The sequence below is a fragment of the Amia ocellicauda genome, chromosome 15, assembly GCF_036373705.1.
Source record: "Amia ocellicauda isolate fAmiCal2 chromosome 15, fAmiCal2.hap1, whole genome shotgun sequence".
In the NCBI taxonomy this organism is placed as follows: Eukaryota; Metazoa; Chordata; class Actinopteri; order Amiiformes; family Amiidae; genus Amia; species Amia ocellicauda.
The window spans coordinates 21,399,921-21,649,547 of NC_089864.1; the positions used below are offsets into that span (position 1 = coordinate 21,399,921).

Consider the following 249,627-nt stretch of genomic DNA (forward strand, 5'->3'; position numbering starts at 1 on the left):
CCAGTCGTCTAGCCATCACAATTTGGCCCTTGTCAAAGTCGCTCAGATCCTTATGCTTGGCCATTTTTCCTGCTTCTAACACATCAACTTTGAGGACAAAATGTTCAGTTGCTGCCTAATATATCCCACCCACTGACAGGTGCCATGATAATGAGATTATCAGTGTTATTCACTTCACCTGTCAGTGGTCATAATGTTATGGCTGATTGGTGTATATAACTGATCACAGTCATCTTGAAATGGCCAAGTCAGACAGACTTCTTCATCATTTATAGGCTGCATTAACAGGTTAAGCAGACTTATTTTACTACAATCAAAACTTTTTACTAACACGGTGCTTTCACCTATAGCTGCACAGCTTATAAACAACACTTGATCTTAAAAACATCAAGGTCCTCCAGGTAAGCAGGGTTGATAATGTACCTCCTAAGCCTGAAGCAGCAGTGAAGGTCTTTCTATGGCTTGTGTTCTACTGGTCAGTGCAGTAACACAACATGTGGTCAACCCACACTTAACTGGTAAGGCAACAGTGAAGACACCGTAATATTTACAGCACAAAATCCAACGGCACAAGTAATCTAGTGGCTTTTAATTTGACCAGATCGACTGAGCTCTGCAGTGATAAGTTATTACTACATTTAACAGCAGTTTTGCAATACTCAGCACCGATGTTTGTGAAATTTAAAATCTTTCTTGATCTAAAATCAAAACAGAACAGAATCCTAACGGTCTAAGACAAATCCATCGTACTTGCTCTGCATTTCACAGACACATCTTCTGATCTGAAGATATAAATATTGAATGGTGTTCCTGCTTATTTCCTCATAGGAGCCACAATTGCATCACACATTGAACTGAGTACTGCATATATGCATGTTTTGTAATAGTTGACACTAGTGTAGAAATTCACCTTTTCAAATTAAAAGAAACTTCAAAGAATAGAAAAGAAAAATGATGAAAGCAAATCTCACCTATTGCATATTATATCCAATACCAAAAAACCTTGCCTATTGTATCTTTATCATATCAATTGAATCTATGCGTCTGACATTTATATTACTAGAATCCTTGGTTTGCAATAAATTATGTGCAAATCTAAAATTAGAGTAACATACTAGCCAGCTCAGAAACAAAAAAAAAAAAATAGCAAAAACCAAGAGCAAGTGTATTGTTAGCATCTCCCTAAATGCACCTCAAACCCAAGGCATTGGCCTATACATATAAAAAGTCCATTTGACATATTGGTTTAATGTGACACACACTTGGAAACAGCATAGGGCCGTTTTATGAAAGCAGCACATTTACAAAACAGATACAGGAAGGACTCTGCTGCAAGAGCGAAATATGCAAAACAAAGTCCCTGCATAGACTGAGGCACCACAGGAAATGAGATTGAGAAATGTGGTGAACTGAAGCCTGTTTACACAATGTAGAAATAGGTGACATTTTTCTTCAGTTGGCAGATCTCAGTCAGCCAGCGTTCTCGTTCCATTTTGATCATTTAAGACAAGATGACATTAGCAGTCGTTTGCTGTGGTTACACCCACCCACAGAGATGTTTGAAAATAAAGGAGAAAACCTAATTGTGACAAATGACTTTACTTAAAAGCAAAACAGAAAAGACCCGTAGAATACAAAAAGACAAAAAAAACAACAGTAAACGGATGCCATCACATATACCGTTAACAGAATAATTATACATCATCTTGTCAAGCATACGTTCACCAGTGCATACTGCAGGGTTAGCTGAATTAATAAATAATTAAAAAGACCTATGCGAGCTGAAGTCTTAACATCTGTGGCAATGATCTGAAAAACATATGAAACTGGCATCACAGTGACCTGATTTGGTTTTATTAGCAGTCTTTTGGATTTTAGAAAACATTTTCCATAACATATTTTTCAGGAGGGCTCATCATATAAAGTGTTCACAGAGCTGATACAACACACAGAATAGGACAGGGGGTCCAAAGGCTCAGAAACATCACTGTGAGAACAGGACAATACAAAAGGATTTGGAAATGCAGGATAATTAACAGTATTGAAAGTACCATAACTGATAACACAGCAAACACACCTAATAGGAAATTATATACAATTAATTTTTGTTGTCGCTTTGTACCTCGGGTGAATTCCCCTCAGACTATTCCTGATATTTACCCCAAAGCAGCAATTAAAACCAAGCAGGACAGAAGACAAACATTCACAATCCATTTTCCCTCTTTTTAATAACTTCAAATACTTTATAAAATATTAAAATAAAATACTTAAAAAAACAAAACACAAGGTAAAGTGAAATTAAACAAAAAAATCCATCTCCAATTCGTCTTTTTTTTTTTTAAACACACAAAGTCAGTAACCGAGTTTGTTTTATTTTTTGTACAACAGATCGAGTCAATGTAACGCACTCTGGTTGATCCGTGCACGATGTGGATCGGGCTACCTTGGGAAGGTACAGTTTCGGAAATGAACAGCAGGGAAATGACAATAGGATCCATAGCACTGCCCTGCAAGCTCTGTATTGGATTCCTTCTTGCACCACAAAAGCTGCAATATCAAAGCACTGTACAAAACGCAATAATGCAATATCCTGTTCTGTCATTGACGGATATTTTTTTTTTATGTATACGAGAAAGGGGTACGTTTAAAAAAACAAAAACAAAAAAAAACTGTGTTAAGTGTAAGATTTATCGTGTTTTCATAGACCATATCAAGAAAGATGTCAACAGGGAAATACATCTATTATTGCAAATAAATGGCCCATGAAATTCCTTCAGAATGGTGGTCATCTTTCTATCTGGCTTCCTACAAAGCACTTTTCTGTAAAAAAACAGCTTTCTGGATAGTTCTGCAACCCACTGATATTCAGAAGAGTTGTCAGTTTGGCTATCCCAGGAGGCAATCGAGTCGAAAAGGTCAAATTTGACTTCTGATTAGTGACAAATGCGTCTCAGTCTCTAGAGTACAAGACAGGGCTTTAGTGCTGAATGTCATCCAGTGCCATCCATTATGCACTCCTCCAGACCACTGTTAATTTATTTTCTCTTTCTTTAAAAAAACAAACATGCAACTTTAAGAGTTTTCAGTTGACAGGTTGGGTAAAATAAAACCAGGACTAAGCAACACGTGGGAGTAACAAGGTCTAACAGGAAGGGGAAAAAAGATTTTACAACAGGAACTGATTGCAAAGTCCATAACTTCAAGTTCTACCAGACAGACACACTGATAATTTAGACACGTTTCTCTATAAAATTCTCATCTCTCGTTCTTGCACACACTTGCTCTCTTGTTCGCCTCAGTTCTTGCTCCTTTTGCTCCTTTAGCGCTTAGACAATTCGTTGGATAACCAGTCAAGTCCGTCGTATAAACCGGTGCCTTGTGTGGCACAGGTGGCCTGGACGTACCACTGCAGGACACAACAGAAAGACAAAAGTTACAAAAATGACTTCAGCTCATTCATAGCTTGGATTTGTAGAATTACATGTCTTTTGGTTCAATTAGTCCAGCAATTCAACAGTTCTGAACAAACATAGTACTAACACCAACCTAAACTATAATGGTAAAACTACAAAAAAACACAGATTGTGTTATTAAATACACACATACATCTTCTAATTATACCAATGCATAATATCATAATCTTCACTAACTGTAGAAAACTTAAAATCTATGTTCAATTCTCATTTTCAAAACATTCACTACAACGTTTAGTATAGTATCAATTTTTACTTTCTAAAAACATTTATTTTAGATTACATTTGCCGCTGTAGTATTAAAACTGTATGTCTTTCTTTCATTATACTCTGGAGAAGATGGTTTGGGGGTAATGTTTAAGATTGAGGCGACAAGTATTACAAAAACGACTACACCACTCAAGTCAAACCGATGTTGTTGCAATCGAATGGCAGTGTAAACGAAAGGGGTTTGAATTCCTTCGAGCTTCTACTTACGGTTCTGTTGCGGAGGTTCTGTAAGCCGAGCTTCTCTGTCAGGTCCCCTACACTCATGGCATTGGGCAAGTCTTGTTTGTTGGCGAACACCAGTAAAACAGCATCCCGAAGTTCATCCTCTTGCAACTTGAAAGACAGAAATGTCACATTTGGTGAACATGGGGGTTAATAAAGGGGATACAGACTATTTTAGATCTACAGACTGTCACATATACTCCCACAGCAAGCTTTCAGAGGGAACAGAAATTGAAAAAGGTGTCCCTTAGGTTTCATATTCAATTTGAAACTGAATACCACTGGGTTTATAAACATATAGTTATAAGTAAACATACTGCAATGTTACAAATTCAATCATAGCAGCATATGACGTGAAATAAAAAAGACATTGATGTAACACAAAATATTAGGCCCCCTTGTATGCTTTTCTTTCTTCTACACACACACACACACACACACAATCAAAGTCCCAGCTCAGGAGGACAAACACGTTAGACGCTGCCTGCAGTCATGACACCGAAGACACTCACCATCTTCTGCAGCTCCTCTGTAGACTCTGCCACTCTCTCTCTGTCGTTGCTGTCAACTACGAAGATGAGGCCCTGCAAGAGCAGAGATGGAAATCAGCAGAGAAAATCAACTAACACTTTGTGAGGTGTAAGCAAGACCATTTCTGAATTAATCATTTGGATATTATATTCACGTCTCATGACATTTCTCAATTTGGAGGATCTACACAGTAAATGATTAAAAACCTAAGTTCTCAGGTGCTGGGGGTTGCATCACACAGTCAAATTAGATGTTACAGTTTTGGCAAAATAATCATTTCAAGACACTTCTATTAGTGCTGAGATGGCTGAAGTGGTGGTAACACATTAAATTACTTCTGCCCCCTAAAATAAGAAAATAAATCTAGACTGCAGATGATGGCAAGAGATCATGAGTGTATCAAAGGGTTTTTAGTGGCATAGATTATTGGCAAACATATTTTCAATAATTTATTCTAAATTAATATATAATCTCTGTTGACTCTGTTGATTTGGTTTGATTATACAGAGCATTTTACACCTGTGTGAAACAATACAGTACGACTGAAAACAGACATTACAGGTGGGTTTCAAGAAAGCTTTTAAAGATTTTAAAAGTGGGTCATGGGTGGATGGAGACCAATACGTTTCATTCTAGCGAACAAGTAACCCATCACGGACGCCTCGCCTAAACCGCGTTGCATAAATTGGCACTTTCTCACATGGCTACCAAAGCTGTATATGTCTTAATATGAACCATTAGGATTACGATGTTAATCAGAATGGTATCAGGTGTTTAAGGTTTGAAACGGCACAAAAACAGCATTATCTTTGCTTGCTGGTCAAAATGGTTTGTGGCCCATTGCATTAAAGCAAACAAACATACTTTTTACCTTTGTCAATTAGGATAAAGGATTACTGTTATTATGCTACAGCGATCAACATAAAATACAATATTAACAAATGGGTAGTTCTCCAATATAAATAGACTTCTGAGTTGAGTTGTGTCTGGGCCCTGATGCATTCTATACATTTTACTCAGCTTGTTCTATGTGGGAGGTTTTCAAGGTAATACTTTCAAATGACAATAATATGGTTTTGCTGGGCAACCACACAATACTTGCTTTCACTTCACCTACCTCCCTCATCAGTTTTCTTTTCTGTACAATGACTTTGCCATCATTACAGTATGTATCGTTTTGGAAATGTTAAGTGGGCAATTCATTTTGTATTTTTAGATTGTAAAACATGTTGCCTTCCATGCATTTTAGTGTCCTTACTGCTATTATTGAAGTGATAAAAAGGCTGGTCTTTGACAGCTGGCATTTTGGTTCTAGATGTGCGAGAAATGTGGAATGTAATTTTTAATTCCTGATAAAGTATGAAGATGCCTTCATTAACTTTGAGCTAAAAACAACATTTCAGATAAGGCAATGCCAGTCTGTTGTTTATCGCACCTGCCTCATACATCTTGTGAACAATCTTTGATGTATATGTAATAATCCTGTGTTATTTTTTATTTATTTTTCTTTGATTCTATACAATACCCTCATGTTGACAATAATGGCGATCTCTATAAGGTGCTTTCAAGTTTTGTGCCACATTTTACCATGATAGCCCCATAAAGATTACTTTTAGATTCCTGTGTTTTAGTCTTTTCTGTATACATCAACCAATTCTCTCTGAACAAATGATGCTGACAGATCTGTTAACAAGGTGAGACTGACACAGCTATTACAGAGACCAGAGCCAGCTCCATCTCCACAGTAACCCGCCGTCTACTGCGTCACTGCTGTACCTGTGTGTTCTGGAAGTAATGTCTCCACAAGGGACGAATTTTGTCTTGACCACCTACATCCCATACTGTGAAACAGATGTTCCTGTACTCCACAGTCTCAACATTAAAACCTACAAAGAAGAAAACATAAAAAAAAAATTATGAAGCAATGATGAAAGCAAAAATTGATAAAATACATATTTTTCTCCAAGAGAACTGAAGGAATAAATCCATGCAGGCCTGAATAATGAAGTGCATATATACATCCCACACAATAGATTTCTAAAACATTATTGTATATATAAATCTTATGGACTAAATAAAATACAGAATGGATCCAAAGAGATGACCAAGAAAATAACACAGAAGATGGGAAAACGAGACCAGAAGCTTTCCTGGTATAACCTGAAAAAGAAATGTAGGTCAGGCCTTCACGCAGTTATGGATTGAAATGACTGATGACAATAATGAGGAAGATCAAGGATGATATGATTAAAGTCACAGCCAATGTTTTCATTGAAACATGAACAGAACAGAAGATTATATTGTGCAACATGTTTATTAATAAAGCAATGATATAAGTGAGAGGAAATGCATTGCAGTTTATCTTTAGTGAAAACAAACCAAAACCACCACTGACCACCGCATAGACTTGGTTTTTACTATGCACTGTGAGTAAAATGCAGAGTGTGCAAATAAGGTGAACCATTTATTAGAATGAGGCATTAGCATTAGTTAAGAACTGAGCAATTCTTTAAAAAGCTTGTGGGGAAAACACTAAGAAAAATGAAAAGAAAAAATCAGGAGCAGGTACAGACTCACCAGTCATAAAACGATTGAGATACTAGATGGTCTAAAAGATGACCTGGAGTCTGCCACCCAGAGAAGCAATGCTAGGCCTGCGTTGTAAATTATTAACCACCCTACATTTTCTTGCCTCTGGGTCTTTTCAGGGGGCTGTGGCAGCAGTTGCTGGCATCTCTCAGTTTTAATCCCCCTGTGCATTAGCAGTCATGCTTAATGCCTTTTGGAGATGAATGCATTCAAAAATAAAAATCCCAAAAGCAAGTTTGAAGCCTTAGATATATTTTTATTTTTCTAGTTTCAGGTTTCCTCAGCATATTGGGAGCAATAGACTGTAAATTCTGAGCACATTTAAAGAAATAGAAAACACCCATTCTATTAGTGTCCGGGCGATCTGTGATTCAAATGTAATAATCACTAATGGTGTAGCAAAGGAGCATGGGTCAGTCCACAACTCCTTTATGTTTAAGAACAGTCAAATATGAAATCAGCAGAAAGAAAATAAATATGGAAATGGCTGGCTGTTAGGTACGTATGCCTGCTTTAAATAGTTACAAATGTGTAAGTGATAGGACATTCGAAACCACTATATTGAAAACCACTCAAAATTTACATTTTACACTGACATTCCAGCCTTTGTACTGTACTATGCATTTTTTTAAATGTTGTAAAGCTCAAAGTAATGTTTCTCATGCAAATATGTCCTTAAATATATTTAAAATTGGTATTTTGCAGTTGTCTTCATTGATATATTTTCTCTTAGTACATAGGAAATATACTAAAATGCCTAATTTTGCAACAAAGATGTTTCTTTCAAAGAGTCTACACTGCAAATGGCTCTTAGTACATCTAGCCCTTAGTGTTTGTGTACAACCATATGTGAAGAAATGGTGGGAGAAACAAAATGAAAACACTTTTTCAAGTAGTTATTTGTACATTTATCACACGTACATCTAGCTATGATAATGGTGTTTCAAATCAAAGAAAGTGGTTTGCACAGAAACGGTTCAACTGAAAGAAAAATGTTTTTAATGAAAAGGTTCTGTTACCAGTTTTCCCCACAGATCCTGCTGTCACACTAAAGGACTGTAAAACACATTTAACAGTAAATATTTATGTTATTGAAAGGTTTCCACATAAATCTTACCAATTGTTGGAATGGTAGTAACGATTTCTCCCAGCTTCAGTTTGTATAAAATAGTGGTTTTCCCTGCAGCATCCAAACCAACTGCAAGAAAAAGGGGGGGGAACAATGTCAACTGCAAGTACATTTGTTATAGGCACATAATCTAAGGGGATCAAAGTAAATCATATTTTAAGACTGTCTAAATAAACAATACGGAAACTAGGGGATACAATAAATAAACAAACCATGCTCCTAGGTGGTACTAAAGACAAAAGATCGATTTGGCTTAGAAATCCACCTTCCAAAGATTTTGCACAATCTTAACAATGGAAAGTCTTTGCACACACATATTTACTGCTGGAAGACTTCCAACAAAAACAATTGCACCCACTCCATTGTATCATTCAGATGCTGATTTTCAGAATTTAAACAATGAATCAATCTAAAGCAGTATCTATAGTTTTCCTTTGAAAATGAATGACAATTACAGCAGCTGCTGCTGCTTCCCCAATTGAAATTCTCCAATTCACAGCACCATTGCAAAAAACACAAAAACAATTACACAACAAAAAACAAGAACTTTGACTGGAGAGACAGAGGGATGTTGCATAGCAGTGTGACAAAAATAAGTGATTCTGATGTATTTCTTCAAGTAATACAAGAATGCATTCGCTCACTGGTAAGCTTTTACTGCACCAACAGAGAGATTAAATACAACAGAGAAAGTAAAGTCTTGATATAGATTTTCTACTTCGCAGCTTCGCCTTTCCTCACAAGTAGCCAACATTGGACCTGTACATTTTGGTTTCACAGGTTAAATATTAGTTCAGATTCAGTGTCTGTAATATCTTCCACACTTCCAGGAAGTGCAACATCAATAGCTTCCTCTCACAGCATACTTCTGAAATAACATGAAACTTCTGAACACAATCATGGGATTTTGCCTAGACAGACAGATGTATTCTGGGCTACATTTACTAAACTGTCTAGTGGTTTTTATTAGATCTCAGATCTGCAGTACAAAAAAAAGGGGCGAGGGGGTGGGACTACAGGACCAAACAAATAGTATAGCTTCTACAAACAGATCATAGTGAAGTTTCAGTGTTAACACAGGGCAAAGAGACACATCATGTACCCCTCTCCACATGCGGTCAGAACCATACACAACCCTCACCAGTTTCATAATCAGCACTGATTGTTATAATCCTCAATCTGTCTAAAAAACGTATGCTATTGAGTAAAGTATTGGGTCACTTTTGGCTTTAAATCTAAAAGAAGATCCCTGGCATAACACTATTAGTGGAAAACTTTCCTCTTCAGGATGCTAAGAAATACTTAAATAAAAATAAACCATACAATACTTTCCATAAAATACTGTCCCAAGTATCACAAATTTAGGCTGGGATTAAATAAAAACTTAGAAAAAATAGAAAACTATTAGTGTCAGTGGCTTCATCATCATTTGAATGATAGCTACTTGCTTCTACTCACCAATGTAACTGCTATGATTTACAGGCTTGTAGTTTAATTTGCTATTGGGTCAAAATTATTATTTTATCCAGCCCTCAGTTCTGTATCACACACATCAGCCACTTATAGGTGGAGGGGTTTTTATAGGTATTTTATTGAAACTTCATCTATGCGAACATATGCCATGATATCATCTTACTAACCTTTACTAGATGTATAAAACAAAGTGCGCTTGTTTTCTGCGGTGTATGTGGTGTGTTTTGGCCTGCCCTTCTCCAGATCAGGTTCTAATCTAGCCTATGCTATTCCTAACACAGTGCTGTTTTGAGACAAGCCTGTGTTGTTCTGATAATGATCTGCAAGAATTGTACTTTTACGTTTTAAAACCAAAACATTTATACTATTTATGTCCTCCTGCGTATACAGTCCTAGACTCTTACAGATTAAATCAACAGAGTAGAAGACGGTGTATTTGAAGTGAAGATACCAGTGTGTGTGCAATATCTTGTGATCAATTGCCACGTTTGTGTATTAAGTATTTGAACAAATCTCTTTCTTCCATTTTAAATGTTGAAGATCTTTATGAATCATTCAGTAACTACATTTTGTACAGACAAGAGCTTACATTGGTAAATTACCTTTAATTTCAAAAACTGCTTCTGGCACAATTATGTCAATAAATTGTTCAAAATATGACGGCAATATTTTTGAACCAATTGAGAGTAACACAAATCTATGTATAGTTTTTAAAGGAAGGTTATACAATATTGCATTGTGAGTGAATTTTAACAAATGCCATCTACAAATAAACCTGTTAAAGGGTTGCTCAACCGGTCTAGCCACAAAAACTGGTTTGTGACAAGCATGATTTTTATGTAAAGACGGGGGTGGGGCACAATACAATTCCATAAGGTTAGAGAGGATGTCAAGCCCCCAGCAGTTTTTCACTCTCTTCCTTACATTTATTGACTTTCAAATGCATTTAGATAGAAACATTATGAGATGTAATTATTTTGTGTTAATAGAAATCGCAGATTCCTTAAGGTATAGCACAGTGCAACAATATTGTTACACAATAAAGACCATTTTCACTCCTTGAATAGACCAGTTAGCCTCGACTTCAGAGAAACACAAAAGCCGCAAATTATTTTTTCCATCCACGCTAGAGAAAGAAACAATTCTCATCTGAAAAACTTGAAGCTCCTTGATCACATACATAGCAAATATAATACAGTATGCATTATGCCTGAATTATGAAATACCAAGGGGTAGCTAATCCTGACATCATTTCTAACTTTCATCGTATAAACACACCTCATCCTTGATCATCATTATAACAAAACGCAGGCTGGAATAAATGAAAAGCCTCGTCTTTGCGGTGTGACATTGCTCTCAATTGTAAATAAAGTGACAGCACACTTCAATTGAAATTGTCCTCATACGGAATTGACATTATTTCCATTTAAAAAATACATGGGACTACATAATACATACATTGCATATGTCAATAGACATACTGTGTTGACTTTCACTACTAAAACCACTGTATCTTACACAGAGAAAGGAGAGGAGCAAAATAGATTATTTCAATTTCTGTGCACCGTGTCCCTATTATTCCTTGTTCAAAAGATCTATATTGCAATAATCTGTCATATAATGTGACATCCCCCAGCTTATACCAGTAATATACAGAGGCCCCATCTTCCTACCCATCTCCGGGGCATCTTTTTAACAATACCCTCCCTCCCTTCCTTCCTTCCTTCCTTCCTGCCCTCTGACTGTATGTATGTATGTATGTATATATATATATATATATATATATATATATATATATATATATATATATATATGCTCACCCATAAGTATGCGCATCTGCTTCTTGCCAAAAAGCTTGGAGAAAAGCGACGAGATCGTAAGACCCATATTCTCGGCGAGTCCCCCTTGACGAGTCAGATACCGATCTAATCTTTAAACCAGAAATGTGTTTGAAAGCAGCAGCTCAGGATGGGAGTGTCTGTGTGTCTGCGTCTCGCCGCCTCTGCTCCTCTGATGCAGCTGCCACGTACAGGCCAACGCGGAAGAAATGACGTCATCGCCTTCACGCAACTTTATTGACAAGCGGCGCTCTGGTGGGGAGACGTCATGGGCGCTGAGCTGTTTGTTTTGCACCTGTCCGTTGATTTTAGGTTTGTTTTCTTTCTGGTAAAAGTAGATGTAGAGTGAAAAAACAAAAAACAAATCATTAAACAATTCAGGGTTGTCTTTGACAAAGCTTGGATTCCATGGCATTCGTTTCTTTAAATCGTTTTGAAAATGTTACATTTCCCATTGATATAATCGTTTAACTATCTAAACGTGACATACACAAACATACATAATCTAAAAATAACATTGACTGAAACAGCAAATATAATGATCTTAGTTCAAAACTATATTTCTGTACGTTTTGTAGGGGTTCCGACCTTCCCAAGATGGCTCCCGTTATGGCCTCGAATAACATTTGTAAAAACTTTATTGATCCAAGCTGAAATGACAACAAATACGACTGGACCAGTGTGTTTAAAGTCCTCTTTCCAGGAAGTGCATTTTTCACGGACACGTAAGCTGCGCCTCCAGTGCAGGTACAACGATTTCTGGTACTTAACTGTCAAGACAAATACAAAAAAGTATGTTTGTTGTATTTCCTTTGTAAATGAACAATATAAATCGTACATAGAGGCTGTATGTGCGGATAAACAAGCATCAGTAACTCCGCTTTGCCAGGCCTCCACGAAAATGCCAGATGTTTTGTGATATTTTGCGTTTGAAGTGTCTCGGTTTTCGGTTTGTTTTGTTTCACATATGACAGGACCCTGAATTTATTAAACTATATACGTGGAACTCAAACTAAAAGGCTTCTGTACTTTTTAACTATCGATAATTTTCATTTTTAAAATATGTTCCTTTAACTTTCTCTAACAGTAATAAACAAAACACTCTTGTTATCGTTTTTTAACCATCTTGTTTGATATATTATAGACACGTTTTTATTAGGACACGAATATGGACACTGAACTTGAAGTCCTTACTTCCATGTCTGTGGTTCTTCTAATCGTTCAACTTCTGCATAATAATGTGAAACATTTTCATTTTCTCAATTTCTTACCACTGATTATGTCAAATGATCGTCCTTTATTTGCTTTTGCTGGGAACATTGAATTGATATGCAATTAACAGCATGCTTTTTTATTTTGTTATATAGATCTTGTATACTTCAGGGTGCATTTATACATGCACAGTTATGACTCTTAGCTAAATCCAACCACAATGGATAAGTTTGGCATGAGCTTTGGGGGTGGCCCCAGCAAGAAGGAGCTTCTGGACACTATAGATGGTCAAAAGAAACAACTGACCCAGTACCAGACCCGTTTCAAAGATGTTGTCAGAGCTTATAAAAGCCTTTTGAAGGAGAAAGAAGCCTTGGAGGCCAGCTTAAAAGTTCTAACAGTGTCCCAGGTGGCTGACCTGAACTTGCGCAGTGAAGTGACTTCAGGCGCCTGCGGTCTGGAGCGACGCTCTTCGGACCTGGGACTGGGAGAGGACAAGTGCTCCCTACACAGTGAAGACAGCATCGACACGGCGGCCAGCGCGGAGACCGCGACTAGTGTGACAAGCAACAGCACCAAAGAGGAATTGAATGAGGAGGACAGGAATGCAGGGGAACAAGGGGCCGGCGTCTCCTCCTCCCAGAGGTCTGAGGAGGCCAATGGCTCTGAGAGTGGCATCAGCTCCAGCAGCAGTGGTGAGCAGCAGGCGGCGGGAGAGGCCGACAGGAGGGTCCTGCAGCTGAAGACGCAGCTGTCCACCCTGACCAGCTCCTTGGCCACCGTGACGCAGGAGAAGTCGAGGATGGAGGCCTCCTTCCAGGCAGACAAGAAGAAGATGAAGCAAGACTGGGATGACCTGTGCCAGCAACTGGAGGAGGAGAGGAGTCGGCACGAAGCGGAGATCAAATGCCTGCAGCAGCAGCTGGCGGAGAGCAAGGCCCGGGTCATCACCCAGCAGCACGAGCGGGCCCAGGAGCAGGGGGACCACGCGCTTATGCTACGGGAGCTGCAGAAGCTGCTGCAGGAGGAGAGGGCCGCGCGGCAGGACGTGGAGCTCAAGCTGGAGGAGACCAAGGAATCGCTGGTGGAGAAAATGACGGCGGCCGAGCGGGGGGCCGACTCAGAAGCCCAGCTTAAGCTGCTCTCGAGAGAGATGGAGGAGATGAGGAGGAATCTCCAGGCGGCGGAAGTGGAAAAATGCAAGCCTGACCCCCGGGTGGAGGCCTTACAGCAGGAAATGGCAGAACTCAAGGCCCATTTTCAGCTACAGATCCAACAGGAGGTGAAAAAGGTATTTTGTTTTGCTCTCTGTAACGTGCTATTTCATTTACAGTTCAATGTTGATTTTTCTAATATAATTGTTTGTGGATTAAATGGACCCTAAAACAAATCCACAGGGAAAAAAAAAGAAAAAAACATCTTGGAGAAGCAATTTAGTGTGACATGAAACTGAAAGAAAAGTCATTCCATCAAAACATTTTCCAGAAAGTTAAGTGTAACGCTTTTACAGGTAGGCATTTACACCTTGAGTCTACATTTACACCCTGAATTCTAACAAACAACTCTTCTTGTGGGTAGAAGCAATAGAAAGTATAAAGCCACATACTTGCTGTAGGATAATGAAAGCTGGTGTCAACACAAAGTGGTATTGTGGCTTTTAATCCTAGGGTTATTACAAAGGTCTCATGTTCATTTGCCATCACTCTCATAATGTATGAAGCAATATCAAAGTAACAGTTTATCATTTCCATAGTCATTCATATTGTGTATTAACTTAAAGACTGGAGACTCTCTGATAATGATAATTATAAATAAATTTGCTCTACCATTACATTACATTTTTTTTAATCCCAAGTATTTCCCTGCGACCCTCACCAGGATAAGTGGTTTTGAAAATGCATGGATAAAGGTGTAGCTCTATGATCATAATCGGATATTCCAGTTGTGTGTGTCTTCTATTTTGACAGGATCCCTTTAAAAAGTTCCATAGTATATCTGGTGATCTCCAGTTGTTCCATATTTTTTAGTTATTTATTTTTAAACCATACCCACAAGACTGAAGATAATGGTTTCCCCTGTTGTTATGTTAGTGAAAAGAAGCCGGCCTGGATGAAATCTGAAGAAGTTAAAATATGTTTCAATATAGCTGCACCTGAATTTTATTTCAGAAACATTCTTGGAAATGTTTAAATGCCTATTTAATGTTCTCCCCATAATACATGTTTCAATATGTATTCTTGTGCAGGCTGCACAGGCAGAGGAGCAGCTTCGAGAGCAGTCCAAGTTGGAAGAAGGTCGTGTGGCCAGCCTTGAAGAAAAAGTCTCGGAGTTGTCGGAGCTGCTGGGAACCTATGAAAAAGCCAAACAGAAGGACCAGCAGATGGTTCAGAAACTCAGAGAACGCATAATGCAGCTAGACATGGAAAACAAAACTTTGGCTATGGCTACGTCAACTAGGACGTCTGTAGACCTCACTATTGATGAGACCAATTTAGACGTGAACATGCTAAAAGACAAAATGGACAAGCTGAAAAAGCTGCTTCTGGTGGCAGCCCCCAATTCCCAGCAGCCCCTTGAAATCGAGAAACTGTGTGAGGTGGAGACTGGTGGGAACAATGAGCCTTCAGATGGAGAGAAGGCCACTGTCCTTTATTACCAGCAGGAACTGAGGCAGCTGAAGGATGAGTTTGAGCGGTACAAGATGAGAGCGCAGGTAGTCCTCAAAAACAAAAACACCAAGGACTGCAACATGGCCAAAGAGCTGGAGGAAGTGCGAGACCAGCTGTCCGAACTCAAGGAAAAGTACATTTCTCTCCGTCTCTCTTCTGACGAAATGGAGAGCAAGCACAAGCGAGAGCTGGACGCCCAGCAGCAGTACGTTTCCAGCCTCCATCAAGGCCACAAGCAGGCGCTGGACAAGCTGGAGTCGGAGTACCACGAGAGATTCCTCAAGCTGGAGGAGGAGCTGCACAAGCAGAGAGACCGGACCCTCGCTCTCTTGACCGAAAAAGATCAAGAGCTGGAGAGGTTACGTTCGGTTTCTTTTGGCTACAGCTTGGGGGGGCACAAAAGCCATGGCGATCACGGTGTGGCAACAGAGACTGACAGCAGGGGGTCTAGCGACACTCTGGATGATTCCACTCAAGACATCATTGCTCAGGCTATTAAACTGGCAGGACCCAACGAGCCCACTCTCCTTCATTACGCTGAGCAGCTGGCCCGAAAGGAAGTGGAGATCAGTGTGTTGAGGAAGCAGAAGCACCGCCTCGAGGCAGACTTCCATCACCTGCAGGACAAGCTTGTGACCAACGAGGAGCGACACAGTGAGGAGGTGGCTCTGCTGCGGGACCAGATCGAGAAGCACGCCAGGGACCAGAGCCGGGAAGGGGCCAACCTGGAGTACCTGAAGAACATAATCTACAGGTTCCTGACCCTGCAGGACTCCCGCGGACGACAGCAAACCCTGACTGCCATTCTTACCATCTTGCACTTCAGCCCCCAAGAGAAACAAGCGGTGGTGAAACTTCAGGCGCACAGCTGGTGGAACACTGGCAAGCGGTAAATGGAACAAAATGGAACAAAATGGAAAACAATGGGATGATGGTTGTAAAGAAAACTAATTACAGATTAATGAGATTTATTTATATCATAAAATTGGTGTGCATCAAAGTTTTTTTTAATTTTATGTTTGGTTACACAGTGAGGGTTTTTATTGCGCCCTGGATTATATAATATTCAGCTCAAATTGACTAATATTTATTGTTTCGCTGACAGTTTAACTTGTGAATTAAGGAACATTACTGAGAAAAAAGTGACAAGTTTAGTCATTACACAGAGGTGGCGATGGTATGCAAGTTGGTGTTACATTTTACAATTTGTAATATCATTTAGTGCCTCTAGAGGTCAACAAAACACAGTCACGTAAGATGCATTCCTGGGTATTTTCAAAAAAGTAAAGTCTGGAATTCATCCAAGAACTTGTATCTATCACGAAGACAAAGTATTGTGTGGAGGGTCGTTAAGCTGACTAATTAGAGAATGTCCTATTTATAGCCATTTTAAAATGACTTTGTTCAAAAAGATTAGTCTAAATTCTGTAGGCTGCAATAAAGGACAATAATGACAAAAAGAAAAAACGGGAACAAATAATAAGCACTAAAGTATTTTATGAGAGATGTGCATCTGCCAGTTATAATCTCTTTGGGGAACAAACTCAAAACAGAAGTCAGAAATAAAAATCAAAAATTAAATGAGCCAAGGGACAAGTACCTTGAAGATTTCTTCAAAGGCGCATATCTGACAGTTTTGAGATTATCACTGGCACTTGCAGTTGGTTGCATTGTGCTTGGCTAGTCTGGTACAGCTGTAATGCTGAGATTTAAAAAGCTAAAGTTTACAGCAGAGATGTTCTGTGGTGTTCCATTTTCAGCTTAAATACTATGATTTTCTAATTCCTATGGAAACAGCTCCCTGTTCTTTCATTTGTGGGTTAAGGAACTCTTGTCTTAGCAGCTGCAGTATAGAATTCAGCCAAAGCACTAAGACTGAAGACTCTGAAAGTCAATCTGCATAGATTGTGATCCTGACATTTACTGCCTTTGTCCTGTTTCCTGTTGATGTTCCTTTGGGACCTGTGATTCCCTTGTGATCGCCACTGATAAGATAACATCATGATTTAGCTTTCTGATATGTAAGGCTGGCCATGTACTTTGTATCACTTAAGCTACATTAAACACACACCATGACCACATACTTCAGAGCAACAGAAAAGCTCCCACTGCATTTCAATTTTTATGATGCCTTTTATAAAACTGCAAGCCTTTGTCTGCAGTCTTTGTGAAGCAGATGAGCAATATATTTAACAGTATTGCATCTGTCTCAAGCTGTGAATATCCAGCACTTGTTGTTGGCTCATGTAAAAGCCCAGAGCTTGAAAAATCTGAAATGGATCAAATTGCTCTGGAACAGGAGTCATCTTAGCCTCACTGCCATACATAAATGAATAGCAGCAGCCTCAGAAGAGAATTAGCACTTTCTTTTTGATGTAAACTTGGCGAGATGCCTTTATGATTAATTATATGTTGGGTGAAAGCAAAAAAGCTGTGTTTCCTGAGTTACGAAACTCTTCTAATTCTACAGTAACATGACTGATTCCTCTTAATAGTATATTGAATAATCAATTAAAATGGTAAAACAGCTAGGGGCTAGAGTGTTGTTACAGATGGTGGAAAGGGGATTTACATGTAATTGGTACTTAAATGTACAGGTGCAATTTAAACTGTAACCCTTGCTCTGCCATAAAAAAAAACGACTTTACTCGTTATTTAGAAAACCTCCATCCACAACAATTAATTAAATTCCCATTCCATGGTATATCTTGCAAAATTGTATTTCTTCACCTTGGTGTATGATGTGCCACTTTTATGTGATGTTTTTCAAGTTCGCTGCCCAACCGAGGAGACATGTACTTGTCATCTGGCAACAGGATCACTTTTAACTGTTTTATCCAATGGGGAGAGTTGAGAGGTAGCATCAGGCTTTCATGCTCTTCACAATTAGTTTAGAGATTACTTGTGGGAAAAGGGCAAAATACTATGATAGAAACGAGTAGCAGAAAAGTAAAGGCTCAAACTTGGGCGCTGTGTTATAGCAGCAAGCCAAGGAACGTGAACTGAGTTAATACATTACAGAGCAAATACAATATAGACAAGGCGTGATCTCTGTAACATAAAATAGAAAACCTGTTCGAAAACTGATAGGCTTACTTCTCAAAACACCACTTAATGTGCTATACAGTGCGTGCACCAGGTGTGTTTGGATCTTTTGTAAAAGCATATTTACTGTTTCGTTAAACCAACACCAAAAAAGGTTCTAATGACTGCAAGACAGGAGTTGAGTGCTGCTATTAGGATAGAAATGGTTTATGGCTGATTGTCACCCCATTTACTGTCTCAACCAGTTAAATGGTTTGCCATAGAATATTATACATTTGTGCAGGGATATTTTGTCAACTCATGGTATATCTAGTGCAAGCGATTGGAACCTGTGGCCTTTTCTTGTTTAATCCAAACCACTTCTTTGGGCAGCATTTAAAGGGGTACAGCAATGAGACTGCTGGATCGAAGAAGTACACAAATATTGTTTTCCTGAAGTCATAAAGTGTTTTAATAATATAGGCAGCTTGGAATTGTTTTTGTTACTTTGTAAAAGCTCCAACAATAAAAGATCAGTCATTTTATAAGGGGGTGTCATTCCCTTTTGTAAACAAACTAAATATTGTCCTTGTATTTATCTTGTATATAATTGTATAATACTATGTTTTTCTCTCTGGAGATAGGTCTGTTTTCCTTTTAATTGGTTTGCCAAAATGAACCGGAACTTTCTAATAAATGCTATTGTTCTAATAATAGTTACTGTTAGTAGATGATGGTACCAGTACTGCACTTACCAATTTAGAAATTGTATATATTACCTAAAACAATAAAATATTTTCCTTGATGACCCTGTATAAATGTTTTTCATTGCTTTTGATGTGAGAAGTATTTTTTTTTCATATAACTGAATAAAAGAAGTGAGAATATTGGTAAGTAATCTCAGGGAATTTGTTTTTCATGAATTCAGTGTCACACTTGGGTGTCTTTCACTGCTACCGATATCAAATGTCGAGCTATGTGTAGAATACCAATATCATACTAGATGTAGATATTGCATATTTTATGTGTTCCATTCTAATGATTTTGTGGAGTGTAACTGTAACTCTATAACACCGGTATTTAGCTGAATTCATAACGGCTTGTTAGGACCTAACCTGTAAAGATACACAACTAACTTATTTGTAGTGATGTGAAAGAGTTACATCAAACAATGCCCTGTTTGTTCAAGGGGTGCATATCCATGGATTGCTTCCAGGCAATGTCAGTACAGTAGTTTTCCTTCCACATTAAGTGAAACAAAAACATTCATATTCATGTTTTTAATACTTTTTCTGAAGCATAATGTCTATAGTATGTTTTGTTAAAGGTTAAATGTGTATACATAACTTTTTAAAATGGCTCACTATTAAATTACCTTCAAAATAAATAGGTATGTAGAACCAAAAATAAGTTAAGTATTAATTACTAATCTTGCATTTAAAAAAAAGCCAGGCTGTATCTTGCAAAACCACATGCATTTTATTAGTTGTTGATAAAACCTTATCAAACAGTCAATGTCTTATGACTCTAAAGTGAGTCCAAAATATCCCTTGAGGATTGAAAGTGAGCAATTGATAAAAAAAATAAAAAATAAAATAATAATCTGCCTATTTGGAATTGGAAGGAACCACAGTCAAAAGGCAAGGCTGCCCAAGACCAATCAAACGGCAGCGAGTAGAGGGACTTTACTGACAGGTGTAATATTAACTACACTTTTCAACATTTAGTTTCAAAGTACTAAATGCAAACTGTCAGGTAAGATGTTGCTAGAAAACAGGTCGCAATGACTGACAGCTGAGACACGTGTAAATACAATAGATGCGTAACACGTTAATACTCCAATACGAATTTCAGAATATTCGTTTCCGATTTGAAGATTGATAATGTATTGACCTAATAAGCCACATGCATTTCGTGGTGTCCCTACATTTCTGTTCATACCAATATCCCATCGGCGTGTCCTGAAATTGGGCATGCTTAGGATTACATGGGCAGAAACGCACGCAAGAAAACAGATCACTGCATTGCTAAAAAAACAAACGACAACTCCGACAGGGCACGACACACGCAGAGAGAATGTCGATGGGGAGCATTGTGACGATACCGACCTGAAGCAAGAGCAAAGCAGCGCTGACACACGTCCTCTCCTCCCTCCTTCTCTCTCCCTCTCTCTCTCGCAGGTGAGCGGGCGGGTGATGCGCATGCGCGTCCCGAGGCGGGGGACTCGCTCATAAAACGGATTGGAGACAAATAAACACCGACTCTGTGCCACCGGCGGCCGTGCCTGCGAGAGAAGAGCCGAGGAGCCACTCAGTCCTGAGTTCAAGATGACGGCGCAAGAGCCTGCGCCCCTGAGTAACAGCACGCTATCCTACACACAGGTAGAGGAAGTTCAAGAACTGTACTTCTTATGTGATATAAATCATCTCTCTCTATCTATCTGTAGCTGTCTGTCTTCTGTAAATACATCTATCTATAACTGCAGAAATGCGACTTGAACAGTACGAATTCAATAGAAGAAATGCACAGTTTGCTTGGGGAAACAATGGCAGTAAGAATGAGATGCATTAAGGCGGACTAAAAGCAACTGCATTTTAAGCAGGGCTTGGTAGTTACCTGACCATTGATGGGTGACCTGATGTGGTTCATCTAAGGGTGTTTAAACCTGGAGTTATACAATAAACTGAAAGAACAGAAGCTTTATAATATATAATTAAAGAACACACGGCTATGTTACATAAAATACCAACATCTAATGCGTGTGCGCATTTATTGCAGAACAATATACTCTATTGCGACTGTAACATGCAATTTCAAGTAATGAAAACTGCTGCAGTGCGACTGTGCAATCTGGTGCCAAAACGAAATGCTTTCTCGTGTGTTGTGAAATAAAGTAAAAAAAAATGATAAAGTGGGGCAGAACCTATATGGTATAAACTTCAAATCAGAAGTAATGCATATTCAAGACATATTCTTCCACTATATTCTTTGTAGTATAATTTAAATTAATTCTCAAACTCAAATACTTGAATTGAATCTTACTTTCAGATCCAAGTGTTGGCTGAAGTGTATATATCATCATTATCATTAAGGTAAGATATTCCTCTGCACCCCCTTACCCTATGTTGCAGCTGCATTCAAGCACATTACCTAACATCTTGGACTCTGTAATGAAGGATAAAGTGACTTTTTTTAATGTATGGTCTTTAAAAAATATATTTTGAAATAATCATAAGCCTGCACTTGAATTAAAACTATGTAAATGACCTACTTATGCTATATCTTACTCTGATATTATCTTAGGGCCCCAACACATGCAACACAATTACTGCTAAAAAAGCCTTGATACGTGGTTCAAACTTTACTTTCTGTTTGGTTGCTGATATATTCTTTGTAGTTTCATCTGTCAGTTACATAACAGTTAAAATGTTAACCTAAATAGAAGCAGTGGTTTGTGCCAAGTTACAGAGTCTATGGGGACGGAACCAAACTCGGATAATCTCCGTCTGCTCCCACCGGGTGCCAGCTCCTTGGGGTGCAGTAGTACGGTTAAGTTTATTAACCTGAGATGATAATGGTTTGGTAGAGAGCACACCTCCATAGCACTTCCTTTAGGACTGCAGCCAAGTCTGCCCGTCTGTGACTGTCTGAGGATCACAGCAGTAACTGTCTGATCACAGGGCTGTTACACTGTTTTCATTCCAAGTTTCTTTTTAATGCTCCTTTATAGCTTTTTTGAGAAACAAACAAAAACCTTATTTTAAATCACTGCCCCAAACAGCGCTATCATATTGGTAATCTATGATAAATCAAATAATAATCCTTTGGGGGGTGTCTCTTTGGCTTTTAGCATTTAGCCTATCAGTAAAGGGCATGCAGTTATATGACTAAATAATAAAACCAACAAGAACAGCTGGCAGTAGGTGTTACTTAATATTAGAAGACACCAGAAATATTATGTTGCCTCAGATGCTGATAAAATTTATTTAATGTATGTATTTTCTTTCTTTTTTATACAGTTTGATCGGAAGTGGTTCTGTGATAGTTGTTTCACTGATAAAGAAGAGATGTGTTGATGATCAAGTAGGTTAATAAATATATAAATATTAAACCCTTTACTATTATACTATTAGTGGGACTCAAGAACATGTAATGTCAGTTTACCTCCTTGATTAATCTAATGCCACTGACATTTTACATGTGCAAAACCTCTACTACTGACAACGGGAATTGACTTGCGGTCAAAATAATCTACTTGACTCTTTGTCCCAGTACACAATCCTGGCAACTACAATTAGACTGGAAAAATGCTAATTTATTTCTGAAATGGTTTGATTATTTTTGGTTCCTTTTTCTCATGCAACACAAGATCTTTGAGCAGTAAAACACAATGCCTCTCTTGCTGTCAAAAGAAGAAGTTTTAGGCATGGTGGTTTGTTTCGCCTCAAGCATTCTGAGGTGAAACGGGAACAGTGAGTGCCAGTGTTATTGTTTGGTTAGGTTTACCGGTTGTCTTAATGCATTAAAGCAAACCTTTCACTTTACAAAGTACTGTCTCCATCTATACAATTTATTAGTTGATCTAAGGCCATTTGAGAGGGTATTATTTGTACCTAAAGTCAGTCAATCCACTCCACCATTGATTTACTGCAGACATAAATGATACCTCTTCAGTTGACCACCTCAGTGCTATGAAACTCAATTCACCCTGTCTAGACTGACTGACTCTCCTGACCTGGGTGCTAACCATGGTTTTCAATAAACCGTTAATTAAACTGTTGTGTCCAAATGCACAATCTTCAAGTGCTCCCCTGGCCAAAGGTGGACCATAGCGCCTTCTGATCTAGTCCAAGTAATGCAGATGTTGAAGTAGATTGATTAGTCATGCTACTGTGAGCAACTGATTCCACCACTTCTCCTTTCCCGAAAAAAAAAAAAAAAATGCCCGTTCCCCTTTTGCACTTGCTGGTTTTACTTTGTATTGATTTAACGAGGTGTGTGCACACTCTGGTCTAGGACTGATTCTGCTTTAGAATGGTGGTGCCCTACTAAGGCTGGATCTGCAAATAATATTGCCCAGGAAAGTTACTGTTGGCTCAGGCAGATAAAGTTGGCCTGATATCTGCATCGGTCTCTTATGTAATTCTGATTTAATTGTTCATGTGGCTCAATAAAATATACCTTTTTATTGTACCTCCGTGGTTAATCTATGGCACTAACATTTTGCCATATGTTTGTTTCTCTTGGTACCTGAGTTTCAAACACTCACAGAACTATATATATTTGCTGTTGCTGTGGATCACCACACATTTTGCTTATCTGATTGACACATCTGAATTTAAATTAGAGAAGATTCACAGATCTTGGGAATAGACAGGGGTAGAACTAAAAAAACAAACTGCTACTGGAATGGGTACAACACTGTGCTGTACTAATCATTGCTTGTACGTGTGTCCGCAGGTCCGTCCGCTGTTCCAGCTCGCTTTGGCCGATTTCCTGGCAGCTGCAGTGCTCCTCTCTACTAGTGTAATCAATATTCTCCCAGGGGAGACCCTGTTTTTATCTTACAAGTTTTGTGAATACAGCATACCTCTGGCATATGTGAGTACCTGGCTGTTATGCAGTCCAAATTACTTTTATAACTGTTATAAAAGATACAGGAAATATGAGAACTAGAACGTGTTTTATGAAAAATTTACAAAAGCTAATATGGCTGAATTCCCTCAGAGTTTCAGACGATAGACATGGAAATATATAAATCAACCAAAAATGTGGTAACTGGTGCAAAGTCCTTCTTTCCATTCAGACTGCCGAGTCACCGGTGAATATATAATACAGATTATAAAAGTCACTTTTTTAACGTGGCTGCTCAAAGCACCATAGGAAAATAATAAAAACAAGGCTGTGAAAGGTGCAGGATAATGACACATCTGCCTTTCCATTGACAGTGTTTTTACAGTATATCATTCCTGCTGGTTATGGTGTATTCTTATGAAGCTAAGGAAGCAGTGAGCGGCTGGAGGGAATCTTCAGAACCTGACGAACAGGTAACGCATCATGCTTTCAAAACAGCTGATACGAGATGCTAGCTCCTTACTTTATTTCAAAACTGAAAACTCTCTTTCTCCATCCTCTAGTCACACTCAAACCTCAGGTCAAGGAAAGAGACGCTCTACTTGTTGTACTTTCTTGCCTGGTAAGGACCCATTTTCGTAAGCCATACAAGGAATAAAGTGACATTTTCCTCCCATTTCAATGATCAGAATGGTTTTGTCACTGAGATTCACACACTGGAGTAGAGACCCAAAGCAGATACTTGATCAATAGATTGACCCTTTTGCACTATCAATACCCTCAATACCGTCACTGCCTCTGAAGAACTGAGCTTATCCCAAGACTGTTATTCATTAACTACAAAGCATGTGATTTTGTCTCCTTAACTCCTGTGACAAAAGATAACACTTTTTTTGTTCTCCCAGTGGGTACCGATACTTGTTACTGGAATCTGAATACACCTAAACTTAACCCTAACTGGGTGAAATTTCCCATATCCTCTTGTTGGAGACTAACAGCTTGAAGTGAAAGCAGATATGGTTGCAAGTGCAGTTCATCTTGAAACTTTAAAGAACTCTTATGCATATTTATGCTTTACATTTCATTTATATTTGTCATGGTATGTCATGATATTCCCATGGTCCAGTGTAGTAAAGCACAGGCATTCAGTCAAATACATATGTTAAGTGTTTATTTAAATATTCTAAATAAATGTAACCGTAACGCTGTAATTATGGTGATTTTAAGACTTATTCAGATAAAAAAATATATCTTGTATAGACATTGAATTAATAATTGAGCTAATTAACATAGAATAATTATATGTAAACCCACATATGTGTATGAAATTGTATACACTGTGGCTATAAATATATACAATTATGATTGCATTGTGTTTGAGTCCTAAATTATCTAAGTGACGTGTTACTCTTTCCCCAGGGCTATCCCAGGGCTGTTCATGGTTACCGTAGTGATTCCCTTGAGGAATTCACCTGCAGCAATAATCCCAGTTCAGGGATGGACAGACCTTAAACGTGAAAGTGTAGCCAGTGACAATGCGTTTTACTGCACCAGGTAAATCTAATCATGTCATCTGGATAATCATACTACAGTTGGAACAAGAAGAAGGAGGTTATAATTAGGTTTGAAGTTGGGTTACAGTTGTGGTTTAGATAAAGCTGGATGAAATGTCAGATTTAGGTTTCATTTTCTACTCAAATAAAGTCAGGGTTGGAGTTAGATTTAGGGATTTACAAGGGTTACATTTAGGATTATATGTTGAGTTAGGGCTTTACTAAAGGCTGGGGGCTGGGGTTAGGTTTTGTGGGATTAGTGGTAGGTTTAGGTTTCTAGTTGGGATTAGACATTACATTACATTATTACATTATTTGTCATTTAGCTGACACTCTTATCCAGGGTGACTTACATTTGTACCCATTTATAAAGCTGGGCATTTTACTGGAGCAATCTAAGTGAAGTACCTTGCTCAAGGGTACAACAGCACTGGCCCACCCAAGTCTATAGCCCTAACCAATACTCCACAGTGCTGCCTAGACATAAATGTAGGATTCAGTTTCATTTTCTGGTCAAATTTTAAACACAAGATGTAAAGTCAGCTGTGTCTTGGTTCAGGGTGAAGGTTCAGGTTATTTTGTGTCAGGGTATGAGTTTGGTGTATGAGTCTAGAGGTAGGGTTAAATTTAATTTATATTATTAGGAATTCTTTGTTTAGATGTATGATAAGGTAAGGGTTAGGTCTTCCTGTGGGTTAAGGTGAAGGTTTTATTAAATGTTATACTAGTTTAGAGTTAATGCTATTCTCTGTTTTGAACTGGTATTAGGGGCATGTTTTAAATTAGTGTTGGGAGTTCACTAGGCTTTCCTTTACGCTACTGGAATTAGTTAACTGATCTTTTTCTTTATTTTGGTGCAGCTGCATTTTACTAATGCAGAAGAGTGATATCTGTCACAGTGTAAGTATGTTTTGTTTTTTTAACAAGAACAGGGACAAAACATAAATGTCTTACAATTAATTTATAGATACTTGATGCATTTGTAGGAAAGCTGATTTGGTACTGATTTGTATTCCTATTTTACAGCCTGTATGGTATGAAGACCTGGAGAACGCACTCTTCTTTCTATACGTACTGGGGGTGTTAACCTGCTGCACCGTGAGTTTGTAATAAATTGTATTGGGATGAAATTAATGGCACCTTATACACCAATCAGCCATCACATTATGACCACCTGCCTAATATTGTGTAGGTCCCCCTTTTGCCACCAAAACAGCCCTGACCCGTCGAGGCATGGACTCCACTAGACCTCTGAAGGTGTGCTGTGGTATCTGGCACCAAGATGTTAGCAGCAGATCCTTTAAGTCCTGTAAGTTGCAAGGTGGGGCCTCCATGGATCGGACTTGTTTGTCCAGCACATCCCACAGATGCTCAATTGGATTGAGATCCGTGGTCCAGTTCTGATGCTCATGTGCCCATTGTAGGCACTTTCGGCAGTGGACAGGGGTCAGCATGGGCACCCTGACTGGTCTGCGGCTACGCAACCCCATACGCAACAAACTGCGATGCACTGTGTGTTCTGACACCTTTCTATCAGAACCAGCATTCACTTTTTCAGCAATTTGAGTTACAGTAGCTCGTCTGTTGGATCGGACCACACGGGCCAGCCTTCGCTCCCCACGTGTATCGATGAGCATTGGCCGCCCATGACCCTGTCGCCGGTTCACTGCTTTTCCTTCCTTGGACCACTTTTGATAGGATCCTTACGCTTGCCCATTTTTCTTGCTTCTAACACATCAACTTTGAAGACAAAATGTTCACTTGCTGCCTAATATATCCCACCCACTGACAGGTGCCATGATAACGAGATTATCAGAGTTATTCACTTCACCTGTCAGTGGTCATAATGTTATGGCTGATCGGTGTATACTTTTTAATAGGATAGATTTCACTCCATAATGACCAGGAGACTTTGAGAAAAAACAGGGTTTTACGTTTTCCCTTAAACTGAGAGAAATTAACGTAAATTAGCACACGCTTGCCAAGAGTAATTCTGAAGTGCATGACACACAAGACACCCACATCAGCTGCTTTACAAATGAACAGTTGATCAGAGTTTCTCATGTAAGCAGAAGATGCAATGAAACATCTTTTGTCTTTATAATTTGTTGAAGAAGATCTGTGCATTTTGCATAGTCATGACTGCAGGTGAAGCATTCCATTTACTTTGATTATGGTTATTAACCATTTATTTCATTTTTATTTTTTTGCATTGGAAAATATGTTAAGGTTGCAATTTATCTTCTGGTAGTCAATCAAAACTTGCTAACATGCTGTTTTTCCTTTTGATCACATCAGAAGCAATGATCATCTGATTTGTCTTGGTGATTGTGAAATGATTGACTTGTTAATGTCATTAAATGTATAGGCAAACTGAAAACCCTCAAGGTATGCTGCATAGTGGGGAGATAGGGTCACCCTAACTTTGAATTAATACATTCTTCCAACAAAATTAAACTGTCCATAAACTGTTTACTTTCTCTTTTGATATGATACAGAGTAGCTTCAGAGCTTGTCTCCGTTGCTTTAGTCATAAATGTCAGCTGCAATCAATGCATTTCTCAAGGTTGCTTTATGAAAATTATTGTAGCACTAAGTCACCAGTGGTAAAAAAAGGGTTAATTAGAAATAATTTGACCCTCTTTCTAAATGGCTTATTGTTACAGCCTTGTGAACCAGCACCTTACTTTTTTCAGGTGGAGTAGACTTTTTTTTTTTTTAAACTTCCTTCAATCCTGTCACTCCTCAGGTTGTATATTGCAAAGTGAAAAAGTGGTACCACAGACAACAAGAGGAGTGTTTATTCCTTGTGGAAGGAGACGGATTCAGCCGGAGACACCTCAGAGGGATGTATTGTACAGCGCGCTCCATTGTGCTCGTCGTATTTATCTGCTGGACACCAGGTTTCCACTCTATTATTATTATTATTATTATTATTATTATTATTATTATTATTGTTTGACCCTCACATTCAAAAACATTTCATGAAGTTACTTTGGCTGCTGAATTCTTCACATTCAGATGTTTATTCCTTATGTGTTAATGTTTGTTTTTTCTCTTCCACAGCTTTTGTTCTTGTCATACTTTCATTTAATATGAGCCAGAAGAGGCTTTTTGCTCTTTATGTTATACAGGTAAGAATGTTTGATATATATATACACAGTATATTTATAAATGTATATACAGCTCTGGAAAAAAGAGACCACTGCAAAATTATCACTTTCTCTGGTTTTACTATTTATAGGTATGTGTTTGGGTAAAATGAACATTTTTGTTTCATTCTATAAACTACTGACAACATTTCTCCCAAATTCCAAATAAAAATATGAATGGAATGGAATGGCTGCCATACATGTAGAGATGCTAATTTAAGAAAAATTTGCACTGGTCTCTTCATTTTTTCCAGAGCTGTATATTTATTACTCATGCATTCTTTCCATATGCAACAGTATGCATATTTACCTTAAGAATGGATATATCAATTCTGTACTCTTGGAAATTGTACAATATGAAAATGTCTGTGATGTCACCACTAATACAAAGTGCAAAACTATTAGTGTAAATTCACTTTTTTTTTTTTTTTTACTTCATGAAGTGTTACATTTTAAGTGCTATATTTTTCTTTTCAGGCTCTGACCATGTCTCTTCAGGGTTTCTTCAACAGTATAGTTTACGGATGGTTACGCCGTAATTTCCGTGACGTTGCTCTTGGAGAGAGTGTTGGATTACTGACACAAAACCGAAGAGCTTTCTACGATGAGTCCCTGACAATAACATAAGCATACCTAGTCAAGGAATAATGAGCAGAAAATTAAGCATTTTTGGGGGGGGATCCTCTTGATAGGAAGTGTAACAGACTCAACTAACAGTTATGAACCCTAAGAAACCAGACGTACTTGGCAAAATGCTTTCTGGGAAAAGACTGAAAACCCTTACTTGAAGATCAAAACATTGTGAAATCATTTGAATTTCTATTTAATATCTAATGAGGGCGATTTTCTAAAAGCTATTTATAAACTATTTATTTTTGCTTCCAATCTGTATTTTTCATATATGAAAGAAATTCTCTGTTTCCAAGGCGATTAAGGTTTATGAACTTCAGCAAATAAATGTTTATTGTCTTCTTCAGAGCCAAGTGTCAGATCTTGGCTTGGCTCATAGCAGGGTTTATGGGGCATTCTTGATCTTAAGTCAGTCAAGTTATAAACCGATAAAAACTGGGCAAGTGAAAGGAAAATTAACCAAAAGAAAAAAATGCATTCACTCATTTTCTTTTAAAATATCTTCCAGTCTAACCAAGATGAAAAACGTCTGTAAAGTAAGTTCTTTAAGCGTGAATGTGAATTCCTGGGTTCACAGATGGATATATTGCATATTTATCACAAATCCAAATAATGCAAAGCACTATCCCACTCTGAAGTGACTTCCTGTATTAGTCTGTGGAGGGAGAGCAGTGGGGTAGTAATTGTGGCATCTCTGGGACAGGTGTTGTAGGTGAAGGCACTTACCAGCTATGAACTAAAACAAACACAGGGCGGGACCTACAAAGAGGCAATAACCTTTATGAGCAGCATGTGAAATGAGGTGAGGTAGGTTGTATTTACAGTTTACAAGGACCATCTACACATACAGCTCGAGGTGGCTGTATTGCATCAATTGTGAACCAATTCGAGACTGCAGACAATGGTAATAAAGACCATAAGACTATTGGTGCTCATGTCATAATTGTGACCTACTTAAGATATCAGCTGAGCAGAGCCGTGACAAGGCACAAATTTGTTTTGAATGTAATGTTCATCTGCTAATTTCTGTATTTTGCATGCATCTTACCTCTTTGGGTCAAATTAATCTCAAGATAGTAAGAAAGAAATTCAGCTCAGACTGCTGAAATAGAAAACAAGACTGATATCTTCTTAAGGCTCTCCAGCACTTTTGATACTAGTTTTGGGGGTTGGTGAAAGTTGGCCCTTTGTTATTCATTCATTATGGCATGTGGGGATGACCATGACAAAAGTATGGTTTAATGTGTTCTTTCTTGTGAAGTAAAATGTCTGTAAGGAAGGACATTAGGGAGAGGACGGTGTCCAATCTATAATGCCTTCCTGCAGTTACAACAGCTGTTCCAGTTGCAAAAGTCTGCAGCTGGAATGGGTTTCAAGTTTACCAACTGTGATTTGCATTGTCTTGTAAAATTCAGCTGGGCCAAAGGATGTGCTTTAAGTGATACAAGTGCTTTACTGAAACTCCCATGAAAACTCAGCCATGACTTAATCTATAATGCATCTTTAGAATCTCTTCTCACTCTTCTTAAAGACTCATTCATTTTATTCTGAAATGACTGGATTTTAGAATATAGGTCTAAATTTGTGCATGTCTGTATGTATGCATTATATACATACATACACTGATCAGCCATAACATTATGACCACCTGCCTAATATTGTGTAGGTCCCCCTTTTGCCGCCAAAACAGCCCTGACCCGTCGAGGCATGGACTCCACTAGACCTCTGAAGGCGTGCTGTGGTATCTGGCACCAAGACGTTAGCAGCAGATCCTTTAAGTCCTGTAAGTTGCTAGGTGGGGCCTCCATGGATCGAACTTGTTAGTCCAGCACATTCCACAGATGCTCGATTGGATTGAACACCTTGAAGTCGTGATTCATCAGACCAGGCCACCTTCTTCCATTGCTCCGTGGTCCAGTTCTGATGCTCACGTGCCCATTGTAGGCACTTTCGGCAGTGGACAGGTCAGCATGGGCAGCCTGACTGGTCTGCGGCTACGCAGCCCCATACCCAACAAACTGTGATGCACTGTGTGTTCTGACACCTTTCTATCAGAACCAGCATGAACTTTTTCAGCAATTTGAGCTACAGTAGCTCGTCTGTTGGATCGGACCACACGGGCCAGCCTTCGCTCCCCATGTGCATCACTGAGCCTTGGCCACCCATGACCCTGTCGCCGGCTCACCGCTTTTCCTTCCTTGGACCACTTTTGATAGGTACTGACCACTGCAGACCGGGAACACCCCACAAGAGCTCCAGTTTTGGAGATGCTCTGACCCAGTTGTCTAGTCATCACAATTTGGCCCTTGTCAAAGTTGCTCAGATCCTTACACTTGCCCATTTTTCCTGCTTCTAACACATCACTTCAAGGACAAAATGTTCACTTGCTGCCTAATATATCCCACCCACTGACAGGTGCCATGATAACGAGATTATCAGTGTTATTCACTTCACCTGTCAGTGGTCATAATGTTATGGCTGATAGGTGTATAACCTTTGTCTGATAATTATGTGTGTTATGTGTGTTGTCAATATTATTCAATATTCCAGATATTTCCTTTGAGCAAAAATCATTGTGTTGCTGTTTATAATGCAAATGATTTATACATTAAATTATATAATATCATTTGGGAACATTCAAAAATAGACTGGATGTGATCCTTGGATCATTAACAGACACCAAACCAGTGTGCTGGGTTAAATGGCCTCCTCTCATTTGTAAACTTTATGTTCTTATAAATTTTGTTATGCTGAGAAAGCAGACTTCAGGAGATTGAAAATATCAAAAGAACTACGTCTGATCTGTAACAACCCCACAGACAGCATGCCCAGGCTGTCTTTCAGTTGCTGTCATATGCAACTATTTTCTGGTTCTTGGATTGTGATGTAAGAATAAGTGATCACAATATTAGTTTTCAGTTTTTATTAGTAAGTTTGTTTCACATTCTTTTGTACCAAGTGTCAGACTAGTTCAAACGTAACATCCATAAAAGTAACCATTTCACAGAAATTTACCAAGGGGGAAAAACACCACAAGCTATTTTACACTACCATACATTTTAAACCGATTCATAATACAGTCGAGCTCTAGAAGGAAACAACACCATATCTGCGTTACCTGTTGCTTCAAACACTCCAGTGTTGCTTCACCATGTGTGTCTTTCACAAATAAAGCAGAACGCAGCTGCAAACACACCCATTTAAAATCACGAGCAGCCTGCTCTCTTACATTCGACAGGATGAATAAAAATAAACCAGCATAGAAATAAGAAATAAAACCAGATCCCCTCACATTGATAGAGACCAAATATATACAGGAAGAGGGGTGCGCCCTGTGTAGGAAGTTTTCAGCCTCTCTTTCCAGGCCTACAGTGTCCAATATAAATAAGGTTTACAAATCACAAAAACGACTGCTATTGGAGACGGGTTGAGTTTCCCCTGCAGTAGCAGCTTCACTGCAGCCTGACTTTGGTTCAACTGTACACTGACCACTATTGCACACCCCTCCAGAAGAGAACATTGCATTGCAAATGCTAATGAAACAATCATACGTAACAATATATATTTTTTAAAAAAATAAAGAAAATGGTCTACAATGCTATTACATCAAAGTATGTTTTTCTTAGAATTTATTCCCAGTATTTTAATTAAGAAATGCATCACTGAATTGAAAAAATAGGTAATGCAATAGATGTTTGTGCTTGTTAAATAGCAATATTTTGTACTTTTTTCCATCTACTAACGCATTGGAACACGGGGGGCCACACCACATGTTAAAATGCTTGGCTCTAGAAACGTCTGTTTTCTTGTTATAACATTGTAATAAAGAACAATCAAACCACAATGGGTGCTGCTGTCACCCATGTCTGTAGTTGCTCATCCCAACTACGTACATAATATAACAGCTCACGATGTTCAAACAGATGGATTGATTTCAATACAAAATCTTTAAATCAACAGTTGAATTACATTCTTAACGTACTGGGTATAAATTCTTTGGCAGCTTTGATAAGACAAATGGCTGGTTGATGTAATTATACTGCACAAGAAAAAGCAGCGGTCTCCCCTTAAGATTGACATACAATCTTATTTATACCAGTAGGGTGGTGGTGTTTTTTCATTTCAAGTATTGTGAAATACTGTGCGAAGGGTACACAACTATTTGAGATGGAGTAATGCTCTCTTGTGGACACTGTGTAAAAAAGTTGCTGGTGTGTGGAGTGGTTCTTCTATATAGGAAATCATGAACAGATGGAAATGGCGATTGACTGTACCTCCCTGGGGTCTGTGAGAGTGGAATTCAATGCCATCTTGCTTGATTATGACAGTGAGAAAACCATTTCTGAACAGACATGCATCTGGCTGTATGCGGTGAGATGAAGCATCCTACCAAAACATACAAAACAAAAAATGCATGACTTACATGGTGTAGGACTGTATAACAATGTAGGTGTGCATGCATTAATAAATTGGATAAGCATTCAAATAATGCCACAATGCAAAATCATAAAGCAAAGACCATTTCTGTCGCAGCCCACACAGTCATGCTGTTGTAGCGGCAGCAATACATATATTGCAGCTAAATTCTCTGTGCTGCCCTCATTTCATTGAATCTGGAATTGCAGTACTTTGTACACGTTTTGACAAATTAATTTAGTTAGATCAGAGCAGAGGTATCCAACCCTGGTCCTACAGAACCGCAATCCAACAGGTTTTATGTCACCCTTAAATCAAACATTTACAAAGACTTGGAAACATTTCATTCTAATCAATTAAACAGAATTGCTTTGGACATTTCAGCAATTTAGAGACTATCAAAAAATAATAGTCTTTAGCCTTAATTAAGGAATAAAGCTCCCTTATAGAAGAAGTGACTAGCCTAATATATCAATAATGAACATTTTACCAGTCTTTAGAGATTAGTGATTTCAGGGAGACCTATGAACTGGACTGGGGCTCTCCAGGATAAGGGTTTGAGAGCACTGGATCACACCACATTAATTTAACAATCAGTCAAAAAGACAAAAAAACAAAAGAGATTGATAAACCCTGCAATGTTTTTAGGTGAGAAAGTTTTGTTAGGTAATAGGCTAAAATGAGAAGCGATCCCTTTAAAACAAGTGGCATTTTGTGTTTTTTTGAAGCCAAAAGTAAAGCAGAGATATATATAGATATATTTTCTAAGAAAAGGTAATCATGGAATCACTCTCCCTGATAAATACAGTACCTTGCAATGGTAACATACCACATAACATGAATAGACTACTAGTAGTAGGCTTTATGTGCAGAATGTCATTAAAAAGCCAAGAAGACAACCTAGATTAGTTTATCTACTTAAGCAACACACCATCTGGTGCATTCATGTATGTGAATTTTGTTTCAGACTATGCACTGAAGAGAAAATACAAAATACAACCGTTTTTTACACTGTATTAAACTAAATAAAGCTATCTTTACTGTTAATTTTATTAAAAATGATTAATAAAACCTAGGTATACTTCACTCAGGAATGCCATTGTACACAACACATTCATAAAATTAGTTTAATGAGGTATATAATTTCTCTTGGCTGTCAGTAAAAGAGTGTAGCAATTGAACTCACGTAGTAATGCGACTTAATACAAAATCTTGAATATCCTAATATCTGTGACTATGTCTGCTATCTGGCTTTAAGCATTTTGTAAAATGAAACGTACAATCTGAAATCTGGTATTTTTGTTCTGAAGGACATTGATTCTAAACCCTATATTTGATAGTACACACACGCACACAATGTATTTATATGTTGTTGGTTTTTCTTTGGGAGAGGGTGTGTTCTAACCTAATAAATAAATACATACATACATACATTTATAGATACATTATAATACATACATCTCTGTAGGAGTGGTTTTTGTGTTTAAGACATTAGGCTCATACTGCATTGAGAAGAGGGAACAGCACTCTGTCTCGTGACAGTCCGGGCTGGCTGGTCAGTGGCGATGGAGGACAGCCTGCAGGTCCTTGGGCAGGGAGCCGATGATGGTCTGTATGTAGAGCTCCAGCTGCTGAAGGACCTCGTCTTTGACCGGCAGCTGCTGCAGACGTGCTCGCACCTGACAACACAAACACAGCAAGGGCCGGCCGGGCGTCTGAGCAAAACATGTTGTCTATTTAAATTGCTTCCTTCACACATCACAGTTTGATGCCAGCATCTCTCTACATCAAATTTCAATACTTGTCTGGAACTTGCTGGAATAATGCAGGATAACTGTATATTTATTCATTTTCTGATCTCACTCACAGGGACTATGTACAGGGCACACAGCAGGGACCAATTCAATATTTATAACACTGCAAAACAGAAGAATGAGTGACTATCCCCCAAACTATCTGTTCTGAACAGTGTTATTATATGGGAGTAAAGTGTTGCCATGTCAAATTATGGATGTAAAACAGAAAAGGGATATAGAGAGATGAGCAGACGCAGAGAGTGGTGGGTACGGACAAGTGTCTTGAATTGAAGACGGGCAATAACAGGGAGTCTCTGCACAGTAAGAGACGGGGGCGAAGCTTGGGAGGAGCAAGGCAGAGAGAATAAAAGGCAAGCGGCAGAATTGTGAATTGATAAAAATGATTATAAAGACATTCATATATAATTTGGCCATTGGTAGCTTTAAATTATTATACTTTTTATTATTATTATTAATTGGACAGCAAAAGAGGTTCTAATTACCAGCTTCTCTCGTAGTTTCAGGACCAAATCCACAATTTCCACTTCCGATTTATCTTTAATCCACGCCAGCAAGTCCTGGAGACAAAAAAGGTCCCTTTAGAAAAAAGCGAATGGATTTCATACGAACTGTGAGGAAATAGAAGGTTTTCTAATATTTTTGGAGGGAAAAAACATTTTGCAATTTGATCAATTTTCATAATTTTCCAAGCCAGTGGATGGTTAAGTGGAAATAATAGAAAAGGACATTTGAGTTGGTTTGCTGAAGGAGAACGCCTTGACTTCTTGCGGTGTTTGTGGGTGACTTACAGCCTCGCAGATCACATCCAAATGAAGACACTCCAGCTTCTGGGTCATCTCTTTGTGCCGTAGGCGATACCAGCCGTCAAAGTTAGGGGATCGGAAAAATCGTCTAAGGAGAGAAAATAAACCAATAATAAACAGCCAGAAGACACAGCTTATTTATTGCCTCTTGCATATAGATAGCAAAAAGACACATTTACCCAAAAATAAATTAATGGAAATGGAAAATTCTCTAAAAATATGTGGGAACAAACGTGCAAGACTTCTCCATCATCAAGTTTAAGTTGACCTGAGTGAGGCTTTGGCTGTGCTAGGAAGGATGAGCTGATGTTTACTATAGATAAACAATCACATTAAGTGCGACTGCACCTTTTCCATGTTTTGGTCCCTGTGACCGCAAGTGTTCTGACTGGATTACAAAAAGCATTTAATCATTTATTTTCCTTTTTCTATCGATTCTAAATATGCACTGCTGGCACGCACTCAAAAAAAGTATCAGATGCATCCAAATATCACATATAAGTAATTAGACTACACAATGACATATCCAATATTTCACTTTCAACGCTGACATTTTGTGAATCAATAGGTTAAGAATCAATAGGTCTGCTGGGCTTTTTTTTTAGGGAAGCAGAGAGGTGTGCTACCTGTAAAGACCCATCCAGTCCCCTTTCAGCACAGAGGTGAGCTGAGGCCCAGCGTGCTCCAGGGTGGCCATGAACTCTTCCTGGCTGAACGGGCGAATTTGAGGAGGGTTCTATAAAAAACAAACAACAGCTCCTCACATTAGAAACCCAGGGCCACCCAACACCCACACAGTAAAACATTGGAGAAACATTAATCAAATACATTCAGAACTCATTTAGAACAGGATACATCTCAAAAGTCGAATGTGAAGAGTGAAATCAGTTGAGTTAAATGTCATTTCTATTCTGTAAGGAAACAACACTTTTCAAACCTACCTTCCAAGGCGTCACAGCTCTCTGGAGTGGCATGAGGCTCGCCACGTACCGCTCCTGTGAAAATACCAAGGGGAAAAAGTGTGAGAGATGCAGCTGGCCATGGAAAGACATGATACAGAAATAAGGCTGAGGGACATATTCTTACTTCAGTCATTCTGCATGGCTGTACAGTTTGTTGTGATTTTAAGTAGTAGCTTGAATGTGACCATTGCCAAGCTTAATTTCCTCAGGCAGCCACAAGAAAGAACATAAGCTTGCCTGGCTTTTTATGACCTACTGCAATCCTGAAAAATTACATCACTTTTCCTCCAGTTTATAATTAGGGAAATCAATGTTACTATGTTACGAACGTTACTAATGACAAAACACTAGGGATGTGTGCAGCTATGTAGATGTACCATAGATTCACAGTATAGGTAACTATGGGTCAGTCTCCAAGCATTCAATTACTTTTTTCAGTACATTTCGCTTGATACCAATTCAGAGTCACATTGAAAACAGGAGACACTTCTTCACACAGAGAGTTGTTACAATCTGGAACAAACTCCCCAGTGATGTGGTAGAAGCTGAAAAATAGACTGGATAGGATCCTTGGATCACTTAGTTATTAATGGACACCAAACGAGCACGATGGGTCGAATGGCCTCCTCTCGTTTGTAAACTTTCTTGTGTTCTTATGTTCTTAATGACTCGTTGAAACTGGTTCTATTATGTTCTGAATTCAAATACTACTGACCAAAAAGATTGGTCTGATATTAAGAACAAAACCAAGTATCTGGAGTGCACAGGCTTACAACAAGGAACTGAAAAAATATTAACAATAACAACATATTCAGCAGCATTGTATTCTATTGTAATAACAGATACAGGCAACCAGGCTGTAAAGGTACTTTCGGTTTAAAACGTTAATCTGGAATGTACGTTTCCCTCACCAGTGGTATGATGAAGCTCTGTGACAGCTCTAGCAAGTGTCTTCTCAGGATTGCACTCTGCACTTCTGATGGCCTCTTCCTCTGAATTCCCTAAAAGAGAAAACAACACAACCTCTTGTGATAAAATTAAATCCACTACCTTTTTAGATACTAATGACAGCTGTCTGTAAAGTGTTTTTATAGATGTTGTTCTGTGTGATAAAATGTGAGTGAACAAAACCTTCCGTAGCCTCATGTGAAAAACGCAGTCTTTGTTGAAGACGGTAATAAGGCTCGGACTCTTTAATCCATAAATCAAAGTCTGGGCCTTTTTTATGTTGTTGTTGCTCTTAGGTCAAATTTCATGACCCGGTGCAAGCCAGAAACCTTTACAGTGTGAAAACTGATGCGCCAGCGTGCGCTCGCTACGGTTTCAGTTTCACCAGGACCCGCAAGCCAGCAGAGAGGCAGGCCTGGGCTTCTGCAAATCTCCTCTTCATTTGACATTGCAGTCAGATGATTTCAGACTCCAGCAGTGCCAAAGTCAGACGTGCACCTCAGCTCCAAGCCTCCAGGCACCACAATTTGAAAATGCACAGTTTAAAGTAATCCAGGCAGAGGAAACTAGGAGCAGGAAATCAACATTGTGGGTAGCCAGCAATGTTCAGCTTTCATCTCTGTAGATATGAGGTTGACGTTTCTCCTTCAGGTCTTATTAAAATGTGCTCAGAAGACCAAGCCAAGCCCCGAGAAGAGATCAGTCAAAACTCCCACAATCTGGAAATAAACGGCAGGGTTTCCTGGCACAGAACCAGCTTGTATGCACGTCAAGATTGATCTCCATTATATATCAGTGTCAAATTTTATATTATAATAAAATCCAAATCACCACATCCGTTAAAATGCACTATGTACACACGCTGGGTCCAGGTGGATAGCTTTGCATGACGCTAAATAAGATTAATATAATTACAGACGATAATGGTTAAAGAATGGAAAATAAATCATTAAAACAAACCATAAAACGCACTGTATTCATTTGATCTTAAAAACGAATTAACTCAGGAGGTGCTTTGGAAATAGGAAACAATTTACATTCTGCTTTTCCTGGTCTTTACATTCCTTCAATAGAGTACATAGGTCTGATCACCCCCTGCTATAGTGGCATTCCTGGTGCATTGTATTGTACAAGTAATTCCTATGAAGCAAAGTGATAATTTGCCAAATTTCATGTCACCCCGTTTTTGCCGGCAGTACTACAAACACTGCACTTTGTGAGAACGCAAACTTGAGGACTACAGAAAGACAGTTGTGTTCCTTTAACAAAATTATGGTCTACAGACTTTACTTGCTACTTACTTTTAAGAGCCGTTTGATAAGCGCCTTGTCTTTGTGAAGAAACGTTTTATAAGCTGTATATACACCTGAGGAGAAAAATAAAAGCTATTCATAAAAATGTCCTTACAATACGGAAAGCATATGTTCAGCCTCTGAGGAACAGTCAAGACAAGTGCATGACATTACAGCTGTTACACAATCTGAAGCACTGGGTGACCATAGTTTGGTGGTGCCACAACTCCTTCCAAAGTGTAAACTGCATTAATCAACATATTAACTTAGCTGGCAATACAAGTAATCATGGGAACGGTGGGAACAAATATGGGAGGCAGACTGAAAGGTAACTTTGGGTTGTGTGCACCTCAACTGTTGCGAGATGTTTACAGACGGATGTATTGAACAAAGTATTAAAGGTACAAAAAGTTATCAGGATCCTCCACTAGAGGTCCCCGTGGAGAAAAACATGTCGACTGAGCACATCTCACCATTAACAACAAGAACAATATTTGTCTGTGTAGTACAGAGCTGGCCAGCCCTGGTCGTAGAGAGTCACAGTGCCTTCCGTTTTTCCTTGACATCAAACGGTTACCCAATTAACGGACTCAATTAGTGGGCTAATCCATCAATATTACACTGTGTTCAGGGTATTGGGTGATTTGGGGATACTTATAAATTGGATTGTTGCTCCCCAGGAACATGGTTGGCCACTCTTAAGCAGGGTAATTCCAGGAGGGCTGGGCTCCTGCAAGTTTTATAGTCACCTTTTTGTGACCTCAGTTTAGTCATAAGGCCCCTGAGAACTGGAATTGTCCACCACTGTTCTAAAACATGCTTCTAACAATCTAAAATGTTGCTCTAACAACCTGTGCCATTCACACCTTTTCTGTCCTCAAATCCTAGGTGATTGCGGTTAGAAATCAGTGGTAAAGATGTCTAGCAGCCCCAGTTCCCTCTTAAGGTTTTACAATTAGCTCACAGTACATTATCCAAGTACTATATTTACCTGGTTTCGTATCTAGGGTCTTCAATTTTGTCAGTTTCTTCACTTTCACTTGCTTTGGCAAATCACCTGTGAAATAGGAAGAGACAGCTCTAAAACAAAAACAAAAAAAAACTACAATCTGAAAATAAAAATCTTTGTGACAGTATCCAGCGAATGGTAGAACAATGGAGTTTTCCATTCCTCATGGGATTAAACAAAACCAAAAAAGACATTATCTTATGATGAATTGCACACTGTCTGCTGAATAACTGGGGGGGTTGACACTTTACATTGTAACGTTATATCAAAGACCGTGTCAAGAAGTCTAGCGCAGCACAGTGATTTGCATGCACTGATCTGTTTTCAGTGCCAATTTCTCTTGGTTCTACAGAGCCGCAGGGTCTTCATGTTTGCACTCCCTCTGAGCTCTTAATGACTTAACAGGAAACATCATTGAAATAATTGATCTAAATTACTAGTTGATTCCAGGCCTCTAGCTCATTCAGGTTTGCCTACACAGTGACTAGGAGCCCTTCATAAAACTACACACTTGGAGCTGAGAGAAGAACGGGATCTATCCTGAGGAGAACTCGGTTCTAAAAATACTAATAATTGACTCTGCACTCTTTTCTGCTTAACCACACATTTCTCCACCTTTGCTATCATTAGGGGTAACTTCAGAGATCACTGGATGTTAAAGATGTGCTGAAGAAATGCGTGCGCTCTTGTTCTCCTACCGGACATCTTGAGATCTCCCAAACGGATGATATGAGGCCAGTACTGGAAGGTCTTGATGAAGAAGGGATTTGTAACCCCCAAGATCACATTTGGCCTGCAAAATAACATGACAACAAGTATAGTATTGCACACAGCACAAAATGGGCATCTTCACCACATAGTAGCTGACTTGAGGAACACTGGAGCCAACAGTCAGAAATTGTTGGTAAGAGTTACTAGGTTACGCAAACCCAGAAATGTGAAAAATAAATGTTATTGTATTCTAGTTTTGTTTTCCCTTTAGTCAACCCCTTTGCTTTTTGGCTTAATATAAACAAACATAGCCTCTGAAATGAACATGTACTGAAGCCCGTATAATAGAATTGAAGACTGAAAAGCATAATGCCGACTTACGGGGCCTGAGTCCTGGTTGTGTATTCTTTAAACTCACTGTCGTGGATTGTAAAGTAGGGGCGGAAATCACAGCAGTATCGCAGTGGAGAAATGGAGCTGGAAAAGGGATCGAGAAAGTGCATCAAGCAGTGACAGCACACAATATTTTCCTTATTAGATATGAAGACAGAGAGACAGAGAGAGAGGGTGCACACAGTGCGTTGAGGACGCTCATACCTGATCAGTGCCAGTACAGTTTCTGAGGAAACGGTGGGAGAGGGTGCCATGACAACAACAGGCTCTCCTAGTAAAATCAGTTCCCAGAGCATCTGAATGTGAATCAGGATGGACTGGAAACACCTTTAAGAGATTGGGTCACTTAGACAAATTTGTTTCCAGGGAAACAGTTTCAAGTAAATAGACACAGAAGAACAGATCATTAAAGGTAAGGGATCTCCACACCTTGAGGGCCATGGGGTGTCATTGCTATCACTGCCTTAGTAGAAATGACAAGCTAAATGACAATTTAATTAGAATATAAATTAATTTAATAAGACAAAGAAAAAAAAAGGGCTGTGCTTTTTCCAGCGCAGTCATTTTCCTGACATTATCTCTGCGGATTATTTATTAACCTTTTCCGTAAGTTTGTTTGCAGGGTAGTGATAGAATTAAAATACTGCACCCATTGCAACATCACTTGCTGCTCAATAAATGCAGCATAGACATATCCCATGCTGCAACAGTTATGATTGGGTCATTGATAAAATGATTCTAGATGTTGTTTTGTATGTATAATTTACATTAATATATCATTAAGATTTCTCAGAAAGACTAAATGTAATTCAATGTAGATTAAAATCACAAATTGAATCCCCTCACAAAGAGCAAATGTAAAAAAAACACTGCTGATGGCATCCTTCTGTTTCTAATGGAATAGTGCCACGGAGTAATAATGGGCATGGAATTTGCTACTGGCGGGTGGAAAAAAAGTTTTGATTCAATCCAGATAGATCACACTCAGGTTTCAGGTGGGTGTACAAGTACAACAAAACAAAACATTGTTGATTCTTCTCCAAGACTGATAGTCTTCCATATTTCATGCCTGAAGGCCACAGATCAGCAGTGTGTATCAGGTTCTTTATACATCTCAGGTTTGCAGTTTTAATCAAGCCTTGTTTGACTGACTTGCATGATTATTAGGCACTTGCCTGGATATGGAAAAACAACTGAACAAGTGATGTAAACAGGGCCTGCGGGGACGAGACCCCTAAGGGAGAGCTCAGCTGCTGTGACTCATGAAACAGAGGCAAGCGAATTATATTGTATCTAGTATTTACAATCTGAAAACACTTAAATAACTTTTATATATCAGTTTCTATAAAAAAAACTGATCACTGCAACAGCACAAACTTACCGGAATAAGTCCAGTTCATGGACCGTAGGTAGAACCATGGGAGCTGGAAGAAGATTCTGAGTAAAAGTAAATATTGGTCAAGTCATTAATTTTGTTTAATCTGATTTTAGAGTTTATAAATATACACACACATCTTTTTTCATTAATCAAATCAAAACATGTTTGAAATAGGCAACCCTATTAAGTTTGTGGTTATCTTAAACTGGTTGTTCAATGTTTGGCCAGGTCACATACCTCCTTGTAGGCCTGCTTCAGAGGACTGGCCCCAGGCTTGTCATTCTTGGAAGGGATTCTGATCTGCAAAAAGGATTGCGGGTGCCTTATTTCACTGTCACTTTTAAGAACATAGCTCATTGCTCTTACTGGAAAAGTATTGACAATATTCTCCCTCGTTTTCTATGATTAATGTGTTATTTTAGCAGTTAAGCTAATTTCGTTATTCTTTTTATTTTGGTCCTTGCCTATGAAACCAGGCAGCAAAGCAGTGCTGGGGATTTCTATGCTTTTGCTGTTAAGGTAGTAACTCACATTATGCAGGGATCCAACTACACTGACTTACACATTTCCTGTTTCATGTAAAATTGATAAGATCTATGTAATTACAGTTTTAAATATTTAAATATTCTGAGAGTTGTATCTGTGATAAATTACATAAAATTAATCATTGTATTAAAATTGGTAACTGCTAATTATAACATTACTACATGTATTATTTAGTGTTCTCTGTCCTTGATCTTCATACAGTAAAAATAAATATATATATATATTGGATTTTGGGATAGACTTTGCACTCCTAGCCAGCCCCAAGTATTGTATGGTGTGCTGTCCTTACCTGCATCACCACCCCCATCACCGGTAAGTTGAGGGTCTGTCCTGGTATCGGAGCCGGCCACTGATCAATCTCATTACACACTACAGAGGGACAAACAGCACAGAATTCAGTATTAAAATAATCCAGGACCTTAGAAATGCATCAGTTGAAAATATGTGGCTCAGTAATGAGATTTGGAGAGGTTGGTGTAATCTTGAGATCAGTTAATATGGTTTGGCGAGACCCAGAGCAAGCCATTCATCCTCAATGAGCATCTAAAACAAAATCTGCTACAAGACTAAGAGCAGGAACAAATCAAAACTGTGTTCCACCCAGCAAAAACACGGCACTTGCATTAGGCACACACAAACACAAATATTTATAATAACAGTATATACAAGATGTTAACAGATAGTGCATGCTTCTGAAAAATACGCTGTGACAAAGGGAAGTTTTTTTTTTAGTTTTTTTTTAGTTGCTCTACTTCCTCTTGTGAGTTTAAAAAACAATCCCTGAGATCAACACCCTTCTATGCATTTGTTTCTATTTGTTTTTATGTTCTCGAAAACTGCAGTTGTTTACAAACTTGAATATACACCTTTGCAAAGAACTGATATGTTGTACCAGCTGGTGAAGTTAAGTGAAAGGTGCACTGGCCAGTCATTGCTGCATGATAAAGGAACCAAAGTGAAATGACAAACCACTTCCTTCCTGCCTGCCTGCTGCATCCAGATACAGCTTCACAATGCTGATCTGAGTTCTACTGACAATACAGTTGAACAAACGTGACTTTCAAGATGACAAAATGAAAATCACGCCAGATTTTTCTAGTGATCGACGATCTGTTTCATGTCTTTTTCATGTCGAAAAAACAGCATCACAGTCTTTTAAAAGTGAAACTACAAAATAAATCTGCTAACTACAGACAGGCGGCGGTACAGATATCAGCACATTTCAAACCCTAAACACCCAATGCAGTATTCAAACAGCGGGAAAGTAAAGGTTTGAATGGAAACGTGAATGAAGAGCATTTCTTACCGGCCTCCAGGCAGGGCTCTAGCTTCTCAAAGTATTCGGGTGCGATGAGTTGTAGCAGTGATTGGAAAAGGTTGACATAGGGCAGTCTGGAGACCAGGACCAGAGACTGGAAAGAAACCACAAACAAATTTCGGTTATAGGTTTACACACATAGAGGAACTTTATTTCATTATTTTTAAAAGTGCAAATAGTCTTTACACGATTTGTCATGAATGTCCTCTATTTTGTAGTTTCCGACTTCAGTATGCTCCTCAAAAGACTAATTCAGACCCTTCTTCCAGCAGCAGGCCGGTGACCAACCCCTTTCATACAGTTGCTGTGTAGAAAGCTGGAGTGTGTTTATATTAAATCTCTGGTGTCCCCTCTTCGTATTTTAGCTGACCTCAGTTTCTTGTGTGTGGTAACCATGGCAGCGACCATATAAACATACCCTTAAACTGTGTATTAGGAGCCGAGTGCTATATTAAGGGATGACATATTTAGAACAATATTTCCACTTCGCAGGAATCTGGAAGAGCCCCACAAAGGGTCTTTTGGAAAAACATGGACAGTATCCACCAGGCAGACATGTACAACAAAGTGAAATAGCCAATACAAACAACAAGTGCTGATCTGTTGTCTTAACCAGTTTCTAGAACACCAGTACTAAAAACAAATCCTTTAAGTGCAATAAAAAAGTGAAACCTTTACCACTACAGTTCCTTGGCCTGGTTGTATCAAAATAATGTGTAAAACTATTATACTATATAATTGCTGTTATTATATCTTAAGCAAACAACCATTTGAAAAAATAAATAGGCAAGACATACAGCTGATGTATAACTCTAAAATACAGCTCTTGAAAATACATATTAATAGATCGCAAATGTCAGAATTGGGTTTGCTACACTTTCTTTTTTTTGCCACAAACAAATCTGCAAAGAGGATTAATCTACTGGAAATAAACTTCACTCTGAGAATGAGCGCAGTCATTTGTATTTGTCAAGAAAAAGGATTTGAGATGGTTGAAGTTGACATGGTGAGAACCTCTGAAAAAACATGTTTGATGGGCCTAACATAGCTTATGGTTCACTTTCTCTGAACTACGTAATTTCATCTTTATAAACAAAACTAAAAGGGACATTATATGATCATATAAATATCTGTACTGGTCTCAAGGTTTTCTTACATTGTGAAAACAGCAAAACATGGTGCTCACATCACTTTACACTAACCCTACATTAAAGGAAGGATGAAACTTGTTAAATGACAGCCTTTGCGCGGTTCTGCAGGGAGGAGAGGGGCAGACAGGTAGGGACAGGCAGAATATAGGTGAGACATGGCCGCTGAACACACTGTGAAAAACTGAAAACTGTTCATAGCATGTATATGTATGACTGCACCTACCTTTTGAAAATACCCCCTTTTAACAGAAACATCCTTAACTTGTCTGAAATACACATAGCCGTAATAATGTGCCAGTTCTCTCTGCAAAAGAAATATGGAAAAGAAAGAAAGATTTGTAGAGGTTCTCTGTAACACACACACACACACACACAAAAATTATATATATATATATATATATATATATATATATATATGTTCCCTGAAACTTGTCAGCCTTAAGCACACATTTTTGAAGTACAGGGATCAAATGAAGCACATCGACTCCTAGTTTAAAAAAAAGGCAAGACCACATTTGAGCTCTGTGGTTAAAATCACAATGGAACAAAAATGCAGTCAATGTATGATAATTATACATACGCCTTCTTATTTGATCAGGGTTATTATGCATGACTACTTGGGGAAAAAAATAAGCTATTTATAAACTTTTAAAACAATGTGGAATTATACAGCAAATAAGAGAGAGTTACCTCGTTATCGGTTAACAAAAGCTCAGAAAGCTGATTGCGTGTCAGCATCTCCTTTATTTAATCTGTAAGCTCTACCTGTATTGTCACTGGTGCATCCCTGTTGTAAGCATCTTCATCGCGAAACCACGAATTCTTCTGTCCAACAGACTGACGTACTCTGAAGCTGAACTGTGTGTCTCCGAGACAACCTGGCAAGGATGAAATACACCTGAACAACTTATTCAAATGATTACCCTATATTGCTTTTATAAAGGTACATTTCCAGGCTTCTCATTGGTATTTTAATCAGATACTTTCATTTTTTTGTAATGTTGTGTAATGTTTGCCACATGCCATAGACATCTGTCCCCTTTCATCAGTAGCCTAATCAGCTCTGCAATCGTGACACTTAATTAAAATTATGTTTAGCACATCCCCATTCCCATAAAGGGAATGGGAATGAATTGCAACAAAGTAGGATCTGTGTCAAGTGATATTATTCATTCTGAGGCAAAGAAGGAGCACTTTTTAATAGGATCAAAAGTATAATCACCTCACATGAAAATGAAGGGGAGAGTGGAAAGCTAGGAAGAATACTGAGAACACAGGAGACTAAAAAAGCTCAGCCCAAACACCTAGCAGATTGTCATGTTATCTTTTGTCCTTACTGTCTAAATCTCTGTAGTCACCATTTCTGATTTGAATTGTTCTTCAAATTACATTGTATTGGATAAGATTCAAAGCTATCAAAAATGTTCTTCATTATAAAAAAATTTAAAGGAAAGAGGTAGTTACGTACAGGAAAAAAATAATATTTTAACTCATTAAAATGCTGATTTTGTAACACGTTTACTTACATTTGCTGCTTCCTTCCTGTAAAACATTCCTTAATTATTTATTACCTAGAGCCTTAAACCATATTGCGTCTATTAATCGAGTAAAACACATCAATTATAATTATATAATTCCTTTTTCGCTCTCTGGCAGTCCAAGTTCTTTGTGTATTCAAATCAGGGCAAAGAACACACATATTACAAGCGGTCTGACTTGAACTGACTTAAAATAAACTTGAAATAATTGATTCTTGCTTACCTGAGTAGGAATCTGGAAAGGACAAGTAGCATATGCTTGTTTTCTAATAATTAAAAAGGGAAAATACTGTTATCATTGATAGGAACATCATTATTCAGTCAAATACCATAGAACACTGACATTGCATAATTATAAACAGGTGTACATCATTCCATCTCTCCTTACTTTTGCAATACTGTTAAGGCGAATATTGGTTTATAGTAAGAATTCCATGATCCCACAGTATATATACTGATTTTGAAAGATGGCTTAACTCTTTGTTAAAAATAAAACCGCCACAGAGGGATTGTAATCACAAACATTTTAAGATTATGTTTACTTTTCTAAAACACCCCGAAAGCATTTTTGCACATGCTGTAGGATTTATCAAGCACATTCTTAATTAATCTTTTAAGGTGCTGAAAGTCTGCTGTATGATATAATCATAGCATTCATTCTACATTTTAGTGACAATCTATAAAACATAATTACCTCTTTCTCTGTTAGTTTAACATCATGAGGATACACAAGCTGAAAAGGAATAAAACAAATCAAATGCCCAGAAAGTAGTAATGCATCAGAACGTAAAGATTTCAAACTTAATGTTGTGGATGTTTTCTAATTTAAAATAAAGTGCTTTAGCAACAGGTGTTAATAAATATAGAATTGTATGCATATTTCTTTACATGAAAAAACTACAATAAAAGTTTAAAGCTAAGAAGTTATTACATAAAACTGAAAGGAAGATATATATATATATATATAATTATTTTTTTACTGAAAATAAACCTCTTCAATCACATTCCAGATTAGTGTCTCAAACTATGTATCATCATCAATCTATGTCCAAGTACTTCCTATTGTTATTTTTATGTTATTTAGTTTTTAACTGATATAGGGGGAGGGATTATGTTAAATAAATATAACTGATTTATCTGAGAATTATAATACACAAACTAAACTTAAATCAAACAAACAGTGGGCCTACATCACAGCAGAAAAGAGAAGAGGTAAACCTTCTGGGAGTCCTGTGACAAGCAAATATAATGAGATTAAACTCCCACCACATAACTTATATTCACGTGTGACAAACTGAATTTCCTTGAGAATATGATACAGTTAATTGATTTAGGAATATAGGTAATTTTCCACCACTTTCCGATAAGAATGTTATGTACTATAGTATTCCATGGAATACTGTGGTATATTAGGGGATGTACTATGGTACATAATTTGGTACCATGTTTTACCATGGTACAATCTAAAAAGGTTTCACAGTATATCATAGTATACGACAGTATATATAATGTGTACCATGCTACAAAAGGTACAGTTCAAAAAGTTGCCATGGTATAAGTTGACTCACAGAGTAAATGGTACATACAATTAATTAACTCATACTATTAATCCATGGTGGATAAAATACCAAATTAAGATTATATATTTATACATGATAAATGTACATAGTACATATAATGAATGTATGTTTATACAACACACCCTTGACCTTTGCATTTAGTTTAGTAATACTTTAATAGTTATTACATCAAATAATGAAACGTCACTTTATAAATACAGACGCTTTTTAGTTTCCAGGTGTGGGAATAGAGGCAGACCTTTGAATAATGACACCTGATTCTAGAGTCTAAAACACGTATCATATCATGTGTTAGAACCATATATTTAATAATGCATCTTAAATTGTTACAATCATAACCTGTTAATTAAACAGCATTTGAATTATGTATAAAATAACTTGAGTACCACAATATCAGAGTAAATTACTACATTTCTTAGCACACCTTTATGCAGGTTGCCTTACAACTGTTACACTGTATCATCTTTATATTTACATTATTAAAGGTCAGTTTGCTACAATATAAAGTTAAAAATTACAAAATATCATTACCACCAATTACTATGGTACACCATGTACCATGCTGTCAGAAATACCATATAATAGCACATGTACAATTTAATTTTTTCTTATGGATGTGTGTGAAAAGGGGATTATCTTGCACTGTGAAAGAAAATGTGACTTACTGCAAAGTATGTTTAATTGTATTAGGGAAACAAAATATAGTGTTAAATACTTTTTGATTTTGAATTTGATCCCAGAATTGATTGTGTTCACAGACATTAAATATATAAAATGTACGTTTATCGACAATATTGTTTGTAACCTGATGAAGAATTAAATATGTTCCTCGCACATAAATCACGACCGAGACCTTTTCTACGCAAATGTTGTTAATATAGCAATTGTCATAATATTAAGCTATTATTATTATTAAAGCACCCTAGTAACACAACACTGCTGCACGTTAATTGTCACCTGGGTAAATGCTTCCTACACATTACATTTCAATAAGCGCCGACCCTGTGCAGTTTCTCAATGTACTTCTTAATTCATCATCTCTGCCAGCTAGGAAGTGACATTTGATGCAGCCCCTCATCCGCTGCCCGGCCCCCGCTGTGCGCTACTCTAGCCCGAGGATGCGGCGGTACCTCGATGGCCTGCCCGAGCTCCAGGTCGAAGGCCACCACGCACACACACTCCAGCCAGGACGAGAAGCGGGCCCACGGCAGGCGACCGGCCGGAGCCTCGGCACCTCTCTCCGGGTTACTGCAGCTGCGGGGCTCGTTGTTTTCAAAGGGGTCCATCACGGCTCAACAAGCCGTCTCCTCATCGTCCTGGACGTCTCGCACGGCGGATGCTGCTCCGGGGGACAGGATCACAGCGCCCTCCATCGAGGAGGACTTCCCTCCACCGCAGCATCGCCTTTGTTGTCAATGTTGTTGTTTTTTCTCGCAAATCCTGTTGCACAGCATCAGCACGTTGCCAGATGATGGTTTTATACGGTGTATGTGTTTCTTGTGTATTTCTGATGTTCACTGGCAGTGTTCTTATTATTTATTTAATTGGATTTCTTTTAATTGGCATTTTAACATTTGATAAAGTCAGTGCCATTGCATGTCCCCAATGATTTAGTATATCTCTACAAAAATAACATATTACTACTACTATTTTTCTGCAGCGGATACTGAAAGAGTAGAAACAGATGCTGTCAAAAATCACCTAAAGCATCTGGACCTCTTCCAAAAACAAGCATGGTACCCTTTGGATCAAGCATTAAGGTGCCAATTATGTGTTTTATAAATAACCTAGAAGTGTGGCAGCTGTAGCAACTCAACTATAAAGGCTTGATTTTTAAAAACCTTTATATTGTGAGGTTTCTGGTCATACATTAATGTACCATCAACTGAGAAGTGTTTTATTAATACTTAATAAAACACAATATGAGGCCTAGACCCGACAATACAATCTTTCTTCTGCATCTCAAAACAGATTCCATGTGCTATTCTGAACTGCTGTTGTTGTTAATAATAATAAGGACAACAACACATTTTTGGCATATTTGTCCAGTGCAATGCAGATTTAATCTTAGGCTCGTTTCCTTGGGGAATCGGGAATCATTCTCTGCCACTTCTGTGTCTCATAAGCATCTAAACTTATCTCAGTTTTTGGGGGGTTTGTTTTGATTGCACACCAGGCATTTGGATTTGTAGTAGATTAGTCAACCCCTCTCTTGCACATGGTTAGATCATCCTGTTTATGGCTGGCATCATCTCCCCTGAGGATACATCTGGAACCTCGTCCTGTTACCATGTGTCATTGTATTTCTTCGATCAGTAATACACGGGTTTGTGTTGTGAAAACAAATAATAATCCAAAATCAGTCACAAGATGTTGGCTCATAAAACACTACGGTATAGTTTTAGGCTACCAATTCAGGATGTATTGTATTAGTCCAGTTCAATTTTTGCAATGGCATAACTATCTATATGTTTTTTTTTTTTTTTTTTAACCAACACAAGATGCAATACAGATAAACAATTGATTACAGTTAGTTAGCTGACCAACTTACAATACAGCTGAGAGACAGCTGTCTGGAAGACTAATAAAGTGAAAACATGTCTTAGATTGAAGCCCACCGTCTCTGTTTTGAGGTGGCACACATTTCAGCAGGGAGGCAGGACGGACGGACGGACAGACAGACAGACAGAGGACAGGACCAAAGCCCAGGCGAGCGCTCCCGCTACGTGTGCGCGCTCTCGCCGCCATGTCCGCCATTTTGAGCGGAGATGACAGACTGCGTGCGGCTGCGCTGGCTGTGAGGCGCCGTCGCTGCTCACACGGACCCAAACAGCAGGACACACAGCCCCGGCAGCACTGTACCGTCTTTTTAGAGTTCAAATACGTCGGTGAAGAAACAAAACAAAAAAATAAATAAAAAAATATCGGTTCCTGGATATTTACATGGTAAACAAATCACGTTACATAGATAGACCCTCGCGCAAGGTAAGTTCCTTTATGATTTGTAACATATAGATTGAGAGAGAGAGATGTAATGCTATCTTGAATCTACGCATTTGGTGCTTCCTAGTTGAATGCATGTTACTTGATGTACTGCGTGCCGGCCATTGCATCTGTTTTTAAAAAACACTGGCTGTACAAAATGACACAGACGTGCACCATGTTAACCAAGTGCTAGGAAGTGATCCTCCGCGGTAGCCGTGCGTTTTCACTGCCCTAATGCTGGGCAATGGGGTTTGTTTGGTGGAGGCCCTCGCCGAGTCCTGGCTGGAGGTTGATTGGGTTTCAGGGGGTGGGAGGAGGGGTAGGATCTGCTCATAAACAAACCAGCACCCCTCCGTACTGTGGGGGTGTTGTGGCCGTCCCGGGGCAGCCCTTGCGCTGATCATACCTGTCCCACACGTGTCCCGTGTGTCTCGTCCCCCCTGCCTCTGTGTCGATTCACATCAGTCCCCATACTGAGTGAGACGGGTGGCTGTTTCCCCAGATGGTAGTTCATTTTTATTTCATGACAACGATCAGCTATACTGTTAGTTGTACGTGTTTTCTGAGGGCCCACGATCGTGCTGTTTTGCGGATCGGTGTCGGTCATTAAAAGGTGCACGACTCGGGCAGGTACACAACTTCATGAACTTGACGTGACTTGTGAAGGTTGTGAGTGCTGTGTCGTTACGGTGGCCTACTTACTCGAAAGCAACACCTAGTAATAGCATTAGTACTGCTGCTGATCGTTTGTTTGAAGTGTGGCTCGGTCATATAGTCGTATTGTAACCAGATTTAACCCGTGTAGTTTGGGCTGATTGATCCAGTTTAGTCAGGGCTGTAGCCCCTCTTTGATGTCTACAATCAGATGTCAATCGATTGAAGTATGGCGATAGAAAGCATCCAGTCCAAAGCAAGGAGGATTAAGCTGGGGCCCTGCTGTCACTGGATCGTGGATGTGGGTGGTGTTGAATGCCAGGTTGATCGGTAATATTCTAGCGCAAATCGCGACATTTGCACTTCTGGAAACGTGCAGACTTGTCCAATATCACGACATGAAATTGAGACAGCTTGAAACTACCGGATATGCACGCTAATGCATGACTCGTGTAGGTTTCCTTTTGATGTGCAGGGGAACCTCCTTAGCAGTGCAGCGCTTCATTAACTTTATGAATCGCCATTGTCAAAGGGTCTTGTATAAATAAAGAAATCAACAAACTCTGCGAGCAGATTGATTGCCCCCCTTAAATACCTCCTGGGGTTTTGGCAGCGCCACAGCCCGTAAGCACATAATCTCAGTGCTCCCCTCCTCCCCTGCCTTAGTTGGTGTTTATCAGGGCTGATGTAACTTGCACTGTTGCAGACCTGTATTGTCAGTCTACCAAAATGTTGGGGCAAAACCTGCAGGCATTTCTTTTAGTCTGCTAAACATGAATTATACTGGAGAGCTGTAGTTAGATTGCTCAGCATAAGCAGTATTTGAATACTTTCTCTTTATATTAAAGTTTACATAAAACATAATGTCCTTCAAAATTTTTCTTTAAATGCAAATAAATGAATGGCACATATCTCAGGAGAGTAATCTACATAGTTTAAATCTGTGCCACATGGTTTGTTTTCTAGGAACAAAGAAGGTTATAGTTATTAAGATTGTTTTAATTTCAGAGCTGTCACTCATGCACAAGGTGAACACATAACATTAACTGTAACTGATGTACTGAAGTGGCCATTGGGGACACCTCATTATTATTATTATTATTATTATTATTATTAATATTATTATTATTATTATTATTTATGAATGAAAAGCTTGCCTTTTAGTCACAGATGTTAAAATTCTAACATATTGACATGAGCAGTCCAGCTCTTACAAAGTTATGCACTATAGAATATCATAGTGATTTGATATATGTGTACATGAAAAATGCATTATTATCCCTGAAATGAATGATTCTAAATACATCAGTCTGAGATTCTATAAATAGTTATTTGGTATAGATGACACAGACATTATGTTATTGTATTACACTAGGTGGATTCAACTATGCCTACATTTCGATTGTAAGCAGTGTTTACTACATTACAGAGCTCTGAGTATTTGACGTGGTTTATCTTCCTCTTATTCAAGAATCTTGCTGCTAAAAGTTTTATGAATTATACTTGACATTTGCAATTTACTGTTTGTAGCAGTGGGCACATTTTCCTCCTTACCCAGAAGGAAACAATATAATCTCCACACTCTTTTCTTTATTTTTTATTTTTTAAAGGGGGTTGTCTCTTCTCTGATTGTCAAAAGAAAGCAGAACTTGGGTATGGAATCATTTTGTTTCCCTTGCTTGCATTGGTTGCCAGGGAGTTTCTTTTTTTTATATATACAAGTGAAGTTGAACATCAGCCTAATCTGAACAAGGCTGTAGCAGAATGAAATCTACAAGATGAAGAGTCTAAAAATACCCAGCTAGCAGCGCCTGTGTTGTGACAATTATCTTTATGGTTAAAGAATATATTGCTTTAATCTTGAGATTAAAAAGAAAAGAAAAAGAAAAATCTGCATTTCCATGTTTAATATTTTTGTTTCTAATTGAAGTATAACATTGATTAAATATGTCAAAGCTGCTTTTTTTAAGCCTTTACATACAATTAAATGATACCTAAAATTCACCAGTTGATTAAGTAGGCCTATACCTTTTTCATCATAAACACAGTAAGAACTAAATTGGCATGTTCAAAGAAACTTGCTTTATTGTATGAGTATTGTGCACTGGGAGCACATAATTCAAGAAATCCTCTTGGAAGTGCATCATGGAGCAGACCCATTGTAAGCATGACATATCCTTGTCTCAAAGTGCTACATACAGCCAATTCCATTTGAAAACATGCAACTACAGGATGCAGGGATAATTTACATACCTCGTCTTGAATTCAAATCAATCTCAGTTATATAATGATGTGCAAACAAACAGTAGTGCAAAACCTTTCTAAAGTAAGTGTTGAAATAATTTTTTATTTACCATTCTGAATGTTGCTTGCAATTTAAATAAACAGACACTAACTATCCCTTTTATGGTTTTAGTTCATACTCATAGTAGTATAGTTAATTTAACCTTGAAACAAAGACAGCCAGAGGAAGATTCTGGCTCTTATAAACATGGCGTTGGTTTGTCTGCTGTGCATATTGTAAGATGTACTCTCGTGTTATACATAAGAATCGAGTGTAACAATTATTTTTAATATCTGTATTGATTATGCTTTGCTCAATGAAAAAAATAAATGAAAATAAAGCCTCATAGCTACAATTTCAAGATTTTACTTTAATCTTGTATTGTTGTATACTGATACCAGCAGTAGCTGAACATAGACTTAATTACACTTAAATAGTCATAACAGGAAGTGCGATTAATTCGCAACAAAAATGACAGCTTTAATTACAGATTCCAGTGGCATTTAATGGACAGTCAGACCAATCAGACTAGGTATCTTTGATGTCTGAATAACATCCCATGTGACATTTTTCACCTAGTTGCAGATGAATGGAAGGTCTAGTTTACTATAAAAGAAATGTGTTAAATGCATGGGGTGAGATTTGTGATTTAAGCATACACTTGTAAGTAACAGACAATTAGAAAAAAAACAGTAAAGACTTTTCATTCATTGTACTTTTTCACTTTGGTATTGATTTGATTTTTCCTCTTGAATGCTTTTGTGTCAACATACATATTTTTAAATAGGCACTTAAAGAGAAAGTTATTGAGGTCCTCAAGTAATGTTTTATTTCTCAATTTATTACAGCAGGTTTTTGTAAAAGCTATATATTATTTTTTTACTAAAAAGCAGATCTTGGTCCATTTGAAGATGTTTTATTTTATGCCCACAAGATACTCATACCTTTATACCTCCTATAGTGAGAACTGTTCAAGTTGATTGAAAAAACTTAAATATTGTGCTGTAATGTCAAGATTACATCAAGACTGATTTATAGATTGCTACTATTTATGCAGAACGGTGCAGTTTTCAGTATCCTGAGATTTTTTTTTTCCATATTTCTCCACTATGTTTATTTTTGTGTGTTTACTTTTTATTTTATTTTTAATGTTGAAATCCCTAACTGCAATCAACTGTTTAATGAGGAGAAAACGCAAATTTGCACAAATGCACAGCACATACTGTTTAAATAGTCTCTGGTCATTATGGTGCCAGTTTGGATGCTAGGTCTGCATATTTGAATACATTTTTCATTCTGATATTGCATCATTTATCAATGTATCTGCCTGCCTGTAGGGCTGCATTGATCATTCCCTCAAGCAACTCTGGTGTGTCAGGAATAATTATATTGTAGCTTGGGGGGGTACACCTCTCATCTAGTGCTATGTATGTTGTTTTTGGGTGAACCGTACATGATTAGTCTGGTTGGGGACTTCCCCTTGCATATTGGTGTAGTTATACCCTGCCAGGACACATTACGTTATGATTTTGCAAGGGTGCTTGCTATAATAAGTATTTTGTTAATATTTGATTGGGTTATATTCTATATCATCTAGGGTAAGCATGTAGGGATCACTGGTGCTGCTCTCCCCCTCAGACCACGATTTCTAGAAACGTGTATCGAGGCACATGCAGTTTGTGTGTTATTATAATAAAGATATCCGGTGGCTAGACAGCTGAATTTGCAACATGCTTTACTGCCTGATTATTACAGTATGAAACAATCAAAGGTAAAAAAGTGACTAAATCCCTGCTTATCTGCTGACCCAACATGAAGGCTAGAACTTTAAAAAAAAAAAAAAAAAAAAAATCCCTTTTGTCTGTTAGTTGATGGATAATTCACTTCTGTTCTACTTTGATTGATGGGTGTTCTGTTTTCTGAAAAACAATTTCTTTTCTTTTGTGATTTTTGAATTAGACGAGTGACTGTACTCAATTACATAATATTATTTTTTTAGTTTTTGTATTCTTCTGAAGGTACTTCAGAAGGGAAGGCCAGTTTTGGCTTGAGGGACTGAGATTATGGGCAAGACATCTGGAACTTCTGCATTCAGCATAGGCCAATGTATAGCAGCCTGTATAATTAGTCTATAACTTCCTTATTTTGCTGCTTGACAATGCAGTTGGAGATTATTGAAGAGTCTGTATTTAGGCATGCAGGAATTCACCACGTCTACAACAGCATCATTTTGTTATTCAATCAGTCATGGTGTGTGATTATAAAAAATGTAGTTCAGTATTACTAATGGAATACAAGTCAATCAAGACCCTTAAAACATTGGAAGAATCCAGTCCATTTATAAACAAACTGATGACTTGACTAATATAGCCATGAGTGAACTCTCTCTACTCAGCATTTGTAATGGTATTTTGTTTCTTGGTTACTATAATTGCTAGGAGATGATCTTCCTGCTTCTTGCAAAAGACAGAAATAGCCCCAATGACTGCATAAGGTGAAAACAATGTGGTTTCAGTATCTGTCATTGTAGGCTAGTTGTGGGCCTGTGGGTCAGAACTATCTTAATCCACGTGTTAAAGATTAAGTCTGTATTAGGAGATTCCCAGTTCAAGCCCTGACTTTACCACTAAAATATACTTAACTTACTTTACTTAGCCTCTTATTGTCTTGTCCTTGGGATTAGATTCAAAACAATGGGAACTTTTAAATTAATCGTCAACATCGGATGTTAATCCACAATTTCACACCTTTGTCAAAGTTGCTTTGGATAAATCAAAGTGCTTATTATAATTAATTTAATGTGATCATTGTGTTATTTATAGGGTGGGAGCTTTCTAAATTATTGTAATTTTGGTAGCACCAGACACCTAGAATATAGGAAGTGAAGTACAATGAAGGATAGAGAAGTAAATACTATTATTTGCGGTTGAACAAACGGATGTAATGTTTCATCTACCAAATTTTATTTTAGTTATTCAAGCTGAGGTTTTTCAGTTTTATTATCTCTTATAACAATATCATTATTAAACTGGTGTACCATTTTATAATCACCTATATGTCTATTTGGTAGTCAAGGTATCACAATGCAGTTTTAAAAGATGGCTTTAGCTTTTCACAGAGAGAAGAAGATATGACAGTTAAATGCAGGCCATAATGCCTTATCTTTTCCCACAGTGGGAATTGTGCTGTACTGCACAATCATATACACTCACCTAAAGGATTATTAGGAACACCATACTAATACTGTGTTTGACCCCCTTTCGCCTTAATTCTACGTGGCATTGATTCAACAAGGTGCTGAAAGCATTCTTTAGAAATGTTGGCCCAAATTGATAGGATAGCATCTTGCAGTTGATGGAGATTTGTGGGATGCACATCCAGGGCACGAAGCTCCCGTTCCACCACATCCCAAAGATGCTCTATTGGGTTGAGATCTGGTGACTGTGGGGGCCAGTTTAGTACAGTGAACTCATTGTCATGTTCAAGAAACCAATTTGAAATGATTCGACCTTTGTGACATGGTGCATCATCCTGCTGGAAGTAGCCATCAGAGGATGGGTACATGGTGGTCATAAAGGGATGGACATGGTCAGAAACAATGCTCAGGTAGGCCGTGGCATTTAAACAATGCCCAATTGGCACTAAGGGGCCTAAAGTGTGCCAAGAAAACATCCCCCACACCATTACACCACCACCACCAGCCTGCACAGTGGTAACAAGGCATGATGGATCCATGTTCTCATTCTGTTTACGCCAAATTCTGACTCTACCATCTGAATGTCTCAACAGAAATCGAGACTCATCAGACCAGGCAACATTTTTCCAGTCTTCAACTGTCCAATTTTGGTGAGCTTGTGCAAATTGTAGCCTCTTTTTCCTATTTGTAGTGGAGATGAGTGGTACCCGGTGGGGTCTTCTGCTGTTGTAGCCCATCCGCCTCAAGGTTGTACGTGTTGTGGCTTCACAAATGCTTTGCTGCATACCTCGGTTGTAACGAGTGGTTATTTCAGTCAAAGTTGCTCTTCTATCAGCTTGAATCAGTCGGCCCATTCTCCTCTGACCTCAAGCATCAACAAGGCATTTTCGCCCACAGGACTGCCGCATACTGGATGTTTTTCCCTTTTCACACCATTCTTTGTAAACCCTAGAAATGGTTGTGCGTGAAAATCCCAGTAACTGAGCAGATTGTGAAATACTCAGACCGGCCCGTCTGGCTCCAACAACCATGCCACGCTCAAAATTGCTTAAATCACCTTTCTTTCCCATTCAGACATTCAGTTTGGAGTTCAGGAGATTGTCTTGACCAGGACCACACCCCTAAATGCATTGAAGCAACTGCCATGTGATTGGTTGGTTAGATAATTGCATTAATGAGAAATTGAACAGGTGTTCCTAATAATCCTTTAGGTGAGTGTATAATACTACACTAAATGATCTCTGTAGGTTCAAGCATTTCATCATATTTATGAATCTAACTTTAAATGTAGTCAGTGCTGTAATACAGTGAGGGGAAAAAAGTATTTGATCCCCTGCTGATTTTGTACGTTTAACCACTGACAAAGAAATGATCAGTCTATAATTTTAATGGTAGGTGTATTTTAACAGTGAGAGACAGAATAACAACAAAAAAATCCAGAAAAACGCATTTCAAAAAAGTTATAAATTGATTTGCATGTTAATGAGGGAAATAAGTATTTGACCCCTTCAACTTAGTACTTGGTGGCAAAACCCTTGTTGGCAATCACAGAGGTCAGACGTTTCTTGTAGTTGGCCACCAGGTTTGCACACATCTCAGGAGGGATTTTGGCCCACTCCTCTTTGCAGATCCTCTCCAAGTCATTAAGGTTTCGAGGCTGATGTTTGGCAACTCGAACCTTCAGCTCCCTCCACAGATTTTCTATGGGATTAAGGTCTGGAGACTGGCTAGGCCACAATAAGTATTTGATCCCCTATCAATCAGCAAGATTTCTGGCTCCCAGGTGTCTTTTATACAGATAACGAGCTGAGATTAGGAGCACTCTCTTAAAGGGAGAGCTCCTAATCTCAGCTCGTTACCTGTATAAAAGACACCTGTCCACAGAAGCAATCAATCAGATTCCAAACTCTCCACCATGGCCAAGACCAAAGAGCTGTCCAAGGATGTCAGGGACAAGATTGTAGACCTACACAAGGCTGGAATGGGCTACAAGACCATCGCCAAGCAGCTTGGTGAGAAGGTGACAACAGTTGGTGCGATTATTCGCAAATGGAAGAAACGCAAAATAACTGTCAGTCTCCCTCGGTCTGGGGCTCCATGCAAGATCTCACCCCGTGGAGTTTCAATGATCATGAGAACGGTGAGGAATCAGACCAGAACTACACGGGAGGATCTTGTTAATGATCTCAAGGCAGCTGGGACCATAGTCACCAAGAAAACAATTGGTAACACACTATGCCGTGAAGGACTGAAATCCTGCAGCGCCCGCAAGGTCCCCCTGCTCAAGAAAGCACATGTACAGGCCCGTCTGAAGTTTGCCAGTGAACATCAGTGAACAACAGCTTTGGGGGTGTTTTTCTGCTAAGGGAACAGGACAACTGCACCGCATCAAAGGGACGATGGACGGGGCCATGTACCGTTAAATCTTGGGTGAGAACCTCCTTCCCTCAGCCAGGGCATTGAAAATGGGTCGTGGATGGTATTCCAGCATGACAATGACCCAAAACACACCGCCAAGGCAACAAAGGAGTGGCACAAGAAGAAGCACATTAAGGTCCTGGAGTGGCCTAGCCAGTCTCCAGACCTTAATCCCATAGAAAATCTGTGGGGGGAGCTGAAGGTTCGAGTTGCCAAACATCAGCCTCGAAACCTTAATGACTTGGAGAGGATCTGCAAAGAGGAGTGGGCCAAAATCCCTCCTGAGATGTGTGCAAACCTGGTGGCCAACTACAAGAAACGTCTGACCTCTGTGATTGCCAACAAGGGTTTTGCCACCAAGTACTAAGTTGAAGGGGTCAAATACTTATTTCCCTCATTAACATGCAAATCAATTTATAACTTTTTTGAAATGCGTTTTTCTGGATTTTTTTGTTGTTATTCTGTCTCTCAATGTTAAAATACACCTACCATTAAAATTATAGACTGATCATGTCTTTGTCAGTGGTGAAACGTACAAAATCAGCAGGGGATCAAATACTTTTTTCCCTCACTGTACCTCTTGCTTCTTTTGTTCTGCATTCAGTTGAAGTTCAGTTATACATCTTATAATATTTATCAGTTGTGTATTCCCACAAATATTGTAAACCTGTTTTGTTAGTCAAAATGTTATCTCTGCTATGAATAATCCCAGTCTTGTATTGTGGATTTGGGTAGTTATTTATAACTCCTCCATCATAGTTTACGTAGTTCAGATAAATACAGGTATTGCTTTTGTTTTTGTATTTCAGGTATTTTTAGACTCCATTTTAAAGACAAAAATAAATATGCATTTGTTCATTATTTCTACTTAGGATAGTTTGCGAGGGACAGGTGAATGAAAAGTATAATTCCAGTTTTTCAGATGTTTTTGACTAATTCATTGTAAAGGAAAGTTATTAAATTAGGATCAGTTCCCATCAGAGAGGGTCAAGCTTATGAAGGCACGTCTTACTTGCATAATATCAGTTGTTTGAAATGTGGTAGGTGCACTTTACTGTTCAGCACAATGATGTACCTTGAAACTGTTATCAATACAAGACCTTTCTGAAAGATGCTGCCACCTGCTTCATATTTGCAGAAGGCCAGAGACATCAGTTGGTAGTGTGCTGAGTTCTCCCTTCAGGGCAAGACACCTTTCTATTGGCCAACGGAGTTCCTCATTCTCTGGTGAGATTCTGTATGAACATAACCCTGTAAAACTCAATTGTGCAACGGCCTACTGTTCCCCAGTTGATAGTAAAAGGAAACATTTAATGAACTTCACTTAAAAAGCACTATTTTGCATCTTAATGTCTTCAAGACAGATCGGAATTGTCATTGTTTTATATTTAATCTCCCTGTTTACTGTGCCGTATGATTGGCAGCATCAGCTTTTCCACTTTCTTCTCTGCAACCCGATGGAGGACAATAAACCGAATAAAAGGCTCATAAGGACGCTGAGGGAGGGTAAATGTATTTGGGACGTTGGGGGAAAAGCACAGCTGCACTGTATGAGACAAATTGCAAATGGCCTTTTAAGAAGTGGTTGATTAATCATGTATATATATTTGTTCTGTATATTAATGGGCAGATGTTTTCCCATTGGAATGGACAGACAAAATGTATTTCTGTTCACTCTTAATATATTTTAATGTTTAGTGAGTCTCCAAGGGAGCTGCTTTAACTGCCGCATTCAGATACTGTGCTCTCGTCAAAGGATTTGAGGAACTGCTATATATTAGCAACAACGCTCAAGGGTTTTGCACAAAACAGCAAGGTCAAGCTGGGAACAAGGCTGCTCTTAGGGATGTTTTTTTCCTGTATGAAGAGGGAGCATTTTTAAACAGCTTAGCGAAGTTCTGTATGTAAAAGTTGTAAGTACAGAAAAGTCTTGTTTATTACTGTGATATAGCTTTCTGTGTGCTTTTATCCATCATTATTCACCAAACGTTTTTGGAGACTAATCAAAATCCCAAATCCTTGCTTGTGCTTGGCATGGGTTGCCATTGAACTTAAACCAAGGAATAATTTGCAAAAACACAAGTCAAATGGATGTTACGTCTACAGTACATTAAAATCACAGAGCAGTATGCTTAACTGTTTTTGTATGTGCAACAGCATCCAGATATAGGCTAATTAATAAGTACAGTAGGTCATGTAAGATATAATGACTCACGTTAGATTTATAGGGTGACGCACAAAGGTCTGTGTAAAAAAAAAAAACAACCTCTAATATCAGGAAACGATTGTGTATGCTTCATTTTTTCACCTCGTAATGGAAGTTGAACTGTGTACTTAAGACATACTAATATCTGAAAAATATACTAAAATATTGAACACCATATTTGGTAAAATCATCAAAGTGTAGCCTATGGTCCTCATCTGTATTGCTCCACGTGCCCGAGGAAAAAAATAATGACATTTGTTTTTTAGTTTTTCATTGGTATTGATTTTGGCAGACATTTATCAGAAGACTTGAGTCTTTTGCATGAAGTGTTTTATTGTTCTGTAACCACAACATGGTGACTACAACACTGTAGTGATTTTAGACGTAAATGCATAAAATTGGTAATCTTGGAATGTCTTCAGAATTCACTGTGAGGTGCCGATTCAATATGTCCTGAAAGCTAGCTCCACAGTATGTCCCCTTTTCTAAGGTATTTTAAATATCAAGCACCATGCTGCTTCCCTCTCTCCTAAGCTTATTCTTTCTGACCTTTCAGTTCTCCTGTTGAGACAGTTGCACTTTTATGTAAGCTAGTGTTCTCTTGACACTCTTTGGGTCTAAAACTAATATGCACTTAAAACAAATGACCAAAGTGTGATGAGCAATGTAGAACACTTTGGATGTATTCACCCTCATTGTGCATCTTTCAGATGTGATACAATGGTTTCCTTCATTTCCCTGGTAAGACCATGATCTGTGTGAGCAATAGAGAGTTCAGAGTTGGTACTCAATACAAGTGGAAGTACTACTTTTCTCCACAAAGAGGATTCATTAAGTCCAAAAAAGGAGTCATTTGATGGAGTGTCAGAATTGCTAGGCCAGAATTCCTGGGCATCAACTCCCATCAGTTAAAGCAAGCACAAGATAAAAACTTATGCTTGCTGTTTCAAGAAGCTTCACAGCCATGTTGGATTCTTTGTGGCTTAAGTAAACCTATAGCTATTTGTTTCTTATGAAGACCAGTTCAAGCCAACAGTTTCAATAACTGTGGTTCCATCTTCTAAGTTCCATTCTGAGACAACATCAGTGAAAGCTTTGTTCAGCCCTTCAGACGTGTGCTTTCCTAAACACCTCAATCAGCAATGGCAGCAACTGTCTATTTTCTAGTCATGTGAAACTGATTGCTGCTTGCATCCATATTGGGCCTAGTCCACAGATCAGTAGTACATGAGTGATTAGCAGCAATGTCTCTACTTGGCATGTGAAGTATAATTTATTTTGGTTTGGAGCACAGCTTTGGAAATAGTTTTGCATTTTACAGTTCTACTTCTCACTCATACTTGGAGTCATGTTTTGCTCCCAGATAATCTAAAGTGTAAAGCCTGTGTAGATAAGAAACTGATCAATGCCTTTGCCATTAATGCTACAGTAATAATTCGACTTTCACAAATGTTCAGCCGTTATTGCAGTGCAGAAAAGATCAATGTGAACTTAGTTCATATTATTTTTAATGATGCATCATGGTTTAAAAAAAGAAAAAGGAAAAAGCTGTAGAGCAGACCAGGATTTATAATTGAATTGGCAATTACTAGATGTGTTATTATAATTGTACCTTGATAAACCTCTATTAATGTAATTATAATGACACCATGTAATTAATATTATAATTATAATTAACTTTATTTATTTTGTGCATGTTTTATTTATTTCAGTATTAAGATGAGCATTTCATCTGAAATAATGTAAACAACAAAGGAATAACCCTACCTTGATAAAAGACTGAGTTTTTACTCTGGATATTAGCTACCATAGTCTCAGTCCACAGAAGCTTCAATGAGGTCTGTACCCAATGCACAGTTTCCAGGATGGGTATGTTACTGTCTTGTGTGAGTTAATAACTTTGGATTTGCTGTTTACAGTACATGCCTGCAGCATTTTAAATACTAGTGAAAAAGGCTCTTTTATTTGGTCTACTCAGAGCATCACTATTCCTCTTCCTATTTATTTAAACCCCTCCTTCCTTCACACTAGGTAGTAATGGACACATTTTCATTCATGTAAAATCTTTTTTGGATTGGACCAGGTCTAATATCCTGCTGTGAAGTGTGCTCTGTGCTTGCCAACACTGAAAGATCATTAAAAAAAATTAAAAGGGGGAAAAAAAATCCCAATTTAGAGGCAGAGTTTAGCACAAATGATTTTAAGGTGGTTTAATGCCAATTACTCAAACTGCCTGCTCTATGAAAAACACTTCACAGTTCAAAGGTACAATCTGAATTGATAGTAAGAAGGTAGATTGTTCTTATTTATTTTTTGTATTTAAAAATACCATAAAAGGTTTTCGTATTTGAGAGAATGCCAGTTATTATCTATAAGTGATTGAGCAACATTTGGGCTCAGCTAACAAACTGAGATTAATTAGTTTGAGATTAATTGAGTTTAGATATTTTTAAAATAATCACAAATATGGGGTGTCTGCACTTTCAGCCACCCACTGTGGTATAGCACGGTTCAGAGCAAGTTTATGTCTAGCTTTGATGAATTCCCTTTCTCGGTTGACTGCAGTCTGAACTAGTGTGCAGCCTGAAATCCTATTCCACAACTTTGAATTTTTAGCTGTAATGATCTGTGTTTGTTTTGTTGTGAAGTATATTTGTTACAATACATTGAATCTTGCTACAGACTATAGTTAGTATAGTATATTTAGTTATAGTAAGTATAGTATATTTAATAGTGTATTGTTTTGAGCTTTTGATCATCCAGGAACATTATCAGTTATATCAATTTATTTACAACAGATGTGCATAATTCAGATAAGTGACATTTCATAAAACATCTCCCGCAAGGTGGTAATGTAGTCAAAGCAATTTGATCATAAATAATTACATTGTAGTCAGTCAATTTCACCATATGACTTAATGTGGAAGGTTCAGGTTTTGTGCATCTGTAGAGGTAGCACCTGGTGCTGGGTTCAGGTACCAGTGCTGAATAACATTTCCTTCAAACATGACTGCTTTTTTACCATCATTTGCTTCGTAACCACTGTGGCTAGGGATTTTTACACTTCAGTTGTTTTTTTTCTGTAGTTTGCTTCAGCGCTAAGTCATAATATGTGTTAAAGTGCTAGATTAACAATACATTGATCATTATGTGCAACAGTTTTCTGTACTAAATAATGGGCCATTGGAAATGAAGGAGGCTCTTAAAAAACATAAACCATATTGATTTCATTTTAGGGTTTGCATCAATGATTTAACACAGTGGCACATTGGTGTCAGGCCTGCAGTCACACAGGTAGATTATTTCATTATAATATATGATGAGGATGATGATAAAATGAAAATTAATTTAGCAATATTTATATGTAGGGCCCTGTTTTTGCATGATTTGCCATATAAATTATATGGACAGGTTGCACAAAATACAGGGTCCTATTAATATGCTGTCCATATGCGATAAAGCAACAGCAGATTGATATTGCTCTGTGTTACTAACTGTTATGAAAGACTGATGTAAGACTGTCTGTAGCACTAACTGTATGAACTAATTTCTTATACAGGTTGAGGACAATATCTCAGTTGAAGTGGATCGAAGGAGAAGTTCCATGCTGGTTAATGAAAGGATTTGTAACATTCTGTGCACTCTGCAATCTACAAGACAAATGTTTGTCTGCCTGTGGAAGAGGTTTAATTAAGGATACACACATTTTATCAACAGGTATTTAATTTTTATCGCTACATTTTTATGCTGATACTGATTTAAATCAGAGTTTTTGATTTTAGTGCAACCAAATGGATTTAAACACTGTCACATGTATACAGTCAATCTGACACTGTTTGTAGTTATCATCTTGTGTGAGACTCTTACACAGTAGTGTATACATTTATTAGAGCATGTTATTAGCTTATTAGCTGCGTTTTTTGCATAGTACAATGTGTTCATTAACATTTAAGAATGTAATTATTTTCTGCAGACTCATTTTACAGTAAACCAATTTAAAACAGTTTGACATTTCTTGGATGTGTGTGGGGTAATTTGTCTTTTTGTTTTTCATAACTTACCCACAGCAGAAACTGTGCCAATAATCTATCATGCAAAGTTCTATCAAAAGTACTCTAACATTTTCCCATTGAATGTTATTGATACATCCAAAAGTTTATAAACATAATTGTTCAACATGCTATTGCTCTTCTTGAATCTTTGGTGTTTTAATGTGTGCTCTGTTATGCATGATTTGCACATGTAATCCAACTGCCTGCTGTTAATGATAATACAGTGTGTTTATAATACTGCCGCAATCTGAGTCAACGCCTCTACTCTACTGTTGGCTTAATGCCAGCTCGGTGCCCTTGGGGTGTAAACTGGCTAAACTGGCTGGAATCCAGAATTCATTTTCTTCATTTTGTTGATGCTACAACACTGGCAACTGGAGATATAGGATGGCAAATGGGAATCAGTGGCCAGTTGCATAAAACTTGTTAAATTATGTTTTCCCTTGAAGGGTTCCTTGGGATTAGAGGTGTACCTAAACACTTTTAAGTCAATATGCTAGTTAAGATAAAAGCCACTGTATTGAAAACTTTTTCACATGCTGTCCAAAGTACATTTTCAGTGAGCTGATCACATGTTTGGCAAATTTGGATGACTTTTTTCCAATTGTATATTCCACTGTTATACAAAAAACATTTTCAGGAGAATCTTACTTCCTTATGTGTTATTATTTCTAGGAACCCTTTGATACATGTCTGCAATATTTATACTGTAAACTGTACTGTTTTGATTCAGCAATTTTACTATCAAAAGATACAGTCCCTTTAAAGTAACATTATATATACGACTAGAGCACGGATAAGGTAATGTTGTTACATCTCAGTGTTGTAACATGCGTTTTGTAGTCAGCAGTCTGCTGACTAAATCATGATCAGTTTCACAGAAGTGGTTTAATCTTTGAACTGTTGTTCTATACTATAAAACATCTTTACAGAGGCAGATTACTGCAATGTTAGTTTGTCAAATTTTCTGTAGTTACAGTAATTTTAGGAGGAATCCTCTTGTTTGCTTTCCATTTTGTAAGACAAAATGCAAATTTCACTGTAACTTTGTACTTTTGTAAACTACTTCCAAAATGTATGTTATCTGACAGTATTTTTAAATCATCATGGTATATTTGTTATACACTCTGTGTAGATTAGTTATCTCACCATCACCTTCAACCCATATTGATCCAATGCTGGATGAAGCTTCCTCTTGTACGACTTACAGCTTATTTTTTCCATGACACGCCTGCAATTGCCATTTGAACATTTTCACTCTTTCAGTGATATCATATATTCTGGTTTTCTATCTCTTCTTGTTATTTCAAGCATATATATTTTCATGCTCCTTTGTGTCATCTGCAGTTTGTATGTATGTATGTATATGTGTGTGTGTGTGTGTATGTGTGTGTATATATATATATATATATATATATATATATATATATATACACACTCACCTAAAGGATTATTAGGAACACCATACTAATACTGTGTTTGACCCCCTTTCGCCTTCAGAACTGCCTTAATTCTACGTGGCATTGATTCAACAAGGTGCTGAAAGCATTCTTTAGAAATGTTGGCCCATATTGATAGGATAGCATCTTGCAGTTGATGGAGATTTGTGGGATGCACATCCAGGGCACGAAGCTCCCGTTCCACCACATCCCAAAGATGCTCTATTGGGTTGAGATCTGATGACTGTGGGGGCCAGTATAGTACAGTGAACTCATTGTCATGTTCAAGAAACCAATTTGAAATGATTCGACCTTTGTGACATGGTGCATTATCCTGCTGGAAGTAGCCATCAGAGGATGGGTACATGGTGGTCATAAAGGGATGGACATGGTCAGAAACAATGCTCAGGTAGGCCGTGGCATTTAAACGATGCCCAATTGGCACTAAGGGGCCTAAAGTGTGCCAAGAAAACATCCCCCACACCATTACACCACCACCACCAGCCTGCACAGTGGTAACAAGGCATGATGGATCCATGTTCTCATTCTGTTTACGCCAAATTCTGACTCTACCATCTGAATGTCTCAACAGAAATCGAGACTCATCAGACCAGGCAACATTTTTCCAGTCTTCAACTGTCCAATTTTGGAGATTGTCTTGACCAGGACCACACCCCTAAATGCATTGAAGCAACTGCCATGTGATTGGTTGGTTAGATAATTGCATTAATGAGAAATTGAACAGGTGTTCCTAATAATCCTTTAGGTGAGTGTGTGTGTATATGTCTGAGTATTTCACAATCTGCTCAGTTACTGGGATTTTCACGCACAACCATTTCTAGGGTTTACAAAGAATGGTGTGAAAAGGGAAAAACATCCAGTATGCGGCAGTCCTGTGGGCGAAAATGCCTTGTTGATGCTTGAGGTCAGAGGAGAATGGGCCGACTGATTCAAGCTGATAGAAGAGCAACTTTGACTGAAATAACCACTCGTTACAACCGAGGTATGCAGCAAAGCATTTGTGAAGCCACAACACGTACAACCTTGAGGCGGATGGGCTACAACAGCAGAAGACCCCACCGGGTACCACTCATCTCCACTACAAATAGGAAAAAGAGGCTACAATTTGCACAAGCTCACCAAAATTGGACAGTTGAAGACTGGAAAAATGTTGCCTGGTCTGATGAGTCTCGATTTCTGTTGAGACATTCAGATGGTAGAGTCAGAATTTGGCGTAAACAGAATGAGAACATGGATCCATCATGCCTTGTTACCACTGTGCAGGCTGGTGGTGGTGGTGTAATGGTGTGGGGGATGTTTTCTTGGCACACTTTAGGCCCCTTAGTGCCAATTGGGCATCGTTTAAATGCCACGGCCTACCTGAGCATTGTTTCTGACCATGTCCATCCCTTTATGACCACCATGTACCCATCCTCTGATGGCTACTTCCAGCAGGATAATGCACCATGTCACAAAGGTCGAATCATTTCAAATTGGTTTCTTGAACATGACAATGAGTTCACTGTACTAAACTGGCCCCCACAGTCACCAGATCTCAACCCAATAGAGCATCTTTGGGATGTGGTGGAACGGGAGCTTTGTTCCCTGGATGTGCATCCCACAAATCTCCATCAACTGCAAGATGCTATCCTATCAATATGGGCCAACATTTCTAAAGAATGCTTTCAGCACCTTGTTGAATCAATGCCACGTAGAATTAAGGCAGTTCTGAAGGCGAAAGGGGGTCAAACACAGTATTAGTATGGTGTTCCTAATAATCCTTTAGGTGAGTGTGTATATATATATATATATATATATATATATATATATATATATATATATATATATATGTGTGTGTGTGTGTGTGTGTGTGTGTGTATATATATATATATATATATATATAATATAATTATTATTGTGTGTTGATGTGGTAAGCTCATATTAATTGATATCAGGTTGATATATGGCTATGGGAGATGAGGCCTATTGATATATGTATATGTAGGTATTTATGTATATGTGTGTGTGTGTGTGTGTGTGTATATATATATGTATGTATATATATATATATATATATATATATCACAGCTCTGGAAAAAAAAAAAAGAGACCACTGCAAATTTTTCTTAAATCAGCATCTCTACATGTATGGCAGCCATTACATTCCATTCATATTTTTATTTGGAATTTGAGAGAAATGTTGTCAGTAGTTTATAGAATAAAACAAAAATCTTTGTCTGCAGTGGTCTTTTTTTTTTTTTTTTCCCAGAGCTGTATATATGACACCAACTGCTTAAGTTATCACTGTTGAGGAAATGCTCAAACAGCTGCAAAGTATGTAGATCTGCATATCTTTGTTTTGTAAAATGCTGCTAAAAAGGAGATTACCAGATGCTAGACTGTCATTATCACAGTGTGCCAATTTGTCACTGATGTTCATAGATTAATACCTTGAAAAACCGTAAATGTTTCTGATGATAGAAAAATATTTCCTCACATGTTCTGGGAATATTTTCTTTCCATCCTGAAAACCTTATAAAAAAAAGATTGAAGCCCATTTCCCTGTTTTCAAGATGTCTTCTCTCATACCCTGTGTTTTTGGGAAGGGGGAGGTGTTGTGCCCCTCTAGAGTTCCCTTTCATTCATGATGGTGAAAACAGAAAATACTGCTGGTGCTTTCACTTTTCTGCTTTCCTCTGACATCAAAGGTCTTCAGTGGTGTGCTACCAGTTCAGATGTATTCAATAATAATAAAGCAATATAGCTCACAGTTTTATATTTTTTATAGCAACACACAGCCAGGCGTCACATTATAATTTTGGACAACCACAAGTTGTGTCTTTGGGTACATGCGTTCATATTTGTGTTTGCTGTCAGTGACTGTGGTCTCTCCTGTCCTGCTCCCCGCAGATCTGTGTGCCCGGTCACCATGTTCTGGAAGTTCGACCTGCACACCACCTCCCACATCGACAAGCTGCTCGACAAGGAGGATGTGACCCTGCGCGAGCTGATGGACGAGGATGACATCCTGCAGGAGTGTAAAGCCCAGAACCGCCGGCTGCTGCTCTTCCTCAGCCAGGACCACTGCATGGAGGAGCTGGTCTCGCTGATCACCCAGGAGCCGCCACAGGACATGGACGAGAAGATCCGCTTCAAGTGAGACTGCTCGCCGGGTCGGCCTGGGCAGGGGTCAGAGGTCAGGGGGAGGGAGCTTCGGTGGAGTTCCGTAGCAAGTGTTTGTCATCATGAGGCGCTTTGAGGAGATGGTGTGAAATACAAATCTGCATAAAAGTAGGCAGTAGCCTCTTCTGTCTTTGCAAAACCAACCCCCGTCACACAGCGACTTTCCCTCTCTTTGCCATTTTATTTTGTAACACTGCATGCAACAAGCGCTCTCTCTCTCTCACTCTCTCGACTCCATTGCGTAATTTCCTATGTAGCGTCTCAGGATACTGGGCAGTATGACATATGACATAGTGCAGGATGACTCCAGTGTGTTCTTTATACTCCGATTAAACCCTCTTTTCTGTGCAATGAAGAGATAGCGGTATTATACAGCAGCAGTAGATGCCAGCATCATGCATCCAGCTTTGTGTTTGTTGGCCGTGGTCCAGCTAGTGATATGTCTTCACTCTGGAACTGGGAGAAGAGCCAGTGTCTGAATTTCACATTGGATTTTAATTAAAAAATATATATATATTTTATGGTTACAAATGACTGTGTTAATGATACAATTTTGAGTCTGTGCACCAGAAAAGGTATAATAGCAAGTATTATAAACCAATAAGTCAATTTAAAGGCTGTCTTAAAATTATAAACAGATTAAATAGACTGTAGTAGCTGGACAACCCAAGGTAAAGTTTGAAACGTGTCACTGGTTTGTGTTATTCTGTCCTTTTTGTTTGGAAAGTGTTTAAGTTTATTATGGGGTTTCATCGCGTTCAGTCTTCAGAACTATACAAAGCTCAGAATAAAAAAAAAAAACACGAGTATTACATTCTGTTGTATGAAATGGATATCATTTAAACTTGTACATAATCATGATTCCTATTAGTGCAGGAAATGAGTTGGTTTCCCCGAAATAAATCCCTTTACTAATATTTATTTTGCTTCAGTTTGCTTTATGGTCTAATTAGTGACTGTAATAAAGTATATCTCATGCACGTTAATCAGCTGACCAAGGGTGGAGACAACCAGAGATCTCTGCCATCAGTAAACGAGAGTACATAGTTTTTCTTTGTTTCCCATAAACACAGAGATTGGATGTAGTGTTTTAGATGAGTGAGTGCTCGTGCTCCTTTTTTAACAGTGCTCTGTCATACAAGTTGATGTGCATGTTTTGATAGCTTGGTTGTGCTCCTATGGCAACAGCTTATGACTGTGGTGCCTAAAAATAAAGCCACAACTGCTGTTACTCAAACCATGCTCAGAGGGAAGCGCCTTCTGTCTATATATCCTCTTAGTTCAAAGGAAGACATTGTTGTATTATTCGTAATCTCTTCTTTTAAGGAAAAATAAAACCTCAACACGGGCAGTGTTATACACATACTGAAGCCCAGTACTGAGACTGTGAAAAGCGTTTATTTTGTTGTTTTGTTTTAGTTGTAGGAAGTCTAAGATACTTGTGCCAGGTGACTGCCATACTAATCACACAGTCGGAGCTTCATCTGTTAAAATGTCTGCACTTGAGAGCTGCTAATGTTTCTTCTTGCACTTGTGAGACCACAGACATTAAATATAATTCTGCCTGCTATTTGGATCTCTGACTCATTTGGACAGACTGTCCAGGAGCTGTACTGCAGGAAATTGAGCTGATATTCTGGCCAACTGTCATGTCATTAAGTAGTTGACATGTAGTTAATTTTAAGTTGATTCAGATAAAGTAGGATGGAGGCCTGTAACTAAATGTGAAGCACTGGAACCTATGTGTTTGTGTTTGGAAAAAGTTTTCATGTTTTCCTGTAAAACGGTCAGATCTTTTACACTGAATTTAATAGTGAATCCAAGGCATTAGGAAGAATAGAATTAGTTGTGGTTGTTTGCAGATTATTTTATTCAGGACACACAGTTCAGTTAATTATGGACAGATGCCACATTAAGACTGAAAACTATTAAAAAACAACAACAACAAAAAAAACATGTTGAAGCTATTGTAATACAGAATCTCTTGACATTCACATTTAGTATTTTCCCCTCACCATCTCACCTGCCATTTTAGTTAACTTTAGTTTTAGTTGCTTCCTCAGTGTTTTCTTAAGATATTACTCAGTACTTGATTTTTTGGAATTATCAAAACTTTGGGCAACTCAGTTTTTTAAAGCATTTAGAAAAACATAGTGACTGTGATTTGTTACAGTTCTGCCATGCATGTATCTTTATCTGTTACATTAATGATTTAGGCTACAGAAAGCAACAGAAGCCTGTATATTCGATAATAATAAGGACACACCATATAATGTTTTATGTAGCGAAATGATTCACATCTTCTGCTTGCTATGGTGCAGCAAATCAATAACACATGGCTTGGTTTTGTCTGTTAAACATTAATAAAAAAAATCTAAAATGTTAAATGTGTTTAATACTTGCTGTTCTGACAGGTGTGTTGTAGAATAACAGGTTCATTGTTTTCCTTTAGGGGCGAAACTCAAAATCAAAGAGCCAGATGAAGTGTGCCTTATATACATCAACACACTCCTCCATGTTTTTCATTCACTTCGTTGTCTCTGCCTTGTTTTCCCACCTTGGCTGTGGGTCTGCCTCTGTAGTATGAGATCAAAATGTTGGCCCAGGCTTGTGAAGCTGGAAGGCTTGCTGAGACTCAGTTGTACAGAGTGGTTGATGGATCTGTGGGTTGACAGCAGCACCTGCCTGCACCTGTGTTTCAGAGATGGTGTGCCGTGTCCTCAGATGTTATTGGTGTTTGAATTTTCAATGTAAAATGACAATAGGATGCTGTAGAGGCAGTTTGATTAAATGTATAATATAATAATAGTAGAAAACAAGATTAAATGCACAATTTTACCACAGCGTTTTATGTGCAATCAGCTGTTCCACTTTTGCAGATCCGGCCTTCTTTTCTTGTTCTGATTCCCATATTACGGGTCAGGCATTGTGCCTCCTGTAGGGTGTTCATTCAGCTGGCATCTGACAGGGTGTCTGCCTTTTATGCACGCTGATTACCAGCTGCACAACTGGCACGTTGTAGGGCACTTCATCCTATGGTACCAAATAGGCACATTTTTGGAGAGCGTGTCCTTTCAAAACTATTAGTAGTGTATTCCAAAGAAACGCGTATCCCTGATATTAAAATAATAATACATCAAATGCTGTTCGAAAGGTTTAAAGTGGGCAGATTGCAGTGGTGAAAGTGTTTTGTTCTAATACTTTTAATTTAATTTAATTTAATTTAATTTAATTTCAAAAACTGGCAACTCTCTGACAAGGAGCTGAACTTGTGCTGCAAGTAGACATTGCAGCACAATGACAGTCCATCCAGTCATTGACCAAATGGTGAAGCAGTGCTTGACGGGCAATCTTAAATCTTGCATGACGGAGTGGTTGAATATGCTTCGTGAGTAGTTAAGTTTAATAACTTATTAAAATAAATACATATTTTTAACAGATATGCTCCTGATAAATAGAATATTGATAGTTGCACAGTTACTTACTTTTTGATTTATTTGTATGCACAAATACTGTGTACACACACATTGTTTTCCTAAATCAACTTTAATTACACTTCAACAGGTACAAATACACCTGTGTATTGCAAACATCAGTAGTTCTCCTTTATCTTTACTGCTCACAGACATTTAAAAAAAAATGCACTTCAGAACGCATAATATTAGAATTTGGATACTCTTTTGAACAAACAGTAATTGCAAACCCAAACACACTTTTAAAAATACCTCAAAGTCCCTTGATCCACTCCTGTCTTTTCCACACATGGTCTTCATACTGAATAGCCAAACATACCAGTTACAAACATTTGGTTATCAGATATAACTACAACACACTTTTTCTATGGCCAAAATGGATATGTTAGTCATCACAAAATACAATCAGAAGTGCAACAGCCAGCATGTCCCGAGGAACAAAGATAAAAAAAAACAGCCCTTGTCAGCATTTTAACCTCAGCGTTCACTGGGTATAGAGAGGGTCACCCTATCTTCAGCAGTGTTGTTAAACAGTGAGCATACAGACATTTTGACAAGTGTGTGTTTCATATTGTCTGAGCATAGTAATATTATAGATGTAAATTGCTGACTTGCTGCTCTGGGGTCCAAAAACAGCACAGTGATAATTATCTTCTTGAAGTTCATAACTGGTTTGATCTGGATTCTTAGTAGTCGAATGCATGCCACTAGCAGGACCCTTTGTTAGGCTGTTTCAATTCAGTGAGGAAGGGGGGGAAACGACTCCATAGAAGGAAATAAGGTTAAATGAAACCCCAAATCTGACAGGCAGTATTAAAATGAGTGCATCCCTGCTGAGATTAGAGACTGTGTCTGACGAAGTGTTATTCTTGTGCACCACAGCGGTTCTGTGCCAGCCACCTAACTGCTGGCTTTTTAATATGTGGTTGTCCATAGCACCACCTAGCCTACAGTTTTCAACTATGCCATATTTAATGACAAGTTCAGTATTTGGTACATATTCCTCTTGGCTTTGATCAAGAGGTCAGTGTGCAGAATTTAAGCATATACACTCACCTAAAGGATTATTAGGAACACCTGTTCAATTTCTCATTAATGCAATTATCTAACCAACCAATCACATGGCAGTTGCTTCAATGCATTTAGGGGTGTGGTCCTGGTCAAGACAATCTCCTGAACTCCAAACTGAATGTCTGAATGGGAAAGAAAGGTGATTTAAGCAATTTTGAGCTTGGCATGGTTGTTGGTGCCAGACGGGCCGGTCTGAGTATTTCACAATCTCCTCAGTTACTGGGATTTTCACGCACAACCATTTCTAGGGTTTACAAAGAATGGTGTGAAAAGGGAAAAACATCCAGTATGCGGCAGTCCTGTGGGCGAAAATGCCTTGTTGATGCTTGAGGTCAGAGGAGAATGGGCCGACTGATTCAAGCTGATAGAAGAGCAACTTTGACTGAAATAACCACTCATTACAACCGAGGTATGCAGCAAAGCATTTGTGAAGCCACAACACGTACAACCTTGAGGCGGATGGGCTACAACAGCAGAAGACCCCACCGGGTACCACTCATCTCCACTACAAATAGGAAAAAGAGGCTTCAATTTGCACAAGCTCACCAAAATTGGACAGTTGAAGACTGGAAAAATGTTGCCTGGTCTGATGAGTCTCGATTTCTGTTGAGACATTCAGATGGTAGAGTCAGAATTTGGCGTAAACAGAATGAGAACATGGATCCATCATGCCTTGTTACCACTGTGCAGGCTGGTGGTGGTGGTGTAATGGTGTGGGGGATGTTTTCTTGGCACACTTTAGGCCCCTTAGTGCCAATTGGGCATCGTTTAAATGCCACGGCCTACCTGAGCATTGTTTCTGACCATGTCCATCCCTTTATGACCACCATGTACCCATCCTCTGATGGCTACTTCCAGCAGGATGATGCACCATGTCACAAAGGTCGAATCATTTCAAATTGGTTTCTTGAACATGACAATGAGTTCACTGTACTAAACTGGCCCCCACAGTCACCAGATCTCAACCCAATAGAGCATCTTTGGGATGTGGTGGAACGGGAGCTTCGTGCCCTGGATGTGCATCCCACAAATCTCCATCAACTGCAAGATGCTATCCTATCAATATGGGCCAACATTTCTAAAGAATGCTTTCAGCACCTTGTTGAATCAATGCCACGTAGAATTAAGGCAGTTCTGAAGGCGAAAGGGGGTCAAACACAGTATTAGTATGGTGTTCCTAATAATCCTTTAGGTGAGTGTATGTTTCATTTAGGGGACAAGATCATGATCCTTGGAATTAAGAGCGGTACAGATGTTGGTCAAAACCAGAGAACATCATGTGAATCTCAACTAATCAAAGGAAAACTTGAGGAGATTGCAAATATATGTCCATATATTTGTGTATGGATGTATATATGTGGTTCTGTCCTTCAATTTAACAGCAGTCTGTAATAATATAAGAGGTAAATTGGGTCATCAACACTGTTAATCTCCATTGCCAGGCTGTAGCATCTGTTGGATTTCCTTTTTACTTTCTTTTTCCTCTGTAAGGTAGCAAACCTCTCTGTGTGCATTGCTAATTGCATTACATTTTCCCCTATTGATCCAACCCTCTTATTTTTTTCATATCCTCAGGTATCCGAACATTGCCTGTGAGCTGCTGACATCAGATGTGAACCATATCAATGATAAGCTTGGAGGCGACGAGTCTTTGCTTGAAATACTGTATGGCTTTCTGGAACAGGATCCCCCCCTCAATCCTCTCCTGGCCAGCTTCTTCAGTAAAACTATTGGCAACCTCATTGCTAGAAAAACAGAGCAGGTATGATTTATTAAAGGAAAAGACAGATTTTGCGCCCTTTGTATTTACTGGTCCTAAAACTATAGAGATTGGCAGAGCAGCTAGAAAAGCGTGAAGCCCGCTTCTTGAATACCCTGACAAATCTGTTCTCATGCTCTACTTCACAATATTCAAAAACATTTGTATTTTAGGAACAGACAAGGGTAGTTGGAAAATGCTGAGTCTAATATAAGAGGAACAAAAACATACCACAGGTGTTGTAACTGCTTATATTCTGTACTCAAAACAGCCAAGATGCAACATTTTAGACTGCATTGTTCCTTATTTACTTCAAATTTTGCTGGTCACCCATATTGACCACTCATTAAACCCAACCATCACTGAACAGAATGTATAATATTGTGATTTGGCTGGTTCACTCAGAATGGACTATTAATCACAGATTTTCAATTTCTAACAGCGTTTTTCATCATGAACTGTCATGTATTCAGATATTTTGTTAAGCAGAGGAACAGAATCTTTGAAGAAAGTTAACCCCTGGTCATAATTCCTTCATTTCTTCCTTCAGGTTATCTCTTTCTTAAGGCAGAAAGATGGGTTCATCAGCTTAGTCCTGAAACACATAGATACTTCAGCCATGATGGACCTCCTGCTGCGACTCATCAGCTGTGTGGAGCCCGCGCCTCTGAGGCAGGAGGTCTTGAATGTAAGACACTGGTTTTCCCTTTACTCATTTAACCTCATTTCATGCCTGTCAGGTCCCTTTTCTTTGTAAACTACTGTAATTCTGATGAATTTAGATGTTTGTATAAATTGTTTTTATATACTTATTTTCTGATTTTAACAGTTACAATGTATAGAATGAATCCAACCTTATGTTCATATATGAAGCCCTGTGTTTTCTTGATGTAGCTGTGTTGGATTTGAAGTAAAGTAGACTTGTCAAATCAAATATATAAAGGCCTCATGTAATTTCAGACAGTTGCACTATTAGCTTCTCTTTTTCAGAGGTATCAGTAGGAATAAAATAGCAAACAGGTTTCTCCAGTTCCTTATTCCTGCAAAGTGACAGTAGTGACAGAGGTGTTAATTAACTGCAGACGCATATTAAAGCCATAAAGTCTGTTCCACCTAAACGCAGAACCATTAGGTAGAGAATCATACTTCTAAGTGGCCATTGTATAAAGCAATGAACCTATTATATGTGAAGCTTCTGGTAACATTTTGGTACCCCTAAAATGTTTTTTTTTTATGTTTTTTGTTTCTAAATATATAAAAATAGGTATCTGGGAATTGTGTTCAAAACGTAATGATGTGTGAAAATATTTTGTGAAAATGCAGAAAAATCTGCTATGTAGAAGGAAATGTGTAACGGTTCCTAGTTAATCATAAATATGTGTGTTTACCCTATTTTGGCAGACCTGTTATTTTTAAATCCATGTCAGCATTTTTCATTTAATCATGAAACTTACAATAAAGCATTTATCTTGCCCGTGAAAACGTATTTATATTACCGTGTGAAGAGAAATCTGCTCAGATTTGTATTTAGCCTTGAACTGAAAGATATTAAAATATCATGTGTTTTGTGGTTATACAGAATGAATCACTTGCTTTTGGTGATACTGTCCTAAATTGACTCTAAAATGAGTATTGTTGTATGCCACCCCTGGAGGAGTAAAACTTATGTAGTAATATGACACAACATCCACTATAGAATGCAGCAGGATTTGTACTTTACACTGTTTTTTCTTCTTTCTTTTCAGTGGCTTAATAAGGAGAGACTGATTCAGAGACTCATAGAGCTTATTCAAATAGGAAAAGACGAAGAGGTAGGCTAAGTCTGTATCACAAAGCTTATAGTTTGGCTACAGATTAGTGAAACAAAGTGTAAACGCATGAATCTGAATGGGGGTGCTTTGTCTTTGTTTTGAATATGGTACAGATTTTGTCACATGTGACTCCTACAGGCAAGTGCCATCTTGAAACCCAGTTTAAATTGATATAGTAATAATTAAATGTGACATCTATTGATAAAATATACAAATACCACACATCCAGGCAAATAGGTATTTTCGATTAGAAGATGCACGGTGATAAAGATTTGTTTCTCTTATTTGTTTTCTCGGTTCCTGAACTGAACCATGCAATGCACTGTGTGAGTCAGAACACTGCAGATCTGGCGTGTAGACTAAGCAAGGCGGAAGTGCCCCAATTCAGGCATTTGCAGCTGTATCAGCCATCTGAAGCTGAGCTTTGGATGGGGCAGCAGCTCCCACAAACAAAATATGCAAACAGTCTCAGTTAGCTGCCTCAGATGGCTGTACACTTCTTAGGCAAAGCATAGGCAACAGTCACTGGCTTTAGTGTGAGTCTTCAACTGTTCACATATGAAATAGTGATGAAAATCGCCTCTCTCTTTTTTTTCTATTTCCCCCATTTTTAGAAACAATCGAATTCTTCTCAAACACTCTGTGATATAATTAGACTGAGCAGGGACCAGGCAACTCAGCTGCAGGACACCACAGAGCCTGACCCCCTACTCACTGTGCTCGAGTCGTAAGTGTCTCCTCCTTCCACATGCAGTTTAGAAAGCTTTGTCTCTTTGTTTACCCTCAAAAATCACAATTTAGCATCTATTTCATGATCTCGAAAACCTCTCTCTGCTGACAGCTCAGTCAGCTGTGAAATGTAGAACACATGAAAAGGAAGTCGTTTTGCTAATATGAAAATGTCTATCAAAAAAGACAAAAAAATGTGTGAACACTTAACTTGTTTTTCCTTTTTTTTCCCCTTAACTTAACATAAACCGCCTGCAGGAGAGCCATGCTGGATTTCACTCAAACAAAACCATGCTTTGTTCTGCTGCTGCCTTTGGCAATCGCACTGATTTCACACAGGAATGCCTGAAAACTCGATAGTAGAGAGTGTCAGTTTGGCGATGGCAAGGTTGTTTACGTGCCCTTTTTTGCATTGATTTTTTTGGTCAACAAAGTTAAGTGTTAAGGTCACTGTTCCTCTTGATTTAAGGTCCCGATATATGCCTCGCTCATGTGCACTGTTCACATACTACCGTCTTCTGTTGAGCAAATGCTAAAATGACATGTTCGCAGGCAGAAGAAACTCATTTACTCTCCTTGTGTCTCTGGCAGGCAGGAAAGTGTTGAAGAGCTGTTGAAGAATATGTTTGAAGGAGATAAGAGTGAAAGCTGCATAGTCAATGGAACTCAAGTGCTACTTACATTATTAGAAACCAGGAGGCCTGGGTAAGCTGGGCCACAGTGCCATTCGTCTCAATGTCTTTAAATTGCTCCTATCCATTTTAAGAGCTGGAGGAGATGGGGGACGTTACACTGTAAGTCACCACGGGCTTTTTGCTTTTCTCCTCAGGGTTGAAGGGCTGATGGATTTGTGTACTCAGGGATATGAAAGGTCTTACACTGTCAATAGCAGCATATTACATGGTATTGAGCCTCATCTAAAGGATTTTCAGCAGCTTCTTCTTGAACCTCCTAAGGTAACCCTTGCACTTTATTTTCTCATGAACAAATATAATGCTTTGGCCTGGTTTCTTCAGAAATCAAGCAAAACTGGGCATTGGATAAACTGCTCACATACCAGAGACATTAAGTAAGAGAGACTGAAATGTACCGCTCAAGTCCCATGATGCTTTGGAGATTCCTGTTTAAACTTGTAGGCTGTTATTGCATGCATTTCTTCTGCAGAGTTTAAGAAGTATGTTCCCACTCATTACGGAAATTGTAATGCATAGTAATTGCAAAATAAACCCCCTTCGTTTTAGATTTATACTGTAAATGTATATAACTATATATGTGTTTGTTTTGAACAGAAATGTGCAATATTGACCACAATCGGAGTGCTTGAAGAGCCACTGGGCAATTCCCGCCTTCACGTAGCCAGACTGATCGCCTCCTTGCTGCAAACAAGCATGCCCAGCATAAACCAGGAGCTTTGTAGGCTAAATACCATGGACCTTCTACTTGTAAGTGGAAGTATTGTTTATTCCTGAATAAATGTTCAATATACTCTTTCATGTTTTTAAAAAGGGAAAAAGCTAAAATTAGTCTTAGGGGAATAACTGTTTTCTGTTGTTTGTATTTATAATTCATAATCTTCCCCATGATAAGTGCTAGGCTTTTCAGGAATGATCCGCTGAATGTCATAGTGTAGCTAAATAAGTTTAAGACCGATTTCCCTGCATTGCACTAACGGTTCTCTTTGTGTGCCTAGGATTTATTTTTTAAATACACCTGGAATAACTTTTTGCACTTCCAAGTGGAGCTGTGTGTAGCAGCGATTCTGAACCACTCGGCCCAGGAAGAGAAAGTTGCAGTGACTCCCGGGAATAAAGAGGAGCCCAGCGTCAGTGCCAGCGCAGACAACCCCGACAGCTCCTCTCACAACATCCTGGTGGCTCATGTAGGCTTCACCGCCCTTTCTTTTTCCCTTTCTCTCCTTTGTTTTTCTTTTCTGATTGCTAGAATTCTATCGGTGCCACAAATCTGTTAAAAAAGAATAAAATGATACAATGAAAAATACGAAAATTTGTATAAGTTGTATATGAGCCATATGTAATTGTGGCTTTGAAATGCACACAACATAGATGACATTCAACAGATAGGTGCTGTTTATTATTGTTAAAAATATCACAACAAAAAAAAAACAATTTCTGCTGCATTTATTATAAATTAAGCCATTTTTCTTAATATATATTTGCAAGTGCTAACTGTGATGTTTCATGAGGGAATATTCTATATTACTGAATAGATCAATTTGTAAAAAGCAGAAGATAGTTTATGAGAAGACACATAAGCGACATAAAAGCTGCAGTGTTGGTGAAGTCCAAATTCATAGTGGTAATACCATTGAAATCTTATGTGACACCAGACCAATGCTCACTGCCGTTTAGCACAACGACAGACGGAGTATATTTATAACAGACTTGCAGCCTCGATAATGAAAATTCAGAAATAAAATTCAAAAGAAAACGCATAATAAATTATGTCAACAATCTCATTCCATTCCTACCACAGCATTGCATTGCATATGTGATTCGTGACAAGTTTTGAGTTTGAGATTCTAGACCACTTTAGGCCGACCATTCTCAGATGTTACTTAACTGTTCTTTTTTTAACCGGATAGGCGAGGGTATTCCATTCAATTTATAGCAGGCTAGGGATAACGACTGTTTATTAACAATGTTTTGTTATTAATGTTTACGTTTCTTGAAAAGGAAAACACCTGTCAGACTTTTCTCTTCGCCTATGTGTTCTGGTAATATGTTCTTTGTCTCTCTAAAGCTTTTCCAGAAGTGCTGTTTGGTGCAGAGGATACTGGATGCCTGGGAAGATAATGACAAAATACAGTAAGAGACTTCTATGGAACGTGCCGTGTCGGTGTCAGAATTAAGGGACTATTAGAATAAACCGTGGAATCGGCAGATGATCGATATTGAGCATCTGGTCAAATTTCTTTGTTTCTGTAGGCCAGGATTTACATATTATGGCTAATGCTACGAGTGAAATATGGGAGGCAGCTTCAGTAATCTAGAATTACACCATCCTCTGGCACAATTAGGCTACACTGTGGGCCAGAACAGAAGCTGTCTGCTTCTAAATATAGACCAAAAGGTCAACCGACTGCCTGCTGAATCACCTACAGCTCCACATCAGTCTCTAGTAATCGCCTTTCTACTGGTGCACATGGAGGAACAATTTGATATTTGCAGGTATTAATAGTATTTGATATATAATTCTAAGTTCTTCTGACATTACAGTAGGAATCACTTAGAAATATAATGTTTTTCCTTGTCATAATTAATTACCTTAATTTATGGAATGTTTAGGTTTTAATTTTAAACATGTATTTTGATTCTTGGCAGATACAAAATATACTTAAACTTCTTCTGTTGTAGGGCAGAAGGTGGGATGAGAAGAGGCAATATGGGGCACCTTACTAGAATAGCCAATACTGTGGTACAGAACATGGAGAAAGGGCCGGTCCAGGCACAGATTAGTGACCTCATCAAAGGTATTAATATAGTGACTATTTACACTGGACTTTGCTTTGTGAATCTTTTATGACTTGACCATATTTCTCTGTCTGTGAATATATCAGAATACACATGACGATGATGATTATCTATATATTGTTTGTAACAGAATTATACTTATTTCACAATTCTGATGAATACAGAATTCCTCATTAAATGTGTTTATTTGAACAGCTTTTGTGCCTTCTACACTTGCGTTAACACTTTCTCTACTGTGGTATTGCAGAGCTGCCCGAGGATTGCCGAGGTCGGTGGGAGAGTTTTGTGGAGGAGACCCTGACGGAGACTAACAGGAGAAACACTGTAGATCTGGTGAGGCCCTGCTCCGATCTTGGTCTGTTCTTGTGTTGTTAAACCTAAGGTGAACCTTTGTTAAAAGCCTGCCTCTGTTTTCCCAGGTGAGCACGCACAACCTGCACTCTTCCAGTGAGGACGACGACATCGAGAGCCCCTTCCCCAATGAGCTGTCGCTTCAGCAGGTAGCAGCCTTCTCCCTCGATCTGCTCTTTATGCTGGTGCAGGATATACAGGATGCCATTAGTACTGCAGTCATTCTGAACGGTGGTCTTTTTCAAGGCTAAATTAGAAGACCATTAAGTAAAGTTGCCCCTTTAAAGCACAATAAGGTTTTGAAAATATATATTCTGGTTTTGGAGATTTGTGAAAGATTTTGTTTATAGTAAATTTTTCACAGTGGGTCAAAAAATTTACAGTGCAGATTACAGTTAATGATCATATATTTATCACTCTTTTAAAATCTCTCGGCAGCTATTTCAATACACCAACAAAACCACTGGCATTTAGGCCTGAATCCACCAAAAACAAATGAAGCATAGACTGAGTCTCTACAATATTATGGAAAATGTGGAATATTAAAAAGAAAAACAATCTTGATGGTGCATTTGAAGCCACTTCTCTCAATAATATCTATGTGTTAAACATCACATTGCATAAGTTAGTCCCATAAAATGTCTTTAAAAATATTTTGTAGTGTCAGATTTTCATTTAAATGTTACCTGAATAATGTTGATTCATTTCACAAATGGTATGATTTTTGAGAGCTTATTTTGACCAGTTGTTCCTTTGGCCCATGTCTAGGCATTCTCAGACTATCAGATTCAGCAGATGACGGCCAACTTCGTTGACCAGTTTGGATTTAATGATGAGGAATTTGCTGAACATGATGATAATATTAAGTAAGGTTTATTCTAATATGTTTTATTGAAAAAAAAAAAAAAATCTATACCCACATTTTCTTTCAGTGTAAGGCACTGCTATATAGTTAACAGTCACTGCTAACGTTGATCCTTCAGATTATTATTGTTCAATTGCTTATCAGATTAAATTGTTACTTCTCTTAAAACATTTATTAGTCCTTAGTCTTGTACCATTATTAATGATTTCATAATGTAAAACCACTTCAAATTATTATTTCGTTAAAACATCAAATACACAAGACATAAAGGCAATAGCAATAAAAACAATAAAAAAGCTACTAATGCATTTTTCTTTTCTTTATAGTGCCACCTTTGATAGGATTGCAGAAATAAACTTCAATTTAGATGCTGATGATGAAAGCGTAAGTTGTCTTATTTCAATGTCAGAGATAATGATGTTTCTTACATAATGCTAATCAGTGTTGTTTTGTTTGCAGTGTTTTTGAGTGCATACTCTGAATGAGAGGAGGTGGCGTTTTGACTCTGCACTTCAGAACGACAAATGCTTTCACTCTGTACAGCTTTCTGCATATGTTGAGTAATGCGGCCCAATGCAGGATTTTGCATTGGTGCCTCCGCTTCAAAACTGCTGCTTATCGGGGAAACACTGCAGTCTGTTTGGGTCTGTGCTGGATTCCCTGCACTGCCCCTGATAATGTGGCAGAGAGATGGCACACTTTGCCCTGACTGCTTCTGTAGTCGAACACCTGATATTATAAGTTAATATGTCATGTAAAAGGTGTCTCTTACTGTATATGAGATGTCATCTTGTGTAGTCTGGGCAAGAGGGTCACGAAGTGAAGCTCGGCACAAACTGCGCCGAACAGCATCTTATACAATAAGAGACACCCCCTCAATGTATTATAAACTTATTATAAATCACACAAGATTAGACACTCATCTTTACAGTGGAAAAAGTTTATTTTCATTATATATAAAAATCACTCCCTCTTCTCCCCATAAGAAAATGGTTTGGTCCAGGTTCCACTGTAACCTTCAGCAGCCAATCTGTGTTGTGTTTTCAATAGTTTAGTTAAATGTAACAAAACTATTTATTAAAAACAAATGCAAATTCTTTGAAACCTTCACCACTAGTATTGAAGTGTCCTGAAACGTCATTGGAATGTAGGTGTAGGAATGGTATTCCTCTAGTTTATTATGTATATCCCGATAAAAACATAGAAATCAGGCAATCGCAGTACAAATTAAACCACCAAACCTACAGAAGTCAATTAAATCAACATGATGAAATATATACATCCATTTGAATAAACATTCACAACATTCCCCAAACCTATTTCTGTAGTAAAGTACTTGTAGTTTTCAGCATTTGTTTTTGTTTGACCTTCTAGAGCAACGCAGCTGTGTTTGAGGCATGCTGTAAAGAGAGAATACAGCAGTTTGATGACAATGAAGATGAAGAGGATATCTGGGAAGAGAAAGAAATAAACTATGCAACGCAAGTCAAATCAAGAACAAGGTACATGAGTCTATAGGTGGCACTCTGTTAGAAGACTCCTAGTGTACTGAATACAGTTTTGTATTTAGTTGCTTTGTACTGCGGTTTCCTCTTAGTTGACAGTCATGCTCTGTTAGCTTTCTTTTTGTTCTTGGAATTTGCCATCATTATTGTGCTGCTAATAAATGCAGTACCATGTTTAGGTACTGATGTAATGCTACATTTGTTGGATATATAACTGTAAGGCTCCATAGAAAAAAAAAAAAAAAAAAATCACGGCATGCTTGAGGTAAAACAAAAGTTTGTTTCCTAGACAGGGTGCTACATTTCAATGTACCTGGAATGTTTTGATATGTTCAATAAAGAAATATGTGCTATACAGCTGTACTCTTCCTTGTCCATATTTACAGCCTAAATGCACTGTGGTATAAACAGGTGTGGTGTGTGTTATAATTACCATTGTCAAATAATAACTTAGATAAAAAAATATAATCAAACAAACTGTTGCTGCATGGATAACCCTTTGAATATAATTTCAGGCAGAGATGTACTCAGTGCCCGAGGGTAATTAATTATGCCAGCTTGGGTCTCCGTTCTGTCCTCTTAAAAAAATAATTTCACATTTTTAAATGTCATTTGAAGCTTTTTGTCGACTGTGGAATCACATTAAACATTTTTACCCTCAATTTGGGCTTATAATATACTTTGAGTTCGTATGGTCAAAAGTTTGGATCAAAATGCATTTGACATGAGATGTAAATCATCTGTTTTGCTTTTTGGTTCCATCCTAGGAATCTCAGCTTCAAAGTTCAGCCATTTTTGATCCATAAAACTCTTTCCTAACGGGTCTCTCAAGTGTTGTCTCCATCCTGAAACCCCAGCTCTGTTTTGATAAAACATTCTTCACATTATTTAAACCAACATAGTATTCAAACTGAGTGACTTTCTACACAGTCATGAATAAATCAGGGCTTCATTTCACGTACACAAAACATAAGTCTTCTCACGCCTTTTAGCATCCAAATCATCAGCTTCATCCATCAATTGCTTCTGCTGTATAGATGTAAAAGCCACACAGGAGCACGTTGTATTGCTAACGTCTCTCTGAGCGTTGACACTGTACGATCATGACTAGCATATCTTACTGTGGCAAATCTCTACCCACTTGTAGGTTTGGAGTGTCCCGCACGTCGGATAGCTCCTCAAAGAGCGATGTGGAGAACGGAGAGCAGGACAGAAGCATCGAGTCGGACGAGGAAGAGGAGGAGGTGGAGCCAAAGGAGGCCACCATCACTGACACGGAAAACAACAAAAACAAAAAACAGTCTGAAGGCAAAGAGAACGAATCAGCAGAAAGTAAGGAATTTTTCTTGGGCCTACTGGGATAGAGAAGGGTGTGACATCACACAGTTTATGGGAAAAGGGAGATCAAGTATCGAAGTTATATTGTACTGATGCTTTTTTCTTCTGCCTTTCTGTGTGTGTGTGTGTATTTTATTAGTCACGATGAATGTGGCCTGTAGTTTATCCCGTCAATGGTTGTGGTTTCCAACATGAAAAAGCTTTACAGCGATTAACAATTATGTCTTAACCACTTTAGAAATTCCCTTTGTTCCCTCCGATGATCATTCCCCTCCTGTCTTAGGTTTATTGTCCGGCAGACCGATTAGTCATAAGGTTTGTTCTTCCATGTATGAAAACCACTTAGCAGCTGGCTTCAGCATTTAATCTGCGTTACTGTTCCTGTATCATGTGGTGTGTTTTGGAAATGGCTGAATATTGAAACAGCCTGTGAGGATTTTTGTAGTTTTTAAGTGTTTGACAATAGTGGTGAGTTGCTGTAACGGCAGCTCCATCATCCGTCATTCTCCGTTTAATGAAAACCATACGGACTCCTCTCACTTTTCACGTACAGTTGGAAATCTTTCTATGGACTTAAAACACATTTAAAACAGTGTTTATCAGTCTCACTGCACTAGAAATAAGTTAACAAAACAAATGTTAGTCTCATTATTATAATTTATTTTTGAATGTACTATGTGCAGGTTTTGTAGGTTTTTAGATATTTTAAGTTTATTAGCAAATGCATTTGGACAACAGTTGCAATCCTTTGGCCAGGGGACTACTTAGCAAATACTCCTGACCTATGATATATAGTTTAGCATGAGAAGCTGGTCTCCTACAGTCTGTTCTTGATTCCCAGTTCCAATTATTTTATGGGATTGAGGTCAGGACTCTGAGCACAGGGCCTGAAACCTTATCTACTGTGCTTTTCACCTTGAGCCACGATGTTACCCCCCCAGCTTTGGGACTTGCTGTTATAGTGATCGTAGATGCCATATGATTCATGCATGCTGTCCAGAATACTGTGTACTGGCGCACCATGGCAAAAAACCAACCTGTGGTTAAAAAAAGGTCTGATTCCTTTGCAGGTTGCTACTGTAACTTCCTAATAAGCACATGCAATTTGTAATGATAACCTTAATTCCTTTTTCGTTTTTTTGACTGCTCTTTCATAAGAAAGCCCAGTGATTTATATTCTCGCAGTACCAGTATTAGTAGAGCTTGCGTTCCTTATTTTACAGGCCCTGGCTGGACAGCTAATTTTGAAGACATCAACTCAAAGTCCCCTGTCCCCTGCGTGGCTGTGGACGTGGGCTCCAGCGTGTGGGACTCTGCTGTCACCCCACATACCACCGCCACCACCGAGACTGAGGAGAAAGGATGGGCAAAATTCACCGATTTCCAGCCTTTCTGTTGGTGAGTGTCAGTCCTCGATGCCAACTCTTTTATAGTAGAGCCCCGTTTGAAAATTAACAGCACTGCAGTCGTCTTTTAAAAAATGATGATGCTATGAGTATGTGTGGGATGAACTGTATAACTAGCAGATGTTTCATTTGTGAGCTTTGCGATGTATATGAGAGTAATTTTTCATAATTGTAATTCTATTTTTAGATTTGTTAAATTTAAGCAATTATTCTACTGTCGTTCGGGTTTCATTTAATCCGGTAATGGCTGATACATAGATGTTGTGTAATATTTGTTGTAATTAATATTTATTAAGTAATTAATAAGTATTTCAATACAGCACTCGCCACTAATTGAACTTAAATTGTGAGTGGAGAAAAAAATCCAAGGAAGTAAGTAGAAGTAGAAAATATTGAAACTGTAGCTTCTCAGTTATTATTCTCTAGTTTAATGAGTGGCAAAATAGTACAATGTAGTTAAAGGCTTTTCCTGACTCAACTCTTCATTCAGGAGACGGATGAAGCTCCTTTATTGTAGGTTTTCATGTGTAAATGCTGTTTTTTCAGCTCAGAGTCAGGCCCCAGATGTAGTTCTCCTGTCGACTCGGAGAGTAACGACTCTGAAGGACATCCCAAACAAAACCAGGATAAGAACTGTAAGTGGACGATCAGCACTGCTTTGCACAGGTGTTCAGTGAAGAGCATTTGTTGCTTTTGCTTTTAATGCACTCTCCAAAAACCTTGAGTTTGACAGTTGGCATTACTCTTCTGATACTTTCACTTACCCTTTTTCTGTGTTATTGGCTTTGCATACAAATATGAATATTCTTTGTTATGTGACCATTTTTGTTTTTGATTTGCATTTTATCTTTATTTTGATTGAATGTTTTTATGCACCACAGCACCACCTTGTGGCTTGTAGAAGCACTCTCAAAAACACCTCCGAGACAAATCTGGAAATTCACACCTTACACTTGTGGCTCTAAGGTCTAAGTTACTTAAGATATCAATGCGTCTAGGCGCAGGAACAATTATGTGTTGTGTTGTTGTTGATCGCAGTCATGGGCTCCTCCCCCTGCGTGTGGAACGTGTGCGTGACCCGCAAGGCCCCTCTGGTGGCGTCCGACAGCAGCTCCTCGGGCGGCTCCGACAGCGAGGAGGACGAGGACAAGACGGACATAGTCACCGAGACCATCACCACGGGCGCCGGCCACGAAACCATCAAACTCACCATGGATGCCAAAAACGAGAAAGCCGTCTTCACAAGGTGCGTTAAGACCCGAGGGGAAGGTCCGTTCGATCCCCGCTGCGCAGTTTGCAGACCACAGGCAACACCACCTGCAGAGCCACAGAGAAATATGTCCCTGAACACAGGGGGTCACGGCTGTAAACTCTTGTTGAATGTCTAGGCCCCTTTTGTGCAATATCACAGTTATATTTGGCAGCTCTGCATTCTCTGGCAGAGACATAGGTGGTGATGTTTACTCCTCCTGTGGAACGCCAAGTGACCGCTTTCCTGGAATGGAAGTGAAAGGTCCTGAATCATATCTTTCAATCTTTAAAATGTCCTTTAAAGACAAGTGACGATCAGATGTAATCTCTTTCGGTACCCTGTGACACTTTATCTTTACATGCTGAGAGTTTCCAAAACAGGGAAAAGCCTTCTGAGAAATAAATCTGACTTGGCACTTTGTGTAGTCAGTTAGATTTGTGTTACAATGCACATGATGATGCTCATTATATTATGGCATATACAGCTCTACTCAGAGATCACTCCAAGTTCAGAAAGCAATGTTAAGGGGTCTCTTAATTTTTTCCAGAGCTGTATTTTTCTCTCTGAGTATATATTCTTGATAGCAATAGTTGTCCACTAAATATAACCTCCTTCATGCTTTGTATACGTGTTTTAAAAATATAATTTTCCCTTTCTCTTCCACAGGATAATTATGATAAACTATATTTTATAATGAGATACATTTTCATACCATTAATTTGAAATCTATCATTTTCAATTACTAAGACTTTTTCAATTACCATTTTTGTTTACTGAAGGTGTGATTTTACACTGCAGATCCTCAAAATTTGAGTGCAGCATTTTCTCTTTTATATCATCTTAGCTTTGGGTTTAACACTTTCCACACACAGAAACCCTGCCTTTCTCTTTATTGTGTTGAATGATAGATGCTCCCCTAGTCTCCCTACCTGGGATTTAGTTTCCCAATGGGACAGCCTAGCCATTCCTGCAGTTTTCAAGCAATGCTGATCATGTTTTATGACTGTTTATCATTCACTGTGTTCATTAATTTCTGGCAACATCCTTGGGCTTGGCAACTAGAGCGAAGGACTCATCCAGGTACAAAAACAGTGGATCTTTTCCATGGCAGTTTTTTCTTTCTTTCTCTCTTTGTGACCTGTGATGTATATTTGACCCAATCCCTACATCAGTACGTGTTGTTGGAGCACACAGAAGCTTAAGAGTACTTCTGGAGTAGTGGCTATCCCTTTGTCTTGAAAGTTTTGTGTGTTTTTGTCAGATGGGAACAGTTAGACCAAAGGAAAGAAACTGAACTCCGTTGCAGTCATTGAACACTTTGAAAATGCAAACCCAATTAAGTTTTTTTTTTTTTTTTTATATATTTACAAAATTACATTTTTGTGCTCAGTAATGTTGTATTTCTTGCACTTCAAAGACAAAGGGATACTGTATTGGTCTTTTAAGTTATTTAATTTTCTTTCTTGTTCAGAACCTGAAAGTAAAGGGGGATTGCTCTTTTTCAATCATTTCATAGCCAGCAACGATACCCTTTACTTTACAGCAAAGCACCATTTATTTATCCACGTTGTTTTATAGTGTAGGAAATGGCATCCTTGCGGTATCGATTAATTGGTAGTGGATGCTATAACTCACAATGTATACAGAGGAGTTTACTGGCTGTGTAAAGCTATTTCACAGGTGGACTTATATATTCAAATATGTGTGGTTTTACTTTCAAATAAATATGTTAACAAGAATTAAGTTTACCCATATTTTTAAAATATGTAACTTTAAATACTGTACAATACCCTATTTAAAAATGCTTTAAAGTACTTCCATAGTATTTTTAAGACCCTTTTCCTATCAGTATACGTGTGCATTAGTTTCAATAATATAAATGTACAGTTTAGGAAAACTGTTCTAGAAACCTGGTTAAAATATCAACAATAATTCAAAACCCTTCACTCCTCACATTAGTTAATCCATTCTAAAAATAATTTCTAATTAGGGTCTGCCAATTAAAACAAGATCTAAGAGGTCTTATGCCCACTTATCTGAAATGATCTGAAAATATTTAAGATTCTAATTCCTTGTTTCCTTTTCTCATTCAGAAACATTTCATTTTGGATGCTCTATGAATATGAGTTAAGTTCAATATTTTGTTAGTCTAACATTTCAAATAAAGACCAGAATAGTAAGTCCCCTGCTGAAAAAGCTGTGCAAAGGCTATCTAGCCAGCAAACTCTTGAGCACTCCTTGATTTCGTTCTCCCGTCTTCTCTCACCCTGTTCCTCGCAGCAGCAGGGCTGGCAAGATGTCGCACAAGTATAATGACGCGTTTAGAGCACTGTGTACAGACCCATGTCTCCTTGCTGAATTCTTTCAACACTGCTTTGCATGCACATCACATGGGGTAACATCTCGGCCATCCCAGATGTTTCTTTCTGCAGTGCAATAAATGGTGCTTTACTGTGACATGCTGAGCGTTTGATGTCTGCTGTTCTTATAGTGGTCTCTCTCTCTCCCTCTCTTTTCTCTCCCCTCGTTCCTTGCTGCTGTGGCTCAGAATATTTAGGCCTGCAGTTAGAGGGTATGTAGCAAATGATGTACAGTGAGTTTGAAATATCCACATAGTAGGTGACCCTTTTTCTAGCGGTCCAATAAAAATTAAAATAAAAAAATGCAAAATATTAGAGTTTAAATGGAAATTATACATGTGAGGTACTTTGTAAAAGCCTTTCAAACACAAAATGAAAGATGGAAGAAGAACAGCTTCAATGTCCTGAACTTTTAATGTATTTTTAATCAGGATCCTTTTTGGCCTTCCTCTTCGTTTTGTGGTCTGCAGGGTACATATAAACACCTGACACCTGCAAACAGAAAGCCAGACTAAACTCCTCAGGGTCATTGCATATAGTCTTAAAGGGATTCATATCTGGATGTCAGGACTGATTACATTTGTTTAGGTGGCAGCTTTACAATATGCTGTCACTTAAGGTTTTAAATGTCTTTTGAGATACATTAAACCAAAAAGAGAAGAAATTAGTCCAGGAGTCACAACATATATTAGGATTCCCTGACAAAATGACTTGGCACCCTAAGCAGGATATAGAGTGAAATAAATATTTTTAAATATTTCAAAGATATTTATGTTATAGTACTGAAAGGTAATAAGCTGTGCATCTCTGCTCAATTCATAGAAACGTTGTAGACATAACAGTTTTACTATTTGTCCTCAGAGCTTCGGTACATCACTCTTAGGTTTTCACAGTATCCATGGTTTTAGGCAAGCATGAACTAATTAGTTTGACTGGAGAACTCAGTGGAAGTCCTGTGGTATGGCAAAGGGTTTCATTCTCAAAACTGAGCTCTTCTTTATGACAAGAGTTTCTTTCCCTTCAAAGGGTCATGCTTTCCATGTGGATATGTCTAAACGGCACACTTCTGGAGTCTTGACTGTCCCCGTCCTCCATTCCCCTTTGAAAGCTGTGCACCATTGTCACAGGAGATAGAGAATTCATGTCCTAGCGCCATTCTGTCATTGTAGTAGTTCATAGCTGTTCAAATCTGATGCAGGGATGGGTGTAACCATACGCGACATTTAGGCGTTAAATCTGTGTGCTGCATGTGACTAGTGCATCGTCTGTTCCAACATGTCCCCATGTGCTAGTGAAGAACAGTCGAGCCCTTTGTTTTTGTGTTGTGTTGCACCCCAGTGTTTGTGATCGCTTTGTTGCCTTGATGAGTTTGTTTTATTTCCTTTAAACCTTTGGGGTACCATGGTCAAAGTTCTCCGTTCTTGGCACACCCAATAGTTACCATAGAATCGATAACATGTCCTTCATATAACCAGAGCAGAATCAATTGATGTTGAAGTGTGACACTTGATGCACTCAGTGTAATCACACCATACTTTTAGAAAATCAATATTGTACTGGAAAAGCTGTTCAGCTTCCATTATGGCCAGACTTTCTCGAATATCTCGAGTCTACACAGTCCTACTGAATGTAAGATGTTATAGCTAAAATTAGTTTATTACTCTGTATAGCTTCATTGCACATAAAGAAAAGTGTATTTGATGTATTTTAAAACATTGCAAGTGCCTAGCTATGCCTTTTGCTTGAGCACACAACCTAGATTCGAGAAGAAACTCCCTGGCTTTTGACCACCGAATGCCTTTGGGTTTTCTGCCTCCCCCAGGTGTGCCCCAGATGTGTTCTGGAAGTCAAATACTGAATTCTAATAAGACAAGACTTTGCTGCCCAGTGCTGAATCTCTGATGAGACTGTGTGTGTGTGTGTGTGTGTGTGTGTGTGTGTGTGTGTGTTTCTTGATCCTGCAGTGAAGCTGAACCCGTGCTAATAGACAAGCTCAGCATCACAGACGGGCCACAGAGGGGCTCCGAGACCCCCAACAGAACAGAGGCCCCCACAGATCCCCTCAGCTCAGCTAGCACAGAGACCACTGCAACAGACCTCACTGTGAAAGACAGGAAGTAAGTTTGCCAGGGACATTCGATTGTTTGGAGTCTAACATTAAAAAAATAAGAGCACTTAGCCTATCACTTTCAGTGTGGTTAAGACCCAGAGTTAATGTGGAGCTATTACAAACTTATGAATTGTTTTAAATTGACTGAAGTTTAACTAGTACTTGTTGAGCAATATCTTAGTTTTCCTTACTTGAGAAGCAAACACATGAGGTTTTTACACTCGTGTGGGTTCAAGCATTTCCTTTTTGTGCTTAGTGTTATTCCTTTAACATGCGTCTGTGGTCTGTCCCTGGCTGCAGAGACGAGACAGTCCCACCGTCAGAGACGACGCTGAACGGGCCCGCTTGACGACATCAGAGCGAGGGCAGGTTGGAGAGCCACTCTGGGCCGCTTCCATTTTACTCCAAAAACCTCTTGATGCAACCTTTGTGTTTAAATGAATAATGCTGCGATGTTATTGGACCCTACCAATCAGGACCAGAAAATGGGGGGCTAAAAAAAATACACCATAAATAAAAAAACAAACAAACAAACAAAAAAAAAAAACATTCTTACAGAAACTTATTTTTAGCTGATGTTGAAATTGTACTGTTTAAATGTAGCAGTGAACATATGATTACTGTTTCAAAGGATTCAACGTTTTCTTCATTTCCTGGAAGATTTACTCTGGCTGTTTCCGTCCATTTCTCTCTCTGTCTCTCCTTTAAACAGTATTGGTTGTGTGTAACAGGGACACGGAACAGCTACGCGCCCCAACGAAGCGGCCCCGCAAATCTCATTCCTAACGAATCTGTCTGACTGCACTTGAACCACTTTTTAGAATAGCCAATCATTTTTCAGGGATGCCACATCTTAACGATCTTGCTTGATAGTCAGAAATCTCTTCCCGCACAGCGCATGTCTGTGATGTCTCCCTGTGTTGAGCTGCTGTTTGTGCAGATTCACTATTTGTTTTAAACTGATAAAAAAAAAATATATGTATTTTTGTATCAGACCTATCTCGAATCCAAAGTCCACTCTTTTTGAAATTGAACATGTTTCTGTTGAGCATGAATATGACAAGAACGTTTTGAGCAGACGGTAATGTTTGTATGCTCTCAACAATGAGTAGGGCGACTCTTGCCTTGAAACTGGGACTCGGTCACTGTACAGTTGAACAGGGATAAGTGTTGTTTTCAGGTGGAGGTGTTAATCCTTCTCTTCGCAGAGTTTGCTTTTATATATTCAGGTAAAGCTATGTTTAATGAGGTAGTACACATAAATCACTAATCTTACAATTAGGGATGTCACAGCACCCAGATGGTGCTTGAAGAATTTGCAGCTTCTTTTTCCCTTTTAATGTCACAAATCAAAGGTTCTTAATAGGTGGATGAGATCACAAAAAGCTCACTACATTTTAAGATGGTCTAATAAAGCCAGTAGGGAAATGAATGTGTAAAAATAGCTTGGCCCTTTCACATTGGTGGTATAGTTATCCAGTTTGTAATGTTCCCCTTGCAGTGAAGCAATTCCTTATTATCTAGATTTCAAAGTATTTACACTTATTTATAGTTTTTTGGGATATGCTATCATATTAGTTATTTTTTAACTTATACATATATGTCATTAATTTGTAATTACCTTATTCATTTGTGGGAAATGTTTTTTTTTCTTAATCAAAATCCAAAAAAGAGACATTAAATGATACTCAAACAGAGAAGAAAAATAGAAAATAAATGATGGTCTGGTGTGCCTGAAAATATACAGGCTGTTAAGAGTTTGAAAATTTAAATAAAGACCCGCACATATTTCTACACTTGTTGACTGAACCTTAAGTACCTTAACATACCATTATTTATTTTATTCTCTTAAATCTGTGACATCCCTTCTAGAAGATTTTTGTTTAGTCTTCTAACTTCTAGCAAGTCAGAATAAGGAAACAACAACAACAACTTGATATTTTCTAAACTAATCTTACAGGAAAGAGGCAGAAAAAAGACTAACAAGATAAATGTTTCTTCACAAAACTGGGAAAGAAGAGAAGGCTTCTGTAGTTTAACACTCAAAATGTTTTTTTTTTTTTTTTATTATACACATGGCAAAGTATTTATAAAACAGTGTTGAGTTGCTATTGTGCAATGCCACTAATTCTGATATGCTATTACAGATACTCTTGTCTTTATGAGACATCGAGGCACTGCAATGTATGTGGGTTCCTTTTCAGTCTGTTTAATTTTAATATATTTATTGGTTGCATTGTAACAGCCTCAGGTTGTACCAAATTTAGTTTAGTAATGCTTATGATGTTTGCACTTGAAAATCTGGGTGTTGAAACTGTCCACACTATTCTGTCCACAGTATTTTATTTAGTCCTACCTATTGCTCAAAACCTTCCTCAGTAGGTTGTTGTTTTCAGAATTAGCACCTCCGCATCATTGGATGAGTAGCACACGTTGGACAGGGTGATCATTTTAGAGTGCTTTTAAGAAATACGAAAGAATATAGAAAAAGACGTTAGCCTTTAATCTTCCGTAAACCCTTGGCAAGAATTGATCTGTTCACTGCACTGTATGAGTGATTTTCCACATTTATTTTTTGAATCTATAATGGAAAGAGAGTCGCAGGGGAAATGTTCTCACTGAATATTTTCTCTGCCTTTTTTTAAAGCCAAAATGTATTGCCTATTTTTTTAATGTTGTAAAATCCTAGTTGCTTTTTGTTTTAACCAAATGATTTTGTGTATCATAGAAACTGTCTAACTTCAGTAATTCTAACCAACCAAATCTCGCTTTTCCTCAACAAGTTCCAGACAACCTAGATGAGAAAGGTTCAGTGTAAAAGATGTGCTGCACCAGAAACGGGTTGTTTCTTTAGGAAGCAGACTCCTCTCCTCCTTTATGACTCACATGTTTTTTTTTTACTTGGATTAACAGATATGTCCTGCTTTTTGAAATGCTTAGTTCATTAAAGAATAATGCTTTGCAGTATTATAGAGGTGAATGAACAGGTTTTTTTAAAGAGTCAGTAAGAAACTGGGATGTCAAAAAGAAGGGGGAAATCTGGGAAATCAGTAACAACAAAAGCCCATTGTCATTTTTTTCTATCCACAAGTATGTTGTTGTTAGATTGAATACCTTTATGTATTGTTAAAACATTCTGAAATGTTTTTTCCTCACTGTGTATGTTTGCCGATTCCCTCAGATTTGTAAAAGACAACTTGTTTCTTTCCTCATTGCCTCTCCCTTTATCTGCTTCAAACTAAAAGGAGTGTTCAGTTCCGAAGATGTCAGAACTGATAAATAAGTGCTAAAAGAGCAGTGTATATGGATTTGTTATGTATTGATTAGAAATGGAAGTTTTCTTTTAAACTGGACCTTTACGAGTGAGAAATCCATAGAAATTGGCATAATGGTAGACTGGTCATTGTACCACACATCACCGCAAAGTTTGCTGTAACTGGACATTTTCAGACTCTTTGAGATGATTTACGTGTACATATTGTTTGACCATAAATCCGTAAATCATTCAATTATTTCACCCTCAGAAAGACTGAGCATATTAGGTCAGTTCTGATAGTTGTATGTGAATTTAACTCCCCATGGCGTCAGTTGTGATGCAGAGAGTACAAGAAAATGACTTGGTTACAGCAAAAGCCTTGCCAAGTGACGAGAAGAAAGTGTTGAGAACATGGATTCGAGAGACACGTTCATGTCTGGGTTTTGTCTCAAACTGATACACGGCATGATTTGTCAGGGAAGAAAAGTGAGCAACTTGCCTCACTTTCCCCACGAGCTGATGTCACACCACTGCGCACATGCCGTGAATGTCGATATGTACTTTATGCTGTATATATTATAAAATTTGAACATATATTTGGCTGTGGCTTTGCTCCTTGGTAAAATGTAAACGTAATATATATTTTTGATGAAAGCCTAGTTTATCAGCACCTCAGAAAAAAAAAAAAAAAAAAGAAAAAAAGTTCCTTCGCAGGTTTCACTGTAACAAATGAAAACAAAGGCAATAATATTTTATTTTTGTTCACCCCAGCATCAGTTACTTGTGAAAACATGCTTCCTTTCAATAACGTTTGCCTTTTTCTCCAAAAATGCTTAAGTGCATTAATTCAGCATTAACATGTCTTCTGTCATTGCTCCTGAACACTTTCAGTCTTTAAACGGGATGTTTAAATACCAAAAAGGTCTATGATTGACTTGTTGGGTTACATATGCACGTGTTTGTAGTAGCTGCACTTTTGAAATTAAATTGGATTTGTATTAGAAAATCGCCCATTTGGGATGTTGATTCTAGTTTGATACAGTATGTCAGCGTACGAGAGGATTGCAGGAGCTTTTCAGTGTGTGTTTGTTTTAACACCGAAGAGGACTTCTAAGAGTTCTGAATAATGTATTTTGTGGCATAAGTGGCCAATGTTTTAATATAAATACTGTTGTTTTTTTCTTTTGTTTTTTTCTTTTGCCACTGCTCAGTCCATTTGAACTGGTTTTCTTTTCTCTCTTCTGCTTCGAGAAGCCAGATAGTGTTCTAGATCCACTGAAATGAATCCGTTTAGACCGGTGCAGTCACAGGCCGTGTTACTGAGGTAGTACATTGAAAGCATGGTTTATTTTGTATTTAGGAGCTTTTCATTTTAATATATTGAAATATCAACAACACAACCCTCATTCTCTATCATTGAATTATTTTATCCTTCCACTTGGTCTTTGTTCTTCCATTCTTAAAGCATTTTACTCCACTGCCTTATTGAGGCTGGTCTGGAGATGAACACAAGGCCAAAGCAATTGCTCAATTCTAAAACTTTCTGCTGGGAAAACGGTTAGATGGGTCTGTAAAAATACATATATTTCAATCTAATTAACAGTCACCCATTTCTAAATATCAATGGGATTCAGAAAGTAGCGGATTAGTGTTCATTCTGACGGGAGCAGATCGCAGGAAGTTTTACTGTAGTATTTTTAGCCGTAGGTGGTTGGTTTGTGTTTATAATTTATATGATTTAAAACCAAGGGTACAGTGGCACATCAGTCATCAAAAGCAGTTTGCAATTTATCAAACCACAACATACAACTTTTTCAAAAAGGAACTTTCAACTTTAAAACTGTAGTTGACACAATACAGGCTCACATACATGAAACGATCAACACGCAACTGTAGTGTTTTGTTCTCTTATTACAAAATAAGAGAGGAAATTCAAGTTTGATATTGAGAGGAAAAGCAGGGTGGGATTATTGAAACACATTGACGCAGCAGAAGCCAGTATATTTGGGAAAGCTTTACACTTTGACTGAATGCGTTTACAGTATGTTCTATTTTGCTTTTTATGACTCCCAAAATTTGGACTTTGAAAAACAGTCAAAGGATTTCTTAACTCAAACGAAACCCCCTCTGTGGAGCTCAAACTGAATCTTAAAGCTGGGGAGTCTCTACTATATTACCGACAGCATTTCATTAGTTGATCAGTATGAAACGACCACTAAAGACAAAGTAACGCACATGTAGAAGGCAGGGATGGGGACTGTGGGACAGGAACAGAGACTGCTTCTCGCCAGCCAGTTATAAACACTGCCGTTAATAATGTCTGTGAAGCCTCATCTGTAGTTTTATGTCAACTCTTCCTATATTTGCAGTCCTATAATAAGTGATTCCCGATTTATTTTGCCATGGCAGACCGTGGCAAATTTCACTTCCAGACTGAGTTTATGTACAAAAGCAGTCATTCAAGACTTTCACCCTAAACCGTAAATAGTGTAAGGAATTAAATCACTTGGATGGAAATTGATAAACTGTACCTATTCATCTAGAAACCATCTTTGTAAGGGGATAGTAATTGAATTGTATTGGAGGGGAAGAAGGCAGGGCATTTGCTAACCAATAGGACTCCTGTTTTCAAATCTGAGTTGGTTATTCAATACTTGGAATTCCAGCTTGTGTGTAATAGTGTCAAATATTTGTTGAAGTACTACAAGAATAAGAAGAATGTGTATGCATTCGATTCTGAGCGGACATGCCTTCCAGCACCAAATTTGTCACCTGAACATTCTCGTGATTAGTCTTGCCCCAGCATGCGATTTGTAAAGCATTTGTAACTGCTTCCAGGATCAGGATACAGGAAAAGTAAAAACTCTACTGTCCTCTCTTTCTTTTTTCCACTGCAACATAAACTGCTCTATCCCATCTCATAGAGTCCATGTACATATAAGACTTTCTAGAAGCCATTCTCTGTAGAAATTAAATTCCCAGAGTATAGCTTTCCTAAAAGAACTAGGTGTTGATTATTGATTATTTTTGTTAGGGAGAGAAAGTGTACAAACTGATGCAAAATTTAAGAAAGTTACACGTAAAAAAAAAGTAAAGTAAAGTAAAAGAACTTCCATGTACTACAAATGTACTACATTTATTGAATAAATCTATCTCTGGGACGAGATCCTAAATTCCTTGTTTCTGTATTTGCTCTGTCAGCACAAGTGTACTTAGAGAGGCATTCATGTTTCACCAGAGGAGCCTGATTAATTCAATCCGGATGTTTTGAATGAAGTCAGGGGAAAAACTACTCAATTACGAATGCAAATGTATCAACCATTGCCTTCTGTATTACCTCATTAACAATAGGCCTTGAGGACGGTCTTACCGGAAGAAAATAGTGTTTGGTTCGATCACTGCTGGCTGCTGATGGAAATCATATTAATGTCTAAAGCCCCCCAACGTTCACTGCATTTTAAACTTGTGCAGAAGTAATCAGTCCTAATTGTCAAGCCCTGCACCCGTTTGTGATGTCTACAATTGTCACTAACTTGCAAAGACTTCTTTCCGCATATTTCATAAAGCCCTGTGTTTTGACAAATACTGTAAAGACTAGGCTCCTATCCCTGTAACTTAAGTGTTAAATACTATTCTACAAGTTGTGCTAGCAAACCGAGGGTTCGTTACAAAGTCCCGTGCGACTCTCCATGGTGTCCCCGTTCCTGAGTTGACCCGCTCCGACCCGACACAACTGCTCCGTATCGCTTTAGCACTTTGTGGCCTTGACGTTACATTGTATTGAATCTGGGTTACAGAGAAAAACAAAGCAAGCCCTTCTCTCAAAGATGCTTCAATTGCATAGTACCTTTAGAGTGTGTCATATTTTATCTTTGTAAGTATTGTATGTATGTATTTATGTATATGAGGTACAAAAAAAAAAAAAACTCCCTTCCCCCCCAAAAAAAAAACATCTGTACTGCCTTCAAAGTCTGTGCATTTTATTATTTCAGAATTAACAGTCTCTGTTACTGAGTCAAAAGCCTTTTGTATTGTAAAACTGATGCTGGTGGTTTATTTTTCTTTTCTTTTTTTGTATGAATACAAGACTGTATCTCTTTTCTGTTGTCAAATTTAGGCTGTAAATTCAAAATATTAAATAAATATTTCATCAGTTACAGCTGTGCGTCGGGCTTTCCTTGCCTTAGTCTGAGCTCTGGAGCATTTTTGTCATCTTTTCGTGCCTTTGTGGTTTCCTTATTTGGGCTTCATTGCTCTCGCATCAAGGAGAGGTCAATTGCCTGGCACACTATCTTAAGAATTTAATCATTTGAAGGAAAACTAATATAAATAGCGGATATAAAAGTGCTTTACATTTCCATGATCTTTAAACAAGTGCAAATCATGCATTGAGTTATAAAATAGTGCTTTGAACTGCCTCATGTCAAATGTCTTGGTGAAAGCATAATTCAAAACTGTTCCTCAAGCTATGATGTCCCTACACGTGATTGGTGACATTGCAAACCAGGTGCGAAAATGCTTCACCAGTGCCATCATTTAGGAAAAAAGGAATATGTAGAACATTCATGCATGATTCTTTTTTAAGGTATACCAGGTGTTTATATATCATGGCTGTATGGGGATATGTGTACATACATTTACCCATTTATACAGCTGTGGATTTTAAGTTTATTATTTTATATCCTATTGTTTTTAAATGAATGTGTACATTTTTTATTCATGCACACACACACCCCGGCATCTATTTAAGAACATGAGAACATAAGAAAGTTTACAAAGGAGAGGAGGCCATTTTGACCTATCGTGCTCGTTTGATGTTCATTAATAACTAAGTGATCAAGGATCCTATCCTGTCTGTTTTTGAATGTTCCCAAATTGTCTCTTCAGCCACATTGCTGGGGAGTTTGTTCAGATTGTGACGCCTCTCTGTGTGAAGAAGTGTCTCCTGTTTTCTGATTCGAATGCTTTGAAGCCCAATTTCCATTTGTGTCCCTGGGTCCGTGTGTCCCTGCTGATCTGGAAAAGCTCCTCTGGTTTGATGTGGTCGATGCCCTTCATGATTTTGAAGACTTGGATCAAGTCCCCACGTAGTCTCCTCTGTTCCAGGGTGAAAAGGTTCAGTTCCTCAGTCTCTCAGTAGGACATTCCCTTCAGACCTGGAATAAGTCTGGTTGCTCTCCTCTGAACTGCCTCTAGAGCAGCGATATCTTTCTTGAAGTGTGGAGCCCAGAACTGTCCACAGTATCCAGATGAGCTCTAACTAGTGCAACTAGTGCAGTCTGAACATCACTGCCCTTGTTCTCAATTCTACACTTGACAATATACCCTAGCATTTGGTGGTTACAAGGAAGTGTATAAACTATATTTTGGTACGTTTGTGATACGCATTTGGATGTCACAGTTCAATATGAACAAAAAACACATTATTCCTGACACAGTGCCTTAGCGGGGCTTTAGAAAATAAAATAAAAACTGCTTTAACTGCAATTGCGTCTGAATCGTATAAACACAAAAACACAAAGAAATATTCATTATAATTGATATTTGTTCTCTGGATAAATAGAAACGTTTTTGGGTGGGAGGATTTCTATCCATATGTGTGAACGTTTATATTTTTTCTCTACTGAAATAGTTGCCAAAGGTCTGTTTGACTGATGTGTTGAAGGTCATGGATCACTTGCAGAAACGGATCTCACAAACACAAAACACCCTTTATCCAAAGAGTTCCTCTGGTTCCAGGATATGGGAACAGGTTTGTTTTATTGACTGGCTGAGCGGCAAGGCCGTGGCCCCTCACAACATTTTTGAAATCGTCACACACGACAATGAATCGCCTATATTTTTCAGTCTCTTTTCCCCATTTCTTATTTGTTCATACAAGAGATTGCAACATGTAAACATTCCTTTTGTGCATATGCATCGTTTCATGCTCCGCTTCAGAGAGCACAATAAGGTATTATTTCATTAATCAGTCATGACCCTGCACTGTCATCATGTGTTTTAGGTTCGCTGACTTAGAGGAAATATGAAAAGTGTTTGAGGGCAACACACTAGTTAAAGGAATAGTGGTCATATTTCATATTTACATTTTCCAATACTTCCAAGTTATTTTGTGCAACTATCCTTGTAGGGGTTTATCACCTGAATGGAGCAATAAATCCTGACTAACCGCTTTTGTGGGGGGTCAGTTTGTTATAGTGCCTTAAGACCCCTCCATTACGCGCGTTTACACCACCATTTCTGATCCGGATCAATTGCATCGGAACATTTGGGTCGTGTCTACACTTCTATTTGATTAGGATCAAATGTCTTCGCATGTGCACTAGCACTAGTCCGAACTAATTATGCATATATATTAAATGAGTCATTTAGAACACCGAGCTATATCAAAAACTCCTTTTCTCATTACAAATCATTCTCGCAAACAAAACCAAGGCACTAGCATATTTTTCACAACTGAAGCATTTAAAATACAAATACAATTACATATTTCTTGCTAACATAAAATAACAAGCCATTTAGTGTTCATTTTTATCTATTTATTTATAATCCGGGACGTAGGGAAGCGTGCTCGTATCAGCTCCACTGATGCGAAGCGTGTTTGTCTGCCACCTGTCTTTAAAACACACGCCACCGCAGTGCCTGCCGGGACTGGAGCCGGTTGAGCGTTTACACTGCCTGGAACAAACGCTAACGACGCACTTGATCCGGATCCGGATCAGAAATGGCAGAGTAAATGCACCTATTGAAAGACTCTTGGGGTGGGGGAGGTCTCTCTATTAGCTATGAACGATTCGCTCATAATTGAATAATTGTACACGTCTACATTTATAATGATCTATAGAAGTAAATAAACACTACAATCAATTGGACATTTTCAAGTTCACAGAGTCCTGCTTCACTCTGGTGAGGATTCCAGGTGTTTGAATGACGTTTGATGGGGGGCACCAGTAGACAGCCTAGCTAGCTTTGTGGTTGCATATACAGCTATGAATGCAGTGGGTTTCCTTGCAGCCAAACCCCTGGTCTGTACATGTACCTGTAAACGTGACTACTTGTTCCAGAATCCTGACACTCGACCATTGATCAATACGTTTAGTTTAAGGAACAAACATTGTTCAGAGCACTTGCAAATGAAGGCTGCTCATAATTATATGTGTGACTGTATTCACACACACAGACACAGTGACCTGCTTACGACAAACAAGCCCACACCTAGTGGAAATACTAGTTTCTTTCACAGCACCTCCATACACCTGGTATTCATTTCACTTCTCTGCATGAGTGGCTGACACTATAGAGTTAAATCACCTCTACAGCTGGGTTTGTCTGCCCAGGTTTGAGCACAATCTCTGTTCAAGCTACTCGTTTTACTACAACACAACCCTGTACATATTTGCATCCTGTGCATAGGTACGTTTCCATTTAAATATTCTTTTATGCTCTATTATTATTTCAAAATCAGCTCTAACAATTTCCACAGAGGCTGCTGAAACCCGTGACCCAAAAACTGAGGACAGGTGCCTTCCTACATGTCTTCAAACAATAGAAAACAATTAGCTTGTCTTGACAGTCCCTACACCTGAAACCTTGACCGATCCTCCCTCTATGCACAGACGAGACATTCGCAGTTTCACTCAACCACCCGCACTGCTCTGGAAGCACAACAATGTGTGAGGGTGAGAGGTGGCCGGGAAGGGGGCGGGAGGCATTTGAATAAGCAAGCATCATCTGAAAGGCAAATATTTTGAGCCAACCTACTGGTTGAACCTGCCTTTCTGCTTTTTGTGAGCAGTCAAAGAGTAACAGGGCTGATGCTCCTCGTGTTGCAGAGGCAGAGGACTATTCCTGTCGCTTCCCCAAAGAGACAAAAACCAGAAGCCGCAGTGGGAAGGGAAACAATAATAACAGGCAGAGAACTCGCGGCGGTGGCTGCTGCTGAGGACTCTCAGGCGGGACGGGCTCTGGGCATCTTCGGCGGGGTTTCAGCAAGCTCCCACCAGGGACTGATTAACTCCAGAGCCGAGCTGCTGCACTTCCAGCCAAACAAAGCTTCCAGACGGAGCAAGGGTGGTCACAGCAGCGCTCAGCTCTCAGCCTGCGCTCCTGGCTGGCTGTTCAGAGCCACCCCACCCCACATGGGGAGAGAAGACGCTGTGCGCCCAGCTCCCTGTATACTCCGGTCATGGGTGGCTGTCAGAGCTACAGCAGCACAGAGGATGTAGACACACCAGAGCGAAACCAGGACAGCATCTCTGCCCAGAAACCGTGAGTACATTCTCTTGTGTAGCGTGTAGTTCGAGCATGTTTGGTTTCTGTTTTTCCACTGGTTATAGAAATCCTTCCCAGCACCAGCATCGACGACGTTCACAATTGTATGTCACAGTTCAAAGCTGCTTTTTGTATACAGAGGAGACAGAATATTGTTTATGTCTGGAGCTGAACAGGCAGAGGTCGAAGCTCATAAGCAACATGCTGAAAAAGGTAATGTAACTCTGAACTAAACCATCGTTAAAAGATATTTTATGAAGGCATTTTTTATGCGTCTTTGCTACTTTGTTTCCATACTCAGTTTTGCCTGCCAGCTTCTTTAAACATTGCATGTTGCACAACATGGGAGAGAGTCTGTTGCAACAAGGCCTGCTGCCAAGACACGCACACACACACACACACACACACACACACACTGTCCCTGCCCTGAACAATCTTGTCTGGTGAGAACATGCAAAGGGAAGAGATCTGGCAGTGCTGCTGACGCTGTAGAAAACATTATTTTATGGCCCTGATTTGGAACTCCCCACTTTGGGTTTTCACTCCAAACAGAGAGAGAGAGAGACAGAGAGAGAGGAGGAAAAAAAGTTTAATGTTGATGTGCTGGGGTGAAGGGCACATATTTTTCTGATAATATCAATTGTGTCAAATTCCTTTGCTTCTGCCTTGAAATCAATTACGGATTGGTGTGGATTTTCAGGAGGTATTTGTCCTTCGTTTTTTGAAGCCTCATTGCGTTCAGATGTTTTTTGTTTTTGTTGTTGTTGCTGCCGTTCCTGAACGCAACAAGGCTGAGAGGGGACTCAATCCCCACTCGTTGAACAGTTATGAGCAGCTGGCCCACAGACTGCATGCGTGTGCGTGTGCGTGTGTGTGGGTGGGGCAGACCGCAAGCAGGCAGCCCAGGACAAAAGCCCAGCCATGTGCCAGAGACACTGCCTCTAGGCAACCTGGAGCTCCCTGCTCTCCCAGTGGAAATGACTTCAGAAAAGAGTAGTGACTTTAATTGGAGAAACAGAGACGCCACATGAAAAGCCAGCAGTGTTTTGTTATCAGTAGCAACAAGGTCGTTCGCTATAAAGTTCATACTGTCTCAGACTGGAACCTTCCGAAGCGGCTTAATCATTTATTATTCATTCAAAGCGGCTGAAAAACTGATTTTTATTCTTCTTTTGACATCTACATTTATTTAAATCACTTTTTTCTTTCCATGACAAATGGAAAACTTAATCATCCCCACATGTACTGTTTCAACTGGCTTGGCTTAATGTGATATATACTTTGTGTTAGCGGTCTGAAAAGCTTGCGAGGCTGTGTGTACACGCTCCTGGTGTTTTTGTTTGCTGCTGTGTAGATGTGTACACACACCAAGCAGTGGGATTGACCTGGCCAGTGGGTACAACAAGTCAGGTGGGAGAGAGTCAGGTTGATTTTAATGGACCTCATACTGTAGCTCCTGCATGTGATCACAAGGTCACACACAAAAACACAAAACAAGCGCTGTTGTCATTTACAATTCCAGTCAAGTCTAATGGAGGTCGAATTACCTTATAGAACAAAAGTTGCAGCACGAACCTACCATTTGGCAGCTTGGAAAGCCAAGTAAACCTTTTGTAGACAAGAGCAAATACAACCATCTTTTAGTTTTGACTCACTGACCCATTAACTTTGGGCTATATGATTAAACCTGCAAATTGCTTTTAATACCTTTACAATACTCCCACTCAGACCCCATTTACAGACACGCAGCACAGACCTATCACACAGGCAAATCTCTACCTCTGTACCGCTTTCACAGCCATACAATCACAAGATGCTACCAACACACTAAGAGGGCTACAGTGTAGCCATTTCTGACAGCCGACAAAAAGAACCTGTAGAATGTACAGCCTGAAAGTCTAGATACGATACAATCTTTAAACAAACGTCATAGAAAAGAAAAATGAATGCTGGTATCCATAGTGCACCATCTTATCTTCATTCCAGTTGGTCCTCAGGGTAGGTCAATCTGAGAACCCCATTTGAAAAACCTGTAGAAAGTGTCTTTCAGCTGGCCTAAACAAAGAAGAAATGCATCTTTCCTTCCCATCCTGTTTGATTTCATAGTGTCTGTGATTCAGTTGTCTTCAGTTGAGGTCAATGAAACAACATCTTAAAAGAGTACATCCAGATAACTGAAGAAACAATTCAACAACAAGCAACAACAACCCAAAACCCAAGTAACTCCAAGATGTGGAATAAACTCAAATTTCAGTTAGTGGCAGAAATGACTGAGCTGTGGTTTGGAGATACTGTATTTTAAATGTTTTTGTGATGCATCAATTATATATTTAGTTTGTTTTCCAGGAAGAACAACAATAGGAAATCGACCCCTTCACTAGAAGACAAACCCTACCTGCTGTCTGCCTATGTAAGGGAGCGCATCACTGAGATGGATATGAAGACCCTGTCCTCACTGCCCGATGGCTTTGACCAAGCAGAGTGGATGGCGACTCACAGTACGTACCTGTGTGTTTATCTTACTGTCCAACTGAGCCACCATAACAGTATCTCGGGGAGTGGGTCCCTTCGGCTGAGTGGCCTAATTTTGGGAAGCATATGTTTAAAATGAAGACTATGTTTTATAGAGGCAGTGGCACTTCCTGCTTATTTGCAGCAGACGATATGGACAATATAAACCCAGTCTCCGAGTCTCTGTTGACTCTGATGTTACTAAAGGAATTTAATCCCCTTTAGGGATCTGGAAAATATTATATATTACTGTCTCTTTCTCCAATATTTAGCCTTGACTTTCACTGAGAAACTGACTTGTATCTATTGCAGTAGAAGGACACTAGGTCCAAATTTTAAGATGTCTAAGCACTCAGGATAGAAAAACAACAAAACATTTATTTCTGGTTTGTATATGGAGTCAAAAATGAAATCAGGTACAGGCTCTGGGGCTGGAAATGCTTCAGATCTGATAGGGAGTGGCATCTCTCAGTGACAATGCAGGGTGTGGACGTGGTTTGGGGGGTTTTCAAATTACCCACTTGCTTATTTTCTTTGTCTTTGTAAATGGGACCAATGGAAACCTTCTCTTGTCTTTCCATTCATCCAGCGATCGCCTTCTTCAAGCACATTAACCTGTTCTCCAGCGCCGTGTCTGAATTCTGCACCACCAAGACTTGTCCGACCACTACTGCCCCCGGCAACACGTGAGTAATCCCGGCACACCTTTGTTTTCAGACGCAGACCTCCCACGCCCTGTATTCGACAGTGGGCTTTACTTTAGTTTCTCCAAAAAGCATTCATTGAGTTAAAAGTTATTGCACAGAGCACCTTATCAAATTGAAATCAATATGCTCGTTATGGGAGAAAGTGCTACATTTAATATGTTATTCAATACCTTAAGGGTTTCATGCCACCAGCCCCTTGGAATCAGATCATGTTGGATTTATAGGCTTTCAAAATGAAAGGCAAAGCTGCACAAATGTTGCCCTTCCAGTAGGACTGAGAAAGCTCTACCGAAACAAAGGTAAAACAATCTCCATCTAATATCGGCTCTGGTTTTGTGCCCAAAGATGGAGCTGATTATGTTTTTGCTTTCATACCTTTATTATCTACTTCTCATCTGCGGATGTCACAGGTGTTTGCTGTGCTCGTTAGAACCTTGCAGAAAAAGGAAATTCAATTTAAAGTATGAAAACCATACCTGGGAGCAAGAGTCAAAAGCTTTTAAAGAGTGAGATTCCTTTCCGGCAGCCTTCCCACTTAATTTCCATTTAATGTCATAAAAGCTTTTAGATGCAGACAGACAGCATTTCCTGCAGATCAGTCAATGGGACTAGGGACTATTGGACTAGTGGAGGAGGTGGTGTTCTAAGGATTGTCTTTTATGGAATCTCTGCAGACGTTTTGAGATATGATTTCATTTCATTTTCCCACAGAACCTTCTTTTGGCACGACGAACACGGCAAGAAGGTGAAATGCTCGGCCCCGCTGTACACCGACTACACGATGTCCTACATTCAAGAGCTCCTGACGGACGAAGATGTCTTTCCCACGAGGACCGGTGAGTGAAGACTCTCCTCATGGGCTGGTTTTGTCTATCATATGTCAGCTCCTCTTCCTGCCGCAGCATTCTCAGAAACCGCGATCCTCCATGCAAATGTGGCTGACGAAACAAACAAACAAAACAAAGCCAAAGTCTCTCTCTCCCTCCCCCGCAGGTAGCAGCTTCCCCAGTGGATACATCTACATGGTGCAGAAGATCTTCCTCTACCTGTTCCACACGCTGGCCCACCTCTACTGGGCTCACTTCCGTGACGTGGTGAAGCTGGAGATGCACCCCCACCTCAACACGCTCTTCTTGCACTTCATAACCTTCAGCCGGGAGTTCGGCCTGCTGGAGCCGTCCGAGGCCGCCATCATGGAAGACCTCACGCAAGCCCTGTGTCGCTACAACGCCGTCTGACCAGCCCACGAGCCGAGCCCAGGACACAGAGGGGCTGCGGGCCCGACGCGCTGGACCGCAAGAGTCTGGTGCCCATGTGGCAGCCACCTATGGTTTACAAACATTCACAGATTCTCTTCTCAGGAGAACAAAGGCATGATGGTCTTGAGGGAAAAATGAACAGATCTGATCCAAGGCCAGCAGACTCATCATCACGGCCACTGTGTTCATTTCATTCCTGGGGAGGTGACGAGAAGGCATTTCCAGGAGGTTCAGGGTTGACATTAGCAGCTGAATTTGCACTCAAGACTCTCAAGCCATAAAAGAAAGTGAGGCGCGTTTCAAGAGCCTCCTGACAGATTTCCCCATTTCAATGTTAAGGACTTTCCGCTGTGAGGAAACCACCATCCATTCACCCATGCATCTCTTCCCAGGTCTGTTTACGTCCATCACACTGAAATGCGGAGAAACTGAACCCAGACCCATTGTACAGCATTTCTAAGTGAATCCTCAGCTAAAAAAAAGTGTCCCGTTTTACAAGAGAAATCAAGTGCTGGGATATAACAGAAGTGCACAACTCACACTGTTGAGACTTGCCGACACCTGCACTGTGATTGCTTGTGAAATTGACAATGTTTGAAGTCTGTAATCCTAACATGTTAGTGGAAGGCACTCATCAGTATGTGAATATCGATTACACCCATTTGTGTTTAAATCGCTCCTGAACTTTGTTTCAGAAGCTTATATTCGACTCGTTTTTTTCCACATTACATGACACTCTTGGTTGCTGCTATTCAGAGCTGTGGATGCGAAACAATTTCAGTTACTGTTACAGAAGCACACACATTTCCTTAAGAGATCATGGGAGGAGATTAAATGTACATACCTTTGGCGTGCACTACGACAATTAAGTGGATGTTTTTTGGTTAGCCTTAAAAATTGGAATTTCGATTGAAAAATAATAAGTTTTAAGCAGATAAGACATTCTCGGCACTTCTCACATATATGCATTGCATGTTCTTTATCTCATGTGGCTTTGGCTCATTTTGCTCAATCTAAAAATGCTTCTTAAAGAGGAGTGCCAGGTATCATGACAAGGAGATGAAGCGTGGCACTGTCCTGGAGCAGATCGGTGAATGCTGTGCTAAGCCTCGCTCTCCAGAGAAAATGGGCCCACTAGGGATGGGACGGTTCGAAAGGAAAATAATATTAGCAGAACATGAGAGAGAATGCCTCGGAGCACAAACTGTGTGTAAGGGGTCACACAACATAATAAAAGGTGATATTACTGCCACATTGAGATGGGGATCAAATATTTCATCCTGACGCATTGTATACTATGTGGTCTCTAAGAAAGGAGTTTTTACATTGGAGACATTTTACTATTAAAATGAAACTAAATGAAATTTATGTTAAATGTACCCTGACTGATCTACCATTTATAGAATAAAATGCAAATCAAATTTTTTTTTTTTTTTTGCTAGAAGCCTAACAACTAATGAATTCCCTTCTTCCTTTGTTGTGAAGGTTTTTAATGGCCCGTGACCATTATTTATACGGTCTCTCAAGCTCAGATATTCTTTTATTTAACTGAATTTTTGATAATCATCTCAATAAAAATATGTATATATTGAGATTTTTATAACACCGTTCAACTTCTCTGTGGTTTCACTGTCAGCCTAATCCAAGAAACTAATTTGTTAAAAAGTAAATACAGCAGTTTTGGAATCTATATATACTACATTTTTACAAGATTTCAAGACTCATTTGCAGTTGTGCGTTTCCCTCTTATACTAGCAGGGCTGTTAGACGCATGGATACCGTCACCAAATGAATCCGATTTCTAATCCGTTACCAGCTCTCTCTCCCATGTTGTGTCTACAGTCGGTCTGGCTCTCCCAGCAGGGTCAGGACCAGGAGGGACCCACATTCCCACCAGAGTCACCATCTCCGCACTTCTCTTCCTGGTCCAGCTGCTTCCTGCTGCGGACTGAAGCCGTAGTGGAGGGGACTCCATTTTGAAGATCATAAAGATAGAAGAGCATAACACACTGAAGTTAACTGGCTCCCCAATGAGCACAAAGCACAATACTTGTGTCTCTAAAGCTTTTCAAAGAATGATTCCTACCTGTCACACGTGGCATGTTACTCAGCTGCCCTTAGAACTGTCATAGAAAAGCAAACAATAATGACATTCAGTTCTCTTGATACAGTTTATTCAAATCAGGTTAGGTTTTTTTTTTTCTTCCCCCCACTTCCTCTAGGCACAATACAAGGAGTCTGTATGTGTAACACAAGACACAGAACTAAAATCCATATCCATATTCTAGATTTTGTTCATGTATTTTAAGGTGTGAAACGCTACTGGCTACAAAAAAAATTATATATATGTATATATATATGTATATATATATATACACACACACACACACCCAATGGGAAAACAAATAACTTAAAACTATACAAAACTGTTTATAACAAGAACATTCAGTTCCTCTATAAAAGGAAAAGTGTATTTCTGAGATGTTTTCATAAAGGGAAAATTATAAAAATGTTGCTAAAAGATGCAGAACATGTAAATTGCATAAAACGAAGCCCTGTTCCACCTGACATTGCAAATTGAGCACAGAAGACCTAAAACTGATATTACCACCACATGGGGTAAAGAAACAGCCACTGAAGAACTGGATACATATGGAAGTGTATCCCCGGATATGAATCTCCTTCCGTCACTGTGTGTACAGTTGTGTACATCACACTTCAGGCATAAATTCGAACAATACATCTGACAGGGATATTGGTAGTCTAGGGCACCACCCCTGAATTCAGTAAAAAAGAAAAAGCTGAACATCTTATTGTCAGTCAAGTGGCTTTTTAGCAGGAGTCTAGAGCACACTAAGAGTTTAAATAAGGTCACAATAACCATCCATCTTCAGTAAATCACATGCAAATGTAATCTACCGTGGAATCTAAGCAAATTACACCTCCCCTCCCAAAAAAAAAAATATTTTGAATGGACAAAATCTACAACTTAGAGGTCTTAGCTAGACTGTATAATCTGTGCTTTTGAAACTTGCAGTCCCAAGACCCCCAATGTTAAACAAAAACTAAATGGTGAACACCCAATGAGATATGTACATTTATTTGACTGGGTTGCCTGAACATCCTTCTGAAAGTTTAGAAGAAATGAAATGACAGATTAAAAACAAAGATGAAAACAGACAATACCACCAAATATTAAACCCAGAATGTTTGTTGTTTAATCCTAAAAAAAGAAAAAAGAAAATATGGACATGATTGACAACATAACCTGGCTCAGAATATTTATGGAAAAAGAAAAAAAAAAAAGCAGCTGATGTTCTACACACCCCTCCAGACTAGGGAATAATTTACTCGCTGATGTTTGCATAGGAGAGTGGAAAACTACGCAGCCAGTGACAGTCGGTGTCAAATTGTCGATGGTGCGACACACAAGGTGAAGAGAGGGGCCGTTTTCCTGAAATGAAAACTAAATTAAACTGAAGGTAAATTATTCCCTGAAAAATTAAAGGTTTGTTTCTTGGCCTGAAGACGACATAGTTCTTCTATGTCAGAAGCAGATTATATACTAAAAAAAATATATATGCAGGTTTCACTTTTGTGTAAGAACAGAACAGAAAGAAAGAGTAGCAGTGTTAATACAGACATAAACAATGGCACATATTGGGAAGCTACTAAAAATAAAAAAGTGATGTTTAAAGGGCAAACTTTCACCTTTCTTACACATGACAAAGTTAAATAAATTACTACCATACGTTACATAAAATTTAATAGTATATACAGTGATAGTTATTAGATAAACATCTATAATGAAACTGAAGTTTGACAAGACATGAGGAATACCATGTTTTTACACAGCATGGTGTGTGTGTGTGTGTGCATGTGCATGTGCATGTGTGTGCGTGTGTGTGTAGGAGTGTTTGTGTTCAAATGCATCGTTTGCCACATTTTCCAGTCCACCTTTTATAGAGCTCCAAAACAAAGCCTGGTCTCGCTGCAAGGTCGGCTCTAAGATTTAGTATCTGCTACAGCTTCTGTTAAAAAACAACAAAAACTCTGTTACTTTCTTTAGCCTCCTTGGACAACAAGAGAGAATAATTACCAGTTTACTTTCCAGAGTAACACATTCTCTCGTTTATTGCCAGCCTCAGTTGACACAATTCCAAAGTTTTCCTTTTCAAAGCAATGGGATCAACCACAGGACCTCTTTAAAAAAAAAAACAGGGACTCCTGTGAAAAAACTTAAATATAAACACTGTCGCATTTGTACTATCATACCGTCAAGAAAAGCCCTTCTAAGGCTGCCCATGAACCTCTCTAGTGAACGTCTGAATCTTATTAATAATTTAGCTCATGACATGGAGACAGGATGTTAATAACCCACTTGTACAATTACACAAAGCAGCAGCTGAGGACAAGGTGGTGAAATGAACTATAATAGCATTAAATATTAGAAAACCCAATCATTTTTGTCTGTATTCATATTCACAGGAGCATTAGCCCTGTAGCTGATGAGGGATGAAGTTGCGGGTTTTTGATTGATTTACTAATTATTTTATTTTTTTAACCAGAAGGCCTGTTTGATTGAAATTGTCAAGTGAATGAAAGCAACACCTCCACTGGCAGAACGCATGTGATTTCTTGACCTCATTAACATGAAGAAATCTCCACTGCTGGACTACAAATACTTCTAGAAGTTCTCTTACATACATCTACACACAGAGCTAATTTAGTAGTTTCAGAAAGGTTTGTTCAAAATCAAAGGGTGTCATCAAGTGCCCATGTACTAAAGAGTGAATGAGATTCTACTTAAGATAGCAATCTTGAATCTACCCATTTGCTGGGTGAAAGACTACAAACAGTACTGCAAAAGCACTGGTGTATTAGTGACTCGTCAACCTGTGGGTAAAATGGGATTACAGCTTGCTAGGCCTTGTGGTGATGATGTGTCGAGCTGAGGATTCATTTTAAAGAAAGATGGCAGATTTGTGTCACTTTTAATTAAAAAAACAAAAAACAACAACAACAAAAACTCAGTGTGAATGATATTTCCGCTCTGCAGGAGTGTTCCCTCTGAAGAAGAGGAATGGACATCTTGCACAGTGGGAATATGAATGGTGCAACAGTGGTGCAAAAACTCCACCAGTTTGGAGGTTTTACATACTGTGTTGTTAATGGCTGTGGGGTCTTTTACATAAATTGAAATGAATTTGTCTAGTAAAACATCTCACATCTTGACAAAACAGGCTGCATATCGCTTTGTTAAGAAGCACCTGGGGGAGAAAACTGGAAACTGTGGCAAAACATCTTTACTCTGCCAATTGCCAAGTAACAATGAGTGCCTGTTCTGTATCATTACACTGTACAGATATATAATCTCTCTAAAAAGCTCTGCATGACAACATAGATTAAACTATATACAAGCTTTACAAGAATGTAACAGCCTCTAGCTAAAACACTGGTCATTAATAAAAAACACAGCTGTGAGAGAGCTGAAACTGGCTGAGACGACCCAAAACTTAAACGGGAGCGCCGGCTTTCCCCCGTCATGTCTGTGTGACAGGTGTGCTGCACAGAAAGGGCTGCGACTGCATCTTACAGAGAACTGCAGTACAGGGAAGTAAACGGCAAAGGGCAAACTAACAGACTGTCTATTTAGTAACTACAGTCCCATGTAGATAAGAAGACCCAATTGTTTTTTCATTCAAAATAACTTGCTGAACATCAGGACTGCCTGAGTTTTTACTCAATACCTAACACGGGATCCTGTGTGTTTTTACATGTGTTAACAGTAGCTAACACGGGATCCTGTGAAACTACACTTTACATGACTGACTGGCAATGGTTTTTGACTGATGTCCAGATGGACTTGTTCATTTGGAAATTAACTGAAGCATTTGGAATGTCCAATTTGTTTTACAAATCTGATTAAATCCCCCCCCCTTTTGAAATCACACAAATCATAAAAACAGTCCCTAAAAAAACCTCTTACAATAGATATTTCAAATTCATGCAGAGATACATATTTTGTATAGTTTTGTTTTTGTATTACTAATTATGACAAAGGTACATGTTAGCTTCCAGGAGAAGTTTTTATTTCTATATATTTTGTTCTATATTTGTGTGAAGTGATCTGTGGCCCAGCGAGTTCAAGCCTCTCACAGCGGTGTGGTGTAAACAACTCTAGCATCCTCTAGTCATTATGGAATTCCCCTTTCCCATTTTCTTTGCATCTTCAATTCGTTTTCTTTTGCATAAGTAAAATAGCAAAAAAATATATATCCCTCGTTCTCCTTATGCATCCCTTAAAATTGGAGCATTAATAGTGGTTTCTTACAAAAACAAAATCAAATAAAAAAAGGAAGTGATCTCATATATTGTTGGTAGCTGCTTTGTAAACAATCAAATGAATTGGAAAGCTCTCTTTGCCAGGATTAATTTGAATATATTCTCTAACTGGCATTTGTTTGACAGACACCAAGGGCAAATGCTTGTCACAAAACGCTTATGCTTTACGATTGGGTTGGTATTCAATTAACCGACATGAAAAAGTAGAACACAATGGTTCACTTTTCTCCCTGTTTGTCCAGTTAGAGGACTTCCTGTATTTCTGTCCATTCAAGCAAGGCTCTGGGAAGCAGAAGTGCCCCCACCTGCTCACGGTCCTCTGAAATAACGGCCGCAGACACACTTTAATCTTAGTTGGACTGGAACGCAACTCTGTGGGCCAAAGGAGCTCCAATTACCCCCGAATTAGAAAAATATAATACGCATAATGGGCAGAACCATATATTCCCCCAGATTAAAGTGCAGTGGACAACATACAGTAGATGAGACCGGTTCACTTGACATATCTTTTGATAGATTAAAAAGAAAAAAATCCACCCAGTATAGTGCTGACAATTAAGAGCCAAGGGAAAGATTGTGGCTAAGGAAAACACTGTCCTTATTCCTGGGAAACAAATGACAATCTCCTCAGTCTTTCCATATCATTTAGCACAGGCTCTATAGAAGAGTCTAGACAACACAAACATGGCTACATTAACAGGCCTCCTTCTTGGTCGGTCAGATGTACAGTCCTTCACTCAAGATTGGGAGTGTTGGGTTCGGTGGAGTGGCAGCAGTGGGGTGCCAGTTAGTGGTTGTGTACGTGTGGTCTGGAGAGAGCAGGATCTTGTCCAAAATGATGCAAACACCTTCTCATTATGCATTCACGAGTAAACAGTGGTCAACTAAGGTGGCTGATGGTAGCAGGATCTTACCAGGGCTGTTGTAAACAGTGACACAACAGCACAATAGCCTTGGAAGAATTACAAAAAGGAAAACAAAAAAGATAAAACACTGAATTTCGGTGACGTGATATCAGCAGTTCAATGTCACCAATACTGAACAAGGTCACCCAATGACACTTCCACTCATGCTTTCGCGGGGCCTGCGACTGACCACTGGAGGTGTTCATTGTTCGTTCTGCACAGTTTCCTCTCCAGGGCTCAGTCGCATCACATTCCCCTTTTCCTGGTGAAAATGCTTTGCTTCAGCCTCCCGCACTGACGTCTTCTTCAGTTAAAGTTATTATGCATCAGACAAGCAACTCTGTATACTGTCGATCCACAACTGCGCATTATGGCTGTCTTGTGCACAGAAGTTATAGAACCTTTTTGTCGTCTTGAGCTGCAGAAACAAAACACAGTGTCAAACCAGGACAACTTACAGTTAGGACCACACGACATCAGAGGAGAATTTCTTTAAAAACATTGAAGTATGAATTAGTCTTGCAAAGTGTGTATTCAACCATTCTAGAAAGAAAAAGACTCAAAAGTACATGGTCTTATTTGAAGTGTTTGCCTTTCTCAAGTGCTAATAGGGATTACAAATGATATCACCCGATGTGTATGAATAATTGATACATGTCAAAGGCCTGTGGATGGCAGCAGTAAACAGCGATTATTAACCATTTGAAACACTATTCCACATTTGAATGAACATGAGGCAACGCGAGGAATTAAATCTATTCTAGAAATCGGGCTACTCACATCAAAGAAGGCTTTCTCATCGATGGCTTTGGGGGCTCCCATGGTGGGGGTCCCAGGGGTGACCGACTCCACTTCGGCCAGATCAATCACGCCTTTACAGTCTTTATCTTGCCGGTTCTCATAGTACCTTAGCTGGAAAATATGAGAAAGAGATTCGTTTTAAGCTCTGGACGTACAGCAAACTGGACAGACAGGAACCGGAGCTGGAACAGATGTTCCAGCTCCAGATGTCTGCGATGTGGGAGTGACGAGGGCTGTCAGACCCTGAAAGGAAAATAATGCAATGCAAGCTGTACCTGGTGCTTCGTTTTGTCCAACACGAACCAGCGAGGTTTCCACGGCTTCAGCAAAGCACCTTTCTTGTAAAGAATTCCCTCAAAGGACCTGGAATGACAAGGAGGTCTCGTTTGGTCAGCCTGGATTGTCTCACTGGTGAAGTATACAAAAAACAAATCTCCGTGGTCAAACTGCAGACTAACAATGAGGCGTTTCCGGGCCCCTGTGGCGGGGCTCTGACCTGTGTTCGCTCTCGGTGGTCTGGAACTGGCTGTAGAGTGTGCTGGTGCTGGGCCGCCCCCCCACCATGCTCCCGGAGGGGGTGGAGGTGGAGCTGCTCTCGGTGTCCAGCGTCAGGTTGAGGGAGGAGCCCACCCCGCTCTCCTGCAGGTTGACGCGCCGGTGGTGGCTCAAGTTGGAGGACATCAGAAGGGAGGTGGAGAGGGTGTGCTGCACACACAGGGACAAACACACACAAAATCACACAGATATACACACACACACATATATATATATATATATATATATACACACACATATATACACACAGATATGTATTCGGTCACTCTTGAGTTTAAGGGGTGTGTATTAACTGCTGATAATCAGGTTATAGTTATACTAATGCACACATTTAGTTTGTGATGAACTGATAGTCAGTAACGTTTCGATTCCAGCTGAGTTGCTGATGGTTACAATACGGTCATGAATGCAAGTCGTTAATGTTGGTCAATACTAGTTGACTGTTCATAGATACCATGCATGTTACATAATAAACAGTGTAATATGTTAATGTAACTGTACAGGATACTATTAATAATAATACATGATTAACTATATCCTAACTAATAATAATAAAGTTGGTATTGATGTATTTATAGACAAGGATAAATGCATATATATCTTTTAAAAGGGTCTACGTTCATTTTGAAGGAAACTGGACTAAGATACTCTCATGATGTTATAGTGAATTAAATCCTTTGTACGTCTGGGAGAAGGATGCAGTAAAACAGTGCACAACATTAACATTTCCCATTGTTTTTGTTTTTTAACTGAGCAAACGTTGCTGTTTGGATTTCTACCACAAGATGGTAGAAAAAGTCTGAAATTATTATAAAATGATAAAACACAACTATAAAACACATCCACCACCTGTGGCTGAATAGGACAGTCATATGGTATGTGAAATCTGAAATATGCAGTTTATAGGACCAAAACAAACAGCTAGGGTGCACTAAGCAGATTTTATAAGCATTTAATCCCCTTAAATAGAATGAAATGTTAACAGGGATAGATAAACAGTCTGAGGTCCTCAGATGCCTGTGGGGGACTCACCCTGTGCTCCAGTTTGGTCTCTGTGCGTTGTGTGGCTTTGATTTTATCCCAAGTATCCTTCCACTTCTCTGACACTTGTCCCAGTTCCACCTCTAGAGACTGCAGCTCCTACGCAAGACAAACCGCAGATTTCAAACAAAACATAACCAGTGAACTTTACAGGTTTTATACACTTGCAGCACTGGACTCATTTCATACACTTGCCATTAATGCACAACATGGCAGATAAAATGGAAATGACAGGAATTATTTAGCTTATTAAACTAAATGGAAATGTAGGCAAGCAAGATAGAGAAAGCCCAAATTGGAATTGAGCCAGATTTAAAATGGGATGACTGCAATTATCTTCAGGCATTAAGGTAAAGAGTAGGGATATTACAATGCCTACCTATGCTATGAAGTCTGAATATTTTAAACTTTGATGTTGGTTAAGCTTGCTAAAAAAATATAGCTATCAAATAGTTTAGTGGTTTGAGATCTTTTCCCCATTGTGGGCCCGTCCCATAGCAAATTAATGAACAGTTTAGCTATGTTTAAATGCTACGGAACATAAATATTAACTTCTTATATAAACATCTGTTTTGCAATGACCGTAGCAGTGCACACAATCCACCTGTTTATCTCTCTGTAAACTGGGACTAATTTTAACATTTTAACTCAAAATTTATAACTGTGAACATGTGGTACATAAGTTTGTGACATCTTTGATACAATGATTATCACAGGCAGAGAACATGTTCTAATTAGTGTTGAATCCTTAAGCGAGTGCTTTGTTACCAGCCGACTCCAACGTGCTCTGGTTTCTTTTGCTTGGCAGGTGCTGTATTGTCTTACAGCAAGGTTGCCAAAAGAACTGTCATGTTTAGCACTGTAAAAACTTTGGAATGCTGACATGCAAATAATGCACAAAAAAGGGCAACCTAAATAAAGCACACAAGACTGTAAACAGTGTTACCGTGGACCAGTAACAGCCACGCAAAACTGCTTAAGGCCAACCTCAAATACCCTGTATTTGACAGGATTATTTACTGTACAATACAGACAGAAATGTACCCTCACTTGCACAATAATTTAATCCCACTGGGAGATATTGCAAAGTTTTGGAGTGTGTACGTGTGTGGGGGGATACCTACCATTTGTGCAACCAAGGAAATTAGACTACAATACTGTTACACTTATTGTTTTTAATTATGTTTTATGCAGCTATTACAAATAAGCTTATTAAAGTATTGCTGCATCAATCATACTAATGCAGCGTACAATCAGACACAAAGTCTACAGTATATCGAGGGAAAACATGGTTTGTTTTTCTGAGCGCTGCACTATCCCTTCAGTCAGCTAAAATTCAGCCTTACAGATTAAGTTGTTTTTATGCGTCACCTTGGCACGTATTCTGTAAGTTAAGTTCTGTAAGTTCTGTGAGCACAACTGTTTTTGTTTTAGCAATTCACTCAAGCTTTGCACTGATCTGTGACTTCCATGCTTCAGTCGCACAGACAGGGTGCGAGTTGCAGAGAAGTGAGCGCCGCACTGACCTGGAAGAGTTTAGTGATGGCGTCAGGCTCCACTTTGCTCTTGTTGTCGTAGCAGGGCCAGATGATCTTGCGCTGAGACTTGGGGGCCGAGGTGTCCTGGCGCTCTGCCTCCTCGGTCGTCTCTGGTCGCCCGTGGATCAGCTCCCAGTCGTACGAGGGGCCCTCTGACAGAGTCTCTTCGGTGTAGAACTCCCACACCTTCAGGTTTGAAATGCAACTGTATGGCTTCAACACCTGCCGCCCCCCCCAACACAAAAAAAAGAAAGGAAAAAAAAAGGAGAAGCAAAAACATCAGTGGACTCTTCTGCAGTACACTGTTACACCGCCAGATGGCAGCTCAAGCACAAAAGAGGGAGTGACTCAGTAAACTCAGTTACAATATCCCTCACCTCTCCGTCCTCGGGAGAAAACATGTAGTTAAAGAAGATGGGTGTTTTCTTGTTCAGGCGGTCGATGTTATCCCAGACTGACTTGTAAACTTGTGGGTTTTTCCGTTCACCTTTCTCCTCGTACATCACACCTGTGGAGGAGGGGGGGAATGGTTATGCGATATGGTGGCTGCCTCAGACTCTTATCATCACCTCAAGTCTAAGGGCAGGAGGAAGTCCTCTTCAAAGGCCAATGCCGTCCACCTAGACAGAGAGTTAAGTACTAATACACAATTAAAATCTCTGAAATGGCAGCCAGAAGGTCAGCAATGCACGACTCGTTCTGTGTTTGACTCCATCGAGCATGAAACACGTTCGGTCACGGTCCGGTGAGATTAATGTCTTCAAAGCTGTGCGGTTAAACACACACTGCAGTACTGGATTGTGCCGGCGCTCTCCTCACTGAGCGAGACTCACCGAGCTCGATCCTCTCATAATCGGAGTCCAGCAAGAAGGTCCTGAACCGGTTGGAGACATAGTGGTAGGCCAGGAACTTCAAGTAGTATTGACTGAACTCAAACTCCATTGGAAACTGCAGGTGAATCTGAAAAGAAGGGGGGGCAGAGTTACACACAGACCAGTGCGTTGAAATGCCATTATTGATCCCATTCACGTACACAAGGACAGACACACACATCAGATGTTGATGTTCTTACCTGATGGACACAATCCAGGAACTGCAGGAAGACGGGCGTGAAGCCGCTGCTCTGACTGGTCATGGTCTGGGCGCCGCGATGGCTGAAGCGATGGCCGAACGACAGCCACTCCTTTTCCACCAGCAGGCGGAAGCCGTCAAAGGTGCGGTAGTACGGGTCTGACAGCAGCTGCACCAGAGACACCACCTGCAGGGACAAATGAGGACAGGGGACGCTGAGTGGGGGGGGGACACAGGTCCGCACTGTTCAGACAGCTGCTGCCTCTGTGTCCCTAATCTCTCCTCAGGGACAGTGTCCAGGTACCTGTGTGGTGATGTCCCAGCCGTCCTCCAAGCTGACCATCACTGAGGAGCCGGTGTCCAGTAACTCCACCACCAACACAGAGACCTGGAGGACCTTGTGAAGCTGCAGAGAGGGAACGACAAACCCAGGCGCATGAGCTGTCGGCCAGCTGGAATCAAGGGTATTTTTAGGTTTTCTCATCGCTAAATAACGGGGTCTGTCCCAGTGGATTGTCAGTCATATAGGTTTGCTACACAAGGAGGCTGCTGCACCTCCGGCACGCTACTGAACGAGAGGAAACATTACCAGGCACATCCACTCGGACTCTTCAAGGCACCGGTAGAAAGTCATATTGGAGTCTAGAGATGAGGAGCTGGGAACACAGGCCTTCATGAGCTTCTTGAAGCTGGTTTTCACCTGCCTCACATCGAACACCTCGATGGGCACAACCTCCCACTGCTGGAAGGAATCCTGCTTGGCACCCTTCAGAGAAATTAAGACAATGAGCCATGGGGGGGAAAGACTCACGAAGCAGGGAAATGACAACATCTGTTTGAGGGAATTCCAAAGTTACACCAGATGGACACAAAGCCTTCAGAGACTGAGCCAGCACAGCCCATTACCTTTAGCTGAGATTTGTCTCCGATGATGTAAAGGTGTGCCCTCTGCTGTCGGAGGAAGTGCGTCTCCGAAGGCCCTCCGTTGGCCTGCGGAGAGTCCTTGCCTGCCAGCCGGGTGCCGATATCTGGGTTGTAACTGCTTATCCGCCCACTGACACGGATACTACCCCACTTGCCTGTAATACACGTAGAAATAAGGCGGGTAAGACGAGACTTCCATGGTGAATCATGCTTGGGTGACAGCAGTGCCAAGAACACTATGCTAAAGAGAAAACTGATTTCCGATTTATTTTCTTGCACAGGTATTAACATTGTGAAGCATGTGACCTAGGGGAATCCGCTGGTCAATCAATTTGCAGCAATCAAATCTAAATATTAATATTGATTTGGATCATTGTTCTGGATTGGGGTCATTTTGAGAAATACATTAGATTTCAGATAGAAATTGCGAAGAAGGTAAATGGCATTATCTGAATCTCCCTTGTCAGTGTTATTACACTTGCTCTGTTGTAAAACTGATGAAACAGATTAAATCAAGGACGTTTTTTTTTTTTTTTTTTTTAATTTTGGCCATCTTATAAACGACAAAGCATTTTTTCATAGAAACATTCAGATTGCACCAGACTCCTGAAGGTTTCTGCACAAAGGCCACATTGCTTATCTCAAGTTGTCCTGGAAGCAAAAACAAACATGCATTATTTACCATACTGTCACCAACACATTGTACAGGTACACTTTTGACAGGCACAAGAATTGCCTACAAAGCATAGCAATGTACTTCTATAAAAAAAATCTGAAAAAGTTTCCTTTCACTGATTTGTGATTTTTTTTTTTTTTTTTTTTTTTTGCTTTCTATGATCATATTTATGCAGCAGCAGAAGCCTATTTAAGGTCAATTTTGCTACAGGACACATCATTTTGAATTTGGGAAGCTTACCAAGGTTTAGCAAAGCCTGTAAACAAATCTTAACATAGACCTTATAAAATAAGTCAGGTTAACTATATATGATGTGCACACTTTAGGTATACTACAGTATGGTGTACTTAACTGTACATTTTTCATAAGGGTTGGCCAGTACAATCGGTGATGTGTTCTGCTCAAGTTAGACCAAAAGGAATCACTTGTAATGTAATTTACTGATTTTTAGAAACTGGAGAAGGCAAAACATAAAAACACAAATAGCTAGGCACGGACATATTTAATTTCACAATATACGAAGAAGGTACGCAAGTACAACAGTTCTTAAGCAAAATCACCACACAACTTGTTAAACTATTATACTTAGAGCAGAATAAAAAAATTAAGTTAGTTTTGTAAGTCATAGACAATGATTTACATAACACATAGCACTGGTTAAGACAGGCTGACACCATGGTTAGCGTACCGACAGGTTACGTTTAAGTTGAAGCCATTTGTTTGATCTACTATACCTCTTCGCGTGTTTCTTGCCTTCACCGAAGCTCTAGGCTCAGACAGAGAGATGACCCTAGCTCTTTGACCTGGCACTGAGGTCAAATAGGACAGAAATGCCTATTACCGAAGGCTTAGACAACAACACGTAAGTGCTTGAAAAAAACACTTTAATCACTCAATCTGAGCCACTTATGTAACGGCTTCATAACAAATCCGTCTGTCTTCTCTCATGTACGTGCTGTAGGTACACAGTAAGCCGAGGGATACGATATTTCCAGGTGGATATTATTATATTCCCCCCCCATCTGACTCGGAACAATGAGATTGAGTTTGTGATAAACGCTAGTTCTCTTCAGATAGGAATTAGTCTTTTAGTTTTTTCCCAGCCTTAGAAATCCACCTGCCAAGGATGGGAAAGTAATTCCCAGGGTGGATTAGAAGGCACGGCCAATTCAAGTAAAGGAAAACATTTGATAGAAACACTAGTTTGCTACCATAAACAAAAACACTTGACGTGTGGTATAATAACAAAATAACCGGGTCTAAAGTCAACGGGTCATTAGAAACCTCAAGAGATTTAAGAGAATTTCGACACCATCGGAAACCCGTGTGCACTCAAGACAAAACAAGACCAGCAGCCAGGGGTCACATCTATCTACAGTACCTATCTCTCCCTTGAGAGAAAACGAGAGCAGGAAGGTAAGGTAGACTGTGGCAGAGGGGAGGTCGAAACAGGCCTACACAGAAGCAGATGGTAGGAGACCGATGGTCCTGCATTTCAGATAATCCTTTAAAGTAGTACTATCCTTCCTTCAAGGGAGAGGTAGTGTCTACAGAGGTGCATTTTCACAGAGGCTGATTAGATCTGGGGTTCCTCTCACCTCCCCTGCTAAAGGTACCTGGTAGCTCCTCTTTGCTGCCCATAACTTGCTTCATCAGAGCCCCGATCTTCGGCTGCCTCTGCTTATCCGAAGAGTCTGAAATACGAAACGCACGCCTTTAGAATCTCTCAGACCTTCCCCAATATTTCACATTCCATTGGAATTTTTTCATTAGCTCCACAAAATTCCATGACGGCAATTGGAGAATGCCTGAGTATTAAATTCACACTCCACGCTCATTTTGAATTTGGTCATATAAGGATCTTTCAAATGACTACCCTACTTTACAATGGGAATGGAATAAACCACACAAAAGGGAATTATCTTCATGGAATTTAAAGTCAATTATAGCATGCAGGTGGCCAATTTATCATCAGCATCATGATAGTCATTTATTTATTTGTATTAATTTTGAATCTAATTAATTTCCCTCCTTTTGTATCCTAGTTTGGAATTTGGCTTACCACTGTGCCTCCAATGCTGCACGCATCCTCCGATACACAAAGTGACTATCTATCCCACCTGCTAATGTGTTGCACTGCAAGCCCAGGATGCCTCACTCCACATAACCCACCAATCAGAGGATCTAATACAGATGGCGCAGCCGACACTCTGAACCTACAGGGCCCCGAGATGCAATAAAAGTAACACGTGTGCTGAGAAACACGTTTTCCGGCTGCCTCCCCTCCCTCAGCAGTCAATTGTGCTCTACCCCCAAAGGAACTACCAGCCAAAGCCAGAGAGCAGCTCATATTCAGCCTACAGCCTGGCAACGTGCTTTACCGCACTGCTTGGGAACCGCTGGTGGTCATAAATCTGAAGGACGTGAAAGGGAAAAAATCTGGTATTTCATTGGATCAGATATGAAACAATTGAATCCAGGTATTTTCTTTTCTCCTCTGTGGGTTCCAGCTACTTACAAGATGATGACATGTGCTGCTGATTATCCTGCCGAGATGTCCCCAGGCCCTATCATGGTTTTTGTCATGTTAATTTATAGAGCAAACAGAATACACCTTCCAACACAAACTGTCTCAAACATTTTCAACTAACATGCATGTGAAGTTATTTGAGAACTTGGAACAGGTCAGAGAGTGGAGGTTCAAAGTAACTCTGTTTGTCCTAAACAAACAGCTGTGGGTAACACACAACTACGGATGCATTCTTCAGGTGAGTCAGTCTCGTTCCTGCAGTGAGAAGTCAGCGGGTGTCAGGGGTGGAGCGGCTGTGTGAGAGGCTCACTGTACACTCATCTACAAGTGTGTGCTGACCTGAGCTGCTCATGTGTGCAGAGGTGAAGCCACTTAGTGTGTTTCTCCCACTGGTGTCGGAGTAGGAAGGCATGGAGCTGATGATGGCGTGGAGGTACTTCTCTTGTTCCAGACTGATGGAGTCTGCCTGGGAAGGCCCTGGAGAGCAATACAAACCAACAGAGCGATGTCACACAGTCTTGACAGATGAGCTGTAGCCTTACAACAAAATATCTTTTAGTTATGGGAGAGGCACACAGCATTACTGGAACACAGTAACACTAAAACGAAAAAAAAAAAATCTCTGCTCTCCCAGGTGGCTTGAGTGGCTTTAGTTCTACACACGTGCCCCGTACTGAGTTCAGTCAGGGTAGAAAGCTTGATTGGATCTCGGGAGATGTCACTGTCCTTCTGTCCTGTTTTTAACGGTGTCAGAAGAAACGTAATATCTTACCTGCGCTCGGGGCATTAGGGGACTTGAAGAAGCCAGCCACTCCTTTGCCATGAAGCCCGGCTGACCGGAGCAGCACAGCCTTGGTCCGGGAGTTCCTCCAGCACACCACGGGGAAGCGGTTCTGTCTGTAGCAGCGGGAAATGCGTTGGATGGTGGAGTCTGGGATGCTTTGGGGCACAATCAACAGGCCCGGGTAACTGCAGATGAATGAGAAATGGAAGAAAACCAACAGGAATTTAAGAGAGGTGATATGAAATTGGGGGGGACCGATGCTGCAAACTCTATTGGGAAATAACCAGGAAGGTTTGTTTTTTCTTAACAGCTGACCTTCGACACACGGTGTACATGCGGTTGACAGTAGAGATCCTGAAGGGCTCGTTCTTGGATCGAGTTAGGCTGTTGCTCAGCGTGCCCAGGCCCAGCCGCTGGTAGTCTCGGCAGCACGCGCGCTCCACCACATTGCTCATAGTCTGCCTGTCAGAGGACTTGATCGTGGAAGACATGGTCAAAGAGCTCTGGTCCACCTCTTCTGAAACTGAAAACCAACATCCACTGGCGTGAATTGCAGGACACTAACAGCCCGTAGACACAATGTTGAATCATATTTAATAACATTTCAGTCTCTCAAATAGAGCACTCAAACAGTTCCTGTACATTTATTTAAAATGTGTTACTGGGTAAATCCAATCTGAGATGCTAACAGCTCAGTAAGAAGAGGTTTATTGATAAACGCAATTAGTATGTTTTGGATTTCCCCCTCAGTCACATAGGTCAAAGTAAGTGATATTTTGTAAACCTGAGATTTCGTCTTCATCCACTTGAGACTGAATGCTGCCCCTGTTCTCCCAGGTGGGGGGAGTGTACTTCTTGCGGGTCACATACTGACGCCCAATAGTCTTCTTTGCATTCTTCATCAGATTCTTGGATAGAGTTCTGGGCAAAAAAATAACAAATATAATTGTATTCAAGTCAATGGTCCTAAAAAAACGAACAAATATATAAAAAAAGGAACTACCTAAATTATCTCATGCAGCAAAGGAAAAAGCAACCTCGACCATAGCCACCGTGTTAGAAACCGAGAGCATAATCAAATGCCTTTCCGATCAGGATTCATCAGGATTTGATCAATATCTAAATTAGTGCAATGGTGAATTTCCATTTTTGTATTATTAAATATCCCAGTGTGGTGCATAACTCATTCTATGTGAGGATACCTTTCATGGCCTGACTCATGGAGCATGAATTGCCCATTGTCTTATGAAGCACAACCACTCAGTGAGAGAATTCCACCGCTACTTTCTCACACCCTTGCGTTTCCATTATGAAGTGTTAAGAGTACTTTATTCTTCCCAGAATCATCAGGTCACACACCACTCATAAATTCAGAGAGGTATGTGTGCACCCTTCATATTAGTTGTGAGGTTCTGCAATAAATTAACACACACATGACAAAGGCGCACAAAGGCCCAACAGCAGTTTTCCATTTGTCTTCAATCCCATCCGGAATGCAGCTTATTTGTGGGCAGGACTAATTTTAACCCTAACAATCAAATTTGCCGGAAAAGGTTAAAATTATGTGGCATAGAGAAGTGCCAAGATCAAAGGTGTACCAAAGGCATGCACAGAGGAAGCAAAATGTTGAAGATATTCCGAGTCTGAAACAACCATCAGCACTGGCAGACAACAGATCAAGTCAGTTTTTAAATAAATAACAAAAGACGACAATCTAGTCAACACCTTATGCACAGGTTCACAAAATGTAAGACTTAATTTGGTGCCATTACACCGACACAGGTTTGAAAATATATAATCTAAGCCAGTCAAAGTAAATGAGCATGTGAAGGTAAGCTTAGCTTAATGTTAGAACTTCATTATAACTAGCATCTCACAAAAATGTTCATTAAGGAATGTATGGAATTTATAATAAATTGCTATTTTATTAATATTTTTTTAAAGGTTATGTTCTCTTTCTAACTATAACAACCATTAATTAGCCAGTGCTAATGTTCTTTTCACACCCTGAAAACAGAAGACATGAGGGGAGTCTCTTAAGCCTTACGTAGTAGAGTGGTTCATACGACCCATGGTCAAAACACCAGACTTGAGACCGTGGAACAACTCGTTCGTCTGCCAAGAACTGAGGCAGAAATACACACAGATTCTTAAAAGTAGAACTACCACCAGAAATAAGAAAAAATACAGACTGGAATATAAGGTGGGGAAAAAAGTGTAGTTGATTGATCCTAAAAAAAACCCCTGACCATTTGAAGGTGTGAATTTTAGCACTCTTGTCCAGGATTTTAATACATCTCCTTGGTCAGGAAATTCTTTAGAATCACACAAGACACCTTGTGCACATGACACGGCTCATTTATCCTAAAGAGTCGTGCATTTAGGGATCTGGGACCGGTTGCATAAAACTATATTAGACAAGTCTTTATTTGACAGTTAGACCAGTTAAATTAAAGACTGACTAAGACTTGGCATTTAAGTCTATTTTTCTAAGGCAATGCTTGCCTGAGACTACATTGACATTTTTCTCTAATGCTGACTCCTCCCACTGGCTCACACACACTCCCCCGCCCAACGGCAAACCCCACAAAATCAAGATTTCAACTAACCAATCCTGTGGTCCATTTACATTTTGAGGGAGGTCCTCCTCCAGTATGCGAACGTTACCTTTAAGATTTGTTATAGCAAATTCTTCCATTCTTTATGCACATCTTTTACAGACTGCATTTACCCACAAAGCAGGCTGACACGGTTAACTTTTACATTTTATCCCATGTAAAACACACTGTGTTTTAGTGTGTTAGTGCAAGTTTCAGAAACATTTCCTACAAAGCATATCTATTTCTGCATTATATTACAATAACAAGCACAAACTTTCACTTACTGTGAACTGGGATCATAACTATTTTAGAGAAGCATCCACAATGTTTTTTCTTCAAGTGTCTAACAATTCCCAGAATGCATTTGCGTGATGAACTAAGTAAGACCAGTTTAAGGAAAGACCGTTGTTTTATGCAACGGTTTTAATTGAATGTCTATCGTTAGTATGACTTATAATTATACTAAGACAAAGTCTATGTTTATGCAACCGGCCCCTGGAAAATGTTATTCAATAAGACCATATCAATGTAATATTTCAATTGGACACGGGGGTCAAATGCAATTAAAATGGCAGCATTGTTCATCAAACTTACAATTATAATATAAGCTGCGATTATGCTTCTGAAATAAAATTATAATTGTAATCATACATGAAATTTAAAAAAATATAGAGACAAATTATATACATTGAAGATCATCAATAATCACAACTGTACATTGACATTTATTTGAGAGGAATGTGTGTGGACTGTTGGTCTTTTATCAAGTTATAATGCAGTCCAAACTTGGCATCTCCATAACTGTAAGTTGAATTACTAAATTACTCAATTCATATTGTAATTGAACCCCAATATGATTTTTAGTTTAAATCTGTAAACAATTACATTTTAATTCAATGCAACTTTCAACAAAATAAAAAGATTGGTATGTTTAGTGGATAATTGGATTTAAAAAACTATCCCTGATGTGAATGTAAAGATCCCTACAGCAGTGTTGTGATTCCACAGAGCTGCCATCCATTTTAGGCCTCAAGGCAGGCCTGCTTTTTCTTCACCTACATCATTAATGCACAGTATATATATATAGCTCAGTCCTTCCTCTAGCAAGCTCCTGGCAATTCTGTTTCCATGTGTGGGCTAACAGGAGAGTTTCTCTGTACTTTGTAGCATATAAGACCGGCTTTAAAATCCATTCTTCATTTTAGCACTGCTTGTTCTATGCAACTTCCATGGCCCTGCTAGTAATTTATTAACTGAAACGTATATGTAGCCTGACACAGATTCATCTGAAGGGCAAGTTCTCGTGACATTTTCCTAAGGATGACGCAATCTCCTACTGGGAAGTAGAACAAAAGCTGATCTCATGAAAACGAAACAATTGCAGCGTCGCAAAACGATCATCATATATAAAGCTGTTGGAATTCCATTACTGACAAACGAGACATACAGACATCGCTTGATGCTGAAAATTAGAAATGTGAAATGTGAAAAGGGAGAGAGAGAACCATTGTCCAATGATGAATATATCCCTGTCAAAAAAAAGTAAACACACCCCTTAAAAAGAGAAACTAACTGGACTGCGAACTTAAAAGCTTGTTCTAGTTTTCTATTCAGTCAGAATCATGACAAACCGTGATAAACAGATTTAAAATAGCTGCAGACACAATACAAATTTATAAGCACAGTTACAGCATTATAAATGTTGAATCTATTCTTAGACATAAAATGAATTGGTATCCGTCTCCTATTAATGTGAAACCTGAAAATATGACCAGTCATTCCTTACAAATGGAGAAAGTAATGCTTGGCAAACAGTTATCTCCTGTTGTTTCAGATTGATTTCTGGCTCCTGGTGGGAGCACCTCATTGATAGAAGCTACATACAGTAACTCTCAGACACAAGGAGAGCAAAAATATCCTGTGAGCCTCCTTCGTATCGCATAACCCCCATATTAGAATGCAACCTTTCCGAAACGGGAAACGTAATCTTACTTTAAAGACTGATTCTTCTCCTTATGCTTGTGTTCAACCACCAGCTTGGACGACTGCCCCACAGTGAAAGCAAATGTCCCTCGCACATGCTGGGGGTAGCGCAGTTTGTGGATGTGCTTCCTGAAAACCTCGGCCAAGTCGGAGGCCACCTCCTCATCAAAAGCGATCTTCATCAGCTGTCATACAGAGAGGAAACAAAGAAAAACAGCTTTTACTTTCACTGTGCAAGTGCTCTGTAAGCAGACACACAACTTTGCTCAGAAGAGGTGCCAAATATTCATAAAGCGTAGAATGCTTAATGGTCTTGCATTACGGTCTCAGATGTCAGATCCTGTGGGGCCACCATTGTGCTCAGCAACATATGCCGTTACTCTTGTGTTCACAGCTTGACTGCTCAGGGGTTGGTATCTGGACCACAGCCGAGCAGATCAGTTACTCAGGCAGGTATGGAGAAAAAGAGCAAAACAAAAAAGTACCCATCTTGGGAAAAGAGTCAAATGTTCTTATTGTTACCTGGAATGTGCAGGATCGCAACTGTAGCCCTTCTTGGATGAACTGGTCCATCTGCAAACTTATTGAAATCTTCTTCTCCTTTGTTAGGGATGCCACAGGGAACGAGCGAGTTACCACCTGCTCTGCAACTGCAGATACGGGAGAGGTCATGAGGTCAGAGGTCAAGGTGAAGGTTTGCCAAACAGGTTATGTTCTCTCGGTCTAAGGAGGATTCATTCCTTCACAACCTAGGCCTTCCCTAGATATCCAATGGCCTGTATGACATTACTTCTCCTCCTTACAGCTGCTTCTTTATCTTACCTAAAGGGTCACTGGGAGTCCCTTTAAAGATCAGTCTGTAGGTAGTAAGGAAGATGGCTCCCTCTGCTGGGAGTAAAGGTGGCCCCCCCAAGACCCCAGTGGCCTCCTCTCTGCCATCAGCAATCAGATACACCCTCAGCCCATCCATCATCAGCTCTTCTCCTGCCAGCAGTGCAGGCCTAAGCAGCTTCGGCTAGAAAACAAATCGCAATCTTTAATGCGTGATCCATCTCCTTTCCCAACTGTATGCTTTTCTTGGAAAACACATCAAAATGTCTTGCAGCAGCATGTCAATATAAGATAAGGAAAAACAAACAAAATAATCATGCAAAGCTTATTAATTAGAGAAAGCAAACAAATCACACTTGCAGTGCAGCTCAACTACACAACAATAACCAACTGAAGCAATTCCAAAAAAGTATTTTTTTGGATTGAAAGGCCCACTGCTGTAAGGTCAATTCAGCATTAATATTTGATTGATTCTCAGTTGTGAGTGAATAAGGATGCAATATGAATACAGGAACAGCTATCACTTCACTTCCTCAAAAACAACACTAAAACATGTTAATTTAAAGAAACTGAAGGCAACAAATTATCAAAATATTTCAAAAATTCAAGTCTGTCACAATTTGAATCTTGCTTTCAACTGAACGAATCACTCAAAAGGGATTGGCATTCTTTCCTTGTAGGAAGTTCAACAAAAGCCCCAAGGAAAACAGTTAATTCTATACTTAACGCGATGACATGCGCTCATTTATTGTTAGTGTATCTGTTGACTAGTGCTGAAGTCATGTAGCTCCTAAACTGGCACACTCAGTCTCATGTTGCTTTTTTATATACAAAACTAATACTTTTAAATAGGTTACAAATCTCTGGATTAGCAACTGTGCCTTTTTGTACCTTCCAGTTTGGGCTTTGAGTTGCTATAGAAATGCTGCATGTACCCTATCATATGATTCTCAGCCAGATTAAAATGAGTGCCTCCAATCAGACATACAAGAAACCATTATATAATTAACTAAACTAGAATTAAACAGTAAAGTTGGACTAGGAAACATATACACACACATATCCATATATAAATCTATATAGTGCAACTTTATGATTCTTCCATGGGCAGTCAGTCATGATTGAAATGAAAAAGATGTTGCCTGCAGCCTTGTACAGATTTGACCATAGTTTCTCCTATACTGTGATTGCTGAGCAAAGTGTCTTCTGCGAGGTTTGCGTTGGAGCTCCGATGCACCCGTGGAAGAAAACCTTTCCATCACTTCTGATAGCGCTTTTCCACCGACATGGTGCCGGTGCTGGTGCTGGAGCTGGTGCTCGGCCTGGGAACCAGCTAAACTTTTTGCGAACCGGCCTGCTTTTCAACCGGTATGGGAACCGAACACTTACGTCACTGGTTGTGGGTGTTCTCAAGCGCGGAGTAGAAGTCGAGAAACACACGGCAATAATAATCAACACCATGGCGGACTACGTCCTTAATTTGCAAGCTTTACTACTGTCATTGAAACCCTATTTAACCATCAAAATTAAACTAATTCAGCATCTACTCACAGCACAAATACATTGAAAAAACAAAACAAAACAAAAAAGACAAGCAGAAACGAAAATACAGCTATACGAATATGCAAAGATAACTCTTAGCCTTTTATCTGTTTATAATCTGACAAAATAATACGTGTTTTCCCCCTCATTCCTTCATTACGAGGATGTTAAGATGCTACATGGAATTAAAATGCTAGAATAATTTAACATTCATAATCACAATAATAAAATACAGCCTATATAAAACATATTCAATTGAACACTATTTGTCCTTCCCTTGTTCATAGGAAATTGTCCACAGGTGGATACACTGGGGTTTATGCATTATGGGATTTACACCGATTCGCTATTTCAGACACTTTTACTGTATCGAATAAAATACAAGACAGAGTTAACATGCATTCGTCACCGCGCACACAGTTCATTATGAATATACTTTGTATGAGTGGATACATTTTCATTCATTTTATGGCATATTTTTACTTTTATTCTTGTTTAAAAAACAATGACTATAGGCTAGCCTATTAATTATGAATGTGGCTTGTTTTGGGGGTATTTGCGGTGCAGTCGTGGGCAAATCAATAAACTGTTGGACGATCTCAGGTGATGTTAATGCCATCATGGTTTGATGGGAAATTATGCTTATTGATGAAGTCTGGGATGATGGTCCCAAATCATTGTTGCATTGTCTCTGTTGCCAGACACCGCAGCAATGCCCTTATGTTTTGAAAGTCGCCCTGGATAAGTTAGTCTGCTAAGAAATACATAAATAATAATAATAATAATAATAATAATAATAATAATAATAATAATAAATTGTCAGCACTCTGCTGGCGTGTGATCGCTCGCTTGCTGTGCAAAGTGCATTCCTGTCAACAGCACTCAAGACAAATTTCTGCCAGGGGTGGAAGGAACTGCCCAGTTAAGGACCAGTTAATGACCAGTTAATTAACACAAAATATTAAATTGCTGTCCAATCTATATCGTCGCATTAACTCTCCATCATCATAATATTGCTGTAACACGTCTTTCCTTTCACGGAAGGTGCGCTAAGTCATGTCTCATTGCTGCCATTTGCCAACTCCTAACTAGTTAGTTGACCTTGTGAGCCCATATTGTTACTAAAGTGTCTCTCTCTGACAGACCGCTGTTTGCTGCTGATTTCAATTTTTTTTTAATCAAAACTCTCCTCACTGCACGCATCTCTGCTGGCATTTTAAAAATGGCAGCTGAACTCCAGGAAAAAAAATTTTGTGGAGATGACTTTACCCCACCCCCTAGCCCGTGACGTCACGGGTTCCTTGGTTCCAGACCAGCAGGTTTTTGGTGCCCACAAAAGCGGCAACGTGTCGGCCGGGAACCAGTTTTTTTGGGTGGAAAAGTGCGGAACGGTTCCAGATTAGGCACCAGCTCCGAACCGGCACGGGCACCATGTCGGTGGAAAAGCGCTATGTGAGGTCGTGACATACCTTTGACCTGCACACGAATCACAAATTACAAACTCCGACCCAAACATGGTTGATTTTAAATGTCTGAGGCAACTTCCTACTACTTCTAAATAAAAACCTGATTAAGTACAAGTTTGTAATTTGCGATTCCTGGGTAGATCAAAGGTGTAATTCATTTGGTCTAGGCCACAGCCTGAACCAGGCTGTAATTAAGCATATTTTCAATAGTCTAAAGATAGAGGTTTGGTTAAAAGGTAAAAAAAAATCCCTAGGCTGCTCCTACAGAAATTTAAATATCTCTATTAAGAACTAACATTCCTTTACAAAGACAATGTAAAATGTTCAGTTTAGAACTGAAATATGGCCATCATTTGACATGTATTCATCTAACCACCAGCACTCTCCAACAGTAAGTACAAACTCTTCCAAACATCCAAAAGATTCACTTTACTGTTGTTGTGCAAGCATTTAATTACAAATAGTTTTTAAGTTTAGTGTGCTAGGCTAGTGGGATAACTCTGTGAGCATGCACAACTCAAAGTCTCACATGATGCTATCTGTGGGACGTACCTGAGATGGTACTTGTCTTTGAGGTGTTGGGGACCTTGCTTGTATTCTACATGTCTTTGTCCAGCACTATGTAAAAATACGAATTGGTTACCTTTTGAATGGGTGGAAGTCTCTTACTTTCCCTATGAACCGCGTCCAGCGTCTCAATATGCATCTGAACGATATCTGAAAGAGAGAGACACCCCAGGAATGAAAGACTGGACCTACACCGCACCAGAACACAAATCCCAAGAGAGGAGTGTTCCTCCAGCAGAGGGCGTACCTGGTATCATGGTGTGAAGTGCTTTCAAGTGTTCATTGGTCACACCGCTCTCATTACAAACTTTATCCACGAATCTGTTGATAAAGCGAACCACTGAGTTTGCCACGTCGGAGGTCTCTGCATCCTCAAAACCACTTTCGGTGTCATAGCTCTCTGCCATGCTTCCCGCAATGCTGCAGAGGAGAGAGAGAAGGTTACAGACTGGGCTTTTTACAAAAACAAAAACAAACCCATTTCATTTTGTGATGAGCAACCTGACTCATTGAGCACATTAAAATAAATTAAAAATTCAAAGTTAAAATTCCTGTCTTTCTAGATTTGATTATATAGGTTTGGTTATATATAAGTAACACCTTTTTCATGATCTTACATTAACACACAACTCTATTAAAGGCAAAAGTAAACAGGGTCAATGTTATTTTATTGTTAAATCCTAATGATGCCTTTCCCTTTAGAAGCAGGGACAACTCGGCTTCTCACCAATGTATTACTTCAAATATTAAAGGCAGTGCTTATCTAACTAAAATCTATTATTTTGTGGGTGGCAGGGGGCCCACCATGCAGGTACCCACGCTATCCCCCCGACTGACCTGTTGGTGACATAGCTGTTGCTGACGCTCTCCACGTCCCCCAGGCCGGAGCTGCGCAGGAGGCGGTTCTTGCTGGTGTCCAGGGGCAACAGCAGGTAGCTCATGCGGTTGGCATAGTGAATGGCCTGGCTGAACACAGTGCTCTCCTCTTTCTGAATGAGCTCCTGCTGCTTCTCTTTGCTCAGCGTTGGCCACAGCCGCCGCTGCTCCGAGGCGATCTCCAGGGCACACTTGTCTTCCTCCACAAGCTCCCCTTGATCCTGGTTTGATCAGAGAGGAAATTGGGCGAGCAGAGGAGAAGGGAAGAGAGTTATTTCACCAGTGGCTTGATTCCCAACTTTTGAACTATACTGAGCAGAGGTATGTAGCTTAGCCAAGAAAAAAGTCAAAAAAAAAAAATTTGCAGCACTTTCAAATGTCTGTTTACATCTCGATATTTAGTTTTTCCATTTCATCAAAAGGATATTTCATGAACTTTTATCAAAAAGCCTTTCTTGAAGAAAACAGCAGACGCTTCGTTATTGAAGGCAATACAAAAATATGTAAAATGATCCATTCAAATATTGTTATTTCCCCAAGCAATGGCAGGACTTCATGCAGTGATTTACTAAAATATCCAGCAACATTATGTAACTGATGGTGATGAAACCGCAAGACAGCTTAGGGGCTGCAAGTCCTAACCCATAGTTTTAAACCCCTAAAACAGACTTTTTCGGATCTGGATTTGGTTTTAGGTTATCTTACCGGACTGGGCAATTCATGCTCACTGACTTCAATGTAAAGTGCTCGGATGTGGTTCTGGACATCGCTGTAAAACATGGCCTCCCAGAACTGCATATTTGTCCAGACAGTGTGCTCCTGAACACAACTATAGGCAAACTGAGTGATCCCAGCTCCAAGTTTCTAGGAAAAAGGACAGATAAAGTCATATCACTTCACCACACAAAAATGAGAAGGCAGTCTCCTATAAATCTGTAAGTTGTCCTTCTTATCTATAACAAAGTAGCTTCACACCTCGAGACCCACCCTTTAAGATTTTGCAGATGTGAGTTAAATGTAGAAAACGTGTGGATGAGGAAAATTAAGTTTGGGCTATACCCCACTGACAGGAAGATTGTTTGCCTCCTAATCCATTTTATCAGAAACCCTTATATTTTTTACTTACTCTGCAGAAGGCTGTTACAAGGGGCAAAAGTGCCGCTGCGATTCCATATTCGTCCATGTGAGAGCAATCCTAGACAGAGAAGAGTTTAATTACTTTCAAGAGCATTTTCCTCGGGATAAAGTTACATCTGACAACCAGAAACCGAAACAGATTACAGTCCGTTTTGTCTGTCCTACACAGACAGATCAATGGAAATCTCTGATGAATGTTCCTAATAATTAGTGACACTTCTAAGAAAACAGGCTAAGACTTGAGAGAGAAATTAGATGCTTAGAAATTAGATTAGAAGTGGACTATTCAACAGGTCTCAAGTTTCTGAAGTGATCATTAGTCTGGATTAGACTTTATACAAGTAATGGGAGAATGCAGTGCTATCACGGTCATGCTTATCCCAATTTAGTTAAGGCTTTCTGAACATCTTAAATGTATTTTGTTCATTCGTAACATTGTTTGCCAGCATCACGAGGGATGGGTCACTGTTAAAGAACATATTCTGAAAAACAAAACACGAAACATTCACAGGTGTTACTAAAGCAGTTTAAACACTGCGCCTGTTTTTATTGCTCACGCCCTGAAACGTTTCCGTTATAAAATACGAGTTCTCTCTGTGCCAAGGATTCGTGCAATGGTGTGCCACATACGGCTGCTAAAGGATTGCCTTTATCCAAACCTGTGATGCAATGGAAAAGTATAGACAGATCGTGCACGGCGGGCAGGATTTCAGGTGGCAGTGAACATATCTAGGTATTTTTGCACTTTTTATTGCTGTTATGTTTTGTAAGATGCCCTGGATAAGGGCATCTGCCAAGAAATAAACAATAATAATAATAATAATAATAATAGGTGCAAATTAAGTCAAGCACAGCAGATTTGAGTGTATACCTCTACTGCAATGGAACTCATACACTGATACGTTTAAAATCTTGAATTACTTTTTTATTTTTAAAAGGAGAATGTCTTAACCACCTCTAGAAAGATGGTGATGTAAAATGCTAAATTAGTTTCAGAGCTGCCTAGAAAATGGTCCCCCTGCACTGTTTCAAATGCCACAAACCCTGCTGTGATACATTTTCTACAAGAGGGTAGTACAAGAAAAAACAACAACTTTATTGCTTTTTTTAAATAAATTTGGAATAAATCCTGCCACGTAACTTTAGAATTAAACACCCATCGCAAGCCTAAGTAGGGGAAATGTTCTGGGGAATTATAACAATTTAAATTCCAACCAACTTAGCTTTGTTTCTAATGCTTTTTTTGGCAGGATTATTGCCAAGGTTAGTTTCATCCATGTTTAAAGCTCCTCTTGTATACTTATGAGGTGTTGCATAAGTAGTGCACTCTACTTAAGAACGAAGAGAGAAAAACTAAGATGAAAAGTGTTATGGTCCGAAGATGGCAGTAGTTGTACATTAAGAAGGTGCACAAGGGTACACAGACATTGTGGTGTAATGGTCACTGTGTCACAGTGTTAGCATTTCATGCTAGAATGTGTATTGTCCCATCCCCAGCTACCTGGAGAGTGCAGTTCATCATGCGGACCACATAGTCAAACTGCTGGTCGTCCAGCACGGCCCGGTTTTGTTGGACATGCAGGTTGAGCTCCTGGGTCAGACACTGCCGGGCTGCTCGGCCCTTCAGTGCTCTCAAAACTGCAGGTAACAACTGGGGGGTGGGGGGGACAATTTAAGAAATTAAAACCAGAATATGAAACAATACAATCAGAAAGGTCATCACTGCTTTAGGTGTTTTTTCAATATTTTTTCCTTTATCATTTAGATTTAATAATTTTCTAATTTTATTTTCAATTTTCAGTGGCTTCCAGATCAAAAATAGTGCTTTATAGTTACAGGAACTGTACAGTATATGGGTAAGAATACAATGAGTCAAGTCACGACCTTTGCAACTAACCAGATCCACCCTCATAGTTGTTTTTCTTTTGTAGAGCTCTTTAAAAACGATTGCGAGTCAATGACACCAGCTGCTTAGTTTGGCAGAAATGCTCGATAATAAAAACATTTCCACAAATCCTGGTCATGATTAGACTTTGTTCTCCAGAGCTTAGAATGACTTACATAAATGACTTATTGGCTTAAAAACAGTTACAATAGTGGTATCTGCACCCACCTTCTTAGCTTCTAACATCTTGTTTTCGAAGATGTAGGTGATGCAGTTCCTGACCACTTCCAATCTCCGGGCGCTGTTCGCGAGGACATTTCCGTTCCTGTCCACAATGGCGCCTGGGTGAGCAATTGAACAGTGTTTTACTTCAGCAACCACAATGACAATAACCAACCACATCCAGTGAACACACTGTGGGTCCTGACCTAGCATGATGAAGGGATAAACTAGAACAGAATGGAGCTGGCACTAAATGCATTAATAAATGTGACCCAACTGAAGAAAGAGATATCATGCAACCACTTGGACAATTCCTGCACAGATGTACCTACCAAGGGGAGGCCCTGATGGCACCATGCAATTCTTTTCCACCTTGACTGCAGGGGGTGCGCTTCTCAGTTTGGCAGCAGCATGGTCAATGAAGAGCTGCACGGTGACTTCATCCAGGTGAGGGAATATCATCTGATGGAGCTGCAGGTGGGAGCCCTCTGATGGCCTCTGAACCTTGTGCATGGCTACAGCTGGATATGGGTTCTCCTGACATCGCGAAGGAACCAAAAAATAAAGGATTTCAGAAAATCACCCCTATGTATTGATTTTTTTCCACTGGTCAAAGCCACCATCTGAAAGTTTCCAGTAAAGCACAGAATAATCAAAGACAAAATACTGCAAGCAACAATTAAAATGTATCAGAAAATAAATAATGAAATAGGCAAGGCTGTTTCTTTAGGAGTTTTTGCTTTCAATGGGTGAGACCATGAGTTAGTGCAGCTCCTCTGAACCCTTCGCAGTCAACTTATCAGGTGTCAGCTGGCTTTAGCCTAATCAGTTTAGCTTCTTGAAACTAGAATATCTCCAACCTTCAAATTAACTAAATTAGTCATATATGGAATGAACTAATCTAATCAGCTGCAAGATCTTCAAAAGATGAATGCTGGATGTGGAAGCTAAATGTCAACAAATACTTATGCATACATCCTGAGCCTGTACATATAGTCAGAACCTACACAGGATGTATGAATAATGTCAATAGTGATATTTGACCAAGTTCTTCACGGGGCTGTAAAGGGTTAAAATGATTTACATGTCATGGATGTGCTTGATCTCCTATTGAGTGTGAATCAGTCTGGAAGACCAGCAGCGAGGATGGGAACATGTTAACAATGTAAAATGACAATCTAATCCGGTCTAATCCACATTATCACCTATAATCGCATCACATTATCAGCACTGAGAGATGTTTAGATTAAATCATATTTTTTACAAACAAAGAGGATCACCACATGCATCAACATGGAGCTGACATATGAAAATAAGCCAGGACCTGATGCTGGAGAAACCAAATAATTGATCTCTGAACATACAAGAATGTTTTTTTAGATACTGCACAGTGAGATTTTAATACTGAATATATAGGCGTCTATAATAAATAAGATCAATACTGTGAATCCTGCTGACACCAAAGACTTGAACTGGAGTGTTGTCTGTCAGAGATCCTTATCCTGAATCAATACAAAACGCTGTCTCCAGGCCCAATTCTGGGGACCATTTTATTGACTACAATATCAACATGTGACTACACTTGCTTGTGATTTGGCATGAGCTGGTGGAAATCAGCTTTTATTGGAGAACACAAATCAATAAAAAGAAAAGCAAACAAATAAATGAAGTGAGAGAACACGCATATCCATCTCGGTCCAAAGTTTTTGCTCTCATACTTGGAGGTTAAGACTAATCTGCATACTATCAGATAGACTCTAATTTCATATAAACATCTGTCACGTTTACAGAGAAGAGGCCTTGCTCTTAACTTATTTCTGCATTAAGACTAACCGTCTGATCACAGCTTCTTTTGCTCTATTTGGATATTTCGGGATGTCGGAGCAGTTCTATGCCCCGTTCGCCAATTAAGTTCCAGTACAATGCAACGTGACAGGCAGAAAAACAGGTTTGCTGGTAAGCCTGGGAAAGTAGGGCAGGCAGTGAGAAGTACATACATTTTTGAAGAGATGCTCTGCCAACTCTTTGACGTGATTCATCATTTTGTGTGGGTTTCCCTCTTCCAGTCGGATTCGCTCCACTTCATTAGCTATCAGCTGAGGGGGAAAGCAAACGGCAGTCGGTACATGTGAGAGCATACATGGAGAGTGGCAACTGTTACATCGCTTTTCTTTCAACAATAATGCTCTGAATACAACCAACACATAAACCAGAATATCTATTCTCACCTACTTTTATTTATTTGTATCAATATCTCACACAGGAAATAGCAAATACTAATACAAAGTAACCAGTTACCTTACAATTAAGGGCATTAAAGGTTAAAACCATTGCAGATGCTAATTTTACACTGTTCCCAATAGACTCATGGCTTGGTAAAAAGAGTGAATATTTTATATGTGGTTACATGTTCAGTTTAGCAGTGGAAGCAATTCATTCATTTTCTCCCACTCTGTTTAGAACTAACATTCAGATATGAAAGCAATTAAAAGAAATGTTTATTACATCATCAAAGAGATCAATGGCTCTGTAAGGAGGTCCTCTTTCCGATACGAATCCTGCAAATGCCATCCCATCCAGGACCTTCATGAGAAAGTCGTCCTCCGTCAATGACCTCTGACCCAGGAATGCAGCCTGCAGAACAAGATGCTTCAGATATTGGTGGCAAAAACAAACGGACCCTAGAACAATACAGTACCCCTTTGGCCCCCACAATACAAACGAAACACACCTGTGTGAGCCTCACAAGGTCAGCACCCATGTGTTTTATTACAGGCAGACTGGAAGATGGGATTGTCCCAATTATAGCTTTCCTCAGAGTAACTAAGGTGCAGAAACTATTCATGAATGCACACATTATCCATGAGACTGCAAAGTACTCACATGTTTTCTAGCTCCACATGCAAGAACACACTGTTTGATCTTGAACGTCACACAGGTACTATAAGGCTGCCAGCAGCTTATCTCAGAACGCTAGTACATGCTGAGGTTTAGTCATTTAGTCACCAGTTAATCAAAATTTGTATTAATTAACACTCCGTAGCTTTGCTTTAAAACACACATTGCATAGAAGCACTTTTTTTTTTTTTTTTTTTTTAATTGATTGGCTGCTCTCTCAAATGGCTCAAGTACTGCCGCTAATTGCAGGCCGCTCCTCCTACCTTGTGAAATCGGATGACAGGTTCAGGGTGGATACGAATAATATGCAGACACCAGCGATAACCCTGAAACAGCTGAGCAAACAACCACAAGAATACAGCGCGGATTTCCTTGTCCTGTGTGAGAGAGCAAAAAAGGAAGAGTTGAATACAAACCAATACAAGCCACTTCATCTTTAATACTAGTCAAAAAAAAATTTAAGAACATACATACATGTTAAACCAGATGTTCTGAATCTTTAGAGACTGGTATTTTTTTATAATATGACTCAGGTGATCAATAAAGCCTGTAAATGCTGGAACCATAATGAGATACCTGGATTTTAGGCGAGGAGGGTTGTGTTGATCCTTGTGGGAATGCATGGTCTGCAATCTCTAATTCTGGATCCAGAACCTGCAATTAAAAGTAACTTTCTTAAACATTTCATAAAGGCAGGAAGGAGGGGAAAAATGTATGTATTGTTAATGAATGTAACATGATGGATGAAGTACAAAAACTCTCAATAACAAATCAGTAGGATTCTAATAGTTCTTCATGACACTTTGGTTAATTTGGTTTGGTTAGTTCCTTTTTACGTTCCAAAAGGATTTTTTTTCTTGCACCCCATGAAAGTGATACAGCAAAATAAACAAATGATTTTAAAACCAAACTGTATTTTTTCCTTAAGAGGTTGTTGGGAGGGGAAAAACACAATGACAACTCACAAAGACAAGGATGTAACGCATATTTTCCTTTTTGTTTTTATTGTGAATATTTATTTTCTGTCCAAATGAGGTTGTGTCAGACTCTTCTCTTGAGATCCACTCAAATTGCAGTACGCCTACTCAACATCAATTATATAGTCTGTTATAAAGTACTTAAAAGTAACAGTATCCAATATAAAATGATCTAGTACTTCCCATTGCAAGGATGTGGAAAAGTACTGTGGTTTAAAGTGTATGGGAAAGGTTAATTGTTTTTTGCTTTCACTAACAGTTTCAAATACATTAAATAAACATGGAGTCTTGACACTATGTAACTATCATAAAGACTTATTACATTCTTTTCTAATGATCTGTTTTTTAAAGATCAAAGATAAACCTTGAGCAAGCTACAGACACTCCAAAACAACAACACCACTCTCCTCACAGAGTCAACAGTACTGTGCTCTTAGAAACCAGCATGTGAGTAATACAATATTGATGACTTCTTAAACTTTCCCAGGAATGATCTCGACATAGTATATTGGCAAATTGAGGTCATCTTTATTGATTGACTATGGTCTGCCCAGGAAATGGTCCAGAGAAACTGAGGCAGTATTACTTGGGCTGCCCTGGTTCACAACCCTCAGTAATTGGGGCATCACAATGTACAGAAAGACAGAGCACTGACAGCCATCTATAACACCTCCTTCAATGGCCAAAATAAGTTTTCTGCAAGACAATTAGCTGATTGGACAGAGTTGCAGGATGTGTGTAAAATATGGACTACCACTAAGAAGTGAACACAGTGGCTGTCCAAAGTTCACACATCCTTCACTCAGTTCAGTCAACCCTTTATAAACGTTAACCATAACCTCTCAATCCTCCACAGTGTACTTGCACAATTGTGAAAATAACTGCCAAGCTGTGTAAGATATAAACTTGAGAGAGGAGACTCATTCTGATGTTTTACATTCCCTTGTGTGCATATTATAAACATGCAAAAATTAAACAATCCTGACAGATGTCAACTTTCTAATACCCACATTTCCCCTTCTGATGAAGATTAAACTATTATTTATACAAAGAATGGGAAAATTTGTCATTTAGAAATAACACTGACCAGACAGACTTATAGGAATAAATCATTACTATCATGTTTTTATTACACAAACACAAATCAATCAAAGAAATGTTCTTGCGCAATCCATTTGACGACATTGCTGAGGAATGATTAGAGAGCTGGTAAAATTCCAACAGAAGCAGTAAAAATGCAATACCGGTCATTTACCCGCAGTCTTTATGCAAGAGAGCAATGGGTAAACTATGCATCAACAATCATTGCAATACAGATTGGACCTTGATTTTAAATCTCATCTGTGTGAAGAGGCACATAAACTGAGAACCTCCTGGTAACATGCTTGTGTTGTAACGTTTACTAACTGACTAATTATGCCTTATCTTCAAAATGAAAATGTCTACTAATAGGTCTAACTGTGCTGTATAGAGATAAAGAACAGTGGGCCTAGAACTGATCCCTGCAGACATGTACTAATAATGTCTCCCTCCGTTTATTCTTCTCAACTTATAGTACCTTCTGCTTTCTCTTCACTTGTCCTATCCTACATGAATAGGAATCTTTAATCCCCTCAGGTTTCAGTCTGAGACTTTCACAAGGAGTGCCACCTTGAATGGTTGACTGTTACACTGCGTCAATCAAGTCTACTTTAGTTACAAGAAAACCAGAGAGAACTGGCCCTGTTACGAATAATACAGCAAATACGGAGGACTGACAAAGCCTTTGTCACTTAATACTAAAAAACAATATTTGTTCAATCTACAACTGAAACTGAACTTTTGTATAAAAGAAGAATGTGTCTGAAGCTGAAGCCTCTTACCATGGATAGCGCAGTCTGTGTCTGATGCAGGAGAGGGTCGGGCAGCAGCGAGATGTGGACACACTCTGGGATTGTCACGGTCCCTCCGTCCAGGTCTGCGATTATGACATCCAGCTTTGGGGGAGACAAATCGGAGAGATCAAGGAAAAGAACAGGGTTCCAGGTGTAGATCACATGTGCAAAAGGCTGCCAAGTCTTCCTGGTTTCATCCTATCACAAATAACAGTCTCTTAAAAAGAAAAATGGATAGTGCTGACAAAATTAATTCTCAACAGCATGGGTCTAGATCACCTTATGTAGAAGCTTGCCACTTTAAGTACATAACACAGTGTTTGTTGTACTGGACAATGAAAGAACATTGTGTAACTGCATGCTATATCAGAGGAATTTAAAAGCGATGTTAGCCCAGATAAGACCAATTGACTATAAGAATATTTAAACGAATAAGTAATCAAGAATATATCCTTCATTTTTTGTACAGGGTCACATGACACAATATATGTTTAATCTATAAAATCAAATTAAACAAAAAAAGTACTATCATCCTTACTTATAAAGTACTTTATCCTACAACAATAATCAAGACTATTTATTTATTGCCACTGAGAGAGAAACATTCTAAAAATTCATACACAGATTTTAAATTTCCGGTTGCCGGTATTTCACAACAGCAGTTATGTAACAAATGGGACAGGACCCTTTAGACCATCTTGTTCCATAGGGTTTTAATAGCTCGCTCTGTTAAATTAACCATCAAGGAAATTTCTTTACAGATCCTGGAGGATTAACATCACGTTAATCTTGGGAGTTTAAGCCATACAATAACAACAGGAGCGGCCTGGATAATGGTATTTGGCTTTGGTCACCACATTGGAAGAAAAGCACTGCAGCACTGGTAGTGGTCCAGAGAAGGGCAATCGCAATGATCCCGGGATTGAAAGCTATGTCTTGTCTACAGAAACTAAAATAACTGTATAATTTTAGGCTGGTACTAAGAAAGTTTTAATTAAGTAGGGGTGGGTGAAGTGGCCCAAAAAACGAATTCTAGATTCGGAAAAGGATGCAACACATTTGAATGCATCTTGATATATGCTGCATTGCTGCTTACAGTACATCCGGAAAGTATTCACAGCTCTTCACTTTTTCCACATTTTGTGATGTTACAGCCTTATTCCAAAATGGATTAAATTCATTATTTTCCTCAAAATTCTACAAACAATACCCCATAATGACAACATGAAAGAAGTTTGTTGGAAATCTTTGCAAATGTATTAAAAATAAAATGGTATGGGGATGGTAGTTTGCTCTATATCTGTTGCTCTGAATAATAAAAAAACAAAAAGATAAAGATGCTCCTTACTTAGTGACCAGCTCACATCTATAAGAATAAGATGCCTTCTTTAAAGAGTCATTGCATTTTGGCACTGAAACATGTGGAAACATCTTGGGGAGGCCTTCGTCCAGCAGTGGATCGATAAAGGCAGATGATAAAGATACAGACGTGCTCAAATTTGTTGGTACCCCTCCACAAAAAACGAAGAATGCACAATTTCCTCTTAAATAACTTGAAACTGACAAAAGTAATTGGCTTCCATCATTGTTTATTCCATATTTAATACAAATCAGACTTTGCTTTTGTTTCAACATAATATTGTAAATTATAAAACAAATGAAAATGGCATGGACAAAAATGATGGGACCCTCAACCTAATATTTTGTTGCACAAACTTTAGAGGCAATCACTGGCCCACTCTTCCTGAGCAAAGAGCTCCAGCTGTCTCAGGTTTGATGGGTGTCTTCTCCAGACTGCAAGTTTCAGCTCTTCCCATAGATGTTCGATAGGATTCAGATCAGGACTCATAGAAGGCCACTTCAGAACAGCCCAATGTTTTGTTCTTATCCATTCTTGGGTGCTTTTAGCTGTGTGTTTTGGGTCATTATCCTGTTGGAGGGCCCATAACCTGCGACTGAGACAGAGCTTTCTGACACTGGGCAGTACATTTCGCTCCAGAATGCCTTGATACTTTTGAGATGTCATTGTGCCCTGCACAGATTCAAGGCACCCTGTGCCAGGCACAGCAAAGCAGCCCCAAAACATAACCGAGCCTCTTCCATGTTTCACTGTAGGTATGGTGTTCTTTTCTTTGAAAGCTTCATTTTTTCTTCTGCGAACATAGAGCTGATGTGACTTCAGTTTTGACTAATCTGTCCAAAGGACATTCTCCCAGAAGGATTGTGTTTGTCAATATGCATTTTAGCAAATTCCAGTCTGGCTTTTTTATGTTTTTCTTTCAAAAGTGGAGTCCTCCTGGGTCTTCTTCCATGGAGGTCACTTTTGCTCAAAAAGCGACGGATGGTGTGATCAAAAACTGACGTACCTTCACCTTGGAGTTCAGCTTGCATCTCTTTGGCAGTTATCCTTGGTTCTTTCTCTGCCATTCGCACTATCCTTCTGTTCAATCTGGGGTCGATTCTCCTCTTGCGGCCACGCACAGGAACTTGGAACTTCTTAATAATATTTGCAGCTGTTGTCACAGGAACATCAAGCTGCTTGGAGATGGTCTTATAGCCTTTGCCTTTACCATGCTTGTCTATTATTTTCTTTCTGATCTCCTCAGACAACTCTCTCCTTTGCTTTCTCTGGTCCATGTTCAGGGAGGTGCACACAATGATACCAAATGGCACAGTGACAATTTTCTCCATTTAAATAGGCTGAATGACTGGTTACAAGATTGGAGACATGTGTGATACTAATTAAAGAAACTAATTAGTTTGGAATATCACTATAATCCAATTAATATTTTCTAAGGGGTACCAACAAATGTGTCCAGGCCATTTTAGAATATATTTGTAGAATGAGCAATAATTCACAGCTTCTTTGCTTTATTCTATGACATACCAAAGGCATGCAAGTATACATGATGCAATAGCTTTTAATTTCATCTCTTTTCAGGAGAATGAAGCATTATTTCAATGAACTGTAAGGGTACCAACAAATTTGAGCACGTCTGTATATATAGAGAGTAACTGTTAAAATTGAAAAAGATAAAATAAGTGAATACTGACCAGTTCCTGTGTTTCTGAACGGAAGAAGGAATTGACTCCAATGATGAATGGTGTAGGTGTGCTGAGGACCTCTAACAGTTTACCTGGCAGGATTGGAACATATGTGAAACTGCAAAAAAAAAAAAAAAAGTAAATCTGAGTTCTCAGTGATTGTACAGCAAACAACAATGGCATTCAAACATAAACGTATATTAGATCCATCCATCTATCTACAGTGAGGGAAAAAAGTATTTGATCCCCTGCTGATTTTGTATGTTTGCCCACTGACAAAGAAATGATCAGTCTATAATTTTAATGGTAGGTGTATTTTAACAGTGAGAGACAGAATAACAACAAACAAAATCCAGACAAACGCATTTCAAAAAAGTTATAAATTGATTTTCAAAAATGTTAATAGATTATATTTATCAATTAACAAAATGCAAAGTGTGACCACCCTTTGCCTTCAAAACAGCATCAATTGTTCTAGGTACACTTGCACACAGTTTTTGAAGGAACTCAGCAGGTAGGTTGGCCCAAACATCTTGGAGAACTAACCACAGTTCTTCTGTGGATTTAGGCAGCCTCAGTTGCTTCTCTCCATGTAATCCCAGACAGACTTGATGATTTTGAGATCAGGGCTCTGTGGAGGTCATACCATCACTTCCAGGACTCCTTGTTCCTTTTTACGCTGAAGATAGGTCTTAATGACTGTCGCTGTATGTTTGGGGTTGTTGTCATGTTGCAGAATAAATCTGGGGCCAATCAGATGCCTCCCTGATGGTATTGCATGATGGAAAAGTATCTGCCTGTACTTCTCAGCATTGAGGAGACCATTAATTCTGACCAAATCCCCAACTCCATTTGTAGAAATGCAGCCACAAACTTGCAAAGAACCTCCTCCATGCTTCACTATTGCCTGCAGACACTCATTCGTGTACCGCTCTCCAGCCCTTCGGCAAACAAACTGCCTTCTGCTACAGCCAAATATTTCACATTTTGACTCATCAGTCCAGAGCACCTGCTGCCATTTCCACCCCAGTTCCTGTGTTTTCATGCATAGTTGAGTCGCTTGGCCTTGTTGCCATGTCGGAGGTATGGCTTTTTGGCTGCAAGTCTTCCATGAAGGCCACTTCTGACCAGACTTCTCCGGACAGTAGATGGGTGTACCAGGGTCCCACTGTTTTCTGCCAATTCTGAGTTGATGGCACTGCTGGACATCTTCCGATTGCAAAGGGAAGTAAGCATGATGTGTTTAATCTGCTGCAGTAAGTTTCCTTGGCTGACCACTGCGCCTACAGTCTTCAACGTTGCCCGTTTCTTTGTGCTTCTTCAAAAGAGCTTGGACAGCACATCTGGAAACCCCTTTCTGCCTTGAAATTACTGCCTGGGAGAGACCTTGCTGATGCAGTATAACTACCCTGTGTCTTGTTGCTGTGCTCAGTCTTGCCATGGTGTATGACTTTTGATAGTAAACGGTCTTCAGCAACCTCACCTTGTTAGCTGTTCCTCACCCAGTTTTATTCCTACTACACAGCTGTTTCTGTTTCAGTTAATGATTGTGTTTCAACCTACATATTGAATTGATGATCATTAGCACCCGTTTGGTATAATTGTTTAATCATACATCTGACTATATGCCTACAAAGTGTACCTAGAAGAATTGATGATGTTTTGAACGCAAAGGCTGGTCACACCAAATATGGATTTGATTTAGATTGTTCTTCTGTTCACTCACTTTGCATTTCGTTAATTGAAAAATATAATCTATTAACGTGTCTATTTTTGAAAGCATTCTTACTTTACAGCAGTAAGCATTCTTACTTTTTTCACACTTGTCTAAAACGTTTGCACAGTACTGTATATACTTATATATCAACTCTGCTTACTTCAGTTTGATGAGTAATACTTAATTCCATAGTTACCAAGGTTATTTAAGTTTTAAAGTTTACCTCAGTGTGAGGTGTTACTGTGGATGTTAACTCTGTACTGCATATTTCTTTGTCAGTGTTGGTGGTTCTACATTGAGGTTATGCACATTTATTAACTTCCATGCTATCTGCATAGGATGACTACCTTGTTTATAATGTTTAGAGATCACACTTTAAAAGTGAGTACATGTTTGTTTGGTCGAAACCCATTTCAATACAAAAAAAAAAATGAAAAAAAAGATAAATCAAATTCACTATGAATTTGTATTACATGAAAAAGTTGCCTTCATCAGGATATTATGTATCACAGGCATAATATGTTAAAACAACTTATCTCATTAGCTGACATGAAAACATTATTACATTATACTAAATCAATTACCAGTCATATACTCCTGTTCATAAACACAATTTCATAATACTCCTAAATGTGCTCCTATAATGAGAATCTTTTGGGAATAAGTAATCTGAACTTGTTTTGTTTAAATGATTAATTAGATTGTACTCTAAGTGATCCCCTCTTCACTTCACATACTTTTTGTAAGAAGTTGATTGTACTTGCTCATTCACACTGCAATTATGAAATTGATAATTTCTTTTTTTACCAGGAATGCATAATTGGTAATTGCCACAATACTGACCATTTCATAATACGGGGTAACTTAATACAATATTTTTAGCCTTTTATTTTTAGTTTAGCTGGGAATGTAAATATATCTTGTGTCCTTCCTGTATCAGAATTATGAAATTGCTTTGTAACTCAGTTGGATCCGGTTATTTGTTCATTTTGAGAAACAAACAATAATATTTATGATAGCTGAACAAATGACTGTGGCTCCCGACTGGACAATGCTGTCAGTAGGGCTCCGCAGTGGTGGATACATGTGCAACTGAAGAGCATGCCAGCTTACCTGTATTTGAGGGGAAACATGATTGCCAGAAGTGCTCGACAGGCATCAGTGAGTCTGTGGTAACTACTGGATAGGAAGAGGATCTTGTGTTCAGTTAGAGCAGCACAGAACAGGTACAGGACATTGATGATGCCTGAAAGAGGGAAAAAACACTTAAAAGTCTTCTGAAGGGTTGTATCCAAAGGCCTGCAGCATTTTTTAACAGACAATAATAATTCCCAGTTAAGGTTGTTTCAATGAAAGCATTGTGGGTAATTTTGTAATCGAAAAATAACAGTTTGTTATTTAGCGGTTTGTTTATTTGATAAATAATGTTCATGATTGCCCAAGGTGGTTCATGGATGCACGCTTCTACTGTGAAAATTGATACTTTTCACCTTGTGCTCTGGAAAGTCAATGAACAGTGAGACATGAGCTGAAGACAAATTAGAGAGGCTTGTGAAGTATTTTTGTATTTGTTGAAAGAAAAGATTAGACAATGGTTATGCTGCAAGACATGTGATGTGAATGGAAAACAACCTGAATTCAAATAATAGATTTAAGGAACCACTCTTCCATGGTGGATAAAAAACCCATGTAAAACACACTATTGACACTTGAGAACCTACAGTAATTGAACATAAAGAAACTACTGCTTGAATGCAATATTAACAGAACAAAAAAAAAGGTGGAAAAATTGAACACTTACCTAACTGTCGAAAGAGTTGTGCAACACTACAGCCACTCACTGGCAAGGAATCAGTGATGGGAGTCTGGATCACCTGTCGGTCTCCGGCCCCTAATGTTATTGTTCGCTAAAAAAAAATATACATGGTTTTAAATCAAATACAAAGAGTTATCATCACAGCTTTATAAGATTCAGTGAGCTGCTGCATGACTTAACGAAACTAAGAAAGAATAACACCCTTTCAACACAATATTCCTATGCCGTCCCACATTATCTTCTTTTAGTTATAAAAGAGAGGAGAACAAGTTTCAATTCAACTAATCGTCCATTAAAATCTTGTGTTACCTTAGTATTTAAATCTGTTGCCTATTACTAAAGCCGCCCACATTTCTCATTAATGGCACTGGATGAACTCTGTTCCAACTGTAGTTTGCACTTGGAGGAGGGAACAGTGCTTTGATGCACCTTCACGCTATTACACCAAAAATGAAGGTATTCAACCCCAATGTTCCTTTTTAATAGGAAAAAAATTGAAAGCATTTCAGGTTAAAGGCCTTTGCACACTGGGTCCGATGATGCATCCGATTTTTACTTGCGTGTAAAGAGAAAAAAAAAAAAAAAAATGAGTGTGTGCATCCTTATTTCACCTTTGTCATACGATGGTGATGCGTCGATTTTGGAATCGAAAGGAGTTCAATTTAATCTTACGTGCATTACAAATGACATTGACCAATGAAAAATGATGGGAAGACACATGGATTGATGTACTTCATTTATGTCCTCTGGAAAAGCTTATAATCTACGTGTCTAACCACAAAAGAGTATACAACAAAGCAAATATAGACAAACACGATATATGACAAGATATCACAGAGGAGCTGAGCATGAATGGTACCTATTGTAGCTAGAATTCTCCTAGAAAGTTGTTAAGCACAGATAAACAACACAAAAGTGACCTACATTATTTACAAAGATGTTGAACAATGCATTCTGCTTTCATGTCTGAGGTGTAGTGGGCGCGATAAGTTTTTTTTAAAGAAACAGTGGCGTAGCTTGCGAGACACACACCGGCGCAGGAAGGGGAAAGGTTGTGTACCGGGAGCAGTTTTAATGGATACAATGGTCACTGTCCTTGACGTAATGGATCCAGTGTGCAACGGCCTTAAGTTACAGAACACATGTTTTATTTATTGGATTTATTTTTTTAAAGAAGCACTTTATTATGCCACCAAAACATTGAGTGTATGAAATTGAATTTGACAAAGTAGCATCAGATACAATCATTTCCTAACAAATTACAGAAACTCATTTAAAGACACACAAAGACCTAAAAGCTCAAGAATGTATTTTAAGCAGTTTTGATCAGGTACGTTAAAAAAGCACACATGAAACTAGTTTCATTATGATGCATCTAGATGAATGTTCACAAGCAGCAAAGCATGCAATAGCATCATCAACAACAACAGCCAATATATCTGCTCTAATCTACACAAGCAGAACAGACGGATTTCAGGCCATTTTTAAAAGCAGTCTGCTGGGAAACAGAAAGATCCTTGAGCAAATGCTAATACAGAAAGTGAATTAAACATTAACCTGGGGTAAGGGAAATAAAAAGGTGCAGTTTGAGACACAGAGAGAACAGAAACTTATTTTAGCCTGCTTGAAACGAAGCAGGAACAATTGTCAACTTGATATACTTGGCATTTGTCAGCTTTGAAGGTTATGTTTTGAGTAACAGATGGGGTTAGTCATCTACTCGAGTGAGAAGGAGAGAGCAGATAATTTAACTGACGTCATCCATGACATTTAAGTTAAGAACTCATAAGGTAGATAAAAGGTAGGCATACCAAACTTTCCTCCTTCTCATCCTGGTCAGGCTAGGTTAGCAACAGACAGAGACACCACAGGAAATTAGACAGGTTAGAGACAGACAACGTGACTGATGGAAAACAAAAACAAAACAGCAACAACAACAAAGAAATTGAACAAAATCAGGTTTACACTTATACAAAGGGAGAGGACAGACTGTAGTTTTAGCTTCCAGGATTCAACACTGTACATGTATCATGAGACCGTTTTGAAATGACAGACTGAGCGGAGAATAGAAATAGTGTTCTTTCCCTGCCCTCCCTACATTTCTGAAATCTTGGAATTGTGTTGGCTGAAATATCAAAAGCTTTCAAGCATACCAGAAAATACCACCAAGTCCCGTGTCTTAACTATGGTTGTGTAATGCTGGATGGGTAAAACGAAGCTTGCTTCAATATAAATGATCACATCTTGTCTTTTTCATTGCTCGAACAAATAAGAAACATCTGACAAAGCTAATCTTGCTACTTCATTTCGAGTCTCTGTGTACAGTATCTGATGGTCGCATCTATATTTAACCTTGCTCTAGTGTCTACCAGCACCTTTTATATATTGTTCAAACGAACATGATGTACATCAAATCAGTAACCCACTATCGCCAAATCCTGTGCTTATTTGTGTTTGAGATTAGCCTATGGCACAATCATGTTTTAAAGGGACATTCTGTATAAGTCTCTCTCTCCAAGAAGGTATGGCACTCATTCATTAACTCATTCACGTTATAAGAGTCCTATGTATTGTGTTTTAATTTTTTTATAGAGAATACAATTAAAATGTTGCAGCTGTGCCATGGATAGAAAAATACAAACAAAATCTAGTTATTGTTCTAACCTGTTCTTAGGGGAAGATTCATGAGAAACCATTTGTGAGAATGTGCTATGACGTTCCTTGGTAAAATGTAGGGACAGATCTGTGAACAGCTGCTTCATAAGGAATGGGGTAAATGGAAATGTACCAGGATTTAAAGTGTAAGTGTACCAGCAGGCTAATGACATCAGTAGTACCCAACCTTAGAGAGCTCTGTATTCTGAAATGATTGCGAGTTTCTGGTATAAATCTTTTAAATGTTTAGAGAAAGGACATATATAATCACTGATGACCTCCTAGATGTTTAAATATACATTGATGCATGCTGGATTCAATATATAGGTTTTTAAATTTGAAATAATTTGCTCGGTTTCATTTTTCTTTGTATTACCAAGAGTAGTGTAATTCAGGTCAAAGTTGAAAATAAATATACAACATCCTTGTTTTATATCAGATTCACAGCAGGGTGTCTTGATTTAAAAGAGATTATGTAGTGCTGAATCTCTCTGTCTGGGGCGGAGATTGTATAAAGGCAGAAACAGATTTTAGGGAGGTGTTTCAAGCAGGCGTGACCAATCTTAATCTGGACGAAAAACTCGCAAAAATCCTTGCCAAGAGTTTGACACTCAGTGATTATTAATGACACGTGGAGTCAAAATACTGGCAAGGCATTTTTCACTACGTAATCAATTAACTTGTAACCACAAATAAAATTAAAATCACCTGTTTTTAATAATCTAACAAATGTACCACAGTTTTGTGCAATACATAGAAAAAAATAGGATTCAAGCAGCTTGGAAATCTGCTTGCTAGGGTTGGGATCAGTTTAAAAGATTACAGGACACAAGCTTTTACAACCTCCAATTAATTATGACTATAAATAGAATCTGAAAGTTTATCTTTGCAGTTTTTACAGTGCAATAGCTTTATCTTTTCTGCCGGGTGCAGACACACGTATTTTTACTGTATCTTAGACAGTAACATTTCCTATGACAGGAGACAGATGATATACTAAATACTGATGTAATCAAACTGGAGTCAATTTTCTATAAGGATATTGTGAAGACTTGCAAATTATTTTAAGGATGTCAATGATAAAACAAGGCAATTTTGGATCTACAATGCTTTATGACTAGCTTGCCATCTGTTTGAATATGCATCGCACACCCTGCTTCCCTTTGCACTAGAACCATATGTTCAATCCTCAGTATCCACGAGAGCTCAAACTCCAGCTGTGAGTTATTTTCAGGCTTTTATTAGCAACTGTGTGTGAATACCAAACAGGCCAGACTGTTATCCATTTATGGAGCGGCATATAGTCGATTTTATGGCGAATACCAAAATAGATCAAGATTCATTAACCAGGTAAAAAGGTAAGAAACTGCATTGTCATGTTTATATACATTCCTTGTCTATTTAGATGTTTTTTAAAACATGATTGGCTACCATTTCCTTAATCGAAAATGAGTGTACAGTGTACAGATATCACTATTTTGAATATGACATGCCTCTCTTTGTATATAAATCCCCCCACTTTAGTGCAAACGTGATATCTGTGCACTGCCATTAATTATACAGACTCCAAACTGGTATCAAGCATACGGACATTTGCTGATCAGAGTTTGTTTCTAGGTAAATGAAAAACAAATCACATTGTTTGAGTGGGAGTAGCTGCTAAAAGATAGTTACCTGAAAGCAGCCCAGAAGCCAGTCACAGGCAAGATTCTGAGGAACCAAGTTAAAACTACATACAGGGGAGTCACATATCTGAAACACACGATCAGATATGCATATACAAATAAACTGAAAGCTCGTCATCGCCATTATGTTAGAACAAACAGTTCTGCCTCAAGCTAAAACACTGACTGAAAGCCACTGCCAAGAGGTGCAACACAGCATAGCTATAAGAATCTTCGAGCTGCAGAGAAACAGAGCGGGCATTATAAAGGACGTGGGCCAAGACCTTATGACTTTTAAGGTCATAAGAACTGAATTATAACATTATCAATCATATGCTTTTTATAAAGGATCATTTGTTTTCTCTATGCAAACCTTATGAAAAGGTAAATAAAAAAATATTGACTCACGATTCCTTCAGTTAAAAAACAAAACAACAGAAAAATGTGTGCATAAAGCCTGTGCATAAATAAATTACTGCTGGGTAGTTTTTCAACCAATATTTTTAAATAGTAACATAGTACTATCAAGCACTACTACATTGAATCTTATTTCCCAAAATACTGTGAACTCCAGAATCACTGCAAAATAATACTATCGTTGTATATGAAAATTCAACTAACAATGCTGCTGTAATTGTAATGTTAACTGCAAATATACAGCAGGTTGGTTTCTAAAAGCAATTAATTAATTGCTAGTTGTAATTGGCAGAAAGTTTTTGCAAAACCTTCGTAAAACATTAAAACTTTAGCGGCCAGAAAATAGCATACATGCTTAAAACTTCATATTGGAAAAATATCTATAGATATTAGATATATAGATAACAGTTATAGACCTAGAAATAGATATATGCATCTATCCATCTCATCCCTGCACTGGCTAAGGTCCCATAATAAACACTGTACATTTGTAGTCAGCCAAACCACTGGACACTGATGGAAGACAGAAAAACAGAAGGAAAGGGAAGGGTGTGAAGGAGTAGAAAATTAAAAATATATTCCTAGTCTTTTCAACTAAGAGGTTTTTCAAATAATACATTCACTTAAAAATAGGGAACGTTTTAATTTTCTACAGCTAACAAAGCTGCCGTCCTAACCTGGGATCCTCCTGCGATGGGAATGACGCATGTCAATAGATTCCCAATCAGGTTCTCCAGCTGAACATTCAGACCATCAATATGCACTGTGTAGATCAGACCCAGGCAGTTCTGCAAAGACACAAGGACACGAGTCAAATCAGTCCCTGTTCTACCAGCTCGGCAGCCCCCTAAATACACTGCAAATTTTGAAGCTAGACAATTCACTTACTCTGAAAACATCTGTATGGTCTAGCCGCGATACCAACACCAAGCTCTTTGGGGCAAACAGCTGGGCAGGCTGCAGGATCCCAGAGTCGTCATCTTCGTCGGCTTCACTTGAGAGACTCTTCTGGGGCTACAGAAACAGGAGAGGGGAAAATCAATAAGCCAGATGAAATCAGTGTTTCACATAACAGCGTGTAGTGCATAATCAATACGAATTAAAAATGGTAACTATGCAACAGTAAAACATGAAAAATCTAATCTAGTACGTCATTTCAATGTTAACCTATTCTCTTCATATGTTTCGTGCCAATGGGGTGAGAATAAACCACATATTAATAATACATGTGGCCATTATTGACCAACAGCTCATTTGCAAAATGTTCATGTTTCAAACCTACCTGTGAATTATCAACTTCTTCCCAGAAAGTGAAACAGGCACAGTAATGGCGTTCAGAGTTAATATCTGTCAGAACCGCTACAAAAAACGCTGGTGGTTGCCTCTCGGTGTACAGCTGCCACCCGTTTGGCTGACAAAACTGTTTAAAAAAAAAAAAAAAAACACAAACAGAAAAAGCAGTTAATTTCATATTTGCAATAACAAATCATTTCCCTTGGGTTACCAAATTGGACTGGTGCACTTAAAGATAAACAGAATGAAAAATGTTTGTTACATTCCAGATTTTAAAACAGGAAACGAATAATAAATCATTCAATTTCTTATGTAATAATGTCAATGGAGCATTTAAGCAACATTTTTGAAAGAGTATGAAAAATTAAGTGCTTCACCTCTAATGCCATGCTTGCTTAAAGCCTCTAAGAGATAACGGTAAAACAAATATTTGTGAGAGTACATGTGATAAATTCCATCGCCGCAAATGTAAACTTGGAAGAAAACCTGAGGATAGGCTGCCTTTACTATAAGAGAATTAAAACATTCCTTAATCTGCTTTCTTCTGTCACAGATTTTTATTACAGCTCTGTTTGCACAGCTAAGGAACAATGCCACAGAAGACTTCAAGCTTAACGATGAGATTTCTAAAATCACTGTAAACCAAGACATGTTTAATGTAAGAGAATGGACTCTTGATGCTATGCATGAGGAGATCTGAGCACCGTGGACACTGGGGTTTGCAATCCTTATTTACAAAAGGAAAGGAGCTAAATGTCAGTATATAAAACCACATATACCCTTGTCACAAAAGGATCATATCAAGCAATCTAAGCCTTAACGCATGATCCAGTAAGTTAGGCACAACAACATAGAACCTTACTTCAGTGAAAAATGTATTATATAATTTATTAAGTTTGATTAAAGATTGTTAGATGATTACAATGAGAACAGAGCCTTGAAAACTCCTACAGCTTGTCCACATTGTGGCAAGTTCCCTGCTCAGTGATATTTCCATATTCAGTCTTGGCTTTGCTCATTCATTTATCCTCTTTTCCTAGACACCATTAAAAGCCATAAACAATAAAAGGAAGAGGGCCCTGCAACTATTTATTTAAAATGCATAACAGAGAAATAAATAGTAATCAGTTCCAGGTATCAGCATCACTGCGGTTAGACACTGTAATTAAGGAGGAGAGGCTAAAGGCAGGCTGCTCTTCAGACATTATTTACCTGCTAACTATGTTAAACAAATGTTGCTGTAGGAATAGTTGTGTCAGTATATTTAATCAGCAATGGCACAACATGGACTGAATCATTCAACAGGATTGATATTTATGAGTTTCTGGACATGCTATGCAGACCAAACATACATCATTTTATTCTTATTGGGCCTTTACCAGAAGAAAAGAGGATGGAAACTTGATCGATTGTAGTCGCACAGTCAGTGTTTAGGGACATTACAGCAGGAGTGGGAGACTGAAAGCAGGTGCTGAATAGATTTACTGTCCGTTCCTATTTATTAGAAAAACACTGAACTGTGAACTACATCAAAGAACCTGGTTCTCCACCGCTCTTATCAAAGACTCTTTCTAATCCAGTATTTACTGTTTTGCCACATTCCTGTGGTTTCCTAAAAATCAAACATGACCTATTATTATTTACATGTATTTGTGATCACACAATTATTCAAAATAAATGAACAACATTGAGACATTTGTTTGGATCACACCCATAGACTATTCTGATCTCCTCCATCTTTATTTTACTCACTGTAGATGATGTTTTATAGTGATGTGGATGCGCTTGTAATGTTGAAAATTAGATGTTAGCTATTGCTTAACTATGCAATTTCCTTGGATAAAGGAGTCTGCTAAATAACTTTCTTTCGCTTCCTTAATAACAATATCATATCAGGTCTCGTTCAATTTTATTTTTTTCTTATCCAATTCACATTTGAATTATTTTAACCAACAGAGAAGCCCCCAAACTGTACAAATCCTTCGGGGAGGAAGTAGCACACTCACCAGTTCGATTCCCTGAGGAAAGGGGTTGTCCTCCCAGTCCTTCTCAGGAAAGCGCTGGAGAATCCGACCCTGACCATCACTGCTACCTAGAGGGGGAGAAAAGGGAACGATCACCATCAGTAAGGAAACAAACGACATCCTGCCCTCCCGAATCAGTGCTTCAAATTCATCATGCATTGGAGCTGGCACAGATTTCATGTTTGGATTGAAAAAGATGCACCAAGGAAAACAGGAATCATGACCTTTTGAGAATAGTGTAGTGAATGAGTGTATACACATAGTGTATCCATGTACGTGTCAAATGTATCAGTTTCTACCCACTGGATTTCGATTACGTTTTACTGTTTCAGAAAAACTTGGAGGCTGACGCATGTACCTATTCAATTACATCATGTGCCACTCACTTCAAACAAAACTCCCCAGATTTGATAGAGTTGTAAATCAAATGTGAAAAGTGCTTGGTTAATAGGTTTAGGAAGCCCTCAATAACCTATGAGTTCTTGTAAGAGTTTTGTTCAAGTTGGTCACGGTTGGCCCAGCAGGGCGGTGATGTGGTGCTGGCAATTAGGTTCACAAATCTTAGTGGGGATTACTAAAACAAAATAATACTATCAATGGCTACGTAGTGAATACATTCCTTTACACGTGGAACACTCTTAAGAGGACAGAATACTCATATTCATTTTTAATAAGGAGTGAACACTGTCAAAACCTGCAGTAAGCTACAATTAAATGAAACCAGATGCTCAAATGGCTACAATGCCCAAGCCTCTGTAAATGTTCTAAGAGTGCTGTGCGCTCGTTTATGCTTCAAGGGGCACTATTGGTATCTCTCTCATCTCCCACTCGTGTTTGCCTTGATATGCAGGTTCAAACTCATTTGATTGCAGTTTACTTCATGTCTGAATGCAGTGGCTATTCACAATCCCATGAAGAGCAGTATTCTTTCCACAGATTAGACAGCATTACATTTTCAACAATCAAGAACGTCTAATAGGAGTCATGGTTTTATGAGAAAATGAGAGTCATGGGACTTGTTTAGTCTACACTTTTATGGATTTCCTTATTAAACGTAAGCTAGCAAAAAAACAAGGCACAACATTTCTAGGCAGAGTCTCTATTTTCACATTGAATAAAATATTGACAAGGAATGTCTCTGTTTTAGGCAAAAGTTGGAGTTTACATCATCCCTATGGAGAATTTATAACTAAGCGATGGTCTCCCCGGCATTTTTCCGGCCAGCCCAGCTGAGGAAACTATGGCCAACTCACCAGAGTTACTCACACCATGAGCACATTATTTAATTGCTTGCATACTTTAAATCACATGATCTTCAGCTTCGCAATGTATTGGTTGGCGAGCTGTATTCAGTCAGTTACATTTAAATCCGCTTAAATTTGGAAAACATTCAGTTTTTGGAGCAAGCATCTGTTCTGAGCAATGCTAAAACAACTGCTTAAAAGGTAATGATTAGCATATATATTTAAATTGTATTAAAATGTAATGTGAAAATAACTAAGCTAGAAATTATGAACCAACTGAAATGCATGTAGTGGGGAAAAAAATAGATTAGTTAATGGACAACAAGATGAACAATAAAAGAAAAGATGTGATTCAAATACAAATTCACCCAGCTACCATAAATTCCCTGGGATAACCCAGCATACAGTGTAATGCAGGGGCTTACATCTTGGTCCAGTAGAGCTAACATTATTCATTCTGGCTGAGCTCTCAATTACTTAATTGAACTAATTATTGGCTTAAATACTCAAGATCAATGCGATCTTAAGCCACAGACTAAAAACACCTATCGAATGTGAATGACTGGCTGTGCAGGACGAGCCTGACAGTGCAAAGGATATCTCAAGACCCCAATGGATGGCCGTACAACGCAGGAAACAGCTTTGTGGGCAAGTGCCCGCTAATACTGTACTTGGCCAAAGAACAAACAGTCTTAAATCTTCATAGAAAGTCTCATGTACAACTGGAAGATCCACAAAGCAACAGAAATTGTAGTAAACTGCTTCCATAAACACTAGGGCCAAATAAGGAAACAAAGCCAAAGACAGGAAAAGGCAAGGCTACTGAATCACTCGATTATCAAATGAGTGCAATTTGAGAAAGCAACATTTACATAACCTGTCTAAACCCAAGACAGTGATGTGTTCCCATTGACTAATTCAAAACTCAAAGAACAAAATACTGATAACAGTAATGGACACTAAGCTGAGACAGTTTAAATGTAATTTCCATTGTTGAAGTCACAGTGGAATCACTCACCAATTCAAATACCTGCTGACAAGAAATAATTACTCATAATTACCTCTATTATACCAGCAATGATTCAGCTGAATGTCTTCTGTATACTAAGACAAATACAAATGTTAAGTTACCAGAAAAACAGCATTTGATTTCTAACTCAAATGTTTTGCACTTTCATTAGGCCAATACATTCCTCCTGTCAGAAAAAGGGTGGGGCTCTAGTATTTTGATTTTCAAAGCCCTTCCAACTATAACACAAAGTAAACAACAATCTGTCTCTTTCACATTGCCTACTGCCATGCAGATTTGTCCTTCTGTGTTTGTAAATATCAAAGAAAGACCACGTTTTTATTGTATAAGCACAATTAGACAACACAAAAAAGACTGGGATGTGGTGTGAACTCAAGGTGGGGCTGAGTTCAGTGCAGGAAAGGCCAAGTGCATTTAATGGGTGGAGAACACATAAGCAAAATGTCAACCTCATGGGAACACAAGAGACTGAACTGCAAATATCAGTGTTTAAAATCCAACTACATCTGATGTAGGCTATGCTTTCATATTACGTATGCTTTTTCATTCTAGACTTAGAAACTGTGTAATACAAAACCTTTATTCAACTATAATAAGTACAGGCAATGGAGATTATTTGAAATTATAAAAGTAAAGTTTCCCTCCTGAACAGTTTTGTCATAAAGGCTGACTGCATTAAAAGTGAGCTGAAAGATGATAATTTGGGCTTTAACTAATTGCAGCTTGCACTTGAAAAGTAACAGTGTCTTAAGACATTCACAGTGCTTTTAATTAAGATTATATCTGGCTGTCATCGGCTAGCATTATCTGTTGATCACCCTTATGCGAATGTTCTGTGTGAGTATCTCAAAATCAACGATACCTTTTCTCTGATACTGTATTCTTCTTTAACCATCATAAACCCAAGAGAAAACATCTCTTCAGGCAGATTAGAACCTTTAAAACAAATTATATCTGTTATTAAAACTAAAATCAGTAGTAGAATGTGCTATATTGCTGCCTATTAAGCCCCACAAAAGGAAAGACCCTACACTGTTGCATTACCGATGCAACCCAATAGTTTGCAGAGCAGGGATGTGGGTCATGGCACGTACTACACAGCTATCCAGGTGGAGAATATGCTTACCAACTATGTGTCACTATTTGCAAAACAATCACACCTAGTACTCATCAATACTACGCTAAACATTACAAATTTAGCAAGCACTCAGTGCGAAGTTTACTTAACACATACCACACTGTTAAAATTATGCAACTGGGTGTCTTTCATATAAAAAAAAACAAGCAAAACAGTTGTCATCCTAATTCAGGTTCACAACTACATTGTATGTGTACAGGAGTCGGTAAAAGTAGTGAGGCGACTCATCATTCCTTCGTAAGTAGGGAGTGAAGCCTTTCATTTTAACAGCTGTTATGGTCTATGCCAAAGAACACTCACAGCATGGTTTCATGTGACTACTACAGACTGCAGACCTGCAATACAGGAACGATGAACAACACAGTGATGCCTAACTTGTATTTCATTTGCATTAAAATAAAACACCTTGAAAATGTGTAATCACTCAAAAAAACAACAACCAAAAAGCACCTTCTGACTCTGCAGACTTCAGCAGCTGTTGCTCAGTTTTAATTAATGTACTAACACATGTTTAATATCTTTAATAATCTATGTGACAACGCACAGCACTCAATGAATAAGTCATGGGCCTGATCACCTGATGGAAATCTCTGCCGTTTCTCATCCCTGTCTAGTCTTCAGTGTTCATGTTGGAAGAGGAACACGTGGCCTCTCCCTCTGACTCAATACAACGTGAGGTGATAATGATCCATGTCTTTATGTGCATCCGTGCATTCCTGCCCACTACAACATGCAGGATCCCGTTGATTAAAACAAAAAAAAGCATTCCTGACAATGTGTAGGGGCGTCACTTTCTTTTACTTTCTTTTCTTTTTAACTGAACACCCCAAACAGGGTTTTTTCCCCCAATGAAACTATTTAAGCAGGAGAACTATACTAAGACTGATATATATGAAGCAATAATATACACAATGCAGTACACTTCCTAACCTTGTTCCAGCTTAACTAATTGTAGAGCTAATATCCATGATGCTGATGTAGTGCATGATATTATGAGATATGTAATATAGATTGGCAGGAAGATGAAGTATACATTTTCATACATATATTACACACACACACATACAGATATTACACAGTCTTGGACGTAAGATATCTTATCAAAAATGTTACTAAGATAAATTAAATCCATGTGTAAGTAAGGAAAGATTAAAAATAAAAAAAACTCCAGATATTTAAAATATATTCTCCTTTGGGTCTTACTTCAGCCCTTGAAATATTTTTAGATGTAGTACTATTTGCCATTCAAGTTTCCAAACTATCAGCACTCAATTGGGATGCAGGGACAAGGAACTCAGGTATTCTGTTTTTTCCTAAATTCTATAACATCTTTTTAGACCGGATAAATGAGGAGATCTTCCCAGGTCATGGATCGCCGCCTTAGTCTGCACTGAAAACAAGACTAATTTCCAGGGTGAGATGATAAATTTTTCTTGCATAATTATCAGCAGGAGTTAGTTTTCTTAAACAATTAAACAAAAAGAGTATACAAATAGTCAAATGTGCACTGCTTCATGATGAACCTTTGCCACCAGAGAGTGCCCATTACATTCATCTGCATATTCAATATGATTTACTGGAAAATACTACATTTTATGCAGCTGTGTCTAGCTTACCCAGTTGAAAACAACAATGTGGTCAGGGGAAATACATACAAATAAATAAGTGTGATAAATATTTAAGAATGTAGGTATTATTTCATCACACAATGTCCTCAGTATACCTGTACCTAAGTAAACAAAGGAATCCACAGTAAATAACCTTAGTGCCTCGGATTCATTAAGCCATCTGCTGAGTTAATTATCTTCCATTTTAAAATAACAAGACAATAATAGGTTTAAAGAAAGAAAAGAAAATCGCATGAGTCAATTCACAATTCCAATTGTTTAAATGTGGGATCAAATTGTGCACACACTGCTTTTCCACCTAAAACAGAAGCATTCTATTAAAAAACGTCTGCATTTGGGGGAATTTTCCATTTCCATTAGACAGGATGATCCAATTCTTGCATTGCTGACTCCGTTTCAATCCATAGCCTGAAGAGAGAGATTTTATCATAAAAGCCCAAGCCCCACTGACGGCTCTGTGCCACTGACAGAGCACAGAGTACAACAGAGCACAAAACTTCTCTCACAAACCACTGACCAGAATCTTTGACAAAACCTATTCCAGGCCACTTCTTATCAATGTCACAACAAAAAGCCCTGTGTGTGCAAAGAGCTTTTACTTCACTCTCATAATTTCCCATTCTTTATTAAAAAGAATGAGCTTGAAGAATTTCCATGAAATCACATGCTTTATGCAAATTGAGAATGGAATGGACAAAGGAGGGCTGTGCATATAGCACATTCTCCCCTTCCTATCAAGAAATGTGGGGGTCTCTTGTGAAAAGCATGAATTGGATTATGTTTTAGTAAGAGCTCTCTGATAATTTTAGACACGAATTCATGCAGAGTCAGACTTCAACAATAATGTGTCTGTGAAATACAAAACCATAAACAGGAACTGATCATCATATTTCTCTGATGTATAAATCTGCCATTTATACTAAAGCAAAGAGATGTTTTAAAATGTAATGAACATTATATAAATTAAATACATATACCTATACACACACAAAACAGAGTAACCATCTTAACATAATTTAAATGCTGAAAATATTAATACACTATGCTTAAAAGAATACATGTATTTCCTGTTCTTATCCATGCTGTCTGCTAGATTATTTACAAGTAATTTATAGCAAACTTAAATGCAACTGAGGAAACGATGGCTAAAAAAATATAAACTGGTGAACAAGATTGGTTCCCAACTCAGAATGTGGAGCCAGGAGATGTCAGACAGACATCTTAAGATGCCTTAGCTGGCCTCACTTCCTTTAATAGACCACATCCTTATAATGGATGGTCACCTAACTACTACTTAACTTGGTCTTTAATATCTATAATTTGCTGTTTCTTTAAACTTTAAAAAGCTAGACATCTTCATTCCAAGATCATTTTTGTTTAGCCCTTTTAGATAATTGTTTTTATTGATTTAGTAGGGACACTGGTGTTTGAGCAAGTTCAGACCATTTCAGCACACCAATTGTGAAAGGAGATATGGTGAAGTCCTGAGAAGTGATTTACAGTGACCTTGAAGAAACGGTACATTTAAAGAGATGCAGTGCATGTTTGAACTTTTCCACTGTCTGCTAAACACATCATACTATACAAATTAAGAAGATTTTATTGAAGACATAGTACCTGAAATAAATGTTTGAGTTCAGAAATGTTTATGTGAAATGCTGACAGAAAAAACAATTCAGTGACCTAAATGACAGGAAAAATATATATAAAGAAATACAGACTATGATACCATTTAACTGAAGACTGATGTTTGGTTAAAATGCATATCTACGTCTACTTACTATTGGTTGTATTCTATTGCATTGTTGAATGAAGGTTTCCTAAAAATAGACACCTTTTCTAGACTGATGACTACTGCTTAAGACAAGCAGAAAATCCCAGTGGGAGAATCTTGATGCATCAGGCTGAAGTGACAGTTCCCTCATAGGCCGAAAACCACAATCATGATGCATAATCTCACCCCAAACCAAAGACAGTGAGGTCACCATAGCCAAGGCCTGGCCAAGCACTGGTTAAGAACCACACTGAACAGTTGTAGGTTATCCTTGATTGATCCCTGCAGAGTATCCCAGTAAGCCTGCTTCCCAGTCCTCCCTCACACACATTCTGTGCCAGGAATGCGCTGCATATGCACAGATCGAAACTGCTAATTTCATCCACAAAATGCTTAAGAGCATATGCCTTCATTCAAAGACAGGACCACAAAGTATTAAATAGAAAGAAGCAACATTGCGTTATACTACACAACATGTTAGTGCAGCTGTTTAAGAAAAATCCCTACTGTATAAGAATATTTAACATCTTTACAGCCTTTTTTTTACAGTTCAACGATCAGTTTCAATGTGTCTTCTGGCATGCACTGTGTTTGTGGTGAGGGGAGGAGGGTAGTAGTGTACCCTGTGATTTGCCCTTTGACCGCTTTGAGAAGGATGATTAAAGAAATTCCTTAGTTGATTATGATTGCCTGCATCCCCATACTCGAAACGTAGCAACAACCTCACCCGATTGCCACAGGGAACAGAAAAGCCAAAGCGCACACTGTATTTTTGTTTCCAACTTTCATCTGTTAGAGGTCAAAGGGCTCCTCGGAGGAAGACATCACTGCATTATGCTGAAACCTCTGCAAATGGGAGATGATTCCTTAAAAAAAAGCCATAATGGGAAGTACACCAAATCATACTTTCAAAATCCGCTACTTGCCCTTTAAGACCCCTTGTAATCTTGTGAGGTTCCAGAATAAGTAGAATGAGAATAAGTCTGTTCTTTTCAGACTTCAGAATCTTAACTTCTATTAGGTCATTTTAAGTTGTTCAAATGATAAGATTGATATCAAACAAGGCAGACCGTAATCTTCCCTAAGCCCTGATATGATGTACAAGGGCAAAGGAGACATAAATATCCATGCACGACTGCAAATCATATCAACTACCCTCTCACTCTCCCCACTCTAATAAAGTGGCCATACAAAAGCAAATCTGCTGATAAGATAAGTACATCTGGCCATTAAACAGCAAGGATTAAAACTCACAGCATTTTACCATGTTGAAAACACAAGAAAATTGGAACCACAAAGTAACAAACGTCTGAACCATCATCATAGCAGAAGTTCAACATTAATGATGGGTTGAGTTATGTTCACAAAACTGCTTATGATTACCACTGAATAATAAAGAAAGAACAAAACGAAAACCCCAGGGACTCATAGCAGTTGTCCTCCAGAATGCTAGTGTGTCTAAACCTCAATTTCCCGGCAAGGGTCCTAGTCTAATTGCTGGCAATTTGCTGGCAACGGGTCTGTGTGAATGTAGCAGGAAAATGATTGCCGGCAAATTCAGCATCAAGTCCTTGTAACTCGGGGTCGTTTTCTCGATTCACTTCCGTGTTTTCTCAGGACTCTGATCATATTGCAATAATCAAGTGAGCTCGGTTCCGTTTGTATTAATAAAACACCGGATATTTACATTTTAAACGATTAGTTCATATAAGAAATGGCTGCATAACATGTACAATAACAAATACATATGACAGCAACAAAGTAACTACACACAGTAGTCTAACACATGTGACAGTTTACTTCTGATACAACTGAATAATACATGGGCATGTTCACGTTGTGCAGGATGTGCGCAGATCTGACCAGCAAAGCAATTCATTTTCAGAATCTATGACGATTGTCTGTATCATGAACACATCCAATATTTAAACATACTGTATGCAGTTATTGAACACAACAATATGTTGTTATACTTGTTAATATTACAATCAGTGCATGTTGCGCTGCTGAATGGTGATTGTTTTGCCTATATAAAAATATACAATAACACCTAAATATCCATGATATCCAAAATGATTGAAAAATGACTCGCTCTCATGCAGCATCTTTAGATAAAATTGTACCCTCTGACGTATTAACTTTAATTAGCATTATATTCCATTTAGAAAAAAATGGGAGAAATGCCTTTGTAACACCCTTAATGAATATACCCCAATATCGAATTGTTGTCAGATTACTGACATTACCGTTAACAATAAGTAATGCATGTTGTAACGCAACAAATGCGCATGTTATCTTAACTCGTACTGTACACGTTTTTGGATGAAATGTGGAGTTCGTTTTCTTTCTGAAAAAGAACTGAGACCCTCCAGTGTCACATTCAAGATTTCCAATCGAACCGAACTCAGTTATTTTGCCAAACGGACCAAGACCAACTCTTTCATTGTCTCAGTTCGTTTAATCTTTTGTTTCGGTTCGGTTTGTTTGCCAATTGAAATCTATTGCTTAAATGCTCTGTGATCACTGGGTCCAGGGACCACACTGAAAAAACACACAACCATACAGCCCGATGACCTGCTCATAGCGTGAATACACACCTAGATTGACTTTTTCATTTGCCTTTCCCTCCTGACTAGTTCTTGGTATTGAGTCCGAACCAAACTAGCGCCCTGGGTAGAACAAATAGTCCAGTAAACACACTGGAAGGAAACTGGCAAAGCAGGGAAATGATCGCACTAGAATATGGGTCCGTGTCTCCTCTTCCAAATCCACACACTTCTGTAGCGTCTCGTCCCCAGGGCCACAGCACTTAATATAATACTGTAGGAGACCCACAGCTTTTCAGTTTTAAGCAGTTTACACCATTTGAAAACTATATACAAAGCCAAATATTTCATAAGGAACTGCCTTTTATATTTCAGAGCGAGACAACAGTTCAGAATGGTGCACTTGGATTATGATTTGGATATTGTTTTTTTGGATAAGTGTTTCCATACGTAGTACAGTAGCAGTGGCCCTTATGGAGGCCAAACCACAGTTCTGTAATTACTCATCACTACAAAAAACAACTGATCACTAAATCAAAGACATGTCAAACAAGAGACAACAGTAACTTATATCTTGACAGAGTTGATTTCCGTGTTCAAGACAAATAAATAAATAGATGCATTGTAATGTCCTACTAGAAGGAACAATTCAGTGCATTTCATCAGTAACTTTGAATTCATCCTAAGAGGAGAAATGCTTGAAGATTTGAATCACCCTAACTGATCAGACATGATCAGTGTACACCTAATACAAATTTAATTTGTTTAAACACACATTATGGCTGAAGTCAGACTATACATATATTTTATGCTGCATTAGTTTGTAGACTTGGCATGGTGATATAAAAAAGAAGAAAGATTAGAGTTATGAATTAACTAATTTGAGTTTTGAGTTAGTTTTGGAATGTAGTTTATTAATTAAATATTGTACCTGCTGGAGCATGGTCAATTGTTTCATCCAGCGAGGGCCTTTGAAAAGCTAGTCGCGTAAAAGTCAGCACAACACGAACTCCTGTTGGTGGTCAGGTGCCTGATGGGCTGAATGGTACCAGCAGGGCCTGTGTCTGACTTCCACTATGTACTTGTGCTCCATTGTTTCTGTAACAATTGTGTGCCACAAAGATGCTGGAAGTGTTTCTTCAGTTCAAGATCAATGCGGAAGTGCAATAGCGCAAACAGAAGTCTACAAATGATGGATTTCAAACTCTTTAAAGTGCTACCGAACATCCTGCAGGTTGAGAACAAACACAATAATTATTTGGCTGACCAGTAGACTGTCAGGACTGTGACGTATTTCTAGAAGGCTCGTACTATGGACTAAGATGCAGTTGCACATCTCCACTAGTTTCCTTTCTCATAGAAAGTCACTGTACATGACAATGTTGTCCACTGTAATGTATATATTTTCTGAAGTGATGTTGTCCACCTTGTCATATGTAAAGCACATTGTACGTTAGTGTTTGCACTTTTATATCTTGCTGACAGACAAGGTCGAATACAAAAAATAGGCCTATTTCAATTATCCTGTAATTCAACCATTGCCCTCTTTATTATAGTTCTTGCCCTCTAGTGGCAGCTATAAAAAATATGCTTCAAAAACTACATGCACTTCCATGGCTAAAGCGTTATGAAATGACAAAAAAAATGTTTACCGAGAGATCATTTGAGTGAATTTTCTCCTGTAAGGACTATTTTTGTATTTTACACTTTAGTCCAATTTTCATAAAAAACAAAAACAGTGGTGCGTGTTTAGTATTAATTTGTTTTTTCCAATTTATGTTTCCCAAATCACATGAGAATAAGTTACTGTAAAACATTGAGTTTGAAAAAAATAATAATCAGAAATTACAGTAATTATTGTTCTTTATTAGTTCTGTGAAATGGCAAGTGGTAAATTTTGAATGGAAAATCCCTGGCTCTAAAATGGGTAATAACAATAAATAGCCCATGTGGTTTTCTTGTAAATAATCAGGTTTAAACATGCAGTATATCATCCTGTCAAAAAGATGTATTTTTTGGAACAGTATATGGTTTAAATTAACAAAACAGTTCAGACAATAAGTTTCGCTTTTATGTTTTAAGGGAATGTCAAGATCAAAAGGAAATGGATTGCGTAATATCTATTTATTTATTTATTTATTTATCCCTCAACTCCTGACAATATAACAGCTAAAGCAAATTGTGTGGATCGACAGGCCCTGCTGGCTAAGATCCATTCCTGTATTAACTCTCTGCAGAATTATTTCAAACATTTCCAACTACTAACTCTCTCAATTATGAAATTATACCCTTCCCAGCAAGCTGCACAACACCCTGGGAAAATAGTTCGGAGACAGAGGCCTGGAACGCGTCTCACATGGCCAACAGCTCCACTATGTTGTAATACACATCACTGTATTTACAGTGGATTCCTGTTTTGGTAAGAGCTTTCCAATTATACACATGTTCAGCTAATCCAGCTCCTGCTCGCTTACAGGTGTTGAGACTTGCAAGTCACATGGCAAGTGGACTACACCTCTGGAACCATTAGCATACATTTTCTTACAGTTTTCCTCCCCTTGCCACCTGAATTTGTATCAGAGTATTGCAAGCCTTGAGCAGCAGAATACTTTGGGGATTATGAGCAAAAGACAAGCATTATGTGGATGACTTAAATTATTAAATTGAAAACTGAAAGGGCAAGTAACAATCTCATCGACCCCTTCCAGACCACTTGACAGTTGCTGAGACATGTGGCTGGTGGCAGAATCCACAATGATTTCCTGTGGTAACCGCCAGCTCTATCAACACACCCAGACTCCTTATTCTGCTTGGATTTGTCATTTTTTCAAACACATGGTTTAATAATGACCACCTGAAAATTCAGAAGTGAAACAAAATATGTGGTTTGCACAGGTGCATTTAGTTCATTATAAAGAAAGCATGTAATTTATAAATAATAATAATAATAATAATAATAAACCTGTTTTTAATTATTAGAAAAAAAAAAACTATTGAACATATAATTTAACAAAATGTCTACGTGTAATCTTCTTTAACCAAACATCTGTGAATATTATTAAAACTGCAGACCAAAACCACACCAAACAGGGACCCCACAACAATCATTTGAAAGGGAATCAGCCTTTTTGAATGACGTCAGCTTTGGAGAATTGAAACCTATTACAATCTATCACTAACCTTTGTGTACAAACCTCACGGAGACTTCCTATAACCCTGAAACATATCTGTAGGTAAATGTTATATAATTGTTCATCTTAACTAAGAACTAGTACATGGGTAAAATATATTGCCATTAGCCTATGCTAAAAACAAGTGAACAAAGCTATTTCTAAATTAGATTAATTACAAGCATCTGAGTCAGGGATAATGTGAAAAACTGAAGCTGTGAATAAAGGTTGAAATAAAACAAATGCAATTGCATGTGTATACAGTGAGGCAAAAAAGTATTTGATCCCCTGCTGATTTTGTACGTTTGCCCACTGACAAAGAAATGATCAGTCTATAATTTTAATGGTAGGTGTATTTTAACAGTGATAGACAGAATAACAACAAAAAAATCCAGAAAAAACACATTTCAAAAAAGTTATAAACTGATTTGCATGTTAATGAGGGAAATAAGTATTTGATCCCCTATCAATCAGCAAGATTTCTGGCTCCCAGGTGTCTTTCTCTCTTAAAGGGAGTGCTCCTAATCTCAGCTCGTTACCTGTATAAAAGACACCTGTCCACAGAAGCAATCAATCAATCAGATTCCAAACTCTCCACCATGGCCAAGACCAAAGAGCTGTCCAAGGATGTCAGGGACAAGATTGTAGACCTACACAAGGCTGGAATGGGCTTCAAGACCATCGCCAAGCAGCTTGGTGAGAAGGTGACAACAGTTGGTACGATTATTCGCAAATGAAAGAAACACAAAATAACTGTCAGTCTCCCTCGGTCAGGGGCTCCATGCAAGATCTCACCTCGTGTAGTTTCAATGATCATGAGAACGGTGAGGAATCAGCCCAGAACTACACGGGAGGATCTTGTTAATGATCTCAAGGCAGCTGGGACCATAGTCACCAAGAAAACAATTGGTAACACACTACGCCATGAAGGACTGAAATCCTGCAGCGCCCGCAATGTCCCCCTGCTCAAGAAAGCACATGTACAGGCCCGTCTGAAGTTTGCCAATGAACATCTGAATGATTCAGAGGAGAACTGGGTGAAAGTGTTGTGGTCAGATGAGACCAAACTCGAGCTCTTTGGCATCAACTCAACTCGCCGTGTTTGGAGGAGGAGTAATGACCCCAAGAACACCATCCCCACCGTCAAACATGGAGGTGGAAACATTATGCTTCGGGGGTGTTTTTCTGCTAAGGGGACAGGACAACTGCACCGCATCAAAAGGGACGATGGACGGGGCCATGTACCGTCAAATCTTGGGTGAGAACCTCCTTCCCTCAGCCAGGGCATTGAAAATGGGTCGTGGATGGGTATTCCAGCATGACAATGACCCAAAACACACAGCCAAGGCAACAAAGGAGTGGCTCAAGAAGAAGTACATTAAGGTCCTGGAGTGGCCTAGCCAGTCTCCAGACCTTAATCCCATAGAAAATCTGTGGAGGGAGCTGAAGGTTCGAGTTGCCAAACGTCAGCCTCGAAACCTTAATGACTTGGAGAGGATCTGCAAAGAGGAGTGGGCCAAAATCCCTCCTGAGATGTGTGCAAACCTGGTGGCCAACTACAAGAAACGTCTGACCTCTGTGATTGCCAACAAGGGTTTTGCCACCAAGTACTAAGTCGAAGGGGTCAAATACTTATTTCCCTCATTAACATGCAAATCAAATCAACTTTTTTTAAATGCGTTTTTCTGGATTTTTTTGTTGTTATTCTGTCTCTCACTGTTAAAATACACCTACCATTAAAATTATAGACTGATCATTTCTTTGTCAGTGGGCAAACGTACAAAATCAGCAGGGGATCAAATACTTTTTTCCCCCACTGTATTTAATAGCCAAGGTTAAAATCTCCCACCATCAGCCACTGGCATCAACACAAAACCAGCCTAACTAAAGCAATCCATATGTCAGCCAGCTGCTGCATCACTGTTGTGTCCACATCTGCACATGCACTGAGAGAGGACTCACTGTTGTGTTGTGAAAGTTAAGAACAGCATCCTGCATGCCAATCAGCAAGCTACCCATGCAGTCAGAGAGAAGCATCAGGTTTTATTTTTAATGCATTGCAAGGAAAGTAAGCAGAAGACTGATCACTTGGAATACAGATTGCAAGGTCATTCATCCTGTAAAGTCAAGATTCAAATACAACTGCTCTGTATAATCAATTTAGGCATTTTCATGAACTGCCACTTCAAGCAACTTGAAACCATTACTACAGATAGTATAAAATCGAAAGTAACTAAAATGAATTCACCTTGAGACTTTTCAAAACTTTTCCCAGACGAGGGGGTTTCTCAAAATAAATAATTAGCATAAAACAAAAACACAATCAAGTGCAGATGTCAAAGCTACTATTAAGCAAGAACCATCATCATGGGTAAATGTAACACCTAAGAACAGGGAAAGATGTCCAAAGACCTTATATTAATACACAATTATTCACATTGTCTCATTCATTAAAAAAAATATAATAATATTGGTGGTTAATTTCTGGATTATAAACTGTCAGTCGTTATAGATAAGTTCTATTTACAATAAAAACCATGAAAGTGTCAATTATATTGTTTCAAATAAACCTAAAATACTTTACAAAATGTGGCAGTGATATGATGTGACTATTGAAATGTCATCATAAAGTAATTGCTTACTTTTGTTTCCAAGCAACGAAAAAAATACCATAGCCAAGCCAGAGAGGTAAGCCAGATCTGTGTTGTAGACATTTTGACGGGATCCTGTAAGATCTCCTTAACAGAGGACAATGAACTGAACAGGATTGATCAAAAGCCTATAAGAACAACAGGATCATAGCTATAATCATGAATATGATCCTACTAAGGATCCTATGAAAACCATACCATAAAGAACTCATAAACACTTAGGATCTTGATCAGAAATTTATAATTAGGAAATTGCTGAACTGTTTTCCTTGATAGCATTATAGTACAAGGTCCTGTGTAATATCCTGAAGGATGTGTGTGTGCAAGACCTTGTCAGATCCTATAGAATATTGCGCAAGATTTCTAAAGTTCTTCCACAAATAATATTAAACACACACAAATGGGTGCATTTACTGCAGGTGCTAATGTACTGATAGGATTATTTAGCAGCACAACAGTTAAGCAATCACTTAATTGTAAAAATGTAGTTTTTGGTGTTAAGCCACTGCAGAAACCACAGTGCTTCACCCTGCCTTTAAACCACTATGACAGTACTGCCTATCACCATGGTTTCAACAGCACAGTTTAAATTGAAAACCTCATCCTCGCTACCTAATAACACCTTTTTGTTGTTTGTGTTGCTCTAACTATGATCTCCACATTACACTAAGTCAACTTCCAAAAATTCCCTCAAACTGAGATTAATACAAAATAATACACCAGTCTATCAATCATGTATTCAAACACTGTATAATTTAAGAGTGAAATTAACTGTAAGAGACTAATATTATGGTTTGATTAAAAAATTGTCAGGTACTCTATCAAGAGTGAAGGGTTCAGATATTGGGAGATATATGCATGTCGATGCAGAGAAAAACTACTTCCTTACTTACTTTATTACATTGGGTAGTCTGTGACTAGTGCAAATTTGGGTTGTGAAACCAGAGCTTTATGTTTCACATGATCCGCTCTCAAATTCAGGTTACAGTATAAAACTAATCTGAATCACATAATTAAGGGAACAGCCAAATAATTTAGAAGGATAATATAGCGTGTTCATGACTGTCCATAAAAAATATATTTTTTTATAATTGAAAGTCAGTTGTGAGCTTTACCATTAAAACAAAGAGAGAGATTAGGTACAAACTATTTTAAGGCAAGAGGCATCCACTCTGGAAGTTCACAGTGTTCAAGTTCAGGTGCAAAATTCAAACCACAATATACATCCTAAAAAATAAGCCTATGCTTTCTATTAGGAGCTATGTATAAATGAAAACAATGAGTGAACACAGATCACAGTTTAAAGTGGTTAGAATAAGCCCTAAATTATGATAAGGATGGAACCATATTATTCCAATAAGGTTTTAGTTTTTATATTAAATTGCACAGGTGACTAAACTAACACCCATATGTGTTAAAATGTAAGTTAGTGGTTGGTTTAAAATGCATAATTACAGCACAATGTGGTGTAATAATTTAACTGAATAGTGACCTAAACTAAAACTAAACTAAAAGTCAGGACAGCATAGCTAACAAAAGGAGATATTTTATTTATAACAATTCAGTTACCTTAAAACCAACAAAAAAATAAACCGCAAATAGCCTTACTGACAAAAGAAATCTCACACAGGTTCAGTTTCAAAGAGCACAGGTGTGCTTAAAAGTAGCCTTAGGGAACAAGTAGTATCAAGAAGGCACTTCAAAGCCAAGAGGCACCAACATGTAGCATGATCTTCTGGAACACAAGTGAGACAGTATTTAAGACCGTCAAATTACTCCATCTGGGAAGAAGCCAACCAAGCAGGATTTCACAACTCAAGAAGATACCGACCCTAAAATCCACGAAGACCTTAAATCAAACAAGCAAAACCAGGATTCACCGATTACATGATACTAATTGTACAAGAGAAAGTCAGTGGAGACAACAGCAAGAAAAACTGAATAAACAACATTGGTAATACAGCCAAATACATCTCTTTCTGATGCCAAAAGTACCCATACAAAATTAGTTTTTAGACTGAATGTTCAATGAATTAACAATAATTTAAATGTCATTATTTTTGGAAAATAATCTTGGTGATCAAATACTGGTGGTCATTATTATATGTTTAAGAAGAAGGAGGCTGTATTGTCATGGTCACTGGATATTTTAGATTACTTCAATGTTAGGCATATATTTCTCTCCTCCTATCTATCCAAACAAACAGGAAATGAGCTTTATGACAAAACGTAGATGTCTGCTGCACTTATTATTAGACTTCTGTCTGACTGACACATCTGTAGAGCAAAATCTATGTCACCGGTTCAGCAGAAGTGGTTTACTGGGCAGGGACACTGCAGAAGTATGAAATGCAAACCTAAATATGAAGATAATTATGAACCCTTCTTATTTTGACATTGCTTTCAATCTTTGGTCAGTAAGTGAGATGGGCCTTTGGAAAGATATAATATGTCACCTGTCAGCAACAACCAAAAGAGGCCAACAACAACAAAAAGCTTAAAAGATACAGGCTACAGAACAGAATAAAAACTGGCCTTGTAAATTTAAGACGTTAAGACTCTACATTAACTAGACTACCCTTAATGATCATGATTTCTGAGTCTTCAAAAACAAAACTACAAAAGAGCCAATGATGTACTGTAACAGGCCAGTCTCTATTAAATTATAACATCAATTAAGGAAACTACCCAATCCCCTAACCAATCCTGCAATTAAACACACTTAAATACACATAAGTAAGGTTCTTTTACATGTACATAAACACTCACATACACTATGCTGCACAGACACAGTACCAGGCATAGCAGACTCTTTGGAACAGAATCAAAAAATGATAGGTGCAGTTTTCTGAAAACTGATATTCAGTATATTCTGACATTTCCTGTAAATTACAAATTATTTTTATGCATTCAAAGAGCATGTTTTATACAAGGTGAGAGGAAGAAACAGAAGCTGAAACTATGACCAAGAAATAAGAATAATAATGGTGATGTTTGGAAGAATTAAGGTCCCATTTGGAAGGCTATCAAACAGTAAAGATTCTACTGCTGATTGATTCCCGGACTCTGAAGTGTCCATCATACAGACACTGTAATCCTGATAATCCCCCCCCCCCCCCCTCCAGGGCTTAGAGCTGACCACGGGCTCTAATACCTTTTTATCAATAACATGGTGAAGAGATTCCACTAATTAGAAATGGATTAGTTGTCTGCAACAGTTTACCTTGTGACCCAGAAACTGGGCAGCTCAGAGTGCAGGCTAGCACTTTCAGCTCTGCCCTAGCCAGGCAGTGGTCTCAGCAGGGCCATGGTGGGTTTCCACAAGTCTGCTGCAAGCGAGAGGCCTGTCCTTTCACACACAGGGAGCCCAGGCCAAAACAGACATATCACCAGACCAGCATCTCTCATTTCAGTCAAGCCTGAAGTATAAGGTATAGGTCCTCCATTTTGCCAAAAGTAAATACAGTATTAAAACAAGATTAGGAGTGAAGACAATTCTCACACATGCATCTTGAATCTTCTTGCTGTGTACATAGAGCAGCAAGTAAATTAAGCCAGTACTTCTCCTTTTTGTAGTCTTCCAGTGGACATCTGATAGTCACAAAATTAATAAAACTTAAAAACAGACCACCACCAGAATTATTATGTTTTTTAAGCCACTGGTATTGTTGTGATAAGGCCAACACATGCATTTCACATAGATTTTTATCTTGTGCGTGGTAGTGGAACAGAGAAGCCTAACATTTTGCACCTAGAAGTTCACAGCATTAACCACACCCTCATTAGATACAAATTAATATATTAAAAAATAGTGTACACAACATGGTTCCTCTGCTTTACTTCTCTTTAGTTCAGGTCATCTACTGAACAGTGTAGATTTAAAGTATTGTGACTTGGCTTTTACAATAAATTCAATGTACTCTTGCAGCAGTAATGGTGTGTAGCATCCTTCTATATTAAGCTACTGCTTTTTATGTTTTAAGTGTTGAATCATTTCCTTCTGAAGTTATCAAACAGAAATATCAAATTAACCCATCAGCCACAAAACAGATAGGCCTACTAATGCAGACTAAAACACTGATCGCTAATATCAAGGATATACTTTGGGGACTGTGGTGCTCAGTCTGTTAAGAATTACTTTTATATTATTTTTAATCTTAGAGGGGTAGCTTATGTGGGTCTTTTGAAGACACGATAAAAAGAAGTGCAGTATATTAGATATCTTTTAGTATTTATTTGTGTATTAAAAGGTTTTAAACTTATGGTTTTATCACTTGCATGCTTATTTGATTACTTCTATTTTATAAACTTGATCATTCATTATTATTATTATTGATTGAAAAATCTTACTGCCTTGGCTAAACTGATCTCTGTGTGCCTATAAAGTTTATTAGTCACAATAGTCACTTCGGAGTAATTGGTATCCTTTCTCCATCCATTGACCTCTTGTTGTATACAGTATAAGTTATTTTGAACACTTTAAAAATCACACAGCATAGGAAGAGCTGCATCAGGCTACTCCTCAGATCGCATGAAGCAGACTGCGTGCTCGGTGTCCTTTTTGCAAACTGCTTCTCTCACATCCTGTGTCGTGTTACAGCAACCTCTCAGGATTCCATCGTTTTGTCATAGTAGAAACACACACACACAGACAGACACATACACTTCACTTGCATTCACTCAGACATCCACTTCCTCCTTCTCTGCCCTAATCAAGACAAATATTGGCATCCCCAATCTAATATTTCCAATTCCACAGTGCACATAGCTCACAACAACTTCAATTGTTTTGTGCCTGTAGGAATCTAACCCGCCCAAACTATTCATCGATCTATAACCCCCAAATCCAGACATACTTGATCAGCTCAGTGGCAGAATAGCCTCTGCTTGGGTATCTGAACTGGTATAAAGGGAGATGTGAAAAAGGAATTAAAAACATTTAAGAATAAATACAACCTGCAGAAAGCTGATAACAGTAACACAAACAATGACTACACTATATTAGAAATCCACCTTCTCCAACATTAATTTCTTTGTTTTTTTAAATGTGTTTTCATCTCACTCACCATGACAGGCCTGTTTGACTATATAAGGGAAATTCACAACAGTACGTGTACTAAGAGAAAACCTCAGTTTCCTGCTGTCTCTTTTCTCTTCCTCCACTGCAACTCCGAGCTCTGCGCAAGGTGTATTACTCTTCATATGCACAGACACAAGCACCCACGAGGAAACGCGTGGCGTCTGCGTCTTGTTACGGCTGAACCTGGATTCCCAAAACGCCCCGTTTTCCGCGTGTCACCAGCCACGAGGCATCAAAGTCTTCTAGTGAATGAGGTCAAACCTGCTCACGCTTCACCTCGTTAACAACAATAGATTTGGACACCTAGAAACGAGGCCTCTCATGTTAGCTATAAAAGTAGTGTAAGGGGGTGGGGATAAAAATACAGCTCTAATCATCATCCCTCTCTTTAGAATAACAGACGGGCAAGTCACATATGTCATAAACAGGTTTCTCAAAACGATTATCAGATTCTGTTGGGTCAACACACAGGGGGTGAAAGTGCTGCCATTCAGCCAAAAGTGATGGTGGACAAAAGGGTGAAATTCAGTTCAAAGCATCTGAAAATTGTCTGCTGTACTGGCATTTCAATACAATGCTGGGGAAACTGGTGTCCTGCCAGAATACACACAAACAAACACCACAAAGTAGGCTGATTTACATAAAAACAAATCAACTTTGATTTAATCTGTGCAGACAACTGATCAATAATAAGAATGATGATATATTATTGTATTTCATAATCTGAGGTTTCTTCCATGGATACTGTAGATTTTTTTTTAGGCTGGTAATAAAATAGTTTTTATGTAGTGGCATTACCTTGATCAACAAAGGTACAGTGGATAAAGTCAGCACTGTCTGGTAATTAAGTAATGGATGAACTCTTAAAAATCAATAGTGCTTAACAGGTTTCCATATAGCATGCAGCCTGCTCTGGAGTATTGCTATACTACAATTCAACAGGATTAGGTGAAACAAAACACGCACTTCCAGAACATACGGATTTTGGCAAACATCCTTCGCAACGGCCAGCAGGAAACGCAGCAAGTCTGACAGCTCAGAGTGACTGATGAACTTTGAAATGGATAGCATATACTTTGGTTAGGATTCGATGTACTAGGGCAGGCTAAGGACTGGAGAGTCGCTTAGTTAATTAATTCCTATGCGTGAATAAACGTCAACAAGAGTGTGAAGATTTGAGCCCACCATGACCAAATGTTATTGCCATGTCACACAAACATTTCTGATCAATCATGAACAACGCCACCGCCTTTCCGATTCCTCATGAATAAAGTCACTGCCATTCTGATTCCTTATTAATAAGTACCATTAATACAATTTTTGAGATTGAGCGAAAGAGTGATCAAGATACATATACAAAAGTATGCGGTTACTTTGAAAAATTGGGTGAAATGCAAGTATGCAAAGCAGGAAATTGTTTTGTGCAATGAAAAAATAATAATAATCCCAGTTGTTTGTTATCATCCATGTACATACTCTGGGTATTCAGTCACACAAACTAAGTGGTGTCCCTCGCCAGTTATCTCACACTACCTTTCCTGAAATGTTCTAGGATGAGCTTGGAGAGTAAAAAGATATAATGCCAGCAGCATTTGTATACTGCAGGTGGTGATTAAATAGACTTCCCGATATGGAGAAACACTTAGGAAATCAATTTAAGAATATATAATAAGAAAAAGCTAATTTATTTTTGTTTCACAATTGAAAGGTTCCATTGGAAGACTTAAAAGAATCTTGGACAAAATCTGAATGTCACACATGGAAGTACCGTGTTGAGTACTTTGTTTCAGGTTTTATAGCTTCAAATCTGTACATTTAAATCTGCAATAAAATTAAAGGTCCCTGTCACAGACCCTCAGTCAAGTCATTACATTTCAAGCTGTGTACATTCAATGGCCTTCAAATGGCCTCCCAAGCCAAGAGGGACTGCAATGCTCTCTGCAGGTCACCGAATGAACCAGATCAAAGTTCAGCTGACTGGAATCTATTTATCCCAGCACTGTAAATAAACCCCAGTTTGTATGGCAGCCGCCGCCCCAGCTCCTAGGGAGGTTGTCACTGTGTGTCACTACGCCAGCCTGCTCCCTGGAGCCACTCGGTTCTTTCACCAGCACTGTGCTCTCTGTTCTTGTCCAGCCACAATCATGAGCGCTGCATTGCTAACTGACTTTGGATTAAATCATTCACAGCAGTAGGTCACAAGATTATAATTAATTTAAGGAAAATGCTTCTCTTCCAAGATAATGTCCAAAGGGATCTTTGAAGAGGAAAAGGGCTGTTTTGATGCAAATGTGGAAACTACAGGATTGATACTGAGGCAGATACTCATTATTCTTATATTGTTATTTAGATAATACATGGCTCTATGGTGTAGGTATCATTACAACCAAAATTATATCCGTAAAAGACAGGCCACCTGGCTTGCTGACCAGGACAATGGAATAAAAGAAACAAAGGATTTGGTTATGAATGTGAACAGCTTTCAATCTTACCTCTTCCCTTTTCAAATCAGACAATGCAACTTATCTTTTTGATTTCAAGTACATATTGATAGCAAAAATATGAATAGCATGATTCAGTTAAGATTATAAGGGTACAAAATTCAGAAAAAACTTAATTCGGAAATGTACTACAAGTATTGTGGTCTACTGCAATATCAGTAAAACACACCTGGTCAGACGAACAATTCCAGTCAACACAGACTCAACATCTACCCTGCTTTATACAGTGAGGGGAAAAAAGTATTTGATCCCCTAATGATTTTGTACGTTTGCCCACTGACAAAGAAATGATCAGTCTATAATTTTAATGGTAGGTGTATTTTAACAGTGAGAGACAGAATAACAAAAAAAAAATCCAGAAAAACGCATTTCAAAAAATTAATAAATTGATTTGCATGTTAATGAGGGAAATGCACCGCATCAAAGGGACAAAATCCCTCCTGAGATGTGTGCAAACCTGGTGGCCAACTACAAGAAACGTCTGACCTCTGTGATTGCCAACAAGGGTTTTACCACCAAGTACTAAGTCGAAGGGGTCAAATACTTATTTCCCTCATTAACATGCAAATAAATTTATAACTTTTTTGAAATGCGTTTTTCTGGATTTTTTTGTTGTTATTCTGTCTCTCACTGTTAAAATACACCTACCATTAAAATTATACACTGATCATTTATTTGTCAGTGGGCAAACGTACAAAATCAGCAGGGGATCAAATACTTTTTTCCTTCACTGTGGAGGACAACAAAAACTATTTTGAAAAGAGTACAGTTCAATAAGTAAATCTCAGAGGGGTTGAGAGACCAGACTTAGTTATATTTGACACAACAGAATGGCAAAATACAAAGTGAACAAATATACAACTCCTGCATTTTGCACCTACTGGATTTTGGTTTGATATTGGTTGAGAGAGAAACTTGCATTATGTCATATTGTGACAGAACACCAAAACAATATTGAATTATTAAAGAAGCTGATGAAGATCAACATTCCAGGAAACATCAGAATACTGGATAAAATGCAGCATCACAATATAGCACCTGTCTACCTGAAGCTGTCTTCTGCAGAGCAAATATACTACATTACATGGCAGCAGTGTGGAGTAGCAGTTAGGGCTCTGGACTCAATCCCAGATGGAGGACTCTGCTGTTGTACCCTAGAGTAAGGTACTTTACCTAGATTGCTCCAGTAAAAACCCAGCTGCATAAATGGATAATTTAATTAAAAAACAAAGTTCTATTGTAAATCGTCCTGGATATGGGCATCTGCTGAGAAATATAAAAATACATGGAGTGAATATAGTGATTCAATAAAAATACATTACATGGTGTATCTGAGCTTCAGAGAAGTTATAGGCATAAATAGAAACTATAATGGACGTTGGAAGGTTGACTGACTTAATGTGTTTTATTAATAACTTTGAGAACAAACTACTGACTTCCGTCCAATGATCAAAAACTCAAATGGAAGAAGCATGATATGATTTATTCCATTATTGTTGCAGGCTGTAAAAGACATCCAAAATGTGCCTAGAGAGGCGAGTAATATATTAGTTGGCTTGATTATTTGTGTGTTTTGTTTGTTTGTTTTTTTTGTTTTTTTGGGGGCGGGTTGTACGATATTTAAGCACTTCAACTCTGCTCCCATTAACAGCTTCCTTCAGCTGACATTACTCGGCATAAGATAAACAAAAAAATACCAACTCATGTAAAAGAAAAACACGTCTCCTTTCACTGCTAAATACTGTTCTCCCCTGACAGTTGAACATTTTGACATCTTGGGCCATATTCTCTGTACAAGAGCACGGGAAACTTCTCAGGACCAGCAGTGCATTTATGAGAACTGTGTATTTGTAATTAATAATAAATACAGTATGCTTTCTGCAGCTTTTAACCACAGTGCACTCAGGGTTTGGCTGATCTGAAATAAGTGGGGAAATTACTACTCCATGACTGCGACTGATCAGACTTCAGTGTGTTCAATCCAGAATAGTGTTGTTATTCCAGCAGCTTCTAAAAATCCCAATTCTCAGAGCATGTGCTTTTCCCATGGGTGACATTGTACAGTTTCTATTTCCTGTTGAAATCAAGGCACACATGGAACTCGAAATGTAGCTTTTGGTTTCTGTTGATTTGTTTGTGGGGAATGCAACTTGGATACACCACACCCAATGCTTAAATCAGCATTGCCAATGTCATGGTGAGCTTATCTAGTATTCATGCTCATTCATTGTCTGATAGCTTCAAAGCTACTGGAAGTGCAAATATCCCCACCTTTGAACTCTGGAGAAGTAGAATTGCAGAATCAATATAATAAGTTAGAAGGCTGGTTTACAAACTTTGCAATGAAGCTTTACTGTAGATTTTCCATTGACAAGATACACAAAAGTGTTAAATGACACATAGCGAAAGAGAACCACAAAGCCAGTGTTGCTAGTTCCTATTCATTAGTGGTCAGACAATACACCAAAATCATGATACAATATACATCCCGAAACACCAAACACGATACTAATGGAAAAATAACTCTCTATGGACTTAAAAATGTATTTAAAAAAATGTATAGCCAGAATTAATTAAAAATAAATCATACTGATCATAAGTGTAACACCACTTCCATGATTTTAAAGTAAAAGAAGCATGTAAACTAGAGTTGTTTGGATATCTACCTTGATAACAAAATTATGCTGAACATGTTTTAAGAAAAAAATATCTGTTTTGATAAGCACATAATATATTTCAACATTCAATTGCAATATTGAGTCTATAACCATTTCAATAGTCACAAAAAAGAAACCTTCATCAAAAGTGAGTTGAGTCATGTTTCCAATTTGATCTTTATCAGTTACGTCTAATATATAAAATCAATATTAAACTTTTCATGATGCACAATACAGGAATGATGTATTGTATCCGAGAAGTATCATGATTCATTAATACACGATGAATCGTCTCACTCCTACTATTTACACAGGCAATGTTAATTATAAAAAAATATCAATAATGATAATACATAACTAAACAATTAACTAAATTATGTTAAAGAAAATATAATGTTTGGGTTTAATTACGCTGTGAAGAATTCAGTCTGAAAATGAAAAACACAAAATAGGCTGCAGCCTTTAAATGTTAGAATTTGAAAGACAACTTATTTTGTGTTATTTAGGCAAAAAACATTTTTTCCCACACTCATGACATGATGCACAAAGTGTGACAAGATACCTCATGCTATTCATCAGAAAGGAAGAGATGTAGTGATTCATTGGCTTCTGTAGAAAAAGCAGACTGAAAATCTGCACACAAACAGAGAAATCTGCACAAGCAATATTCAAGAACCCGAATCCCAGGGCCAGTTTTGATTAAGTTTTATTTAATTTCGATCTCAAAGTTTTGGCCAATAATATTTTCAACAATTAAATAACATCGGATTAAGTTTCAAATAGTTCTATCCAATCATTGCATTTTCATTGTAAAAGCACAATTTCCCTTACAGGACAAATTAGGTAAATGTTCCTTCCATAACTTTGTCAAAGCGAGAAAGCGTTGACTTAAAAATAGCAACCTCTTCTCAACACACCTTACACAGACTATGATCACAGTAAGATCACAGGCTAGTGTTGACAATATCACTTCTCCAATTGCAAGTGGTTAAGCTTTAGTTAGGGACAGATTTGAACAAATACATGAACTGAGTGACAGGTTTTCACAAGTGCATGTATGATGTCCCACTGACGGTCTTTTAAATAGACAGAAAATATCTTGTAATTTTCTCTGTAACTTCCCTTTCTCAGTGAATGAGAAGCAGAAACCTCTTCTTTATATTTCCCCTACTTTCACTTGACACACATGCATGTGGGATGCTCTTTATGACACCACGAATCAGTAGGATGAACTAGGTAACTGACAGAAACGACATTTTGATTAAAATAAAGATCTGTAGGCTACAGGCAGGAAATAAAACAACTGATCTTAAGCATTTTCTATTTGCTTGGTATCAGACGTTCTGTCATTCATTCTTTTACAGAAAAAAGCAATTAGCTACTACATTGGGGATTCACTGAACAGATGCATTTCTCTTCTGTAAAACTCCATCAGCAAATCTTTCCCAATGTCTGTTTAACTCCAGTATATGAGTGCATTCTGCAGACCTGCATGCATTGACTTGCTGGAGACAAGACATCCAGAGAGCTATTTCTTTATTTTATGAATTAAATATGTCGTGTATCCATAAATAAAGCAGCGGGCCTAACGTTTCTCGTCTGTGACGCTATAATTTAACCCAATGAAACACGCTGTGAAGACATTATTTTTTTTATATCGGCAAGGCACACTATGGTATGAATCTAGGCCACAAATGATGGTAGCCACAGAAAAAAAAAAAAAGTCACACACAAGACGGCAGGCCCTCAACATCTACGCACAATAGAGTCCAGATGCACATTTAACTTTTTTATATTGATTGTTATTTTTCTCTTGAGGGAAATAAACAGATTCCAGTATCTTACAACTTCACATCCATATGAGTCTAATACCAGGACTGCTAAAAATACTTTCAGATTATGGTGGCAATATTAATATCATATTCAGTTTCACATGCAGTTATATATGCATGCACTTCTTTATTTTACACTAAAAGCTTCGCAATCGTCACGCAACTCTGCAAAATAGGCAACAGTTTTGCACCTCGATATTGTGTTATTTGGTTAAACGTGTCGTGCAAGCACATCCAAACTCAGATTTAGCTCCAGCTATATTAACGAATTAAGCAATGTGGCTCAGTGCATCCCAGACATGAACTAACAGCATCAAACTCTCAATTGGTTTCTTCTTTTTTTAAATAGTCCTCTTTCACCAAATAGTTCAGGCTGAAACTAGTGAGCAACCGAGCCGCCCCAAATGCACTTCTACTAAATCATCTATCCGAGCAATCTGCCACAGCACCGAAAATTACATACTCCCAGACATGACAACCCGAGCAGCATGAGCACGGTAACCCCAGTACAATATTACAGGCTCTTCAGTCCGGTCTTTTAGTCCCTAGATTCCCACAAAGAGCCGTGATTTGCCAGCCTCCGCTCAGGCCCTTGACAGCCGCGGGTGCGAGTGGCGGCGCTGGCCCGGGCTGGGATCATTGAGGTAGGGCAGCCAGCGCTGTGTCCCGTCCCGGCCCGGCCGGGTCCCCGCCTCCCTGCCTCCGCTCTCCGCCTCCTGTTTACTCTATAGGCTTTAGCCCAGTTACAAAAACAGCCCTCAACACTCACCCCTCTTATCGAGGTCGTACCCGACCACCACGAAGTAGTCGGCCAGCCTGGCCATGCCGGTACTCTAGGAGATCACGACTTCAGGCCCTGTTTGCTCTCGTCTCCTTTTCCGCGGATATCGTGCTCATAGTCTGATGGCGAGAGAGACATCATCAGCAACAGCAGCATCCTTCCAGCAGCGCCCCGCCGCCATACTGACAGTGTTCTCACCCTGACAGGGAGAGCGCAGTGCGCCTGCGCGGCGAGCAGCAGGGAGGGGCGCCTGTGCAGAATGACAGATAAACAGCATTAAAAGTCCCGATTGTACATTACTTTACCTACATAATCGATAATGATAAGTAATAATAATACAAAACTCCATATCACCCTCACGACGAGCATAGACTCCATGTGTATTACAGTAAGATCTAGGGAGCATGCCTACAAATGTGCTGTACTTAAGTAGGTTCCCGGTTGCTATTGAATAATAAGAACATTTCTTTGTATTAAAGGGATGCATAACTAAACGTTTTATTCATCATGCCATTGTTTTTATATATGACACAAGCGCATGGCTGGAAGGGAAATAAGGCGTTGTTTGTTTTTGTTTACAATGCCACTTGATGCATGATTGCAATGACCAGGTTTTTTACATCAAGGCCTAGAAAGCATGCTAATAATGATGTTAACATACAGGATAAAATGTTTGCATTTCACAGCGTGTAGCATATATGTCTTCAGGGTAGGAGCGGCCTCTGACTGATGAGTGTGTGTCTCCTGGCATACTTGTCATTCCTTCAGCACGCAGCAGCGCAGGCAGGATTTCCTAGCCCTGAGAGGACACGCAGTCCAAACGCAGAAAATACTTTTCCCTCAAATACATGGAATAGTTTGTTTCTTTTGTTCATGCATTTTGCACATCTTTCCCTCTGTAGTGTAGCATAATGCAAACAGTTCATTTTGTGAAGTGATTCATAAATTCATACTTTCCACCTAAATCTTATCAATCTGTAAAACACATGCCTTAAATAAAGCATGATATGCATGTATATACACGTTTTTTCTAACTTTCTACCAACATATATTCCATCCAGATTTATTGTACAGACTGGCCTGTTTATTCTCTTATTTGTGCACCAACTCGATTTCTATGACTATTCTGTTACATTCTTTGTAATGTGTTCATGTGTTTTGTGTAGTGAGGTTTCCTCTTGTATGTGTATGATGATGAGGAGGAGGATGATAATAGTAATAATAAGAACAATATTTTTTATAGTATAAAGTATATTAAAGTATAAAGCATAAAGTATAAAATAAGTATAACATCTTATAAAAGTAGCTGAGGGCAAGTACATAATACAGTGTATGATTCTAATTAGGGTCAGTTTGAGTAGGAGCAGGACAAATAGTACAGATATAGTAGGAATAAATGCAAGAGTGAATACAGATATAATGAAGACAAATGGTAGGGAGCATCAAGGTGTGGAGCAGGTATTTAAAAAAAGCAGGAAGCAGGGAGGGCAGCTACAGGAGGTTGCAGTAGTGTAGGCAGGAGAGTAGCAGGGCGTGGACGAGGAGCTCTGTGGAGCAATCGATGAGAAAGAGTCAGATTAGTCGTATGTTGCACAAGTGCGTTCATGGTGGGGGATGAAATCAGATTTTCAGAGGCTGAGTTGGAGATGGTGCTAAAACATTGAGGAAGAGATGACAGATAGTACAGATATGGGAATGGATGAGAGGTTCAGAGGATGGGAAGGAATGGAATTGTGAAGGTCTGAATAAATGTTTTATCTGTATAAAAAGGATATGAGAAACCAGAGAAACCATAGGATTTGATGAGGTGGTCCAGGGAGGTGGTATAGAAAGAGGACAGGAGGGAACCCAGAACTGATCCTTGTGGTAGATCTGATGAGAGAGAGTGAAAGGTAGAGCATGATTTATTTGTGCTACAGTGGGAAAATATTAATCATTCACAATATTATTATTATTATTTCTAGATGCTAATGACAATGATGATTATGATGATGATTATTATTAATAATAAAATAATATCTACATTGATATTTAATACAAGTAACCAGACAGAATGAAAACATTTTTGGAATGGCCTGTTCAGGCTTCATGTATCAGTTTTATTGTGTATTTGGGATAATCCTGGTGGGAAAAAAATATAAACACTACAGACTCACAGATCTGAAATATCTTCCTGGAGGAATACTACTAAACTATAAATATATTATTTTGTCTGATTGCCAAGACACTAAACTAACTGTGGGCTGGATGTATAGCAAGACAGATGAATCATCATTGGACTAAATTAACACTATACTGGATCCCAAGAAAAAAAAAGATCCAACATGCCTCAGAGCATGGCGATAACAAATCAAGAAGTTTGCAGTAGTTAGATGAGGATAGTAGAAAGCAGAGGAATGTGGATGAATACTGAAAAGGCCTAATTCAGCAATGAACTGCTGAAGAGGGTGATGTTATAAACACACAAACACACACACACACAATAACTAAAAAAAATATTTTTAATCTGATTAATTATTTAAAATCATATATTCGTTCTAGGCTTTTATGCCTTTTATAGACATAAATACATTTTAAATAGACAACAGCAATCATTTTTTTCTTTTATTAATATAATTAATATTCAGTCTGAATCAACAGGAAAAAGTAAACAACACAATCCCAGGTGGTACTATGGCTGCCATTGTTACATTGTTGTCTGCTTTTCCAATTTGCCATTGTTATACATTGTTATCTGCTTTTAATTTTTTTTGCAGAACTGATACCATCGGCTAATTGAACAGTTTGACTTTTTCCCTTGAAGTGTTCCAAGTATGTAACAGGTTCAAAACTAACAGAGCCCGCTTCACTTCAATGTGAAGTGCAGTACACAGGGTATATGTGCATCATAAAGCATATGGCAAAGCCTGTTGCTTACACTAAACAAACAGAAGGTACACATTAACCTTTATGTCGTTGTGATGAAATGTAAAGTACAAACGTTGCTAATCCCCACATAGTGCACAGAAGATGTCTCCAGGCTGCAAGCCAATCAAAGATAACAACCAGGAACAACCAAGAGGCCTGTTTTCTGTTCCCTGTGGCTGATGGATGCACAATATGGCCTTTCATTTTAAGGCTGCCAAAAGAAAATCAAATGCACTTTATGTATTACTGTGGGCTGCAGAAACACGTGGCTACTTCCTAACTACTGGTATTTATGTTGTTTATATATTTCACAGCCAGTGAAATAACAACAAAAAGAGAAAGCAGTAGTTACAGTAAAAGTCGTGTCTTTGTGTAAATATTTATGACAAAATTTGTGGATGCCAAGCACTCAGCATCTGACGCCCCATTCACTTGCAGCACACTATCTAACCACCCCCTCACTAGTCAGCCACTTCTGTAGGGTGCAATGACCACTCTGTCCTTCATAACGATTCATCAAGGAAAGATGGCAAGTTTATTTCCATCTCTACTCTTGATTGCCCGATGAATATTAGATAGGTTTGCACCTGTTGATTTGCTTCCATGTCATCAATTTATTACCAAAGAAGATACACAGGATTTGTGCCAAGTAGATTAGTAGAAACTAAAGGAATGGTTTGAAGTAAGACTATGGTTACCTAAAATAGCCTAAGATAATTTAGCTTTCTGAAGTAGTTGGGTAATGATTAATGCAGACTAAGACTACAGCTGAGGTCCAAGGGCTACTTGTGATCTTAGGTAGCAACAGAGGTCTTTGACATTGGTGGTGGGCCTCATACATTCCATAACTTCATCAGAAGATTTGAATTTTGGATCAATGCATATCTAAAAAAAAAAAAGGGTGGATATTTAAAGGCCAAACAATTGGGTTCTGAAACAGCTGTATACATCACTTTGTGTTGTTTAAATTGAAGGCATCTCTTTCAAGGTGACAGGAGTGTGTCTACAAGGCTGCCACCTGCCTGCATCTCTTTCAGCTGCAGAGGAAACACTGACTAAAGGCACTTCCCTTCCATCACTGTTTGGAGAGAAAACTGTCGGCAGCAGCTGTGAAAGACTGATCTGAGAGACAGCAACCCAGGAAGCACATCCCCTCCATGTAAGCTGACATCATGACTGGGAGACCTACAACTTTTAAGTTCACAAATTGAGTTCAGAATGTAAACATTGAAAAGGTAAATAAAAAGACTGTAACAGAAATACTACAGATATTATTATTATTATGACTATCATTATTACTAGTAGTTGTGGTATGATCTTACCACTTGTAGCATATTTAGATAATTAGGCAGTTAACGCTACATATCAGTTACCTTGAGAACCCAAAAAGCGTAAAATTGGATACAATTGCGTAAAATTGTAAAAATGTATTTCCTATCTACACTACATTACCACTCACTTGGAGGATATCCAAATACACTACTAGGCATATTTATTAAGGCATATTTTGAAGCTAATTTATTTTTAAATATTTGTAGGTTTACATTTTTACTCACAATGGCATTTTTAATGAGAAAAATGCTCTTTGGGTCATAGAAAGATTTAGAGAGGTGGGTAGGAAGAGGAACAGTAGGCGTAATATATAACAACACTAGGCCACTGGGGATGATGTCAGAGAGTATGTCTGCTTCCTGCCACTGCACCCATTTCACAGCAGATCATGAGCTGGGCTCTGAAGGACCCTGACTTTTATTACTAATTTGCTGCTTTTTCCCACACCACCTGTTATTCTGTTGGAAAGGTCTCATGGAAATTCTGAGGGCCAAATGATTACTGGTAGCATGATATATTTGCTATATTGGTTGTATTAAAATGTATAATACTAAGCTGAGATAACCACACATGAATACGAGCCATTGCCAATCTAAACAAAATCATTATATTATTTCCAACTGTCTAATCTCTAGTGTTTGAAATCCTCCTCTGTGCGACTCTGCCAGCAGCCTGGCCTTTGCAATAGATTCAACATTCAACAGTTTCTTCCTAATTAAGATGATCTCAGTGCACACAGAAAGCACAATGTAGAAAACTGCACACAAGACAGCATGACTCACAATTAGAAATACATTTTTGTTGCCAGTTTTGTGTAGTTTGTGTAAAAAACTGGCATACAAATGTGAACATTGCTTCCTCTGTTGCTGACTCTTTCACTATTAACATGGGAATGCTTAGGAAACATGTTGCAAGCAACTGGAAAAAACATTATTGATATTTGAGTACAGCTTGTAATCGGCAGGTGCAGCAAATGTCTTTATCTGAAGGTTTTAAACAGAGAGCATTTTTTGGGCTCTGTTTGGAAAGACTTTTTTCAAACCACATGGCAGTAATTTCTGTTTTTTCACTTCTTCAAATTCTTCCTCAAATAAGTGTTTGGTTTTGTTTTAAACATTAGCAACATGTATGACTTGGTTCCCTGTCAGTGTGCATCACTAGCAGGGCAAAGACGGCACATGGTGACACACTACAGAAAGACACACTGTGAAGAGATAGGTGGTGAGGAAAGACATAACAGTTATTGTCAAGAGTAAATAATAATCTATCATTTCCTGGGAGGGATAGACTGTCAATATGGAACAGTATGAATCGTAGATCAACACAAGCCCGGATACAATTAAGAGCATGGATGCAGATAATATAACAATCTGTCATATAATATCTATTTGTTTGAGACTAAAATTAGCATCATATCTTAAATGTTATCACAATGTAAATATTTCCATTTTAGACCACTTGTCTACACAGAGGATTTGTGGTTTTGTGTGTGTGTGTGTGTGTTTTTTTTTTTAGATACTTACTGTAGGTCTACAGAAGGAAAATTACTTTTGCATAAATTCATTTGACAACAAAGTTCTCCCGTGCTTGCGAGGTATTAATAAACAGTCTGTTAATGGGCAAACAAACACTGTAACTTGAAGAATGAAATATAAAATACTGTAGATTCTTCCAAACTATACAATTATCATCGGAAGTGGTTGACATACAGCATGGAAAACCTTTCTACTGTAGAACAACGTCGGAATGTAAAGCTTTTCCTGTTTAGAAATAAAAAAAATCTCAATCTGGATCAGCAGGGAGTGTTCTTAGGTCTGAAGGGTTTACAGATGAACAACTGGGATAGTGGAGCTGACCCTGCCTTGTTGTGTTAAAACTAAGACACAGTACAGCCTCATTATTTGGTAGTGCATGGCATAGACCACAGGCCAGTTGACAAGTTCAGTAATTCCCAGAGGCAGCAGCTCCCAGCAGCAGTTACAGCACAGGCTCGCTACTGTGAAATATCAATTATATGGTTTTCGAAGGACCTACATGGCAACATGTTTAAAAATTCCCTGAGAAACCCCCTAGAAAGCGTCTTCTCAGGACCAATGTTTGAAATGCTTGTCTCAAATTTAAGTCTGGTGTCTTTGGATGTCAAGATTGAAGCGTCATTGAAGGAATTCCAATACTTCCTCCGCTGTGCCCTTTGACCCAAAGTACTTATCATCTTGGGAGAAGAAGATTCCCAGGCAAGCTATTTTCTGATTTGGTATGTTTTGAGGCATTGACCTCTTATATGTGTTTGCAAGGTTATCACTTTTTTCATTAGTATGTGCTAGTGTGGCAAATGCACGGATGATATTGTTGAACCCATTTCTTAATATGTTAGTTTAATGGTCGTTTCACACATTCCAAAGCAACTCATTGTTTACAGTGTGTTGAAAAACATTTTTAAGAAGTAATGGAGGAAGATAGGATTCTTTTTTTAATAATATCAAGTGATTTTCTTCACTTATAGTGACACTGGACACACACACAACATGTTATTTGAGAACATATTTGGCAGATACCTTCAAGCAATTGACAAAACAAAAATAAAGCTTTCCTAATTATTCTAAGAATGTAATGAAGGTTGTTTTCGTTTTAACTTATTTATTTATTTATTTCCCCCATACGATTAAGGATCAGTTATGCCCTTGGATGCCAGACTCTTTCTCTATTGGCAGGAAAAGGGGTTTATTCCTTTGTCTGCAGTTCAGGCTTAAAATGTTGTCCATTTCCAAACCCTGTAACAAAAGATGCGCGGTGCAAATTGATCTGGTTAATCTAACGCACGCAATCAGCATCATATGAAGGCCTGTTGCCTAATCCTTTAATACAGTACGTGCCATGGAAACTTGGTTGATTGCCCCGACAAGGAACATGGATGGCTGTGGTACTGTTGTGTGATTGTGTCCTTTTGTTATATGTAAAAGGATTAGTACTTGGTGACTTCACTTAGTTAAAGAACAACCTTTCAAATAAACATGTAGAAATGCAGTGTTAGGATACCTGGTGGCCACTGCAAAACAAGGTGTATCAAATTACTCTTTTTATTTTGACTGTCAGCACAGAGTAGCAGATTATTTTCTTGCCCTGGGCTGCGACTTTTGTCACCAAATCTACTCTGTGAGGAAGATGTTCTTTTTGAAGGAAAGTTCATACAAATCACTGTTTCTGATTTGAATAGCCGTCTATCTATGTTAGGCTTCTGATGGAGACTGCCGTGTTAATCTTATTTGTATATCTGATTGTGAAGAAGACCTGATTTCTTTGTTTACACACATACAGTCACGTACAATGAAAAATGTATTGATTGGTCAATGCCTACATGATAACCGCCATCATCTGTCCTTCATTTTAAATACAAGGAATACTCTCAGGTTCACATGAACATCAAAAAGGCTCCACCTAAGTTAAATATCTATTAATATCTCCAGTAGTAACCTGAGGTGGCCCAGGTGGGGTCACACAATTCGTTTCCCACACAAAAACAGGAGAACCTTGAACATTTAATCAAAGATGTGAAAGACGGGATAAATGCAGGCCTTCATCCTTTTATCCTATCTCGCAGTCTGTGTATATCAGGTTTCCTAAATGTATTAGGAAACATCATTAGCACTGATTAAGTTCTGCCTGCAGCTGTGCTAGCTGTATATTGAGTCTCTTACAAAAAAGATCTGCCAGTGAAGTCCAGGTGCATCAGACTGTGATAGTACAACATGCTCTTAAAATAATGGATTGCCGTTCTTGGAGAGTCAAAAGCATAACAATAACTTCATATTGGTTTTAAGTCAAATGGTACTTTTGAATGGGAGTCTGTTGCTCAAGCTGGAGTCGTTTAGGAAGAACTCTCAGAAGACTGTGTTCTCCTAAACCAAACCTCGGTCAGAAAGGATACAAACAAGAAGAAGGCATGATTTCTGAATGGATCTCAATAATGCAACTTCAACAACTTGGGTATTTTGTTCTGACTCCCGCTACTCTTGGTGTAAAGAAGTGCCATCTATTTGCAGTGCTAAATGCATCTACACTTAATTCCCATTTGAAACTTGGGTTTGGGATGACTTGGTCAGCACTTTCAGTCAATTACCTGCCCATCTCCTCTGCTGAAGAGATTCATTTCTTCGAGATTATAGATGATTTTCAATGCTCTTCTTTGATTTCTATAAAATATATTCATAATGCCAACAAGTGTGTATTGAAAGATTGTATTTAATGGACTACGTCAATAACTACCCTAATTTTTATCACAAGTCAACGTAAAACCAAACACAGAGCACGTGCCAGTGTCTTACAAAATAATTAAGTTAATTTGAAAACGAAACATAAGTTCTTACCCCAAGAAGCCAACATCAGCATCCTTATAGGTATAGAAATATTCAGAACATCACATTTTCTTTGTTAACTATGACCTTTCAGAGTGAATGCCAGAGTACAGTCTCTATAAAAATGCTTTCCAGGAACCCTTATCTGAGCTGATTAACACTGTTTCTACTGATTAACAAAAGGAAACAATGATTTTGTGCCAGCTGCAAATAGTTGGGGAGATCTGCATGAATGGCATTCTTGAGACATACATGTATGTTTATAGGAAATGTTTTTTGCTTACCTTTTTGCTTCATATTTAAACCAATTTTATTAAAATATTCAGTGATAAATCAATGCTAGAACAAATAGAGCAATGTCAGGTTTGAGGACTGTAATTGTCTTACAAAATAAACTGAAACATAAGGATTTTTACAGCAGTTTTAAACATATCTGTACACTATACACAGGTGTGTCCTTGTCAATGTCCTGTCACTGATTCAAATATACAATTTCTGTTTATAATCTAGCAGGGTGTACACATACTGTTGTGGTTTGCTTGGACTTAGATGTGGTCATATTCAAAATGATGTTTTGTCCCTTTTTGATTTGTCAAATACATATCACCTGTATGCCAGAGCTTATTGTTTATATATGGCTTTGGAATCATTTATTTGAGTACATAATTGAAACGAAACTTTAGTGTAAATCCTTTTGTCAATCTGCAAAGGTGTATTTTTCTAAAGACAAAGCACTATGCGATGGCTGAATAACATTGCTGTCCGCATGTGTCCATGGAAAATCTCTGCATGTGGTTAATGACCTACAGTATTAGGAAAATATAGGCCTATTGTGGTTCAGCCATGAGAGAAAATTGCTACAACGATGGAAGTTCAAACTCCGAAATCCCTCTTTTATGTCACGATGCAGTGGATAAAAGTCTCTTAGATATGTCCTTTGTAATGAACTAAATTGTCTGCAGGACCTGTCCTCGTTGCTTTTCATTCTACGTGGTACTTCAAATACAGATGCAGGCTTCGCTTACCTCAGCTTATTCAATGTACTTCTGTGAGAGTTCCCTGTTGGTTCTATTGATCTATTTAACTCTGGGATAAATAACAGGAGTAAAAATGAACATGTAAATACTGACCCCAAACACAGCTTTATCTATGATGTGTTAATTATCCTCAAGTGTACTTTTTCCCAAAACATGTATTCCCCTCCCTGCTGAACACAGACGTTAATTGTTAATTTTGTAAGGTTTGATTTGGAACAGAACACATAAACAGTTATGATTCATAATGGAATCATTACATTAATAATGGGATCCACATGGGGCTGGCGAGGATTGAGAGTGTATATTAAACTTGAGGCAAAAACAGGGTGTAAAATCTCTTGAAAAGGAAGAATTCAAATGTTACAGCACATGGATCAATGCAGATCAAAACAAAATGTAAAATGTGATATAGAAATGGCAGTCAGCTCCTACAATTATGTAATAATCTTCCTAAAGGGCGTCTGCCAATAAATAAATAAATAAATAAATAAATAAATAATAATAATAATAATAATAATAATAATAATAATAATAATAATTGAACAGAGTGTTATGAAAATCCGAAGTGTGCAAAGAACTATAGACATTTTTTTTCCTCTGTGAAATACATTTCTGCCTCTCATATAGGTAACGAAAACCCTTCCCATATTTCTTGCTTGTGCAGATAAACATTTCAATAGATCAACATATTTGACCCTACAAGTATGTTCCCCTCAATTACATATAGTTCTTCCTTCAGTGAATACATACATTTCCAGGTATTTTTGTGAAATCTCACCTTTTGTTGAACTTCTGCACACAAACATACTTCTTCATGTGAATTAAACTGGCTAGAGCTCAACTAATTATGTGGTTTTGTGTTGAACAGCTTCAATATTTTGATTCTCTCCCTCAAGACAGTTTGATGTGCTTACTCAGTAGTTCCTACTCCAACTGCATCATCCATCTCCACTCCTTTTCATACGATCTTCATGATTTAAAAGCTTTCACCATGTTAAAGTGCTGCAAACAACCACCCACATTTATCATAATCATAATGATCTAGAAAACTAGAGCCAATTTACCAAGCAGTTCTCCAAGCAGCTGTGGAAAATAATCAGCTAGGCAACAGGCGCATTTACACTACCACTTCTGATCTGGATCAAATGCATCGGAACATTTGATCAGGTTCAGCGGTGTTGCGTTTACACTGCCATTTGATCAGGATCAACTTTCAGCCTCACATGCGCACTAACACGCAAATCCAAACTTCATTATATGCATTTATTAAACTAGTCCTTTAATACACGGCTATATAAAAAAAATGTTGTTTCATCTCGTTGCGAAATATTCTAACAAGTAAAACCAATGCACTTGCATATGTTATTCAACCGAAGCATTTTAAATCCATACACAAACTACCGATGCATTTGATCCGGATCAGAAATGGGAGTGTAAATGCGCCTAACGTCTGGGCAGTTAATCTGAAATTAGAAAACATTTAAAGAAATCTTGGAATGGATCTACAGAATTGCGCTGTTACATTGCACGAACAAACCCAAACATGTCTAAATAATTTTATTTATGGGGGATTCTGAGGGTTTGGATCACTGTGATATTTTAGCATATTTTAAGCAGAAAGATTCAGAGGAGATCATGTAATAAGATCTGTAAAGAGTAAACAAGGAGTCCAAGATTTTCATCCAATAGAAACTGCTTTACAGTTCTTTTCTATACTTTTTTTCTTTCAGCATATAGACAATTCTGATAGAAGAAGAGTTTAATGAAGGAGTTTCACATGCAATTAATATTTATTTTGAGAAAAAGCATTTGTTTGAGAGTATACTTTTCTGTTTACTTTCAGTTTTGGCCATTTTCTCTGTATTTCACTGAGATTTTTGTTATTATTGTTTTAACTAAGAAAAGAGTGTTGTATAACCAACACAAAGGATCGACTCTGCGAAATGCTGCCTGGTTGGTGCCTCAGACAGAATATTTCCATAGGATTTGTTTTCAGAACATTCCTTCCCGGCACTGTGACTTCATTGTCCCCGCACAGATTGTTGAAAGCTCTGTCTCAGAATAAAAACATAAATAGAAAACAAAGCCCGATACAACGGATGGATCTCAAAATACTAAAATACCTAAAACAGCTCTTAAGAAGCATACTGTAATAAATCAAATGGTTCGAGAACAGTTGTATCGCACAAAATCACGTAGTTATAAACTCTTGGCCTTATCTAAGATAAACCCACTTAAGAATGACCTAAATTGAAAAGTTTACCATGTCAGAGAATTCAAGTATATTGCATGTGAAATAGTATTCTTGATGATTAATAAAATTCTTTCTTAGGGAAAGTTACATAAAAATGTCTCTGATATGGAACGAATGAATGGCTGTAGTTGCTTAGGTACAATGCTACTGGATTACTCAATTTTCATATGCAGTGACAGACATAATTGACTACCAATCTATTTGTCTTGCTCACCAAGGTCTTTGGAATAGGTAATCATATTCTTTCAAGAGGAACTAGATTAAATAAATAAACAAATTAACAAACAATAAAACATCTTCTATGTTCATCTTTCTAGTTTCTTTCCGGATGGTATGGAGCTGGTCTCCACACAACAACAAGTACAGTTATGGATAGCTGTATTATTTGTGTGCGAAATAGCTCACAGTAGGAGAACACCAAGGCTTACATTGGCCAATGGTACTGCCTGATATTTTCCATAAATGTACAATTTTTTATTATACATCAGCACATTCTTGTATACTTCAGCTTTCACAATCCTCATTAAATACTCTGTGGTTTCTGAATCAATCCGTATAGAAATACAAGATTTAGCTGAATTGATGTCACATACATAGACATAACAGGAAAAAGATAGTACAAATAAAGTAATACAAAATGGACAGATAGACAAACAGACACAGAAAGATAAATAGATAGATACATGGATGGATAGACAGATATATACAGTTAGGTCCATAAATATTTGGACGGTGACACAATTGTCTTCATTTTGGCTCTATACGCCACCACAATGGATTTGAAAGGAAAAAAATCAAGTGCTTTAAGTGTAGACTTTCATCTTTAATTTGAGGGTAGTTACATCTAAATTGGGTGAACGGTGTAGGAATTACACCCATTTTTATTTGTGGCCCGCCCCATTTTAGGGGCTCAAAAGTATTTGGACAAACTAACATAATCATTAATTAAATTATGAGTTTCAATACTTGGTTGCAAATCCTTTGCAGTCAACAACTGACTGAAGTCTGGAACCCATAGACATCACCAGATGCTGGGTTTCTTCCCTGGTGATGCTCTGCCAGGCCTGCACTGCAGCTGTCTTTAGTTCCTGCTTGTTCTTGGGCCGTTTTGCCTTCAATTTTGCCTTAGAAATCAAAACAAACCAATCAGAGAGATAGCAAAAACATAAGGTGTGGCCAAGTAAACTTTTTGGGACATTCTTAAAAAGAAAGAACGCACTGGTGAGCTCAGGAACACCAAAAGGCCTGGAAGACCATGGAAAACAACTGTGGTGGATGACAAGAATTATTTCCCTGGTGAAGAAAAACACCTTCACATCAGTTGGCCAGATCAAGCACACCCTCCAGGAGGTAGGCGTATCAGTGTCAAAGTCAACAATCAAGAGAAGACTTCACCAGAGTAAATACAGAGGGTTTACCACAAGATGGAAACAGGAAACGGGAAGACCAGATTAGAGTTTGCCAAAAAACATCTAAAGAACCCTGTACAGTTCTGGAACAACATCCTATGGACAGATGAGACAAAGATCAACTTGTACCAGAATTATGGGAAGAGAAGAGTATGGAGAAGGGAAGGAACTGCTCATGATCCAAAGCATACCACCTCATCTGTGAAGCGTGTTATGACATGAGCATGTATGGCTGCAATGGGAACTGGTATTTATTGATGGTGTGACTGCTGACAAAAGCAGCAGGATGAATTCTGAAGTGTTTAGGGCTATATTATCTGCTCAGATTCGGCCAAATGCTTCAAAACTCATTGGACGGCACTTCACAGTGCAGATGGACAATGACCCGAAGCATACTGCGAAAGCAACCCAAGACTTTTTTAAGGTGAAGAAGTGTAATGTTCTGCAATGGCCAAGTCAATCACCTGCCCTGAATCCAATTGAGCAGCATTTCACTTGTTGAAACGGCAAAACGGCCCAAGAACAAGCAGGAACTAAAGACAGCTGCAGTGCAGGCCTGGCAGAGCATCACCAGGGAAGAAACCCAGCATCTGCTGATGTCTATGGGTTCAGACTTCAGGCAGTCATTGACTGCAAAGGATTTGCAACCAAGTATTGAAACTCACAATTTAATTCATGATTATGTTAGTTTGTCCAAATACTTTTAAGCCCCTAAAATTGGGGGGAACACATATAAAAATGGGTTTAATTCCTACACTGTTCACCCAATTTGGATGTAACTACCCTCAAATGAAAAGTCTACACTTAAAGCACATATTGGTTTCCTTTCAAATCCATTAAATATTTATGGACCTAACTGTAGATAGATTGAATGTCATTTACCAAACACTGATAACAGATCATTTTATAAAAATTTGAGAAATATGTTTTAATTTAAATAGTTGCCTTTGTATAAAATAATACAAATATATATTTGTTTTTGTGAGCAGAAAATATTTTAAATGTGATTTATTTTGCCTATTTTCCCATAACCATGAACAAATATAAAGGGAGTGTTTTTAATTCAATATACAGTTTGGGATTATCATGATGTATTTATTTACATAACTGTGGCATTTAGTGTTCTAGAATCCTATGGTAAAAGTTTTCATGTCTGCTAGATGAATACTGCAGAATGAAAGTAATTCCTGAATAACAATACTATATTATTAGCCAAGAGATTAAATTCAGATATAAATAATCATGTATGCTGTTGAGTCAGAAGATCTGAGCTGGTATCTGGAGCACATTTTCACATGTTTAGTCCATGCACAAGGAAAACCACTTTCATACTGCATATGTGCACTCAACACAAAGAAAAGGATAATCAGCCCGGATGTGACTGTCACATGATTTCCTGTATAAAGCACAGGGGCAGAGAGGAAATGGCTTACTGGCCTCACCAAAGATATCTTGTGAATCACCTCATGGCTCTGACTTCACACTACTCAGCGGAACCATTCAAGAACATATGTATAGATAATAACAACAGTATTATGGAAATGATTAGACCGATTTAGTGGAATGTTTTGATTTCTATTTGTGACCTTTTGCCACATATGAATGTCTTTTAAGATTATAAAACATTTAAGTTTTATAATTGCACAGTCATCCAACAGGAACAGCAGAACTCATCCAAAATACTGGACATTTTATTCTTATTGAAAGATTGGATTTTGAATCAGAATTACCAGCCATCTGTGGGAATCAGAGAGAAGAAGAGCGTAAGGGACATATGGAGGCCAACGTCACTGCCAAAATTGACGTACTCTACTTGGGCCCCTTGCAACTGCATATTTATAAATCATCCAAAATGGTCTTGCTGGATGGGAAAGAGTATGGCATACAGTATAAGAGTAAACTGTCAGTCCTATAAGATTTGTATGTTAATTACTGCACTAAATAGGTTTAACTTGATTCAGTACATACAGGGACCGTCTTTCCTTATGTTGGACTCTTGTACTTCACCTTCTGTGGACAAACTGAATTTGCATTTAAACTAGCATTTGAAAGCCAGAGTAACTTATGCATTTTAGTTTCCAAGAAGGGAGTTTCACCTAGTTTATTGTAAGTTTAATTGAATAGATATAGAACAACTGCTGTGCCCTGTTACAATAGATAGTCTTTATTATTTTGCATTTGATAAATTGTGTTCACTTTTCCCAGTGAGATCAAAATGAATACATATTAAAAATGGTTTCTAAGAAAGTGCTCTATGGTTCCTAGTTTCTACATATGAAATAATTGGATGGGTCGGAAGTTTATAAACAAGAGCTTTAAAATTACCCATGTTTTTTTTTTTCTGGGAAAATTACATTTGAACTCTTTTCACTTGATACTAACTATACATGACTCCACAATATTAATGTCATTCGGGATTCATATGCTATGTAAACACTTGTCTGTTTACATACAAGCTGGCAGCTAACAAAATCACCACAAGTAGCCTCTTAAATCTTTGACATGGGTAAAAAGGTAGTATGCTAAATAGTGGATTGCTACTGAACCAACTGATGGGCCATTATCAGATTTCAGTCATGAAAATATAACTGACATTGCTTATTTTTGTCTTTGTGAAACTGAAACCAATTATGTGAAATTTTAAGTGAACCGTACTTTTTGACTCTGCCAAGTTAAGCTGACACTGTGGAAAAATGTCTGTGGTCTGCGTTTGAGGGGAGTCTTGAGGCTGATTCAAATGCACTGTATAGAATCGCTGCTTCCTTAGAGGGATTACAGATTAAATGTCATGTTTTATCATAGAAATGTTAGTGATTGCATATAATAAAAGCACCATTTGCTGAGCCAGACAGAAGTTTTCTGAGACAGTATGGTCATCACAGTAAACCTCCCCAAAAGAAGTGGAATACAGTATCTCCCTTTTCCACATTTGGGAGCCTACTACAATATATGGACAGAAGTAAAGGTGTCTTGCAGTTCACTAGATGGCAGCAATATCTTGCATTTATGGGAATATATATATATATATATATATATATATATATATATATATATATATATATTATACATTCAATAACAATCTGTCATATTGACACATTATTAATAATTATGTGAACACAATTAACATCAGTTAAAACATAGGTCTATATAAAGTTCCGTTTCTCAGAAGTGCTTTTGTAGGTTTTAATAAACATACTTTCTTCTATTTTCCTTAGACACATTTTGTGATATATGTTTAGTCAGTGACAGAAAAATATATTGTAAATTGTATATTGAAAATGTAAATGTCTCTCATTTTGATGTATAAGAGGGCACAATCTGACAAATGTTATGTGTAATTACATGATAGCTTCTATCAAATCATCATAGCATTTTGTTTAGGCTAGAAATCCTGTAACTATTATAATGATGATTACAATTCTCAATAGAGTTAAAACAGTTGTCATCCACCAGTTCATGTATATTGATAACCTTTGTTGATGTGTTTTGTAATACTATTAATTTGAGAAAATACAGAAATGAATGGTTTACTTTTAAATAATACCTTATCTAAGCCAGCATTGTTTAAAACTTTCTTCACACAAAAAAAAATGCTTTTAAAATATTTAGAAAAGTATGCACCTTCAAGTGGCTTTTCCCTTTAGATTTTGAAACGTGTTAATAACGTCAGTCATCTGATTTGAATAATATGTAAATAACAGCTGTGTAAGCTCAGGTACAGATCTTATGAGTCATGAGAAGTTATGAGTTTATAATTAGGGTAAAAATCATATAAAGACACTAATACTTGTTTACTTAAGGTATGTTTAATTAGCAATTGCCAGTATTCGAAGAACAATGTGTTGTGTAACAACCAGGTCATGATAACCCAACAAAAATAATTCATAATACCATGGTCATAATCTGTACTATATGCCAATTTGGTGTGTGGCGCTTTCTTTTTATTGTTGATTGGCAGTCTAACCAATTACTGTCTGTTTTATTGTGTGTGCACACGCTTTTGGATGAATCACAAGATAGGTGTGTTATAAAAATGTGCGATTCAAGCTTACTTACTTCATTACAGCATTCTTACTTCTCTTCTGTCCATTTCCTTATAGAGGTTTATATTGGTTGAAGGCTTTAAATTGTTTGACTTTGATCTGCTGCTCGGTCATAGAGTGGAAATGAAGTCAAGGAAAATCAACCTGTTCTGTTGATAGTAAACAACTTTCCCAGAGCACAACATGTATTCAGTAACAGAAACTGAATGGGAAAAGATATGGAAATGGAAAATTGGATGTTGATATTAGGTGGTATAAACTGTATATAACAGTTATGGGCTGTGCTGGTCCTGCAGATGATGGATCTCTTAAATCCCCTCCCTGCTTGCAACATGGAAACAATGCTTAACTGACTACATTTAGCAACTCCGTAGGTTCTATGGCCATCCAGGGCCTACATAAGTCACCACTGTATACATTTCCCTTTCATTGCAAAAATACTCCTTATTAAGTGTAATAGAAATTGATTCAGCAAAGATACATTCAGGATTTTTGAAAAAGTAAATCCTACTGGGAAATAATAAAATGCTTGTCTTTAATACTGTATATATCAATAGCATATAAGTAAAAACAAAAACGAACAAACTTTGGAATCCATCCATCCCTCAGTTCCAAGAATGGCACCAACACCGGAAGAAATTAGCTGATCCGCCTCCGTGCTTCACCGCGGTGATGACAGTTCTTGCAACGTGACTTTCTCATTCTGTCTGCGCCATGCACACTGCTGGTCCCGAACGTTCTGTTTATTTTAAATTAAATCCAACAATAAAACATGGTGGCAATCGACCCAGGAGTCATGCAGTCTCCTATGTTTATGTTTTTATTTCAGGAGGAGCAATTTCTGTGGAAGGCAGATGGCTTACATTAATGGGAGGCACGGAGATGTAGTATCCTGATGGTGCCAGGGGATTTTGTTTTGGAAGATCAGTTGGTGCCCCTTTTCTGAGAACATGCTTGGGTTCAACTTTCTTGTGTGCTCATCCTGGTAATGCAGTAAACATACCACAAGCCTTGAACTACTATACTGGGCACCATGGCCAAAACTGGGATGTTTATCTATCAATGTTTATTATGCTGTTTTATAACTGTCACCAGCCTTGTGGCAGTTGATATCCAGTCAGAGATTGTTGGACAGTTCTCTGACCCCATGACACTGACTGGATAACGTCTATTCACAGCCACCTTTTACAGCAACAACTTTTATAGAGTATAACTAAATCGGCAAACTTAGTATTAAGTTACATCTTATAAAGTGTTGGAATAAATTGAAGCTGTAACTGTAATTTATGTGTATGTATGGGGATGAATGCTATACTGAACCTTAGTCATAATGATAATAAAAAACAAAAAATGTACTTACAGTAAAAATACGGGTGTCTACAAGCTTTTGTTGCACCAATAAGATGGGTTCTAATTCTATAGGCATATTTATAGAAAATATAATCTATTCTTTCTATTATCTATCTTTATCTATTAGTATTTTGTGGAACTGACCATTGTTCCCACAGTACTTCTGCACCTTACAGATAAATAAGAGCGTTGTGCGTGGCAGTGTACAGTACACTGGTGCCCAAGGCCATTCTACTAGATATGGATGTGTTTGAGTCTGCTCCAGTCTGTGCCGGATGTATTGTTGCAGCTGTATTATCGCCAAGTCAAGGCTACTGGGTTAGGGATCTGACAGCTAGATTTTACTGTAATTGTATTTCTTTTAACTATCATTGACAAAAACATATTCCTATTATCATTATTGATATTTCCAATAGACATACAACACCCAGCTTGAAAAAGAGGACATAACTTGTGTGATTGATCTGTGTGGCTAATAGGTCCCGGCACTTTAATTCCGAGAAAATGTTACAATTATCCACTGGAGTGTTCCTCAGAGAAGAGTAACAGAAGATGAATGGAGAACATAACTTTACAGTTTATGATACCCTCTATCACATGAATTGAGTTCTGATTAATAATTACCTGAAAGATGGTGCACGATGAATCTATATCAGTTTTGGTAAATATCTAACTAGAGAAGGACATTTGTCTCCATTTGGAAACAAACGATGCCAAGGACACTACAAATGACAGGAAATTAGTTTCTGAATTCTCCTCCACAGTGTGCTTAATGTAGGTCAAATAAAGCATTTGAACCCCTTTAATGGTTTGCAAAATGCATGACTACCTAATGCATGACTTATTTATTATTGGATATTTCCTGATCTCTCTGAAGAAAATTGTTTGTTCTTCTTTTTTTTTCTGAGATCTATTCCACTGTTAAATTTGATGATTTTATTGGAATATATGGGGAAGATGAGTCAGCTGGTCAGCTTTGTTCTACCAAACAATTATTTAATTACATAAATAACCCACATACTGGACATGGAAAAACATGTTAATCATTTGACAGCAGAACAACTGACTGGACATGTAATGTAAGTGAAATGCAATGTTCACGGTTGTCTATAAGTAGTGTGGAAAATATGACTAGTCATTTAAGCCACTTTCACGTAGGTCTGAGGTGCATGTGACTGCATTAATCTCCAATCTCAGGTGTGACTTTACCACACGATAGACTGTTCCTACAATGGGAAGCATAATGACATTCTTCCTTAATTTCTGAGTGGTTAATTCCACAGCTGCAAAGAACTGCAAAGCACAATAGCTTGGGTCATTTATTTTATTGATATCCCCATCCTACTGGAATCATTAAAACAATATGAATAGAAAGTGATAAAAAAGATGTGGAAAGTTTTATCTTCACATTATTCTGTTTTCTTGAGCAGTGCATTAAAAAAAAAAAAAAACTTAACTATGACATTCCTTATGGGACTTACCGGTTTCTCTGACAATCTTATAAATGTTTGGAACAAGTCCCGTGAACAGCTTATGGTTATTTCATACAAATGCACATATAAAACATTACCACTAACATCTGTGTGAAAGAAGTGATAGAAGGGTATTTCCTGGTGTTTGCTGGGAACAAAACAGAGATGGAGATTCCCTGACTATTGGGAATAATTGCACAATATGGTCAATATTGGTGCATTGAGAACAGAAACAATAGTACTACAAGGAAATGAATGCACTTTCACTCCAAGGCACTAAACAAATAGGGTGAGCCCTATCTAAAAGAGTCTTCTTCCCTAATCAGTACTTATTATTTTGAAAAGTATAATTACAGATCATATCTGTGACCAAAGATTGGGCTAGGCTCTGCTAGTGGAAATGGGAACGTCTGTTGTGTCAAAATAAATATTGGTCACTGAAATTAGTTATCTTTCTTTCCTTCTGTCTTTTCTTCTTCTTCTTCTTCTTCTTCTTCTTCTTCTTCTTCTTCTTCTTCTTCTTCTTCTTGTTAAAATAATGAATTAAACTGAGGGGGGGACACCTCATTACTGCAGAGCCCCAAAAATAACAGGCTGCACTCCACCGAGATGCCTTTTAGCACTCATATGGAAAACGTATATATTATATTACTCACACATTATAATTTCATATATGTGTAATATATTTGTAGTATACAATATACACATATAAACATATACAATAAACTCATGATTTGTTTTCCTATGGATAGTGTTGCATGTATCAAGACTCAAATAATAATAAAAAAGAAACCTGACGTCACAGGCCCCGCCCACCCACCACAATATTTAAAAGTTCAATGTCAGCGCTGGACCTGTTGCAGAGTCCTGTGATCCTACCCGCCGCGGAGGTCCGTGACTGCACCTCGCAGAGATACATTTAGCGCGGAAAGCCATTCACTACGAGTAAAGGTTTGTACCTTCTTATATCTCATTTTGATTGCTAACTTTATAACCCATGCATACAAAATAGTAGGTCGCAATAAAATAAAAACAATAAGTTAAAAACAGTTACATGTATATACATATTTAAATACAGCTTATTCCACAGTTCATAGTGTCTAGAAGTATATATTGCATAGTTTGCTATAGTTCTATATATAAAATTAGTTTAACAGTAGTAATCTAATATATAGTTTATTATAGAGTTTGTTATAACATTCACAAGTTCTGCTTACATATATATTTGTATAACATTTAGGCCTATATATAATATTTATAATTCCTATTATTATTATTATTATTGTTTGTTTTGTCCCCCCCCACCCGGTGTATAGGTCTGTTGCATTTTTTTCTTCAATACTCTTGGTTGGATTGCCTGGTGCCTGCCTGCCCTTTTTGGAGCTCCTCCTGCCCGGATTTGTATATTTACCAGGCGGTTTGCGATCCCCCTCCTTCCCCGGGGGGTGTGCGGCTCCCTGCCCCACGATGCGAGCGCTTTTCCCGGTTACAGTGTGTTGCATCAGCCTGCTCTCCCTGCAGCAGCAGCCGCTGGCTTTGCCCGTTGGAAACAGCCTGGAGCGGAACAGGTAAGAGCACTTTCCCCCACAATGACTCTTCTTTACATCCATCCACTAAACACTGAAGGTGTTAAAGGTTTTTGGTCTTAATAAATGAAAATATGTTAATGGAATTAGCTTCATTTTAATCTGTGTGCATATTCTGGGGACACAAACTGTTCAGTGGAATACTGGAAATAAACCTACCGTGTATTTCCACGTCTAAACGTACTCGTATTGCATTTTCAATCATTGTCCTTTAAGTTATGAACATAGAAAGTTATAGAAATACAACTGGGATACGTTATTATTTCGTTTAAATGTCACCATGGCATGAGATTCGATTCGAGCTGCACATTCTGGAACGTTAGTCCGAGCTTCTGAGAGGGTCTGAGAGCTGAAATGAATATATGAATGTGTAAGCGGTCTGCTAAAAGCGCAGCAGCCTGACGGGCTAATGAACAAGAATGAGCCGTGTATTTAACCCGTGGACGTGGGGAAATACAGCGCACTTATGCCTCCCTTGCCGCCGGGCAGCTGGCCGTGGTGGGACGTGCTGCCGGGCTGGTCCACATGCCCTTGACTCAGCTGGAAAACCTGCCATGACCCGTGACTGCTCTTTAAACGCCGCTGCTGCTGCTGCTGCTGGGGATTATGAGTACTATTGATTTCAAGACTCATCACGGTTGGACTTTATCTACTCTGATTTCTGACCTTGCACACAAGGCAACCTCCCACTCAACACACAAGGTGTTGGGTGTATATTCATAGTTTGATCGGCACCAGTCCGTCAATTGAGCAAACCGGCTAATTAAAACGGTCCATTACCTCTGATTTGTGTGTTGAAATATTGTTGGCGCTTTTCGCACTAAGACCTGCAGTGCTAGGGTTTAAGAGTGAAATGGGTTTCTTTGTTAGTATAGGGACGTGAGACAGTTTTATTCTGTGTTGTAATTGCGTTGTGAGGTGGTTTTGGTCAAACTTAGACAAAATTGGGTACATATTGAGTATTTAAACATTGGAAGTATTTATAAAACTGAAGCTCTCTTAATACTTGGTTAATTCAATTACATGTTCTTGGTGCGTAAAATATCAACTTGGTTGGCAGGGGATACCTGCAAAAGTAGTCATAGTTAGCCTATGTTTGGTACAGTTAATAGCCTATATGAAGATGTTTATAAAGAGATGCATATGAAACGTATAATTTCATTTTCTTTTACTTCTAATGTTTACCCTCCTTGCTCCACCTTTCTGGCTTGTATTTGACTTCGGTTCCTCTGAGTTAGCAGTCTGCTTAATGAGAGAAAAAAAAGCATGATTACTGCAAAAATGAATGAAAGGAATGGAAACACATGCTTACAGTACAGATGACTGGATACATGTGCTTCTCTTTTATAATTTACAACTTTTTCTTGTTCACTCAATTCTATCCAGATTACTTGCAGTGGTGAATTTTGAAAGTTGAGCAATTTATAAATGTTGGTTATCCCTATGAGGAGGAATTATTATGCAGGGGCATTATTATTACTGCTGGCATTGATTTAATTACAAACCTCAAATACCTCAAAGGTACAGGGTGTATTCAACTTAAATAACCTGTCGCAATGGAATCTGTTGGTATTTTTACAGTTCAATACACAGCAATCGAGTAATAAACTATTAAGGTGCTTGTACTTTTCCAGTGGTTTATAACAGAAACTATTGTGTTACATGCTGGAAACCCATAATCTAATAATACACAATCCTACAAGAAATCTATTTAAACCCTTAACTTTGGCTGCTTAGTGGTGAACACTATAGATTCCTGTAAAGAAGGGGTTGTGTTTGTGAAAGTGTAGGCTCACAGACATGGAGCCGGCTTGCCTGACAGGATAAAGGATGACACAGTATTTGAATGCCCTCTTCTGGCAAGCAGCTACTGTAGTCTAGGTTTAGTTTTACATTGAGTTTAAAAAGCTTTCATCATATTGTCAGTAATAGCAGTATAAACCAAATAATAATAAGCTTTGCCAGATGTCTTGCTCTGTTTTAGCTTTAAAAGCAATTGTTTGATCTAATTTTCTGTGATAAAAGTACTCTGCATGCAGTGCATTCACAATTTAAATCCAAGTTTGATGTGGTTCCTTCCATCTAAAAGCAGAGGAGTGGTTTGGATGGCTCTGGTACAGAACAAAATGTTTTTTTGCACGATTTGCAAACATTTAAATGTATGGAGTTAGAAAAAGTGGAGCCGTAAATCTTTGTTCTTTTTTAAATTCACTTTTCTTCTCAGAGTTCCTATTTATTTTTAATTATGTATTGGTACATTTACTACAAAGTATGTTGGTAAAGTGTACTTCTGAAATAAAATATTGTCCACAAATAACAATAAAAATAAAATGAAACAGGGAAAAAGTATGATAGAGCATGTTAAGTAATATTGGTGGCAATCAAATTATTTACAGTGTGCATGAAGACAAGCTTGAATTTCTGGTTTCTGGCAGTTCAGGTTCTTTAAAGTCATTTTACAACGTTGAAGGTGATTTAAATAAGTTCTGGCACATTGAAGCGGATGTTTTACATAAGGATTTGCAGTGTTATTATTTGTAACTCTGAAGTGGGATATGCAACAATGGGATGGATGTCTTATATAAAGAGGACTTAATTATCAGCTTTAAATTAGGATGTTGTAACCCTTTCCTATTATAATCACAAAAACATAAAATAAAAGGGAGGATTAAAGCTAGCTCTCGGATAAAGTGGAATATTTTTAACTGGCCAAGCCTTGCTTTTAAAAAAACAATTACAAGACATTGTCATTTTAACATGTAGTAAAATAAATTGCTAGTGAAGACTCATAATTGTCTTACTTCAGTCAACGTGTATTAGTCACAGGCAAGCATGGACTTAAAATCTTGACAGACAGAAATCAAAGAAGGTGTGTAGTTCTTGCTTGTGGGTGGCTGTGTAGAGGCCCTTATTTAAATACCCGCACACACTCATTAGTACAGATGGGAGTTTTGTAAGAGCCCATTGTTGGAGTGATACTCGAGTTTAAGGGATGTCAAAAGCCTAACGACCATGTGAGCAGGTTGTAGGGCCCTTGAGGTTAAGATGCATTTTGTTCTCAGAAGCGGTGGGAGGGCCACAGTTGGGTAGCTTCTCAAATGGCTTTTAGTCTTCTTGTTCTGCCCCTGCATTACCTTAGTAAATTAGAAATCCGAACACTGAACACCGTAACATTGCTCCGAATAGGCCACATGCTGAGTTGTAACCTGGGAAGAATTTTCAAGGGTTTCTCTTTTCAGCTTCAAGGGAGTTGCTCCGGCATTCACCAATGACAGACAAAGGAGCCAACACCTCCCTCCAAAGCTGACTTCACTATAGCAGAGCTTTCCAAGCCAGACACTTCACAGACCACTGAGAGAGACCTGTACTTTTAAGCCGCTGCTCCGAGTTGCAGTGCAACAGCTCGCTGTCTGAGACAGGTGTTAGTATAGTATGACCCAGATCAGCTGAAACCAAAATGGCAGGGGAGCTGAAAACACAGGCAAGCTGTTGCATAATGACAGCCAGTAAAATTGAGTTTGCCTCTGAAAAAGATGTCTCCATTAAAAACCCTGGAGGAAAGTCTAGACAGGGATACCACATGCAGTCGTTGTGACTCCCACTTGGGGCAGTACAGAGCTTTTATTTGTTTTTAACCTTTGTATCTGAATAGCGGGGAAATGACTGTCCACTTTTAATTTTGACTGGAGCAGCAGGAGAATATAACCGAGTACTGTATAGTCCGCAGCTCAATTTATAAAGGTCAAGTCAACAGGCGCGTAATGACAAATAGCTAGGGTTGTGATTTTAATCACAGCACATTCTTCGTTTCATAGGTTCTCAGAAGTTTAATCAGTCTGTCCTTGCTGAAACGTAAAGCAGACTGTATCAATTTCAAGTCTAAAGCAAGCTTTCTGTGAAGCATGAATAAAGCTGCTTGCACAGGGAGTACACACACTTTAATAAACTAAGAGCTCTCAGCCCTTGGAGCTGAATCAGCTGTGTGAAATACAACACGTTTGCTGCAAATCACTCCGTGTCGGTTACAGGGCAAAACCAGCATTTTAAAGACTTGTCCTCAGGGTAGGATTCCACTGTCTGCAGACCAAAACTGAATGTATTGTGTGTAGTTAGTGGAGTACATTAAAGAGGACGTCTCTTTGGACTTACACAGCACTAAATCAAGGACTTTGCTGAATTGTTTCCAATACGTCCAGGGTTTATTATAGCTACATTCACAACTCAGCACAGATATCATAAAATACATCCATTTCAGTTTTGCTGACCTAGGGAATTGGGTTAAGAAATGCTGATTTACGAGTTGATGGAGCCTCTTTCCTGTTCAGATTTATAGCCAGGCTCTTTCGATGTGCTGCTACTCTGTGTGAAATTATTTGCACTGTACTGTATTTTCACCCGTTCTCTTAATATTTGCATGGTGTTTAATGCATCTTCAGGTTACCAGCTACTCTTATGTAACTGCTGCAACAATTGTTCTCTGTGATATGATATGATCTATCCAAAGGAAATCGTTTATACCAGATATGATTTTTTCCCTAAGTTGCTTGAAGAATGTAATTGTAATTTAAGGATTTTTAAATTCACTTGCATTTTTTAAGTTGTTCTTTTGAAAGGAAGAAACTGCCTCTAGAAAAGTATGCTACTGCTATTTTGCAAGAAAATTGAACGATGGAGACTGATTATGATCAAGAGTGATAGGTGTTGCAAATAAACTCAGGGTTGTAAGTTGTTTAAAGTTCATCAAAGAAAATGTTAAAGTACACTAGAAGAACAAAGGACTGATTGTTAGAACAAATCTTCGACTTCAGAAATGTGAACCTATATCAGTTTTTCAGGGCAGGAGCTCTACCTTTTAGTGTTTCCATGATGCAAGAAGCTCCGTCAGAGAGATTTATCCTAAATTGGCACTGACTATAACACATTTGTTGCTAGGGGACCTCTGACATGTCATCATGAAGACTTAAAAAACACGGTAAAGGTTAATGGGTGTATATATGTTTCACATAAGGGTCTATTTTCAAAAGTATTAATGGGATGGGTAATTGAAATTGAAAATATGAACAACTGGCTGTTAAGCTGTTGCCTAAATCAGATAATAACATAAAATAAACCATTTGTACTAAATAATCACAACAATAAACATCCATGACTCCAGTTTTTACTTTTTGTCCAAGTTGTTTCCATGGTTTTTGTATGTCATTGAATCCCTGGGCTCAGTTATCCACTATTTGGTCAAACAGAATCAAACAAATGGGAGAAGAAGTGTGTTATAATGACTTTCTCTGTCTCTATGTGCATGCTGTTTCCTTCTTCCTTTCACAAAGTATGTTCCATATTGCTGCAAGTAGTTTATGCTGGTCATTTAAAGATACACTTCTGTTTTAGTTCTGCATTACCTTTTTGTGAGCAGGAAAAGTCTTTGATAGGGGCATTTTAAGTGCTGCTGTGTGACTCAAAATATGTGCAACCAAAGCACTAATATTCTTAGTAGGGGGGAAATGCCTTTACAGCTTTCAGAAACGTATACAGAAATAAACAGTGTCCTTTATGCAATGTTGGACAATTGTGGTCAAGTGATATTTGGGTTGAGCCACAACAAGTTAAATACAGACTGAAAAATACCATGGGAAAGCAATCGTTTACTTGCGTATGCTTTTAGCACTGTGGCATGCAGTTTATTTTGTCAAAGTGGAATACCACAAGCAACATCACGGGCAGAGTCACTGCAGTGATGTTTGTTTTCTGCATTACCTTAAAAGCTTCATTGCCTTGTGTTTGTCCTCTAAGGACCACTGCCGAACAAAACAGAGCTGTGTACTTCTCTTTGTCTTAAGAAATCATTAACCTGGATCATGTGTTTTCAAGTTGACAGTGGAAGGTATTTTGTTGGTGTCAGGGATCATAGGAGTTCTTCTAAGAAGATGTCCTTCCATTAATTAACGACTAATTATGTGCTGAAATAACAAAGAAAATGCACATCCACATTTTTCTTGAAATTCTTTAATTAAAAATAATAATAATAATAATAATAATAATATATATATATATATATATATATATATATATATATATATATATATATATATATATATATATATATATATTAAAGATGTGTGTGATAGAATATTTGTTCCTTTTTAATGATTTTTATAATGTAAGTTTATCCTTGGAAGAAATATCTGATGGTCAAATAGCAACAATTAAACCACATAGGCCTACAATATGTGAATAGAGACCTGATTAAATCTTAAAATATATTACATTTAATGTGGTAAACTATCCAATTTCTGCTTTATAGTGTATTAACTTACTTTTATCTTTGGAAATGTTTATCATTCAAATATACAGTAGCTCCCTTTATGTGTCCAGCAAATCAGGCACAAACATGTGGAAATGTGTTTCAGGAAATTAGCATTCTCTGTTGAATCTATCCCTCTATATCTGACAAATTGTTTTTATGGACCAACCGAAGTTTAAAGCGGCAATAAGTTCACTTATGTGGGTTATCAAATGTGGGGATGTTTGCAGTGGATAGAGTGAGATCCGAGGAAATATTGAAAGGTTTAAACCAATATATTTAAGCTGTCTCTCAAGCTGTTAGCCATTTACAGGTTATGAAGCAGGGTGTCTCCATCCTGGTCTGTGTGGCTAATTAAACCTGTTCATTTGAATCACTGGTGTTCTCCTTTCATAACTGTTTTCAGCTCTTAAAGTTTGTAAATTAGCACTAACCGTGTACCACATGTTGGGTCTCACACCTCCAGTCTATTTAGGTATATTGTTTAAATGACCATTGGTCTTGTTGGACTCATGCACAACTAATAATGCTTATTATGGAAGTGTCTGATATAGTGCAATCCCCATCGTTAATAGGTAACCTATTAAAGGTATTTTGATATTTATACTCTATTAAACCAGTTCAGGACTTGAGAACAGAGTTCTGCTTGCAACACTCCTTGGGAACAAGCATTCAGAGTAGGTTAATTGGGGGGAAAAAGCTCTCCATAGGAAATAATTAGTTTGCTTAATCAAGAAATAAACTGGACCAAAAAATAGATGATACAGGAGATCCTGAAAAGCAGTATTGAGAAACCCTGTTCATAGGTTTCCTCTGAACAGTTAATTTCGAATAGATTGTGGTGTTTTGATTATTTCAACAAGACAAATGGAAGAATAATCCCAGTAGAGCTGGCTAACCAGGTTTTCTAATGTCTCCTTATGCTAGTGGTTTTTATTTCCCCTACAGTCTGGAGAAACAGAGGTTAACAATCTATGAGTAGGAAGCAGGAACTCGTATACATACACCAAGCTATTTTATGTTCATTTAACCATGGGGGCATTGTGGCCGGTCTAGGAGAAGTGAGAACTGATCCTGCAAAGCTCACATTCTTCTGTGGATTAGTGGATCACATTCCAGTTCCAAGTGCTACATCCTATAAGAGCGCATTTTCACAACAAAGTAACCATGCCATAGACAAATGCATTTATAAATGTTGGGAACTGACAGCAAAGCATAGAATCATCAAACGCTGAATGAAAAGATGACCTTTTATTACTCTTCAGCAGTGTCTAGAGGAATTGAGACAAGGGGAATAGGCATGTAACTGTCCTAGTAATTCAAAGCACTACTGTATGATCAGGATTAAATAGGTTTACTTCAGTAAGGATTATTTTAATAAGCAATAATGGTTTGGCACCGATACAGACATTTTTCTAATTTTTTCGGATCTTCTAAGTATCTTTAAAGATAGGCACCGCATTGGTTATTGTTTGAGCCAGAAGGATCATGTTAAAGTAATAAAACACCTTTGACAGTTTTATAGAGCGTTTCACAAATAAATAAAAAAGCTTTTTCAGTGCACTCCTATAATCCCAAAATAACTAAAATGGAAATGAAACAAAAGTACAAGAATCAAAAGTTGACTGACATTTTACTGTCTAATGATATAAAATCAGGTTTGATTGGGGAATTTTTATTGTGTAGGAAAGTCATTTTTATGGACGGCATTTTCCCAGTGAAGGAGGCACAATCAAGCCGATTTGTTCAGCTTAAACTATACAATAAATCTATACAACGTGCATTAAGAAGCTAAATCTTTCTTAAGCCCTAACTGCCAGTCTAGCCATGGCCAGTGTAGCATTAAGGCACAATTATTAAGATTAAAGAAACCTCTGTGATAGAACATAGAAATGAATGGCACAGTCAGATGGAAAGTGCTCTTCTGGATGTATTTCAGATATACAGATGTGCTGTAGATGAATGTATTTGTGTTATGCCTTGTGAATCACCAGTGTCTTGACCCTAAAAGAAACTTGTTGAAGTTAGAATAACACATGCTAGTCAGGTAGCATCATCGCACTCTGTCTTGCCTTATCAATTGATATCTGTGTGACTTTGTTTGATGTTTTACAACATAAACCACTGTCATTCACTTCTCTGTTAAATTGTGTATTCACCTAATAATGTAGTCCCTATTGGGTTCTGAAGATAATATAAAAGAATAACACACAGGAAGCAAAGACTAGCTTACCCTCTTTTCGAACTCCTAAATCCCAAGTTAAGTGACTTAATGCTAATGCCTTCAGATGAAAATTTGACTGAACAGTTATATGGATTTATGCACAAAAAAGAAACTCAATCTTTTACTCATCAGCCAAAACAGTAATTTTCCATATGGTTGAGCTCTTCACAAGCTTAACTTTTATCTTTTGCCCATTAAATAGACTTCAATTATTGTCAATAGTCATGGCTTATGTTCTCAAAAATCAGTTGATTTAATCTGTCGCATAAAACAAACAAGTTGAATTAAGATTAAGGCTCCGAGACGAAGTGAATAGTTCCCTAAGAGGGCAAGAGAGAGGTCTGCACGTACACATCTATTGTTTCTCAGACATGGAAAAGTAGGTGCTTTGTAATGGGTGGCTAATCAGTCTGTGAAAAAAAAAAATAATAATGCCGTTTTGCACCAGAAAAAACTTTAGTGCCAGAGATCTAACAAAGTAATGAAGTGCTGGTGTCTGATTTCAGATACACCACTAACTGAACATACTTCTGTCACTTGCACTTTTAGATTCGAACATTATTTTTCTATATGCTTATGAACCGTATTTTCTACTTTGGTAGTGCAGATCCATTCCTTTATTTCATGAGTTCATTCTGATGTAAAACCACAGATGCTGTAGGATGCAGAAAGGACATGATTAAATAACCCATTAGTAGAGATTTCATTTTAGCTCTGTTGTTTCTTTGAAGAAAGCTAGCTAACCTGTTTTCACGTTTCGGTAAAAGCTTTGGCCACATTACGCCAAACAAACATAGAAAACAATTGGTCTGTTGATCATTATACAGTTACACTTAAAAGCCTTCAAGAGACATTCTTTAAACCTCTGTGGCTGTGAATCGTACACAAACCGACTGGCGGGAATAACAGAAGACATATTATAGCTTCCATGCAAACATAGCTGTCTGACTGGCGTAATAAACTATTTCTCAAAATAGACTTTCAAAAGTGATATTGTTAACTGTCTATTTCTATTGCTGGCAAGTATTATTTTTTTCCCAGCTTTCCTAGCTCTGAGTTGGTATTTACCAGGCTAAAATCAGCATTTCTCTGTTTGTCTATAGACATGACTGAAGTAGGTTCCAAACTGGCAGATCATATTGAGTCTGCTTCCTGTTACACACTTAATTTGAAATGACTGTGGATTGGAAGTTGACTACCATGTCAGCGACTGAGTTCATACTTGACCTGGCTTGACAGCACTTAAACAATAGTGGACAACACAGAAGAAAACCAATTGACTACTGAAACACCTAAGGGGAGGGGTTAACAGTGAGTTTTGAGGAACCTGGAGAAGAGTCTTCTAGTTTGTTCTTCATTCTACAAGCGTGAGAAACCTGTGGAGGTCCTCCTTGGTGTGTCCTTAATTGTCTTTGTGGAATATCATCAAAGGAAGTCTTTTGAACGGCCCATCCAATGTACTGTCTTATAAAGCTCAATTGTATAACCGAAATGACAGTGTAGTCTGGTCACGCTGCCCTGCAGACGTGACCTCATTAATGGCTGTGATTAACACAATGACAAAAAAGATATTCTCTAGAGAATTCCAGTGGAGGGGAAAAAGCACAGCCAAGTGCTAGAAACAGTCCAAGCACAACAGCCCTGAAGTCAGCACTTAAAAGACTCTTGAAACCTTTCCTTGGAATATAGCTCAAGAGGCCTCTGTCCCAAGTCATTGTCTCCATCCATCAGCTTGCTTGATTTGCTAACCCTGTAATTTCTCGGATCCAGCCCTGTTTTTTTTTTTTTCTGGACTCTTTTAACGAAATGACACAGTCTGCATTTCACCAGGGAAAGTTTTTAGTTGCCGTTTTATAATTACTTTAAGTATCATTGCTGCTTTTCAACAAGCAATTTGCGGGTGTGCTTAAAATTATGTTGTGGTTTATTTAATGTCTCAAAAAAGTCTCATGAGCACAGAAGTCAAATTTAAGTCATAATTCTTATCACAATCAAGGTGTTGTGGTTTATTGGACAGCGCTGAATTGAATTCCTAGTTGAAACATCTTACTCTACAGGGATTACAGTTTCTGATTGCTTTTGAATCCATGTAGAATTGTACTTTTTATTATAATAATTTTAGTAGATTTCACATAATTTGCTTGAATTGATTAAATTACAGTCTCTGAATGGACTCATTAGTATAAAAAAGTTTAAAGAAACTGCTTAAACTGGGAAACTTTACACATTCGGTTCTGTGGAGATGGCCTTTTTGTTTTAAATTTCAGTAAAGGAGCAGCAAAGCAATGCAAACCACAGAATCTATAACTGGGCTGTGGGACTTGGTTCCCCCCGAAAAAACAAACAAACAAACCAAAAATCAAACAAAAACCTAAAGAAATAACCACTTAGAAGTCTTTGTTGAATTTCTCAAGACACATTATCAGAATTCCAGACCAGGATGATCTAGTTCTGGAAATATGAGGGCAAAGAGCAGATTTCCCTTTTTTTGCCCTGTACTTTATTTATTGGTGCCATAAAATAAAAATAAACACTGCATTGTACAGTGACGGTTTATTGAAAGATTAGGGGCATACGATAATGTTGTTGGAGAGATTATCTGCCATATTGCCATGAAGCTATTTTGTGCTGGAATTGTTTTTCCACCTTTGTACTACAGGGTACCTCAGCTCAGCTTGTGAATGAGACGTACTGAGAACTCATGTTGTTCATGTTTTGTACAGATCAGGGTGTGCGGAATTTCAGTTTACATGGCTTTTTAGCTGGCAGTGTGTAAAGTAGCAGCATTAAGGAAATAACTGAACGAGATTAATGATAGACAATCAGGGTAATGGCTGTCCTGTGCTGCATCAAGATGGGTTTTATCACTCCAAGTTGTGCGTTAATGTGCTTGATGATGCTGTTCAGAACAAAACATTCATAATGGACCATGAATTAGGCTTGCTGTGCAAACTATTCTGGTCTCTCTGAACGTCTTTTTGAAGAAACCGATATTATGTCAAACCAGCTTTGTTTATCTTTTTTTAAGTAAATAAGTGCGAAAGAGCGCTCGGCTCTGTTACCTGGCAACCCTGGAGCCTAGTAAATGTCTAGTTTTTCAAGAATTATACAGGCTCAATTTCATCCCGAAGTTTATGCAGGCATGCTTTTATAATGACATGAGCATTACCCTTTCTATTATTTTCCTTCTAATTTTGACTCTCTGTTTTTTTTTAGATTTCATTTCCTGAAAAGACTTCAAGAACTTCAGGAGAGCGTGAGCACCACGCCAGGAACCCTCTCGAGCACAAAGGAGTCATCAAACAACATCTTGGAAGCCAAAAGTGAAAGGTGGCGTCTTCACCCTCTCACTAAACATGCGTTCAGACACAGAAACAGCAAGGCTATGAGCCAGGTCGATGGCACACCCAAACCTGATGCTGTTCCGGAAGTAATGCAGAAGCTGTCTCGAGGTCGTCGACACACTCACACGGGGGTGCGAGCCGGCCATCACCCTCAGCTGATGCGTGTTGGCTGTGTCTTGGGAACCTGCCAGGTCCAAAACCTGAGCCACCGTCTCTGGCAGCTCATTGGCCAGAGTGGACGAGAAGACTCGTCTCCCGTCCACCCGAAAAGTCCACATAGTTACGGATGATGCAGTTCACGGAGCAGCACACGAAAGAAAAAATAAACCACAAAACAAGAAAGCAAACATTGATTTAGATTATCCTTCTATATTGCAACTGTAGCCTGTGCCTAGAGAATGATGTATTCCACTACTTTTTCCTGTGCCTTTATTGAAAGAAAGAAACTACTATTCTAGCTTATTTCATATCTCTTGAGTCTCTCTTGTAAAAACGCCATCCCCGATGGCAGATGCACGCTTTGTTTGGGAAGTGAATTGTGACAAGATGGCCGAGATGGTTGAAGCTGAATTTCCCATAATCCCTTTAATACACCACAGCTTAAGACTATTAACAGACCTTTGGGAATCATTACTCACTTTTTAACCAGTGGCATGGGCTAACTAAGGATATTCAGGAGCCACTGGGTTTTACCTAGTAGTTTTACAGTGCCATTCAAGAGCTTTGAGCAATTTCAGCTTTTGATCCTAATCCTATTAAGTGAAAATATAACCTGGTTCACCAAACCTATTTAGGCTCTTCATACAACCCCCCACCCCATCCCCCGACCACCATGTTGTTCAGTATTCAATGACACAATATGTACTTGTAATATTACAATTATTTAAAATTGAGGGGGAAGATGAGTTGGGAGGTTGCAGCCACCGTACGTTTCACACTTTAATGTGGATTTTAACCAATGATGAGATTGGATCTCCTGCAGAACCCCAGAGTAGTGCATCCCAAAGGACTGATGGTTCAGCGCGCCCTCCCACCAAGAATCTGTCAAGCTGGCCTCGGATTTAAGTTTGACACCACCGGGGCCAGTTCATAGGGCACTGAGCTCCAGCCACCGCCAGGCAGCCTGCTCCTCATCAGCACAAGCAGCGCTCAGACCCACGGGGCCCGCTGAGAAGGGTGTGTGGTGGTGAGTGGAGAGCACTCTCGTCAGCGCAGTCCGTGACCGTTGCAATTACTGTAATTGGGTCTCAAGGAAAACTCAAAGCCTCATTTTGAGACACAGCGATGTGTTCACTGATAAGGCCGTATCTTATCCGCCACAAGGTTTCCCAGCTCAGCACAAGAACTTAGGATAATAGTGCGTTCAGCCAAAGTTCCCTGAGTTAATTTGCTGCTGTATTTGACCATTCCAGTTTTGATGCAGTGCTGATGTGTTGCGTTGTTTCAGATTGTGGAAATTGCTGACTTAGTAGAAGGCATTAAAACAAGACAAATCTCAGTTCTATACCAAAGGAGCACATGTTCCTTAACCACACATTTGGCATTTTTATGTAATCATACCAATACTGATATTCCATTTCCAAAATCTGAATAAGTGAAAAATTTACTCGATGCACAGCCAGAAAACACACTGATTTAGTTCTAGAACCAAGAATCTGTGTCCCTGTTGGCCTTTTTCATTCTTTGAGCACTAAACATCTCAAAATGTGTTTTATTGGTGCACAATGTGCTATTTGATCATTCATCTGCATACATTTACAAAGAATCAAGTTGGGATAAATTAATAAAACACAGACATAATCCAGTATAGGTCTTATCCCCATGGAGTAACTGTTTTCTTTATGTCTGAACGACATTGCATGCACTGGAATTTGTAAACAAGGAGGTTGAGCAATGTTTCCTATGTTAAGGCTGATTAATACACAAAAAAAAATCATATAGCTTGGATTAGCACTGGCTAATAAGGAAAAGGAATTCTCTAGTGAATTCATCAGCAGAATACTTTGGGGAAAGCAAATTCTAATGGTTGTTATTGAACACAATTAGCAGGTAGTTGGTGTATTTTGAGTCAAAGATTTGCAAGAGATTGGACATTATTTATTTATGAAAATGAAGCAACAGTTGAAGGAGTAGAGGGAATAGATTGATTGCTTATTGAATAGATTATTGGGAAGTGTCCTTCTAACTGCAGAATTGTTCCCAAATTTCTAGTTTTTAATTAGTGCGACATTACTATTGGCAGTCTGAATTTTAAGATTCTGGGCAGCTTAGTCACAGATCTCACAGGAAATTAAAGGAATTTAAGACTGTTTGTCCAGTGAGTCTTTGAACATGACTGGCACAGGCTTGGCAAAGGTTCTCCGGGAAAAAAATGTCACTGGATTTTTACGCAGATCATAAAAAAAGTTGTACGTGTCATGTGTTTAAAACAGACAGACAAATTCACATTACGCACAATGCTTAGACCTCAAGTTTATTTACATTATGGCTTTTATTGTATACGACCAAAGATGGACCAAATTTGAGGACAGAGGATGCCAAATAATATATCTGTTAACGAGAGGCTTTACATGCTTGAACAAAATATATGTTCTGCAAGTATTTTTTCTTGTAATGCAACTTCCTAAATTATGGGTCTTCTCACTAAAAATAAAGAGAGCTTTCCGTTGGGTAGGAACTGGCTCCAATAACGCCAATGTTAAAATGCTCATCACGAGATGAATATGCGACAAATCAACCAATGCTGGTTGTTCCATGATTTTATGGATGAATAGTCACAGGAATCCTACAGCAGTTATTCTCTGGTCCAGAACAACAACTGGATATCATAGAGCTTCAATCACACAGTATCTAGAACGTTTTACAGGGTCAGTGTTTTGTGTGATTTTAATAAAGAAAATATTTGTTATTCCATGGAGAAATATGTATAAATGGCAAGAATATACTATCCCAATTTACCAGGCCACTGTATGTGACATATGTCCTGCTGGGTTCCAAAGCGTTCAATTAAATATCTTATTACTGTTACAGGCAACTTTTTTGTAATTGTTTATATAGTCGTATAATTTCAAGGAGGACATTTGAAGAGTTTGATTTTTTTAAAACTGCTAATACATTTAGAGAAAAAATATCTGCTATCTAATACTTAAAAACTCTTCTGGACATTTTGTTTTATAAACCTGTGAAATTATTGGATGTTAAATGAGTCTTTTAGTGATTGAAATTCTTAATTTATAAGTAAAAACTTTACAGCTCATTTGAGTCATTGTACATTTTGGCAATATGTAGATTTTAATAAAACGTTTCTGGGTTAAACCTTTGTAAAATAACCGGTAATATAGACATTCTGATATCTGTCTGTTTAATCAGTATTCAATGTGTTTATTTCTAACATCCGTTATGCTTATATGTCAGTTTTAGATCGATTTTCACTGAATACCTGACAATGCTTGACAAATCCATCCTCAACCTGCTGGTGTTTTCCCCTTGCTATTTGTGGTGGACCTTACCACAATTATTCTCAGACATTGTTCAGCTTCCCTTGATCTTTATCACTTTCTTCACGTACAAATAGTTTTGAGTCTTTCATTGATTTAATGGCTAGAAGCTTTAATCATAAGTTGGCTTTAGCCTCTTTTAATAAATCGTAATAAGTTACTTTACCTTCTTTCTTTTTTAACCGTCTCTTTGAAAATTCTTTGAACTCTTAACTGCTTGTTGGGACTTTTTGTGGGAAATTCTGTACAACAATAAGGACGTCTAAATGATCACTCCGTGTTTCATTTACTGTATTGGAAAAGAAAAAAGTGTCTCGTGACTGCTAATTAAAATGCTTTTAAATACTGCAAACCTGTTGGTTTCTGTACTTTTTAGACTTTAGTGCTCAAGAATAATAAGGCAGAACATGCTTTGATGTGTTCAAAAGGGCTGAAATGCAGAATTACTTGGCACTTAGATTACCTCATTCTTGTTTGGTACATAATCAGCTGGTTTCACAGATAATGATTAGTACTGGTCTTGGACGCTTCTTTTCTAAAATAATATTGTTCAGTTTCAGACTAGTGGTAATGCGGGTCTGTGAAACCAGCCCGATACGTTTTATTCCTGGTTTTAAAAAAGTACTATGAAAATACTGTATCCTGTGGCAGCTTATTCTGTGGAACTTCTGTGGTAATGAGGAAAACACATCACAACTATCAAAATCTCAATTAAACACCTGCCTTCCTTTCATCCTCACTAAATAACTTATTTATGAGATATCACTTCCAATATATTTACATTGGAGTTTCATTGTATTTCAATTGCGTATTATTTATTCAGGCCTTTTTTGTATATTTTGTCAGAGTGACATTTGTATCGAACAGCTGCAAATGTTGCTGAAGAGAAATCTGTAGATCTGTTGTTTCACACTCATGCCACCTCCTGGAAACTAAGCTGCTAAGTTGCTCTTAGAGGGAGAGAAAAACCGAATGTTATAAAGTCAAATATGTTGTTTAGTTGGATTTCACAAAATGGTACCTCTACACAATGACCTATGTTTGAATGACTACATTTGTACTGAAGATCAAGGTTCAATCCAGTTGGACGGACAGTGCTAAGCTCAATCGATTCTACATAAGTGTCTCCACACAAGTTGTTTTCCATCAACAATCATTGTTAGTTATTAAACCTTTTTTTTAAACGCAGGACAGGAAGTGCCAACAGGCAGCAACATTAACTCCCTGTGTTGGCATACGGTTTAATTGCATAATCCACACTGAAGGCAATCGTGGCCTATAAGGATTTACGTTTTGTAAATACTCCTTTGTTTTCGAAGACAGACATCCTACTTAGGTAACCTACAGTGATCTCCACCTCAGCGCTGTGCACTGCAGATACTTACAGCTCTCACATGCTTTTGAAAGGTCAATTGTTTCCCGACAAAATATTACAGCACTTTAAAAGCAACTATATTTTGTTAAGCTCGAAATTACTTGAATTTAAGACAATGTTATTTAATTTTAAATTAATTAAAACCGTTGTGTTGTATATATTGCATTTAAAACATCTGTATGTATATATATTATTATTTTAACTGAATGTATTACAAGATACAGCAGTATATTCTTAAGTTGTGCTTAACTACCTTAGACATCCATTTACTTCATGTATACTTTGTTAATATATTAGTTGTTATATTTAATAAAAAAAGATGATGTTTAAGCAAATTTTGTATGTGTATATTTATGTCATCAAATACACGACTATTAAAATGACCCATTGCCACTTTTGAAAAATCAACAACAAACTGATTTCAAAGCACAATCTTTGTCAAGCTTTGACAATGCAAAATGTTTTGGGCTATTCATGGCTTGTTTTGCACGTGTGTGTGTGTGAGTTACAGACTAAAAAATAGTATTTATATTTATGTAATTGTCTCCAAATGTGATACAAATGTGTCCGCTAAAAAAGTATAGTTTAAGATTTGAACAACCTCAACTAATCTCTAACATTGCCAGGAAAAAATGCCTTTCACATTGATTCTTGTGTGTCATCTTATATGAAATGTGGCCATACATTCTCAGCTTCTAAGCCAACAGATATGAATAGATTTCTTGTAAAGTCTGAAGCTGGTGAGCCAGTCCTCTGCTTTTGCTCAGCTGCTGTCCTCTAAGACTTCTGGAGTCGTTTCCACCTGGTCTCTAAAATACACTCTTGAGGGAACAATTTGCTTTTTTTGACCAATTCACATGTTTTGCCACGTCTGAGGCAGCAGAAATTTCCTGAAAGAACCCTACCCAACTAGTTTAAAATACCTCAATAACTGTGTTCCTTCATTACTTCAAACCACAAAATATATTTATATTTGTGTGTTTGTATTATATATATACACATACACACACACACACACACACACACACACACACACACACACAAACAATTAACAGTGCTGCCTATGAAATTAACATTGCATATTCAAAAAGTCTTTCTGGGGACTATAGCCCGGCTCAGCAAGCTTCAGGCATGTTAATATGTGACCAGCGACATCATGAAACTGTCTCATGACCTATTTGTTTTTCCTTTAAGCTAACCTGTATACTTTCCTTTATCTTGAGTGTCAAAGAGGTGAAATTAAAAGCAGGGATTTTCATTCATTTTCACTGCAGAATACAACACCGCACACTATACTATATCCATTATTTGTAATTGACATTTGTACATGGTTTGCACTAATCCGTATATGTGGCAATAGTGTTTGTGAAAATACATTGCAGGACACATCTGTGGGTAAAAAGTTGTTATTGATCAAGGTGACCAGGATTGTACTATGTTACAGGGTCACCTTGACACCTCGGCTCCTGTCACAGGACTGAAAACACGGCTGGGCAGCTTCGACACCCACTGTGCCCCGATTACATGTGAAAAAACAATCAGTAGTACTTGCTCATTCAGTACAGAAGCAAAGCTGCTTATTTTTCATTCTAATTTAGATTCCTGCTAAACCTAGATTCCACTGTGGAAAAGCAGGCTCCTGCACCAAGGCGGTAATTTCATAGCTTCCAGTTACAAACCCTCCAGTAGCATATGTAGATCCTGAGAGCACTGTTCCAAAAATAATGGATTGGTTTTCTTTACTTTTCAGTTTCCATTCACACCAGAGCTCAACTTGCACTGCTCATTAGGTTTACACTGGTTTCTGGTAAATGCCTCTACCATATTTTACTACACTGGATCATGGGAATACCATACTAAATGCTATTAAGGGATTTTTACTAAGCTTCAGTGTAGTAAAGGACAGTGAAGGTCTGCTGAACCCATAGGAAACCACTGTAAAACTCGGGTAGAAAGTCAGTAAAAGCATTTTTATAATTCAAAAATCCTATGATAAATGTGGTAAAAATCCCCGGTGTTCTTTTTCTTATTACCTAAAGCCTATGCAGTCTGGAATGTCTGGATCCCGAAAGACAATAGGTTTCACCATCCGCTCCTGCGATCTCAGACAAGATGGCGGACCCCATTTTGCTCCTGTTAGAACAACACCAAAAAGAGAGGTCTGCCATTATTACAACAACTGTGAGTAATGCTGTCCTGCAGTAGCCTCCAAGAGCATACGAATATGATTAATTCCATAAAAACTGACTTAAATGCTCATGTGGCAACTGTTTCAAAGGTTGATTTTGCACGAGGGGGAGCTAAGACAACAATAGGAAACCATTAATAATTGTACCGCACGACTCGAAGGCATGGAGCGTAATTTGGCTGACCTGGAAGATGGGTCTCGCAGGAATAATATCATGTTAGTGGGTTTGCCGGGGGGAAGGTAAGTGAGGACGTTATCGTTTGTTGCCTAAATGGTTTCCTGCTCTCTCCCACTTAAAATCTGAAATTGAAAGAGGACACAAGATCTATAAATGCTCGTGATGGTCACAAACCGAGTTGTCATTTTCAAGTTACTTCACTACACTGACCGTGCAGGAAAGCAGGAAAGCTAACATGATTCTTGAAGATGGCGGCCATACCCTGCGCTTCTATGTGGATTTGAGTTTTGCCACATCCCAGCTCCATATAGCATTTACTGATGTAAGGAAAACTATGTCTGTTCCTTCTCAATTCATCCAGTTACTTTAAGAGAGACGCACAACAACACCTAGCACTCATTTACTTCTGTACAAGATGCAGAAAACTCTGAAATCCAATATGGGTCTACCATTTAACTCATCGGGAAGGTGTGAAGGCGGTGATGCTCTACCAGGATATTATCCAACAAGGCATATGGAGTGGAGATCTGAACCATATGGTGAAGCGAATAAGCAATACGTTTCTGTTAGGCTGACTACCCTTAGTAGTACTATTTTGTGTGGCAAGTCTTGCTCCCCCATCCCCCCTTTTTTTCCCACTCTTGTTGTAAATTAGTACACACAGGAGTATTTATGGAGGACTATCAGCGATCATCATGATGTTATATTTTCTTTTTGGGGGTATTTTCAGCACCACCAGCATTGTTATTTTTCACAAGGTATATTGGTTTGTCTAATGACTAAGGGCCGGATTAAATCAAAACTTTAACCCACCTGCTAATAGAAAACTACAAACCTGTAAATTATAGTGGTTATATTTATGATTAGAAGAAAGTGGCATCTAAATAAAAATGATGCTGCAACTGAGTACAGTTCTATAGTTTTCTATTAGCAGGTGGGTCAAAGTTCTGATTTAATCCCAGCCTAAGGTTGTGTAATGGCTCAATAATTTCATGAAATATATTACTTTCATGGTAGCAGACCAAGTCACTTACTAGCTCTCAGGCTCAAACAGAGTGAGTCTTTCTCATCTTTTACAGCTATCCGATCTCCCTCAGCTCTGAACCTGACCAAATCAGAGCTGTTGGTCACATTCTGGGATCTGTTAGGCCCAGAATTACTGGACGCACTACATTCAGTGATGGACAAAGTCTTATGTCTTTAAAACCAAAATTTGGCTCTTATCACAGTTATGCTAAAAAAGGGAAAAGCCCTCTTGAATGTTCCAGTTATCGACCAATTTCCTTATTGAATTCTGATATTAAGTTCTAGCTCTATGACGTGGGACACAGATTAATACACTCAGACCAGACAGGCTTTTTAAAAACGCACCTCGCCTCAGATAACATATGCCACCTATTGCATATCACTTTACACTTTACAGCCCTATTGTTTTCAATCCACCGGCGGGTTGAGATATATCTATTAATAACTCTGGCATTATTACGTTGCTGTGTGGAAATATTGACTGGCAAAGTAGGGGAAAAAATGTACTCCTTTCAGAGATTGTTATTTTTAATAAATTATCATAATTCCTTACATTTTTATCAAATTTTCACCCAGTTTGTCTTCAACACTTCAAGGACAAAATACATATATATATTACAACAACCATAAATTCATAATTATACTATTATTTATCTTGGACAAGAAGGTGGTAGTGTTGCAATATAGTGTGTATAATCATGATCAACAATTCAGAAACTTATTCTGTAGTTTGTATGCTTTCATTGGAGTGGTCCCACATGCTTGTGGTCCTTATAATTGAAGGGCCACACTTTTGCATACATTTTGTGGTACACATTTTCTCAAAACTTTTCTGCAGCTAGGTTCTTTCAAATGCACACTATTCCATAATTTCTTATGCTATTTTCACCCAACAACTTCTACAAGTTTCAATTTTGGTGGCATTTCAACATAACATTCTCATCTAAACATTTCCCGTAGACTCTAATGGAGGAAAAAGTCAAACATTCCTACATTTCCCAAAACTCTTTTCTGTTTTTGTGAAAAAACTTAGTAGTAATATATTATAGTTAAATATAGTAGTAGTAACTGTAATATATTTTGTCAAATCGTGATCAATTATGCATTGTGTTATAATACAGTTTGTCTATTTTCATTTGATAGGTGTCACATAACTGTATTCCTTATGTTCATATTTTGCGCGTCTAAGGAAAATGGGGCTGAGTGTAAAGAGATATTATTGGAGAATCTAAGGACCAGGCTTCCCAGAGCACAGTTTTATCGTCAGATGCTGAAAAGATGTTGGACTGGTTGGAGGGGGATTATTTGTGGCTGGTTTTAGAACATCTGGGATTGGGGGTTTAATTTATTAATATATTAAAGAGTCTATATTGTTTCCTCTTAACTCTGCAGTAGGTAAAGTCTCTATATCTTCCATCATGATTGTTAAGAAGTAATTTACTTATTTAGGAATTACCATTTGTTTACCTCATTAAATCATTAAAGAAAATTACTTAACTTTGCAACAGAAAACTGAATCCGACTTAGACAGATCGTCCTTATGCCCATATTCCTTACAATCAAGAATCTCTGTTGTTAAAAGTAGTTGATGATTTGTCTATCCCCTCCTAACACATACTGGGATAAATTACATTCTCTAATAAAAAAAATATTTGGAAAGGGAGGCAATCCAGAATGCAATTAACTACGCTTCAGCATGCCAGATCAGAAGGTGGGTCTGTGCTTCAAAATTTAAAATTGAACCATTCCCAGCTATGCCCTCTAAGATCCTGGTTTGATAATTTCTCTTCTACCCCTTGGTATTAAATTAAAAGGGTGTTAAGTCTTTCCACACCATTTAGAAGATGTTTTATTTAGTGGTTTCTCTATGAGGAATTGTATGTACCGGTTGGTCCTATCATAACGAACTCATTTGCATTCTTCCAGGCAGTTGAACAATACAGTGAGGGAAAAAAGTATTTGATCCCCTGCTGATTTTGTACGTTTGCCCACTGACAAAGAAATTATCAGTCTATAATTTTAATGGTAGGTGTATTTTAACAGTGAGAGACAGAGTAACAGCACAAAAATCCAGAAAAACGCATTTCAAAAAAGTTATACATTGATTTGCATGTTAATGAGGGAAATAAGTATTTGATCCCCTATCAATCAGCAAGATTTCTGGCTCCCAGGTGTCTTTTATACAGGTTAACGAGCTGAGATTAGGGGCACTCTCTTAAAGGGAGTGCTCCTAATCTCAGCTCGTTACCTGTATAAAAGACACCTGTCCACAGAAGCAATCAATCAATCAGATTCCAAACTCTCCACCATGGCCAAGACCAAAGAGCTGTCCAAGGATGTCAGGGACAAGATTGTAGACCTACACAAGGCTGGAATGGGCTACAAGACCATCGCCAAGCAGCTTGGTGAGAAGGTGACAGCAGTTGGTGCCATTATTCGCAAATGGAAGAAACACAAAATAACTGTCAGTCTCCCTCGGTCTGGGGCTCCATGCAAGATCTCACCTCGTGGAGTTTCAATGATCATGAGAATGGTGAGGAATCGGCCCAGAACTACACGGGAGGATCTTGTTAATGATCTCAAGGCAGCTGGGACCATAGTCACCAAGATAACAATTGGTAACACACTACGCCGTGAAGGACTGAAATCCTGCAGCGCCCGCAAGGTCCCCCTGCTCAAGAAAGCACATGTACAGGCCCGTCTGAAGTTTGCCAATGAACATCTGAATGATTCAGAGGAGAACTGGGTGAAAGTGTTGTGGTCAGATGAGACCAAAATCGAGCTCTTTGGCATCAACTCAACTCGCCATGTTTGGAGGAGGAGGAATGACCCCAAGAACACCATCCCCACCGTCACACATGGAGGTGGAAACATTATGCTTTGGGGGTGTTTTTCTGCTAAGGGGACAGGAAAACTGCACCGCATCAAAGGGACGAGGGACGGGGCCATGTACCGTCAAATCTTGGGTGAGAACCTCCTTCCCTCAGCCAGGGCATTGAAAATGGGTCGTGGATGGGTATTCCAGCATGACAATGACCCAAAACACACAGCCAAGGCAACAAAGGAGTGTCTCAAGAAGAAGCACATTAAGGTCCTGGAGTGGCCTAGCCAGTCTCCAGACCTTAATCCCATAGAAAATCTGTGGAGGGAGCTGAAGGTGCGAGTTGCCAAACGTCAGCCTCGAAACCTTAATGACTTGGAGAGGATCTGCAAAGAGGAGTGGGCCAAAATCCCTCCTGAGATGTGTGCAAACCTGGTGGCCAACTACAAGAAACGTCTGAGCTCTGTGATTGCCAACAAGGGTTTTGCCACCAAGTACTAAGTCGAAGGGGTCAAATACTTATTTCCCTCATTAACATGCAAATCAATGTATAACTTTTTTGAAATGCGTTTTTCTGGATTTTTTTGTTGTTATTCTGTCTCTCACTGTTAAAATACACCTACCATTAAAATTATAGACTGATCATTTCTTTGTCAGTGGGAAAACGTACAAAATCAACAGGGGATCAAATACTTTTTTCCCTCACTGTATATGGATATTAAAGAGAAACTACGGTACCAAACTCCTATTTGGTGTAAATGTTCCTTTCCTACTGTTAATCAAACCTTTATATTATCAGCTTCCTCAGACAAAGGGATTCATGTGTTTGGGAACTTATTTGGTGTCAATGGCCTACTAAGTGTCTAGGAATTAAGATCTGCTTTTAATCTATTCACTGGATGATATCCTAAATTCAGCCGAAAATTTAAGTGTGCAATGATGTACACTTTGTGCACTCAATATGTGCCATCATGCATCAGGCAGAGGAAGAGAAGGAGCTATCACGGCTGGTGGACAACCAAAAACAATAAGAAAGAAAAGGCTAATTGGCGAGAACATAAAGATGTAAAATAAACCTAACACATTGAAGACGAAAATGTTCAACCAGCATTCATTTGAATTTCACAGGGTTTACTGTATGACAATCAGCGCTATGCATCATTTCCTGTAAGTGCAAAATGGTTTAGGATGTGAATTTAACAGTGTATTTTTAAACAGTATACTATGTAAACAGTCTACTTAGTATACTATCCACAGTTAAGTGTATAGTCCGTAATATGCAATTTGAGACATGGCTCAGATCATCAGTTAATTCACTACAAGCTAAGATATACAGCTTCTTAACTCCACATAGTTATTAAATGGGACTTACCCTCATTCCATTGCATGGATTTTGTCAACAGAGTACTCCTGGCACTTTTGTGCATATGTCCAGGTCTTGTCCAGAGTTTTTTTCTTTCTTTCTACTTTATCAAGGTTACTTCATTATAATCTTCCTTTGGAGCCTTCTTTACCTCAAAGATGAATCCAATTGTCTGTCTCTCAAATAAGAACTCTGCTAGCTGGTCTCACAGCTGCTAAAAACATTCAGTTCAGCCTTGGCTTCCTCCTTACTCACTATCTTGGCGACATGGGATGCTAACTTTCTCTGATGCAATCATGCCTCTCACTTTCTGCTTGGAGTATCAAGGGCCTTGCTAATGTGTCTGTGCTGATCTTGGAATAGTTTTTCCCCTGTGTTATTTGTATTTATTTTGACTTTGTTTTGGCCTTTGGGGAGGGGAGAAGATGGGGGACTTGATGGCTGGTTGCTCATTTGTGGGTTATCATATATTACATTTCAATTTTCCTTTAAATAAAATGGAGATAAAAAATATGCTCAAAGTCCAGTCTTAGAGGGCTGGATACCACAGGTTTAATAGGTCTGTTTAGTGTATCACCTGCTAAAGACAGATGATAAGGTAAGTACATAATACAGTAAATATGGAAAACTTGTGTGGAACAAAAACAGATGTCTTGCAGTGCATAAAAAAATGTAAAAACCCCACCTGTTCTTTTTTTTACCTTTAATTTTCACCCCCACTTCAGGAATTCAAGTAGTTCTACTGTTATATCAAAAAACATGAAAAATATTTGATAGTCTCTGTAGCCAGACAGGTGTTGTGCGAAATACAAGAGACTTGTGCAATTCTTTATTAGCACAATGACACTAGATATGCATTAGATATGTAAAGGCTGAATTGCCTTCCAATGTGTGTTAATATAACCGTCACTATTCTTCAGATCATTCTTTTGCTGAGTTCCATTGTGTTGCCAAAAAGTAAAGCTGATGCTTCTTCGTAACTGCATGAGTAGTTTGCTATACAGCATGCAGGAAGCTATTTGTTCTTAACTTTTGAAAAACAACAAAGTGAGTACTCTTGTAGTGCCTGCACAGATTTGGACACACAGCAGTGCAGGCTGACATGTACAATGTTTCAGTGCAGGCTGATCCTCCAGATGATTGGATGGCTTTTCCTGCATGTTGCCAAGATGGGACTGCAGAATAGTCTTGTTGATGATGGAAAATCTTAACCTTGGCTATAATTAACAGATGGGCAAGGTAGATTTTAATTCCAACCTTTTAAGACAGCTTCAGTAACTCCCATTCTTATAGTATGCCAGGCTCATGTGCTTTGAATTGATATTTTTTTCACATTTCTTAAATTTAACCAGTGGCGTGCCATGATAGTTGAAAGCATGCAGTCGGGGGATCATCACCTCCCATTCCTACAGTCATCCTACAGAGATCACTTAAAAGGAGCTAAAGTTATGTTCATTAAGATTAACATTTTATTTGCCAGAAAGGTGAGGTTATATGGATAACACAACTTGCTTCCAGTAAAGTTTCCTTGTTTCAATTCACCAGGCATGGAAAGCACTTCAAACTGAAATATAATAAATGCAAATTAATGGGATTTAGTTCTTTTTGTGTAGGGATATCGTTGGGTTTATAAAAGTTTAAAAGGGTTGACCTGTGACAATCAACTGTATGAATGCCTCGTTCATGGTAATGTCACGCCACTGCATTCAACACAAGCTTATTCCAGCTGCAATGGGGAAATGATGAAAGCGTGTGTAGAAGACGACACATAGTGCTCTCTTTGACCCTCTGATATATGTTGATATTTGATATAAATATAGCCAAATGTTGATGTCCTTAGATTTAAATCTTCGATGTATTTTTAGGTAGCACTGAAACTACTGCTCAGATACCGCTTTACACTTGACATGCAATTCAAAACCATTCCCATGTCACAACACAACAAGGGCTGATGCTGAGTAGCAGCCGGCCCCATTGAAAGGGCCCGGGCCCTTGTGCAACACCAAGCTTGAGTTGCATCATTCAGATTTGCATTGGCTACAGTTACAAGACAAAAGGCACAAGTGCCTGCGCATGCTATCCCTCCTACTCCCCTCTCTTTTTGAACAACTGGAATGTAATACAATACATTAAGGGAACATCTCAGAGACCACTTGTTTGCAGTTTCAAAAATCAAATATGGTAAACTGTCTGCAAAAAAAGTTTGAAATGTTTTGAAAAACATGGTATTATAAAATAAAAGCATACATGTGTGTTTGTGTTTTCGGTTAATTTACCGGAATTGTCAAGTGGTTCAACAACTTGTGTGTGTGAAAAATTAATGATTCAGGTCTTAAGCATTTATGATTAATCTACTCCTTGACAAAACTGGCCACACCTTTTAGTTCATTCAGCCTTTCTTCATATATTAGGAATGAGAGGCTACACATTCTTCAGTTAGTCCCCCTGGAAATCTGCAACAATTGTTCTTAAATTCTGTGTTTTTAGAAAGGTGATTAGAAGGTTATTAAAGGTGATTATGATCTGAAAAATGTGTTTTGTGTAATGAAATGAATAATTAAAAGGCATAAACTGAGACACTGATGTCTGCTTAAACATGTATTCAATTCCCCAGTCTGAAATGAACATGCAACACTGCCAATTTGAATGACAATGCTAACATATCTGTCTTGACAAAATCAATATGAAAATCAAAAAGAAAAACATGATAATCTGAAATCAGAATGAAATAGACTTGCTATATAAAACAATGGTTTTCTGTGTTTTCCCTTACATATTTCACCTTTTCCATTAAAACGCTACATGAAAATAGTTGCATCATCTCATGAAGACTGCACTGGACTCGTTGGTTTACTCAGATAGTAAGCAGTCTGGCTTACAGCACCAGCTTGTACATGTTTGTTGACTTTTCCACATCAGCAGAACTTGTTACATAGCTCTTGTACATATTGGCCAATTTTGAGAGAACGAGAAGTGGTTCCTGCATGCTGTCCCAGAACAGGTCATTGTCAAGGAAACCAGACATAGAGGACTGCACTGGGACCAAACTTAATGAAGTACAGGTGAATTTGGTACAGCTTGGAATCCGGTGATGTGTGAAAATTCGGTTTTATGAAACCATATGAAAGAATACACGGAAAAAGATGGATACAAAGAAATATCCATACCATATTCTCTTGAGTCAACAGCCCAACAGCAAACCAGTAAGCAAACAGAAGAAGCTCAGCTGACTGATAGAGTTCATGGCTCTCAGTTCTGTGCCGACACTTTTCACTGCTGATGGACTTCTGCGAACTGCTGGATGCAAAAGCACGATTAGAGCACAGAACGCTGATTCTGGCAAATTGATTGGGATAATCATGATCATGAGTCAGTAGACAAAACAAACCAATCAACTTTCAGAGGCGAGCTGTAAGTGTAGAAGCCAAGACCTTTCTAAGAAACCCTCATTGTGTGTTTATAGAGGCCATCCCGTGCTTTTCAGTACATGTCCATACAAGGGCACACTATCAGACAGACATTTGTTATAAAGGGACAGAAATAGAAACATGATTGTGAGAGCATTGTCTTGTCCAGGCTTTCGCCATAGCCACGGAAGGTTTGTTTTTTGAGGCATAAGATAAAACAAGGAAAACCTGTAAGATGACAGATACTTGTCCGGGCCAGAGTCTTTCAAAATCTTCATTTGGTTTTCATGTGCAGTGACTTGAAATATTCGTTAAGATGTCAGCTGGTCAAAGGTGTATATTTCAAACTTTCCATTTGTCTTCTGGTCAAGCAGTAGGTATTATATATAATTACATAACACAATGTAAATGTTGAGAATCAATTTTCATGTTAGTAACTCATATACAAGGTTGGAATAATTACATAAATGAGTGTCTTTAAAACAATTCAATTGTTTCACATATTAACACATATATTCATACGGAGGCTTGGTAATTTGTGATAAAATGTTTTTACCAGGCCTGTTAAATTTAAAACTGGGCAAAATCTTAATACTTTGTCTTAGAATACCTGTGTCTGCTATATTTGAACCCAACTTCATTTTTCTGTTAAATAAGTGACACAAAAATGTAAGAACCTGTAAATAAGCAAGTTATTAATTTAGTTCAGCTTTCAAATGAGTAACAGAGAAAATGGAAAGCAGCAGACACAGGTTCACTGCAAGACCAGGGTTGGATTTGAAAACAAGAACAAATCAAAGTGGCAACAAACTGGAATCCATATAGTTTTTAACCTTCTCTTATTTACTCATGTATGGATGATAGTGAGATTGTCATTGCTGTCTAGCTGATACTTACAGTCTGTAAAAAGAGTCTTGAACACAAAAGCAAAAACAGAACTATAGAACACATATCTATAGATATAAGAAGTAAGGTTTGATTTGAAAATGATCGTGATTCTAATCTCATCTTTTGAGCCAATTACTTTTACATACAAACTATCCACCTAATATTTGAAAAGGCAAACCATACTATTTAATATGTTCTTATATTTACTATTTAATTATATTTTATAACCTGTAGCCATTCATTCACCCCCCTTTTAAGCAAAGCTGTATTTGTTAATTAATAGCATCCAGTTATATATCTTAGAAATGAAATTAATTCTGTCATGTTTGTTGCTTCATATTTCAAAATGTATTTTTCATTTCAATCAGTTTCTGGACCTTTCATCATTAGTCATTGCTATAGTTACATTCTAACTTGCTCATAGATTTGGATTGCCAAAGTCAAAGTCAAAGGAATGTGTCCATGTGTTTTGTCCTATGATTTCTTTTCGATTTCTGGATTAACAGTTAACAGGAAGCACATACTGCCAGCTAGGTCTTCCTATCACAATAGGTTTGTTTTCCACAACACAAACAGAACACTTATGCACAAGGATGAATGATAATTTAGAAATAAATAAAATGTTTCATGGGCAGATATTTTGAACATTGTGATTCAATTGATTCATTGTATGCATGTGTGTGTGTTTGTTGTGTTTCCTAAGGATTTACAAATGGGTAAATCTTTGAAAAACCTTTATACATTTCAAATGGGAATATATCAAAAATGGCTTTGGAGCCTGTGATGACAGATAAAAATAAAAAGACAAATTACATAACTGGTGGTACAGCTATAGTTACTGTCTATTGGACTAAAGACAAACCATCAGACTGAAAATGTTATGAGCTCCAGCAAATTCCATGAAGAAGTGGCAGGAAATACCTTTCACTCTTTAAAAAAGAAACAACATGAAAAATCCTCCCAATGAGAATAACGCCATTCAATTAATTTCTGGGTAAATTCACATTACTAAATACACAAATACAAAAAATTATCACCACATATGTCATACTATCTTATTTACCTAATACATATTTTGGTAAAATGTTTAAATATCATAGACCATTGTTGAGCAAAGGTGGTCTTTCTGATTTGAGTTTTATGCAGGACATCACCGAGGGTAACGATGCACTGCAGTTCACACTTCAGTGTTGAGCACTGTGCATTACAATCAGTATTAATTAGCAGTCCAGTAATGGAGATTACATCTAACTAAATTCCTGAATTATTATCACAAATAAAGGTTTTCACAAGGCCTGATTGCGGAAAGACAATTAGAAACCGTAGGCATTTCATTAATGAGATAGGGAGGCCCTCTAGTGGCAGGTGTGTGTGATAGATGTTAATTAGAGGTTCTCGTCAGGTTGGGCTCCTCAACAAGTGACATTTGACTGGAAAAGGGAGCAGACAGTCCTGAACACAGGCACCGGCAGGCCAGGTGAACACTGGGGTGAAAGTTTGAAGGCCTTGTCTTAGAGGTAATTGAAGACTGCACTGACTGATAAGGGCATTAATATCCTGGGTGAGTGATGTTTCAATATTGTGATCTGATCTGCAAGGACTGGTTCAGCAGTTCAGCAGTAGACGCAGAGACAACAGATCCTTACAGGAATCTACAGGAGCTGTCCAAGCCTTCACACTCTGAAATGCTCTGGTCATCATGAACCATAACATGAGCTCAGATGGAACAATTAGGCTGTCAGACCCACATACCAGACACGGCCATATGCAGCTGAAATAATGGCAACCACCGTCACACTCTTCAAAGACAGGGGGCGTCTATGTTGGGTTCGCTCTCCTCAGCCAAGAAGTCTTACTTCCAATCTCTCTTTGAATCCTCTGTCAACAACCCCCACAAACTCTACTCCACCTTCTCCTCCCTCTTTGCCCCCCCTCCCCCTCCCTCGCCTCTCACTGCAGATGATTTTGCCACCTACTTCTCCTCCAAGATCCCAGACATCTTCAACAGTCCCCCCTCCTCTTCCATCACACCCAAGCCTCCCACCGATCAAACTTGCTTTTCTTCATTCTCACCTCTCTAGGACTCTGAACTTTCCTCTCTCCTACTAGGTCACAAACCAACAATGTGTGCCCTGGACCCTCTCCCTTCTCGCCTCTTCCAAGCGACTGCTCCTGATCTTCTCACCTTCATCTCCTCCCTCAACTTCTCACTCCTCTCTGGCTGTTTTCCCTCTGCATTTAAACAAGCCGCTGTCATCCCACTGCTCAAGAAACCAACCCTTGATGCCACCTGTCCTCAGAACTAACGCCCTGTCTCCCTACTCCCCTTCCTCTCAAAGACTCTCGAGCGGGTGGTCCACCGTCAGCTCTCTAACTTTCTGTCCCAACACTCACTCCTGGATCCTCTGCAATCCGGCTTCTGCACAGCTCACTCCACTGAGACGGCTCTCCTGGTAGTCACTGACTCCCTCAGCTGTGCTCGGGCGCCTCCCTCTCCTCAGTCCTCATCCTCCTTGACCTCTCCGCAGCATTTGACACCGTTGATCACTCCATCCTCCTCTCCTGCCTCGCTGACCTTGGAATCTCTGGGACTGCTCTCACCTGGTTCTCCTCCTCCTACCTCAACGACCAGTCCTACCAAGTGACATGGCAAGGTTCCTCATTCACCCTCCAACCTCTCCTCACAGGCGTTCCCCAAGGCTCTGTCTTAGGCCCCCTCCTGTTCTCTCTCTACACTCACCCCCTCGGCCCCCTCATCGCATCCCATGGTTTCTCCTACCACTTCTACGCTGATGATGCCCAGATCTTCCTGTCTTTTCCCTCTTCTGACCCTCTCATCCCCTCTCACATCTCTTCCTGTTTATCTGCTATCTCCGCCTGGATGCACTCACACCACCTCAAGCTCAACCTCTCCAAATCGGATCTCCTCTTTTTTCCCCCCACTCTTCCTCACCTTCTGCTGACCTCCCCATCTCGATGCCCTTGGAATCTATGAGACACTCTCCTTCTTCTTCAGCTAAGAACCTAGGAGTCACCCTCGATCCTGCGCTCTCCTACACCCAGCACATCACCACGCTGACAAGCACCTGCAGATTCTTCCTGGCAACATACAACGAATCCAACCCTTCCTCACGAACTACTCGACTCCAGTCACTGGTCCTCTCCCGCCTGGACTACTGCAACTCCCTCCTGGCCGGCCTGCCTGCATCTACTACCCGCCGCTCCAGCTCATCCAGAACTCTGCGGCTCGTCTGGTGTCTCTGCCCTGATTCGCACACGCTACTCCACTGCTCCGCTCCCTCCACTGGCTCTCGATACCGGCATGCATTCAGTTCAAGACACAGACCCTCACCTACCGCTGTCTCGACAACACTGCACCAATCTACCTGCAGACCCTTGTGTTACTAGTACTCGTGTTGTTATTTTGATTTCTCATATGCTCCCTTTCCCTTGGTCCTTGACTGTGACCTAACATCTTGTTTGTACTTGGCTTTTACAATCCAGGATGTAAGACCTCATATATTGTATACACCTGTGTAAATTGAAATTTGTAATGTTGTATGCCTTAAACTGCACTGTATGTTTGCACTTTGTATTGCGCTTATATTTTGCAAGTCGCCCTGGATAAGGGCGTCTGCTAATAAATAAATAAAAATATATAATAATAATATTTCAAGCCAACCTGAACAACAAAGCAGCTATGGTTCAATGCACTTGATGGACACTTCTGTGAAGCTGTAGGGGCAGTGAGTGTTGCCCAGGCGCTGGATTGCCTCTTTTGGCATTGCTGGCAGTATGTCCCCAACTGAAGGAGTGGAATTTGTCACATGAAATGGAAAGAACTGGAAAGCTGGGCAGAGAAGGGTCTGATCAATGAGCTCTTTCACAGGTGCTGACTGGCAGCGTGGCCTGGCATGAAATGTTGGTACAGTGACAACTGACTCTTACATAGGATGCTTACATAGGATGCCCTCTGTTACTTTCCAGAAGGATCTAGTTTCTCATCTGAGGTAGAGTTTGTGTCCTGAAACTTCTCCAAATAACACTTGACATACCTGCTGAGATGCAGCAGTTTGAAGGGTTGACTCCAATGATATGAGACAGTGTCTCTGAGACAGGGACTTTTTATAAACACTTTATAATGGATGGCACCTAATTATGAATTAAGTCTGTAACAGGGTTTATTATATATATATAATAAACCCTGTTACATTTTCACTCTTCCAAATATGTCACATTTTTCTTTGTTCTCTGATGCAATTATTTATTTTTCTAGCTTTTCTCGATATTCAAAGCAAACATCTTTCCATGCTTCTTTGTGTCATCTGTAATTTCTGTATATTTTTGTCAGGTGACCAGGTTTGTATGCATGAGCACTGGTAGCATGCATTGTTCAGATGCTTTTCTCTTGAGTTGAATGGGTAGATTTCCTTTCAAGAGCATGCTGTTTCTTCCAGATGCACTTAATCGTGTTTTATATCTCCATCTCCACTGATTTGTTAGCCAGGGAAAACATAACTTTTGACTTCTTTGAATATCCACTGATCTACTTTTCTTAGATAGTTCATTTTGAATACAGTTTTCCTGCTTACATACGAGAGTTCTTGATATATATCATATCCCGATGTTATATAATAAATATGTATTATATCAATATAATGAAATGTAATAATACCCATTATATTATGAAAATTATTTTACAAGCCTGAACTTGTGAATTTAGGATCCAAAGTATTGCTCCCAACTGTTTCTTAGTCTTATTTTTGTATATATAAATTAAGAAGTAGCAGTAATACTTTTTAGCTAATAGCTTGAGCAAAGGTGAGACAGTGAGATATGAGCTGTTTGTTTGAATTACTAGGTAATTGCATAGATAATAAATCAGTTATACAAAAGTGGGCTTACATCATTTCAGGGAAAACAAATGTGAAAAGTCTTCCATTGAAAAGCCTGGGTTGAAAGCAATGACATTAGTCTTGACATAAAGCATCTGGTATTACCACACTGTCTTAGAGAGGGAGACTTTGCTTTATTGATAATGTTATGTGTCTGGATTAAGTAACAATAAGTGATTCATATGTATCACAGTCACCTGGGAATAAGGTGACTCGTAAAAATTTAGAATATTAGAATATATTATAAACCAAACATTTCTAGAAGAAATAATAATAACAATATTTAAAAAAACGGGACATTCATTCCCCCAAAATGTTTCTCTCTCAAACTACCAGGCATGACGCATAGTATTAAAAATATAACCATTTGTTCAGAATTCACAAACCTGGCCAAACTTGTATAGTTTTATTGTCCATTAAGATTAAATGCTTAAGACTGACTTCACCCAGTTTCGGGTCACATCCTCTTCTGAAAAATCTCAGCATTGGATGCTTTCATATAATATTATCATACACAGTAATCAAGATCTGAACAAAGTGTTCTGATGGACCGGAATTTCGCAAATTACTGACAACTACATAAAATACTTGATATCAAATGAAACAGTGTTGTAAAAAACATACATATATATATTCTGATCGGCGAAGCAAAAATGAACCGTGAGAACAAGAACATAAGAACTAGTGTCATTTATTTCACTCTCTAGAAGTTGCATCAGAATGCCAACATCTTCATTTTCATTTTTTGTAAATTGAGGACCAGTTTAACAAGTTTATACAAAAGCAAATCATTTTCTGACATCAGCATTGATTCCTGTATAACAACAGATGTCTTTTTTTGGATAACTGCCCTACCATGCCGTTTAACAAAGACTAAAAAGGAGGTAGTGAATAGCGTACTACTGCTTGCATATCAGCTCAAGCTTTGTTATACGTCACAAGCAGACAAAGTTACAACAGAAAATGTGACTCATATTAACAGCCCCTCCCCGGGCTCAGCTCTGACCCTGTCATCAAACACACATCCAGGGTGGGTATATACATACAAACAACAAAACAGATCCTGTGTGTAATAGCACAAGGACACACACTGGGAGAACAAACACGGGTCTGTCAACAGAACTGTTCACACCAAAGGCAACACCACACTGCCAAGCAACCCAAACGTCACATGCCCTGTGACAGATACAGTGGGGGAAAAAAGTATTTGATCCCCTGCTGATTTTGTACGTTTGCCCACTGACAAAGAAATGATCAGTCTATAATTTTAATGGTAGGTGTATTTTAACAGTGAGAGACAGAATAACAACAAAAAAATCCAGAAAAACGCATTTCAAAAAAGTTATACATTGATTTGCATGTTAATGAGGGAAATAAGTATTTGACCCCTTCGACTTAGTACTTGGTGGCAAAACCCTTGTTGGCAATCACAGAGCTCAGACGTTTCTTGTAGTTGGCCACCAGGTTTGAACACATCTCAGGAGGGATTTTGGCCCACTCCTCTTTGCAGATCCTCTCCAAGTCATTAAGGTTTCGAGGCTGACGTTTGGCAACTCGAACCTTCAGCTCCCTCCACAGATTTTCTATAGGATTAAGGTCTGGAGACTGGCTAGGCCACTCCAGGACCTTAATGTGCTTCTTCTTGAGCCACTCCTTTGTTGCCTTGGCTGTGTGTTTTGGGTCATTGTCATGGTGGAATACCCATCCACAACCCATTTTCAATGCCCTGGCTGAGGGAAGGAGGTTCTCACCCAAGATTTGACAGTACATGGCCCCGTCCCTCGTCCCTTTGATGCGTTGCAGTTGTCCTGTCCCCTTAGCAGAAAAACACCCCCAAAGCATAATGTTTCCACCTCCATGTTTGACGGTGGGGATGGTGTTCTTGGGGTCATTCCTCCTCCTCCAAACACAGCGAGTTGAGTTGATGCCAAAGAGCTCGATTTTGGTCTCATCTGACCACAACATTTTCACCCAGTTCTCCTCTGAATCATTCAGATGTTCATTGGCAAACTTCAGACAGGCCTGTACATGTGCTTTCTTGAGCAGGGGGACCTTGCAGGCACTGCAGGATTTCAGTCCTTCACGGCGTAGTGTGTTACCAATTGTTTTCTTGGTGACTATGGTCCCAGCTGCCTTGAGATCATTAACAAGATCCTCCCGTGTAGTTCTGGGCTGATTCCTCACCGTTCTCATGATCATTGAAACTCCACGAGGTGAGATCTTGCATGGAGCCCCAGACCGAGGGAGACTGACAGTTATTTTGTGTTTCTTCCATTTGCGAATAATGGCACCAACTGCTGTCACCTTCTCACCAAGCTGCTTAGCGATGGTCTTGTAGCCCATTCCAGCCTTGTGTAGGTCTACAATCTTGTCCCTGATATCCTTGGACAGCTCTTTGGTCTTGGCCATGGTGGAGAGTTTGGAATCTGATTGATTGATTGCTTCTGTGGACAGGTGTCTTTTATACAGGTAACGAGCTGAGATCAGGAGCAGTCCCTTTAAGAGAGTGCCCCTAATCTCAGCTCGTTACCTGTATAAAAGACACCTGGGAGCCAGAAATCTTGCTGATTGATAGGGGATCAAATACTTATTTCCCTCATTAACATGCAAATCAATTTATAACTTTTTTTAAATGCGTTTTTCTGGATTTTTTTGTTGTTATTCTGTCTCTCACTGTTAAAATACATCTACCATTAAAATTATAGACTGATCATTTCTTTGTCAGTGGGCAAACGTACAAAATCAGCAAGGGATCAAATACTTTTTTCTTAAGTCTAAAGAAAGTGACATAATATTCTCAGTTACCGTTTCGTGCTCAGATATCACAGGCTTTACATTAAATTAAATAGATTGTCTGCAGCTGATTACTCTGTAAAATTCACTCAGACTCAACTCTGGTGGCCATTTTCCCCTCTGTTGCCATGGTTCAAGTCAATTTGACAGACTGTTGTGGAGATTCACAAAGAACACAGCGCCACGGCTTCATTTCAAGGTAGGTAATATCCACTGGATTAACAAATGTAATCTTGGCACAAGAGTTTTTAAGTAACTAAAGCCCCATTCACACTGAAATGCCTGAAAATTGCAGGCAACGTTTGCCTGTTTTTTTCCTGTTGCACCTCAATCACACTGGCTTTGAATGCCGGAATAATGCCGGCAAGGATGCATTCACACAGAAAACAGAGACTGCTGCAAGAGCACTGTGGCCGTGGGACCGAGACGCTATAGAATCCCGTGGATCCGGAGAGCAGACCTGGACCGTCAAACTAACCGCACCAAGTCATAACATAATTAATTGTATGGCCTTAATATCACTACAAAATAAATTATTAAACTATTTTTGTTGAAGCGTTATTTGTCCTTTTCATTACTAGTCATCCCCTGCTGGATAGGTAGACTTATTCAAATGTCCAGTGATCTAATTCAGTTTTCTTAGATGTAACAAGGCTGTTAATCATGACTTTGGTTTTACTCAGGTTCATTTTAATTCCAGTTTTCTTGCTTGCATCTGAGAGTTCTTGCAATGTTTGGCCTTTAGGAGATTTTGCAAATCCTACGTTGTTCAGATAGACTCTGCTTATCTTAATTCCTTCTCCTTCCCAGTCCAAAGTCTTGAACAGTTCAAGAGTTGTGAAGAGTTTTGGAGAGATTGTCTCCTTGATGTACTCCTTTGCAGATCTTGATCTTCTCAGTGTCTTGTTGGAGTCGGATTGCTGATGTAGCATTGTTGTAGATATATTTAATAAGAGTCCTATAGGTTCCCTCAATGTTTTGATTTCATAGAGTCCTGATGACTGAGTTTGTATATATCAAATCAAATACTTCCTCATATTAAAAAAGCACAGGCATAGAAGAAGCTCCACTTTGGAATCCTGCTTGTTGTCTTTTGGGTGAAGTCCAGGGTGTCCTGAAGACAATATTTATATTCAGTAGTTCAGACAACGCCCTATATAAGTAATATGTGAGGGTGTATCACACTGGTTGTGCTTGTTGCAGAGTGAAGTTTGATTGGAGGTTGTCCTCCTTTAAGTGTGGGAGTGTGTGAATGCACATTTGTATGTATGCCTATATTTGTTCTCCATGGAAGGACTCCAATAACTTGGACTTTTAGAAAATAACAATAATGACCAACTGTGATGCTCAAACGCTATACTGGGTCTCTGGTATTTATTTATATGCTCCCTGGTTCTTAATTGAACTAAATTATTGGTCAGTTGACTGTTTAATCCAAGTTTTTCAGAAGTTGGGAGTTAAAGATATATATCTGCTGGACCGAAGAGCTGCACAACTGGAATTACCACCAGTAGTCATTAGGCCATTACATCAGTTATGAAAACTGGAAAACATTGCATGAGAAAGTATGTCATGCTAGTGTAACTGCCAGCATATACAGAGAACTCATTCTTGCATGTATTTATTCAGTTATGTATTTATTTATTTTAAGCATGAACATTTCAGTTCAAGTTCATTAAACAGTTTTTAAAGTAGATTTTGTAGCTGTACCATGCAATCATTACAGGTTTTTAAACATAATAATAATAAATTTT

General features: G+C 38.5%; 8 protein-coding genes across 23 annotated transcripts; 5 read left to right on the top strand and 3 right to left on the bottom strand.

Moving 5' to 3' along the window:
• Nucleotides 1-1,583: 1,583 nt before the first annotated feature.
• LOC136771506 (ADP-ribosylation factor 4) lies at nt 1,584-11,741 on the bottom strand. Its single transcript, XM_066723844.1, has 6 exons — nt 11,508-11,741; nt 8,203-8,283; nt 6,273-6,382; nt 4,478-4,549; nt 3,951-4,076; nt 1,584-3,406 (listed from the first exon to the last, which is right to left on the bottom strand). Exons 1-6 carry the CDS (start codon nt 11,572-11,574, stop codon nt 3,320-3,322), a joined length of 543 nt encoding a protein of 180 aa, XP_066579941.1. The 5' UTR covers nt 11,575-11,741; the 3' UTR covers nt 1,584-3,319.
• A 446-nt stretch (nt 11,742-12,187) lies between these two features.
• gcc1 (GRIP and coiled-coil domain containing 1) lies at nt 12,188-19,235 on the top strand. 2 transcript variants are annotated; one of them, XM_066723879.1, is made up of 3 exons: nt 12,188-12,272; nt 12,893-14,028; nt 14,983-19,235. In XM_066723879.1, exons 2-3 carry the CDS (start codon nt 12,958-12,960, stop codon nt 16,297-16,299), a joined length of 2,388 nt encoding a protein of 795 aa, XP_066579976.1. In that variant the 5' UTR covers nt 12,188-12,272; nt 12,893-12,957; the 3' UTR covers nt 16,300-19,235. The 2 variants fall into 2 exon arrangements, with proteins under 2 accessions (XP_066579976.1, XP_066579977.1); XM_066723880.1 differs by having other exon boundaries at nt 12,217-12,317.
• A 1,317-nt stretch (nt 19,236-20,552) lies between these two features.
• LOC136771505 (transmembrane protein 116) lies at nt 20,553-29,685 on the top strand. The gene is made up of 12 exons (XM_066723843.1): nt 20,553-20,811; nt 21,479-21,522; nt 22,450-22,513; nt 23,891-24,031; nt 24,379-24,477; nt 24,568-24,626; nt 25,424-25,558; nt 26,418-26,457; nt 26,584-26,655; nt 28,307-28,460; nt 28,624-28,691; nt 29,187-29,685. Exons 1-12 carry the CDS (start codon nt 20,758-20,760, stop codon nt 29,334-29,336), a joined length of 1,080 nt encoding a protein of 359 aa, XP_066579940.1. The 5' UTR covers nt 20,553-20,757; the 3' UTR covers nt 29,337-29,685.
• Nucleotides 29,686-32,247: 2,562 nt separating this feature from the next.
• Nucleotides 32,248-50,619, bottom strand: dennd6b (DENN/MADD domain containing 6B). 3 transcript variants are annotated; one of them, XR_010822333.1, is made up of 21 exons: nt 50,332-50,619; nt 48,316-48,354; nt 47,845-47,887; nt 46,849-46,961; nt 46,307-46,387; nt 44,921-45,026; nt 43,904-43,983; nt 43,306-43,368; nt 43,072-43,127; nt 41,895-42,017; nt 41,679-41,774; nt 41,285-41,379; nt 40,569-40,634; nt 39,587-39,651; nt 38,249-38,338; nt 37,317-37,370; nt 37,002-37,111; nt 36,361-36,463; nt 36,055-36,129; nt 35,259-35,434; nt 32,248-33,725 (listed from the first exon to the last, which is right to left on the bottom strand). XR_010822333.1 is itself a non-coding variant. In XM_066723857.1 (20 exons), the coding sequence occupies exons 1-20, from the start codon at nt 50,485-50,487 to the stop codon at nt 35,312-35,314; spliced, it is 1,737 nt and encodes a 578-aa protein (XP_066579954.1). In that variant the 5' UTR covers nt 50,488-50,618; the 3' UTR covers nt 32,248-35,311. The 3 variants fall into 3 exon arrangements, 1 of the variants encoding a protein (XP_066579954.1); XR_010822332.1 differs by having other exon boundaries at nt 35,214-35,434; nt 50,332-50,618; XM_066723857.1 differs by having other exon boundaries at nt 32,248-35,434; nt 50,332-50,618.
• Nucleotides 50,620-51,957: 1,338 nt separating this feature from the next.
• Nucleotides 51,958-102,552, top strand: ppp6r2a (protein phosphatase 6, regulatory subunit 2a). 4 transcript variants are annotated; one of them, XM_066723887.1, is made up of 25 exons: nt 51,958-52,186; nt 66,504-66,661; nt 71,346-71,591; nt 77,738-77,924; nt 78,472-78,609; nt 79,667-79,732; nt 80,347-80,459; nt 81,053-81,166; nt 81,291-81,417; nt 81,751-81,903; nt 82,152-82,340; nt 83,222-83,286; nt 83,836-83,951; nt 84,200-84,285; nt 84,372-84,452; nt 85,072-85,169; nt 85,495-85,552; nt 86,543-86,670; nt 87,821-88,005; nt 89,235-89,409; nt 89,964-90,052; nt 90,456-90,663; nt 93,218-93,241; nt 94,994-95,146; nt 95,440-102,552. In XM_066723887.1, the coding sequence occupies exons 3-25, from the start codon at nt 71,365-71,367 to the stop codon at nt 95,486-95,488; spliced, it is 2,829 nt and encodes a 942-aa protein (XP_066579984.1). In that variant the 5' UTR covers nt 51,958-52,186; nt 66,504-66,661; nt 71,346-71,364; the 3' UTR covers nt 95,489-102,552. The 4 variants fall into 4 exon arrangements, with proteins under 4 accessions (XP_066579984.1, XP_066579988.1, XP_066579987.1 ...); XM_066723889.1 differs by lacking the exon at nt 51,958-52,186 and adding an exon at nt 66,218-66,238; XM_066723891.1 differs by lacking the exon at nt 93,218-93,241.
• A 3,606-nt stretch (nt 102,553-106,158) lies between these two features.
• Nucleotides 106,159-112,750, top strand: LOC136771544 (MOB kinase activator 2). The gene is made up of 5 exons (XM_066723914.1): nt 106,159-106,663; nt 109,013-109,164; nt 109,767-109,863; nt 110,596-110,720; nt 110,878-112,750. Exons 1-5 carry the CDS (start codon nt 106,581-106,583, stop codon nt 111,120-111,122), a joined length of 702 nt encoding a protein of 233 aa, XP_066580011.1. The 5' UTR covers nt 106,159-106,580; the 3' UTR covers nt 111,123-112,750.
• Nucleotides 112,751-114,227: 1,477 nt separating this feature from the next.
• On the bottom strand, nt 114,228-190,027 carry sbf1 (SET binding factor 1). 10 transcript variants are annotated; one of them, XM_066723904.1, is made up of 44 exons: nt 189,823-190,027; nt 161,785-161,870; nt 159,768-159,905; nt 159,374-159,499; nt 159,163-159,273; nt 155,561-155,590; nt 153,735-153,840; nt 153,047-153,179; nt 150,226-150,334; nt 147,160-147,273; nt 144,897-144,974; nt 144,584-144,697; nt 143,928-144,056; nt 143,420-143,518; nt 141,755-141,959; nt 141,429-141,541; nt 140,817-140,966; nt 139,305-139,373; nt 138,884-139,042; nt 138,140-138,399; nt 137,550-137,722; nt 137,379-137,452; nt 133,719-133,911; nt 133,419-133,546; nt 132,906-133,081; nt 130,361-130,438; nt 129,098-129,234; nt 128,629-128,836; nt 128,302-128,498; nt 127,869-128,006; nt 126,598-126,693; nt 125,734-125,808; nt 124,306-124,478; nt 123,989-124,165; nt 123,704-123,805; nt 123,401-123,586; nt 123,162-123,288; nt 122,706-122,836; nt 122,317-122,550; nt 120,782-120,889; nt 119,691-119,899; nt 119,470-119,557; nt 119,174-119,305; nt 114,228-118,811 (listed from the first exon to the last, which is right to left on the bottom strand). In XM_066723904.1, the coding sequence occupies exons 1-44, from the start codon at nt 189,875-189,877 to the stop codon at nt 118,713-118,715; spliced, it is 5,823 nt and encodes a 1,940-aa protein (XP_066580001.1). In that variant the 5' UTR covers nt 189,878-190,027; the 3' UTR covers nt 114,228-118,712. The 10 variants fall into 10 exon arrangements, with proteins under 10 accessions (XP_066580001.1, XP_066580002.1, XP_066580000.1 ...); XM_066723905.1 differs by lacking the exon at nt 155,561-155,590; XM_066723903.1 differs by lacking the exon at nt 189,823-190,027 and having other exon boundaries at nt 126,616-126,693; nt 161,785-161,937.
• Nucleotides 190,028-210,855: 20,828 nt separating this feature from the next.
• On the top strand, nt 210,856-228,649 carry adm2a (adrenomedullin 2a). Its single transcript, XM_066723918.1, has 3 exons — nt 210,856-210,941; nt 211,307-211,558; nt 223,315-228,649. The coding sequence occupies exons 2-3, from the start codon at nt 211,458-211,460 to the stop codon at nt 223,730-223,732; spliced, it is 519 nt and encodes a 172-aa protein (XP_066580015.1). The 5' UTR covers nt 210,856-210,941; nt 211,307-211,457; the 3' UTR covers nt 223,733-228,649.
• The last annotated feature ends 20,978 nt before the right edge of the window (nt 228,650-249,627 follow it).

What these genes read in the sequence shown, in the direction of transcription:
- dennd6b (XM_066723857.1), bottom strand. Translation starts at nt 50,487, where the DNA reads ATGGACCCCTTTGAAAACAACGAGCCCCGCAGCTGCAGTAACCCGGAG. An exon ending in TTAAACTAACAGAGAAAGAG is followed by an intron (nt 47,888 to 48,315) that starts GTAATTATGTTT and finishes TTTAATTATTAG; the next exon opens with AAAACAAGCATATGCTACTT. An exon ending in TGATGGGGGTGGTGATGCAG is followed by an intron (nt 43,369 to 43,903) that starts GTAAGGACAGCA and finishes TCCTTTTTGCAG; the next exon opens with ATCAGAATCCCTTCCAAGAA.
- sbf1 (XM_066723904.1), bottom strand. Translation starts at nt 189,877, where the DNA reads ATGGCCAGGCTGGCCGACTACTTCGTGGTGGTCGGGTACGACCTCGAT. An exon ending in TGATGAACTGCACTCTCCAG is followed by an intron (nt 139,374 to 140,816) that starts GTAGCTGGGGAT and finishes TTCTCTGTCTAG; the next exon opens with GATTGCTCTCACATGGACGA. An exon ending in GACTTCCACCCATTCAAAAG is followed by an intron (nt 133,912 to 137,378) that starts GTAACCAATTCG and finishes TTTGTTTTCTAG; the next exon opens with CCGAAGCTGCTTAGGCCTGC.
- gcc1 (XM_066723879.1), top strand. Translation starts at nt 12,958, where the DNA reads ATGGATAAGTTTGGCATGAGCTTTGGGGGTGGCCCCAGCAAGAAGGAG. An exon ending in TCCAACAGGAGGTGAAAAAG is followed by an intron (nt 14,029 to 14,982) that starts GTATTTTGTTTT and finishes ATTCTTGTGCAG; the next exon opens with GCTGCACAGGCAGAGGAGCA.
- LOC136771505 (XM_066723843.1), top strand. Translation starts at nt 20,758, where the DNA reads ATGACGGCGCAAGAGCCTGCGCCCCTGAGTAACAGCACGCTATCCTAC. An exon ending in GCACGCTATCCTACACACAG is followed by an intron (nt 20,812 to 21,478) that starts GTAGAGGAAGTT and finishes TCTTACTTTCAG; the next exon opens with ATCCAAGTGTTGGCTGAAGT. An exon ending in AATGCGTTTTACTGCACCAG is followed by an intron (nt 25,559 to 26,417) that starts GTAAATCTAATC and finishes ATTTTGGTGCAG; the next exon opens with CTGCATTTTACTAATGCAGA.
- LOC136771544 (XM_066723914.1), top strand. Translation starts at nt 106,581, where the DNA reads ATGGGTGGCTGTCAGAGCTACAGCAGCACAGAGGATGTAGACACACCA. An exon ending in AGAGTGGATGGCGACTCACA is followed by an intron (nt 109,165 to 109,766) that starts GTACGTACCTGT and finishes CCATTCATCCAG; the next exon opens with CGATCGCCTTCTTCAAGCAC. An exon ending in ACTACTGCCCCCGGCAACAC is followed by an intron (nt 109,864 to 110,595) that starts GTGAGTAATCCC and finishes ATTTTCCCACAG; the next exon opens with AACCTTCTTTTGGCACGACG.
- ppp6r2a (XM_066723887.1), top strand. Translation starts at nt 71,365, where the DNA reads ATGTTCTGGAAGTTCGACCTGCACACCACCTCCCACATCGACAAGCTG. An exon ending in CTACTCACTGTGCTCGAGTC is followed by an intron (nt 80,460 to 81,052) that starts GTAAGTGTCTCC and finishes TGTCTCTGGCAG; the next exon opens with GCAGGAAAGTGTTGAAGAGC. An exon ending in ACAAAACCAGGATAAGAACT is followed by an intron (nt 90,053 to 90,455) that starts GTAAGTGGACGA and finishes TGTTGATCGCAG; the next exon opens with TCATGGGCTCCTCCCCCTGC.
- adm2a (XM_066723918.1), top strand. Translation starts at nt 211,458, where the DNA reads ATGCGAGCGCTTTTCCCGGTTACAGTGTGTTGCATCAGCCTGCTCTCC. An exon ending in AACAGCCTGGAGCGGAACAG is followed by an intron (nt 211,559 to 223,314) that starts GTAAGAGCACTT and finishes GTTTTTTTTTAG; the next exon opens with ATTTCATTTCCTGAAAAGAC.
- LOC136771506 (XM_066723844.1), bottom strand. Translation starts at nt 11,574, where the DNA reads ATGGGTCTTACGATCTCGTCGCTTTTCTCCAAGCTTTTTGGCAAGAAG. An exon ending in GCAGATGCGCATACTTATGG is followed by an intron (nt 8,284 to 11,507) that starts GTGAGCATATAT and finishes TTTTTCTTGCAG; the next exon opens with TTGGTTTGGATGCTGCAGGG. An exon ending in TACTACCATTCCAACAATTG is followed by an intron (nt 6,383 to 8,202) that starts GTAAGATTTATG and finishes TCTTCTTTGTAG; the next exon opens with GTTTTAATGTTGAGACTGTG.